The following is a 288358-nucleotide window of genomic DNA, read 5'->3' on the forward strand; positions in this document are numbered from 1 at the left end:
GACCAAAGAGCTCTCCAAGGATGTCAGGGACAAGATTGTAGACCTACACAAGGCTGGAATGGGCTACAAGACCATCGCCAAGCAGCTTGGTGAGAAGGTGACAACAGTTGGTGCGATTATTCGCAAATGGAAGAAACACAAAATAACTGTCAATCTCCCTCGGCCTGGGGCTCCATGCAAGATCTCACCTCGTGGAGTTGCAATGATCATGAGAACGGTGAGGAATCAGCCCAGAACTACACGGGAGGATCTTGTCAATGATGTCAAGGCAGCTGGGACCATAGTCACCAAGAAAACAATTGGTAACACACTACGCCGTGAAGGACTAAAATCCTGCAGCGTTCGCAAGGTCCCCCTGCTCAAGAAAGCACATACACAGGGCCGTCTGAAGTTTGCCAATGAACATCTGAATGATTCAGAGGAGAACTGGGTGAAAGTGTTGTGGTCAGATGAGACCAAAATCGAGCTCTTTGGTATCAACTCAACTCGCTGTGTTTAGAGGAGGAGGAATGCTGCCTATGACCCCAAGAACACCATCCCCACTGTCAAACATGGAGGTGGAAACATCATGCTTTAGGGGTGTTTTTCTGCTAAGGGGACAGGACAACTTCACTGCATCAAAGGGACGATGGACGGGGCCATGTAACGTCAAATCTTGGGTGAGAACCTCCTTCCCTCAGCCAGGGCATTGAAAATGGGTCGTGGATGGGTATTCCAGCACGACAATGACCCAAAACACACGGCCAAGGCAACAAAGGAGTGGCTCAAGAAGAAGCACATTAAGGTCCTGGAGTGGCCTAGCCAGTCTCCAGACCTTAATCCCATAGAAAATCTGTGGAGGGAGCTGAAGGTTCGAGTTGCCAAACGTCAGCCTCGAAACCTTAATGACTTGGAGAAGATCTGCAAAGAGGAGTGGAACAAAATCTCTCCTGAGATGTGTGCAAACCTGGTGGCCAACTACAAGAAACGTCTGACCTCTGTGATTGCCAACAAGGGTTTTGCAAGTACTATGTCATGTTTTGCAGAGGGGTCAAATACTTATTTCCCTCATTAAAATGCAAATCAATTTATAACATTTTTGACATGCGTTTTTCTGGATTTTTTTGTTGTTATTCTGTCTCTCACTGTTCAAATAAACCTACCATTAAAATTATAGACTGATCATGTCTTTGTTAGTGGGCAAACGTACAAAATCAGCAGGGGATCAAATACTTTTTTCCCTCACTGTATAATTGATATGTCAAGTGATAAAATCCCAAGTTATCAATTAAAAGTTTATGGAAAAATTGCAGTTAAATATTCTACAGCTGTAATGTCATCAACCAAATAAAACTTTATTTATATAGCACATTTCTTACAACGAATGCATTTCAAGGTGTTCAGTCATTGGATTGGGGCACAGATAACAAAGAGGAGGGCATCAAGGCATTCAAAATGGCTACAGGGATGGATGTGCAGGAGTCAGGGCTTTGGGTAACGGGGTCTGGGATCCTGGGTGCCTCACCGGAGGTGGAGGTCAAGTGTCCGTATGATGCAAGGGACTTTGCCATTGAAGAGGCAGTGAAGTCAAAGGATTTCTATATCAAGGAGGGAGAGTCTGTTTACATCCCTGTTAGTGAGCATTTCACCTTTGCTAAAATAATCCATCCACCTGACAGGTGTGGCATATCAAGAAGCTGATTAAACAGCATGATCATTACACAGGTGCACCTTGTGCTGGGGACAATAAAAGGCCACTCTAAAATGTATAGTTTTGTCACACAACACAATGCCACAAATGTCTCAAGTTGAGGGATTGTGCAATTCAAATCAAATCAAATGTTATTTGTCACATGCGCCGAATACAACAGCTTACCGTGAAATGCTTACTTACAAGCCCTTAACCATCAACACAGTTCAAAAGATTTACTAAATAAACTAAAGTAAAAAATAAAATAAAAAGTAACACAATAAAATTACATAACAATAACGAGGCTATATACAGGGGGTACCAGTACAGAGTCAATGTGGGGGGGTACAGGTTAGTCGAGGTAGTTTGTATATGTAGCTAGGGGTAAAGTGACTATGCATAGATAATAAACAGCGAGTAGCTGGGGGGGTCAATGTAAATAGTCCAGGTGGCCATTTTATTCATTGTTCAGCAGTCTTATGGCTTGGGGGTAGAAGATGTTAAGGAGCCTTTTGGACCTAGACTTGGCACTTCGGTACCACTTGCTGTGCGGTAGCAGAGAGAACAGTCTATGACTTGGCTGACCGGAGTCTTTGACAATTTTTTGGGCCTTCCTCTGACACTGCCTAGTATGTAGGTCCTGGATGGCAGGAAGCTTGGCCCCAGTGATGTATTGGGCCGTACGCAATGACATGCTGACTGCAGGAATGTCCACCAGAGCTGTTGCCAGAGAATTGAATGTTAATTTATCTACCATAAGTCGCCTCCAACATCGTTTTATAGAATTTGGCAGTACGCCTCATAACCGCAGACCACGTCTAACCACGCCAGCCAAGGATCTCCACATCCGGCTCCTTCACCTGCGGGATCGTCTGAGACCAGCCACCCGGAGAGCTGATGAAACTGATGAGTATTTCTCTGTAATAAAGCCCTTTTGTGGAGTGAGCCTGATGTTCCATATGTCACGCCTCATGTCTTAAACATGGGGAAAAGGGGACATAAAGTAAATTTCAATGCATCTACAAATCCAATGTTTTACACAATATTGTATCATATTTGATGAGTTACTGACCTGTTCGTCCACTTTCTCTTTCCCAACGGAAAATGGCAGCTGCAGATCCGAGTGTTTCCGGTCCGCCCGTCTGAAAGACAATTTTTTTTTATATTTTACTAGCTAGGTTGATTACTAAAATGGTAACATCTATATTTAAATACCATAACCCACAGACCTCACTGCAGTAACGGTAAAATAGACTGGGCTTTGGTCTATCTACACATCTAAAATCCTACTATGTGGATGGGACATTTCTGCTGGGATGGCGGAATTATCTGGAATGCTCAACTAGATGATCAGGAAAGTGTAGGGTACTATTTGCCCGAAGAGGTGAAGTATTGTGATGAGCTATATGACTGTACTTCTGATTCTAATTCTCAAGAGGAAAGTTAAAACCCTCAGCCTTGAGGTCTGTCACATTGTATAATGATTAGAAGACAGGTGCAGGAATACGTATTAGGGGTTTTATTACTCCACCCAACACAAACACGTGTATATAAAAGGGATGTAACCCAAACAAAGAGTGAGGTGTAACCTCTACACAATACACGGGACGAGACCCGTAAACAACAAGAGCACAATATACGGTACTCACGAGACCAACGGACATGGGACAATAATCGACAAGGACAATGGGGAACAGAGGGCACAGACAGTTGAAGTCGGAAGTTTACATACACATAAGTTGGAGTCATTAAAACTCGTTTTTCAACCACTCAACACATTTCTTGTTAACAAACTATAGTTTTGGCAAGTCGGTTAGGACATATACTTTGTGCATGACACAAGTAATTTTTCCAACAATTGTTTACAGACAGATTATTTCACTTATAATTCACTGTATCACAATTCCAGTGGGTCAGACGTTTACATACACTAAGTTGACTGTGCCTTTAAACAATAGTACGCAAGTATAAACACCATGGGACCACGCAGCCGTCATACCGCTCAGGAAGGAGACGCGTTCTGTCTCCTAGAGATTAACATACTTTGATGCGAAAAGTGCAAATCAATCCCAGAACAACAGCAAAGGATCTTGTGAAGATGCTGGAGGAAACAGGTACAAAAGTATCTATATCCACAGTTAAACGAGTCCTATATCGACATAACCTGAAAGGCCGCTCAGCAAGGAAGAAGCCACTGCTCTAAAACCACCATATAAAATCCAGACTACGGTTTGCAACTGCACATGGGGACAAAGATAGTACTTTTTGGAGAAATTTCCTCTGGTCTGATGAAACAACAATAGAACTGTTTGGCCATAATGACCATCGTTATGTTTGGAGGAAAAAGGGGTGGCTTGCAAGCCGAAGAACACCATCCCAACCGTGAAGCACAGGGGTGGCAGCATCATGCTGTGGGGGTGCTTTGCTGCAGGAGGGACTGGTGCACTTCACAAAATAGATGGCATCATGAGGAAGGAAAATGATGTGGATATATTGAAGCAACATCTCAGGACATCAGTCAAGAAGTTAATGCTTGGTCTCAAATGGGTCTTCCAAATGGACAATGACCCCAAGCATACTTCCAAAGTTGTGGCAAAATGGCTTAAGGACAACAAAGTCAAGGTATTTAAGAGGCCATCACAAAGCCCTGACCTCAATCCTATAGAAAATGTGTGGGCAGAACTGAAAAAGCATGTGCGAGCAAGGAGGCCTATAAACCTGACTCAGTTACCCCAGTTCTGTCAGGAGGAATGGGCCAAAATTCACCCAACTTATTGTGGGAATTTTGTGGAAGGCTACCCGAAACGTTTGACCCAAGTTAAACAATTTAAAGGCAATGCTACCAAATACTAATTGAGTGTATGTAAACTTTTGACCCACCGGGAATGTGATGAAATAAATAAAAGCTGAAATAAATGATTATCTCTACTATTATTCTGACATTTCACATTCTTAAAATAAAGTGGTGATCCTAACTGACCTAAGGGAATTTTTACTAGGATTAAATGTAAGGAATTGTGAAAAACTGAGTTTAAATGTATTTGGCTAAGGTGTATGTAAATTTCAGACTTCAACTGTATATACACATACTAATCAGGGGGAATGGGAACCAGGTGTGTGTAATGAGAAAAGACAGTCTGGGGTTGGTGGTAATGATCCATGTCAGTGACACCTAGACAGCCGGTGACGTAGACCTCAGGAACTGGTGAACGGAATGAGCAGCAGTACCGGGGGGGATCCGTAACAAGGTCACTGAGGACCAATAGTGATAGGGGAATTGTCTGAAAGGGACTGACATGCAGGGATGTAACAAAGGATTTTGGGCACCAAAACCAACAGACCACGATTTCTACATTCAGGTCCTAAATCTGTGGCACGCAATGTTTGCTGTGTCAGGCTAGTTTGGCACATTCTCTACTAGCCCTGTCTGAAAAGTACTTTACTCGGGCTAGCTTAATTTCCATCCCTGCTGACATGTATAACTGACTTCACAGGTCATTTGATTAGTCATGTACAACAGATGCAGTCGTCGAACAAAACCGTTCGTGTTTTGTATGGGTAAATATTGAGCCCACGAGTCCTTTGTGAGCTAGCTAGTTAGCTAGTTAGTTAATGTTAGTTCACCGTTCATGTAGTCACTTTTCCACGTGGTGACATGCTAGCTAATGTTAGCCCACTAGGGCATTAATATTTAGCTAACATTTAGCTGCCTAGTTACGTTAGCTCATCATTCATGTAGTCAGACTTTTCCCCAGACCCCACGGGTGGTGACATGACTAGTCCACAAGGGCAGGCATATTCAATGTTAACTAGTTAGCGCTAATCGCTAGTGTTAGGCACATTTGCTAGGATGTCACTGCCTGTCGGGAATGTCCGACTACACCACGGTGAGATACGGTGCAACCAAATATTTTGTATAACTAAACCTATCTGTGGTGGAACGTTAACTAATGTAGCCAACTAGCCAACCAAAATGCCTAACTAGCTAGCCCACCAGGCGATATTTAGCTAGCTAGCTATACCCTTGCCCAGGTGGGCTGACATTGGCTAGCTAGTCACCACTTGCAGAAGTATGACTACATAAACCCTGAGCTAACATTAACTAGCTGGCTAGCTCACAAAGAACATGGCAATAATAAGGTCACAACAGTCACGATAAAATGCACGTGTGCTTATTTGAGTAGTGGTTACAATCTGGTACATAGCACAGAACCATCCTTGCTTCAAATCGATCGCTAGTTCGCTACAAAAACTTGCGAAAGGATGTGTAGTTCTGTATGAAAGCCACATTAGCGACTAATTAGCGTTTCATTTTGGGGGGGTAATTACAGGCAAATATACTACCGCAGAGCCTAACGTGACTAATGTTATGTGTTCTATTTAGTGTCTGATCCCATTAACATCTGCAGCTGCATCAACATCAAGCTCAGCACCAGGAACTAGTGTAAGTCACCTTCTAAAATCTTACTAAAATCTACTAAATCTTTCCATGACTCATTAACATGGTCCGTGTCTTGATGTCATAGTTGGTGTGTTTAGGGACAGATCGCAATTTACTGGGAGGGAGGAGTGGTCCAAAATAAGGGAGAGTTGTGTGTTTTGTTATTGGGCACATGGAAGGGTGGTGCATATTTTCCCTGGTTCACATTCGCTATTTGCAGGTTTTACCATATAATTTCTTCCATCCTAGACAAATGTCCTCATCTGCTTGCATGCGCCTCCCCTATATCAAGGTGTTTTGGTACTTCCCTTATACACTACGCTTTTCCTTGTGCTAACTTTTACTATACCACAGGTCACTATAGTCTACCAGTCTAATGGTATATCCTGCACTCTATCCACCATTCATAGTGACCATAGTGGTAGATGGATAGTTTGTCCAGATCTGCAATAGGCTAAATAGCAATCATACCACACATAAAAGCATTCAAAGCTGCATCAATTGTAAAATGAATCCACAAGAACAAATAGGATTAGCTGATAGGCAGTGGAGAGGCCAGGTGCATCATTGCACATGAAAAAACAGTGAAGACATGAGACACACAGCTCAAAAAGCTCCCCTACTGATCTTGTTCAGGGGCAATATAATTATCCTACCTAGACTAGCGCAAAAGCCCTGCGATTTGAATGTTTCATTCGATTTGGATCAATTGTGGGTCTACTCTCCACAGTTTATACGGTCTAGAAAGGCACAGTAGCAAGCCAGTCTGGCTGTGTTTTTATTTCTGATACTGAACACGCTGTCTGTTGCAGATCATCATTCTCCCAAGTCGTCCTATAATAATGTGTCCACATACAGTGCCTTCAGAAAATATTCAGACCCTTTGACTTTCTCCACATTTTGTTACGTTACAGCCTTATTCTAAAATCGATTAAATAAATACAAATCCTCATCAATCTACACACAATACCCCATAATATCGAAGCGAAAACAGGTTTTTAGACATTTCAGCACATTTATAAAATAAAATAAACGTATTTACATAAGTATTCAGACCCTTTACTATGAGACTCGAAATTGAGCTCAGATGCATCCTGTTTCCATTGATCATCCTTGAGATGTTTCTACAACTAGATTGGAGTCCACCTGTGGTAAATTCAATTGATTGGACATGATTTGGAAAGGCACACACCTGTCTATATAAGGTCCCACAGTTGACAGTGCAGGTAAGAGCAAAAACCAAGCCATGAGGTTGAAGGAATTGTCCGTAGAGCTCCGAGACACGATTGTGTTGAGGCACAGTTCTGTTGAAGGGTACCAAAACATTTCTGCATCATTGAAGGTCCCCAAGAACACAGTGGCCTCCATCATTCTTAAATGGAAGAAGTTTGGAACCACCAAGACTCTTCCTAGAGCTGGCCGCCCGGCCAAACTGAGCAATCGGGGGAGAAGGACCTGGGTCAGGTAGGTGACCAAGAACCCGATGGTCACTCTGACAGAGCTCTAGAGTTCCTCTGTGGAGATGATAGAACCTTCCAGAAGGACAACCATCTCTGCAGCACTCCACCAATCAGGCCTTTATGGCAGTGGCCAGACAGAAGCCACTCCTCAGTAAAAGGCACATGACAGCCCGCTTGGAGTTTGCCAAAAGTTACCTAAAGGACTCTCAGACCATGAGAAACAAGATTATCTGGTCTGATGAAACCAAGATTGAACTCTTTGGCCTGAATGCCAAGCGTCTGGAGGGAACCTTCCAACAGGACAACGACCCTAAGCACACAGCCAAGACAAAGCAGGAGTGGCTTCGGGACAAGTCTCTGAATGTCCTTGAGTGGCCCAGCCAGAGCCCGGACTTGAACCCGATCTAACATCTCTGGAGAGACCTGAAAATAGCTGTGCAGCAACACTCCCTATCCAACCTGACAGAGCTTAAGAGGATCTTCAGAGAAGAATGGGAGAAACTCCCCAAATACAGATGTGCCAAGCTTGTAACGTCATACCCAAGAAAACTCGATGCTGTAATCGCTGCCAAAGGTGCGTCAACAAAGTACTGAGTAAAGGATCTGAATACTTATGTAAATGTGATATTTCCATTTTTTATTTTGAATGAATTAGCAAAAATGTCTCTAAACCTTTTTTTGCTTTGTCATTATGGGGTATTGTGTGTAGATTGATGTTGGAAAAAAAACAATTTAATCAATTTGAGAATAAGGCTGTAACATAATAAAATGTGGAAAAAGTCAAGGTATCTGAATACTTTCCGAAAGCACTGTATGCTCCCGGCAGGCCCAGTTATTCAGGAAAGTTTAACACATGTTCTGCCTCCTCTCCAATCTGAGCTGCTATTCTTCGCACACCTTGAACCTAACGCTTCAATATAGCCTAAATATTTATCATTTAACTTTTTTAATGTATTAGCTTTTATATGTGGCATGAACACAACCAGCCACAATGTTTTAATCTGTTTAGGCTACTTCAAAAGTCTCCTGTAGGCCTGTGCATGTTCATCCAAAATATAATTTCAGCATCCTCAAAATGCTAAGTAGCCTACATGTCGGATAAAAAATTGTCACGACATCATGCGAAAGCGTGCAGTTTATTAAGCTACAGATGAAATAAGTTATGATGAACTTCACAGGATGGTGAAAGGTGAGGTTGATGCTCCTTTCAATAAATATCGAGGGTCTTATTGTGGTGAATGGTGATCAATGCTTGGCTGCGATTTGACAAATAATCTCGCACTTTTGTCCATAATAATGTCATAATGTAGTAGGCTATACCTGCACTGTATCTGCAAGCTGTTAGCTAGAGCGCACGTACCGATACCATAGCGGGCAAATTTGCTATATCTATATGCAACATTTTTAGTGACAAAACAATCAGTAGGTCAAGAGTTGAAAATGCAATGGAAACCAATTTAACTTATATTTTTTACTCGGTACATGGGAATTTAACCTCAAATGTATTTACGCACAGACTTTTATCTGCAGCAAATCAATTTGATGGAAACACAACTCTTGATGGGAAAATATGCCAGAGTTTCCCTTAGCCGGTAGGCCTAATTGCCGGATTTTGGCCCCAAAGAAATATAAAGCCGATAAAATTGTAGCTGGCCAAATTATCCAGGATAGGCTGTCTATCATAGCCTACACCTGCAATGTGCGCTTCAGCACCATTCTCTCACGCCTTGCACACACATGCTCCTGCCACTGAGGAGAGAGAGAGTGAGAAAGGAGCCTTGGCCTATACTGATGGGGTCCCTTTTCATTGAAGTAAAACAAAAGTTAGAGGAAAAAGAGTATGCCTATAGTGAAAAGCCTAGAAGGGAAATGTAATATAGGTTTTAATATTGTAGAGGGGGCCAGTGTGAAAAATGTACGCACTCACTAACTGTAAGTCGCTCTGGATAAGAGCGTCTGCTAAATGACTAAAAAATGTTTTAAAAAATTAGATGAACTTTGGCACAGCCAAATGCAGGCTACTGCGCAAATCCCTATTCAGGTAGGATGCAATTTTGAAACTTACATTTATATATAATCATTTGTTTGATCATTATTATTATTGTATATCATTGTTATTATTGTACGCTTATTTATTAATCGAAACCAGTTCTTTAAATAAGCCTATGCAAAACCTATTTTATTTAATTCTGTTGAGACATTTTCATTGGCTAAATTAAATTCGATCTGTAGCTTAAAAAACTATAAAAAAACGGCAAAGTTTTGCATATGCTACACATCGAAACCCTGTTTCCAAACTCTGAAATGTGCATATTGTTTTAATGCAGATTGTAGAATATTCACATGAAAATCTGTCTCCAATTGGATGGAAACCTAGCTATAGACACCCAAAAGACTATGGCAAGTGCGCTAGTCCAGTGTCACTTTGATTATGCCTGCACATCTGTTTTGTTTGTATCTCTGTAATGTGTCTGTATCTATGTCATTGTATGTATTTATGTCAAAAATAGGGACCATAATAATGGAAGTAAGTCCCCAACTTTATTGTGCAATCCCGGTCATATGAGGAATAGAAAGAGACATCCGTTACGAAACACAAAAACATTTAATGACATTCGGAGATTGTCAAGCCAAGCCTTCGAAATTGGATAAGCCTACAAGGAAGGGAGTATTTTTGTATTTATTTATTAGGGATCCCCATTAGCTGTTGACAAAGCAGCAGCTACTCTTCCTGGGGTCCAAACACATTAAGGCACTTACATTACATATAAAACTAAATATATAACATTATTACACCACTACATACAGTGCATTCGGAAAGTATTCAGATACCTTGACTTTTTCCACATTTTGTTACATTACAGCCTTATTCTAAAATTGATTCAATTGTTTTTCCCCTCATCAATCTACACACAATACCCCATAATGACAGAGCAAAAACTGGTTTTTAGATTTCTTTGCAAAAAACGGAAATATAAAATTTACATAAGTATTCAGACCCTTTCCTCAGTACTTTGTTGAAGCACCTTTGGCAGCGATTACAGCCTCGAGTCTTCTTGGGTATGATGCTACAAGCTTGGCACACCTGTATTTGTACAGTATGGCGCCCGGAGACGATGGCTGCCGTTTTACAGCCCTCTAATCAATTGTACTATTATGTGTGTTTTTTTCGCGTTATTTATAATTTATTCTGTACATAATGTTTCTGCCACCGTCTCTTATGACCAAAAATAGCTTCTGGATATCAGGACAGCGATTACTCACCTCGTATTGGACGAAGATTTATTCTTCAACAAGTCGGACGCGAAGGATATTCCACAGACACCCGACATGGCCCAAATCCCTGTCATTCGCATGAGAAAGAGACGGAGATATCGTGGACGTAGGTCGGGGTGCCTTGTAAGGATCCGACGGCGAGCGAGTAAACTGCCGCTCCCATCAATCCTATTAGCCAATGTTCAATCATTTTTAAATAAATTGGACAACATAAGATTAAGGTGATCCTCCCAAGGGACATTAAAAACTGTAATATCTTATGTTTCACCGAGTCGTGGCTGAACGACGACATTGATAACATACAGCTGGTGGGATATACACTATATCGGCAGGACAGAACGGCTGACTCCGGTAAGACAAGGGGTGGCGGTCTGTGTATATTTGTAAACAACAGCTGGTGCATAAAATCTAATACTAAGGAAGTCTCGAGGTTTTGCTCGCCTGAGGTAGAGTATCTCATGATAAGCTGTAGACCACACTATTTACCAAGAGAGTTTTCATCTATATTTTTCGTAGCTGTCTATTTACCACCACAAACTGATGCTGTCACTAAGATTGCACTTAATAAGCTGTATAAGGCCATAAGTAAACAGGAAAACGCTCATCCAGAGGCAGCGCTCCTAGTGGCCGGGGACTTTAATGCAGGGAAACTTAAATCCGTATTTTTACCAGCATGTTAAATGTGCAACCAGAGGAAAAAAAACTCTAGACCACCTTTACTCCACACACAGACGCGTACAAAGCTCTCCCTCGCCCTCCATTTGGCAAATCTGACCATAACTCTATCCTCCTGATTCCTGCTTATAAGCAAAAACTAAAGCAGGAAGCACCAGTGACTCGGTTAATAAGGAAGTGGTCAGATGACGCAGATGCTAAGCTACAGGACTGTTTTGCTAGCACAGACTGGAAGGCATTGAGGAGTACACCACATAAGTCACTGGCTTCATCAATAAGTGCATCGATGATGTTGTCCCCACAATGACCGTATGTACATATCCCAACCAGAAGCCATGGATTACAGGCAATATCCGCACAGAGCTAAAGGGTAGAGCTGCCTCTTTCAAGGAGCAGGACTCTAACCCGGACGCTTATAAGAAATCCTGCTATGCCCTTCGACGAACCATCAAACAGGCAAAGAGTCAATACAGGACTAAGATTTAATCATACTACACCAGCTCTGACGCTCGTTGGATGTGGCAGGGCTTGAAAACTATTACAGACTACAAAGGGAAGCACAGCCGCGACCTTCCCAGTGACACAAGCCTGCCAGACGAGCTAAATCACTTCTATGCTCGCTTCGAGGCAAGCAACACTGAAGCATGCATGAGAGCATCAGCTGTTCCGGATGACTATGTGATCACGCTCTCCGTAGCCGATGTGAGTAAGACTTTTAAGCAGGTCAACATTCACAAGGCCACAGGGCCAGACGGATTATCAGGACGTGTACTACGAGCATGCGCTGACCAACTGGCAAGTGTCTTCACTGACATTTTCAACATGTCCCTGTCTGAGTCTGTAATACCAAGATGTTTCAAGCAGACCACCATAGTCCCTGTGCCCAAGAACACCAACACAACCTGCCTAAATGACTACCGACCCATGGCACATGAAGTGCTTTGAAATGCTGGTCAGGGCTCACATCAACACCATTATCCCAGAAACCCTAGACCCACTCCAATTTGCATACCGCCCCAACAGATCCACAGATGATGCAATCTCTATTGCACTACACATTGCCCTTTCCCACCTGGACAATGAGAATGCTATTCATTGACTACAGCTCAGCGTTCAACACCATAGTGCCCTCAAAGCTCATCACTAAGCTAAGGCCCCTGGGACTAAACACCTCTGCAACTGGATCCTGGACTTCCTGACGGGCTGCCCCCAGGTGGTAAGGGTAGGTAACAACACATCTGCCACGCTGATCCTCAACACGGGGGCCCCTCAGGGGTGCGTGCTCAGTCCCCTCCTGTACTCCCTGTTCACCCATGACTGCATGGCCAGGCACGACTCCAACACCATCATTAAGTTTGCCGACGACACAACAGTGGTAGGCCTGATCACCGACAACGATGAGACAACCTATAGGGAGGAGGTCAGAGACCTGGCCGTGTGGTGCCAGGATAACAACCTCTCCCTCAACGTGATCAAGACAAAGGAGATGATTGTGGACTACAGGAAAAAATTGAGGACTGAGCACGCCCACATTCTCATCGACGGGGCTGTAGTAGAACAGGTTGAGAGCTTCAAGTTCTTTGGTGTCCACATCACCAACAAACTATCATGGTCCAAACACACCAAGACAGTCGTGAAGAGGGCACGACAAAGCCTATTCCCCCTCAGGAGACTGAAAAGATTTGGCATGGGTCCTCAGATCCTCAAAAGGTTCTACAGCTGCACCATCGAGAGCATCCTGACTGGTTGCATCACCGCCTGGTATGGCAACTGCTCGGCATCCGACCGCAAGGCACTACAGAGGGTAGTGCGTACGGCCCAGTACATCACTGGGGCCAAGCTTCCTGCCATCCAGGACCTCTATACCAGGCGGTGTCAGAGGAAGGCCCTAAAAATTGTCAAAGACTCCAGCCACCCTAGACATAGACTGTTCTCTCTGCTACCGCACGGCAAGCGGAACCGGAGCGCCAAGTCTAGGTCCAAAAGGCTTCTTAACAACTTCTACCCTCAAGCCATAAGACCCCTGAACAGCTAATCATGGGTACCCGGACTATTTGCATTGCTGCTACTCTGTTTATTATTTATGCATAGTCACTTTAACTCTACCCACATGTACATATTACCTCAATTACCTTGACTAACCGGTGCCCCTGCACATTGACTCTGTACCGGTACCCCCTGTATATAGCCTCTGTACTGTTATTTTATTTTTCTGGTGCTCTTTAATTATTTGCTATTTTCTACTTATCTATTTTTGACTTAACACTTTTTTTTCTTTCTTAAAAAACTGCATCGTTGGTTAAGGGCTTGTAAGTAAGCATTTCACTGTAAGGTCTACACCTGTTGTATTCGGTGCATGTGGCAAATAAAATTTGATTTGATTTGGGGAGTTTCTCCCATTGTTCATTATATAATGTAATCAACTAGAGAGAGTCAATGAAATAAAATCTATATCAATATTTATTGAGTATGCCCATTATATAGTTTATTTACCTATCCTTTGGTAGTGGTGTCATTTCCACCACTGACGACAAATTCTTCATTAATAACGTTTTTTCAAGAGAACATTAACTTAGTTACCATGGAAACGTATTGTGACACTGAAGCACATGGCTGCAGTTGTTCGAGATGTGATGTCCAGAAGTTGAAGAAAAATCTAGGTAAATATTGCTTGTGTAGAGAATATTTTTATTTTCAGTCATTTCCAAACAGGCTATAATTTCTTTCATTTGTGGTAGAATTTTATAAAAATTTGTATATTTTATGTATTTAGTGTAAACTATATGCTAGTTGTAATACTAGCCAAAGCATGCTAAACAGCGTCATTTCCATCACAGTCATAAATGTAAATGTAAATGTAAAATTTCCATCACAAGCTTTTCTGTGGTGGAAATGACAGGACGTGGTGGAAATGACAAACATTCATAAAGTTATTCGTTTTTACTTTTAACTTTTTTTTTACTTTAGGCTTTTTTAATCATGTTTTAAATTAATTTAATCTAGAAAATTCTCCAAGTGTGCACAAGTTGAAAACGTAGTATTTTTCTTTGTTTTTAGAAGATGCCACATAAAACAGCGCAGAGGTCACATACATAGAAAACACATAAAAAAAGTATCCTATACAATACCAGGAACATCTGCAAAAAGACAGGGAGAGATACTGGCAGAAAAAAAGAGAAGGGAGAAGGGAAATCTCTCTGAGCTTACAAAGCGAGAACAAAAAGGCAAGAGCAGGCAATGGAAATGCAACCAACAGAATAGAAGACAGACTTTAAAGAGAACAGTTGCAATGGAGACCTACCTATCAGGCAACACACCACCTCAGTCACCAGATGACTTGCAGCCAGAGGCCAACATACCTGCCCCTAACTTACCTGCCCCTGATGCACGCCCTCATACCCCTTCCTCATCGTCTGCAAGAGGAATGAGAAGTCGAATACTTGCTGGAAAGGAAAAAGGTTGGAAGAGGTCGCTTAAAAACATACAGAGATCTTTGTATGACAAATGTCAAACTTGATAATGCTTTACGGAAAGCTGAGAAATACAAAAAAAGGTATGATTGACTGATGAAGAAAATGGAGAGACAAGATTCCCCAAAGACAAAGAAAAAAACAGCAATGAAGGGATCTCCGAAGAACTTGAAAAGGAATTTATTGTTTCAAAATGCCATCATTGTAGAGTTAAAGCAAAAGTATCAAAACATGCGCAGTGCCAAGGACAAACAAGTGGCTTCAAAAATGTTCAGAGGCAACATCCTGAGAAAGTATGGCCTGGTCTGAGGGCAAATGAAAACAGGCCAACAAGTCTTCAATACTCCAGGAAAAAGCAGTGTAACAGAATTAGCACAGCCACAGAAGATAAAATCACTAGATTATATGAACGTGATGACAACAGTAGAGCAACAACAGAGAAAAGGGACATACTAACGAGGAACAAGAAGAAAAAGCAGAAGCGCTTCTTGAATGGCACAAATCAGAACCTTTATCAGAAGTTTAAGAGGGAACATTCAGGGATTCAAATTTCCTACTGTGAATTCTGCAAAATACGTCCTTTTTGGGTTGTCAAGCCAACAGTCCAGGATAAGGACACATGCCTCTGCAAAACCCACGCCAATCTCCAGTACATGACGGACAAACTACAGTATCACAAAGTGATCAGCTGCAACAACATTGAAAACCTTATTGAGTCTTTGTCCTGTGAGAACCTGAAGAAGAGTGCATGTACACAGAGTGCTCCCTTTGCCAAGCAAAAGAGCTTAAAACATCTGACTTTGATGCTGGTGAGCAGACATGGTGGTTTGAGTGGAAAAACAAAGCTGAAGAAAGACAGAAGAAAAACAAAGAGGGAAACATGGAGAAGTTCACTGTACAGTAAAATAAAAGGCGTGTGGCACACTGTAGATTCTACTGGAGGACTTCTCCAAAGGATTGAAAGAGAAGTTGGGGAAACACGTGTACAACATTCAACACGAATACTCCAAACTGAGAGAATTAAAAGAGAATCGCAGAAAGATGAGATCATTGTGCAGAACTACCTGTATAAATACATCAGTGAAATCGAGGCAGTTCACTTTGGTGATTCTCACAAGCAGGTGACCCTCCACACCTGTGTTGGATATACCACAAATGATACAGTTTCACTTTGCTCACTGAGCTCTTCTATGCGGCATGACCCCTCTGCTATCTGGGCCCATCTCTCAAAAACACTGGCCTACTTCCTTGAGCTCTGCCCATCGGCTACTTTTGGAATCTTACTTTGCCTTATATTAATTAAATGTTTAACAATGGTTGTTGTTCAAAATGTTTGCAATAAAATATTGTTTTCATACGTTTTTTTTTTACATAGATGTCATTTACAGCACACCTAGTCATTTCCACCATTCCCATATTCTTGAGGTAAATGAGTATACTATATATAATTTACATTGATTGATTTGTTTTAGATAGGGAAATCATATGGTTGTTATCCTAATCTCACAAAAAGGCTGGGTGGAAATATTTTATTTTTCATGATAAATAAATGTTTTCAGCTGTCACAAAGGCAAGTTTATACATTCAGGGGTCGTGTTGAATTATGAATATTAGGAAAACCTAAAAGATCACTTAAAATAATATTCAATACAAGTTCATGTACAAATGTATAAGAAAGGTGTTATAAATAAATGGTATGATATTTCATTTTCAACTAAAATGGATGTTTAATGACGTGATGGAAATGACATTGACTATAGCTGTCTGGAAAAAATGGCAAAAATATATACATTCCTGAATAGTACGATCGCAGCCATTATCAGATATTGTTTCTAGACAAATCAAAGACAATTATGATACTGGTAAAATGGTTTCAATAAGTTTTCATTTCTGAAAGCTTGCAGGGCCAAAGTGCCCGAAGTTGCAGAATCACCCATATGCTTTGATCGCTTGTTGATGTCACTTGTTAAATCCACTTCAATCGGTGTAGATGAAGGGGAGGAGACAGGTTAAAGAAAGATTTTTAAGCCTTGAGAGACAATTGAGACATGGATTGTGTATGTGTGCCATTCAGAGGGTCAATGGGCAAGACAAAAGATTTCAGTGCCTTTTGAACGGGGTATGGTAGTAGGTGCCAGGTGCACCGGTTTGTGTCAAGAACTGCAATGCTGCTGGGTTTTTCACGCTCAACAGTTTCCTGTGTGTATCAAGAATGATCCACCCCCCAAAGGACATCCAGACAACTTGACACAACTGTGGGAAGCATTGAGGTCAACATGGGCCAGCATCCCGACGAATTGAGGCTGTCCTTAATGTTTTGTACACTCAGTGTAAATAGGCACATTTAATTTAGTCTAGCTTAGCGTTCCAAATAAAGCTGAATATTTTTTGCTCATATGATTGAAAAAACGAGTAATCTGGAGCAGGCAGCGCCGTAAGTAAATAACGCAACTGTGATATGACTAATCAGTGTGATTTACCTCTCCATGGTTGCAGGATCTTGTCTATTTGTGCTAACTTTCTATTGAAATTTGTTGTGGTAAGTTCATTTATATCTTTCGGGATATGAATACCATGTCTACTTTACCATCAGCCCATTTGATTGGTAAACTACAGGGTAATGTAAAATGTGTCTTTTAACCCAATGAGTCCCACCATAACGCCAGCGTGTTTTGGGCTTCTAACCCTTTTTAAACATTGTGTGTTTGACTTCTGGGAATTCGTCTATTTCATCTGCATCCGTATATACCAACCATTAGCCTGTGTGATTAACAGGGGCTGAGCTAGAGTGGGGTTTGTGAGACAAGGGCAGATCCCAAAGGGGCCCGGTACCAGGTCTTTCTTTTAGTTTTATTAAGGGGTACATCAGCTTTAATATTGCAGATATAGTGGCTTGCGAAAGTATTCACCCCCCCTTGGCATTTTTCCTATTTTGTTGCCTTACAACCTGGAATTAAAATGGATTTTTGGGGGTGTTTGTATCATTTGATTGACACAACAAGCCTACCACTTTTTAAGAAGCGAGAAAATATATAATTGTGAAACAAACAAGAAATAAGACAAAAAAACAGAAAACTTGAGCGTGCATTACTATTCACCCCCCCGAAGTCAATACTTTATAGAGCCCCCTTTTGCAGCAATTACAGCTGTAAGTCTCTTGGGGCATGTCTCTATAAGCTTGACACATCTAGCCACTGGGATTTTTGCCCATTCTTCAAGGCAAAACTGCCCCAGCTCCTTCAAGTGACCAACATTTCGGTTAATCGCTCAGCACTAGTCTCAGTGAACCAAGGAACATTCTCTAGCCAGCTCCTGTGATATCAATCACTGTACTCCCCCCACCCCCGAGGGGCACGCAAAAGTTGGCCAGCCAACCTCGTACCTCTGCCCACAACTGATATGGACACAGCAGAGCACTTCAGGCACTTCTGTTGAAGCCCACTAAATTCTGAGGATCCAAATTAACTCTCAGCTCCAGCCCTAGGAGAACAGTCCTCTGCTTTATTACATAGATTTGGCAGTTGCAGTATATAATTTCATTGGTCCCCCTCTTTTTATGTACTGGCCAAATAACTGAGGGCAAGAATGCAGTTTTAGACCATCAGCAGACAACGCGGTGCCAAATGTCTTCTCATCTCTCGACTTTGATCGTCCAACAGGGAAATTGGATCCTAGTACTAACAGCAAGTTCAGTCTGTTCTTGTTTACATACAAACAATTGCAGTGAACATTAGTTACATGAAGCTCTATGGGCAGGAAGTATCTTTTGGTCATTCAACTCCGATGACCCAGTTTCCTAGGCAACTAGCAAGGTCACAGAGGCTTGGTTGGTGACTCTGTTTGTTGATATTGAAGGCTGAGTTGATGGGGATATGATGTTGTCATTTCAATTTTCAGGAGGAAATAAGGTTTGATGTTGAAATATAATTACATTTCAAATGCATGTCCATCAGTGTGTCACACAATACTTATGATTGTCTGTCATGTGTGCTTGAAGTGTCACTACAGACCCGGGTTCGATCCCAGGCTGTCACAGCTGGCCGAGACCCATGAAGCACACATGATAACATACGCACTATACACACACACGTACACATGGATTTTGTGTTGTGCCAAACCCTGTCTCCTTTGGGCATTGAATGCTAGCCACAAAATCCAAATATAGCTATATCTTGATAAGACTTAATTATCTGTCATTTACGACAATTTGGTCTGCAGTTTTAAAGCTGTGTTGACATTAAGATCAAGTGTCTTCAGTTTCATTATCAATCTCAAGTGATTGTACTGTTCGCATAATAAACATTCTCATCTGATAAACACATCCCACTGGGCACCCACGTCATTTCAACATGGAAATTTGGGTAATATTTGGTTGTGACGTTGATCAATGAGATTTCAACCTTTATTCACACACTCAAAAAGACAGCCAGAAGTTAGTTGAATTCCCAATGTGTTATCACTATGCCTTCAATCATCTAAAGCACAACCAAATTCCAATGGGAAAACAATGTCTGATTTTGGGTTAAGTTGTCATCTAAATGTGTTATCACATTTAAAAGCAAAACAATGTCAGATATTTTGTATTTATACAACAACTTAATGTTTTGTCACTGTGCTTCATCTAATAGCACAACCAAATGACCTGGATTGAGATTACATTACAAGTACATAGTGTAAGTGATCAATGCTGTTTGAGATTCTTGTTACGAACCCCGTGGCTTTAAAAGTCTAGGGTGGATGGAAAAGAGGCCCGTAACATAACTCATGCAAATTAGGCTATTGCCAAGGAACAGTGAGAACAAAATACGCCAACAATCAAATGCTACCGTCAAACACAAAATGTTTATTATAAAACACACAGTAAATGGTTTGGGGAAAGGCTTGCCTGCCTCAAGAACTACTAAGCTTACTGCTAACCATACAAAAATACAGTGGGTGGTCCGCTCAGGTCTAACTAGTGTGTTTAGACAAGGTTTTCCTACGGGTAGTGTATGCCCAAGGGTAACTTGCTAAATCCCCCTTTTCCCAGGCACAAACAAATATAGGTACCATACTTACTAAACAGTTAACGAGTGCATACACAAAAACAAGACACCATCGTATACATACTCACAACCAAAAAAGAGTCTGTCAGCAAACACAACTGACTAGCTTTTAAAACAAGGGGATGTGTGATATGATTGGGTAAGAAACCAGAAACAGGTGGTGCAATCAGGAGAAATGTCCACTGATTGGTCCACCTCAGCATTAACTGATGACTGACAGGTGGGACACACCAACGACCTCCAATCAGGAACACAAAGGACACCTGTGATTAGGGCAGAAGGAGAGGAAAAAAACAAAATTACCTGTATCCGTAACAATTCTGCACAGATTATTATAGCAATTGTGAAGATCTCCACAGACCTGCAACCTTTGCCTGCTATCTTGAACATGCACGCTTTCTATGATTACATAAGAAAACATTTATAGTTACAGTAACCTCTAAATGTGGCAATGGATGTGTTACTCATTTTAAGGTTGAATAAATACTGTTACATTAGTTTGTAAGATATCCTTAACATTAGGCTGTTTACTGTATTACAAAAGTAATATTGAATTGTGTTTGGTTGACAAAGCAAACCAAATTTCAACATTTAAAGGAGATATATTTAATGCTTGGATAGTTTCATCTGAGCCACTGGCTTAATCCTATTCTTTAACTTTTATTTTTGGTTTAGTTGGAGATGTAAATCCAACATATACAGTGGGGAAAAAAAGTATTTAGTCAGCCACCAATTGTGCATGTTCTCCCACTTAAAAAGATGAGAGAGGCCTGTAATTTTCATCATAGGTACACGTCAACTATGACAGACAAAATGAGGGAAAAAAATCCAGAAAATCACATTGTAGGATTTTTTATGAATTTATTTGCAAATTATGGTGGAAAATAAGTATTTGGTCAATAACAAAAGTTTCTCAATACTTTGTTATATACCCTTTGTTGGCAATGACACAGGTCAAACGTTTTCTGTAAGTCTTCACAAGGTTTTCACACACTGTTGCTGGTATTTTGGCCCATTCCTCCATGCAGATTTCCTCTAGAGCAGTGATGTTTTGGGGCTGTCGCTGGGCAACACAGACTTTCAACTACATCCAAAGATTTTCTATGGGGTTGAGATCTGGAGACTGGCTAGGCCACTCCAGCACCTTGAAATGCTTCTTACGAAGCCACTCCTTCGTTGCCCGGGCGGTGTGTTTGGGATCATTGTCATGCTGAAAGACCCAGCCACGTTTCATCTTCAATGCCCTTGCTGATGGAAGGAGGTTTTCACTCAAAATCTCACGATACATGGCCCCATTCATTCTTTCCTTTACACAGATCAGTCGTCTTGGTCCCTTTGCAGAAAAACAGCCCCAAAGCATGATGTTTCCACCCCCATGCTTCACAGTAGGTATGGTGTTCTTTGGATGCAACTCAGCATTCTTTGTCCTCCAAACACGACAAGTTGAGTTTTTACCAAAAAAGTTCTATTTTGGTTTCATCTGACCATATGACATTCTCCCAATCCTCTTCTGGATCATCCAAATGCACTCTAGCAAACTTCAGACGGGCCTGGACATGTACTGGCTTAAGTAGGGGGACACTCAGGATTTGAGTCCCTGGCGGCGTAGTGTGTTACTGATGGTAGGCTTTGTTACTTTGGTCCCAGCTCTCTGCAGGTCATTCACTAGGTCCCCCCGTGTGGTTCTGGGATTTTAGCTCACCGTTCTTGTGATCATTTTGACCCCACGAGGTGAGATCTTGCGTGGAGCCCCAGATCGAGGGAGATTATCAGTGGTCTTGTATGTATTCCATTTCCTAATAATTGCTCCCACAGTTGATTTCTTCAAACCAAGCTGCTTACCTATTGCAGATTCAGTCTTCCCGGCCTGGTGCAGGTCTACAATTTTGTTTCTGGTGTCCTTTGACAGCTCTTTGGTCTTGGCCATAGTGGAGTTTGGAGTGTGACTGTTTGAGGTTGTGGACAGGTGACTTTTATACTGATAACAAGTTCAAACAGGTGCCATTAATACAGGTAACGAGTGGAGGACAGGGGAGCCTCTTAAAGAAGAAGTTACAGGTCTGTGAGAGCCAGAAATCTTTCTTGTTTGTAGGTGACCAAATACTTATTTTCCACCATAATTTGCAAATAAATTCATTACAAATCCTACAATGTGATTTTCTGGATTTTTTTTTCTCAATTTGTCTGTCATAGTTGACGTGTACCTATTATGAAAATTACAGGCCTCTCTCATCTTTTTATGTGGGAGAACTTGCACAATTGGTGGCTGACTAAATACTTTTTTTCCCCACTGTAATTTGCTAACTTGTCGACAAGTTAATAGTCTATTTACTGTATTGCAAAAGTCATATTGAGTTGTGTTTGGTTGTCAACGCAACCAAATATCAACATTTGAAGGATATGTATATTTTGTGCCACTGACTCAGTCTGGCTTTAATTCCAGTATATCTACAAATAATAATTGATATGTTGGATTCACAGCTCCATCTCAACCAAAAATCAAAGTTAAAGAATAGGACTAAATCAAATCAAACTTTATTTTTTTCTTAGTGCAAGTGTTTGATTTGATTTATCATATTCTTAACTTAGATTTTTGGTTGAGATGGAGACATGAATCCAACATATCAATTATTAAGTCAGTGGCACAAAATATACATCTCCTTCAAATGTTGAAATTTGGATTCATTGACAACCAAACACAATTCAATATCAATAGCTGATGACATTGCAAATGCTATATAGGCCTAAATAGTATCATTGATGATATATGACTTATACTGTAAAATATGGTTACATTTCATTTGCTCTTTTAAACCTACACTTTGGAATGACTTATATAGCAACAGTGGATCTATTTAGTTATTAAGAGATCTCGCAATAATCATTCTCACGATAGCACATTGGTATTAGTCAGTGATAAATATCAACACTAATCAGGGCTGGGCTTGGTTAAAGCCCTGGATGGAAGACCAAATGGATAGCTGTAGATAGATCAACACTCCAGTAGGAGGTGCTGCCCAGCCTATTGTTTTTTACTGTGGATATAACGTTAAAGATCTGACGCTGTTTCAAAGATACAAATTCGAAATATTTTATACAAGGATGGTCTATGTTGAAAATTGGTCACCCTGATGACATAATCCTGTCGTTGAAATTTCACCCTCAGAACAACAGTTGATGAATTTTTGCAAATCTAATGTATTTTCCACGTAGATTGCACGTAATACGTTGACAAATTACATTGAAACAACGTTAATTCAACCAGTTCGTGCCCAATGGGATCCCTGTTGTTCATACATAATTGTTACTGGGAAAGCCACTCCTATGCATTCTCACTATGTGTGAGAAGTTCTAGCATTTTGATTTAGGAGTCTTCTCTCTCACGGTAATGCACTCTAGTGAAATACTAGATACATAGAAAACATGCAATTAACTTGAAAATATAAAGGACTTGATATTATTAGTACAGTACATAGCATTCTCATTGACTTTGGCCCATTTGTCTGTTTCAGGGCCCTCTACAATTCTATCTTCTTCCATCTCCACAAAAAGCCCAGTGGGAGGCCTGCATCTTTACCCCCATGGCCTGTCCTGGAAGCACAGCAGGAAATGTTATTAGTGATCAAATAAAATTAACTTTTCTCCTCACAACGGTGAGTGATACACCATTCAGATGAGCACAGCAACTGAATGGCTTTGTCCCAAGCCCAACGTAATTTCCTATATATTTGTTCACTCTGCTGCCAGCCAGATAACACTTGAAGCAGTGTTTCTCTCCTCTGCCTTGGCCAATTACCTACAGATCCAGCGTCGATAACAAAATGGATGCATGCAGAAGGAGAAATTAGGGGAGCATCAGCCTCATCTGTTTGGCCTTTTCCTTCTAAGAGGTCTTTGTGTGTGTGTGCCTGTGTGTGCGTGTGTGTGCCTGTGTGTGTGTGTGTGTGTGTGTGTGCGTGTGCGTGTGTGTGTGCCTGTCTTTCTCTCCTTTTTTTGTTGAGGAAAACAAGGAACACTTAGGTAAACACCAATGCACCATGTAATTGTCAACCAGTGAAGGGGCAGGATGAGTCATCCATTAAAGATATATAACAGTCCTCCTCGCAATCTGTTACAAAAGCTTCTGAGGCAAAACAACTGATGTTTCTTAAAACATTGCGTCCTTGAGTTTCGTAGAATAAGTGTCAAGGTTGCCATACCTATCGTTTATTGATGATGGAATTTATTTGTTGTTCGTTTGTGGCTCAAAGACAGCAGCTAGTTGATGGGATTGATTGGTTAGATCATCATGGCAACTGTTTGAGCCTCTATTATTGACCAACATCATGTGTTGCTGTTGGTGTTCTATATTGAATAAAATATGATTATACATTACAAACTGGTCAGTGAAATGACATAGTGTCTTGTTTGGTTGGTTAAACACACATCTGTCATAGACAGAGGTTTCTCTCCATGTTGGGGAACCCACTGGGACTCAACATCTGTTTTTGCTGTTGACTGATTATGTTACTCCTCTACCACAGATGCCTTTATACTTCCCATTTAGACTTTTTTTTTCTCTGAACATGTTCTTTGCACAGCTCAGTTTTAACAAGAGAACACCCGACAGGATCTCAAATAGACTTCACATCCTCAAATGGCCCATCCCTTTTACAGCTCTTGACCATAGCACGCTATTCTAACATTTCATTGCAAATACACAGTGGAATTTTTCCCAATAAGCTCACGCAGATACATAACACTTGATTTCCATGTGATCAGTTAATTTAATCTAAAACAGGCACAGTGTCGATCTGCCTTGTTATTGTTTTGAGGCCTAACTGAAAACGTGTGTATGACGTTGTCCTGTGGGCGTGTTGTGTATTGTACGAGCGAGTCAAGGTTACTGGCTCAGTATGTGGGTGGTATGACTTTGCTCAGATGCAAGGCAGCCAGCGAGAGTGAGGGTGTAATACAGGCACGGGCATGCACCAATTACCAGTGAGCTATAGTGCACTAATCTACAGTTTTTCTGGTCAATAATGATGCAAGCTGCCACACTACATCTGTTCCAACAGCAAGCACATGCTCACACGCATACACTCACACACACACACACACACAAAGGAGTGGCAGATAGCCTAGCGGTTAGAGCATTGGGCCAGTAACCGAAAGATTGCTAGTTCGAAGTCCCGAGCTGACAAGGTGAAAAATCTGCCGATGTGCCCTTGAGCAAGGCACTTAACCCTAATTGCTCCAGGGTCGCCGTTGATAATGGCTGGCTGTGACTCCTCTCACCGAGGATTACTCAGGGGGAGTTTAGGATATGCAAAAAAACACATTTCCATTTCATACATGCGTATAATACACACTTGTACATAAAACAGGAAAAATATAAGCACCCACCAAATTATTATAAGGCTCTGAAAGACACCCCTCTTCTCTACTATGTGAGACATGCTCAGACAGAGGGCCACATGAAAGCAGCCACATGATAAATACATCACAGGGGCCCAACTCACTCATCTGTATAAATAAAAGACATGCTATATTTATGAAAACCATCGCAGATATGAAGCATCTACAGTCAGTGGCAGAGTAATTAATTTAATCTGAATCTGCTATTTACAGCAGTCAACCCACATTCAAAATGGAATGTCTCTCAGCATAGACCATACAACACACATACATCATCAGGAGGAGATGGTAAAACACTATAGTCCACATTGATGTACATATCTACGAGCCAGAGGTCATTCGGTATTAAACTGGATAGGGGCTCAGCAGCAATATCAAGGGAGCAAATGCTTGACTGCATCAGGTAGGCTCTCTGATTGAAGCCTGCTTTAAAGTAAGTAACTTGCCTTTGTAGTGTGCGGAGTATGTGGCTCTACGGCTCTATGCGCATGGTGATTGCATGTAAATCATAAATATAAAGCAGTCCCCCCCGTTCTTCTGACAGTGAGTAATTAAATCACTCCGATTCGCAGAATTGAAGGCAGCTGCAGAGGAGGGTAATAAATATAGTGGGGATGCAGAACTCTGCGTAACCCTGGCCGCCGTCATAGGTCCCCCTCGCACAGCTTTATTGAATTAACCAATTACTGGTTGACCTGCACATGGCCTAACAGTTGTGAAAAAGCTTGGATCGCCATTTACAGCCTGACAGATTCTTCTGCGTTGCTATGCAGCGGGCAAGGAGTCACATATTCATTGATCGGTCATGGTATTGGTAAACATTAAGTGTGACATACAGTGTGGATGTGCAAATGACATGCACCATCAAACAGGATTATTTAATTATTCATCAGTGTTGAGATTTGGTTAGAAGGCTAGATATTATGTTTATTATTAGAGCGTTGGGCCAGTAACTGAAATGTATGGGAATTTGTCATCATACACTGAACAAAAATATAAATGCAACATGTAAAGTGTTGGTCCCATGTTTCATGAGCTAAAATAAAAGATCCCAGAAATGTTCCATACCCACAAAAAGCTTATTTCTCTCAAATCTTGTGCACAAATTTGTTTACATCCCTGTTAGTGAGCATTTCTCCATAGCCAAGATAATCCATTCACCTGACAGGTGTGGCATATCAAGAAGCTGATCAAACAGCATAATCATTACACAGGTGCACCTTGTGCTGGGGACAATAAAAGGCCACTCTAAAATGTGCAGTTTTGTCACACAACACAATGCCACAGATGTCTCTGGTTTTGAGGAAGCGTGCAATTGGCATGCTGACTGCAGGAATGTCCACCAGAGCTGTTGCCAGAGAATTGAATGTACTCCCGAGTGGCGCAGTGGTCTAAGGCACTGCATCGCAATGCTAGCTGTGCCACTAGAGATCCTGGTTCGAATCCAGGCTCTGTCGTAGCTGGCCGCGACCGGGAGACCCATGGGGCGGCGCGCAATTGGCCCAGCGTCGTCCAGGGTAGGGGAGGGAATGGCCGGCAGGGATGTAGCTCAGTTGATAGAGCATGGCGTTTGCATGGCGTTTGCAACGCCAGGGTTGTGGGTTCGATTCCCACAGGGGGTATAAGAAAAAAATTTATAATAATAATGTGACTAAACTGTAAGTCGCTCTGGATAAGAGCGTCTGCTAAATGTAAATGTAATGTTCATTTCTCTACCATAACCTGCCTCCAACGTCGTTTCAGAGAATTTGGCAGTACGTCCAACCAGCCTCACAACCGCAGATCACGGTTTTGCCAATACATATGGACACACCAGCACTCGGAAGCTTGTTTTTGTTGATTTGACATGCGCATTAAGATTTGTAATTTCACTGTGCTATTATCATTGTTGATCTGTTGTCAATGTGCTCTGTATCAAAATCAGAATCCATATCTGCGTATAAAATTCTATGAATATCGTTCCATTGGGACCAGCATCAGTAGTCAAACTACAGTATTTACCAGGTGTAAGTGCTGTTTTTGGAATTGACTCCAGTTTCCATTTACAGGTAACTGCCAAAATAAAGGAAACACCTACATAAAGTGTCTTATTAGAGTGTTGGGCCACCACTAGCTGCCAGAGCCGCCAGAACAGCTTCAATGCGCCTTGGCATAGATCCTACAAGTGTCTGGAACTCTATTGGAGGGATGTGACACCATTCTTCTACGATAAATTCCATCATTTGGTGTTTTGTTGATGGTGGTGGAAAACGTTGTCTCAGGCACGGCTCCAGAATCTCCCATAAGTGATCAATTGGGTTGGGATCTGGTAACTGACACACACATCCTTTAAACCCCCTATGCTCCTATGAGACCCCTCTTTCAAAGTTACTGAGATCTCTTCTTCTAGCCATGGTGGCCAAAATAGTGGGCGACTGGGATTTTTTTTACATGACCCTAAGAATGATGGGATGTTTTAATTGCTTAACTCAGGAACCACACCTGTGTGGAAGCACCTGCTTTCAATATATTTTGTATCCCTCGATTACTCAAGTGTTTCCTTTACTTTGGCAGTTAGCTGTATATATACTGTTTTAATAATCAAGCATTTTCCGTGACTAGTGAGCATGGAATATGTTTATGTTCTTGGTATTTCTAAACATGTAATATGTTGTAACATACAGTATAAAGGCTATACAGACCATTTTGGGGGAGTTTAGAGCTATTTAAGTCTGGATATGTTAATCTGCCATATCCAGTAAGTATGTATTGTAACATGATCGGATCGGTGACAGCACTTTCTTGCAATATAAACATGGCCTAAGCTATACTATCATTCCCATGGTTCTGTGTTTACGAAGAATGGCTACGGTAACACCATCTAATATCCACCTCACATACACACGCACACACAAACAGACAAACTTCATTTAATGATGTAAACAAAAGGGAAACATCCTGTTTGCTTTCTAAGTAGTAGTTGCTTCTGCTTGGTATGAGTAGATGTTTTGGTGTTGAGACCACAAGCTCTTTCTGTGGGTTTCTTGAGAAATGACTGCCTTTATTCTTCTTTGGAATTTGAATTTTGAATTGGGGAAGGTATGCTGCCACTAAACTACCAGCAGTTCTACGCTTTCAATTCTCAAATGATAATAAAAAATAAATTCAACGTCATTAACTAGGGTCCAAATTAAATTCAGAAACTTGATTACGTCTGAATCCAGTGGCAACACTTTAATTTGATTGACGCAGTTGGCGAGCAACACGACAGGTAACGATGTTTTGAATTTGATTATGGAGTGGTACATTTGTAGTCATCCAGTTCAATCAAGAAACTATAAGGACGGCAAGAGGGTCGAAGAGAATAGTAAGCTGTGTGAAAGAAACGTGCTTTATTTGGAAACATGGAGAGAAATACTGAAGGCCTCTTGTAATAGTGCAGATTATATTGTAAAGTGGGGCACTGCAGAAAATACTAATAATTATACTAAATAATAATCTGGGTCTTGCGGATCTGTGTTTTAGCGATATAGTTGAAGACACACAAATGAGACAATGGTTATGCCAACAGATAGTGTGAATAGAAATGACCCACTAATATTCGTCATGCCATGAAGCCCACACTTCAGTAGATACATAATAAGGTGACAGGTTAAACAGTGCTTACCTGGTTTGCATTTTTAGTTTAATTGGATTGAAGCTAGCCGATTTCACACATGGTGGTGGTGACTTTGTGGTGGTGACTTTGAAGAGGTTACTTTGCGGTTACCTCCGGATGAGTTAAGCCCCATCTGTAAACACATGCCTCAACTCGCTGACCCCTGACTAATACTGTACTAAACTTGGCCCAACTGTTTAATGACGAGGTATATTGTCTAAGTAGCTTTTCTTACACTGTAGGCAAATATATTTTGACACGGCCAGGCTTTTCAGTTCAACAAATCATTCAACGGAGTGTCCATGCAGGCTATTGTGTTGAAAGATGGTGACGGGCTCAGACGTTGCATGTTCAAAGAGGTATCAGGTCATTAACATAAGGTAAAGTCCATTACATGTAAATTGCATTTACATTTATTAGAGGTAATGTGATGAAAGACATAAGAACTGATGCATTAGTAAAACTACTTCCTTTGAGAATAAACCAGTGAGTTGGCAGAGCACCATGCTGGATAAGAAGTAACAGTTTGCCACACTCAGGCATCAATCTGAAAAGGAAGGGTTTAGGCAAGCAGTAGGGCTGACCCCTTGCCCCCTTTAAATCCCAACTCCACCTCTGATGCATTACATACAGTATATGCGAAACTACTTTCCAGTGCCAAATGCAAAGCATGAGAGAATCATTTAAAAAAACACACAGACAAATGTCCTCTTTGATTCTGCCGAGCGTCAGCGAACACCTTGAGTCAGAACTGCCAAGGATTAGCAGGATTAGCATAATCTCTTGAGCACCCAGGTACTTTCGAAGGGTTAATACCAGGCAACGGAGACTTATTGCTGCGCTGTCTATTTCAGTGAGAGGAAAAAGGCCTGAACCCAGCGTGAACCTGCCATGCTTTGATAGCCATCAGCACCAGTGACCAAACACAAAACAAATGTATTATAAAAACCGCCATCTGTTTCTCTTCATACTATCTTCTATCCAGCAGCACCGGTCCACCTGTATCCAAAACATGATACCTATTACTTGCTCAGCGTGCTTCTGACCATGCAAGACTTTGTGGCTTGTAGAAGTGGAATAGAGTGTGTTATACTGTATATGTTACATGCAATGCCTGCTGTTATGCAGTGTTGGTGCTTGATGTTGGTGAACAATGCTAGAGACTTATCTCCCACTGATATGAAAGGAATGCACTGTGGAAGGAAAGTACTGTGATATTCTTTATGCTCTTTCCCGGACACAATTCTATGACGTCACCATGACGTTAGTTATTTTCTCTGCAGTCTGAAGAGACATGAGGTTGACCCTTGTGATATCTTGTGAAGTCTTGTGATACCTGTGGTCTTCTTGGTTATGTTGGAAATATGACAGTCGAAGTAAGACATTAGAAGTAAGTATTCAGATACACTACATGACCAAAGTATGTGGACACCTGCTTGTCAAACATCTCATTCCAAAATTATGGGCATTAATATGGAGTTGGTCCCCCCTTTGCTGCTATAACAGCCTCCACTCTTCTGGGAAGGCTTTCCACTAGATTTCTGCAGGGACTTGCTTCCGTTCAGACAATGTTTACACGCTTCAGCACTCGGCGGTCCCGTTCTGTGAGCTTGTGTGGCCTACCACTTCGTGGCTGAGCCGTTGTTCATCCTAGACGTTTCCACAAAATGTTGTCCGAGGATGCAACAGAAACCAAGGGGGGCGGGGCTTAGCAAAGGGTAACTTCTAAGAATAATCGGATACAACAAGTTTCACTGCTTACTTACGGATCCTTTTCAAACAATGCAGAGTTAAGATAAAGATCCCGAGTGGCACAGCGGTCTAAGGCACTGCATCACAGTGCTTGAGGTGTCACTACAGACCCGGGTTTGATCCCAGGCTGTCACAGCCGGCAAAGACCCATGAAGCACACGTGATACTATACATACACATGGATTTTGTGTTTTGGTAGTGGAGTATGGGCCTGAGGGCACACACTTAGTGTGTTGTGATTTCTGTAATCAAATCAAATTTGATTGGTCACATACACATATTCAGCGGGTGTAGCGAAATGCTTGTGTTCCTAGCTCCAACAGTGCAGTAGTATCTAACAATTTCACAACAATACACACAAATCTAAAAGTAAAAGAATGGAATTAAGAAATATATATATATATATATATTAGATCGAGCAATGTCAGAGTTGTATTGACAAAAATACAGTAGAATAAAATACAGTATATACATATGAGATGAGTAAAGCAGTATGTAAAATTTTTTAAAGTGACTAGTGTTCCATTATTAAAGTGGCTAGTGATTCCAAGTTTATAGGGCAGCAACCTCTAAGGTGCAGGGTTGCATAACCAGGTGGAAGCCGGCTAGTGATGGCTATTTAACAGTCTGATGGCCTTGAGATAGAAGCTGTTTTTCAGTCTCTTGGTCTCAGCTTTGATGCACCTGTACTGACCTCGCCTTCTGGATGATAGCGGGGTGAACAGAATGTGGCTCAAGTGGTTGTTGTCTTTGATTATCTTTTAGGCCTTCCTGTGACATCGGGTGCTGTAGGTGTCCTGGAGGGCAGGTAGTTTCCCCCGGTGATGCGTTGGGCAGACTGCACCACCCTCTGGAGAGCCCTGCGGTTACGGGCAGTGCAGTTGCCGTACCAGGCGGTGATACAGCCCGACAGGATGCTCTCAATTGTGCATCTGTAAAAGTTTGTGAGGGTTTATGGGCCAAGCCAAATTTCTTCAGCCTCCTGAGGTTGAAGAGGTGCTGTTGCACCTTCTTCACCACACTGTTTGTGTGGGTGGAACATTTCAGATCGTCAGTGATGTGTTTGCCGAGGAACTTGAAGCTTTCCACCTTCTCCACTTCGGTCCCGTCGATGTGGATAGGGGCATGCTCCCTCTGCTGTTTCCTGAAGTTCACAACAGGGATTACAGGAGGGGGCTGAGCATGCACCCTTGTGAGGCCCCTGTGTTGAGGATCAGCGAAGTGGAGGTGTTGTTTACTACCTTCACCACCTGGGGGGCGGCCGGTCAGGAAGTCCAGGACCCAGTTGCACAGTGCGGGGTTCAGAGCCAGGGCCCCGAGCTTAATGATGAGCTTGGAGGGTACTATGGTGTTGAATGCTGAGCTATAGTCAATGAACAGCATTCTTAAATAGGTATTCCTCTTGTCCAGATGGGATAGGGCAGTGTGCATTGCGATGGCGATTGCATCATCTGTGGATCTATTGGGGCGGTAAGCAAATTGAAGTGGGTCTAGGGTGTCAGGTAAGGTAGAGGTGATATGATCCTTAACTAGCCTCTCAAAGCACTTCATGATGACAGAAGTGAGTGCTCCAGGGCGATAGTCAGTTAGTTCAGTTACCTTTGCTTTCTTGGGTACAGGAACAATGGTGGATATCTTGAAGCAAGTGGGGACAGCAGACTTGGATAAGGAGAGATTGAATATGTCAGTAAACACTCCAGCCAGCTGGTCTGCGCATGCTCTGAGGACGCGGCTTGGGATGACGTCTGGGCTGCCAGACTTGCGAGGGTTAACACGCTTAAATGTCTTACTAACATCGGCCACGGAGAAGGAGAGCCCACAGTCCTTGGTAGCAGGTCGCGTTGGTGGCACTGTGTTATCCTCAAAGCGGGCGAAGAAGGTCTTTAGCTTGTCCGGAAGCAAGACTTCGGTGTCCGCGACGTGACTGGTTTTCCTCTTGTAGTCCGTGATTGTCTGTAGACCATGCCACATACGTCTTGTGTCCGAGCCGTTGAATTGCGACTCCACTTTGTCTCTGTAATGAATGTATTGTAATGTTTTTAAAATTGTATAACTGCCTTAATTTTGCCGGACCACAGGAAGAGTAGCTGCTGCCTTAATAAACACAAATACAAATACAAATGAGGCGGAGCACAATTGGCCCAGCATCATCCGGGTTAGGGATGGTTTGGCCGGCCGGGATTTCTTTGTCCCATTGCGCTCTAGCGAATACTTGTGGCAAGCCGGGTGCCTGCAAGCTGACTTCGGTTGCAAGCTGGACAGTGTTTCCTCCGACACATTGGTGCGGCTGGCTTCCGGGTTAAGCGAGTAGTGTGTCAAGAAGCAGCGCGGCTTGGCAGGGTCGTGTTTTGGAGGACGCATGGCTCCCGAGTCCGTAGGGGAGTTGCAGCGATGGGACAAGACTGTAACTACCAATTGGATATCATGAAATTGGGGAGAAAAAGTGGTAAAGGTACAAATAAAATATATATATACACTACCAGTCAAAGTTTGGACACACCTACTCATTCAATGGTTTTTCTTTATTTTTACCATTTTTTACATAGTGGAATAAAAGTGAAGACATCAAACTATTAAATAACACATATGGAATCATGTAGTAACCAAAAAAGTGTTAAACAAATCAAAATATATTTTATATTTGACATTCTTCAAATAGCCACCCTTTGCCTTGATGACAGCTTTACACACTCTTGGTATTCTCTCAACCAGTTTAATGAGGTAGTTACCTGGAATGCATTTCAATTAACAGGTGTGCCTTCTTAAAAGTTAATTTGTGGAATTTATTTCCTTCTTAATGTGTTTGAGCCAATCAGTTGTGTTGTGACAAGGTATGGGTGGTATACAGAAGATAGCCCTATTTGATAAAATACTAAGTCTATATTATGGCAAGAACAGCTCAAATAAGCAAAGAGAAACCACAGTCCATCATTACTTTAAGATATGAAGGTCAGTCAAAAGTCCTCTCACGAGGACCGCTACAGGAATGGAAGACCCAGAGTTACCTCTGCTGCAGAGGATAAGTTCAGAAGAGTTACCAGCCTCAGAAATTGCAGTCCAAATAAATGCTTCACAGAGTTCAAGTAACAGACACATCTCAACATCAACTGTTCAGAGGGGACTCCAGCACTCCATCACTCTCCTTCTTGGTAAAATCGCCCTTACACAGTCTGGAGGTGTGTTGGGTCATTGTCCTGTCGAAAAACAAATTATAGTCCCACTAAGCCCAAACCACATGGGATGGCATATCGCTGCAGAATGCTGTGGTAGCCATGCTGGTTAAGTGTCCCTTGAATTCTAAATAAATCACAGACAGTGTCACCAGCAAAGGACCCCCACACCATAACACCTCCTCCTCCATGCTTTACAGTGGGAACTACACATGCGGAGATCATCCGTTCACCCACACCGCGTCTCACAAACACACGGCAGTTGGAACCAAAAATCTCAAATTTGGACTCCAGAACAAAGGACAAATGTCCACCGGTCTAATGTCCATTGCTCGTGTTTCTTGGCCCAAGCAGGTCTCTTCTTCTTATTGGTGTCCTTTAGTAGTGGTTTCTTTGCAGCAATTCGACCATGAAGGCCTGATTCACACAGTCCCCTCTGAACAGTTGATGCTGAGATGTGTCTGTGACTTGAACTCTGTGAAGCATTTATTTGGGCTGCAATTTCTGAGGCTGGTAACTCTAATGAACGTATCTTCTGCAGCAGAGGTAACTTTGGGTCTTCCATTCCTGTGGCAGTCCTCGTGAGAGCCAGTTTCTTCATAGTGCTTGATGTTTTTTTGACTGCACTTGAAGAAACTTTCAAAGTTCTTGAAATGTTCCGTATTGACTGAGCTTCGTGTCTTAAAGTAATGATGGACTGTCGTTTCTCTTTGCTTATTTGAGCTGTTCTTGCCATAAAATGGTCTTGATCTTTTACCAAATAGGGTTATCTTCTGTATACCCCCCTACCTTGTCACAACACAACTGATTGGCTCAAACGCATTAAGAAGGAAATAAATTCTGCAAATGAACTTTTAAGAAGGCACACCTGTTAATTGAAATGCATTCCAGGTGACTACCTCATGAAGCTGGTTGAGAGAATGCCAAGAGTGTGCAAAGCTGTCATCAAGGCAAAGGGTGGCTATTTGAAGAATGTCAAATATAAAATATATTTTGATTTGTTTAAAACTTTTTTGGTTACTACATGATTCCATATGTGTTATTTCATAGTTTTGATGTCTTCACTATTATTCTACAATGTAAAAAATTGTAAAAATAAAGAGAAACCCTTGAATGAGTAGGTGTGTCCAAACTTTTGACTGGTAGTGTATATAACGAATAACAATAACGAGTAAAAGTAGCAGAGAGAATAGACTGTGGCTGGAGCCTTGGACTATTTTTTGGGCCTTCCTCTGACACCGCCTGCTATTGAGGTCCTGGATGGTAGCGAGCTCGGCCCCAGTGATGTACTGGGCCATACTCACTAACCTCTGTAGTGCCTTGCGGTTGGATTCCAAGCAGTTGCCGTACCAAGCGGAGATGCAGCCAGTCAAGATGCTCTCAATGTTGCACCTCTAGAACTTTTTGAGGATCTGAGGACCCATGCCAAATCTTTCCTGAAGGGGAATAGGCACTGAAGTGCCCTCTTCACAACTGTGTCGGTGTGTGTGGACCATGTTAATTCCGTTCCACTACCACCCCATCGATGTGGATGGGGGTGTGCTCCCCCCTTATAAACAGAGAAAATGTGTTCTTCTTATTCGCCTATTTATAGATAAACTTCAAACATTAAAACGTATATAAATGTATAGTTTAGATACTGTGTCCAAATGGCTGTAACTGTATCTTCCCGCTCTACAGTCGTGGTCAAAAGTTTGAATGACACAAATACTAATTTTCACAAAGTCTGCTGCCTCAGTTTTGATGATGGCAATTTGCATATACTCCAGAATGTCATGAAGAGTGATCAGATGAATTGCAATTAATTGCAAAGTCCCACTTTGCCATGAAAATGAACTTAATCCCCAAAAAACATTTCCACTGCATTTTTCAGCCCTGCCACAAAAGGACCAACTGCCATCATGTCAGTTATTCTCTCGTTAACACAGGTGAGAGTGTTGACGAGGACAAGGCTGGAGATCACTCTGTCATGCTGATTGAGTTAGAATAACAGACTGGAAGCTTTAAAAGGAGGGTGGTGCTTGAAATCATTGTCCTTCCTCTGTTAACTATGGTTACCTGCAAGGAAACACGTGCCGTCATCATTGTTTTGCACAAAAAGGGCTTCACAGGCAAAGATATTGCTGCTAGTAAGATTGCACCTAAATCAACCATTTATCGGATCATTAAGAACTTCAAGGAGAGAGGTTCAATTGTTGTGAAGAAGGCGTCAGGGTGCCCAAGAAAGTCCAGCAAGCGCCAGGACCGTCTCCTAAAGTTGATTCAGCTGCGGGATCGGGGCACCACCAGTGCAGAGCTTGCTCAGGAATGGCAGCAGGCAGGTGTGAGTGCATCTGCACGCACAGTGAGGCAAAGATTTTTGGAGGATGGCCTGGTGTCAAGAAGGGCAGCAAAGAAGCCACTTCTCTCCAGGAAAAACATCAGGGACAGACTGATATTCTGCAAAAGGTACAGGGCTGGGGTAAAGTCATTTTCATTTTCTCTGATGAATCCCCTTTCCGATTGTTTGGGGCATCCGGAAAACAGCTTGTCTGGAGAAGTAAAGGGGAGCGCTACATCAGTCCTGTGTCATGCCAACAGTAAAGCATCCTGAGACCATTCATGTGTGGGGTTGCTTCTCAGCCAAGGGAGTGGGTTCACTCACAATTTTGCCTAAGAACACAACCATGAATAAAGAATGGTACCAACACATCCTCCGAGAGTAACTTCTCCCAACCATCCAAGAACAGTTTGGTGACGACCAATGCCTTTTCCAGCATGATGAAGCACCTTGCCATAAGGAAAAAGTGATAACTAAGTGGCTCGGGGAACAAAACATCGACATTTTGGGTCCATGGCCAGGAAACTCCCCAGACCTTAATCCCATTGAGAACTTGTGGTCGATCCTCAAGAGGCGGGTGGACAAACAAAAACTCACAAATTCTGACAAACTCCAAGCATTGATTATGCAACAATGGGCTGCCATCAGTCAGGATGTGGCTCAGAAGTTAATTGACAGCATGCCAGGGCGGATTGCAGAGGTCTTGAAAAAGAAGGGTCAACACTGCAAATATTGACTCTTTGCATAAACTTAATGTAATTGTCAATAAAAGCCTTTGACACTTATGGAATGCTTGTAATTATACTTCAGTATACCATATTAACATCTGACAAAAATATCTCATAACACTGAAGCAGCAAACTTTGTGAAGACCAATACTTGTGTCATTCTCAAAACTTTTGACCACGACTGTACAATGTTTCTATTGCTGGCTGATGCCTGATGCCTCTGATTCATAGCTTCATGTCTTGTGCTTTCTCCTTTTATTTACATTTGAACTGTAGCCTGCTTGCCAAGCACCCAGGACAGGAAACTCTCTTTACCATCCCTGAGTTTAGGAGGACATACAGAGAACTCCAAAATCTAAGTTTGTGTGACGTTTTTCAGATTTCCAAGGTGGTCATTTAAAATGTTTTAGACCTCCACAGAGATGAGTCCACACTCCACCCCCCATTCCATCTGTTGTGTAGATCCTGCAACCACAAATGAATTGGAGAGATAGGCACCGTCTAATGTGAGTAAACTATACGGTGCCCATATTTCCCATTCATTTGGGATTGAGTTATAGAGCTGGATCTATACAACAGATGGCATGGGACATGGATTTATCTCAACATTAGACCACTTTGGAGGTCTGAAAATGTTTGACAAACTTCCATTTTGGAGTGAACTATCACTTTAACTGTCTAACATAATGGGAATGCACAAATGTATGTTCAACATTCACAATTTACAGCAACATTAGTGCAGTTGCAATGACCCCTTCAAACAACCCACCCACCCACTGACTAATGATTTTTCTTTCCCGGTTCCATTCGATTTTCTATCACAGATAGAGTATTTGCACTCAATATCATAATGACGTTGACGGATAGATCTGAACCTCCAGAGAATCGACGGTGGGAGTGATCTGACACAGAGGGTAAGCCAGTTGAAATGAGAGTGTGAGCAAAGCAGAGCACGACTCCACCAAGCTGATTATTGCCCAAGCCTATAATCAGGGAACATCTGCAGCTCCACGCATCTGTCGCCACTGGCCTCCTGCAAGTGAGAAAGCTGCCAACGCAGGTTTGGACTACTTTCCCCAGGCAATAGCTCAGAGAAATTACCTCAATCAAAGCTCACACAATGCATTTAGCAGGACACTCAGTGCATAATGCAACTGACCGGGTGTCAAATCTCACAAAATGCATTTAGTAGGACGCCGAATGTCTATGTGACCCAACCGGGCGTTGAATATCCCACAGAGCTAAAGCCTAGCCATTTAGGTCTCAGGTAAGGTTACTCTGCACGTGAGCGTAGTTCACCGAACCATACCAATCCAGACGCCACAGTATGACGAACTGAGAGCATTTGTCTCCACATTTGTTCAACAGGTACAATTCAAGTATTGTGAATGCATTATAGGCATTTATACCTTTTCATAGGCTGATATAACAAGTGTAAATGTATAATGAAAATTATATTAGGTAATTATAATGCACCATGAAGTAATAGAAAGCATGCATTATATTTCATCCATAATGCAATATACACACATATGATTCCAAGACATTGCTGCCACAATGTCTACAAAATAAAAGTAGAGTTAAAATGCAAATGGTTGACTGAAAAGCTTCAGAAAACATAATTTCTCCCACACATTCCAGTGAAACTATAGCACTTGTTAACCAGCTCACTGCAATTGACACATAATCTACAGTGCAGTGACATACCTGCTGTCTGTCACGCCCTGGCTCGGGGGACTCTCGTATGTTGAGCCAGGGTGTTAGTTTCTATGTTTTGTGTTGTAGGTTGTGGGTCTAGTTTGTATTTCTATGTTGGCCTGAGTGACTCCCAATCAGAGGCAACGAGTGTCAGCTGGTTGTCTCTGATTGGGAGCCATATTTAAACTGTCTGTCTTTCCCTTTGTGTTTGTGGTTTCTTGTTCTTATTTTGGTTTGTGTTCAACCGTAGACATCACGTTATCGTATGTTGTTTTGATCATGTGATCATTCGCTAATAAATATGTTCACCTTCAACGCTGCGCATTGGTCCTCCTCCTTAGACGTTCGTGACAGAAGAAACCACCAAGATGTGACCAAGCAGCGTGTCCAGGAGCCATCGCCAGGGAGATCTCTAACAGATCTCCTTCGCCTCCTCGACTGGGTCAAGCCGGATGAGGAGGAGAGGGGCTTGACATTGTGGCAGAAGGGCGAACGGCTGGCGAGGGACATGGAGACCTTGGCCACGGGTAGGAGTGAAGCCCAGAAAATTTTTAGGGGGGGGCTAACGCCGTGGACGACGGGCCAGCAGGAGACCGCGGCAGAGCGGCCCAGCGGGTTGGCAGAGGAGGCCACCAGGTTACGGGGGTCACTGGTCGAAGAGGGGGTGGAAGGTGTAGAGGCACGGCGAGAGGTACTGGGGTGTGTTACCAGTCCGGTCCGGCCCATTCCAGATCCCGGCGTAGGACCAGTGGTGTGTGTCCCCAGTACGGTCCGGCCTGTTCCTGCTCCCCGCACCAAGTCAGTGGTGCGCTTCGTCAGCCCGGCTCGGCCCGTTCCTGCTCCCCGCACCAAGTCAGTGGTGCGTTTCGTCAGCCCGGCTCGGCCCGTTCCTGCTCCCCGCACCAAGTCAGTGGTGCGCTTCGTCAGCCCGGCTCGGCCCGTCCCTGCTCCCCGCACCAAGTCAGTGGTGCGCTTCGTCAGCCCGGTTCGGCCCGTTCCTGCTCCCCGCACCAAGTCAGTGGTGCGCTTCGTCAGCCCGGTTCGGCCCGTTCCTGCTCCCCGCACCAAGTCAGTGGGGCGTTTCGTCAGCCCGGTTTGGCCCGCTCCTGCTCCCCGCACCAAGTCAGGGGTGCGTTTCGTCAGCCCGGCTCGGGCCGTGCCTGTTCCACTGGTGCCTGGTTCGGCACGGGTCAGCTGCTTCACGCCGGAGCTAGAGCAATCCGCTCCACCAGTGTGCAGTCCAGCTCCGGTCAGCAGGGCCAGACCGGACCAGGGGTACTTTGGGGGGTTAGAGAGCGAGTGGGGATCATGCCCGGAGCCGGATCCGCCACCTAGGCGGAGTGCCCACCCGGTCCCTCCCCTGTTGTGTTTGGTTGGCGCGGTCGGAGTCCGCGCCTTTAGGGGGGGGTACTGTCACGCCCTGGCTCGGGGGACTCTCGTGTGTTGAGCCAGGGTGTTAGTTTCTATGTTTTGTGTTGTAGGTTGTGGGTCTAGTTTGTATTTCTATGTTGGCCTGAGTGACTCCCAATCAGAGGCAACGAGTGTCAGCTGGTTGTCTCTGATTGGGAGCCATATTTAAACTGTCTGTCTTTCCCTTTGTGTTTGTGGTTTCTTGTTCTTATTTTGGTTTGTGTTCAACCGTAGACATCACGTTATCGTCTGTTGTTTTGATCGTGTGATCATTCGCTAATAAATATGTTCACCTTCAACGCTGCGCATTGGTCCTCCTCCTTAGACGTTCGTGACACTGTCCCATGATAGCAGGGCTCACCTGGTGACTGACAATTCACTGCTACTATAGTAGCCTCGTTTTGTACTGTGGGTGCATCTAAAGGGCCACATGAATGTTGTCTGGGGAAACAAATATTTAATAATACTGCATGTTTGTATGAGTAAACCCCATCCATATTATACAATACTCCAATCTACTCTGTTTAATGTATTTCTTGCTCACACGTTTTGCTCTTTGTGACGTATCCTCTTTCTTCCAAGCGTTTTATTCTAAACAAAACAAAAACATGATTCATAAAGGATTGATGTGTATACAGACGTGGGTTTGGAGGTCTTCCAGAGGTCAATTTCTTGTCTCTTGAGTAATCTATGGGTTTATTTGATCTTATATAGTTACATTTTAACAATCATTTATTCAGAACAAAATCCTTGAAAAATGACTTCATAATATAAACTTTGACATTATTAAGCACTGATAAGATGGTCAGTTCTATCTGGGATCCTTGAGACGTCCCTACCCTTAACCCTAACACCTACCCTTACCATTACCATTTTAAATTTCAACTTCAATGGGATAGTGACGTCCCAAGGATCCCACATAGCAACGATCCTGATAAGATTCCAGGATTTCAGGCACAATATCTATTTTAATCCCACATTGAATTCAAAAGGCCACCCTCCCAGCCAATACCATACTTATGGTACATTAATACATTCCATTAAGCAAGACCACTCTAGAAATTGCACATACTCTTATTTGCCGCCTTCCGCTCGCTCTAGCGCTTTAACGTTATGAAAACCAAACAAACTTTAAAACATGCAGACAGACCGTCTTGTGTAATATGTTTCATACTATTTATACTTTTTCTACTACAATTAGCATAAAACCCAATTAATTTCAATTTCAATAAGCTATCAATTCCAAACCAACATTGAAATGTGCAGACTGACTCAGCCGTTGTGTGCTTGCATGCAGACCTTTTAACTATAAGCATTAAACATTTACATAAAATAACATGGATTTGAATAAGAATGATAGGAATACAATGGTAGCTATCCAAAATGGTCCTGCTCCTTGACCATTTAAGCTACAAGACCAACTTGTAGCTCAGTTGGTAGAGCATGGTGCTTGCAACGCCAGGGTTGTGGGTTCGATTCCCATGGGGGGCCAGTATGATTTTTTTTTTTTATTGTATGTATGCACTCACTAACTGTAAATCGCTCTGGATAAGTGTGTCTGCTAAATGACTAAAATGTAAACTTTAAAACATTCAGGCTATCCTAACTTCAATAAACTCGATTTATCTTAATTTACAAAACAACCATAAGAACGCAGTGGTAGACATTACAAATGCTACTGCTCTTTAACCATTTCAGTTACAAATATTAAAACAACCTTAAGAAATTGTTTGAACTACATTTGTATAAAATTGCATCAAATAACCCACCAACAGAAACAGTACCTCTTGAACTACTCAAGCTAGAGACACCAAACCAACTTTCACATGTTCAGGCTATCCTACCAACCATAAATACTTCAAGACCATCTAGCAAGCACACACATTTTCTTTAGGAAATGTACTTTTCTAGTGTTTTATGATGTATATTCCATCAAAACCTGCACATGCAGATTGAGATTTGGATTATGTGAAATGTAAACCAAGAGGATTTAGAGGACAGTTTGACACAACATATAGAATGAGGTGTTGATGTGAGCTCAGCAAAAAAAGTGCTGCTCTGACAATGTATAGGCAGCTTGCCAAATGAACAGGCAGGTAGACAGACAGACAGATTGACTGGCTAGTGGGTTTAACTGTGGCTGAACTGTTATGGGTAGTGTCTGGGATGACCTATAGCTGTTGCAACACATTAAATACTTCTTATGGCCTGGCCAATTCTGTCTGGATGGGATGGTGAGGAGCCAAAGAACATCGGCTTGAAGTGTATCTACGTGTCCTTTCAACAACCTGTTCCACTGTACTGCAGATGCCCTCAACAACGGTTGTGTACACATAATCAGCAATCCATACTATTATGGGCGACATTTTCGTGGTGCAAAAGATCCTGCACAGATCTGTAAAAAAAAATACACACCGTTTGTTTTTTATATCATAATTTTTTTCTCACAGATCTGTGCTCTTTTTTATTCCCGCAAAAATGTCACCCTATATCTCACTAGTTCCCAAACTACTGTGTTTTGACACCAGAAGATTGAGATTTCTGATTGTCAAATAAAGAAAAACATACTTTTTGTAAGCATAAATCTATGTGCAGGTTTCCTTTATACATTGTTCTACGTGCACCTGAGACATACAGTGGGGAAAAAAAGTATTTAGTCAGCCACCAATTGTGCAAGTTCTCCCACTTAAAAAGATGAGAGAGGCCTGTAATTTTCATCATAGGTACATGTCAACTATGACAGACAAATTGAGATTTTTTTTCTCCAGAAAATCACATTGTAGGATTTTTAATGAATTTATTTGCAAATTATGGTGGAAAATAAGTATTTGGTCACCTACAAACAAGCAAGATTTCTGGCTCGCACAGACCTGTAACTTCTTCTTTAAGAGGCTCCTCTGTCCTCCACTCGTTACCTGTATTAATGGCACCTGTTTGAACTTGTTATCAGTATAAAAGACACCTGTCCACAACCTCAAACAGTCACACTCCAAACTCCACTATGGCCAAGACCAAAGAGCTGTCAAAGGACACCAGAAACTAAATTGTAGACCTGCACCAGGCTGGGAAGACTGAATCTGCAATAGGTAAGCAGCTTGGTTTGAAGAAATCAACAGTGGGAGCAATTATTATGAAATGGAAGACATACAAGACCACTGATAATCTCCCTCGATCTGGGGCTCCACGCAAGATCTCAACCTGTGGGGTCAAAATGATCACAAGAATGGTGAGCAAAAATCCCAGAACCACACGGGGGGACCTAGTGAATGACCTGCAGAGAGCTGGGACCAAAGTAACAAAGCCTACCATCAGTAACACACTACGCCGCCAGGGACTCAAATCCTGCAGTGCCAGACGTGTCCCCCTGCTTAAGCCAGTACATGTCCAGGCCCGTCTGAAGTTTGCTAGAGTGCATTTGGATGATCCAGAAGAGGATTGGGAGAATGTCATATGGTCAGATGAAACCAAAATAGAACTTTTTGGTAAAAACTCAACTCGTCGTGTTTGGAGGACAAAGAATGCTGAGTTGTATCCAAAGAACACCATATCTACTGTGAAGCATGGGGGTGAAAACATCATGCTTTGGGGCTGTTTTTCTGCAAAGGGACCAGGACGACTGATCCGTGTAAAGGAAAGAATGAATGGGGCCATGTATCGTGAGATTTTGAGTGAAAACCTCCTTCCATCAGCAAGGGCATTGAAGATGAAACGTGGCTGGGTCTTTCAGCATGACAATGATTCCAAACACACCGCCCTGGCAACGAAGGAGTGGCTTCGTAAGAAGCATTTCAACGTCCTGGAGGGGCCTAGCCAGTCTCCAGATATCAACCCCATAGAAAATCTTTGGAGGGAGTTGAAAGTCTGTGTTGCCCAGCGACAGCCCCAAAACATCACTGCTCTAGAGGAGATCTGCATGGAGGAATGGGCCAAAATACCAGCAACAGTGTGTGAAAACCTTGTGAAGACTTACAGAAAACGTTTGACCTGTGTCATTGCCAACAAAGGGTATATAACAAAGTATTGAGAAACGTTTGTTATTGACCAAATACTTATTTTCCACCATAATTTGCAAATAAATTCATTAAAAATCCTACAATGTGATTTTCTGGAAAAAAAATATGTACATTTGTCTGTCATAGTTGACGTGTGCCTATGATGAAAATTACAGGCCTCTCTCATCTTTTTAAGTGGGAGAACTTGCACAATTGGTGGCTGACTAAATACTTTTTTTCCCCACTGTACAGTGCATTCGGAAAGTATTCAGACCCGTTCACTTTTTCCACATTTTGTTACGTAACAGCCTTATTGTAAAATTGATTAAATAATTTTTTCCCCTCATCAATCTACACACAATACAACATAATGACAAAGCAAAGGCACGTTTTTCAAAAGTATTCAGATCCTTTACTCAGCACTTTGTTGAAGCACCTTTGGCAGTGATTACAGCCTCGAGTCTTCTTAGGTATGATGCTACAAGCTTGGCACACCTATATTTGGGGAGTTTCTCCCAATCTTCTCCGCAGATCCTCTCAAGCTCTGTCAGGTTGGACGGGGAGTGTCGCTGCACAGCTATTTTCAGGTCTCTCCAGAGATGTTCGATCAGTTTCAAGTCCGGGCTCTGGCTGGGCCACTCAAGGACATTCAGAGACTTGTCCCGAAGCCACTCCTGCATTATCTTTAGGGTCGTTGTTCCGTTGGAAGGTGAACCTTCGCCCCCAGTCTGAGGTCCTGAGCGCTTTGGAGCAGTTTTTCATCAAGGATCTCTCTGTACTTTGCTCCGTTCATCTTTCCCTCGATCCTGACTAGTCTCCCAGTCCCTGCCGCTGAAAAACATCTCCAAGCATGCTGCCACCACCATGCTTCACCGTAGGGATGGTGCATGGTTTCCTCCAGACGTGACGCTTGGCATTCAAGCCAAAGAGTTCAGTCTTGGTTTCATCAGAGCAGAGAATCTTGTTTCTCATGGTCTGAGAGTCCTTTAGGTGCCTTTTGGCAAACTCCAAGCGGGCTGTCATGTGCCTTTTACTGAGGAGTGGCTTCCGTCTAGCCACTCTACCATAAAGGCCTAATTCGTCGAGAGCTGCAGAGATGGTCCTTCTGGAAGGTTTTCCCATCTCCACAGAGGAACTCTGGAGCTCTGTCAGGAAGCCACTGTGTTCTTGGAGACCTTCAATGCTGCAGAAATGTTTTCGTACCCTTCCCCAGATCCGTGCCTCGACACAATCCTGTCTCGGAGCTCTACGGACAATTCCTTCAACCTCATGGCTTGGTTTTTGCTCTGACATGCACTGTCAACTGTGGGACCTTATATAGGCAGGTGTGTGCCTTTCCAAATCATGTCCAATCGATTAAATTTACCACAGGTGGACTCCAATCAAGTTGTAGAAACATCTCAAGGATGATCAATGGAAACAGGATGCACCTGAGCTCAATTTCGAGTCTCACATCAAAGGGTCTGAATACTTATGTAAACAAGATATATATTTGTTTTTTATACATTTTCTAAATGTTGTAAAAACCTGTTTTCGCTTTGTCATTATGGGGTGTTGTGTTTAGATTAATGAGGAAAACAAATAATTTAATCAATTTTAGAATAAGGCTGTGACGTAACAAAAGTCAACGGGTCTGAATACTTTCTGAATGCACTGTAGATGTACTCTCGCCATTGTGGGATTGTATCTTCAGAAGAATTGTACTGGTAAAGCAATACTTCCTGGGTGCAATCCATGTTTGTTTGTTTTGCCGTGTATAGAGCACAACAGCCATGGCAACGCCTAGCATTGACATAGGACATTGATGCACACAACTATAAGCAAAAAATTTATAATGCCTTGCTGACTCAGTTTACAATATTCACTACCTCAGATCTCCATTATTTCATCATCCCCCATTGTCAAGTGGTTCGCATCCCTCAGCTCACCCAAGTCCCTGCTAGACAGCACAGTCAAATCAAACCCAACTTACAATCCTCCGCATACATAATTAACATGAATTTCTTCACCGTTAAATGACTTTGAATTCAAGCACCACTAAATTTGACAGGGCAAATTATCCACATGCTTACCAACCCTTCATCTGCAGGCAGCAGGCTTCGTTTGACAATATGGCTATAAAGACTCACTCAATGAGCGAGGCACCGTATCCTGCCTTGGATGATGAAATCCACAGCTGTAGGCCACGTGTCCCTGCATTGGCAGTGCAGGATGCGGGAGCCAGGAACCTGACAGTCCAAGAGAGGTAATTCCACTGTATTCCAATTATACAACGGAGCACTTAACCCCACTTACCGAACTAAGTGACTTACCAACTAATCAGTGCCTGCCTGTACTCGTTAAGGAATCACCTTTCCTCATAATCATGCCAGGGCTATCTCAGCTCCTCCACCTCGCCTCCGGTGATCAGGTGAAATGAACGCTCCTTTCACATTCTCGGGGAGTTCGGTCGTTAGGTGCACAGTGCTATTGCGCAACACTGCCTGATATAAAATATCTAACAAAGGTTAGGCAAGTACTGTGAAAAACTATATTACTATAATAATTTATTTGAAAATACAGTAGATCACGTGCCTATCAAGATCAGGGGGTCTAATCTTTCAAACATACATACCTACTGTATTTCAGTGAAATACATATATTCCTGTGCATTATGATTCCAGATCGTATAGACTGTCACTGGAGGCCAGTTAAGCCTTCCCAATAATGGGTTAAGGCTTAAACACAGTCTGTATGTTAACTTAATCTTAATAATGCCCCAATCTGAATCCTTACATCTCATAAACTGTGGTTTTCAGACAAATCAGAAGGCACACATACATTTACATACACATCTTCCCTCTTTCCACTGTCAATATATTACAGGCAATCAACCATTGATTTATTCATGGTAATGCACAGTCAAATAAAGGGCAATATCTATTAAAGTTTTGTAGACAGAGAGAATGATGGTCCTTTAGGTGTTCATTATGGTGATGGATTAGAACTTCCATTCAAATGCCTAAACTCTCAGTACATGATGTGGAAGAATGTACATTACACAGGGGAAAGTCCTAATTTATCTGCAGTGAAATTGTTGGATCGATATTCTTTTTATTCTACATTAAATTTACAATTGATGTTATGGGGTACAATGGTTCAAATACAATAATATAACCCTGACCAATGCAAGAGGTAGCTAGTACTCTTACAAAACAATATGAGAGAGGAACGCAACAATGCAATACTTGGTTGATGTTAACATCATTATCCTCAGTTCTATGGTTGTCATGCACATATATACATAACAGCTTCTACTGTATGCATACCTGAGTTCAAATAATATTTGCTTTATTTCAAATACTTTAGCTGAGCTTGATTGAGCTTTTCTGGTGCAATGAGTCTAATAGAATGGTCCCAAAAGTACAAACCACACCCAAATGACTTCAGACAAGCTCAATCAAATGCTCAATGTATTTCTATGAAAACAGATACTATTTGAACCCAGATCTGACTAACAGCATGTAGAGAGCGTGCGGGAGGCCGTCTAGAAAGTGGGCCCTCTGCCATGTAGCTTACTAGATGGCACGACAATTATGGTCCTGCCTCAGCATCAAAGGGAGCAGATCAGACAGCGGTTCCTTGAGGCTCCAAGATAACAGCCAAGTCTGAATCAAAGAAGACAGACAGAGGAACATGTATGCACAGGTCGGCCTTCAACTGCAGCACTTCTGAACAGTGTTCATGTCCATGTTCTTTTAGATTTCGAGATCCACATCAAGTTGTCATTGGCCATGAATGTGGATACTACAGCAGCTTTGTACCAGGACTTATTTGTCTTTTCAGATTGAGAGAGTAATAACTTGGAGCTGGGAGTATAGGGCCGAGAAGAAAGTAGAGACAATCTCTCTGACAATCTGACATTCTAACCCGCAGGCATTAATGTCAACGGCTCTTCTCAATATCTCATTCAAAAAAGATGACTCCCAAAAATACCCCACCAAGAATACAAAGTGAAGAGGCCAAACGGTTTTACATGGATTTAGTATCCCACTGATTATCTGCACATAACCACCATGACATATCCACTCCCAACACATTTCATGAACTCAACCAAAGTCTGGAAAACTCGCCCCTTTTTTCAGCAATCTGAGACAACCTCAATCCTGCTGCATCCTATACTAATCCATTCTCCGTAGTGTGGGTGCCATGGGATTTCTGTCAGCGAGTAAATGAGAGGCTTGAACGGAGAGGAAGAAGCGGATTGGCAGAGATCGCTGCGGCGCGGCCAGATGACATGCAGTGCCCGGCCCTGACCGGGGCCTCTTATGCAAGCCCAGCCTCAACCGACCAGCTGTGGGTGGGCAGTGCTGCAGTACATGTTGGGAATGTGTTTACATAACACAGCTTTGAGCTCTACTTTTCCCCTGACGCAGGGATATAGAGTGAATGAATAAAGGGAAAAACCAAGCTGTTATAAACTGTTAAAGGAAATAGGATTTCAGCAAGTTCGGGCCACATCCACCCAGTTATTATGTCCTACATGGTGGAAGGACGAGACCGTAAATAGATGGTTTTATTTGAGGGTCTCACGAGTCGCTGAACAGCTGACCTCATCCTGAATTTGTATTATCTTTTTTGATTTCTCATACCCTGCCTGAACCTAAACTGAGATTTGTGCATCTGTTATTATTAGAGTATGCAATCATAAATACAATAAGCTGTGTATGTAGGCCTACATGTTGGATAACTTCTATAGGCCCAAAACGGCTAACTGTTACTTATCGTCACATTGACAGTAGCTCAGTGAACAGTAAACAGGAGGCAAACAGGTGCAATTGTTTGTGCTCCTAAAAATAATGGGAACATTCATTAGCATAGAGACAGTTCCTATGACCTTCTCATATTCCTAGCAATGTGCAACAACAACAAAATCTATATGGCTACAGCCTGCTGACAGATTTTTTGATACAGAACATGACAGGTACATCAACAGGCAGCGCTCTAAGATGATATAACCCAAGGCTTGTTGTGACATGTATTTATATTGCATGCCAGACAGGGTTTATAGGTACTGTATGCGTGCATCTTGTCTCCAATATCCCTTTCCAACCCAGCTGTTAGACATGCCATGCCCTATAATATACATTATGGTGGTGTCTCATTCAGGTAATAATGCAGTCCTTATTCGAGCTGACCCTAATGCTGCACACTCCAACAGTGGAGGCTGAGCCCTGAAATCCCAGGCAGGCAGGCAGGCCAGCAGCCCCAGAGGTGAGAGAATGGCTGTCTGATCTGTACTAAAGCCCCAGGCCTTAAATCCTTCTCAGACTGGCAGCTAATGCGAGCCTGTGTGGGACCACACCAGGGCCGTGTAACTCTCCTGAGCCCCAGCCTTGACCCCATGTCTGAAAGAGGGATTTTCTCCCCCTCCTCCCCTTCTCTTTTCTCTCCACCCTCCTCCCTCGGTTCTTTCTCCTTCCCTACTCACTCCCACCAGTTCGCAGACATAGGCATACAGTAGACCCAATACTCTTATAATATTATCCTGTCCTCTTTCCTCCATTCCCTCTCTTCCCTCTCATTTCATCCACCTTAACGGGCATACAGTATACCCAATACTGATCTGCAAGGACATACCAACTGGGCACACCACGGAATTTCAACATGGATAATTGGGTAATATTGGGTTCAGACCAGTGGCGGTCGGTGCCGTTTAAGATGAAGGAGGACGATATTTTTTTTAATGAGCATGGCCTTATTTCTATTACAGCATAATGGATACCTGTCATTCATATTCCATTCATCCAGTTCAACGTAACATCGATAGGTTTAGGCTACTACATGATACTCACATGTTCCCTATACCCATCATGAGGTTGCTACAACCTACACTATGAATGAAAGTTTACAACGTAGGTGCACACAGGTCGAGATAACATGTTGAGGTGACAGACAGTGACACATGGACAGTGACACATGGAATACCTTGCAAACTCTTGCCTGCATCTAGCTGATCTAGGGTGTAATCATTAGTCCAACAGTTACAAAGGAGAGTTCCTATTGGACAAATTCATGTACGTTTATCCCCGTTTGCTTCCATTTAAGAAACATTTTTCAACAGAATCGGCGGAATGAATACACCTCTGATCACACGTAAACACAGTTTACCTTCATAGCAGCATATACAAATAGCTTGTTGTATTTCTTCTCGCATCTATGCGCCCTCCTCCTCTCACCTTTTCCTTTCGCTTGTGGACTTCAATGCAACAAATCAGCTGTCTGTGACCAGGCCAAAGAAATTGGGACTGTATCAACAGTGGACTATGAAACAAATACCAAAATATAGTTTTTGAGTGGTATTTTCCTTTAACTTTAGGCTGTTTACTGTATTACAAAAGCAATATTGAATGGTGTTTGGTTGACAACACAAATATCAACATTTAAAGGAGATGTACAGTATCTACTGATTGGATAGTTCCATCTGAGCCACCGGTTTAATCCCATTCCTTAACGTTTATTTTTGATTGAGTTGGAGACGTGAATCCAACATATTATTTGTTAACTTGTCGACAAGTTAATAGGCAAAGGGGGGGATAGAAGGATTACTTTATCCTATCCCAGGTATTCCTTAAAGAGGTTCCCCTCACAGCTCCGTAGGCAAGCACCATGGTCTTGTAGCAGATGCGAGCTTCAACTGGAAGCCAGTGGAGTGTGCGGAGGAGCGGGGTGACGTGAGAGAACTTGGGAAGGTTGAACACCAGACGGGCTGCGGCATTCTGGATGAGTTGTAGGGGTTTAATGGCACAGGCAGGGAGCCCTGCCAACAGCGAGTTGCAGTAATCCAGACGGGAGATGACAAGTGCCTGGATTAGGACCTGTGCCGCTTCCTGTGTAAGGCAGGGTCGTACTTTCCGAATGTTGTAGAGCATGAACCTACAGGATCGGGTCACCACCTTGATGTTAGCGGAGAACGACAGAGTGTTGTCCAGGGTCACGCCAAGGCTCTTCGCACTCTGGGAGGAGGACACAACGGAGTTGTCAACCGTGATGGCGAGATCATGGAACGGGCAGTCCTTCCCCGGGAGGAAGAGCAGCTCCGTCTTGCCAAGGTTCAGCTTGAGGTGGTGATCCGTCATCCACACTGATATGTCTGCCAGACATGCATAGATGCGATTCGCCACCTGGTTATCAGAAGGGGGAAAGGAGAAGATTAGTTGTGTGTCGTCTGCGTAGCAATGATAGGAGAGGCCATGTGAGGATATGACAGAGCCAAGTGACTTGGTGTATAGCGAGAATAGGAGAGGGCCTAGAACTGAGCCCTGGGGGACACCAGTGGTGAGAGCACGTGGTGCGGAGACAGCTTCTCGCCACGCCACTTGGTAGGCGCGACCGGTCAGGTAGGACGCAATCCAAGAGTGAGCCGCGCCGGAGATGCCCAGCTCGGAGAGGGTGGAGAGGAGGATCTGATGGTTCACAGTATCAAAGGCAGCAGACAGGTCTAGAAGGACAAGAGCAGAGGAGAGAGAGTTAGCTTTAGCAGTGCGGAGAGCCTCCGTGACACAGAGAAGAGCAGTCTCAGTTGAATGACCAGTCTTGAAACCTGACTGGTTTGGATCAAGAAGGTCATTCTGAGAGAGATAGCAAGAGAGTTGGCTAAAGACGGCACGCTCAATAGTTTTGGAGAGAAAAGAAAGAAGGGATACTGGTCTGTAGTTGTTGACATCAGAGGGATCGAGTGTTGGTTTTTTTGAGAAGGGGTGCAACTCTCACTCTCTTGAAGACGGAAGGGACATAGCCAGCGGTCAAGGATGAGTTGATGAGCGAGGTGAGGTAAGGGAGAAGGTCACCGGAGATGGTCTGGAGAAGAGAGGAGGGGATAGGGTCAAGCGGGCAGGTTGTTGGGCGGCCGGCCGTCACAAGTCGCAAGATTTTATCTGGAGAGAGAGGGGAGAAAGAAGTCAAAGCATAGGGTAGGGCAGTGTGAGCAGGACCAGCAGTGTCATTTGACTTAACAAACGAGGATCGGATGTCGTCAACCTTCTTTTCAAAATGGTTGACAAAGTCATCCACAGAGAGGGGGGATTCAGCAGGGAGGAGAAGGTGGCAAAGAGCTTCCTAGGGTTAGAGGCAGATGCTTGGAATTTAGAGTGGTAGAAAGTGGCTTTAGCAGCAGAAACAGATGAAGAAAATGTAGAGAGGAGGGAGTGAAAAGATGCCAGGTCCGCAGGGAGTCTAGTTTTCCTCCATTTCCGCTCGGCTGCCCGGAGCCCTGTTCTGTGAGCTCGCAATGAGTTATCAAGCCACGGAGCTGGAGGGGAGGACCGAGCCGGCCGGGAGGATAGGGAACATAGAGAGTCAAAGGATGCAGAAAGGGAGGAGAGGAGGGTTGAGGAGGCAGAATCAGGAGATTGGAGGGAGAAGGATTGAGCAGAGGGAAGAGATGATAGGATGGAAGAGGAGAGAGTAGCGGGAGAGAGAGAGAGCGAAGGTTGCGACGGCGCATTACCATCTGAGTAGGGGCAGAGTGAGTAGTGTTGGAGGAGAGCGAGAGAGAAAAGGATACAAAGTAGTGGTCGGAGACATGGAGGGGAGTTGCAGTGAGATTAGTAGAAGAACAGCATCTAGTAAAGATGAGGTCAAGCGTATTGCCTGCCTTGTGAGTAGGGGGGGACGGTGAGAGGGTGAGGTCAAAAGAGGAGAGGAGTGGAAAGAAGGAGGCAGAGAGAAATGAGTCAAAGGTAGACGTAGGGAGGTTGAAGTCCCCCAGAACTGTGAGGGGTGAGCCATCCTCAGGAAAGGAACTTATCAAGGCGTCAAGCTCATTGATGAACTCTCCAAGGGAACCTGGAGGGCGATAAATGACAAGGATGTTAAGCTTAAATGGGCTAGTGACTGTGACAGCATGGAATTCAAATGAAGAGATAGACAGATGGGTCAGGGGAAAAATAGAGAATGTCCACTTGGGAGAGATGAGGATTCCTGTGCCACCACCCCGCTGACCAGATGCTCTCAGGGTATGCGAGAACACATGGTCAGACGAGGAGAGAGCAGTAGGAGTAGCAGTGTTTTCAGTGGTAATCCATGTTTCCGTCAGCGCCAAGAAGTCGAGGGACTGGAGGGTAGCATAGGCTGAGATGAACTCTGCCTTGTTGGCAGCAGAACGGCAGTTCCAGAGGCTGCCTGAGACCTGGAACTCTACGTGGGTGGTGCGTGCAGGGACCACCAGGTTAGAAAGGCAGCAGCCATGCGGTGTGAGGCGTTTGTATAGCCTGTGCGGAGAGGAGAGAACAGGGATAGACAGAGGCATAGTTGACAGGCTACAGAAAATGTACAGTATAGGAGGTGCTGCCCAGCCAATTTTTTTCTGATAGTGGATATAAAGTTGAAGATGTGACGTTGTTTTAAAGGTACAAATTCAACATATTTTCTACAAGGTTTGTCTATGTTGAAATGTGGTTACCATGATAACATAATCCTGGGGTTGAAATTTCATTTTTTTTTTCAAATCCAATGTATTTTTCACATAGATTTGACATCACAATACATTGTCAAATTACGTTGAAACAACGTTGATTCAATCAGTTTATGCCCAGTGGGTGGTGGGTGAAAGCAATAGGGAGGAAACCTACACAGTCTTTTTAGCCATCAGTGGTGACTACAAAGGAAGCAGCATATCAGATATAACACCAGAAAGGAACCATATTACTGTATACTTTGGGTCTAAAATTGACCTTTGCCAGTTCAGGAAATGAAAGCCCTCTTAAACGGAGAAGAAATGAGATGGTGGTTGAAAACAACAGGGAGGAAAGCCAGTCGTTCTACCTTACCAATAGCTATAAAGGTCTCTCTCAGTGGGAGAGCCAGCTTCAGTCAGCAGAGCCTCTAAACACCCCAAACAGCTCCCACGGAGAGCTAGAGCACATTCCAGAAGGCTTTTACAAGTCGATTAATCCTCCATCCATCGCGGCTTTGCACAGCTTTGGATAGACTGAGCTCCTATGCGCAACACTGTACGTGTGCAATTTTAACTTTTGTACATTTATGCATTAGGTATTACATGAACGGCATTTCTAGCTTAATTTGTCCTATATTTTCTGTGTAAGCTCATTGCTCTGTTGATAAGTAACACACATCATGTACTTTGCTTGTTCCCAGCCCTGAATGCCAACATGTCAATTTTCTCCCTTTATGTTTTATCCAAATCCTCAAAAAGTGCTTGCTCTGATGTGCCTGCCTTTTAAAACTGTGCCTTGTGGGCCTCATTAAAGTCTGAGGAAATGTTAACAGAAGGTTAGCCAGGCTGTGCCCATCGTTTTCAGCCAAATTCTTGTAACACAATTTCGTCAAATTCCCCCTTTCTTTTCCAAGATGTGGCGAGTCATCCCGGGGTCATTGAATGGCTTCCAAGGCTAAAATAAATGGGGATTCATTATTCTTATGTTTGGTTATACGCATCTGAGTTGAGGCCTGAGGGGTAGGAGAAAGACTGAAGTCATTTCTCTGTATGGCTGGAGCGTGGGTGTGGTTTTATGGGTACCTGAAACACGATGAGAAATGGGTCGTGTTCATTACGCCACACCTATAGCAAAATGTTTCAAAATGTCCCTCCCTGTTTCAGTATGTTTTCTTCCGTTTGGTGTCCCGTATACGGGACGGTTGAGCTAACTTGCGCTAATGTGATTAGCTTGACTGTTGTAAGTAACAGCAAACTTTCCAGGACATAGACATGTCTTATATGGGCAGAAATCTTGTTAATCTAACTGCACTGTCCAATTCTCAGTAGCTATTACAGTGAAAAAATACCATGCTATTGTTTGAGGAGAGTGCACAACAACAAATACATTCACCTCTGAAGGTAAATAATGTACTTACATTCAGTAATCTTGCTCAGATTTTTCATCCTAAGGGTCCCAGAGATCAAATGTAGCATAGTTTTGTTTGATAAAATCCATTTTTATATTCAAATGTAGGAACTGGGTTCTACCGTTTGAACCCATGCTGTCTCTGGCTCCACACCCACCCCGGCCGGCCATCTAGATGTGTGAAAGTTAGTGTATAAGCTAATAATCCATCATGTATGACATTCCTGGGAGTGTGTAAACTTACATTTTGTATTACCATATCATTTTTGTATGTTCTCTATAGTTATGTACTTGAAAATGTATAAATTGAACAATTCGGCACATTTGGGCAGACTTGATACAAAATAGTCCAGTATTGCAATGCTTCACTGGATCAATCTGAAACGTTGCACACACACTGCTGCTATCTAGTGGCCAAAATCTAAACTGCGACTAAACTGCAATATTATATTGTGGCCATATATTGTGGCCTTTCTCTTGCATTTCAAAGCTGATGGAACAAAAAACAACAACAAAAAAGTTGTTTTGTTTGTATTATCTTTTACCAGATCTAATGTGTTATATTCTCCTACATTAATTTCACATTTGCACAAACTTCAAAGTGTTTCCTTTCAAATGGTATCAAGAATATGCATATCCTTGCATCAGGTCCTGAGCTTCAGGCAGTTAGATTTGGGTATGTCATTTTAGGCGAAAATTGAAAAAAAGGTTCAGATCCTTCAGAGGTTAATGAATACAACCCTGGTGATACTGCTCGGGTGCCACTATAAACCACCATGCCCTTTTGAACTTTGCCAAACAACATTTCCTGAAGGGGAGTGAAGAATCCCAGCTCAAGTATTGGCTGTATAATAACTGACTTGTTAGACTCTAGCTCCGCTTCAGTGCATTGGCCCCGATATTGTCATTACACTCTCTGTCTGCTGGTAGTTGCCCATAACCACAGATTCCCCAACTCTAAATCCTAACCTTAACCATTAGGTGGATAAAAGGTATTTGACTCTGGTCCAGCGGTTAGAGGTAACGTCTACCAACTCCTCCTCCCCTCTGTGTGCACTTGGTTTTCTGCCAAAAGTTAGCTTAAGGTCATGGGTGATCTGGTATTGTGGATGCCATCATGCAATTGTATCCTCAACACGCAACATACCCTGCAGTTGATGAAACTCAAACACCCAACATCTATTTATGAACATTCTGACAAGTTTGATTCACAAGTTACTGTAGACTGAACCGGTCATGGTTGTTCATCATGTACACATTGTCAATGGAAAATGTATCATCAGTGGTGAAAATCTGGTATGTAACCCCTATTTTTGGCGTTCAAATATTGTTTGATGTTAGTAAACATTAATATTGTTTAAAAACACAAATTGACTGAAGTTGTCCTGGTCTAGCCTATGAAGTCTCCATCAAATAAATTGGGTCTACATTCCAAGAAATCATACTGGGAACATTAGGAGCAAATTATTGATATTATTAATATTTCACCGGGTCACGGCATATAATTCATTATTTCATAGTATCCCACATACCAATGTCATTACTATGTATGCATACGTTAAAACAAGGGTATTCAACCAGGGGTACTGCAAGGGTCCGTGGAAATATTGTCACGATCGTTGACGGACGGGACGGACCAAGGCGCAGCGTCATATGCATATATGTTTATTTGAACCGAATAAACAATGACAAAACAACAAACGAAACGAAACGAAACGTGAAGTCCAAGGTACACAAACAACATACCTCACACGGAACAAGATCCCACAACCCACTAGTGCCAATAGGCTGCCTAAGTATGGTCCCCAATCAGAGACAACTAGCGACAGCTGCATCTGATTGGGAACCACACCGGCTTTCATAGATCTAGACAAACTAGATCTAAACATAGAAAATATAACATAGAAAATCACAACAAGGAATATACACACCCTGACTCAACATATAAGCGTCCTCTGAGTCAGGGCGTGACAAATATATACATTATATTTGTATAAAGTGGGTATTTAAAAAATAAGTTTTTCTGAATATCGCTAGCAACAACATATATATATATATATATATATATATTTTTTTTTTTTTTTTTATTTATTACATAAACAGTAGAAAAGAGAAGAATATCTTCTTTCTAATGATGTCAACTTTATTTCTCAACTCCTAATATTGAACAAATTACACTAATTGGAGCCAATTATGCTCACTGGAGTATCTGACATGCACTCTTAGAAAAATAAGTGTTATCCTGAACCTAAAAGGGTTCTTCGGCTGTCCCCATAGGAGAACCCTTTGAAGAACCCTTTTTGGTTCCAGGTAGAACCCTTTTGGATTCCATGTAGAATCCTTTCCACAGAGGGTTCTACATGGAACCAAAAAGGGTTTTCCTAAGGGGATAGCCGAAGAATGTAGGCTTTGAAAAAGCACCCGTGAATAGGCTACCTGTGCTATAGGCTACCTGTGCTATAGGCTACCTGTGCTATATGCTACCTGTGCGGCAAGTGCTACTGGCTGCTGGTAAACTTTCTTGACTTGGACATACATTTTTGCCAACACATGGCTAACCTTTGTTTAACCAGCTAAACAACTGCTCTTAGCGAAAATGTGTTTGGAGTTACCTTTCTAGCTAATAGGCTATGTAAGAGTTGACACTTCCTCTTCCAATTATAATGTGGGAAGGTCAAAATAATGAAAAACTATCTACCAAATCGATTCATTTTAAAATGTTGATTACTTCTCCTTGTCATTATCATTCACCTGATGATAAGACAAGACAGCAAATGTTTTACTAACGTATTCTAGGGGTCCCTGGGTCGCTGGTTTGCCTGGGAGGGGGTCCCTGGGCAAGAAAAGGTGGAAAACCCCTGCTTTAAAAGGACACCATGGTTTGAAAGGACACATTCCACCTCTCTCATATCTACACAACCTGACCCCAGACCCCGGAATAAACTCTTCCACCATCAGCCATCCCTTTCCACAACATCAGCTTCTGAAGATGTCGCATGACCTAGTTGCTCGGTAGCGAGAGCAGGGCCCCCACATCAAGAACCCCTCTGATTCACATTTCAAAGGAAGTGTGGCGCCTCAGATGTCTTCTCATGTAAGGCAACTAGGGAAAGTCCCACCACTGATAATCTCATAGCGCCACATAATTTTAAAGCAAAGAGTCAAGCATATAGCCTGCACTACATGAACATCTGTTTAATTGGATGGGCTAATAGGTTTGTTATTAGTGTAATGAGGAACGGAACAGCCAATCGCAAAGCCAGCAATACAACAAAAATGATATCATAAAGACTATTAGGTCATCATGTGTCGAGTAGTTTGATCTCATAACCCGGGTTATGTCGGTCCATGACACACATTATCATGTGATGGTTGATCTCCCCCACTCTTTCCCTGAGACATGATGATGACGGTGCAAAATGGACCTCGTCAATGAGGCGAAGTGAATCACTCTCTGATGATTTGGCAAAACCATGAGATCAAAGCTAACCACATGTCTATTTCCATTGCTGTACTTTTTTTAACATGACCATTCAAGTGACACCATGTTGTCACTGGTTATGTTGCAATGTTATGTAGTGTCATTTTGAGACTACACGTGAAAGTACATCTGGTGACATTGTATTAATACTTGTCTTCACCAGTTTGACCAAAAAAAAATCTGAAGAATGTAGAGATGGGCTACTGTAAGCATAAAAATATGAATATATTTTTGTGAAAAGAGGAATAAGATAATTCTAAGAATTGTTCCAAAAATAATGAATTCTTAGAAATTTCCTACCCTTTTATGTCCTGTATCCTATGTAAAGACCGGGGATGGAATTGGGTTGGAACACAAAGGAATTGATTTTGATTCTCAGAAATCCCAATATAATCTCTGTATCAGCATGTATAGACTTCGCTGTTCTATGTAATTGTAGATAATCTCACTAATCTTTTTTGTGCCTCTAGCATTGCTGAGAGATATACATCCAATCTCAGTCTATACATTGGGCCTACAACTATCTCACAAAAATGCCTGCTTGATAAACAAATTAAGAGTTTCATTCCAAAATGCTATATATCGATTTTCAGAAATGTTGGTAAATTAGCTTTTATTGTTTCAAGAATTTATGAAAGAAATTGGTGTGTTTTTTCACTATCTAATCATGGCATAGGGTTGTTCAATGACAGACATGTATTTGTTTAAAATCTGTCACTTGATGGTTTTACATTTATATTTGACATTTTAGTCATTTATCAAATGCTCTTATCCAGAGCGACTTACAGTTACTGCATTCATCTTAAGATAGCTAGGTTAGACAACCACATTTAACAGTCAAATATACAGGATACGAACATTCCATTCCAGTTAAACAATGGATATATAGCATTTTGCAAAAAAACTGATTTTCATACAGATCTAAAATCTGTGAATAAAAAGTCTGAGAACAGTAATATTTTCCACACACATGAAGTTACCTACCCATAAGCAATCACTTGTGATGAAAAAACACAAATGTGGAGAAATTGCTGGATATAGCGTTTTGGAAATAAACACTTCAAATGATTAACGAATCAATACGTTTGAGACAACAATCTGGTGGACCTCACCATAATTATTCTTTCAAAGCCACCATTTTCAGTTTTTCTGGAGGAGGGAAAGTACAGAGCACATGGACTGCCAGTACAAACCCCTAAGCAAATACTAGAGCTAACGGATGTATTGTAAACTCCAACCTCTGGACTCTTTGCCATTGCTGTGTAAGCATCTTGAGCACTTAAGGCGCAATGGGAGATCCTTCAACACACACACACGCACACACACAGACACATATACAACACTCACACATACAACACACACTCACACAACACACACAAACTGCAATGCAGGACACGGCTGTCTCGCTGAAAGACTCTTCTTTAATATATTTTCTAACCCCACCGTTTATCTATAAAACTATTTATTTAACAGAGTAAGCTTACTCCTATATACCTCTATAATATTACATTGTTTCTCCTTATTTAGTGTAAATGGCCAGACCGGGCTCTTTCTGTCTAAAGCCGAGGCAGTGGGGCACTCTTTATTTACTACTACTGTCTTTTGATGGTTTTATCATCATTAATTAAGATTGTAAACAATGACATGGTGATGTTCACATTGACTACGATCATGTTGTCTTTATGATCCCCAAAGGGCAATTTGCATTGAAGCATGTAGATATGCAGACAACATAATATATAAATAGTACAGGGTTATACACATACTTGATTATAGTTTCTCAAATGTCTCAACTCAACTGGACCACAATAAATCACATATCTTTTAATATGATTAAATAAAGAGAAGGTTACATTGCTCATAACCTTTTCTTTCTTTGACCTTTGTGGGATACTGTTAATACTAAGTGTGTGTGTCTTGACCCGGTGCAAGAAACAGTCACTAATAATTGTCAGAACCCAGAGGATGAGGCAGACACAGCAGTACTAGAGATGGTGGTTTAATTAAAGAACAAAATCTTCAGGCAAAGGAACTAAATCCACAATGTCCAAAAATAAAGCCAAGAGGCACAAAGAGGAAAACCTCCAAAAAACAAAAGAAACTCCACAAAGTGGTAAAAAACAGCAGGGAAAAACAAACCTCAAAAGACTACTCAAACAAAACACAAGAACTAAACCAGAGAACCTCTGGAAAATCCCACCAGAGAAATATCTATATAAAACAAGGCTTGGGCTGGGGCTGGAGTGCTAACTACAAACACTGAGCAAGGAACTGAGGAACACACAGGGTTTAAATACTAACAAGGGAATGACCAACAGGTGCAAACAATAATTAGAGCAAGAAAAACAAAAGGTACAAAAAAGGTGCAATGGGGACATCTAGTGACCAAAACCCGAACAGTCATGGCCAAAACCTGACAGAATCCCCCTCCTAGGAACGGCTCCTGACGTTCCTACCAGCCTTCTCAGGGTGGAGGGCCCTGAACTGACGAATGAGGTCAGGGTCCAGTATGTCCTTGGCAGGAACCCAGGAGCGCTCCTCGGGACCGTAGCCTTCCCAGTCCACCAGATACTGCCAGGACCGCTGCACCCGGCGGGAATCCAGTATCCGGTGGACGGTATAAGCCGACTGGCCACCGGTGACACGGGGCGGAGGGGGGAGGTCTGCCTGCCGGGATAAGGGGAGAAAAAACAACAGGTTTTAATAAAGAAATGTGAAATGTTGGATTGATCTTAAGGGATCTGGGTAAGTGCAGGCGAAAAGTAACGGGATTGACTCTCCTGGCAATCTTAAAGGGACCGATGAACCTCTGGGACAGCTTGCGAGACTCCACCCGTAGTGGTAGGTTCTTAGTTGAGAGCCATACTCTCTGGCCGGGGTACAGGGTAGGACCGGGACGGCGACCTCTGTTGGCTTGTCGTTGGTACTGCTGAGAGGAACGCAGAAGATTAAGACGTGCCTTCTTCCACGTAAGCCGACAGCGTCTGATGAACCTCGAGGCTGAAGGCACTCTGACTTCTGCCTCCTGGTCCGGGAACAATAGAGGTGCATAGCCAAACTGACACTCATGCGGGGACATACCAGTGGAGGAGGAGCACAAGGTGTTGTGCGCGTACTCGGCCCAAACAATGAAGGATGACCAAGTGGACGGGTTGTTGGAAACCATGCATCTGAGGGTGGTTTCCAGCTCCTGATTCATCCTCTCAGTTTGGCCATTGGACTCGGATGGTACCCTGAAGATAAACTGGCCGTGGCCCCCTATGAGTTGGCAGAAGGCCTTCCAAAACCTTGAGGCGAACTGGGGACCTCTGTCGGAAACCATATCTTGCGGAATCCCAAAGACTCGGAACACATGGTTAATCACCAACTCAGCTGTTTCCTTGGCAGAAGGTAATTTGGTCAAAGGAACAAACCTGGCCGCCTTTAGAAAACCTGTCGATGATGACTAGGATCGTAGTATTACCATGGGACGGAAGAAGGCCAGTAATAAAGTCCAACGAGATATGGGACCAGGGTCGGTGGGGAATAGATAGAGGGTGAAGGAGTCCTTGAGGGCGGAGGTGAGAAGATTTGCCCTGGCAGCACACGGAACAGGCCTTGATGAAAGTGGCAACGTCTTCTTTTATGGTGGGCCACCAGAACTTACGCTGGATGAACTCCAAGGTGCGGCCTACGCCCGGGTGACAGGTGAGGCGAGAGGAGTGCCCCCACCGAAGGACTTGGGACCTTGCTGCCTTGGGAACAAACAACCGATTAGCAGGACCCCCTCCAGGGCCCGGTTCGATGGCTTGAGCTTGTTTCACGGTATCCTCCACTTGCCACGAGATCGGAGCCACGATCTTAGCGGCCGGAAGGACAGTCATGTCAGTATCTTCTCGAATGGCAGGAGAGTAGATTCGTGACAAGGCGTCGGTTTGAGATTCTTCGACCCGGGTCTATAGGTGAGGATAAACTGAAATCGGCTGAAGAAAAGAGACCATCGAGCTTGTCTGGCGTTCAACCGCTTCGCCTGCTGGATATACTCCAGATTCTTGTGGTCCGTAAGCACTTGAAACGGTTGAGAAGCCCCCTCGAGCCAGTGTCTCCATTCCTTCAATGCCATCTTAACCGCTAGGAGTTCACGATCCCCCACATCGTAATTCCTCTCGGCGGGGGTAAGCCGGTGAGAGAAGAAGGCGCAAGGATGAAGCTTCTTGTCTTCACCCCTCTGAGACAGGACAGCTCCAACCCCAACCTCTGATGCGTCTACCTCCACCACAAAAGGTTCATCCGCCGTTGGTAGTGTCAGGATGGGGAGCAGAGAGGATGCGCTGCTTGAGTCCTTGGAAGGCCGTCTCAGCTTCTCTTCCCCACAGAAACCTTGTGTTGCCACCCTTGGTTACCGCCGAGAGAGGGGCTGCCACCGAGCTGAAGTTCTTGATGAACTTGCGGTAAAAGTTGGTGAAGCCCAGGAAACGCTGAACTTCCTTAACGGACTTGGGGGTGGGCCAATCCGCTACCGCCTCTACCTTCTTGGGGTCCATCTGGACTCGTCCGGGTTCCACTATAAATCCCAGGAATTGTACTCGAGAGGAATGGAATTCACACTTCTCCGGCTTAACGTACAAATGGCTGTCTAGGAGGCGTTTGAGCACTTGTCTGACATGCTTAGTGTGTTCTTGAAGGGAGCTCGAAAAGATGAGGATGTCATCCAAGTAAACAAACACAAAGATGTTAAGCATATCTCTAAGCACATCGTTTATGAGCGCTTGGAACACAGCCGGAGCGTTGGTCAGGCGAAGGGCATCACCGAGTATTCGTAGTGACCAGTAGGCGTGTTGAAAGCGGTCTTCCACTCGTCCCCGGGTTTGATCCGCACAAGATGGTATGCGTTCCGCAGGTCAAGCTTAGTGAAGACAACTGCTTCCTGGAGCAGCTCAAAGGCTGTGGCCATAAGGGGTAGCGGGTAGCGGTTACGGACGGTTATGGCATTGAGTCCCCCGGTAGTCGATGCAAGGTCGTAATCCACCGTCTTTCTTGGCCACAAAGAAAAACCCTGCTCCCGCCGGCGAGGTAGATGGACGCATGAGGCCTGCTGTCAGAGCGTCCTTGATGTAGGTATCCATAGCAGCTCGTTCGGGAGGAGAAAGGGAAAAGATCCGACCCCCTGGGAGGGCAGGTCCCCGGCAACAGGTCGATGGTGCAATCGTAAGGTCTATGGGGTGGTAGTTTGGTGGCCCCTCTGTTTGCTAAATACCAGTTTGAGGTTATGGTAACACTCGGGAACTCGGGACAAGTCGATGGATTCTAGAGACTCGGAAGGAGAACTCTGGGAACTCGGGAAGATACAAGTGGCTTGGCACGTAGGACCCCACTGCTTGATAGTGCCCACAGACCAGTCGATGTGAGGGTTATGGCTGTGAAGCCAGGGATAACCAAGGACGAGAGGAAACTCGGAACAGGAGATCAGATGAAAGTTCATCACTTCCTGGTGTTGGGAAACTGAAAGTCGTAAGGGGGTAGTGGCACGAGTGACAAGTCCAGATCCCAAAGGACTTCTATCCAACGTAGTAACCCTTATGGGGTCACTTAGAGGTTCAGAAGGAACGCCATTCTCCTTCGCCCAGATCCCATCCATGAAGTTACCTGCGGCTCCAGAGTCTACCAAGGCTTGAAGAGAAAACTCGTGGTCGTCCCAGGAAAGGGTAACTGGAATGAGCAGGCGGGAGTTGGATGGATGGGAGGAGGTTATGTTTCCCGTTACAGTCCTCCCAGGCCTGCACGGGAGAGTGCGTTTCCCTGGAGCCCGGGACACGTGGAGCGGAAATGGCCCGGTTTGCCGCAATATAGACAGCATCGCTCCCTCATCCGGCGGTCTCTCTCAGCCTGGGAGATGCGTCCAACCTGCATGGGTTCTGGTGGAGCCAGCGAGGATAAAGGTGGAGACTCGGAGCTGGAACCGATAGGAGCTAGGGTGAGCGGTCTATGGTTTTGTTCTCTCTCTCCAGACGCTGGTCTATGCGTGAAGCCAACTTGATAAGGGACTCGAGGTTGTCCGGTGGTTCCCGAAGTGGCCAGTTCATCTTGGATGGTGTCAGAAAGACCCTTCAAAAACACACTGTGAGCGCCTCGTCGTTCCAGCCACTTGCTGCTGCCACAGTGCGGAACTGGATGGCATAGTCCGTCACGCTGCGCCGACCTTGGCGGAGAGTCAGGAGCTGTTTGGCTGAGTCAGGGCCGTTGGTAGGACCTTGAAACACTCGCTTGAATTCTTCAGCAAAGGTAGAGTAGCTGGCACAGCAGGGACTTTGGGCATCCCACACAGCAGTAGCCCAGGCTAGGGCCTTTTCCGACAGCAGGGTGATGATATATGCTATCTTGGACCGGTCGGTGGGAAAGCGACGATGGTTGCAGCTCAAAGGAGAGAGAACATTGGGTGAAAAACCCCTTACAAACACTCGGATCCCCTGAGAACCGTTGGGGAGGCGGCAGACGAGGTTCAGCCAGGGGATTAACTGCCAGGGGCCCTTGAATCGGATGAACTGGAGCAGAAGCGGTTGCCGGGGAAAGTCGATCCGAAATCTGCTTTATGGAAGTCAGCATCTCTGACAGAAGTTGAGAATGTCTAGCCATTAAGGCCTCTTGCTGAACCAGAGCAGCCTCGTGGCGTTGGACAGTCCCCTCATGGTGGGACAGCATGGAAAAAAGATCCTGGGTACTGGCTGCCTCTGGGTTCATAATAATGGCTCAGTGTTTCTGTCACGACCCGGTGCAAGAAACAGTCACTAATAATTGTCAGAACCCAGAGGATGAGGCAGACACAGCAGTACTAGAGATGGTGGTTTAATTAAAGAACAAAATCTTCAGGCAAAGGAACTAAATCCACAATGTCCAAAAATAAAGCCAAGAGGCACAAAGAGGAAAACCTCCAAAAAACAAAAGAAACTCCACAAAGTGGTAAAAAACAGCAGGGAAAAACAAACCTCAAAAGACTACTCAAACAAAACACAAGAACTAAACCAGAGAACCTCTGGAAAATCCCACCAGAGAAATATCTATATAAAACAAGGCTTGGGCTGGGGCTGGGTGCTAACTACAAACACTGAGCAAGGAACTGAGGAACACACAGGGTTTAAATACTAACAAGGGAATGACCAACAGGTGCAAACAATAATTAGAGCAAGAAAAACAAAAGGTACAAAAAAGGTGCAATGGGGACATCTAGTGACCAAAACCCGAACAGTCATGGCCAAAACCTGACAGTGTGTGTGTGTGCGTGTGCGTGTATGCGTGCGTGCACATACTCCACACCTTACTGATAACAACACACACTGTGGGTCACATGGTTAGAATTGATCTGCCTCTTTGTAAAATGGATTACATAAACAAGCCTCAGTACATCACGCCTGTTCCCTCCACTCCTGCCTGCACCGCCTGCCGTCACGCGGCATTGAGTGACATCAACGAGAAGTCCTATCAAGATACTGTCCATGTCCATGATTCACCTTCCGGACTCTCCCATACCATCCATAACCTATCACCCTCCGTCTGCACGCTCAGATGTTTTGCCCTTGTTTTATTAACCCCTCAATGCATTATTCATAACTGATTTCATTTTGAAGTAAAATTACGACGGTAATGTTTGGTCAGGGTTATGTACAATGTGAGATAACGCCTTATAGGAGTGATATGAGAGAGAGAGAGAGAGAGAGAGAGAGAGAGAGAGAGAGAGAGAGAGAGAGAGAGAGAGAGAGAGAGAGAGCGAGAGAGAGTGTGAGAGAGAGAGAGAGAATAGTGAGAGAGAGAGCGAGAGAGAGAGAGAGAGAGAGAGAGAGAGAGAGAGAGAGAGGGAGAGAGAGATGAGTGAGAGAGAGAGAGAGAGAGAGAGAGAGAGGGAGAGAGAGAGAGAGAGAGAGATAGTGAGAGAGAGAGAGAGAGGCTCCCAGCCATGGTATGCTTTGCAGATTCACAGTAATGAAAGATGGCAGCTGTGGGGTGGGGTGGGGTGGGGTGGGGTGGGAGGATGGGAGGGATGGGGGTTTAATCTAAAACTGCCTGTACTGTATAAAGTGTGGTATTGATAGCAGGATTAAATGGGAGGAGGAGATGAGGAGGAGTAGAGCAGACTTGTTTTTTGTGTAAATTGGTGAACAGCTCTAATTTCATGCTGTTGCCTTGCTTGTTGGCTGACAAGAAACATTATCACTTTGTCATTTTATTTTCTGTAAAAGGAAAATAAAGAGAAACGACCTACTCTTTTGTATTCTCATACACCAGCCCCCCTTCCCATCTCCCTACCCATCTTTCACTGTTTTAGTCAGAGGGGCTGTGAAGTTTATTTAAATTAGGGGGAGATTAGGGCCTGGCTATTCCACGTACAGCGGCCAGTATCCATTGATGTCTAATTGAGCGATGTAGGTCAGAAGAGCCCAACTGTCTGCGCTTTGTGCTAAACCCTGCCATGGGAGACCTTTGACTTCCCCACCATCGCCTGACATCCCCACTGCCGTGACAGTTGTTGTACCATGGCTGGCGGCTGGCTGGCAGGCAGCCTGTCCTCAATACCCGCACCAAATATACTTTTTTTCTGCCCTATTTCATCAGACCCCATTTTTTTATATCCTAAAGAGGATTTATTTTCTGTTCCTGTCTGGCGTTTATTTTGTTGTTGCTTGGTAATGACTCAGTGTGGGTGTGTGCCAGTAGGCTACATCTGCCTGATTACGACTGTACTGTAATTACAAAGATGATGCAGCAAGGGTTATTGAAAGGAGACAGAGGTTACAGGATTTAATAGCTTTTGTATGTCATCAGGAGTGGGCGTAATGTGTTTCCATACTGGGCCTACTTCTCAAATCAAATCAAAATGTATTTGCCACATGTGCCGAATACAACAGGTGTAGACATTACCGTGAAATGCTTACTTACAGCCCTTAACCAACAATGCATTTATTTCTTAATAAAAAAGTAAAATAAAACAACAACAACAAAAAAGTGTTATATGTACATGTGGGTAGAGTTAAAATGACTATGCATAAATAATTAGCAGCAATGTAAAAAGATGGGGTGGGGGTGCAAATAGTCTGGGTAGCCATGATTAGCTGTTCAGGAGTCTTATAGCTTGGGGGTAGAAGCTGTTGAGAAGCCTTTTGGACCTAGACTTGACGCTCCGGTACCGCTTGCCGTGCGGTAGCAGAGAGAACAGTCTATGACTAGGGTGGCTGGAGTCTTTGACAATTTTGAGGGCCTTCCTCTGACACCGCCTGGTATAGAGGTCCTGGATGGCAGGAAGCTTGGCCTGTGATGTACTGGGCCGTACACACTACCCTCTGTAGTGCCTTGCGGTCGGAGGCCAAGCAGTTGCCATACCAGGCGGTGATGCAACCAGTCAGGATGCTCTCGATGGTGCAGCTGTAGAACCTTTTGAGGATCTGAGGACCCATGCCAAATCTTTTCAGTCTCCTGAGGGGGAATAGGCTTTGTCGTGCCCTCTTCACGACTGTCTTGGTGTGTTTGGACCATGATAGTTCATTGGTGATGTGGACACCAAGGAACTTGAAGCTCTCAACCTGTTCCACTATAGCTCCGTCGATGAGAATGGGGGCGTGCTCAGTCCTCTTTTTTTTTCCTGTAGTCCAAATCATCTCCTTTGTCTTGGTCACGTTGAGGGAGAGGTTGTTGTCCTGGCACCACACGGCCAGGTCTCTGACCTCCTCCCTATAGGCTGTCTCATCATTGTCGGTGATCAGGCCTACCACTGTTGTGTCGTCGGCAAACTTAATGATGGTGTTGGAGTCGTGCCTGGCCATGCAGTCATGGGTGAACAGGCAGTACAGGAGGGGACTGAGCACGCACCCCTGAGGGGCCCCCGTGTTGAGGATCGTGTGGAGTGGATCTAGGGTTTCTGGGATAATGGTGTTGATGTGAGCCATGACCAGCCTTTCAAAGCACTTCATGGCTACAGACGTCAGTGCTACGGGTCGGTAGTCATTTAGGCAGGTTATCTTAGTGTCCTTGGGCACGGGGACTATGGTGGTCTGCTTGAAACATGTTGGTATTACAGACTCAGTCAGGGACATGTTGAAAATGTTGGTGAAGACACTTGCCAGTTGGTCAGCACATGCTCGGAGTACACGTCCTGGTAATCCGTCTGAATGTTGACCTGCTTAAAAGTCTTACTCACATCGGCTACGGAGAGCGTGATCACATAGTCATCCGGAACAGCTGCTGCACAAAGAGATGGCAGTATTATAACAAGGCCTAGTGCTGTGGATCAAGCTGCTGGACATACAGTGCTTTCAGAAAGTATTCACACCCCTTGACTTTTTCCACATTTTGTTCTGTTACAGCCTGAATTTAAAATACATTAAATTCAGATGTTGTGTCACTGGCCTACACACAGTATACCATACTGTCAAACTGGAATCATGTTTTTAGAAATATGTACAAATTAATTCAAACTGAAAAGCTGAAATGTCTCGAGTCAATAAGTATTCAACCTTTTTGTTGTGGCAAGCCTAAATAAATTCAGGAGTAGAAATGTACACATAAGAAGTTGCATGGACTCACTCTGTGTGCAATAATAGTGTTTAACATCATTTTTGAATGACTACCTCATCTCTGTACCCCACACATACAATTATCTGTAAAGGTCCCTCAGTCGAGCAGTGAATTTCAAACGCAGATTCAACCACAAAGACCAGGGAGGTTTTCCAATGCCTCACAAAGAAGGGCACCTATTGCTAGATGGGTATTTAAAAAAAGCAGACACTGAATATCCCTTTGAGCATGGTGAAGTTATTAATTACACTTTGGATGGTGTATCAATACACCCAGTCACTACAAATATATAGGCATCCTTCCTTACTCAGTTGCTGGAGATGAAGGAACTTTGTGTCCTGAACACAAAGCGTTACGTTTGGGGCAAATCCAACACAACACATCACTGAGTACCACTCTTCATATTTTCAAGCATGGTGGTGGCTGCATCATGTTATGTTTTAGGATAAAAAGAAACGTAATAAAGCTAAGCACAGGCAAAATCCTAGGGGAAAACCAGTCTGCATTCCAACAGACACTGGGAAATAAATATCAATAACCTAAAACACAAGGCCAAATATACACTGGGGTTGCTTACCAAGATGACATTTTATGTTCCTGAGGGTCCTAGTTACAGTTTTGACTTAAATCGGCTTGAAAATGGCTGTCTAGCAATGATCAACAACCAACTTGACAGAGCTTGAAGAATTTAAAAAAGAATAATGTGCAAATATTGTACAATCCAGGTGTGACTTACCCAGAAATACTCACAGTGTAATCGCTGCCAACGGTGATTCTAACATGTATTGACTCAGGGGTGAGAATACGTATGTAAATTATATTTTCTGTATTTAATTTTCAATACATTTGCAAAAACAAAATTTGAGAAGATTATTTTTTTAAATCCATTTTGAATTCAGGCAGTAACACAACAAAATGTGGAATAAGTCAAGGGGCATGAATACTTCTGAAGGCACTGGAAGTTAACAATGAAGTAAGAGGGCCAGCCTACTTTCTGATACAGAATGCAGTGATGTGTACTGAACCTATCGCCCGTAATAAAGCGTACTGCGTCCAATGGCTTCAATACAATGGCAGCTGCATTCATATAGGCAATATCCCCATAGCCTATAACTGGTCGACTGAATGATTTGTTTTCTGCTATTATATTAGATTCCTATAAAAGAAGCCCATTTTGATTCTTAATTTCTTAACTAACTCATCAACATGCTTTTTGAAAGATAGCTTTTTGTCAATCCAGATGCCCAGATATTTATAAGCGGGGACACGATCAATCAGGGCACCATCCAGTGTACATATGCATAAATCATTAGATACATTTTTATGTGATTTGGAGAATAACATATACTTGGTTTTACCTGCATTAAGTACCAATTTCAGTTCAACAAAGGGGGCAATAGCATACACAACAGTGTCATCTGCATACAGGTGTATATAATTTTTTTTGCAGATAGACCATCATTGTTTATATAGACAGTAAAAAGTACAGGACCTAAAATCAATCCCTGTAGGACACCTTTCTTAATATCAAGGAAACCTGACTTAGCACCATTAGAAAAAACGCATTGTGTCCATGGCAGCACTTTGCTTCCTCCTATCCATACCCTTTAACCACATCATTTAACACCAAGGTTGCAGCAGAGATGGTTCTATGACCCGGCATGAAAGACACTTGAAACCCTACCTCTTTAAGGAATACCGGGAATAGTCTAACAGTAATCCTTCTACACCTCCCCTCCCCCAGTGGTGGTTGTCCCACTGGCTATCCTAAGTTGAATGCACCAATTTGTAAGTCAATCTGGATAAGAGCATCTGCTAATTGACTTAAATGTAAATGTAAATGATGTCCCTCACAAGTACTCAATAAGTACTTGTGAGGGTAATCTGTCAACATTAGGTCAATCAGCGAGGAGTTTGCTGGGTTTCATCTATACTGAACAAAAATATAAACGCAACATGTAAAGAGTTGGTCCCATGTATCATGAGCTGAAATAAAAGCCCCCAGAAATGTTCCATAAGCACAAAAAGCATATTTCTCTCCAATTTTGTGCACAAATTTGTTTACAACCCTGTTAGTGAGCATTTCTCTTTTGCCAAGATAATCCATCCACTTGACGGGTGTGGCATATCAAGAAGCTGATTAAATAGCATGATCATTACATAGGTGCACCTTGTGCTGAGGACAATAAAAGGCCACTCTAAAATGTGCAATTTTGTCACACAACACAATGCCACAGATGTCTCATGTTTTGAGGGAGCGTGCAATTTGGCATGCTGACTGCAGGAATGTCCACAATAGCTTTTTCCAGAGTATTGAATGTTAATTTCTTTACCATAAGCTGCCTCCAACGTCGTTTTAGAGAATTTGGCAGTACGTCGAACCGGCCTCACAACAGCAGACCACATGTAACCACACCAGCCCAGGACCATATCCGGCTTCTTCACCTGCGGGATCGTCTGAGACCAGCCACCCGGACAGCTGATGAAACTGAAGAGTATTTCTGTCTGTAATAAAGCCCTTTTGTGGGGAAAAACTCATTCTGATCGGCTGGGCCTGGCTCCCCAGTGGGTGGGCCTGGCTCCCAAGTGGCTGCACCCCTGCCCAGTCATGTGATATCCATAGATTAGGGCCTAATGAATTCATTTCAATTAACTGATTTCCTTATATGAAATGTAACTCAGTAAAATCGTTGAAATTGTTGCATGTTGCATTTATATTTTTGTTCAGTATATAACCAAAAACTCAAACTTTTGGGGATAGTGACACTTATAGAACATGCTGCCTCAAGAGTCGATTTCACATATATAGCCACCGTTAACCCCTTTTCAGTCCATCACACCTAAAGATGTTGTAATCAGCAATTCTTTATCTCTCAATTGGCTAGAGTTGTTGCATAACAGATGACCATTCATTTAATTGCAAATCCACATCGTAGACAGCCCGACAGTGACCCCTTTTGTTCAAGGATGTATACCACATCCACACTGCACATTATTGTTATCAAGTATCTGACATTATTATCAGATCTTATTACACATTAAAGACAATGGTAAACTAAGGACAGTAGTTATGCCTGACCAAAACATTAATTTATTCTGTAGGTATGTTGACCTATTGCAAAGTGCGATACTAATGTGGTAAAGAAAGTCTGTCCTCTGTGGTCTGCAGATGGGATGGCAGCCATTTTGGTTTCAAACTAACTGTGGCTCTGTCAACTCACAGGTAGGCCTACTGTAGTCAGACTGCTATTAGATTAACATATTTTACTAGCCATCCTAATCAATTGTAAACATTACAAAAATTACAAAACATAAAGCTGAGTAAATCACATAAAAACAGATGATACAGATTGGCCTATTCTTTTTTCATCATAATACATAATTTCTGCCTATTTCATTGTATAGAGGGACTAAATAATTCAATCAAATGGGAAACATATCTCTTGCTTTCTTCTACAGGGACATTAAAATGAAAATGATAAACAAGTTGCACAAGGTGCATGTGTTAGTGATTGCATATTAATTTACAACAGACCAGAACAATGTGGCTTGGTTGAAGCTTATGGCACAACTCCTCTCCCCTATCTGACCTAAATTACTTGTATCTATAGGAAGAGTCTATTTCCAAAACACTTGTGTTTTTTCATCAGAAATGATTTTTTTATGGGTCCCTTCCTTTGTGTGTAAAATATTACTATTCTCAGCTTTTTAATTAATAGATTTTAGATGTGTATGAAAATGTGTTTTTTTGAAAAGCCATATATCCATTGTTTAGCTGGAATGGAATGTTCATATCCTGTATATTTGACTGCCATATGTGGTTGTTTCAGCTAGCTACTGTATATTTAAGATAAATGCACTTACTGTAAGTCACTCTGGATAAGAGCATCTGCTAAATGACTAAAATGTCAAATGTAAATGTTTTACATACAGATCTCATATTACTATATTGAAGACTTTTAAAAGATATATATATATATATATATATATATATATATATATATATATATATATTGATGTCACAAATGTATCATTTGTACAGTTCTTTTAAAAATGTCATTTTTTGTAACATTTGATTGTAAAAAAAAAAAAAAAAAGTGGCAGTACTACTTATTTCTCTGAGAGTGAGGCATACAGTGGCTTGCGAAAGTATTCACCCCCATTGGCATTTTTCCTATTTTGTTGCCTTACAACCTGGAATTAAAATGGATTTTTGGGGAGTTTGTATCATTTGATTTACACAACATGCCTACCACTTTGAAGATGCAAAATAACTTTTTTTGTGAAACAAACAAGAAATTAGACAAAAAAACGGAAAACTTGAGCGTGCATAACTATTCACCCCCGCAAAGTCAATACATTGTAGAGCCACCTTTTGCAGCAATCACAGCTGCAAGTCTCTTGGGGTATGTCTCTATAAGCTTGGCACATCTAGCCACTGGGATTTTTGCCCATTCTTCAAGGCAAAACTGCTCCAGCTCCTTCAAGTTGGATGGGTTCTGCTGCTGTACAGCAATCTTTAAGTCATCCCACAGATTCTAAACTGGATTGAGGTCTGGGCTTTCACTAGGCCATTCCAATACATTTAAATGTTGCCCCTTAAACCACTCGAGTGTTGCTTTAGCAGTATGCTTAGGGTCATTGTCCTGCTGGAAGGTGAACCTCCGTCCCAGTCTCAAATCTCTGGAAGACTGAAACAGGTTTCCCTCAAGAAGTTCCCTGTATTTATCGCCATCCATCATTCCTTCAATTCTGACCAGTTTCCCAGTCCCTGCCGATGAAAAACATCACCTCAGCATGATGCTGCCACCACCATGCTTCACTGTGGGGATGGTGTTCTCGGGGTGATGAGAGTTGTTGGGTTTGCGCCAGACATAGCGTTTTCCTTGATGGCCAAAAAGCTCAATTTTAGTCTCATCTGACCAGAGTACCTTCTTCCATATGTTTGGGGAGTCTCCCACATGCCTTTTGGCGAACACGAAATGTAGTTACTTATTTTTTTCTTCAAGCAATGGCTTTTTTCTGGCCACTCTTCCGTAAAGCCCAGCTCCGTGGAGTGTACGGCTTAAAAGTGGTCCTATGGACAGATACTCGAATCTCCGCTTTGGAGCTTTGCAGCTCCTTCAGGGTTATCTTTGGTCTCTTTGCTGCCTCTCTGATTAATGCCATCCTTGCCTGGTCCGTGAGTTTTGGGGGGCAGCCCTCTCTTGGCAGGTTTGTTGTGGTGGCATATTCTTTCCATTTTTTAATAATGGATGTAATGGTGCTCCGTGGGATGTTCAAAGTTTTATAACCCAATCCTGATCTGTACTTCTCCACAACTTTGTCCCTGACCTGTTTGGAGAGCTCCTTGGTCTTCATGGTGCCGCTTGCTTGGTGGTGCCCCTTGCTTAGTGGTGTTGCAGACTCTGGGGCCTTTCAGAACAGGTATATATATACTGACATCATGTGACAGATCATGTGACACTTAGATTGCACACAGGTGGACTTTATTTAACTAATTATGTGACTTCTGAAGGTAATTGGTTGCACAAGATCTTATTTAGGGGCTTCATAGCAAAGAGTGTGAATACATATGCACGCAACACTTTTCCGTTATTTATTTTTTAGAATGATTTGAAACAAGTTATTTTTTTCAATTCACTTCACCAATGTCCATTACATGAAATCCAAATTAAAATCCATTTAAATTACAGGTTGTAACAAAATAGGAAAAACGCCAAGGGGGCTCAATACTTTTGCAAGGAACTGTATATACAGTTGAAGTCGGAAGTTTACATACACTTAGGTTGGAGTCATTAAAACTCATTTTTCAACCACTCCACAAATGTCTTGTTAACAAGCAAGTCGGTTAGGACATCTACTTTGTGCATGACACAAGTAATTTTTCCAACAATTGTTTACAGAAAGATTTTTTCTCTTATAATTCACTGTATCACAATTCCAGTGGGTCAGAAGTTTACATACACTAAGTTGACTGTGCCTTTAAACAGCTTGGAAAATTCCAGAAAATTATGTCATGGCTTTAGAAGCTTATGATAGGCTAATTGAGATCATTTGAGTCAATTGGAGATGTACCTGTGGATGTATTTCAAGGCCTACTTTCAAACACAGTGCCTCTTTGCTTGACATCATGTGAAAATCTAAAGAAATCAGCCAAGACCTCAGAAAAAAAATTGGAGACCTCCACAAGTCTGGTTCATCCTTGGGAGCAATTTCCAAACGACTGAAGGTACCACGTTCATCTGTACAAACAATAGTACGCAAGTAGAAACACAATGGGAACACGCAGCCGTCATACTGCTCAGGAAGGAGACGCGTTCTGTCTCCTAGAGATGAACGTACTTTGGTGTGAGAAGTGCAAATCAATCCCAGAACAACAGCAAAGGACCTTGTGAAGATGCTGGAGGAAACAGGTACAAAAGTATCTATATCCACAGTAAAACAAGTCCTATATCGACATAACCTGAAAGGCCGCTCAGCAAGGAAGAAACCACTGCTCCAAAACCGCCATAACAAAGCCAGACTACGGTTTGCAACTGCACATGGGGACAAAGATAGTACTTTTTGGAGAAATGTCCTCTGGTCTAATGAAACAAAAGTAGAACTGTTTGGCCATAATGATCGTTATGTTTAGAGGAAAAAGGGTGGGCTTGCAAGCCGGAGAACACCATCCCAACCGTGAAGCACAGGGGGGGCAGCATCATGCTGTGGGGGTGCTTTGCTGCAGGATGGACTGGTGCACTTCACAAAATAGATGGCCTCATGAGGAAGGAAAATTATGTGGATATGTTGAAGCAACATCTCAAGATATCAGTCAGGAAGTTAAAGCTTGGTCGCAAATGGGTCTTCCAAATGGACAATGACCCCAAGCATACTTCCAAAGTTGTGGCAAAATGGTTTAAGGACAACAAAGTCAAGGTATTGGAGTGGCCATCACAAAGCCCTGACCTCAATCCTATAGAAAATGTGTGGGCAGAACTGAAAAGGCGTGTGCGAGCTAGGAGGCCTACAAACCTGACTCAGTTACACCAGCTCTGTCAGGAGGAATGGGCCAAAATTCACCCAACTTATTGTGGGAAGCTTGTGGAAGGCTACCCGGATAATTTGACCCAAGTTAAACAATTTAAAAGCAATGCTACCAAATACGAATTGAGTGTATGTAAACCTCTGACCCACTGGGAATGTGATGAAAGAAATAAAAGCTGAAATAAATCCTTCTCTCTACTATTATTCTGACATTTCACATTCTTAAAATAAAGTTGTGATCCTAACTGACCTAAGACAGGGAATTTTTACTAGGATGAAATGTCAGGAATTGTGAAAAAATGAGTTTAAATGTATTTGGGTAAGGTGTATGTAAACTTCAACTGTATAGTATTTTGCCAAAAAACATGATTGTCTCTCTGAAATGAAACCATCAAGTGATAGATTTAAAACAAATTAATGTCTGTCATTGAACAACCCCATGCCATGACTAGATAGTGAAAAAAACCACCAATGTCTTTCATAATTTCTTTAAACAATAAAAGCTAATATACCAACACTTCTAAAAATGGATGTATAGTATTTTGGAATGAAACGTCATATGTAAACTGATATATACAGTATGTATGCAAGCATGAAATTAATAGATGTGGCTGAATGTAGGCTTATACTATAGGTCTCTCTGTTTTCTCAGTTTGCAACAGCCAGGAACCCTATTTTACAGTATCTTTCAGCTATATCTGGTGTCCATCCCTAATGGCCGAACCACTAGAACGCATGGGCGACTCTCATCAACTGTCACTTGTCCTCGGCTAGGGAAGGCCTCACGTGTGACAGAGCTCCCATTGTTAGTGAGAGATGACACAAACTCAAAGGATTTGTTCTTCCCAATCCCTTGGTGCAGGCTGAGTTCCAGTTACACTGTGTGCTGAGTGCTCTGGGCACATACTCAGATCATATCACTAGGAGTGACAGGATACACACAGACAGAGCCTTGAGGAAAAACCAGGGCTTTTGTCCCAGACAATGGAGACATCACTGGAAATGTAATCCCACCGCAGTGGTGCATTTACAGCGTCCCTTTACAAGGCTATATGCCTGTCTGTGTAAGTTGTAAGGTTGTTGTCTGCATTTGACAAGTTTCAAGTTGTATTAGTCATAGGGGAGAGTGGCGTAAATTGAGCCACCCTTGTTTCTAGGAAACCATACACAAAATGTATAATTTGACCAAATATTAAGGAAGAGGTCATCACTTCATCGAGTCTGTGAAGGAAGAAAAAAATGGAAAGCAAGTTAGGTCCAAAAAACTGATTTTCATCAAGTCAAATGAATTTATTGTGTAAGAGGTTTCATGATGCTTGTGTATAAATCAAAGTAGATCATTATAAGATTGTTCTATACATCAGTTGGGGTCTCGTATAAGCTTTAATATGAGGTCCTAAACTTAGCATGAAAGTGCATCCTTGTAGCTGTGTGGGCTAATATAGTCAAAATGTTTGTCTTGGGGTAAGTTGAGCCAATGGCCATAGGATAAGTTGAGCCAATGGCTGAGCCAATGGAAAGTTGAGCAAATTGAAGTGTTTTCTTCTCAGGCATAATGTAAGGCATTATCGCTGGGATATGAAGTAACAACCGGGCCTGGCCTATGTTAAAAGTGTTTTTAAAAAGTACAACATGTTTGTTAGGTGTTAAGCCTGTGTTAAAAGATGCTTAAAATGATTAAAAGACAAACAAGTGATTGTGATTGTGTTGAATTGTGTTTGGGAAATAAAGATAGACATGGTTTTAAAAAGGTAGTGGTAATATTTCATTCAGTACAGAAATGTGTAGGCGGCTTAACGTTCCCTGTCCTGCCACTCAACTTACCCCATACCCAGTTGTGCCAAGAGACCACTTTTTTAGACAAGTTACACTATATATACAAAAGTATGTGGACACCCCTTCAAATTAGTGGATTCGGCTATTCAACGCCACACCCGTTGCTGACAGGTGTATAAAATTGAGCACACAGCCATGCACTCTCCATAGACAAACATTGGCAGTAGAATGGCCTTACTGAAGAGCTCAGTGACTTTCAGCATGGCACCGTCATAGGATGCCACCTTTTAAACAGATCGTCACATTTCAAGTCAGATCGTCACATTTCTGCCCTGCTAGAGCTGCCCCGGTCACCTGTAAGTGCTGTGAAGTTGAAACATCTAAGACCAACAACAGCTCAGCCGCGAAGTGGTAGGCCACACAAGCTGACAGAACGGGTCCGCTGAGTGATGAAGTGCTTAGCTCGTAAAAATCGTCTGTCCTTGGTTGCAACACTCACTACCGAGTTCCAAATTGCCTCTGGAAGCAACGTCAGCACAATAACTGTTTGTCGGGAGCTTCATGAAATGGGTTTCCATGGCCGAGCAGCAGCACACAAGCCTAAGATCACCATGCGCAATGCAAAGCGTCGGCTGGAGTGGTGTAAAGCTCGCCGCCATTGGACTCTGGAGCAGTGGAAACACATTCTTTGGAGTGATGAATCACACTTCACTATCTGGCAGTCCGGCGGACAAATCTGGGTTTGGCGGATGCCAGGAAAATGCTACCTGCCCCAATACATAGTGCCAACTGTAAAGTTTGGTGGAGGAGGAATAATGGTCTAGGGCTGTGCCCCTTAGTTCCAGTGAAGGGAAATCTTAACGCTACAGCATACAATTACATTCTAGACGATTCTGTGCTTCCAACTTTGTGGCAACAGTTTGGGGAAGGCTCTTTCCTGTTTCAGCATGACAATGCCCATGTGCACAAAGCGAGGGACATGCAGAAATGGTTTGTCGAGATCGGTCTGGAAGAACTTGACTGGCCTGCACAGAGCCCTGACCTCTACCCCATCGAACACCTTTGGAATGAGTTCGCCCAACATCAGTGCCTGACCTCACTAATGCTCTTGTGGCTGAATGGACGCAAGTCCCCGCAGCAATGTTCCAACATCTAGTGGGAACCCTTCCCAGAAGAGTGGAGGCTGATATATGATTTTGGAATGAGATATTCGACGAGCCGTATGTCCACATACTTTTGGTTATGTAGTGTATGTTTTCAAAACTGTAATGTTTACATGAATTCTGATTATTTCCAGGGATACATAACATCCTGAAATATATGTAGATATCTTTGTTAGAAAGATTACTATATTTCCCTTGAAGGAGTGATGCTGAATGTAATAAATGTATCAACTTACCCCACTGTCCCCTATGTACAGGATTCACAAGGTATACACTGTCCAATGAAATGCTTACTTGCAGGTTCCTTCTTGACAATGCAACAACAATAATAAATAAATAAAAAGATAAGAACATGAAGTAAATGGCTCAGTAGACTAGAATAAATATTTTAGCATAAGTATAATACAGGAAGGCACAATTTATAGCACAATATTTATGTGTTTAAATTGTACAGTATTTAGCAATAATAATAATAGTGGTAGCAGCAGTTGTGATGTGTGCGTGCTATGTTGCAGAGTGTCAGTGCAGGTGGTCAGTCCAGTTCAAGTGTTCAGCAGTCTGATGGTTTGTAGCTCTGAGCCTGTTGGTATCAGACCTCATGCTCCAATACAGTCTGCCCGACGGTAAGGGAGTGAGCAACTCGTGGCTGGGGTGTGTGGGGTCCTTGATGATGCTGCGGGCCTTCCTCAGGCACCGTTTCAAGTAGATGTCCTGGATGGGTAGCAGCATGGTCCCAGAGATGTCGCAGTGATGACTGAGGGTTTGGTCTATGTCCTCACGTGAAAAAGGCTCACTTATATTATTTAGATCTAGTGCCATCATGAATGGGCAGTGGATTATCTGTGTTTTCACAGTTTGTTACTTTACAGAGACGAGTAATGTTATTCCTTTCCCGAAGAAAGTCAGTGAATTGGTAAGTTGTAATAGTATATTTTTATTTAGGTGCATACTCCTACGACTTCAACAAGGTTTATGGAAGTTCAAATTAGAGATTGACATATTTGCAACTCAAATACGTGGCAATGTCCATTATACTGTATATAGTAACAACTTTCATTAATAAGCCACTATACACGCTTAAACACAATGCTTATAACTGCTTAATAAATTATTATAAATGTTAATTGATGCTATAATATTCATGTATTAAAAACATTCAGTCATTAAAGATATTAATATAATATGTATAAGTAAAGTAATTTCATTGTTTTTTATTCAGACTGGCCAGCTAGAGGGCTATGATTGTTCAGAGCCCTATACTACGAATGTAGTTTGAGGAGTTAGCGAAGTAACTTTGGTTAATTCTGAGTTCAACTCGGGATCAATGGTACCACGAAATGGGCTCACCTTTTAGCCAGTTCAATTTCGATGGCAACGAATACTTCAGAACTAACCTGCTCCGGGGCAGGCTAGCAGGGCTAACAACATTTACCCTGAATGAAGGGTCTGAGGCACGAGTTGAGGACCAATCAATGTGAGCAAGACCTTGTGAGCAAGACCTTTAAACAGGTCAACATTCACAAGGCCGCAGGGCCAGACGGATTACCAGGACATGTACTAAGAGCATGCGCGGACCAACTGGCAAGTGTCTTCACTGACATTTTCAACCTCTCACTGACCAAGTCTGTAATATCTACATGTTTCAAGCAGACCCCCTCCAGCCTTTCTCAGCCTATTGCAGACAGTCTGAGCACTGATGGAGGGATTGTGCGTTCCTGGTGTAACTCGGGCAGGAACCCTGGGCATCTTTCTTTTGGTGTTTTTCAGAGTCAGTAGAAAGGCCTCTTTAGTGTCCTAAGTTTTCATAACTGTGACCTTAATTGCCTACCGTCTGTAAGCTGTTAGTGTCTTAACGACCATTCCACAGGTGCATGTTCATTAATTGTTTATGGTTCATTGAACAAGCATGGGAAACAGTGTTTAAACCTTTTACAATGAAGATCTGTGAAGTTATTTAGATTTTTACAAATTCTTTTTGAAAGACAGGGTCCTGAAAGAGGGACGTTTTTTTTGTTGTTGCTGAGTTTAGGTCCTGGCAGGAAGCTTGGCCCCAGTGATGTACTGGGCTGTACGCACTACCCTCTGTAGCGCCTTACGGTCGGATGCCGAGCAGTTACCATACCAGGCGAGATGCAACTGGTCAGGATGCTCTCAATGGTGCAGATGTAGATCTTTTTGAGGATCTGGGGACCCATGCCAAATCTTTTCAGTCTCCTGAGGGGGAAAAGGCGTTGTCGTGCCCTCTTCACAACTTTCTTGGTGTGTTTGGACCATGATAGTTTGTTGGTGATGTGGACAACAAGGAACTTGGAACTCTCGAACCGCTTCACTACAGCCCTGTCGATGTGAATAGGGGCGTGTTCGGCCCTCCTTTTCCTGTAGTCCACGATCATCTCCTTTGTCTTGCTCACATTGAGGGAGAGGTTGTTGTCATGGCACCACACTGCCAGGTCTCTGACCTCCTCCCTATAGGCAGTCTCATCGTTGTCGGTGATCAGGCCTACCACCGTTGTGTCGTCAGCAAACTTAATGATGGTGTTGGAGTCGTGCTTGGTCACGTAGTCGTGGGTGAACAGGGAGTACAGGAGGGGACTAAGCACGCACCCCTGAGGGGCCCCTGTGTTGAGGATCAGCATGGCAGATGTGTTGTTGCCTACCCTTACCACCTGGGGGCGGCCTGTCAGGAAGTCCAGGATTGCAGAGGGAGGTGTTTAGTCCAAGGGTCCTTAGCTTAGTGATGAGCTTTGTGGGCACTATGGTATTGAATGCTGAACTGTAGTCAATGAACAGCATTCTCACATAGGTGTTCCTTTTGTCCAGGTGGGAAAGGGCAGTGTGGAGTGCGATTGCGTCATCTGAGGATCTGTTGGGGCGGTATGCAAATTGGAGTGGGTCTAGGGTTTCCGGGATGATGGTGTTGATGTGAGCCATGACCAGCCTTTCAAAATACTTAATGGCTACCAACGTGAGTGCTACGGGGCCGTAGTCATTTAGGCAGGTTACCTTTGCTTTCTTGTGCACAGGGACTAACGGGGTCTGCTTGAAACATGTAGATATTACAGACTCGGTCAGTGAGAGGTTGAAAATGTCAGTGAAGACATTTGCCAGTTGGTCCGCGCATGCTCTTAGTACATGTCCTGGTAATCCGTCTGGCCCCGCGGCCTTGTGAATGTTGACCTGTTTAAAGGTCTTGCTCACATCGGCTATGGAGAGCGTGATCACACAGTCGTCCGGAACAGCTGTTGCTCTCATGCATGCTTCAGTATTGCTTGCCTCGAAGCGAGAATAAAAGGCATTTAGCCCATCTGGTAGGCTTGCGTCACTGGGCAGCTCTCGGCTGGGTTTCCCTTTGTAGTCCATAATAGTTTGCAAGCCCTGCCACATCCGACGCTTTGCCTGTTTGATGATTTGTCTGAGGGCATAGCGGGATTTCTTATAAGCGTCCGGATTAGTGTCTCGCTCCTTGAAAGTAGCAGCTCTAGCCTTTTGCTCGGTGCGGATGTTGCCTGTAATCCATGGCTTCTGGTTGGGATATGTACGTACGGTCACTGTGGGGACGACATCGTCGATGCACTTATTGACGAAGCTGGTGACTGAGGTGGTATACTCTTCAATGCCATTGGATGAATCCCGGAACATATTCCAGTCTGTGCTGGCAAAACAGTCCTGTAGCGTAGCATCTGCATCATCTGACCACTTCCGTATTGAGCGAGTCACTGGTACTTCCTGCTTTAGTTTTTGCTTGTAAGCAGGGATCAGGATGATAGAATTGTGGTCAGATTTGCCAAATGGAGGGTTGAGGGAGAGCTGTGTGTGGCGTACAGGTGGTCTTGAGTTTTTTTCCCTCTGGTTGCACATGACATGCTGGTAGAAATGAGGTAAAACGGATTTAAGTTTGCCTACATTAAAGTCCCTGGCCACTAGTAGTGCCGCTTCTGGATGAGCATTTTCTTGTTAGCTTATGGCCTTATACAACTCGTTGAGTGCGGTCTTAGTGCCAGCATCGGTTTGTGGTGGTAAATAGCCGGCTACGGAAAATATAAATGAAAACTCTCTTGGTAGATAGTGTGGTCTACAGCTTATCATGAGGTACTCTACCTCAGGCGAGCAATACCACGAGACTACCTTAATATTAGGCATCATGCACCAGCTGTTATTGACAAATAGACACACATCCCCACCCCTCGTCTTACCGGACGTAGCTGTTCTGTCTTGCCGATGCACAGAAAACCCAGCCAACTGTATATTATCTGTGTCGTCATTCAGCCACGACTTGGTGAAACATAAGATATTACAGTTTTTAATGTCCTGTTGGTAGGATAGTCTCGAACGGAGCTCATCCTGTTTATACTCCAGTGATTGCACATTGGCCAATAGAATGGATGGTAGAGGCGGGATACACACTCGCCAACTAATTCTCACAAGTCACCCTAATCTCTGCCTCCTGTATTTCCTTCTTTCCTGACGGGGATTTGGGCCTTGTCTGGGAGCAACATTATATCCTTCGCGTCAGACTCATTAAACAAAAAATATTTGTCCAGTTCAAGGTGAGTAATCGCTGTTCTGATATCCAGAAGCTCTTTTCAGTCATAAGAGACGGTAGCATCAACATTATGTACAAAATAAGTTACAAACAATGCCTACTAACTTGTCAACAAGTTAACAAATGATATGTTGGAGTCACGTCTCCAACTCAACTAAAAATTAAAGTTAAGAATGGGATTAAACCAGTGGCTCAAATAGAACTATCCAATCAGTAGATACAGTACATATCTTTTAAATGTTGATTTTGGTTTGCCCTGTCAACAAAACACAATTCAATATTGCTTTTGTAATACAGTAAATAGCCTAAAGTTAAGGCTATCTTACAAATAATGTAACATTCAATCTTAAAATGAGTAACACATCCAAGGCCACATTGAGGTTACTGTAACTATACATTTCTTGAACTGTGCTTTTAAATGGTTGAAAGCACAGTGATAGATATTTTGTTTTTTTCCACTGTAATTTGGTTGTGCTTTTAGATGGTTGAAAGCATAGTGATAACACATTGGAAATTCAACAAACTTTTGGATGTATTTTTGAGTGGGTTGTAATCTCATTGATCAATGTCTCAACCAAATACTACTCAAATATCCACGTTGAAATGACATGAAGTGCCCAGTGGGAAGACTCTGGATTTAATTTCTAAGACTTTGGGTGGGGGGTCTACTAAGCTAACATATGGAATTGTTTTAAGATGGTCATACCATGGATCAAATATATTGAATTTGGCCTTCACTACTATAGCCCATAGAAACGCACTGAATAACACATTCCTAAATGGCAAAAAAAGTCAGTAAAAAAGAATAATAATATGGAATAAGGTTTTGAAGTGTCTTGTCCTATATCTAGGAGATATACAGTGCATTCGGAAAGTATTCAGACCCCTTGACTTTCTCCACATTTTGTTACGTTACAGCCGTATTCTAAAATTGATTAAATTGTTTTTTTTCACTCTCATCAAGCTACACACAATACCCCACAATGACAAAGCAAAAACAGGTTTATAAATGTTTGCAAATTTATTAAAAATTTAAAACAGAAATATGACATTTACATAAGTATTCAGACCCTCTACTCAGTACTTTGTTGACGCACCTTTGGCAGCGATTACATCCTCAGGTCTTCTTGGGTATGACGCTACAAACTTGGCACGCCTGTATTTGGGGAGTTTCTCCCATTCCTTTCTACAGATCCTCTCAAGCTCTGTCAGGTTGGATGGTGAGCCGCGCGGCACAACTATTTTCAGGTCTCGCCAGAGATGTTCGATTGGGTTCAAGTCTGGGCTCAGGCTGGGCCACTCAAGGACATTCAGAGACTTGTCCCGAAGCCACTCCTGTGTTGTCTTGGCTGAATGCTTAGGGTCATTGTCCTGTTGGAAGGTCAACCTTTGCCCCAGTCTGAAGTCCTGAGTGCTCTGGAGCAGGTTTTCATCAAGGATCATTGCTCCGTTCATATTTCCCTCAATTCTGACTAGTCTCCCAGTCCCTGCCACTGAAAAACATCCCCACAGCATGATGCTGCCACCACCATGCTTCACCGTAGGGATGGTGCCAGGTTTCCTCCAGCCTTGACGCTTGGCATTCAGGCCAAAGAGTTCAATCTTGGTATCATCAGACCAGAGAATCTTGTTTCTCATGGTCTGACAGTCCTTTAGGTGCCTTTTTGCAAACTCCAAGCGGGCTGTCATGTGCATTTTACTGAGGAGTTGCTTCCGTATGGCCACTCTACTATAAAGACCTGATGGTTGTCCTTCTGGAAGGTTATCCAATCTCCACAGAGGAAGTCTGGAGTTCTGTCAGAGTGACCATCGGGTTCTTGGTGACCTCCCTGACCAAGGCCCTTCTCCCCCGATTGCTCAGTTTGGCCGGGCGGCCAGCTCTACGAAGAGTCTTGGTGGTTCCAAACTTCTTCCATTTAAGAATGATAGAGGCCACTGTGTTCTTGGGGACCTTCAATGCTGTAGACATTTTTTGGTACCTTTCCCCAGATCCGTGCCTCGACACAATCCTGTCTCGGAGCTCTACGGACAACTCCTTCGACCTCATGGCTTGGTTTTTGCTCTGACATGCACTGTCAACTGTGGGACCTTATATGGACAGGTGTGTGCCTTTCCAAATCATGTCCAGTCAATTGAATTTACCACAGGTGGACTCCAATCAAGTTGTAGAAACATCTCAAGGATGATCGATGGAAACAGGATGCACCTGAGCTCAATTTAGAGTCTCATAGCAAAGGGTCTGAATACCTATGTAAGGTGTTTCTGTTTTTAATTTTTAATACATTTGCTAAAAAATCTAAAAACCTGTTTTCACTTTGTCATTATGGGGTATTGTGTGTAAATTGATGAGGATTATTTATTTATTTATTCCATTTTGCTGTAAGTTAACAATGTGGAAAAAGTCATTTTCAGAATGCACTGTAAGAAAGCTCAGGAAATTGTATGTTTTTTACACATATGTAACCCCTTATTTTTGTTGGCACAAAACTACCTCCATACTTCCATTCATCTGTATGGGTTACCTTCAGACGAGTGACACTTGTGGGAGTAACGCAATCGTGTTCGAGAGTCTCATCTTTCCATAGAATGGTCAGATTAGTTGATAGGCCAAACTGTTCGGATGCTACAGACGTTTTCATGAGAAGAAACTGATTTTCGGGATGTCTGCTGGTCTGACGAACAGCACTGTAGCTCTTCCACTTTCCACCGGAGATGCGGAATGGCGACATAGGCAGATGCGGTAGATTGAGATGCAGCCTATGCAACAACAAAAAAAACGGAAGGATTTTGATTGGGATTTTGTTGAGAAGAACGCATTTCACTACCTCACCAACCTGACGTATGCCGATCTTAGTGGTAATAAACTAGTTGTTGCCAATACGAATCCATTCAACTCACTGAATAATGTCCTGCTCAATTTGGCCATGAATCAGATAGAAATGGTTGACGTACTCTGTCAAAGGAGAAAATAGCAACATTCACCTGAATGACAACCCTTAGGCATGCAACTGTTCCAACATTGAATTAATTGGTTGGATTCAGAGCAATACCAATAAATGTATTAACATAGATAGGACAACATGTGTTGGTTCAAAGGAAAGGTTGTCAGATGTGCATTTGCTGGCATGTTAGCATTTGGACATGTTATGTCAATGGCAATTTTAACAATTGCATTTGTCATAGTAAAGAAAACTAAGAAAGAAATACAGAGGATATTAAATGTTTTAAAGGGTAACACTTTATTTGGATATAGTCCCCTGCAGATGGTATAGATGTTCAACTTGCTATCAACAAACTGTTCAGCTAAGAAAAATGCAAGACAATGATGGAAGACAACACAGCGGTGGAGATTGCCTCAAGATTTAAAAAACGTAATATTCAATATCTATAAGTTAGACTAAATATTAGCACTTCACATATTGGTGGGTATTAACCTTCAATCTGGATAACAACACAAATCAAATCATAAGGCTAGAGAAATGTATCTACAAATATTACGAAAACAAGCAACACCCAAACATGACGGAGAGTAAACAAGGAGAACCAATCTCCAAAAGAAAACGCGACTCCTTGACGGACACAGATTATTTATGCTTTTCACCACCGGGAATGGTAAGGGTGGAAACCGATCTGTTAAAATCGATAAATGACAAACTGGGCATTCTTAAATTAGTCAGTAAAGATATAAAGGAGTTGAAGGCCTCGAGATGAGTGACGAAAAAGCTGCGACAATGGAGAAAGAAACAAACAAGCTAAAAGGGACAGTCAAGGGACAGTCAATAAGATTGAAACTTAAAGTTAATGAACTGAAAAAGGAGAACATCTTTCTGAGAGAAGCCTTACTTACATTTACATTTTAGTCATTTAGCAGATGCTCTTATCCAGAGCGACTTACAGTTAGTGAGTGCATACATTTTTTCATACTGGCCCCCCGTGGGAATCGAACCCACAACCCTGGCGTTGCAAACGCCATGCTCTACCAACTGAGCTACACAGGGCCCTGTACTTGACATACAGAGTATATCTATGAGAGAAAATCTGAAAGTGTGGTGAAGGAATTCTTTCTTACAGAGCTTCAGATCCCACGCGAAGCTGTCGACAAAATCCAAGTCAAACGTGTACACCATTTCGGACAGAGATATGAGCGCCTAATCATTGCCAAATGTGCTTTCTTTAAAGATAAAATGATGGTTAAAAGCCTGGGTAAAAGACATACTGGCACGAAAATAGGCATGAATGATCAGTTCCCGAAGGAAATTGCAGAATGGCGCAAAGTTATGTACCCAATTTTCAAGGAGAATAGGTTAAAAAGGAAACGTGTAGCTCTCGTTGTCGATAAACTGTATATTGATAACCAAATGTTCCGAGACGACAAAGACTACACCATGGCTATTCTAAATATTACAAAGTTCCCATAGAGGAGTCGAATAATGGAACACCTAATACCAGCCACGGTAGGAATTGTAATAACACATTTTTTTTTATAGAAAAGCAATACAATACAACAATTGTTAAAGAAATAAACTACGACTACACTATACCATTCTAGATAGCGAATGTTGGAAAATAATAAGGATTAGTATTTTATAAATTGATAAGATCGTATTAGAAGAAAGGATAATTTGCTAAATAATACATCTTCAAATATAAGGAACTGGAACACAAAAGTACTCAATCAACATGGTAGAGATAAAAACACAGCAAACTGAGGACATAGAAGGCACAGTATGTGGGTATGTGCGGATGTATTGTGATGGAACGTGGGGTGAGTGTTTTTGTGTTTGGAAAAGTATGGAGTTAAGTGAGTGAAAAAGGAAAACAGTTGCAAATCCCATAGCCCATGTCTGTTTGTGAGCAGGGGTTGTGAGGGAGAGCTTTCAATTTTGTGCAGATATGGGATATACATTTTAAAATAAATTAGAAATATAGTTTATTTATTGTCCTATCATGATGGAATGGTTCCCAACCCTATATCCTAGACACCCACCTGAGCGACCCATACACTAAGGAGAAGTCCTTATCTGTTTTATGGGCCTACTGTAAGAAAGATGAATGTGGTCAGAGATCTACTAAAACAGCCCCCCCCCCTGCCTGGCAGGATTGGTCCTTCAAAGCCAAAGCCCCCTGATGGGAGAGCATAATATACAAGGACATTCTCAAAGCTGCTAATGAGAATCTTGACGACCTTGTACCTAGCCGGTGGGGATTCCGGTGGGATGTCCACACCCAGGTAGTCGCAGTGCTGGCAACACTAGCTGCAGTAACCCATGGGGAGGGGGTCAAACTCGGACAATCAGAAAGGGGGCATATTATTGTGGCCCTGGTGGCACAAAACAATCAAAGGTCTGACTGTAGAGAGATGCTTGGGAAAATGGTCACAGCGGGGGACCAGCGTGTGTGTGTTTCAGGGGAAGGGGATGTATCTGATCTCCATCACCTAGGACTTGACAATGGTTAATCAAAATTTTGCTTAATTTTGCATGCCTTCTCAAACAGCTGCAACTGTATGTGCATTCGTAAATCAAGTCATTTCTTGAGTTGGGCTCAGGGATGCAACAACTGTTGAGCATCTGAGTTTATGGTTGTTTTTGGGGGAAGTGTGTGTGTGTGTGTGTGTGTGTGTGTGTGTGTGTGTGTGTGTGTATGTATCCCACATCTGTTGTTAGGGAGTAATGATATTAGGGACAATATAGGATCAATCGCAATAATTGTTTGCTAAAATAATAATTGCTTGCAGAAAATGTAATTTTTGTAATGGCAATCCTAGTTAGAGGAAACAATTCTTTGCATGAACTGCCTACATTATTACGAATATTATTTGTTAATTATGGAAATTAAGATACGCAGGATTTTTTAAAATATATATACAGTACCAGTCAGAAGTTTTGACACACCTACTCATTCAAGGGTTTTTCTTTATTTTTACTATTTTCTACATTGTAGAATAATAGTGAAGACATCAAAACAATGAAATAACACATATGGAATCATGTAGTAACCAAAAAAGTGTTAAACAAATCAAAATATATTTTAAATTTGAGATTCTTCAAAGTAGCCACCCTTTGCCTTGATGACAGCTTTGCACACTCTTGACATTCTCTAAACCAGCTTCATGAGGTAGTCACCTGGAATGCATTTCAATTAACAGGTGTGCCTTCTTAAAAGTTAATTTGTGGAATTTCTTTCCTTCTTAATGCGTTTGAGCCAATCAGTTGTGTTGTGACAAGGTATGGGGGGTATACAGAAGATAGCCCTATTTGGTAAAAGACCAAGTCCATATTATGGCAAGAACAGCTCAAATAAGCAAAGAGAAACGACATTCCATCATTACTGACATGAAGGTCAGTCAATCCGGAACCTACCCACAACCTCTCCGATCATTTTCATGATGTCCATCCGGTTTGCTTCTATACAGTGGGGAGAACAAGTATTTGATACACTGCCAATTTTGCAGGTTTTCCTACTTACAAAGCATGTAGAGGTCTGTAATTTTTTATCATAGGTACACTTCATCTGTGAGAGACGGAATCTAAAACAAAAATCCAGAAAATCACATTGTATGATTTTTAAGTAATTCATTTTCATTTTATTGCGTGACATAAGTATTTGATACATCAGAAAAGCAGAACTTAATATTTGGTACAGAAACCTGTTTGCAATTACAGAGATCATACGTTTCCTGTAGGTCTTGACCAGGTTTGCACACACTGCAGCAGGGATTTTGGCCCACTCCTCCATACAGACCTTCTCCAGATCCTTCAGGTTTCGGGGCTGTCGCTGGGCATTTCGGACTTTCAGCTCCCTCCAAAGATTTTCTATTGGGTTCAGGTCTGGAGACTGGCTAGGCCACTCCAGGACCTTGAGATGCTTCTTACGGAGCCACTCCTTAGTTGCCCTGGCTGTGTGTTTCAGGTCATTGTCATGCTGGAAGACCCAGCCACGACCCATCTTCAATGCTCTTACTGAGGGAAGGAGGTTGTTGGCTAAGATCTCGTGATACATGGCCCCATCCACCCTCCCCTCAATACGGTGCAGTCGTCCTGTCCCCTTTGCAGAAAAGCATCCCCAAAGAATGATGTTTCCACCTCCATGCTTCACGGTTGGGATGGTGTTCTTGGGGTTGTACTCATCCTTCTTCTTCCTCCAAACACGGCGAGTGGAGTTTAGACCAAAAAGCTCTATTTTTGTCTCATCAGACCACATGACCTTCTCCCATTCCTCCTCTGGATCATCCAGATGGTCATTGGCAAACTTCAGATGGGCCTGGACATGCGCTGGCTTGAGCAGGGGACCTTGCGTGCGCTGCAGGATTTTAATCCATGACGGCGTAGTGTGTTACTAATGGTTTTCTTTGAGACTGTGGTCCCAGCTCTCTTCAGGTCATTGACCAGGTCCTGCCGTGTAGTTCTGGGCTGATCCCTCACCTTCCTCATGATCATTGATGCCCCACGAGGTGAGATCTTGCATGGAGCCCCAGACCGAGGGTGATTGACCGTCATCTTGAACTTCTTCCATTTTCTAATAATTGCACCAACAGTTGTTGCCTTCTCACCAAGCTGCTTGCCTATTGTCCTGTAGCCCATCCCAGCCTTGTGCAGGTCTACAATTGTATCCCTGATGTCCTTACACAGCTCTCTGGTCTTGGCCATTGTGGAGAGGTTGGAGTCTGTTTGATTCAGTGTGTGGACAGGTTTATTTTATACAGGTAACGAGTTCAAACAGGTGCAGTTAATATAGGTAATGAGTGGAGAACAGGAGGGCTTCTTAAAGAAAAACTAACAGGTCTGTGAGAGCCGGAATTCTTACTGGTTGGTAGGTGATCAAATACTTATGTCATGCAATAAAATGCAAATTAATTACTTAAAAATCGTACAATGTGATTTTCTGGATTTTTGTTTTAGTGTACCTATGATAAAAATTACAGACCACTACATATTTTGTAAGTAGGAAAACCTGCAAAATCTGCAGTGTATCAAATACTTCTTCTCCCCACTGTATGCCATATCTTTCTAACTGTGCTCTTTTACAAAAGCTCTCAACCTATAACCTATATACTTATTATGGACACAGTATGCTTTACATTAGTTATTTTGTTGTTATTAGTTGTTGTTAGTTGTTATTAGTCCCATCCTTCAACTCCATCCATCTATCGCTTAACACCATCCATATTGGATTTCTATTTGCCATATATTTTTCAACTGTACTGTGATGTTTTACAAAAGTTCTGAACCCTTCTATTGTGATTGTTTCTACAGATTGTTAATTGAAAATAAAGATAGATTGTATCCCCCATATAAATAACATTCTATTGGTAGCAAGAATTTCATATAATAATTTAAATTGAAAAATCTGGCGTCGTTTTGCGCATCAGTTCATAAACACTATGCCATGGAATCGGTACGTCAAAAATCTCTTCCCAACTATTTTGCAATCTATATGGGACGGCTGTCAATCCTTTAGTCCTTAAATGAAACTGGTATACTTTTTAAAGGGAAAAAGGCCATTCTTGAACATTGGGTGAGACAATCTTACTAATTTGCTAGAGAACCAGTTCGGATTTAAGTATAACTTTTGTATGACTGAAGCTTTTAGTGATAGGTCATTCTCTTTGGCACCAAAAGTTTAAAAAGTGTTGATAGGGGACAGAATGCGATCGAACCATCACATAATTGGCATATATATTACTCTTACAGAATTTACATGTGGGTGAGGATATTGGAAATTGTATCAAAGCCTATTGGATGATAACTTGTTTTTAACTAGGACAGAAGAATTTACAACTGACTTTTTCCGACATAACATAGGTACAGCAGATCCCCTTATTGTATGGGACACTTATAAATGTGCCTTTAGAGGCCATGCAATTCAGTACTCATCTCCCCAAAAAAATATCCATATTAACAAAGGAAATGGAAGGACTAACAGTACAGATAGATAGCAATAAAAACTGTACCATAGATGCTCGGAATAACAAAATAACAAAAAGAAATGGAGGAACTTAGTCAAGAAAGATCAAGTGTAATATATTATAAAAATAAAGTGAACTGGATGGAATATGGGGAAAAATTCACCAAATTATTTTTTTATCTTCAACATAGAAATGCTACCAATTTTTTTTTACTGAAACTTGTTACAAATGACGGAGTCACCCATGATTCACAAAACAATATTTCGAAAGAGGAAGTAAAGTACTTTAAGCATATGTTTTCTTTTCACTCTCCTCCATCTCCACTAACCGAAGCTAATTGTATGAATTTTTTTTCTATTAATACATGTAAAATTAACAGCTGTACAGAAAGACTCATGTGAAGACCAAATTACAGAGGAGGAACTTGTTGATGCAATTAAAGCCTTTAAGTCCGGGAAAACTGCAGGGCTGGATGGCATACCAGTGGAGGTATACCAAACCTTTTTTGATATACTCAGAGGACCGTTATTAGCATGTTTATTAGCATGTTTAAGACACTCAACAAGAAGGTCTGATTTCATTATTACTGAAACAGGATCCAAGTGGTAAATATATAGATCCAGTCCATTCAAAAAATTGGAGGCCTCTTACATTTCAGTGTTGTGATGCAAAACTTCAAGCAAAATGCATAGTGCATAGAATTAAAAAGGTATTTTCTGATATTATTCATCCTAATCAGACAGGTTTTTAACATGGATGAAACATTGGAGACAATGTAAATACTGGAAGCAATAGAACACTATGGAAAATCTGGAAAACCAGGCCTGGTACTCATAGCTGACTTTGAAAAGGCTTTTCATAAAGTACGACTGGAGTTTATATATAAATGCCTGGAATATTTCGATTTTGGAGAATCTCTTGTAAAATGGGTTAAAGTTAGGTATAGTAACCTTAGGTGTAAAATAGTAAATAATGGCTACTTCTCTGAAAGTTTTAAACTGTCAAGAAGAGTAAAACAAGGTTGTCCACTATTGGCATATGAAATGTTAGCTGTTAAAATCAGATCCAACAATAATATCAAGGGGTTAGGAATCCAGGGCTTAAAAACAAAGCTGTCATTGTACGCTGATGATTCATGTTCTCTTTTAAATCCACAATTTGGATCCCTCCACAGCCTCATAGAGGATCTAGATACTTTTTCTAACCTCTCTGGATAACCACCAAATTAGGATAAGTGTACTATATTACGTATTGGATAACAGAAAAATACATATTTTACATTACCGTGTAGTTTACCAATAAAATGGTCTGACAGTGATGTGGACATACTCTGTATACATACCCCGAAAGAAAGAAATGATCTCACTCCAATAAATGTTAATAGAAAGTTAGCAAAAATAGATAAGATCTTGCTACCATGGAAAGGAAAATACCTGTCTATTTGTGGAAAACCACTCTGATTAAGTCTTTGGTCATATCCCAGTTTACCTATTTGCTTGTGGTCTTGCCTACACCTAGTGACCTGTTTTTTATATTATTATATGAGCAAAAAAGATTCCATTTTATTTGGAATGGCAAGCCAGACAAAATCAAAAGGGCCTATTTATATGATGAATATGTGACACGTACTGAGTATATGAAGAGGCAGGACGCAGACGCAGGAATTAACAAGGTCAAGGTTTACTTAACAATAAACAAGAGAAATAACAAAGATAGAGTAAACGACACGAAGCTTAACAATCACACACAACATCATTCAGAACAGTCCAGGGCTAAATAGGGGTGGTGATGAGATGATGAGGTGCAGGTGCGCTGGAGGTGATTAGGGTGCGTTGGATTTCCATTCCGGTGTTGCCGAGGTGGTGTGCTCAGACCGGTGGCTCAGTAGACCGGCAAATCAGAGCACCGGAGGGGAGCAACGGGAGGGGACGTGACAGAATAAGAATTTGGAGGGCAAAAATGATTAAATATTAAAGCATTAGACCTCTCACTAAAGGCGTCAGTCACACAAAAGTTATTCTTAAATCCGAACTGGTTCTCTAGCAAATTAGTAAGAATGTCTCACCCCAATGGCCTTTTTCCCTTTATTCAGATTATAACCTCTCATTTTCTGTTATTTGAAAATTAAAGCATCTCCAAAATATCGCTATTTTTAAAACAACCCATAGAAAGTTGGTTGCAGTTTCAGTTTAATCCACCCGAAAAGACAGAACAAATAATACAACAAAATTGTGGTTAAACTCAAATATATAAATGGATAAAAAAAACATTTTCCAAAAAAATAAAGTATACTCTTTGTAAATTATATAATAAATAGGACTGGTGGAGTTGTCACACATGCAGCTAACAAAAATACATGGAAATGTCTGCTGTACCCAAAATTATAACCATCTAATTGCAGCATTACCGCAAAAATGGAAGAGGCAAGTGGAAAGGGGAAAAAGTAAGGAACTTGTCTGTCGGCCCTGCATTAAAGACCAACATTTGTTAAATAAAATTGTGATAAACACAAAAATATACCAGTTGGCCATATAGATTGCAAAATAGTTGGGAAGAGATTTTCGATGAACCGATTCCATGGCACGTGGTTTATGAACTGATACGGGAAACGACGCCGGTTTCAAAGCGTATAATTGTTCAATTTAAATTATTATACAAAATTCTTGCAACCAATAGAATGTTATATATATGTGGGATACAACCTTCACAGCTCTGCAGATTTTGCTGCGAAGAGACAGAGTCATTAGATCATATATTTTGGTACTGCCCATATGTAGCTTGTTTTTGGTCACAGGTCCAGGTATGGCTGAAGAATTGCAACATTGGTTGAGAAAGGACAGGACTAAAAACAAACAAAATATAACTATTGTAAAATAGATTGTGTCCGTAAAATGTATATAGTATGTATAAGCTGGAAGTAGAAGCCTAAGTGTTATTGTTCATTAGTGTATTCCAATTAGGGGAGGGTTAGAGGAAAATAATAAAGGAAAAATATATTTAAAAAGATATGCATATATGTATGTATGTACAGTTGAAGTTGGAAGTTTACATACACTAAGGTTGGAGTCATTAAAACTCGTTTTTCAACCACTCCACAAATGTCTTGTTAAGAAACTATAGTTTTGGCAAGTCGGTTAGGACATCTACTTTGTGCATGACACAAGTAATTTTTCAAACAATTTGTTACAGACAGATTATTTCACTTATAATTCACTGTATCACAATTCCAGTGGGTCAGAAGTTTACATACACTAAGTTGACTGTGCCTTTAAACAGCTTGGAAAATTCCAAAAAATGATGTCATGGCTTTAGAAGCTTCTGATAAGCTAATTGACATCATTTGAGTCAATTGAAGGTGTACCTGTGGATGTATTTCAAGGCCTACCTTCAAACTCAGTGCCTCTGCTTGACATCATGGGAAAATCTAAAGAAATCAGCCAAGACCTCAGAAAAAAAAATGGTAGACCTCCACAAGTCTGGTTCATCCTTGGGAGCAATTTCCAAACACCTGAAGGTACCACATTCATCTGTACAAACAATAGTACGCAAGTATAAACACCATGGGACCATGCAGCCGTCATACCGCTCAGGAAGGAGACGCGTTCTGTCTCCTAGAGATGAACGTACTTTGGTGAGAAAAGTGCAAATCAATCCCAGAACAACAGCAAAGGAACTTGTGAAGATGCTGGAGGAAACAGGTACAAAAGTATCTATATCCACAGTAAAACGATGGCATAATCATGCTGTGGGGTGCTTTGCTGCAGGAGGGACTGGTGCACTTCACAAAATAGATGGCATTATGAGGAAGAAAAATTATGTGGAAATATTGAAGTAACATCTCAAGACATCAGTCAGGAAGTTAAATCTTGGTTGCAAATGGGTCTTCCAAATGGACAATGACCCCAAGCATACTTCCAAAGTTGTGGCAAAATGGCTTAAGGACAACAAAGTCAAGGTATTGGAGTGGCCATCACAAATCCCTGACCTCAATCCTATAGAAAATTTGTGGGCAGAACTGAAAAAGCATGTGCGAGCTAGGAGGCCTACAAACCTGACTCAGTTACACCAGCTCTGTCAGGAGGAATGGGCCAAAATTCACCCAACTTATTGTGGGAAGCTTGTGGAAGGCTACCCGAACCGTTTGACCCAAGTTAAAAAATGTAAAGGCAATGCTACCAAATACTAATTGAGTGTATGTAAACTTCTGACCCACTGGGAATGTGATGAAATAAATAAAAGCTGAAATAAATAATTCACTCTACTATTATTCTGACATTTCACATTCTTAAAATAAAGTGGTGATCCTAACTGACCTAAGACAGGGAATTTTTACTAGGATTAAATGTCAGGAATTGTGAAAAACTGAGTTTAAATGGATTTGTCTAAGGTGTATGTAAACTTCCGACTTCAACTGTATGTATGTATATACAGTGGGGAGAACAAGTATTTGATACACTGCCGATTTTGCAGGTTTTCCTACTTACAAAGCATGTAGAGGTCTGTCATTTTTATCATAGGTACACTTCAACTGTGAGAGACGGAATCTAAAACAAAAATCCAGAAAATCACATTGTATGATTTTTAAGTAATGAAGTTGCATTTTATTGCATGACATAAGTATTTGATCACCTACCAACCTGATATGATGTTTTTATGGTATAATGATGTCATGTCATAGTGTTGAGGACAGAGGAAGAGTTAAGAGATGAGTGGTTTGGGGCCATGAAGTCTACATTCCATTATGTCAAGGTAGATTAGTGATGTTTAGGATAGCATGAGTGATGTTTAGGATACTGACTTGGGGTAAAAATTGATGAACATCAAAGACAGGGAGTGCCCATGGAGACTTGCCAGATGTATGTGAAAGGAATGAGAACCAAAGGCTATATAAGATAGAGAGTCTTCTTTGTCTAGTTAGTTCAACTGATGAAGGGCAAAACCATGTCCGTTTGTTAGATGAACCCACGAGCTCGTGATTCAATAAATACTTGGTATGAAATCTCCACAGAATGTCTAAGTAAATTCTTGCATCCTTGATTCTTTGATACCTGAGAAACTCATCATAACACAACCAGTAAGAATTCCGGCTCTCACAGACCTGTTAGTTTTTCTTTAAGAAGCCCTCCTGTTCTCCACTCATTACCTGTATTAACTGCACCTGTTTGAACTCGTTACCTGTATAAAAGACACCTGTCCACACACTCAATCAAACAGACTCCAACCTCTCCACAATGGCCAAGACCAGAGAGCTGTGTAAGGACATCAGGGATAAAATTGTAGACCTGCACAAGGCTGGGATGGGCTACAGGACAATAGGCAAGCAGCTTGGTGAGAAGGCAACAACTGTTGGCGCAATTATTAGAAAATGGAAGAAGTTCAAGATGACGGTCAATCACCCTCGGTCTGGGGCTCCATGCAAGATCTCACCTCGTGGGGCATCAATGATCATGAGGAAGGTGAGGGATCAGCCCAGAACTACACGGCAGGACCTGGTCAATGACCTGAAGAGAGCTGGGACCACAGTTTCAAAGAAAACCATTAGTAACACACTACGCCGTCATGGATTAAAATCCTGCAGCGCACGCAAGGTCCCCCTGCTCAAGCCAGCGCATGTCCAGGCCCGTCTGAAGTTTGCCAATGACCATCTGGATGATCCAGAGGAGGAATGGGAGAAGGTCATGTGGTCTGATGAGACAAAAATATAGCTTTTTGGTCTAAACTCCACTTGCCGTGTTTGGAGGAAGAAGAAGGATGAGTACAACCCCAAGAACACCATCCCAACCGTGAAGCATGGAGGTGGAAACATCATTATTTGGGGATGCTTTTCTGCAAAGGGGACAGGACGACTGCACCGTATTGAGGGGAGGATGGATGGGGCCATGTATCGCGAGATCTTGGCCAACAACATCCTTCCCTCAGTAAGAGCATTGAAGATGGGTCGTGGCTGGGTCTTCCAGCATGACAACGACCCGAAACACACAGCCAGGGCAACTAAGGAGTGGCTCCGTAAGAAGCATCTCAAGGTCCTGGAGTGGCCTAGCCAGTCTCCAGACCTGAACCCAATAGAAAATCTTTTGTAGGGAGCTGAAAGTCCGTATTGCCCAGCAACAGCCCCGAAACCTGAAGGATCTGGAGAAGGTCTGTATGGAGGAGTGGGCCAAAATCCCTGCTGCAGTGTGTGCAAACCTGGTCAAGACCTACAGGAAACGTATGATCTCTGTAATTGCAAACAAAGGTTTCTGTACCAAATATTAAGTTCTGCTTTTCTGATGTATCAAATACTTATGTCATGCAATAAAATTCAAATTAATTACTTAAAAATCATACAATGTGATTTTCTGGATTTTTGTTTTAGATTCCGTCTCTCACAGTTGAAGTGTACCTATGATAAGAATTACAGACCTCTACATGATTTGTAAGTAGGAAAACCTGCAAAATTGGCAGTGTATCAGAGGGGGAAAAAAGTATTTAGTCAGCCACCAATTGTGCAAGTTCTCCCACTTAAAAAGATGAGAGAGGCCTGTAATCTTCATCATAGGTACACGTCAACTATGACAGACAAATTGAGATTTTTTTTTCCAGAAAATCACATTGTAGGATTTTTTATGAATTTATTTGCAAATTATGGTGGAAAATAAGTATTTGGTCACCTACAAACAAGCACGATTTCTGGCTCTCACAGACCTGTAACTTCTTCTTTAAGAGGCTCCTCTGTCCTCCACTCGTTACCTGTATTAATGGCACCTGTTTGAACTTGTTATTACAGGCCCTTGAGCAAGGCACTTAACCCTAATTGCTCCTGTAAGTCGCTCTGGATAAGAGCGTCTGCTAAATGACTAAAATGTAAATGTAAAATAAAAGACACCTGTCCACAACCTCAAACAGTCACACTCCAAACTTCACTATGGCCAAGACCAAAGAGCTGTCAAAGGACACCAGAAACAAAATTGTAGACCTGCACCAGGCTGGGAAGACTGAATCTGCAATAGGTAAGCAGCTTGGTTTGAAGAAATCAACTGTGGGAGCAATTATTAGGAAATGGAAGACATACAAGACCACTGATAATCTCCTTCGATCTGGGGCTCCACGCAAGATCTCACCCCGTGGGGTCAAAATGATCACAAGAACGGTGAGCAAAAATCCCAGAACCACACGGGGGGACCTAGTGAATGACCTGCAGAGAGCTGGGACCAAAGTAACAAAGCCTACCATCAGTAACACACTACGCCGCCAGGGACTCAAATCCTGCAGTGCCAGACGTGTCCCCCTGCTTAAGCCAGTACATGTTCAGGCCCGTCTGAAGTTTGCTAGAGTGCATTTGGATGATCCAGAAGAGGATTGGGAGAATGTCATATGGTCAGATGAAACCAAAATAGAACTTTTTTGTAAAAACTCAATTCGTCGTGTTTGGAGGACAAAGAATGCTGAGTTGCATCCAAAGAACACCATATCTACTGTGAAGCATGGGGGTGGAAGCATCATGCTTTGGGGCTGTTTTTCTGCAAAGGGACCAGGACGACTGATCCGTGTAAAGGAAAGAATGAATGGGGCCATGTATCGTGAGATTTTGAGTGAAAACCTTCCATCAACAAGGGCATTGAAGATGAAACGTGGCTGGGTCTTTCAGCATGACAATGATCCCAAACACACCGCCCGGGCAACGAAGGAGTGGCTTCGTAAGAAGCATTTCAAGGTCCTGGAGTGGCCTAGCCAGTCTCCAGATCTCAACCCCATAGAAAATCTTTGGAGGGAGTTGAAAGTCCGTGTTGCCCAGCGACAGCCCCAAAACATCACTGCTCTAGAGGAGATATGCATGGAGGAATGGGCCAAAATACCAGCAACAGTGTGTGAAAACCTTGTGAAGACTTACAGAAAACGTTTGACCTGTGTCATTGCCAACAAAGGGTATATAACAAAGTATTGACAAACTTTTGTTATTTACCAAATACTTATTTTCCACCATAATTAGCAAATCAATTAATAAAAAATCCTACAATGTGATTTTCTGGATTTTTTTCCCTCATTTTGTCTGTCATAGTTGAAATTACAGGCCTCTCTCATCTTTTTAAGTGGGAGAACTTGCACAATTGGTGGCTGACTAAATACTTTTTTCCCCCACTGTATATATATATATACACACACACTACCATTCAAAATTTTGGGGTCACTTAGAAATGTCCTTGTTTTTGAAAGAAAAGCAATTTTCTTGTCCATTAAAATAACATCAAATTGATCAGAAATACAGTGTAGACATTGTTAATGTTGTAAATGGCTATTGTAGCTGGAAACGGCACATTTTTTATGGAATATCTACATAGGCATACAGAGGCCCATTATCAGCAACCATCAGTCCTGTGTTCCAATGGCACGTTGTGTTTGCTAATCCAAGTTTATCATTTTAAAAAGGCTAATTGATCATTAGAAAACCTGTTTGCAATTATGTTAGCACAGCTGAAAACTGTTGTGCTGATTAAAGCAGCAATAAAACTGGCCTTCTTGAGACTAGTTGAGTATCTGGAGCATCAGCAATTGTGGGTTCGATTACAGGCTCAAAATGGCCATAAACAAATATCTTTCTTCTGAAACTCGTCAGTCTATTCTTGTTCGGAGAAATGAAGGCTATTCCATGCGTGAAATTGCCAAGAAACATAAGATCTCGTACAACGCTGTGTACTACTCCCTTCACAGAACAGCGCAAACTGGCTCTAACCAGAATAGAAAGAGGAGTGGGAGACCCCGGTGCACAACTGAGCAAGAGGACAAATACATACTAGTTTGAGAAACAGACGCCTCACATGTCCTCAACTGGCAGCTTCATTAAGCGTCAACAGTGAAGAGGCGACTCCGGGATGCTGACCTTCTAGGCAGAGTTGCAAAGAAAAAGCCATATCTCAGACTGGCCAATAAAAAGAAAAGATGGGCAAAAGAACACAGACACTGGACAGAGGAAGATTGGAAAAAAGTGTTATGGACAGACGAATCGAAATTTGAAGTGTTCGGATCACAAAGAAGAACATTTGTGAGACGCAGACCAAATGAAAAGATGCTGGAGGAGTGCTTGATGCCATCTGTCAAGCATGGTGGAGGCAATGTGATGGTCTGGGGGTGCTTTGGTGGTGGATCTTGAAGAAGGAAGGCTATCACTCCATTTTGCAACGCCATGCCATACCCTGTGGACGGCGCTTGATTGGAGCCAATTTCCTCCTACAACAGGACAATGACCCAAAGCACAGCTCCAAAGTATGCAATAACTATTTAGGGAAGCAGTCAGCTGGTATTCTGTCTATAATGGAGTGGCCAGCACAGTAACCGGATCTCAATCCTATTGAGATGTTGTGGGAGCAGCTTGACCGTATGGTATGGAAGAAGTGCCCATCAAGCCAATCCAACTTGTGGGAGGTGCTTCAGGAAACAAATTGACAACTAGAATGCCTAGAAGGTCTGCAAGGCTGTAATTGCTGCAAATGGAGGATTCTTTGACGAAAGCAAAGTTTGAAGGACACAATTATTATTTATATTAAAAATCATTATTTCTAACCTTGTCAATGACTACATTTCCTATGCATTTTTATTCAAACTTTTCTAAGTGACCCCAAACTTTGGAACGGTAGTGTATATATATATATATATTTATATGGGGGATTGGAAATTATGCAGACATTACATTGATGGAAGGTACAATCTGCAATATTAAAGCTGATCTACCCCCTAAGAAGTATAAACAAAACTATATTTTTAAAAAAACTGTTCAGCTAACTATCCACTAACCCTAGCCCAACCCTAAATTTAACTTAAAACAAAAGCAAGCGGTTGCATATCAACAGTTGCAGATGACAGTTTGAGCATTTATAGACCATCTTAAGGGGACTATCCAAGTAAGTGGGTCAGAACTAAGCTTAGTTCATTGACTAACACAAGGGTAGTTCTACCATATACATTACAACTGAACTTTCCAAGGATAAAAAGACCAGGCATGCCTTTTTAGTGTATCGCTACATAATCTTAATATCACAATGATACAAATAATAATGCATATTCAGATTGTTCATGATCATTTCATTAAATCAATAATGAAAAGAAACAGACTTTTATCATGCCTTTTTATTTTCAGTGTTATGCAACTTTAGAAGTATAAATATCTGTTTTAATATACATCTATGACATCCATAGAGATTTCCTTGGGCGAAATACAAAAACTCAAACATCTTTATTGTACAGATCCTAAAAGACAAACCATAGTAATCAAGTTAATCTAATACTAGTTTCACACATATAAAGGAAAAAAGGAAACTCCAAAAACAAGCAGGACAATGTGGGACCCGACGGATGTTGAAACAGAGACATATTGACCACCACACAGACAGTCTTTAACAACACAACTGGGTGGCTGGGTAGGTGATGAAGTCACAGACACTACCAACACAAACATATTTCCTGTGACGTAGCACATACATTTGGCAAATCATTAACACAATATACAAAATATACATCAATGTAGTATTTGTAAACAAACACTGAATGTGCTATTTTTAAAGGATTTAAACATCAATCATCAGAAAAAAAGCATGGGGACAAATAGACGCTCCATCATTCACAGAAAGTGTTTTTCGATTAATTTCCGTCTGTATCCACCCACTGAGCACAGATATCAGTTCAACGTCTTGTTTTGATTTATATTTGGTTGAGTTGTCATCTAACGTGAAAAAAAAAAAAAATGTCACCATGTCATTGGATTTCGGTTAAAAGTTAGGTGAAAAAAATATGAAATTCCCATACATTGATGACTTTTTTCAAATCCAATCAGTTTTCCATGTTGATTCAATGTCATCACATTGAATCTTTTTGGTTGAAATGACATGAAAACAATGTTGATTCAACCAGCTTTTGCCCAGTGGGAAGAGCCTGTTTGATAGGGAACAACATTGTCATCTCAATCATTCTTTCCCAATTCTCCAACAACTACTGCAACTAGAAGGGGACAGGTGTCTAATATTATTATTTTCCCTCCCCAAACGTTTGACAATACATTTACAATAACTAAATGAGAATAGTAAAACTTCAGATTCTTATTTAAAAAATCTATTCTATCAATCTCATTTGTTATTTGTCTACAATGTGCATTCTTGGGTACAGTTGACCATTTATGTAAATACATAGTGTCCTGTTTAGATAGTGTTTTTGTTTGCCTCCCTAAGATACAGTAGATTGTTTATTGTTATGACATAGCCTACATTATAGAGTAAATATTGTACAGCATATTTAGAAATCTACTTTGTGTTGGATATTTACGGTATGCAATCAAAAGCCCTGGCAGCTAAACTACAGGACATCCTGTCAGTGTAAAAGAAGTCCACTGTTTTTTGATACACAAAGCCAGTATAATCACCAACTGTCTAGAATAATGACTTATGTATATGAACTAAGATTTGTTTAATGGTGCATTTTGTTCTTACAAAATCTGTAATTTCAAGCCTACTGTTAGCTAGACATTTAACTGGATATAGTTTTCATCTGGCTGATCTGGTACATAAATCAGGAGATTAATGAAAATGACAGAAACAATACAAGGCTAGAACACAACTTCAGAACTTTAACTGAAATCTAATCTCTTGCAACCCTGACATTCCCAATATTTTCTAGACATTTACTTGAATTTTAGCCCTTTTTAATTTACCATACCCAAAAATGCATTTCACATTGTATGAACGTCTAGCCGCACAAATATAAACAAAACTGGAAAACAACACCGAATAGATGCAGACTACTCCTTAAAAACGGACTTTCAGAAATCTCTTCCTAGTGGCAAACATACTTAGAATTGTTGGTTCATTCCATCAACTCCATGGAGCTTGCATTCTACACTGTCATAATAACATACATATTTTCTCAGTGAAATATTCAAATTTATTGGGCTCAGTGAAATATTCCAGTTTATTACAATTCTACATACATCATTATGGCAATATCGAGATTGAACGCATTCTTGGGAACCACTTTCCACTCACAGTTTTTTTTTATTTGTTTATTTTCAACACTACATGTTTGAGGAAAAGCACAATTGCCCATTTATGCTTTATTTCTTTTCAAGTAAAATTCAGAACATATCAGAAGTGTTAAAACTACTATGTTAGAGAGAGGATGTCTTTTGGATAGGTATAGATAGACATTACGTTAGCTTATTCTAGACCATAGAATTATCAAGCAGAACATGATTCTGAAATGACATATCACTGAGTATACAAACATGACATTGCAAAATATATACATATAAAAAACAAACACTTATATTTACTTAAACCCATGTATCCCAATTTTTACAGTTAGTTTTGTCATAATTATTTACAAGATATTGCATAAAAATCAAAGGTTAAGAAATGTAGAGATGTATGTGAAAGGAATGTGAATTACAACATAACCTGCTAAGAACAGCAAGTGTTTTTTATTCCCCTTAACCCTAAGGCCCCTTCAACTAAATATGATTCCAGAACCGTAAGATGATTCCATATTAAATAGTTATAGGTGAGAAGAACAGAACATAGTGCGTTTCTTCTGTGCACCGCTACCGAAAACCAAAAAAGCACACTTCCCCTCTAGGTAATAAAAATAAAGGAAAAGCGACATAAGATAAAGTATCTAAACAAACTTTTGGTGATATTTGACTTCTGTATGACGAGTGCCAGTGAATGATCTGCATCAATGTCACACCTCTTAAATGGTTGATTCGATGATGTGCCATGACTACTGTGTTTTCAACTCACACAGCTCTTTGAGTGGGAGTGAAATGGACATAGTTCAGTCTACACGCATCGAAAGTCTGTTACCTTCAATGTCAGGTGCTCTAAACCCAGAACTCTAAACCCAGTGCAATTCAATTCAACCTTGGAAAAGGCTACTCCATACTGCCCCCTGACATGTTGATTGCACATTGCACTCTGCTGTCGATTAAAAATAAAAACTCCAAACAATCTCAGGATACAAATGACACTTTTTTTACACACAGCAGAGAACCACAAATGAGCAGCAAATCAGTCTACATTCAGTCCAAAAACGTTAGACATTTATGGTATCGACCAAGCATTTGCATTCACCACCACATACACTCAGAATAACACACACAAATCTCTCTCACGCAATATAAACACTGAAGTAACAGCTTCCCCGGTTCTCAAAAAAATAAGGCATGACGACACTACTAACAAAAACAAAAATGTCTTATTTCAGATATATCGCAAAAGCAAAGGTGGCTGCCGTCTTGTTTTTTTAATCCCGCATTTACTTTCTGTTTGCGGGGCCACGTGGCAACTCCTTGGTTTGCTTGTGTCGAGCCGAGTCTTTGTCTGAACCTGTGCCATCTTTTCCTGCAGCAGCCACTCTTGAAGTCTCTCTCTTGGTGTTTTTCTGTGCAGACGCTACCTCTTGAGCAGATTCCCCTTTCTTCTTGTCAGCCTGTTCTTTTCGGCTGGTGGCTACCTGTTTGTCAGAGTTAGTGACCCTGGGTTCAGCTGTGCTGTGTTTGGCCTGGGGGGTGCTGTTGCTGGGGGTGGTGGCTGCTGGCCCTGTGGCATCCACCCCACCCAGGCCCCTATGAGAGTCCAACCTAAGGCCTTCTGACCTGGGGGCCTCTACCCTCGGCTTCCCCTGGTCCTCCCTGGAGGTCTGGACCACAGCCTCCTGTCCAGTACTGCCGCTGGCCCTGCTTGAGAGAGCTCCACCGTTGGGTAGGTGTGCTTCTCTTCTCACTGCTGGGGCTAGCAGCACTGGTACAGGGGTGGACTGGGAGGGAGCACTGGCCCAGGTCGGAGGCTCTTTCTGGCTTTGTCGGGTTGCAGCAAAGACAGGTGCTGGCTCTTTCATGACAGGGGTTGCGGTTGGGGCAAGGGTTTTGTGAGGGGGTGATTTCTGTTTTGAGTCTATGATTTGTCTGACAACTGTTGAAGTAGTGATTTCCTTTTGTTTTGAGTTGATTGAGGTTGAGATAGAGGTTTTCTGAGGGGGTGATTTCTGTTTTGAGTCCAGGTTATCTTTGATGAATTGGGCTGGGGTTGGGGCAAAGGTGTGGGGTTCTGGTTCTTTCTGTTTCTTTTTTGGGTCAGCAGAGGTTTGTCTGACAACTGGAGTTGGGGCAGGAGTTTGTGACAAAGATTCCTTTAGTTTGGAGTCTGAACTTTCTTTGACATGGCTTTGGACTGAGGTTTTGTGTAGGGGTTCTTTCTGCTTTGAGTCTGGGATTTCTTTGACCATTGAGACTGGGGTTTTCTGAGATGACTCTCGCAGTTTTGAATCCAGGCTTACTTTGACAACTGGGGCTGTGGCAGGAGTTTTCGCTTCATACCTCCCCCTCTCCTCCTCTGTCTTCCCAACAGTTTGTGAAGCAAGTGGTGAGTCAGATCTTGGCTTAGTTTTGGGATTGAAAATCATTTGTTTTGTTGAAGCGGGACTTGGTGGTGACGGTTTCACTGTCCGCACAGGACTTGTCTCTTTGATATTTACATCAACAGTTTGCTTTTTAGAGACTGGTATTTCTGCCTCAAGAGCCCCTTTGACCCAAGCCTTCTCAGCAGATCGATTAGTTAAAGATGACTGCTCTCGCTCTCCAGTATTTGCATTGCTACCCTTCATCTTTGGTGAAGTGGGATCTTCTCTACTTTGCTTTGCTACACTACTAATCGCTACATGACTGCTAATGGTACAAGCATATTTTCTTTGATCACACGTCTGTGTTGCTTCTGTTTTAGCAGTTGCATTGTCCAAAATGTATTTAGACAAGCCACATTTTACATCCACTTTAGGACTTGTCTCTCTGACTTCGGTCATTTTATCTCTTCCTGCATTTGCAGTTTTGAGCTCCTCAACAGCAGACACACTGGCAGGTTCATTGGCATTGTTTGGAACTGGCCTGTTGCTTTGAACCTTGTCCGGATTTTGGGTTTTCTCCGTGCTGTGCCGTCTTTGAGACGCTTGACCACTGGTTAGGTTCATACCTCCAAGACTAGAGATTGGCGCAAGGATGGACGTTTGTGTTGTGGTCTCTGTCGAGGGACTGCTGTATACCATCTGCTGCTTTGACAGGTATGGAGTCTGCTCTAAAATATATTGTACAAATGTAGTGATACTACCTGTATTCTCAGCTAGTCCTTGTTTCTCAATGCTCTGCAGGTAACTAGGCCCTGTCTGACAATCTGAACTTTGCCTCACTGGTACAGCTACATTAGAGGCAGTTGTTTGAACCTCCACCTTTGAGGCAGGGACAGATGCTGTAGTCTTTTTGGGACTCCCTAGCTTTGCGGCGATAACTGTATTGGATGTCTTGGAGATGTCCATGTTGATTTGCTGTGCGGGAGCTGAGGTCTCTTGAGGTGGCTCCACCTCCTCCTCCTGGTCTTCATTGCTGACCTCCCGTATGGAGGGCGTCTTCCCACAGTGGGAGAAGTGGGCGCTGTGGCGGGATGTCCTATGATCGTGAGCTATCATACTGGACCTGCTCTCTTGTTTCCCACCAAAGTCGGAGACCTCTGCCTTGGAGGGAGCCGTTGGGGGTTCACTGTGACTAGGTCTGTTGTGTGGCTTCTCACCTCTGCTACTGCATTTAAGCCCAGTGTTGGAAATACTAGCCTCTTCTTTGGCGGGAACTGGACTGCTGAGGACCACAACAGCTCCAGGGCTTAGTATACTGGTGGGGGGGCTCTTCTGCTTGTCAGAGGGTTTGAGCAAGGGAATCAACACCTGCCGCTCAACTGGGCTTTGCAGCCACGTGGGCATCCCTATTGAGCCGCCATCACTGTCGGCCATCTTGGAGAGGCAGGTGTCTGTTTTAGACACCCTTGGCCCGGAGAGCAGGCCAATGTCCAGGGTGCCCTCCAGGGGTTTGAGGGAGGAGACCAGACGCCCCTCCAGCTTGTACTCCGAGGAGGTCTTCCTGAGGGAGCCTTCATTGGAGGAGATGAGCTGGAGTTTCTCCACAGCGCTTCCCTCCCCCCTCCCAGAGAACATCTTTGGGTTCAGGCCCTCAGGGCTGGAGTGGACGCTGCCCATGGTACCTTTGATGTGGTCTAGAGCCAGCGCTGAGTCCAGCTGGAGACTCTTGGACCGGATGGAGCCAAAATGGAGGCTCTCATGAATGCCGGGAGAGAGTCGACACATGCCATCTTCTCGCTCCTCGAACGACTGCCTCTTCCGGGCAAATTCCATGTTGGGGGCCTTGAAGTCAAGCCTGTCTGGCTTACCGCCATCTTTGCTCTGCCTGGACAGCTGCCACTCAGCCTTCTGGGGGCTCCAGTCAGGATGGACAGAGCACAGAGGCGAGTCAGCGCTATTGCCCCCTAGTTGTTCGGGGGTGCCCTCACAGGCGCGCGTGTTCAGCTTCTTATACAGGACATCTTTTAGGGTGGAGCCGGCAGCTTTGCCTTCCAGTGAGACTGTCTCTGAGCCTTGGCTTCTGCCCTGGCTTCTTCCTCCTTCTGCACCAGATGTATCAGACTCCTGTAGAGCGTCCTGCTTCTGCAGGGATTCTCGCCTCTCTGACCAGTCCTGTTTCTTCATCACCCCCTTGGCTTTCAGTTTCTCCTTGTCCAGCTCCTCCATAGACTCCTGCCGACCCATCTTGCGACCAGCGGGTCTCTTGAGGCAGCCCTGCTCAGCCGGCCGGACCCGGGTGATGGCCGGAGGCTCGCAGGGCGTCTCCTCCACACTCTGCAGGGTGTGGTGGTCCATGTCTCCAGGCCGCACCTCCTCTCCCAGGGCCTCTTCCTGGGTCACCTCCAGGCTGTGCTTCCTGGAACACAGGTGCTTCTTGTCGCCCGTGTAGGAGGGTGACAGCTTCTCCTCTGACTGCACCCGCTGGAGGAGCGGAGAGCGGGGCGGTTCCGCGCTCTTGGGCCGTACCATGTGGCGGACAATGGTGGGGGGTGAGTGCATCTTGACTGGGAAGGCCTGGGTGGTCTTGGAGATCCCCATGGACCCATGGCTGAGTAAAGGAGAGGGTGAGCCAGGCGGGGAGGTGGGCTGGGGGGTCGGGGATGGGGTGCGGGCCAGCGGGGAGAGGGGAATGCTGCCGGCGGATTTGCGACGGCCCTGTCGGAGCCTCTGGCCAGTCAGTTTGGGGCCCAGGCCGTGGAGGGTGCAGGGACGGATGTGGCCGGAGCCTGCGGGGGAGTTTGGAGCGCTGGAGCTCGGGGAGCTACTCTGAGAGGAGTTGCCACCTGGAAACACAGAGGGAAGGACGTTATTCAACTAGTAATATTTTATAGTGGTAAATATTGTACATTGATCTTAATTTAAGAAACATTGATTGTTTTACTGATAAACACTGATCAATTCTAAAATGTATTTTATTGTGTACATTTAATTTATTCCATAAAATGTGAATGATTGACAGTCTATTTCACCTGACTGGTTGAAGTCAGGGGTGGGTCGGAAGGCTGCGGTGGGGGAGCGGGGGGACAGGCTGTGGGTAGGGGACCCTGGGAGACTCTCCCCAGAGGACAGGGAGCGGTTGAGAGAGGAGAAACTACGGCTGGTCTGCAGCAGAGGGGAGGGCTGCATGGCAAAACGCCTGAACACAGACCGCCGCCTGGAGAGAGAGAGGAGAGAAGGCAAGGTCAGTCTACCAGTATGAGGCCCAGACACTCACTATATTATATTTGTGGTCTAGACTCTGGAGAGTCTAATCTAAGAAAACAATCCTTAAAATTGTGTTATAACTATATGCATTCTGGCAAAGAGCAGAAATATAGAAGAGAGAAGACACCAAATCAGTCCACCACTATAGGGCCAAGAAAGAATGTTCCATAGATAATGTAAATGTTGTTCAAGGTAGAAAATAGATAATGTGTAGTGTTGTTGTGACATCTATGATCATTGTTCTTAAATGGTGGTATTACAATGTATATGTTCTTGAGTAACCAATAAAACCATTCAGTCAATCAAAAATGAAAGCCACAGTGAGATCTTTGTAATGAAAAACTTGACTGACAGTAGTGATGAGTTACCATTGTCTAGTAGTGACAGAGGGAGTTTTAGCACTGTTGTAAGGAGCCACAGCTACACCCTGTGGTTATTCTGTATATGACAAAACCTGAACACTTGCTGTACAAGTTTACTCGTGACCTCTACAGAGCACACTGTACAGAGACCTAGATCTAGTTAATTAGTTCATATTTAATAATGAAATGGTTTCTCATATAGAAAACAACAAAACCAAACATGAAATTCTTGCCTTTCTTGTGTCTTCTCCTTCTTGGGCTTCTTGGTGCGTCGGATCATCTTGCTCCTGCAGTTGTTCCTCCTGGCAGGCCCTGTTTTGATGGAGGTGTTCTCAAATGGAGTGGTGGAGATTGCCACCTTACTTCCACTCTGGAAAGGAAGCAGATACACAGATACATAAGATAAACTGGCCCAAAATGAATTAGCTCCATTGTGAGAGTATTACGTTAGAAACAGGGTTGGAAATAAAAATAGTGGGCTGGACTACTGTAAATTAAATTACTGGTAGATAAACAGTGAGATATGAACTCCATCATGAGAATATCAAGTTACAAACTAGAAATACCCTTAACATATACCTTATGCTTATACGATTACGTCATTACCCTTTGTGGACAATTGTTACTAGCAGTTACAGTATATCTGATGAAAGCTTTATAGCCAATGGTTCTCTGACCTTGAGCAGCAGTTCCACCACCTCGGTGTGGACCAGGCCGTGGACCGGCTCGCCATTCACATGAGTGATGAGGTCACCAGCTTTCAGCCCAGCCTTGTGGGCCGGACCCGGTTCCTCCACATTCTAAACAACACACAGAAACACACTGTTAGCTACTGTATCTATCATCACTCAATAATGAGACCTTATTGCAGTACAAAAACAAAACATTGTTTCTCAGGTTTAATTGAATCCAGCCACTAGATGTATTATTCAATAACGTAGATGAAAGTGACCATCAACAGAAATGTACTTTATTACCGGTACTTCATTAGCTATTTGACTGTGTTTGTTCTTACCAAGACCGTGTGGTAGACAGTGTAGACATCACGGTCGCAGGCGTACACCGGGATAGCCCGCATCGTAAAGCCAAACTTCTTCCCCGAGCTGTGGATGATGATTGGCTGCCGAGGGCAGATGACGCAGAGGGAGGAGTCTCGGCTGGGGGAAGAGTCACGAGAGGAGGGGTCCGAGGAGAGGGAGTAGGGGGATATGGGGCTGGCCAGAGGGGACACCCCGAAGATATCTGGAACAATAAGACGGAAAAATAAATATCAGTATTTTAAATGATTTAAAACGGCTGTAAATATCACAAAGCAGGCGTGCGTTTAAGGTATCTGGAAGAATGAGAAAGACATTTCTAATGATATCTGTAACCATATGAGAGGCACATTAATGAAGGACATTTTACTACGGGAAATAATGTGGTCATTGAGATACAATCAAGGGACTAATCTGGGAATCTGCCAGATAGTGTTAAAGCAAAATAAGTGCTGCCATATACGTTTTTGAATAGCACACCATCCATTTTTATCCTAATTTTGTAGAGTGAATTCTCTAATTCTTCAAACCAAAATAGGTTCATTTAAAGGTGAAAACACAGACACACACATACAAAGACCGCTACTGTCATTTCTATTGACCTGTCTTCCAGTAGCTCTCCCCTCAGTAGCCAGCTGTTCCTATAAAGCCTGGGAGCCAGGAATCACTGTGAGACCTAAGGGATTTACCCACCTCCCAGCAGTGGAGAGGCCTCTCTCTCAGCTCACCACCCCAGTTAGAGGCTCCTCTTCTGGGCTACTGCGCTCACAGCCACTTCATAAACTGGAGCCTCATCCCAGCAGGAGCCGTGCCAATTTCACACAGATCTTTCATCTCGGCATCTTTAATGTCTTTCACACTCCTCTCTTGAAATCCATCGCTCTAATTCTAATTCTGTTCTAGCTCTTACTTCTCATCCTGTCCTCCTCTAAATCGAAATGCTAGAGATCACAGGGGTAGTGTGTGTGTGTATCCTCTCACCTCCAGGGATCATGAGGGAGAGGGCACTTGCTGAGACAGACTTGGGGACTTTGGCAACACCACCATGCTTATCCCCATGTCCATCGGGCTGCAGGACGCCATGCTTCCCTCCCAGGTCCATGGGAGTCTTGGAGGAGGAGTCAGGGCTGTCTACGCCCTCACCCCTGGAAGGAAGCAGGTCCAGGTGCTCCGAGAAACTACCTACTGACCAAAGAAGAACAGGTACAATTATGTCAGAAATGTTCCATATATCTTTTGTTACAGTCAAGCACATTAAAAACATTGAACACAGTGCCATGTGATACCCATATCATTACTTTTTTGCTCTTGAATATCAGTTGAACCACAGTCTTAAACACCCAACATGATGCCTATATCTAGCATTATCCCTATATCTTCTATCAGCTCTAACCAGTGCTCCAGGCCCAGGCCTCCATACCAGAGAGAGTAGCCCCGCTGTGGGTGCTCCCGGGGGTGGTTGCGTCAACCTCGTCCTCTCCGATGGAGAAGGCCACCTTGCTGGGGTCCCCCAGGACCATGGACTCCTCAACTCCGTCCTCTGCCTCGGCAGAGATAGCGAACTTGGGGAGAAGGCGGGGGGGGCGAAGGCCCATGCTAGTGCTCTCTGTGTCCGAGGATCGGGACAGGGAGTGCCTGGGGGGAGAAAATGGAATTGGGTAAATATCAACCACCCTCAGAAAAAGAACATTAAAAACATACTAGCTTACTGTATTATAATTATTGTACTGACGAATTGGGTTAATATAAGACGGTTATGCATTGCCATCTTTGTCTTAAGGTATTCTGAGACCCTTGCAAGTGTAATGGTGGGGGAACTGAATTAATAGTGTACCAAAGGTGTGTGAAAACAATAGATGGTCATTAACCAGAGTTTTAGTGTAACAGAAGGGATGTTGTGGAACGTACATTTCAGTGAACTCTGGGGTCCAGCTCAGAGAGTCTACAGTCAGAGGGCTCTCATTCTTCTTCTCCTCCATCTCACCCTTCTCCTCCAGCTGGCCACGGGACAGGTCCAAGCTGCTGTACACCTACACACCACACAGAGAGACAGACACAGACAAACTGTTAGATACCTGAACACCATGCAGGGACAGACAGGCAGACAGAGACGTTACAGACTGTCCTCATAGAGGACAAGACTACTGTACACCTAAACACATCACTATCATCAATATATCCATTCATAGTATGATTAGGTAAAAGTTGGGACAGACCTTGATACTATAGAAAACAGGCAGTGATTCCAAAATAGTGGCAGCAGCCACTGGTTAGCCACTGGTTAAGACTATAAAACTGGTGGGTAACAAAAACTCAAAAGGGTCGTGGTGGATCACAGAAAAAACCCATTCTCCCACCTTCGAAGGCACATTGTTTTCAGAGGCAGAGCATACTGCAATGCAGCACAACAATGCACACGTGTTTGCATTGTCTTCTACGTTCTCCCAAAATAGATATGATTTGCAGCAGAACATTACATGCTGTAGGGGGTTGAGGGAAAGACGCATAGCATGTTTTATGGACCAAACAAAGCAGTCTGTTCCATATGAAATCTTACATGTTGAGTTTATATTGAAAGCATTCCAGATATTGGTTTGAACTACATTTGTTTTCTGTTTAAGGTGAATTTTGTGATTTTTTTATTAGGATCCCCATTAGCTAACGCTGTAACGTTAGCTAATCTTCCTGGGGTCCAACACCAATTAATAAGACATTACAAACTATTACAAATTAAGACTTTACAAACATTTAACAAGTAGACAATACAGACAATTAAAGTATCTGACAGGTAACACATTCAACATTCAGTTGATGCTTTCTATTTCCTGTTCAGTCATATGGTCTATCGCATTAGATGTTCTTTTATTTATTTCTTGAAGGTGGATTTACTTTTTGCCTGAGAAATATGGATTGGTAAAGAGTTCCATTCAGCTATGGCTCTATATAAAACTGTAGATTTTAGGCGAATTTACCTGTCTGTTTTGGTGGTTATGCGTGTTGCTAGTATGTACTAACTGGTCTGAAAAAATCAGAAGACTGGATAGTAATTTATTTTCAACGTGAAGCCATGAGAGATTCTGATGCATTTGGATAATATTCATACAGATAGAGCAATGAAGAGCTAATCTGGCAGCCCTGATTAGCTCTTCATTGATCCACAATTGGCTTTCTATCATAAGGAGTGATATGGAAGTGTGTAAGCAGTAATGCCTTGAGTGAAGGCTTTGTAACTTATCTAGAGAGTGAGAGAGACAGCAAAATAGAGTGAGAGAAAGAGAGAGAAATATACAGAGAGAGAAAAAGAAAAAGAGAAAGAAAGAACACACCTTGGAGAATCTGTGAGAGCAGGAGGAGAACTGTTGTAGCTCCACGTTGAAGTCTTCATCATTCGTATCCTCCTCTTCCTCCGTCTCCAGGTGATGGTACCTATCTGATCGAGCTGTGGGGAAAAAACATTAATTACTATCCTACCTAACTTTCACTTTCGAAGTAGCTGTATTCTATAGTATAGATTACTGTACATTTTAAGAGCAGGAAGTAGACTAGACTCACTGTCGAAGTAGCTGGTGTCGTCCTCTGACTCCAGCTGAGGGATGAACTCAGCCTTCTGTCTGAGCAGACTGTCCCAGTCCAGAGTGTGGAAGAACTGGTGGTGCTTCACCTCATAAGCACCACCTAAGGATGAATGGACATACACATTATGAACAGACACATACAGTGAGGGAAAAAAGTATTTGATCCCCTGCTGATTTTGTACGTTTGCCCACTGACAAAGAAATGATCAGTCTATAATTTTAATGGTAGGTTTATTTGAACAGTGAGAGACAGAATAACAACAAAAAAATCCAGAAAAACGCATGTAAAAAATGTTATACATTTATTTGCATTTTAATGAGGGAAATAAGTATTTGACCCCCTCTCAATATCAAGGAATTGTCCGTAAAGCTCCGAGACAGGATTGTGTCGAGGCACAGATCTGGGGAAGGGTACCAAAACATTTCTGCAGCATTGAAGGTCCCCAAAAACATTCTTAAAATGGAAGAAGTTTGGAACCACCAAGACTCTTCCTAGAGCTGGCCGCCTGGCCAAACTGAGCAATCGGGGGAGAAGGGCCTTGGTCAGGGAGGTCACCAAGAACCCGATGGTCACTCTGACAGCACTACAGAGTTCCTCTGTGGAGATGGGAGAACCTTGCAGAAGGACAACCATCTCTGCAGCACTCCACCAATCAGGCCTTTAAGGAGCGGCCAGACAGAAGCCACTCCTCAGTAAAAGGCACATGACAGCATGCTTGGAGTTTGCCAAAAGGCACCTAAAGACTCTCAGACCATGAAAAACAATTTTCTCTGGTCTGACGAAAACAAGATTGAACGCTTTGGCCTGAATGCCAAGCGTCACGTCTGGAGGAAACCTGGCACCATCCCTACGGTGAAGCATGGTGGTGGCAGCGTCATGCTGTGGGGATGTTTTTCAGTGGCAGGGAAAGGGAAACTAGTCAGGATCGAGGGAAAGATGAACGGAGCAATGTACAGAGAGATCCTAGATGAAAACCTGCTCAGGACCTCAGACTGAGGCGAAGGTTCACCTTCCAACAGGACAACAAACCTAAGCACATAGCCAAGATAATGCAGGAGTGGCTTCGGGACAAGTCTCTGAATGTCCTTGAGTGGCCCAGCCAGAGCCAGGACTTGAATCCGATCGAACATCTCTGGAGAGACCTGAAAATAGCTGTGCAGCAAAGCTCCCCATCCAACCTGACAGAGCTTGAGAGGTTTGCAGAGAAGAATGGGATAAACTCCCCAAATATCATTTTCATATTCATTTTAGTCATTTAGCAGACACTCTTATCCAGAGCGAATTACAGTAGTGAGTGCATACATTTCATAAATTTCTTTCTACGTTCTGGCCCCCCGTGGGAATCGAATCCACAACCCTGGCGTTGCAAGCGCCATGCTCTACCAACTGAGCCACACGGGACCAGGTGTGCCACGCTTGTAGCGTCATACCCAAGAAGACTTGAGGCTGTAATCGCTGCCAAAGGTGCTTCAACAAAGTACTGAGTAAAGGATCCGAATACTTATGTAAATGTTATATTTCATTCCCCCCCCCCCAGAAATGTCTAAAAACCTGTTTTTGCTTTGTCATTATGGGGTATTGTGTGTAGATTGATGAGGGATGTTTAAAAAAAATCAATTTTAGAATAAGGTTGTAACGTAACAAAATGTGGAAAAAAGTCAAGGAGTCTGAATACTTTCCAAATGCACTGTACACACACGCATACACATGCAGACTCACAGAGATGGACACAGATATCTTGCACACATAGGCCTACTGCAAGCACCCGCATACAAAAACACACACACACACACACACACACACATCCACTTCATCCAAGACAAAGGTTGACATTGGACAGCAGTGCCACTGCCCCCACACAAAAGGAAGAAGTGCAGACGCTAACGTTTGATCCTCTCTTTTTCATTGGCCAGCACCCAAAAGTGATATCACCGGCCATTAATTATGCCTTGCAATTTCCTGGCGGTGACCTTTGAGGAAGAGATGGAGGGCCGCCGCTGAATGGTTTGACCCCAACCGGTGGATTGGCTCTGATGAATACAGTCGTGCATAACCTGCTATGCAGGAGACAAAGCCTACATCCCAAATGGCACACTATTCCCTATATGGTGCACTACTTTTGACCAGAGCCTTATGGGATATATAGCAAATATGGTGCCATTTGAGACACGCTGGGGAGCCCGTGGCTTCATCTCAGGTCAGGGACAATGTTTATGATTCGCAGACGCTGAAGATGCGTGACCTTGCCCGGGTCGACATTTGAGGCGGCCCGGGAAGAATTATTGTAATTGAGGAAAGGAAAAGGTGAGGCAGTGGGGTTTTGTGATAAACTGTTCCGCCCATTTGTTTGATCCCATTTGTCCCACCTTGTACCTTTAAATAATGGGCTGCGCTGAGAAGGCACCCAGAGAGTTATGACAATAACCCCTGTCTGTACCTGGACTGTTTTAACTGAGGGGAGAGAATGCTCCCTGGTAACACCTTCAACCTCTAATAATAGAAAACGTTTCCTTTCATGTGCCGAGTTTCAACAAACTAAACGTAGCCCACATAAATCCAATATTTTGCCTGATTCACATAAATATGGGGCCGACCCGAACCGTACTTTGCTGGCTCTAATTTTTATTTTCACATTGACCTTTCCAGCACTTTTCCATCAACTATGGTGGATGTGAAACCAGACCAGCCCAGTACAGCTTGGCTTGGTTTGGTAGTGTGAAAAAGGTATTTGTATGTGGCATGTGTTGTGCACAACTTGTGCCTACCTGTGCCCATCCTCTCCAGAGGGTTCTGTCTGAGTAACAGGGTGATCAGTTCCTGGGAGTCGGCAGGGGGAGCGTCCTCTCCTTCCGGCCAGGTGATCTCATCTTGGAACCAACAACACACTCAGTTAGTACTTAGCAATATCCCATAGACAACACATACAGAGCTAGCTAGAAGTTAGCAACGATATCCCATACACAAAGCAAACAATTGACTAGGCGTTAGCAATATCCCATAGACAACACATATGGAGTTAGCTAGAAGTTATTAACAACATAATATGTATTATCCAGGTCTGAAAAAACAGAATCATTACAGTCCCTTTAGAAAGTATTCATACCCTTCAACTTATTCAAAGTGTTGCAGCCTGAATTCCAAATTGATTAAATAGATAATATTTCTCGCCCATCACACACCCCATAATTACTAAGTGATTTAATTTTTTTAAACATTTTTTAAAAATGTTTATTGAAAATGAAATACAGAAATATCTAAATGTATTCACACCCGAGTCAATATTTTGTAGAAGCACCTTTGGCAGCGATTACAGCTTTAAGTCGTCTTGGGTATGACTTTTCACATCTGGATTTGGGGATTTTCTCCCATTCTTCCTTCCTTCCTTGCAAATTTTCTCAAGCTCTGTTAAGTTAGTTGGGGAGCGGTGGTGAACAGCAATCTTCAAGTCTTTCCCTGACCAAGGTTCTTCTTGCCCGGTTGCTCAGTTTGGTCGGATGCCAGCTCTAGGCAGAGTCTGGGTAGTTCCATATCTTTTCCATTTCCCAATGATGGAGACCACTGTGCTCTTGGAAACTTTCAACACTCCAGAAATTGTTTTATACTCTTCCCCAGATATACAGTACCAGTCATACGTTTGGACCTACCTACTCATTCAAGGGTTTTTCTTTATAGAGTTATTTCATAGTTTTGATGTCTTCACTATTATTCTACAATGTAGAAAATAGTACAAAATAAAGAAAAACCCTGGAATGAGTAGGTGTGTCCAAACTTTTGACTGGTACAGTATGACTCATCACAATTATACTTTGGAGATCTACGGACAGTTCCTTGGACTTTATGGTATAGTTTCTGCTCTGACATGCACTGTCAACTGTGGGACCTTATATAGACAGGTGTGTTTCTTTCTAAATCACATCCAAACAATTGAATTGGCCACAGGTGGACTCCAATCAAGTTGTAGTGACATCTCAAGGATGATCAAAGGAAATGTGACTTTCTTTCTGAAGGCACTGTATGTGATGAAAAAATCTCTGTGTCTTCATGTTTTGTGTGTGTATCTCCATGTGTCTGTGTGTTCATGTCTGTTTGACAAGTGTAGACTGTTCGCAAAAGTTGAAAAATAGCAGCATACGCCCACCAGTATAGACTGCGCCATGCCACGGATGTCTCTTTGGTGCCATGTCGCCCCCATTTTAATCAAATTTGGGATTGAGGCATGAATATGCATGGTGGCCCTCAGGCCTGAGCAGCGTGGCATTCAGCTCAGTGTTCAGAGCCCTTTAATTAACACTGGGTCCCTCTGGCCTGCCATGATGGAGAGCACACCAAATCTGTCATGGCACCACATTCATTAACATAGGATAGAGGGAACACCGAGGTCCTCTGTAAGCTATCATAAATCATAAAGTTATCAAAAACTTGAAAAAATGTATGTCTCATGTCAAGCTGAATCCACACCCCCACACCATCTGTTCTGTGCATTACATGCCTCAATCCCAAATTAATCGGAAAGATTGGCACCATCTAATTCCATACTGAATAGTTAGATATTACCATTAAGGCCTGCAGATTTTTCTCCTACTTAGTCATGCATTGATGTCAATGTTAAGTGCAAATTCAACTTAATTGGAAGTTAGGATTCGCCCCATATGTCAAATCAAAAAGAGAGAAGTGAGTTAGACTGACCGCTGATGACCTGCCCGAACAGTTCTTCTGGTGTGTCTCCAAAGAAGGGTACGCAGCCCACCAGGAACTCATAGAGGATGATGCCCATAGCCCACCAGTCCACTGGCTTCCCATAGCCCTGTCTCAGGATCACCTCTGGAGCAATGTACTCTGGGGTCCCACACACCTGCACACACAGACAGAAGAAAACAGGTATAGACGCATCATACTAGTAGTATGTTTTGGCGAAAGGTTGAGGCTAGACATAGTCACATAGGAAAAATAATAACCTGAAAGCTGTTGGTATCCACAGTCTGAACACTTCGAACCTTGTTCAGACTGGATACCATAGTTGTCATGTTCTCTCTACTTTCTTGTTTTAATTACCAAAAGAAACAAATGAGCAAGAAAGATTGGCTTATACTGTAGGTAGAATGTCAATCTCCACTCACTGTACCTGTTTATCAGAGAACTCTCGGGCATCCTTCTCTATGTGTCCCTCATACAGGTTAGTGGTCATGTTCATCAGGCCCACCTTGGACAGCCCAAAGTCTGTCAACTTGATGTGGCCCATGGAGGTCACCAGCAGACTGGGGAAGGGAGAGAACGAGAGAGAACCACAACATAGATGCCAATGGCAGAAGATAGCGTCCTGCATTGCTGGAGCTCGGAGCTCAAGAAATATACTGTACCCTGTAATTACATCTGCAACCCTGTACATGTGACTGTACAACTCTCTAATCTAACCTACAAAATCTCGCTCAATTGGTACAATAATATCAATCACCCAAGTGACTGACTATTTTAAAAAGGTTAAGATCATCAGTCAAAATACACCAAATTCTTCCATGCTCAGGTCACTAACTCGCATAGCTAAAATAGTAATTTAAAGGCACTGGAAAGAGGAGCAGTCAACCTTTTTAGCAGAATGGCTCAAACTGTCAATGAACACTATCAAATTTGAAACAATTATTTCAAAAGTAAAAGAAAAGCTAAAGGAACATGAAAACAAATGGGCCAAGTTTGAAGTTGTCTTGGAGTGAATGAAAATGGGGGGAAATGTTATTTATAATATGTCATTAATACTAATCATTGGTATTGATACAAAATTATTTATACAAAATCAATAATATGTACATTTATACAAGTAATGTACATAATGAGAAATTACTGGCAATTTTCTTATGACTAACTTTACCATTTCATAATATTAATTACCTATTTATTTATTGTTCTTGAAATTTCGTTGCAGCCCTCCCATATACGCAACATTTATATTTGAATGTCTTGTTAGGATGAAATTGTGAAGTATAGTATAGAAAGTCAAAATAGGAGGAATAGGAGGAGAGTGAACAATGTTGTAATGTGTTTACATGTGGTGTTTTGTTTGTTGTTGCTTGGTTAGTGTGGTATGTTGTAAAGAAATTATTAATTTAAAAAAAGAAAAAGAAAAGAAAAATTTAAATATCATCAGTCAGCACTAACAGATCTGAGACCAGGCTATATCTATCTACCTTCTCAGTGACATTAGCTGACTTTAATATAGAGATATTAGAGACTGACTTGTCTGGTTTGAGGTCCCTGTGGACGATGCCATAGTTGTGAAGGTACTCCAGAGCCAGGACAGTCTCAGCAAAGTACATCCTGGCCATGTCCACAGGCAGGGGGCCCATGTTCTTCAGCAGGTTGGCACAGTCACCTCCTAATGGCACACATAGACAGATAATAGGTTTATTGAGTTAATTCCGACATTGAAATATACTACAATGAAATAGATTCAACATATGTTTAATTATTCATGATTAATCCCAACCCCAAAAGTGCATTTGATAAATAATAGGGATGGATGTTAACATTAACCAGTATTTCTAGAGCAGTTTATCCCCCCTGGTGTCAGCTTTCTGTCTACCACAGCTTTGGGTCCGTAAAAAAAAAAAGAAAAGAAGAAGAAATGGCTACATACCTTCCACATACTCCATGACCATGCAGAGGTGTCGTCGCGTCTGGAAGGAGCAGTACATGGAGACCACAAAGGGGTTCTCAGCGAAGGTCAGGATGTCTCTCTCCACGAAGGCCTGCTGGATCTGGTTCCTCAGCATCAGGTTCTGTTTGTTGATCTTCTTCATGGCGAAACGCTGCTTGGTCTCCTTGTGGCGCACCAGATACACAGCCCTGTCAGAGAGAGATGGAGAGAGAGGAAACAATATGTCAGACACGTGGCAAAGGCTGAGTTAAATCAACCATACATTGCTCTGTCAGACAGAGAATGACACGGTTATTCATATACGTTGAAAAGATGGATTGAAATCACACATTCATAGTTCTGTAGGAGAGGGAACACATTATATGTATATACTTATTTGTGGTTTAGGAACAGAACATGACAGGGCCATGAATTGAAGATTGAAAATATGAGTAAATAAAGGTCCTTTGACTAAATCCAAATCACATATCCCATTCAAATCCTAAATGACAGCTGAAACAGATTTGGGTTCCATCATAACAATCCTGAATTATACCAGAGAAGATTCTCTCACCCGTAGGCTCCGTTGCTGATGAGTTTGGTCATCTCAAAGTCCATCTCGCAGGGCTTTCGTCGGGCTCGTAGGGCCGCGCTCAGACTCTGGGACTGGGAGGACGAGAGTAGAGAAACTTTATTCTACTGAAATACATCAAACCTGTGATTAAAAACTTGAATAAAATATACTGAATACTCACAGAGTCATCTGTCTCTGGCGTTTCAGCTATCCCACTGTCATAACTGGTCATCTGAGCAATTTCTGTAGGAGAGAGAAAGAACATTTCAGCATTTCATTCGACTTTGCAATTTCAGCATTTTCACCTTCAGACACCAAACAGTGACCTTTACATCCAGATGTCTTATATATACCCCAACATTTAGTCAAAGCCTATAGGGAGTTGACTTTACTTTTTATTAACACACTTTCTTTTTTGGCAGTTAAGAGTAGTCTGTTGACTTTGTCCACCTAATAAGCTGAGTCTGAGAAATCCTAAATGAGAGGAAATGAGGTGGAAACCAGAAGTGGCAGCAACACAAACACATGTCGGACATCCATTAAGAAAACCACAACTCCAGAACACTCAAGTGTGTGTGTGTGCGTTCGTGTTTTGTGTGTGCGTCTTGCATGTGTACCCACGTATGTACATGCACGTGTGGGTGCACCCCTTCCCATCAGCGATGTATGAACAACAGGAGGTAGCGAATCAGGAGGGGGTCGTTCAGTCGTCCCAACAGAGACCCTAAACCCATTTCCAATGCCACTTAACATCTGTCCCTGCCTAGAAGGCTGCTTCCAGCACTCCAGGATACTGGGCAAGAAAAATACACAGGATAGGCCCAGGGGAAATGAGTGGAGAGACATTGGCAAATGAGGACAGAGGTTAGTGAGCCAGTCTGTGCGTAGAACTGTTTCAGCTCTATAGGGAGACCATTCGTTTCTAATTAGTCAGAATGAACGTTGGGGTTTAAATTGAGAGAGTCATTAGGATGGCAGTCTGTTCGGTACAGGACACATGTTACTCTACATTACCTTTGTCTTAGACCTTCTCCATTGTTGTTCAATATTAGCCTTGCTAAAAATACTTACTGTAATGCTGATGCAATATTTTAGTCATTGGGGATACTGAAATGGTAGCTAGTACTTCTAGTACTAGTTCTTCTGTAGTAGTAATACTGTAGTAATACAAGTCATATTCTTTGAAAACTAAAAATGGATACAATTTTATGCTCCAGCAGTGCTTCCAAAACATTGAGACCACAATATCCACAACATAATTAAGATCTTTAATTTATCGTAGTATTTTCTCTCAGTACATTACAGAGGGAGTTTTACGAGGATTCCTCTCCTCCACTAAAACGGGATCAAACTGTAGGCTGTAGTGTTCTGATGAAGCTGGTTGGAGTTAAGTAGATTCTGTGTCACGATCATATTCTTATCATATAGTTATACTTATCATATTTTCATCAGGTCATCAATGTAGCGGTGACTTCGAGAACACAAAGCATGACAAGTGATTGTATGACACAATACAATGGCTGCGTTACGATTCTCTACCTTTCTCCAGAAGTTGGGACTCGTTCAATCCCCCTCATACATTTAAAAGCATTGGATTGGTGCAAGCATGGCTGGAGGGAGTTTCCACCATATTCCTCAATCCATGAGGGGAAGTGCACACTTCAGGAGAAGGGTGAAGAACTTGAATGTACATCTTGATTACTTCCTTCATCAATGCAGCCCACCACTGGAATGAGTTCACAGCCCTTGCAGCTTTCATCAGTAAGCACTCTTTTCATTCTGAAATGTGATGTTTGGCTGCACCTCCACTCATGTTGGTTTAGGCCAGGGCTCTCCAACCCTGTTCCTGGAGAGCTACCCTCCTGTAGGTTTTCACTCCAACCCAAGTAGTAATTAACCTGATTCAGCTTATCAACCATCTAATTATTAATCAGGTGCGCTAGATTAGAGTTGGAGTGAAAACCTACAGGACGGTAGCTCTCCAGGAACAGGGTTGGAGAGCCCTGGCTTAGGCACTGTCAACCTACCCCGTAAAAGGTCAAAAGTCAAACATGACGTACCTTCCAGTGGGTCCCGTGTGAGGCCCAGCTGGCTGATGATGTAGCGGGGGATGTCAGTCTTGATGCCCTGGCCTTCTTTGGCGTGACCCTCGGCAGCCTCCAACAGATGGTAGAACTCCTCTGGATCAAACTCCTGAGTAGAGGACAACACAAGGACACAGGTTTAACTACATCACTTCTGGAACTGGTGCTGTTGGCTTTTCTCTGGGTTGATGGTGATGTTATTGTGACAATGAGGACTAGCAGGAGCAAGATGAGGATGGGATTGCATCTATATAGCTTGTCACCACCAGAAAGAACTCATACTTAGTATTAGGGCTCAGAGTTTTGCCTAGTCACACCACATGGTCAGGAAGAAACCCTGTCCCTAGTAGGCATATCATTTATGTAATATGCGCCAGTGAGTGAAGTCATGGCCATGTGCTTGGTATCTAGCTAGCGACAATTAGGTGAGACATACCAGGCATTCCAGGAGGCGCGCAGGCCTGGCGATGACAATGAGGATCTTCTTTACCAGCTCTTTGATGAAGTTCACCTCCTGGCTCTCCGACCGGGATGTGGACTATAGATAAAGAGAACAGAACACACTCGCTCAACATTTCACACGGACCTGTGAGCTGCTCAGTGCTCGGGACTGTAAGCACCATTAAGGTATGAGGAGAGAGGACGTTGAGAAATACAGAACATCTATAAACAGGTTAGTATTAGTTAGATTAGTAATAGTGCTTCGAAAATGACTTTCAATACCAGAGAGGTAAGGGAGCACTGTAAAACAAATTATTTTGGTGAAAGAATTTGTTTGATTTTATCAAAGTCCTATGCAGTAATGTGTACCAACATTGTAATTACACTGTACTTATTAATAATAATATGCCATTTAGCAGACGGTTTTATCCAAAGCGACTTACAGTCATGTGTGCATACATTTTTAGGTATGGGTGGTCCCGGGGATCGAACCCACTACCCTGGCGTTACAAGCGCCATGCTCTACCAATTGAGCTACAGAGGACTTATGTAAAATGTTGATGCCTTTTAAAGTGGGTCCGGAAGATGCTAAAGTTAACCAGTGATATCCCCCAATGCTAGCAGGTGGCACTATACTCTACACGACCCTTTATTGCTTCCTTTCCTCATCTCCTTTCCTTCATTATTCCGGATTTTGTATTCTAGAGTAGAGGACACAAGGAAAGGAAACCACTTTGCATTACATGTATTATTATTACACTATTGAGATTTACCCAAAGTGTCACCCACCTCCTGGAAGAGCCTCTCCAGCTTGTCGGTGAGCTCACAGAAGTAGCGTGAGGTGATATGGCCCAGGCGGCTCTTCTCCAGGCAGTCGCGGACCAGCTCGATGATCTGGTGGTGGGCGAACCCCAGCACACCGTCCGCCAGCGGCAACACGCTCTCCGGGGAGCAGGTCCGGATGATCTCCTGGATCCTCTCCTCCATCTGGGCTGTGGCCTGGAGAGACACAGAGGGGTGGAAAGGGTTAGAAGTAGAGAATGTGTAGAAAGAGGGTAAAAAGGTTCAAAGGTAGAAAGAAAACTAGTGTCAAAAGTGGTCAGGAGAGGGTAAGAATGCAAGAAGTGGGTGAAAAAGACCAACTCCTACTGACAGGTGTGTCACTGTGTGAACAATAAATCTTATGTACAGATGTACTCTCTTAATTTGACCAGTTTTATCGCAGCAAAAATAATCCTGGACCAATTGGGATTTGAACATTTAGTTCATTTACACTGTTCCGCCGATGTAATGTTGCTTGATCGGTGGTTAGGCTATTAGCTGGCTAAAATTACACGAAAAGTGCAATACTGTTAATATAACCATGTGTTGGAGCGGGTTTTTAGTGTATTTATCTATCTAAATCCTGGGGCGCAGGAAAATTCTCAGCGACAACAGCGTGATCAAATTAAGACATTAGCAAATTACCATTGTTAAAGCTAGAATCCTTAGATGCTACATCCATTTTTGGACTTATAAATTAATGACATATACCCATTGATTCTTGAATAATTTAATTTATGCCTCATGAGCTTAGTTCAACTGTCGTACCCCATTAGAACCCCAAATATAAGCTTGTTTCTCTCCAATGTTTGTAAACAAGGTAAATGTAAACAAACACTGTATAGCCTCAAAACATGGTTAAAACTATGCATTTGATATTATGGATACTCAGTCCTTGCATCCATAGCTCTGTCTATGAATTTGAGAGTGGTTAGATTTCTTCAGCCCCATCCCTTAGCTTTTTAGCGAAACTGGGGCGGGGAGTTCAATTTGTTATTGTTTCAACTAAGGATTCTAGCTTTAAAGCAATAAGACATTTTGATCTAATTCAGTTGGCTCCTCACCTTAGGAAAGCGTTCCTTGTAGACATGGTTCATCATAATAATCTCATGATCACAACAGGAAGGGGATCTTCCAGGGCTGCAAACACATATAAATACAAAGGTATGATCAGTAATTATATTACAACACATATCTTACAGCACAAATACATTTATATATTATGAATCAAATCTCATTTGAAAACTATTCACATAAAAGTATATAAAAGGAGCATACTTTTCAGCGACCGTTATCCCCAGCATCTATAAAGATGTGTGACCTTGCCGGGCCTTCGTACTTACCTGAGACTGCGCGAGCGGGGTCGCATGGGCGCGGTCCCCCTCCGTCGGTCATCCCCGGCGATGCTCTCGGTGCAGAAGTGCTTGGAGAGGAAGTGCAGCTCGTCCGGCGTGGGCTGGAAGGGCAGTTGGTGAAGCTTCTCCTGTGATGAACAGGACGACTGGAAATGAAATGAATATACATTGAACGAGAAAATAAAAAAATAAAAAGAAGAACGAGAGGCTTTGATTGATGTTGTTGCACGAGAGAATGACAGTTACCAGGAGAGTGTGTGTTTTTTCTGACTGTTGTTTTTATTTGATTGGGGAAATGTTCATTACAGTAGCTATTCCCTTTTACAGTGTCTTGAAAACAAAGGACTGAAACTTATGGGTGCCAAAATGGTTGTGACGGTACATGAAAGCTAACAAATTATTGTGAACTTTTCCTTTTCTTCTCACCACATTGTTCTGAAATAAAATCCAAAAACGGAATCAACTTCAAGTAAGCTGCAAAGACCCTTAGCAAACAGATGTGTAAACATAGCCTGGACAAACATGGTTGCCAGTCAATCCTTCTCTATCGTAAATCCTCCAAAAGTATTCCTCACAAGCCACAAGTATTTATCAACTCTAATTTATCGTCCTCATAAAACATGGCCGTAAACAAACAGCCCATTACTTTATGTGTGGAGGCGTGCTTACTTGGCTTGTGTACTTTGTCATGGGGCCTGTGTGTGTTTGTGTGTGTGTGTGTGTGTGTGTGTGTGTGTGTGTGTGTGTGTGTGTGTGTGTGTGTGGTCAGTCCTGCGTGTGAGTGTGACGCATGGGTGTCAGAGTTGACAATTTCCTGCCTGTGTGATTTGACTGTGTCAGTAAACAGATCAGAGGTGTGTGTGTACGTGCGTGTGTGTTTCTGTTTCTGTTTGTGTGTGCAAGAGTGCGTGTATGTGGGTGGCCTGGCTGTTGGCTTTGTGTCAGGGCCATGTTTCCTCCAAAACAAATCTGCTGGCCCTAAACACATTGCTGGTGGTATGAGTCAGCCTGTTCACTATGGCACCCCTCATCTATCTGACTTCCAATAGCCTACAGTACAGCACCGGTCACTGGAGAACAGACTAGAGGCAGTCTATCAAATTATCATTTCACATTGAAACATCTTTATTCAAATTAATTCTTACCTTTCCAGTGATTTGGTATCTGTATTTTTTGGGGGTGGGAAACGGTTTTCCATCGGTATAGTGTATGTGAAGGGGTTTAGGTTTAACAACCTTTTTGGCATTGCTTTTTAAAAATCTAGCAAACACAATATATTTTGTTTTCATGTAATAACTGAGTTCATTCTTAAGTGTTTGTAGCAAAGTGAGTGGTAAGGTATGGTACGTACAGAGACAGTGGAGCTTGGTGTATTGGTGCCATAGCCAGAGGAGGGCAGAGATGCCAAAGACCAGCGTCGTCCATCAGTCCTGCTCAAACACACAGAGATAGAAGAGACAGACGTCACCATTAACTCAGAACCCATCCCTAAACCCATCCATTACTAATCAGTAATGAGAACTGTAGTTATTAACAATATATTACAATACCTATGAATGATATTCAAAACAAGAGTACTCAAAGATCCAGGATTGTACATAACAGATAACTGCCCTTATTTGATTGAGCTTATTATTAAAATGTACAAAGTAAAATCTGCAAAGGCCTAAAAATCAACGGTTCTGGATTACCTTTTTTCTCTATGTGCAGTATTGATCAGTGGTATGTTATATGCGACCTTCACTTTCTGACAGACTAGGTAGAAAATATTCAGCTTTTCAATAGCCTACTGCAGCAGTGTCCTTGACCTCTGCTACCTGCCACCAACAACTAGTAATGAAATGTATTCTGTTGCACTAACCAATAACACTGAACATCAAATACAAATTCTCAAAGGAATAATACATGAGATTAGATGTAGGGACGGACAGACAGAAACAAGTCAAATGGGATTTTTCATGATTCAGGTATACTGGCTAGGTACAGCGCATTCGGAAAGTATTCAGACCCCTTGACTTTTTCCACATTTTCCTACAGCCTTATTCTAAAAAGGATTAAATTGTGTTTTTTTCCCCTCATCAATCTATACACAATACCCCATAATGACAAAGCAAAAACTGGTTTTTAGACATTTTTGCAAATTTATAAAAAATAGAAAATGGAAATATCACATTTACATAAGTATTCATACCCTTTAATCAGTATTTTGTTGAAGCACCTTTGGCAGCGATTACAACCTCGAGTCTTCTTGGGTATGATGCTTGGGACACCTATATTTGGGGAGTTCCTCCCATTCTTCTCTGCAGACCCTCTCAAGCTCTGTCAGGTTGGATGGGAAGCGTTGCTGCACAGCTATCTTCAGGTTTCTCCAGAGATGTTAGTCCGGGCTTTGGCTGGGCCACTCAATGACATTCAGAGACTTGTCCCGAAGCCACTCCTGCGTTGCCATGGCTGTGTGCTTAGGGTCATTGTCCTGTTGGAAAGTGAACCTTTACCCCAGTCTGAGGTCCTGAGTGCTCTGGAGCAGGTTTTCATCAAGGATCTCTCTGTACTTTGCTCCGTCCATCTTTCCCTCGATCCTGACTAGTATCCCAGTCCCTGCCACTGAAAAACATCCCCACAGCATGATGCTGCCACCACCATGCTTCACCGTAGGGATGGTGCCAGGTTTCCTCCAGACGTGACACTTGGCATTCAGGCCAAAGAGTTCAATCTTGATTTCATCAGACCAGAGAATCTTGTTTCTCATGGTCAGAGTCCTTTAGGTGTATTTTGGCAAACTCCAAGCGGGCTGTCATGTGCCTTTTACTGAGAAGTGGCTTCCGTCTGGCCACTCTACCATAAAGGCCTGATTGGTGGAGTTCTGCAGAGATGGTTGTCCTTCTGGAAGTATCTCCCATCTCCACAGAGGAACTCGTGTTCTTAGTCACCTCCCTGACCAAGGCCCTTCTCCCCTAATTGCTCAGTTTGGCCAGGCGGCCAGCTCTAGGAAGAGTCTTGGTGGTTCCAACATCAATTTAAGAATGATGGAGGCCACTGTGTTCTTGGGGACCTTCAATGCTGCAGAAATGTTTTGGTACCCTTCCCCAGATCTGTGCCTCGACACAATCCTGTCTCGGAGCTCTATGGACAATTCCTTCGACCTCGTGGCTTGGTTTTTGCTCTGACATGCAATGTCAACTGTGGGACCTTATATAGACCGGTGTGTGCCTTTCCAAATCATGTCCAATCAATTGAATTTACCACAGGTGGACTCCAATCAAGTTGTAGAAACATCTCAAGGATGATCAATGGAAACAAAATGCACCTGAGCTCAATTTCGAGTCTCATAATGCATTTGCAAACATTTCTAAAAACCTGTTCTCGCTTTGTCATTATGGAGTATTGTGTGTAGATTGATGAGAAAAAATAATTTATTCCATTTTAGAATAAGCCTGTAACGTAACAAAATGTGTAAAAAATGGAAGGGGTCTGAATACTTTCCAAATGCACTGTAACAATGACTTTGTGTATTCATACACATTGCACGAACAGACACGTGTTACAATGACGTTGTGTTTTCATAGACATGAGTAACATGAAGTAGACGTAAGAAGAGGTATGCAGTAAAAATGGTGCTGGAATGGTTCGTTTTACTGACCAATTTTCTATTTTGTGTGTGTTTTTTGCCCTGATCTTAACTTTTTTGGTACATAATGTTTCCCCCATCATTTCCTATGACCGAAAAGAGCTTCTGGACATCAGAACAGCGATCACTAACCTCGATATAGATGAAGATTTATACTTCAACGAGTCGGCGGCGCAGGACCTACTACTCACCCCGAACCAGGCCTAATCCCGAGACTCGGAAGAGAAAGCGCAAGTGAGGCCGATGTGAGGGCACCCTGACGAAACTACGTCGGCGAGTAGATAAACCGCCTCCACCCTCCGTTCTATTGGCGAGTGTACAATCACTGGAGAACAAACTGGACGGGCTCCGTTCGAGACTATCCTATCAACGGGATCTGAAGAACTGTAATATCCTACGTTTCTCCGAGTCGTGCCTGAACAAGGACATGGATAATTTACATCTAGCTGTTTTTTCTATGCATCAGCAGGACAGAACGGCAGCTTTGGGTAAGCTCAAAGGGGTAGGTGTGTGTCTCTTTGTTAACAACAGCTGGTGCGCGATCGCTAATATTAAGGAAGTCTCAAGGTTCTGCTCGCCTGAGTTAGAATACCTCATGATAAGCTGTAGACCATACTATTTACCAAGAGAGGTTGTCTATATTTTTTGTAGGTATCCATTTACACCACAAACCAATGCTGACACTAAGACTGAACTTAACGAGCTGTACAGGGCCATAAGCAAACAAGAAAATGCTCATCCATCAGTCGCCGGCTTCATTAAAAGTGTATCAACGACGTTGCCCCCACAGTGACCGTATGTACATATCCCAACCAAAAGCCATGGTTTACAGGCAACATCCGCACTGAGCTACAGGCTAGAGCTGCCGCTTTCAAAGAGCGGGACACTAATTCGGACGCTTATAAGAAATCCCGCTACGTCCTCAGCCCAGCCATCAAACGGGCAAAGCGTCAATACAGGACTACGATCTAATCTTACTACGCTGGCTCTGACGCTGCTCGGATGTGGCAGGGCTTGCAAACTATCACGGATTACAAAAGGAAACCCAGCCGCGAGCTGCCCAGTGACATGAGCCTACCAGATGAGCTCAATGCCTTCTATGCTCGCTTCGAGGCAAGCAACACTGAACTAAGCATTAGAGCACCAGCTGTTCTGGACAACTGTGTGATCACGCTCTCCGTAGCCGATGTGAGTAAGACCTTTAAACAGGTTAACATTCACAAGGCCGCAGGGCCAGACTAATTACCAGCACGCGTACTCAGAGCATGCGCTGACCAGCTGGTAAGTGTCTTCACTGACATTTTCAACCTCTCCCTGACCCAGTCTGTAATACCTACATGTTTTAAGCAGACCATCATAGTCCCTGTGCCCAAGAGCAAGGTAATCTGTCTAAATGACTATCGCTCCCCGAAGCACTCAAATCTGTAGCCATGAAATGCTTTTAAAAGGCTGGTCATGGCTCACATCAACACCATCATCCCAGACACCCTGGACCCACTCCAATTCGTATACCGCCCCAACAGATCCACAGAAGATGCAATCTCTATTGCACTCCACACTGCCCTCTCCCACCTGGACAAGACAAACACGTGAGAATGCTGTTAATTGACTACAGCTCAGTGTTCAACACCCTAGTGCCCTCCAAGCTCATCACTGAGCTAAGGACCCTGGGACTGAACACCTCCCTCTGAAACTGGATCCTGGACTTCCTGACGGGCTGACCCCAGGTGGTGAGGGTAGGCAACAACACATTCACCATGCTGACCCTCAACACGGGGGCCCCTCAGGGGTGCATGCTTAGTCCCAGCTGATTGTGGACTACAGGAAACGGAGGGCCGAGCACGCCACCATTCACATGTCTGGAACCAACAGGACCCTGAACAGCTTCAACCCCAAGCCATGAGCTGCTAAATAGTTTGTTAAATAGTTAACCAAATAGCTACCCAGACTATCTGCATTGACCCTTTTTGCACTAACTTTGTTTGACTCATCACATATGCTGCTGCTACTGTTTATTATCTATCCTGTTGCCTAGTCACTATTCCTAGTTATATGTACATCTATACCTAAATTACCTCGTATCCGCACACATCGACTCGGTACTGGTACCCCATGTATATAGCCAAGTTATCGTTACTCATTGTGTATTTATTATTACTTTTATTATTAGGTGTTATTACTTTTCTATTATTTCTCTATTTTCTTTCTCTCTATTGTTGGGAAGGGCAAACGGAGGACTAATATGACGTTACATGCCTGGTCTGTGGCAAAGACTGTGAATCATAACAATAAAGAAACATTATTAAATTAAATTGTGTTGAGTGAGGGTAGAACAGAACATTTTTCAGGCTATTTGGGAAAGACTGAACCCTTGAACCTGCATGTGATTTCTATCTCTGTATAGAGAGCCTGTCAGAACACAGTGAGATCCTGCCTTCGCTTCTCAAAATGTCTGCTTCAGACAATTTGATTTTGTTAAAAAAACAAAAAACGAAAACGTTTCTATCAAGATTCGTATTTCCTTTGTATCCCACATTTCTTATGCAATCTGTCAGATAATTACCAAGATAAAGCAAAATTACAACTGTGAGTTCAAGTATGAATTACTTTCTGGAAATTCTTAAACAAAACAATAAAGCCTGCCCATAAGTATTTTATTGCTGCTGGCATGCTAGTTGAGCGGAGGTACTGATAAAAAGCTAAATTGCATTTACTTTTACTGGCAATACTCCCATGTGAAAGAATATGTATTTCCTTATTACCTTCGTGCAAAGGAGAAGTGGGCTGAGGCACTAGGAGAGAAGTTTCTGGGGCTGTCTTGAGGACTCGTTCCTGTTCAGAGAAAGAGCAGAGAAACAAGGGAAGATTAGAAGTAAAAAAAGAAAACATTTCATAAACCTGAGATAAAAGCATTTGAAATTCATGAAGTTAATAATAATAAGCCTACAGCGTAGAATCAAACCTACACCAAATTAGGAGTTTATCTAACCACTGTGTCACAATTCATTGATACGAAAAACCAAAGAAAGTGTATTAAAGCAGCATAGATAAATTACATTTCTTCTTCAATTTACTCTAAGCTATTGTACTTTATACTGCATTTTAGATTTTATTGTGTTTCCTTGTCTCTTTTAGCTGATGGAGCATAATCTAGTAAAACTGAAAGTCTCTCAAATGGGACTGATCTGCTTGAAGCAGTAATTACATCATATTAATAATCTTCTTCCATATTGGCTTTGATTCATCAGGAGACACAAACGAGAAATGCCACACAGAAAAAAAATTACAATTATTAATAAATAAATTATACATTATTATAAATAAATAAATAAAAATTACAATAAAAAGTTCACGTGCACTTGTCCCAACCAATGAATAATTCAAATTTTACCCCTCAGGTATCAGTCAAAACAAAAAGAGGTGTGAAATCACCAGTCTTTCAAAAAGGTCTTTGTAGACAGAGGAATATCTCAACAGACAAAGACAATTTATTTAAATAGCAGCTGGTTCTCAAGCGTTGTAAAGGCAGAACACACAAACTAGCTGAATATCAAACATCTGAAAGCTATAAGGCAGCAGCGTACAGTACTTTCAGCTCAAGGAGCTAGGGGAAGAATGTTGGACTTCTGATAGACAGTGATTTGCTTTACAAATGTGCTAGTTGTAAGGCACCACAAATGCATGACAGGTACTGTACTCTAGAAATACATGAAAGGTACACTACCTGCCTGGCACTAGCATGCTGATTAAAACAAATTATAAAAAAATGTATGGATTGAATGTGGAATACAGACCTGTGGGCTACATGTGTACAGGGACAATATAAGCTACTGTAAGAGTAGCCTATAGGCTAATACCATGTTCTAAATAGCTATGTAAACATAATGACGCTATACAAACAAAGACAGTCTGGGTGAAGACATCTGGCTATAAAATACACATTTCCTACCATCCATAAGGTGTTAGTTATATTCGGGGTCTTGGGGTTTCATTGCAGACCTTAATGTCCCATAGTGGAGCCTGAAGCATCCTCTACCAGGGCGGCTCTCCAAATGATCCCTCTATCTCTCCAACCCACCATCCATATGGACAGCATGCACTTATTACCCACAGCCGTACAGTTGTGGCTACTGCCTCAGGCTATTCAATACATCAAACTGCAGGGTTTACCCCAACGACAGCAATTAGGCCTTGTGTTCACTCACCGATAAGGTTAAGAACCAACCCTCGGTCCAACTTTAATTAGACATAATTAACTCTGTAGCCGAAGGGGGGAGTAAACAGTTAATTAACTAGGGGCAAAGATATCACCCCCTGTGACGAGTCTGACGATAGCGAAAGGGCTTTGCGGTACTGGGGTAACAATGGTGGTACTGGGGAACAGAGAGAGGCTAGTTAGATGGTGATGAATGTCACCTGTTTAATTGTTGTGTAATTTAATCACAGCAGATGAGTGTTGATAACTACTCACCAGAATGGGATAGAATACACCTGGGGAAAAGGAACACTTAACCCAATCCAGATGGAGGTCAAGTCCATTCTTTGAGATGAATCATGTTTAATCAAATTCTAATAGCAATGTAGACACAGGATAATACAGATGAATTTGATGTGTTTAGAGAAAATATACTGGGATTGCTTTGTTAAAACAGTAGCAGTAGTAATAGAGTATGCTGAGCAGACTTAATCTAAACCAAATACTGTTTTGAATTCATGTGAAAAGCATTCACTAATGATCCAGAATTCTTAATAGGAAAATAATAACCTTAGCTATTTTACTGAAGAAAAGAGCAGTGAACAATATGTAAAAGTTAAATGGGTACTATAGGCATACACTCAAGCTTTGCTTTCACCCTAATGCCAAAACAACTGTGACAACCACTGCAACTAACACCACAAACACCTACTGTAGTCCTAACATGAGAACTGGAAACAATGCTCTTACCAAATGTACACAACCAGTCAAAAGTTTAGACACACCTACTCATTCAAGGGTTTTTGTTTGTTTTTACTATTTTCTACATTGTAGAATAGCGAAGACATCAAAACTATGAAATAACACATATGGAATCATGTAGTAACCAAAAAAGTAGCCACCCTTTGCCTTGATGACAGCTTTGCACACTCTTGGCATTCTCTCAACCAGGTTCATGAGGTGGTCACATGGAAAGCATTTCAATGAACAGCTGTGCCTTCTTAAAAGTTAATTTGTGGAATTTCTTTCCTTCTTAATGCGTTTGAGCCAATCAGTTGTGTTGTGACAAGGTAGGGGGGGGTTTACAGAAGATAGCCCTATTTGGTAAAAGACCAAGTCCATATTATGGCAAGAACAGCTCAAATAAGCAAAGAGAAATGACAGTCCATCATTACTTTAAGACATGAAGGTCAGTCAATACGGAAAATGTCAAGAACTTTGAAAGTTTCTTCAATTGCAATCGCAAAAACCATCAAGCACTATGATGAAACTGCCTCTCATGAGGATCGCCACAGGAATGGAAGACCAAGAGTTACCTCTGCTGCAGAGGTTCATTAGAGTTACCAACCTCAGAAATTGCAGCCCAAATAAATGCTTCACAGAGTTCAAGTCACAGACACATCTCAACATCAACTTTTCAGAGGGGACTGTGTGAATCAGGCCTTCATGGTCGAATTGCTGCAAAGAAATCCCTACTAAAGGACACCAATAAGAAGAAGAGACCTGCTTGGGCCAAGAAACATGAGCAATGGACATTTTTTGTTCCAACCGCCGTGTCTTTGTGAGACGTGGTGTGGGTGAACGGATGATCTCTGCATGTGTAGTTCCCACCGTAAAGCATGGAGGTGGTGTTATGGTGTGGGGATGCTTTGCTGGTGACACTGTCTGTGATTTATTTAGAATTCAAGGCACACTTAACCAGCATGGCTACCACAGCATACTGCAGCAATACGCCATCCCATCTGGTTTGGGCTTAGTGGGACTATCATTTGTTTTTCAACAGGACAATGACCCAACACACCTCCAGGCTGTGAAAGGGTTATTTGACCAAGAAGGAGAGTGATCAGATGACCTGGCCTCCACAATCCCCCGACCTCAACCCAATTGAGATGGTTTGGGATGAGTCGGACGGCAGAGTGAAGGAAAAGCAGCCAACAAGTGCTCAGCATATGTGGGAACTCCTTCAAGATTGTTGGAAAAACATTCCAGGTGAAGCTGGTTGAGAGAATGCCAAGAGTGTGCAAAGCTGTCATCAAGGCAAAGGGTGGCTATTTGAAGAATCTCAAATATAAAATATATTTTGATTTGTAAAAAAAAAATGTTTACTACATGATTCCATGTGTTATTTCATAGTTTTGATGTCTTCACTATTATTCTACAATGTAGAATATAGTAAAAATAAAGAAAAACCCTTGAATGAGTAGGTGTGTCCAAACTTTTGACTGGTACTGTACATGTACCTGCAATACGTCTGTGCCAGCCAGTGAAGTCCTCCCATAGTTCAGCACTGTCATTACGCCACTATTTCTCACAGTTCATCTTAAGGACTGAGCTCTCTAGCAAGGCAAGAAAGTCTGACTACGCAAACAGAGGGCCGTTATCAGTGTTTGGCCTGTCAGGAAATTAAATACCCAGGCCGGAATAGATGAAGTCCACCCTCCCCTCTCCTCCCTGTGCTCCTGTGCATTTCCTTCCTGAGGCCCGCCACTTCATGATCCATTACAATCACTGCTGGTTCCAATGCCAGCGCTCCGATAGCACAGAGCGCTCACCCTTTTTAACCATGGCATCATAGACTTGTCTTAGGCTGTACCACGAAAAGCCTATCCTTTACTCTGCCTGCTTTTGCCTTTTGTCTTATGTGCAACCCAAGAGGGGGTACTTCAACTATAATGTGCTGATTTATTATTTTCACTACACTATCAGAACATTTTTAAGTATGATTCTGAAATAGTGCAGTTAGACTGCCTTCAGTTTACAGACCGGACCAAAGTAGCCTAGACTCACTCGCGTCTGGACACCAGGCTAGAACCAAAGTTTTACTAAAATGGTTTTAACATCAGACAGATGTGCTGTATTTCGCATAGTCTTACATTATTTTCAGATCCCACCCTCCTTTCAATCGGTTTCAATGAAAGCATTTGCCATTATAATAAAAATAATTGGCAATGATTTCTTGCAGAACCAGCTAGTTTGTCACTTTTGTTGTAGAAGAGAGGTTGCTAACGTTTCAGACAGTTGTGTGTTGTGGTAAAGGTCTACAGAGAGAGAGACAGAGGAGGATCTTGTGGGTGGCTATTAAATCCGAAACAGATTGCACTTCTGACAAGTGGCTTTTCCAGACTGCTTCTTCATTTACCCACAGACAATGGCCTTCATTCAGGGGTAGAACACTCTAGCCAACCAAAGCCTCTCTGGTCTCTTTGCAAGCACAACAACATTCATTCTGTCTTTTACTCATTCGGGCACTTCACTCACCCATCAAAACAAATGCTGTACTGTACAGTACAAAAATGATTCACACATGCACACGCCTTACCTGTATGCGATGAGAGGGGGGAGTGAGGTCGCGGAAGCACCGAAGACTGCCCACTTCCTATCAGGCTTTTTCTGTTGCTCGTCCTGCAGCTATGAAAACACAGACAATAAGAGGTTAGACAGCTAAACAGGTTAGAAAGAGGCAACAAAGCCGCTTTGTTAGCCAGCCAGTCAGTCAGAGTGCTTTATTGTCTAAGTAAACATCCCAGATGTAATCATAGCTACAGTACTTAAGATGCACTAGACATTTCACTGCACATACTGCACTAATACATCACTCACATCCACATAAATGACTTCCAGTGCACACTGTAAAATAAAAACATTGTGCAAAGACATGGAAACTCTTCAACACTTTTTCCTCCTTAGATTGATATAGGTTAGCACTTGGAGTATGATGAAGTTGCCCTAGATGCCATTTTCCCGCTAAGGGACGGCTAGGGCTGGAGCAGAATAAGGTGACCCTACATCTGTGGGGAACTTCTACATGGAGCTTTGCCAGTCCACATAACCCAATTCTAGAGGCCCAGATCTCTCCTATAGGTCAATGTGACCCACCAGAACTTGCAAATAAATTATATATATATATATATATATATATATATATATATATATATATATATATATATATATATATATATATATATATATATATACACATACATACATACATACATACATACATACATATCCTTTAAAAAAATATGTATATATTTCCCTTTATTACTTTCCAACACCACCACCCCTTCCCTAATTGGAGTAAACTAGTGAACAACAATGCTTAGGCCTCTACTTCCAGCTTATACATACTATATACATTTTATGGACACAGTCAGTTTTACAATAATTCTATTTTGTTTGTTTTTACTCCTGAACTTCCTCTACCCTCAACCTCTCCGATCATTTTCATGATGTCCATCCGGTTTGCTTCTATATGCCATATCTTTCTAACTGTGCTCTTTCACAAAAGCTCTCAACCTATAACCTATACACTTATTATGGACACAGTATGCTTACATTTGTTATCTTGTTGTTATTAGGCCTGCTGGGGCCAATCTTGCCCCAGCAGGCCCCAACCAGCAGGATCCATTAAACATCATATAATCCCCCCCAGCAGTAGACGACGAGGCCGTCTCAGCAACATGAGTAACTGATTCATAATGAAAAAAGTCCTCATTAGCGCATCTAGTTAGTCGAGGATGGGCCTTGTCTGTGGATTATTAAACACTGCAGACCTGATTCTACACCCGGAGGAAGCTAAAAATACTGCACAGCTGGTAGTGAGCAAATTCAGTTAACAGTGACTTTCATGTAGAAAGAGGTAAGTGATGATTCTATTGGGGAAAGTACATTTGCATATTCAGTGAACACACAAAAGTGAAATAGGTCTAGTCAGGGCTGGCACAATTACCGTATCCCTGTGTAACCGACGGTTATGGATGAAGACCGTCATGAAAATAACCATCATAACCTTCAAAAAAAGAACAACTGAAACGATCAGCTGACTGAAGCCCCATTTCCAGTGGCACTTTGAAGTCAACCCAGGTTGGGCTGGCCGTGGTGGGATAGCTCAAATTGCATTTCCACTGCCTACAGAAATTAGAAATGAAGTCATGTTGTTAGGTAGCCAATATGTGACTGCAGCTGGCTTTGCTAATGTTGCTAGCTAGCAAGATGTTGAAGAATTTAATTCACCCTCACCATGCTGTAACTAACATTACCCCATACTCCTGCCAGTGCCAGCAAGACTCAGAGCCATGTATTTATCTTGCTGAATTTAGCTATCTAAACGGTTTTTTTTTTTTTCTTAGGGGGTAGATCAGCTTTAATATTGCAGATAGATTGTAACTTCCATCAATGTAATTGTCTGCATCACTTCCAATCCCCCATATGTTTTTGTTTTCACATATACAGTGGGGAAAAAAAGTATTTAGTCAGCCACCAATTGTGCAAGTTCTCCCACTTAAAAAGATGAGAGAGGCCTGTAATTTTCATCAGAGGTACACGTCAACTATGACAGACAAAATGAGGAAAAAAAATCCAGAAAATCACATTGTAGGATCTTTTATGAATTTATTTGCAAATAAGTATTTAGTCAATAACAAAAGTTTCTCAATACTTTGTTATATACCCTTTGTTGGCAATGACACAGGTCAAACGTTTTCTGTAAGTCTTCACAAGGTTTTCACACACTGTTGCTGGTATTTTGGCCCATTCCTCCATGCAGATCTCTTCTAGAGCAGTGATGTTTTGCGGCTGTCGCTAGGGGCAACACGGACTTTCAACTCCCTCCAAAGATTTTCTATGGGGTTGAAATCTGGAGACTGGCTAGGCCACTCCAGGACCTTGAAATGTTTCTTACGAAGCCACTCCTTCGTTAACCGGGCGGTGTGTTTGGGATCATTGTCATGTTGAAAGACCCAGCCACGTTTCATCTTCAATGCCCTTGCTGATGGAAGGTTTTCTGACCATATGACATTCTCCTAATCCTCTTCTGGATCAACCAAATGCACTCTAGCAAACTTCAGACGGGCCTGGACATGTACTGGCTTAAGCAGGGGGACACGTCTGGCACTGCAGGATTTGAGTCCCTGGCGGCGTAGTGTGTTTACTGATGGTAGGCTTTGTTACTTTGGTCCCAGCTCTCTGCAGGTCATTCACTAGGTCCCCCCGTGTGGTTCTGGGATTTTTGCTCACCGTTCTTGTGATCATTTTGACCCCACGGGGTGAGATCTTGCGTGGAGCCCCAGATCGAGGGAGATTATCAGTGGTCTTGTATGTCTTCCATTTCTTAATAATTGCTCCCACAGTTGATTTCTTCAAACCAAGCTGCTTACCTATTGTAGATTCAGTCTTCCCAGCCTGGTGCAGGTCTACAATTTAGTTTCTGGTGTCCTTTGACAGCTCTTTGGTCTTGGCCATAGTGGAGTTTGGAGTGTGACTGTTTGAGGTTGTGGACAGGTGTCTTTTATACTGATAAGTTCAAACAGGTGCCATTAATACAGGTAACGAGTGGAGGACAGAGGAGCCTCTTAAAGAAGAAGTTACAGGTCTGTGAGAGCCAGAAATCTTGCTTGTTTGTAGGTCACCAAATACTTATTTTCCACCATAATTTGCAAATAAATTCATTAAAAATCCTACAATGTGATTTTCTGGAGAAAAATAATCTCAATTTGTCTGTCATAGTTGACGTGTACCTATGATGAAAATTACAGGCCTCTCTCATCTTTTTAAGTGGGAGAACTTGCACAATTGGTGGCTGACTAAATACTTTTTTCCCCCCACTGTATAGTGCTATGAAAAAGTATTTGCCCCCTTTCTAATTTTCTCTACTTTTGCATATTTGTGATACTGAATGTTATCAGATCTTCAACCAAAACCTAATATTAGATAAAGGGAACATAAGTGAACAAATAACACAACAATTACATATTTATTTCATAAACAAAGTTATGCAACACCCAATTCCCCTGTGTGAAAAAGTAATTGCCTCCTTACACTCAATAACTGGTTGTGCCACCTTTAGCTGCAATGACTCCAACCAAATGCTTCCTGTAGTTGTCAATCTCTCACGGTCTTCATGGTGCCGCTTGCTTGGTGGTGACCCTTGCTTAGTGGTGTTGCAGACTCTGGGGCCTTTCAGAACAGGTGTATATATACACTGAGATCATGTGACACTTAGATTGCACACAGATGGACTTTATTTAACTAATTATGTGACTTCTGAAGGTAATTGGTTGCACCAGATCTTATTTAGGGGCTTCATAGCAAAGGGGGTGAATACATATGCACGCTGCACTTTTCCGTAATTTTTTTTTTTCATTTCACTTCACTTCACCAATTTGGACTATTTTGAGTATGTCCATTACATGAAATTCAAATAAAAATCCATTTAAAATTACAGGTTGTAACGCAACAAAATTGGAAAAACGCCAAGGGGGATGAATACTTTTGCAAGGCACTGTATTTTAGCACATATTTGACGTCCTGCTTTGCTCCTATGGGTACACTCGCAATGGCCGCTAGTCCACCAATTATGCCATCATTGACTTGAATGGGGATGCCCGTTCTATTCATTCTATTTCTATGGTAGTCAGGAGCGGAGGAGAGGAGAAAATGTGTATAAACACATACACACTACCGTTCAAAAGTTTGGGGAGCTTAGAAATGTCCTTGTTTACGAAAGAAAAGCAATTTTTTTCTCCATTAAACAAACATCAAATAAATCAGAAATACAGTGTAGACATTGTTAATGTTGTAAATGGCTATTGTAGCTGGAAAAGGCTGATTTTTAATGGAATATCTACATAGGTGTACAGAGGCCCATTATCAGCAACCATCAGCCCTGTGTTCCAATGGCACGTTGTGTTTACTAATCCAAGTTAATCATTTTAAAAGGCTAATTGATCATTAGAAAACCCTTTTGCAATTATGTTAGCACAGCTGAAAACAGTTGTGCTGATTAAAGAAGCAATAAAACTGGCCTTCTTGAGACTAGTTGAGTAACTTTTTGGTCTAAACTCCACTCGCTGTGTTTGGAGGAAGAAGAAGGATGAGTACAACCCCAAGAACACCATCCCAACCGTGAAGCATGGAGGTGGAAACATCATTCTGTGGGGAAGCTTTTCTGCAAAGGGGACAGGACGACTGCACCGTATTGAGGGGAGGATGGATGGGGCCATGTATCGCGAGATCTTGGCCAACAACCTCCTTCCTTCAGTAAGAGCATTGAAGATGGGTCGTGGCTGGGTCTTCCAGCATGACAACGACCCGAAACACACAGCCAGGGCAACTAAGGAGTGGCTCCGTAAGAAGCATCTCAAGGTCCTGGAGTGGCCTAGCCAGTCTCCAGACCTGAATCCAATAGAAAATCTTTGGAGGGAGCAGAAAGTCCGTATTGCCCAGCAACAGCCCCAAAACCTGAAGGATCTGGAGAAGGTCTGTATGGAGGAGTGGGCCAAAATCCCTGCTGCAGTGTGTGCAAACCTGGTCAAGACCTACAGGAAACGTAAGATCTCTGCAATTGCAAACAAAGGTTTCTGTAACAAATATTAAGTTATTCTTTTATGATGTATCAAATACTTATGTCATGCAATAAAATGCAAATTAATTACTTAAAAATCATACAATGTGATTTTCTGGATTTTTGTTTTAGATTCCGTCTCTCACAGTTGAAGTGTACCTATGATAAAAATTACAGACCTCTACATGCTTTGTAAGTAGGAAAACCTGCAAATCGGCAGTGTATCAAATACTTGTTCTCCCCACTGTAGGTTATAGGTTGAGAGCTTTTATGAAATAGCATAGTTAGAAAGATATGGCATATAGAAGCAAACCGGATGGACATCATTAAAATTATCTGAGAGGTTGAGGGTAGAGGAAGTTCAGGAGTAAAAACAAACAAAATATAATTATTGTAAAGGGGTGGTGGGGTTGGAAAGTAATAAAGGGAAATATATTTTTTAATATAATATAATATATAATAATATAATATGCCATTTAGCAGACGCCTTTATCCAAAGCGACTTACAGTCATGTGTGCATACATTTTTATGTATGGGTGGTCCCGGGGATCGAACCCACTACCCTGGTGTTACAAGTGCCATGCTCTACCAATTGAGCTACAAGGATGTGTATATATATATATATATATATATATATATATATATATATATATATATATATATATATATATATATATATATATATATATTGCGAGAAAGAAAAACATATGGGGGATTGGAAGTGGTGCAGACAATTACATTAATGGAAGTTACAATCTATCTGCAATATTAAAGCTGATCTACCCCCCAAAAAAAAAAAATGGGAAAAAAAATGTGCAAAAGGGTTTTCTAATGATCAATTAGCCTTTTAAAATGATCAACTTGGATTAGCAAACACAACGTGCCTTTGGAACACAGGACTGATGGTTGCTGATAATAAATGGGCCTCTGTACGCCTATGTAGATATTCCATTAAAAATCAGAATTTTCCAGCTACAATAGCTATTTACAACATTAACAATGTCTACACTGTATTTCTGATTAATTTGATGTTATTTTAATGGACAGAAAAATTGCTTTTATTTTGAAAACAAGGACATTTCTAAGTGACCCGAAACTTTTGAACGGTATTGTATACAGTATGTTTTTGTTCTTTTATTGCTGTTTTAACATTTATTACTGTTACAGCCGTCAATTGGCTGGCCAATTACGGTCATCCAAAATTCCATGACCGTCACAGCCCTAGGTCTAGTTAAAAATAGTTGAAAAAGATAGACAGGTTTGCTTACTCAATGAAAACAAAGGCAGAAGTGAGCCAAACGCAAACAACTACTGTAGCCACTCCCTGAATCATTGGACAAATCAAACTGGCCTTCTGACTAATATGCCTATTGCTCACTGAAAAAACATTGAACAGCCAAAAATGTATCTTCAATTGCTTGACAGTAATCAATATAGGCCTACTATCATTTCATAAACAACTGTTAGTACATTGTCTTCAGACTGGCATACCGTCCTCTGCGTCGTTTCCACAATCTGTACGACTAATGGTTGCCAGCATCCTGCAGCCCAGTCAATGTAGGTCTTCAAACTATGCTCTCCTTAGTTCCAACAATAATGTTCATATTCTCCATTAAAACACATGGAAGCTTCCAACTCCTCTCTTATTACAGGTGTAACAGTAATACTAATAAAACATTGTACTTATATAGCAGTTTTGAAGATGTTAAAATCCCTTCACATACTGTACATCAATAAGACAAGTGAAAGCATGAGAAAAATAAATAAATCATATCCATAAAAACAACAAGTGTCCTTTAAAGAGCATCCTGGCTTGGTGACGGCCTCAGGAGGAAATGAAGGACAGACAGGTGCTGGGTACAGTAGCTCCATGTCGTCACACTAACTGCTGACAATCATATCCTCTTATTTAGCCGGGCTTAGCTTGTGAAGACATAACACTAGCCTCCAGTCTGACGAAGCACTCTGTAGTCTGCTGCTCCAGAGCAAGAATTGGGAAGCCTATTGTGTCATTTGTAATCGCAACATCTGACGACTTTGATTTTACTCACAGTCATTAATTCATGTTTTTATTGTGACTCATAAGGGTGGGGGTATTTTGAATCACAACAGGGGAGTTCAGTAACGTACACAGGAAAAGGTTTGGAGAAACATGAGTCTTGGAAATGTTTTAATCTCATGTCCAAATGTACGATGTTAGAATCTTCAGATACAATGTACTCTACATACACTGAGTAAACTGACCAAACATTAGGAACACTGTCATTCCTTAAAACATTGGACAATTCACTGCAAGGTCAGACCTCAATGAGACTGTGATTGCGTAGGCTCCTGCTCAGAAGAGAGCCATGTCATTTCACAGAGTATTAAGTTGACATTGAAGCACATTTCATACAGTGTATGTTACCATTACTAGACATATTGTCTCTTTCAGTGTTTTAGGATAGGAGCTGAGGCTTTGATAGAGAGTGAGTGAGAGTATGGTGCAGTAGTGTGCCGCATCATGGCTAGAGGACAGTGTCGTTTCACAGACGAGCATATACAGTAGTATACTCGGTGTGTGTCTTTCCCCCCACACACACACACAACCACCCTGGCTGTCTGTCAGGTCTGTGGCGAGGCAGCTGCTACAGTTGACATTGCACCAAGGGGTGCTCCGATCTTAATGCTCTCTCAGTGAGGAGTCACTGCCATGTGAGAGGACTGCATTAGGTGTGCATCAGGCATTCACATTGTTCACCCCTTCTCCTTTGAACACTAGCCATTTTTCTGCTGTAGCATTTTCAACATAATGGCTCAATTCCAAATCGACCCTTAGCCCCTACACCTGACACTTTACATAGATCTGAAAGGCATTGTAGAAATAAATACATCTCCATCTTGCACTCCGATAGACTAGGTGGAATTTTCCACATATTGAATACTCCTCTCCAACCGTTTGAGATCTACAGAAGTGCCTAGTAGTCGATTTGGAATGCAGCCTATGAATATAAGTCTCTGTAAGAGACAGGAGGAAGCCTTAGTGCTGCTAGATGACAATGCAATTAGCACACAGTGTATTGACTCATCTAACTCTGAACAGATTCTATTCAGCCTCAAAACATAGCGAAATTGAGTGAAGAAAATGAAAAAAGTTTAGAATCTCATAATCATGGTTGTCATGGCTCCAGAGTACAGGTCTGACAAGAACAGAAACGTACAGTGCCTTGCAAAAGTATTCATCCCCCTTGGCGTTTTTCCTATTTTGTTGCATTACAACCTGTAATTTAAATGGATTTTTATTTGGATTTCATGTAATGTGCACGCTCAAGTTCTGTTTTTTTGTCTTATTTCTTGTTTGTTTCACAATAAAAAATATTTTGCATCTTCAAAGTGGTAGGCATGTTGTATAAATCAAATGATACAAACCCCCCAAAAATTCATTTTAATTCCAGGTTGTAAGGCAACAAAATAGGAAAAATGCCATGGGTGGTGAATACTTTCGAAAGCCACTGTAGCCCATCACACTTCTAGAAACTGGAAGACTTATTGGTAAAGAACACTCAGACTTCATTAGGTTACTAATAATAATAATAATAATAATAATAATAAAATGCCATTTTGCAGACGCTTTTGTCCAAAGCGACTTACAGTCATGCATGCATACATTTTATGTACGGGTGGTCCTGGGAATTGAACCCACTATCTGCAGTTGCAAGCACCATGCTCTACCAACTGAGGTTATATAAAGGATTAGATACTAATAGTAAATGTTCTATGTGAAGTGATTTTAATTTATACTGAACAAAAATATAAAGTGTTGTTGAGCTGAAATTAAAGATCCCAGAGAATTTGGCAGTACATCCATCCGGCCTCACAACCGCAGAGCAGGTGTAACCACGCCAGTCCAGGACCTCCACATTCGGCTTCTTCACCAGCGGGATTGTCTGAGACCAGCCACCTGGACAGCTGATGAAACTGAAAAGTATTTGTTTGTAATAAAACCCTTTTGTGGGGAAAAACTAATTCTGATTCTTGCTCCCCAGTAGGTGGGCCAGTCTCCTGAGTCATGTGAAATCCATAGATTAGGGCCTAATGAATTTATTTCAATTTACTGATTTCCTTATATGAACTGTAACTCAGTAAAATCGTTGAAATTGTTGCATGCTGCGTTTATATTTTTCAGTATACATCTCAAAATGCTGTTACAGAGGCGCTAATGTGAGTAAGTCAACTCCAGCTTGTTTGAATATGTGAATATCCCACATCATATTCCCAGCATCTTGCACATGACAGGATCATTGTATCTCCTTCCATCTTATCATAGGGATGCTTTTGGTGAAATTTGCATTTACTGTAAGTGAATCAATAGCCATATGTTATAAATCAGCAGAATACATTTATTTGTGGGTTTAGAGAACTCACTAAACTGTCTTCCAATACATCATCCATAGGAGTAGGCTGTTTGTTTTAATTGGACACAGGCCTCCATAGTACTACATGCATTTTTATCCGATTATACCAAAGGACAATAGGATTTCAGAGACACGGTACAATTATTGGATCGCTTTCACAGAGTGAACAGTGTGACATTGTCATGGAGGACAGAGCGGTCGTCCTCTAACGAACAAGCCAATTCATCTCTCAGTGTTTGTTCATGTGCATCGGAGGCTGGCTGGTTAATAACAATAATGAAAAGGAGCTGTCTTGTACAGCTGTCTTCAACTGTGGAATAAATAGGAATTATGAAAAAAGTGCTGCCTCACAAGCTATGATTTGAGGTGGTCAAACAGTTGTCATTAAGTCCGCATATTTAGAGATTAGACAATATAAGGGGGCCATACATGCTTATGACAAGTCTTACAATCCATCATAACCACATGTTCAGACTTAGCAAGTGGTAGAGCATTAATAACTATATGGAATTGTTTGAGAGAGAAGATTAATATATAATGTCACATATTATGTCTACGTATATAAAACAGTGAAATTAGTTGGCGTTACCCCCATCTCAAACTCACTAAGGGATTTTCACCAAAGGATCATGTTTGATCTGGAAGCACCTCCTTGCCTGCCAAACGACTATAAGCACCTTTGGATAACAAGAGATTTTCTAATTGGTGGACCGGACCATTGTGAAATGTCAATCGGGGGAGCCTAGACCAAGGCCAAAGACCCATCAGAAGAAAACAAAAACCAATGCCTATCTTAGCTCTTTCTTGGTGGGGACAGAGCTAACTGCTGTCATCAGGGTCGTATTTATTAAGGCACAACGTAGCAAACATTTTTCAACAGAAAACGAAAACATGCGTTTATTGGACAAATTCAGGTAAATCCTCCCTATTTCGGTACGTTCTTCCAATTGGTACCAAATGAATAGGACCCAGGATGTGGCTCCCAGCCATGAAACATTCATCATGATAGCCAGCTGAATAATATCCGGTTCCCATGTGCTCAGTCAAAGAGGATCAGGTTTAACCCAGTCTATTTATACCAGGAGAGTGCCACACTTCTGCCCAGTGGACACACCCACTCACACAACACCCCCCCTACACACGCACCAAAAGCATTTTAATTACACTTCTGCAAAATCTACTCCCAAAGTCCCCCACTCTATGTCCCCATTCTCATAGAGACAGTTTACCCCACAAAGCAATCACAGCAGTCTGTTTAACTGGAGTGGCAGTTACAAGGCCAGGCAACGACAACATGATCTAGCTAGCTAGCTTATTGTTTTGTGTCAATTGGGTGGTGGTATGCTTTGCCATTACACAGTACAGGCTCCATTAGAGATATTGTGCCACTCTTGGGAGTACAAATGGACATTGACAAACACGTCTCGAATGTTGAAAACCAACACACATTTTAGAATGACAGCCTTCAGTGTTATTTTCCTTTGACAAGGTATACAGCTCAGAATGACAGATTTGGAAGGGGGAGAGAAAAAGAAAGAAACATGATTGTCTAATGATGCTTTAAACTGGAGATAAAGGAGCCATGGGCAAAGATGATACAGAGTAAGTAGGCCAGTGCTGCCTGTAAGCTGTGTGCTGCAGATGTATGAGATACCTGGAACAGCTCCATGCCTAGCTAGGTTTGCAAGTCTCAGCGATATGCGAAACCCGTTGTAGCCTCATTCACTGCCATTGTTGTTCTCCATGTGAAATCGGCACTTCGCGAGCTAGCCAGCCATTGGTCTCTTTCTCAATGGAATTGAGCGTTTTTATTAAACAAACCACAGTTTGTTGTTGCGTGAAAAAGGTAATGTCAGGTTTAGGTGCTGTGACAACATGTGACACGTTTCAGAAAGCTAGGAGTATGTTGCACGTCACTACTTCAAAGGAGAGGCATTTGAACTTATTTTTTCTCGGCAGAAATGCCTTCTGGAACATGTGAACGTTCATGTGCCTTAATAACAAACTTGTATTCCATCTGTAAATACGAATACAATTGTTAAATTACGAGCCTAGTTGGTTTAGCCACGGAAAAGGACAAGACCCTTCCCGCTAGCCATGATTGGCTGAGATAATGGAAGGGCTGGATATGCCAGGAGATGAGTTTGGATTGGTCTGCCATGTAGCATGCTTCTGTCTATAACCTGAACTGCTCAGTATGCGTTGACATTCCTTTCTACCGCAGCGTTTTTGAAAGATATAACATTAGCCATCGAGAACTACAACAGTTTTCCTACTTTTTCTTTTTTACCCAATAAATTACTGGGAGGTTATACATATGGAGTGTGTGACTCTCTTTGTTTTTATAGCTTACAGTTTATTCCCCGTTAGTCAGCACCTCTACACTAAATAATTTTCTCTGGGTGTGCGCCAGCTCATGCTTTTTATTAGGCTACTTTTCTCAATAACATTGATGCCCTAAATTTAGCAGGCGCTATCGACAGATCATTTGAAAAAAGTTGTGATGGGCTACTTTCTGCACACGCCACAGTCTGTGTGAACCGGAGTGACTTGACACAACGCTGGACAAACAAGTACCTACAAACAAAACAGAGTTAAATGGTCTGCCAGTCTGCCGTGAAGCATTCATCCATGTATACAGATATGAGTCTAGCTACATTTTCAGATATTATAAGTTTCTAATTTTGTCAGAAATTAGTTTTCATTGCAAGTTAAAGCGTACAGTTAGCTAGCGAACGTTAGCTTGCTGGCTCGCTAGCTAACTACGTAAATGATCTGTGTAGTAATATTATTGGAATCAGAAATCCATTTGCATTTCTAGTTATAGCCTAATGTTAGCTAGCTAACATTGAACCTAGTTGGTTAGCTTTAGCTACCTGCAGATTCATACTACAGCTATGACAATGTTTGTATTGGTAGTAGTATGAGTTGGTATTATGCCGGTTCATTGTTTAGCTAGTTAGCTAGCTACATGTCTGAACAAAAGACTCCACTTCGCCAGATGATTACATGACCCATCAAGTTAGCTAGGTGTGTCTGGGGGTGGTTATAGAATTTCTTTCACATGACCCATCAATTTAGACAAGTGTGTCTGCGTCAGCATCATCTAATAATTATAAAATATTTATAAAAATTTTATCTGGACACTTTCTGTTTTTGATATTGCAAGTAACCATTTCACTGTAACGTTTACACCTTCTGTATCCTGTGCATCTGACAAATAAACAAACATTGTATTTGATATAGTATGTGTTTACCAGAGACGGTAATGTGAATAACAACACAACCTGCACCAAAGTCAGATTAGGATATAGGCCAAGGACTAGATAGTGTATTTTTACCTGGAGTTTTTCCTTATTGTAGGCTACTACTTTTAATACTTTTAGTCTTGAAATCTTTGGTTGTTTACTACACTACTCTGTTTGGCACATGGCCTCACATGTGAATCCTTAAAGAGATGGTTGGGGCTAAGGCTTAAGAGGGTGTGAACAATGCTGAATGCGTGTAGACAAAGAAGAGCTCTCCAGAAGGTGTACCAAAACATTCAAGGGCCATTTTCTCAAAAGTGGGGTTACAAGTTTATCAACTTTCAAAGCAGAATTACTTTCCATTGTTCCTCAACTGCAGTGTATGATATACCATTTTCTAGCTCCGAGTCTCTACTTTTATCCAATGTAAAAAAACACAATTTCAAATTTTGCTACATAGGACCGAATCCAGGTGGTGGGTCACATATTTAGTCTTCTTTGAGAGAGGCCACAAAGGAATACTGCTGAGAGAAAAATAGTGTGGAAATCTCTCTGAATTTGTCCTGAATGTTGTCGTGCTGTTTGTGCATTCTATTACATGAATTTCCTGCGTTCACTTGCATTTAGTTCAGCAAGGCTTTAAAATTCCTTCCTTTAGTTTAGAACACTGCTTTGCTTTCCAATCCGAGAATATCCAAAGTCGCTCTTATTTTGACCCATGTCAACAACAAGAAGTCATTATTTTTCTTTTTTTCTTTGCTTCCTTGTCAAGAGCTGTCAGGTGAGCTGACATCAGCCCAATATACAACAACAGACAGGCACACAGAAAGAAAGAGCAAGATGGAAACAGACAGGCAAAGAGAGCGGGGGAGAGAGATGTGCTCTCCCTTCCCAGCTAAAGTATTTGTCACTAATGGACTATGGAGCATCAGATGATACTTTTTGGTTGCGTACACATATTTTTCAGATGTTATCGCAGGTGCAGCGAAATGCTTATGTTTCTAGCTTCAACAATGCAGTTATACCTAACCATACACACTCATCCCCCAAAATAAATAGAAATAAACTAAGAAATATTAGAACGAGCAATGTCACATATATATATGTATATAATGGTGTGAAATAGACAGTATATGACTAGAAAAGGTGTGTACAGCAGTAGTTATATAGGATGAGCCTTAACTAGAATACAGTATATACACTATATATACAAAAGTATGTGGACACCTCTTCAAATATATACAGTTAAAAATATATATATATGCAGTGGGGAGAACAAGTATTTGATACACCGCCGATTATGCAGGTTTTCCTATTTACAAAGCATGTAGAGGTCTGTAATTTTTTATCATAGGTACACTTCAACTGTGAGAGACGGAATCTAAAACAAAAATCCAGAAAATCACATTGTATGATTTTTAAGTAATTAATTTGTATTTTATTGCATGACATAAGTATTTGATCAACCAACCAGTAAGAATTCCGGCTCTCACAGACCCGTTCGTTTTTCTTTAAGAAGCCCTCCTGTTCTCCACTCATTACCTGTATTAACTGCACCTGTTTGAACTCGTTACCTGTATAAAAGACACCTGTCCACACACTCAATCAAACAGATTCCAACCTCCCTCCAAGACCAGAACTTTTCCCAAGCAGCTTGGTGAGAAGGCAACAACTGTTGGCACAATTATTAGAAAATGGAAGAATTTCAAGATGACGGTCAATCACCCTCGGTCTGGGGCTCCATGCAAGATCTCACCTCGTGGGGCATCAATGATCATGAGGAAGGTGAGGGATCAGCCCAGAACTACACGGCAGGACCTGGTCAATGACCTGAAGAGAGCTGGGACCACAGTCTCAAAGAAAACCATTAGTAACACACTACGCCGTCATGGATTAAAATCCTGCAGCGCACGCAAGGTCCCCCCTGCTCAAGCCAGCGCATGTCCAGGCCCGTCTGAAGTTTGCCAATGACCATCTGGATGATCCAGAGGAGGAATGGGAGAAGGTCATGTGGTCTGATGAGACAAAAATAGAGCTTTTTGATCTAAACTCCACTCGCCGTGTTTGGAGGAAGAAGAAGGATGAGTACAACCCCAAGAACACCATCCCAACCGTGAAGCATGGAGGTGGAAACATCATTCTTTGGGGATGCTTTTCTGCAAAGGGGACAGGACGACTGCACCGTATTGAGGGGAGGATGGATGGGGCCATGTATCGCGAGATCTTGGCCAACAACCTCCTTCCCTTAGTAAGAGCATTGAAGATGGGTCGTGGCTGGGTCTTCCAGCATGACAACGACCCGAAACACACAGCCAGGGCAACTAAGGAGTGGCTCCGTAAGAAGCATCTCAAGGTCCTGGAGTGGCCTAGCCAGTCTCCAGACCTGAACCCAATAGAAAATCTTTGGAGGGAGCTGAAAGACCGTATTGCCCAGCGACAGCCCCGAAACCTGAAGGATCTGGAGAAGGTCTGTATGGAGGAGTAGGCCAAAATCCCTGCTGCAGTATGTGCAAACCTGGTCAAGACCTACAGGAAACGTATGATCTCTGTAATTGCAAACAAAGGTTTCCGTACCAAATATTAAGTTCTGCTTTTCTGATGTATCAAATACTTATGTCATGCAATAAAATGCAAATTAATTACTTAAAAATCATACAATGTGATTTTCTGGATTACAGACCTCTACATGCTTTGTAAGTAGGAAAACCTGCAAAATCGTGAGTGTATCAAATACTTGTTCTCCCCACTGTGTGTGTATGTATATATATATATATATATATATATATATATATATATATATATATATATATATTTAAATGAGTGGATTCGGCCATTTCAGCCACACCCGTTTCTGACAGGTGTATAACATTTCAGCCACCTTTCCAACAAGTCAGTTTATCAAATTTCTGCCTTGTTAGAGCTGCGCCGGTCAACTGTACGTGCTCTTCTTGTGAAGTGGAAACGTCTAGGAGCAACAACGGCTCAGCCGCGAAGTGGTAGGCCACACAAACTCACAGAACGGGACCGCCGAGTGCTGAAGCGCGGTAGCAACACTCACTACCGAGTTCCAAACTGCCTCTGGAAGAAAAGTCAGCACAAGAACTGTTCGTCGGGAGCTTCATGAAATGGGTTTCCATGGCCGAGCATCCACACACAAGCCTAAGATCACCATGCGCAATGCCAAGCATCGGCTTGAGTGGTGTAAAGCTCGCCGCACTTCGGACTCTGAAGCAGTGAAAATGCGTTCTCTGGAGTGATATATCACGCTTCACCATTTGGCAGTCCGAAGGACAAATCTGGGTTTGGCGGACGCCAGGAGAACGCTACCTGCCCCAATGCATAGTGCCAACTGTAAAGTTTGGTGGAGGAATAATGGTCTGGGGCTGTTTTTCATGGTTCAGGCTCCTTAATGGTGAGGTCCCGCAGCAATGTTCCAACATCTAGTGGAAAGCCTTCCCAGAAGAGGCTATTATAGCAGCAAAGGGGGGATCAACTCCATATTAATGCCCATGATTTTGGAATGAGATGTTCTACGAGCAGGTGTCCAAATACTTTTGGTGATGTAGTGTACATTTGAAGAAGGTAAAAGATTATGTAAACTTTATTAAAGTGACCATTGTTCAATGACTATGTTCAGGTCCTCTGTAGCTCAATTGGTAGAGCATGCCGCTTGTAACGCCAGGGTAGTGGGTTCGATCCCCGGGACCACCCATACGTAAAAATGTATGCACACATGACTAAGTCGCTTTTGATAAAAGCGTCTGCTAAATGGCATATTAATATTATTTAATTATTAATTAATACACAGTTCCTTCAGAAAGTATTCACACCCCTTGACTTTTTCCACATTGAGTTGTGTTACAAGGTGGGATTAAAGACACAGCGGTTGGAACCAAAAATCTAAAATTTGGACTAAGACCAAAGGATAGATTTTCACCGGTCTAATGTCCATTGCTCGTGTTTCTTGGACCAAGCAAGTCTCTTCTTCTTATTGGTGTCCTTTAGTAGTGGTTTCTTTGCAGCAATTCGATCATGAAGGCCTGATTCACACATTCTCCTCTGAACAGTTCCCACGGGGGGCCAGTATGAAAAATAAAATTACAATTAAAATTGTATGCACTCACTAACTAAGTCGCTCTGGATAAGAGCGTCTGCTAAATGACTAAAATGTAAAATGTAAACAGTTGATGTTGAGATGTGTCTGTTACTTGAACTCTGTGAAGCATTTATTTGGGCTGCAATCTGAGGTGCAGTTAACTCTAATGAACTTATCCTCTGCAGCAGAGGTAACTCTGGGTTTTCATGAGAGCCAGTTTCATCATAGCACTTGATGTTTTTTGCGACTGCACTTGAAGAAACTTTCAAAGTTCTTGACATTTTCAGGATTGACTGACCTTCATGTCTTAAAGTAATGATGGACTGTCGTTTCTCTTTGATTATTTGAGCTGTTCTTGCCATAATATGGTATTTTACCAAATAGGGCTATCATCTGTATACCCCCCTACCTTGTCACAACACAAATGATTGGCTCAAACGCATTAAGAAGGAAAGAAATTCCACAAATTAACTTTTAACAAGGCACACCTGTTAATTGAAATGCATTCCAGGTGACTACCTCATGAAGTTGGTTGAGAGAATGCCAAGAGTGTGCAAAGCTGTCATCAAGGCAAAGGGTGGCTACTTTGAAGAATCTCAAAATATAAAATATTTTGATTTGTTTAAAAAATGTTGGTTACTACATGATTCCATATGTGTAATTTCATAGTTTTGATGACTTCACTATTATTCTACAATGTAGAAAATAGTAAAAAATAAAGAAAAACCCTTGAATGAGTAGGTGTTTCCAAACTTTTGACTGGTACTGTAAGTATTTAACCCCCTGTGGCAATACATGTTAGAATCACTTTTGGCAGCGAATACAGCTGTGAGTCTTTCTGGGTAAGTCTCTAAGAGCTTTGCACACCTGGATTGTACAATATTTGCACATTATTCTTAAAAAAATTATTCAAGTGCTGTCAAGCTCAAAATCACATTATCAAATAAAATAAAATCAAAATTGTCACATGCGCCGAATACAACAGGTGTAGTGAAATGCTTACTTACAAGTTGGTTGTTAATCATTGCTAGACAGTCATTTTCCAGTTTAGCCATAGATCTTCAAGCCGATTTAAGTCAAAACGGTAACTAGGCCACTCAGAAACATTCAATGTCGTCTTGTTAAGCAACTCCAGTGTATATTTGGCCTTGTGATTAAGGTTATTGCCCTGCTGAAAGGTGAATTTGTCTCCCAGTGTCTGTTGGACAGCAGACTGAACCAGGTTGTCCTCTAGGATTTTGCCTGTGCTTACAGTAGCTCCATCCTGCTTCTTTTTATCCTAAAAAACTCCCTAGTCCTTGCCGATGACAAGCATACCCATAACATGATGCAGCCACCACCATGCTTGAAAATATTTAGAGTGGTACTCAGTAATGTGTTTTGTGGATTACCCCAAACATAAGACCTTGTATTCAGGACATAAATATACTTTCTTTGCCACATTTTACTTTAGAGCCTTATTGCAAACAGGATGGAGTCTCATTCCATTCACAGGAAGATTCAGTAGCTAGCATGCTGGCTAGTTAGTGGTGTGTCTCCTCTGCTCACCGGAGATGATTGGGGCTAAAACCAGCACCATGGCCGCTGGGGTGGCCGGAGCCCTGTTCATTGGATACTGCGTTTATTTAGACAGAATAAAGGAATCCCTGTCACATACAGTAGTGGCCAAAAATATTGGAACCCTTGCACTTTTTTCAAATAATGCACCATTTCTTACAGAAAACTGTTGAAGGAAAAAAATATTTTGGTATCCACATACTGTGTAAGAAAGAAAAGGCTGACTTCAATTTGCCAAAACACACCTGAAGATGCAAAAATCCTTCTGGGAGGATGTCCTGTGGACAGATGAGACCAAATTAGAGCTTTTTGGTAAAGCACACTTCAAAAAGCACCCAGGAATGGTTCAAGACAAAACACTGGACTGTTCTGAAGTGGCCAGCAATGAGTCCAGATCTAAATCCCATTGAAAACTTGTGGAGAGATCTGAAAACAGCATTTGGGAGAAGGCACACTTCAAATCTAGGAGAACTGGAGCAGTTTGCACAAGAGGAGTGGGCCAAACTGCCAGTACAGAGGTGCGGGAAGCACATCGATGGCTATAGGAAGCGCGTGATTGCAGTTATTTTGACCAATGGCTGTACTACCAAATATTAAGTCTAGGGTGTCAATTTTGTCAATGCCATTTCTGTAGATTTTCTGATTTAAATTGATATATTAAGTTGAGAATAAAAAACAAAGGTTCTGTAATATTAACAGTGAAATAATGAATTGTGGAGACCAAATACTTGTGAGTTACTTGAAAAAAAGTGTAAGAGTGCCAATATTTTTGGCCACGACTGTACGTCTACTGTCTGAGCCATTGAATTGCCTCTGATTGCCTTACAGAGGGAATAGCTGGTCCGTTTGTACACATCCATGTTCCCAGTCATCTTGCCGTGGTTAGTGCTTTTAGCTTGGTGCAAATGCTGCCATCTATCCACCATTTTTGGTTTGGATTAGTTATAATCGTCACAGCGGGAACAACATCCTCTATGCACTTCCTCTAGTGTCTACGTCAATACTATTTTCAGAGTCAACCCGGGAACATTTCCCATTACGCGTGATCAAAACATTCTTGAAGAATAGATTCCGATTGGTCAGACCAACGTTGAACAGTCTTTACCACAGGTACTTTCTGTTACGTTTCTGCCTATAGGAGGGGGGAGGAGCAAAATGGAGGCGAGATCTGATTTGCCGAAGGGAGGGCAGGGGAGGACCTTGTAGCCGCCCTGGAATGGGGAGAAGCAATGTTCAAGAGTGTTGATAGAACTTTGGTAGTGTTTTCCTAATATTTCCTTCAATAAAGTTCTTAGCCACAATAAATGCGGCCTCAGGATATGCGGTTTCCAGTTTGCACAAAGTCCAGTGTAGTTGAGAGCCATCGCGGTGTCAACTTGGGTGGGAATATACACGGCCGTGACGATGATCGAATAAAATTATCTAGGGAGGGAATGCGGTTGGCATTTGATGGGGAGGTGTTCCAGATCGGGAGAACAAAAGGACTTGAGTTCCTGTACGTTACCACAATTTGGGTCATTGGGAATACTGCTTTCACAGAAATGTTTCTTGAAATTCTTAAGATTATTACTTAACAAATATATTCCCATATTGCATGTCCTTTTCACCTCAAAGATCCTATTTTTAAAATGCTCATCAAATCAAAGTTTATTGGTCGCTTACACAGATTTGCAGATGTTATCGCAGGTGCAGCGAAATGCTTGTGTTTCTAGCTACAACAGTGCTATAATACCTAGCAAATAATCATATTTTTGTATTAGAAAGAGTGGATAATGCCACAACACAAATACCCAGCACGGCACTTATTCAGATGGCTCAGTGGTTCATCACAGATAAAAAATATAACAAAACAGAGACAATTTGTTTTCATAATAACATGTGGAGTTAGAGAACAATGTCATTTCTATATGGTACACTACTATTTGCATTACAAAATTGTAAATAAACCCATTCAAGTTCATCCCAGTTCAGGACATGACCAGAGCTCTGTGCACTGTTCTGTGGTCTCCTTACATGGGGCAACATCCCTCCCATCTGTTCTCCACCGAAAAAGCTCTGATCCCCACATAATCAAATCACTTATCACTGATATAAATATGCCTATGCACTCACAGCACTAACCAGCAATCCCTCTAGTTCAGTCAACTTTGACCCTGTCCATTTAGGCTACAATCCACTACAGGTGCATCAAAGAAAGACCAAAGCAAAGCTGCAGCTGGCTCAAAACAAAGCAGCACGCCTTGCCCTTAACGGCACAGAACAAACATTAACAACATGCAAGATAGTATTTCATGGTTGAGGAGAAATGTACTACTTCTCTTCACTTTTTAAGAAACATTTGTGTTAAAAAATGCCTAGTTGCATACACTTCAAACAGACATACATACCCCACCCAACATGCCACTATGGGTTTCTTCACGGTACCCAAACAAAAAACAGATTTAATGCGACACTCAGTTATGTATAGAGCCATGTCTTTGTGGAATGCTCTGCCAGCTTACTCAGGCAGAAAGCAAGTTTAGCTTAAAAAAAAACCATTGTATCACAGCGCCTGTCCTCTTTCTAAAGATCTAATTTAACTGTACTGTATATAAGAATATAAATATGTACAGTATATACTGTATGAATAGAGTGTAAATAAGATTTTTGTTGTCTCTTGGTGTTTTTCCAATACACACTCATTTGTCAAGATAATCCATCCACCTGAAAAGTGTGGCATATGAAGAAGCTGATTAAACAGCATGATCATTACACAGGTGCACCTTGTGCTGTGGACAATAAAAGGCCACTCTAAAATGTGCAGTTTTGTCACACAACACAATGCCACAGATGTCTCAAGTTGAGGAAGCGTGCAATTGGCATGCTGACTGCAGGAATGTCCACTAGAGTTGTTGCTAGAGAATTTAATGTTCATATTTCTACCATAAGTCGCCTCCAACGTTATTTTAGAGAATTTGGCAGTACGTCCAACCGGCCTCACAACCACTGAACACGTGTATGGCGTCGTGTGGGCGAGCAGTTTGCTGATGTCAACGTTGCGAACAGTGCCCCATGGTGGTGGTGGGGTTATGGTATGGGTAGGCATAAGGTACAAACAATGAACACAATTGCATTTTATCGATGGCAATTTGAATGCACAGAGATACTGTGACGAGATCCTGAGGCCCATTGTCGTGCCATTCATCCGCCGCCATCACCTCATGTTTCAACATAATGCACGGCCCCATGTCGCAAGAATCTGTACACAATTCCTGGAAGCTGAAAATGTCCCAGTTCTTCCATGGCCTACATACTCACCAGACATGTCACCCATTGAGCATGTATGGAATGCTCTGGATCGCCGTGTACGACAGCGTGTTCCAGTTCCCGCCAATATCCAGCAACTTCGCACAGCCATTGAAGAGGAGTGGGACAACATTCCACTGGCCACAATCAACAACCTGATCAACTATATGCAAAGGAGATGTGTCGTGCTGCATGAGGCAAATGGTGTTCACACCAGATACTGATTGGTTTTCTGATCCATGCCCCTACCTTTTTTTTAAGGTATCTGTGACCAACAGATGCAGAACTGTATTCCCAGTTATGTGAAATCCATAGATTACTGCCTAATGAAATTATTTGAATTGACTGATTTCCATATATGAATTGTAACTCAGTAAAATATTTTAAATTGATGCAAGTTGCGTTTATATTTTTGTTGAGTATATAACTCTTATTTTATCTTGTATTTTGAAATTAACGTAATACCTTGTTGTTGTTCTTGTCTATAACTGTTCTGTACTTTGTCATGTTTTATGTGGAACCCAGGAAGTGTAGATGCTGCATGTGCAGTAGCCAATGGGGATCCTTATAAACTAAACAGCCTCTTATCTCAATTTGTTTCAGTTACTCCCATAAATCAATGTTTTTAAACTGAAAACCCCCCCCTGGTGATTTTCTGATGAAAGGACTAGATTACACAGTACAGTACAGCATGTCCTGAAAATGCAGAGTAGTGAGGACATCCATTTGATATGAAGCTGTTCTTTAGTATAAAATAGGTCAGTCCGTGGATTATAAATTATATGAGTTTCAGAGGGACTGGACCAAATGCACCAGTTTACACAAACAACTGGCATGTGAGGAAGAGCGCGACGTAACTTAGAAACCTCTGGACGATGCAGTGCTACAGAGATAAGAATGTACAATGAAAGGTCATTGTATGAAGCTCAAACTCCACCAACAATCTTTAAAGACACACCTACAGTATTCATGGGAAGAGTTTGAAAAACTATTATATTGTGGCTTATGTTCTAATGAGGTACCAGATGAGAGGTACCAGATATTTACATTTAGATTTTAGTCATTTAGCAGACGCTCTTATCCAGAGCGACTTACAGTTAGTGAGTGCATACATTTTTTTCATACTGGCCCCCCGTGGGAATCAACGCCATGCTCTACCAACTGAGCTACACGGGACAATGACATTTCAGATAATATTCCTAAAAGTCTACACTCCCTTGTTACATCTTAAGGAGACAGGGTAATCATACTGTGTAATCATACTCCTTTATATAGATTGCATGGCCCACGAGATACTGCCTTGAAAGCAATCAAACATTCACCCAGCGTTAAAGTGCCACAAGGCTCAATCACACACAATAGGTAAGCAGCAACACCCAACTTATTGTCCCGGGTTAACGTCAGCATAAAACATCTCAGATGCCCCCAACAAGGCAACAACACATTCGCTACTAGTCACTCACTGGTCTGTCCAATTCAAAAGGTAGAAGAAGGAATAGGCTTGCTCTTCTACCCATCTCTGAATTCTTCAAACAACTCTGGTCGCAGGGTCCCAAGTAGCCTACATATCACAGATAGAAGAACCAAACCTACACTCACTGAACAAAACACAGTGTTTGTCATCAAGGTTACCTTTTGGATCGTCTGAGCCTGGCCCTGCTGAGAAAGTGCGGCATGGTAAAGTTGGAGAGAACCGTCCACAGACTGGAGTCTGACATTGTGCCAAAGTCATGCCAGCCTCTTCCAGGAAGCGGGATGTGAACTGGGGGTCTCAAAAGACCAGGCGATGAGAAGCGCCGGGTGTCATGGACATGGGGGTGGGGGGTGACCCGTCCCCTACAACAACAGTCCCGGCGACAAGCGCCCCTACTCGAACAGCCCCCCTCCTCCTCCTCCTTCTCCTCCAAGGCTCCAAACTTACTCTGCTGCTCGGGCACATCTGCAGCCAGCTGCGGCATACACACACACACTGGCAGAGTGGACACTGCAGCGTCCTTTAAGTGCTGCCCCAAAAATCTAAATCAAAAAAGAAAAAGTACTCCAGGGAACACTTTGTTTGATTCAGGTCAGGTTATAAGCCTCTATGACCAGGATATGACACCTTTTAACAGCTGACTTTTGCTTTTCCTGTGTTTGTATCCGTACCCCATACATTCCCTCACCCTGCTCTCTCTCTCTCTCCCAGCTCAACATACTCCATATCATGTAACAGGCGGCATCTACCACTCCGCGTCCCGAGCAGGGGGTGGGGGTTTGAGTCAGAGCAGTGCTGCGTCATCAGCAGACATTGCGGTACATTCACAGCTTTCGCAATCTGGCTCCCCTCCAAAATGCCTCACAGGCTGGCCGATCTTAAGCAGGTCCTGTTCGAAATGGAAATGCTGAGCTTTTCCACGGGTGTCCTCTATTAAGACAGCCAGGCTTCCCCCCTCTCTCCCATAGTTCCTCCTTCCTTCAGTCTGTTCTTAAGCAGGCAGTGAGACAGAGGCTGACTCACTTCACGACAGACAATCTCATCTTAACTCCTGCCACCCTTTGATCCCCTTGTCTCATGCTCTCTGGACTATCTTAAAGGAAGATAACAGACCAAATACAGGGGAATATAGGTAAACAAATAGGTCAGATAAGACATGCACTCACACAGACTCGCACACATAGACACACACAGTCTTGGCAGTTGGCTGAGATCAGCTTGCACGTTTGTTTGTGAAAAGGGGGGCTGGGCAGGCAGTTGGGTAGGAGTGAGAGGCATGCAGCCACACACTCCACAGCAGATAGCATGGCGGGGAGTCAACAGTGATCTCAGCCAGGTTCATGTTACACTGTGTGTGCTCCACCTGAGGAGCCTTGGGAGATACACAACACTCCCTGAGGGGAAACAGTGATACCCATTGACACCCAGTCAGGGAAACAGAATGGGATCCAATCACGGGACACAGGCATTGATTGCCCACTGATGCAGTGCTCCAAACAGTAGCCAAAGGCCAACGTCCAGCCAGTTTGTCCTGGAACCATGTGACCTGGCCAGGAAGTACTCCTGGCACTATCTATAAATAGTCTAGCTATAGATAGTATTTTGTGTGCATTGCACAGAGACTTGCTATCGTTCGATCATACAATCAGGTTCAATCAAAATGACCAGACCAAGAAAAACTGGGCTCTGGTCAGATCATGTGCTTTGTAAAAACTCAGGGGCCCTAGCCAATAAGTCATAAGCATTGCTGATAACAAGGTCACATGCTCTGTAAAACCCCAGGGTTCCTTATCAGGACCTGTGATAGAACACCTTCCTAAAATGTGAAGCAGTGATGCTGACGTCGGGTAGTCATGCAGGCCTTCCAGCCCCCCTCAGAGCTCTGTGTCCCGGTAGAGCGATGTGACAGGCCCAGCCCAGCACTAATTATGGCCCTGCTCTGCTTCTGTGCTCCAGATAAAAGAGGGTGATTTCAAAGGCACAACCACCGTTACCGGTAAATTAGTTCAGTTATTAGATAGAGATAGTCAGAAGATCAATTTGAGGTCAAACTTTATTGGAAGTGCATTTAAATGTCTATAGAGGTGCACTTTAAAACTGGTGGTTTATTGATTTTAAAACATTTATGTATCTGCGGTCCATCAGACGTCGACAGATATTCTGTTGGTTATACAATCTAATATAAACAAAATGTGAATAAATATATTTTAATTATAAATAAACTATATGGGAAAGCTGCTACATTCTGATTGGTGTTGACCTCAAACTACAGTTTACTACAAAACTTTGACTCAATAAAATATGCAATCCATTTAAAATGATACATTTGAATATGCACATAAAATAAACATGTGTCAGTACATTAGAGTTTGCCTTTGCTGGACTAAAAGGAAGGGAAGTGTTCTGGTTTGGTTTGATGTCCTAATTCTCTTGCCCATGACTTACAGTAAACCCAGTAATGTGTTTCAAATATTTTGGTGGAAATTATACATTCTGCGCAGCACAGCAATTAGCCGAGTCGAGTAATCTCCCCTAATTCATTAATCCTGATTAAAGTTCACCATGTTCTCTGGAATCACTGTGAAACATTATTGTCCTGATGGCTGATATTACACATGGGGTGATTCTGACTGACACCAGATACTTGACTTCAAAGACTTTATTCTGAAGCTGGATTAGCTGATGGATACCCAGCCTGCCCTTGCTGGTTAGCCTAGCGAGTAATTATATATTTTTCTCATTGACTGGTTAGCATTAGCTAGCTACTATAGCTACTGTGATTTGTCTTTTGTTTCTTAACAGGTAGACATGACCTGACTACCAAAACTGTTGTAGCTAGTAAAAAAAATTCTAACAGGGCAATACTGTAGAATAAATGTACAAAGTCAAAATGAAAAAGAACTAGCTAGCAGTAGCAGCTAACACTAAGCTAGCTCTGACAAGAATTGCTCATGTCTGAGGTGTTCACTAGTCAGTGTGTAGACCTTCCCGTTGGTTACTCACAGTGTGACACTAACAACAGTAACCAGGAGACAACACAAGGCATACTTAAAATACACATTAAAGTTCAGGTCGTCAACTACGGAGTGAAATTTCATACAAACAAATATATGTCAACATTTTACAAAACACATATAGGAGGAAAGAGTAGCATCAAATATGTGATGTTTTTGGAGATTAGCCACTTTCCTATTAAATTCTCAATTAAGATATTTTCTATTTTCAACTATGAACAGTATGCTACTACTGTACGGCATAAAATGTTGCAATCTTTGTGGAAGTGAATAACTTTAATGTTAGGCTACTGCTCTTCTCAATGGAAACATAAGAGTGTAGCTAGCAGCACAAGATGTGGTCAGAGGTGACACGAGGGGGCGTTGTGCTACTTATTGATAAACAACTAAAGGACTTTGTCTTTCATACTGTCTGTATATTCACAGTTGAAAACATGTCTGGCGTAAACATATACACTGCCAATGTTTTTATAGAAAGTATAGCACACTCTATAAAGAATATTCATGACCATAAAATGGTATTAACGACGACATTAGTCCACTCCAAACATCACCAACAGTAACCACAACAGCATTTACACTACAATGGTCGTTATCAATAAAACATGAGCATGAAACCGATGCATACATGTGAATAAATAGATAAATATGAATAATTTCCAGAATTTAGCATGGATACTGCCTCTACCGTTTTCTCTTGAACTTGACTAATTCCAATCATTAATAGCCTATCAATCACACAAGAAAACCAACATGTTTTCCAGAAAGGATGAACTCCTTTTCCTTTTTGTTACAACCAAAGAACTTGGTGTAGGAGGGGAGAAGACTAGGGATTATGTAAACATTAACAAACCAAAATGGCTAATACAACAAAAGTAGGGTTCAGGCTCAATGACCCAGTTGAATATGCAAAACCAGATGAACCGACTCCAGGAACAAAAGGCTGATTCACGGCAGCTCGCCATGCGACACATCAAGAGACAGTGAAGAGGACAGTGTGACCTGCTATCTCCGACATAATTAGTGTGCTGCGCGGAGAGGAGAGAAGAGGACTTAGGGAGAGAGAAGTGATGGCAAACACTCAGGGAGACAGCCATACCCCCCCTCCTCCTCCTCCTCCTCTGTCACTCGTCCAGATGATACAGACTCCATTTGAAGTCTTGACATGCATCAGCCACAGTAGCAAGAAGCACAGGCCTATTTGACCAGTACAGTAGGTTCCATCAAAATCAATTTTGCTATTGGCCAACATGGACGGTCGCACACCAATATTCTTATTTTTTTTTTGGGGGGGGTTGCTGGGAGGTTGTGGGGAAAGGGTGGGAGAGTGTTGCACAAGTCTTGATCTAAGGTTTCAGTTGGCTCCAAGGTTGAAACAACTTTACTTGCTTGGATGTCTGGAAGGTCGAGGTCATATTGTTGACGGTTAAAACAAGAGGTATGAAGCAAACAACAGGAATGGAAAAAAGGTACGCAACATTGTGACCTAAAATCACTGTATGACCCTATTCTTTCAAGTGCATTTTAAAATAAATCAATCAATCATGGGGATTCTGACCATTCCCCACTTTGAAGAATTGCAAATACCACAAATCCTACTTTGCACTTGAAAGAGAAGCCTCAAAACCAGACTATAGAAAAAGAGTAGGGGGAAGGAGGTGACACTAAGAACATTATATAAGCACTCTATCCTCCTCTTCCATCAAAGCTGCACCAAAGGAAACCGATTTCAGAGAGAAAAAAAACACCTTTCTGTTATGACAAACGGATGATTGCATGGAATATCGACTCAAACCTTTCACAGTCCAGCATGGATTTTCCTCAACCCACAAATACAAAATGAACATGATGGTCGAAGCTTGTGACGCTTACCTCCAAAAATGAAAAGCATGCAACGGGCTGAGAGGGCTGCAAGGACTTGTGGGTGTCGGGCTCAAGCTTCGGGGAGTGAGGCTGGAAGTTAAAAGTAAGTTTTGTAAATAGTGACTCCTTTCGCACGGAATGTTTGCACAGAACGGACAATGGCAACTTTCACATAGAAGCCCTGTGAAGTGATTTGGGCTGATGTATGCAGACACATACCCTGATCTGCTAGCTAGCCGACATACAGTTGAAGTCGGAAATGTACATACACCTTAGCCAAATACATTTAAACTCAGTTTTTCACAATTCCTGACATTTAATCCTAGTACAAAATTCCCTGTTTTAGGTCAGTTAGGATCACCACTTTATTTTAAGAATGTGAAATGTCAGAATAATAGTAGAGAGAATGATTTATTTCAGCTTTTATTTCTTTCATCACATTCACAGTGGGTCAGAAGTTTACATACACTCAATTAGTATTTGGTAGCTTTGCCTTTAAATTGTTTAACTTGGGTCAAACGTTTCAGGTAGCCTTCAACAAGCTCCCCACAATAAGTTGGGTGAATTTTGGCCCATTCCTCCTGACAGAGCTGGTGTAACTGAGTCAGGTTTGTAGGCCTCCTTGCTCGCACACGCTTTTTCAGTTCTGCCCACAAATTTTCTATAGGATTGAGGTCAGGGCTTTGTGATGGCAACTCCAATACCTTGACTTTGTTGTCCTTAAGCCATTTTGCCACAACTTTGGAAGTATGCTTGGGGTCATTGTCCATTTGGAAGACCCATTTGCGACCAAGCTTTAACTTCCTGACAATGTTCTTGAGATGTTGCTTCAATATATAATTTTCCTTCCTCATGATGCCATCTATTTTGTGAAGTGCACCAGCCCCTCCTGCAGCAAAGCACCCCCACAGCATGATGCTGCCACCCCCGTTCTTCACGGTTGGGATGGTGTTCTTCGGCTTGCAAGGAACCCCCTTTTTCTTCCAAACATAACGATGGTCATTATGGCAGTTCTATTATTGTTTCATCAGACCAGAGGACATTTCTCCAAAAAGTACAATCTTTGTCCCCATGTGCAGTTGCAAACCGTAGTCTGGCTTTTTTATGGCGGTTTTGGAGCAGTGGCTTCTTCCTTGCTGAGCGGCCTTTCAAGTTATGTCGATATAGGACTTGTTTTACTGTGGATATAGATACTTTTGTACCTGTTTCCTCCAGCATCTTCACAAGGTCCTTTGCTGTTGTTCTGGGATTGATTTGCACTTTTCGCACCAAAGTATGTTCATCTCAAGGAGACAGAACGCGTCTCCTTCCTGAGCGATATGACGGCTGCGTGGTCCCATGGTGTTTATACTTGTGTACTATTGTTTGTACAGATGAACATGGTACCTTCAGGCATTTGGAAATTGCTCCCAAGGATGAACCAGACTTGTGGAGGTCTACAACTTTTTTTTCTGAGGTCTTGGCTGATTTCTTTAGATTTTCCCATGATGTCAAGCAAAGAGGCACTGAGTTTGAAGGTTGGCCTTGAAATACATCCACAGGTACACCTCCAATTGACTCAAATGATGTCAATTAGCCTATCAGAAGCTTCTAAAGCCATTACATCATTTTCTGGAATTTTCCAAGCTGTTTAAAGGCACAGTCAACTTAGTGTATGTTAACTTCTGACCCACTGGAATTGTGATACAGTGAATTATAAGTGAAATAACCTGTCTGTAAACAATTGTTGGAAAAATGTCTTGTGTCATGCACAAAGTAGATGTCCTAACTGACTCGCCAAAACTATAGTTTGTTAACAAGAAATGTGTGGAGTGGTTCAAAAACTAGTTTTAATGACTCCAACCTAAGTGTATGTAAACTTCCGACTTCAACTGTACATTAACCACAGAGCAGCAGCAGCACAGCTTTGAAATGAAACTAAATTGTGTATTGGAAATAGGTTACCAAGGCACTTGTCTGTTCACGCAACACAGGTTTAGCATCTTTGAGGATTAGAGACTTTGTTTGGTCCTTGAGGCTTGCTAGGCTTAAGCGATTATCATAAAAAGCATCCAAACTATGCACACACACACACACAGAGGTGGAGAGTGAAACCTGAAACAGGCGCACAATGCAACCAAATCCTACTTGAAATCTGAAGGATTACCCAAGGCTATGAGAAGACAATCATGTAACCTAGGCCTACTACTTCTCTATAGTAACTTCACTGGCAAGGAAAGAAAGCTCCCTTCTTAAAGATGTCTTTTAGCCCTCCAAACCATTGCCTGTTTACTTTCCAAGTACAAAAACAGTCAGACTTTTGCCTGCTATCATTGCACATAGTTGACTAAATCAAAATGTATTAGCAAATAAAATAACAGCACAGTGTATCTCAACAGTATCAGTAGTCCATGATTAAAACACTAGTATTGTTCCATAGAGCTACAGAATTGACCACATTGACCTTCCTGTCAGTAACGACACTGAACTGGATCTAAATTAGATGCGTAGGCTACGTATGTGCCGACTTAGCAATACCTGCACTTGCGCTTGCAAAAGCCTCGGAGGACGCAAACAACATGTGCCTTGGTGACCTGAGAGAACCCAATCGCCTACCTTTACAAGTCATTACACATAGAACTAATCTGTGTGATGTGCAACAGGAACACAACAGGGCCATAACAGAGCGTTTGTTGTTTGGGTATCTGGCCAAGCAGATTACAGTTACTGGTAGCAGGCAAGATCTGGTATCCAAAATAAACACAAGGCCTTGGGTATAACGCCACTCCACTGCCCATCAACTTATTGATCACGCCTCACAAAAGCCTGCCATTTAATCATCACACTGTATTGTGTGTACATGTGTGTACGTGTGTGTGTGTGTTTCATCACAACCAGAGGTTGTGTGGCAGTCCTCTGCTTGACACAAACAGCAACATACACACACGTACACACACTGTCCCTGCCACTATATCACTACAGAGGATTTTACATTACACATCCTACTGTGTATACCGCTACAGTGCTGCTGCTGTATGTGGCAATGCTGCATCATGCTAAACGCTCCACAATGCTACTAGCTAGAGAGAAAAGAACAACAGGAGGTGCAGCAGCAGAGACCAATGAAGCTGTCTGCTGCAGTGTGGAGCAGTGGTGTGGTCACCACAAGAAGAAGATAGGGAAAATACTCACTCCAACGTCAGTCCCGGAATCCTCAGCCTCTCCCGCTGGGCTTTCATGGCTGAACTGTGCTCGCTTGCTCTATTGTGCACATGCTATATTCACACCGCTCAGCCTCAGCCACATAGCCACCCCCCCTTATCCTCTACCCTACACTGAGCTGACAAAGAGCCAGAGCCAGCCAGCCACCACCATAGAGGAATGGGGCTAGCCTAACCCTCTCCTCCGACAAAAACAAAAAAGAGGGGGAGAAGGGGAAAGAAGAGGGGCAACGACAACACTGCAGCTTGTTTCAGGTCCTTCCACCACGTTCCACCTTGAGGCTGTCAGAGGAGATCGTCAGCCTGAGGTGGGAGAGAGGGAGGGAGGGTACGGAGGCAGGACAATACCCCCTTTTCCCCTCACACACACACACTCACTCCCCCCTCCACTTTGCAAACACACACACTCGGGCTCCCTCATTCGCGTCTCCTCCTCCCCCCTTCTCCACTGACTGGTGATTCACTACAGCTACAGCAGAACTCAGAATATATTCATCCTCTATACTGTCTATCCCTCTCCTCATCCTATATACTGTCTATCCCTCTTCTCATCCTATATGCTGTCTATCCTTTCCATCAAGTCATCATGACTGGTCCTGACACCACAGGGTGCCCTCTCAGCACACAATGTCACTGCAGGGCTGCATTCATTTCCATATCTCCTCCATTCAAAACCATCACATGAAATGCACTCAGAGTGATGTGCACCCTACATGCGTCATTTCAAACTGTTGATTTCCAATTGATATTCAGAATAAAGCAATGGATGAGAAGCAGTCATTCTGGGGGAGCCCAAGTGCATACCTCAGAGAGGTAATAAGCAGGAAGATCCCCCTACCAACCCCCTCCCGCCACCCCTGCAGTGCTTTAGTACACCCCTGGGGCAAGTGCTTATTCACCGATAACACACCCTGATGTGTATCATCCGCTACTTACTGTTGTACAATATGTATTGTGAAACAATCATGATGTACTGTATGTAACATATTTACAATAACTACATTATTGATAGTCTGTCATGATGATGATATACTGGAGGATCATTCAGAAAACACCCAGGGAGAGATTATCAGTCACATCAAAATACACTTCATATTGTGCATATAGGCCGTCAAGATGTCTGTGGTCTCAAACATTTCTCTGGAAGCACATTTTTATAGAAAGAAGAGAAAGACAGAGAGAAAGCGCCAGCCAATAGTGCAGTCAACTGTTTTCAGGACTCCTTCCAAACAGCCTATCACAGAGTGCACAGCACACCAGACAGAAAATGCACTAATGCCGCACTTCAGCAAACCTATTAACGGTTTATTACCGGGAGCCATGTTCTAGGAACTAAGCACTATTGCAGATGGCAGAGAGCATAGCATCAGCTTCAGCTCAAGCAGTAGCACAGGCAGGCGGGCAGGCAGTAGGTTAACTGGTGGCGTGATAACAGGAACCAGCTATGTACCTCTAACTCCTGCAGGACACGAGCAGGCAAGCCTCACACACTACATGACCAAAAGTATGTGGACACCTGCTCATCGAACATCTCATTCCAAAATCATGGACATTAATATGGAGTTGGTCCCCCCTTTGCTGCTATATCAGCCTCCACTCTTCTGGGAAGGCTTCCCACTAGATGTTGGAACATTTCTGCGGGGACTTGTGTCCATTCAGCCACAAGAGCATTAGTGAGGTCATTAGTGAGGTGTTGGTGAGGTGTTCGATGGGGTTGAGGTCAGGGCTCTGTGCAGGCCAGTTAAGTTCTTCCCCACCGATCTCGACAAAGCATTTCTATAAGGACCTCACTTTGTGCTCAGGGAATTGTCATGCTGAAACAGGATAGAGCCTTCCCCAAACTGTTGCCACAAAGTTGGAAGCACAGAATCATCTAGAATGTCATTGTATGCTGTAGCGTTAAGATTTCCCTTCACTGGAACTAAGGGGCCTAGCCAGAACCATGAAAAACAGCCCCAGACCATTATTCCTCCTCTTCCAAACTTTATAGTTGGCACTATGCATTCGGGCAAGTAGCGTTCTCCTGGCATCCGCCAAACCCAGAGTCTAATGGCAGCGAGCTTTACACTACTCCAGCCAACGCTTGGCATTGCTCATGGTGATCTTAGGCTTGTGTGCGGCTGCTCGGCCATGGAATCCCATTTCATGAAGCTCCCGACGAACAGTTATTGTGCTGACGTTGCTTCCAGAGGCAGTTTGGAACTCGGTAGTGAGTGTTGCAACCGAGGACAGACGAGAGTTAAACAAATCAAATAATATTTTATATTTGAGATTCTTCAAATAGCCACCCTTTGCCTTGATGACAGCTTTGCACACTCTGTAGAATGTAGAAAATAGTACAAATAAAGAAAAAACATTGAATGAGTAGGTGTCCCCAAACTTTTGACTGGTACTGTGTATATACACTACTGTTCAAAAGTTTAGGGTCACTTAGAAATGTCCTTGTTTTCCATGAAAACATACATGAAATGAGTTTGAATAGGAAATATAGCAAAATGAATAGGAAATGTAGTCATTGACAAGGTTAGAAATAATGATTTTTAATATAAATAATAATTGTGTCCTTCAAACTTTGCTTTCGTCAAATAATCCTCCATTTGCAGCAACTACAGCCTTGCAGACCTTTGGCATTCTAGTTGTCAATGTGTTGAGGTAATCTGAAGAGATTTCACCCCATGCTTCATGAAGCACCTCCCCCAAATTGGAATGCGTCACATCTGGATTAAACCTGGCACCATCCCTACGGTGAAGCATGGTGCTGGCAGCATCATGCTGTGAGGATGTTTTTCAGCGGCAGGGACTGTGAGACTAGTCAGGATCGAGGGAAAGATGAACGGAGCAAAGTACAGAGAGATCCTTGATGAAATCCTGCTCTAGAACGCTCACAACCTCAGACTGGGGTGAAGGTTCACCTTCCAACAGGACAACGACCCTAAGCACACAGCCAAGACAATGCAGGAGTGGCTTTGGGACAAGTCTCTGAATGTCCTTAAGTGGCCCAGCCAGAGCCCGGACTTGAACCCGATCGAACATCTATGGAGAGACCTAAAAATAGCTGTGCAGCGACGCTCCCCATCCAACCTGACAGAGCTTGAGAGGATCTGCAGAGACGAATGGGAGAAACTCCCCAAATACAGGTGTGTCAAGCTTGTAGCGTCATACCCAAGAAGACTCTAGGCTGTAATCGCTGCCAAAGGTGCTTCAACAAAGTACTGAGTAAAGGGTCTGAATTTTTTTTGTACTGTTTTTACTTTGTCATTATGGGGTATTGTGTGGAGCTTGATGAGGGGAAAAAACAATTTAATTCATTTTAGAATAAGGCCGTAACGTAACAAAATGTGGAAAATGTCAAGGGGTCTGAATACTTTCCGAATGCACTGTATGTCTCACCCACTGTAATGTATATACAGTCATGGCCAAAATTGTTGGCACCCCTGAAATTTTTCCAGAAAATGAAGTATTTCTCACAGAAAAGTATTGAAATTACACATGTTTTGCTATGCACATGTTTATTTCCTTTGTGTGTATTGGAATAACACAAAAAAAAACAGGAAAAAAGCAAACTTGACATAATTTCACACAAAACTAAAAAAATGGTCCGGACAAAGTTATTGGCACCCTTTCAAAATTGTGGATAAATAAGTTTGTTCCAAGCATGTGATGCTCCTTTAAACTCACCTGGGGCAAGTAACAGGTGTGGGCAATCTAAAAATCACACCTGAAAGCAGATAAAAAGGAGAGAAGTTGACTCAGTCTTTGCATTGTGTTTCTGTGTGTGCCACACTAAGCATGGAGAACAGAAAGAGGAAAAGAGAACTGTCTGAGGACTTGAGAACCAAAATTGTGGAAAAATATAAACAATCTCAAGGTTACAAGTCCATCTCCAGAGATCTAGATGTTCCTTTGTCCACAGTGCGCAACATGATCAAGAAGTTTGCAACCCATGGCACTGTAGCTAATCTCCCTGGACGTGGACGGAAGAGAAAAATTTATGAAAGGTTGCAACGCAGGATAGTCCGGATGGTGGATAAGCAGCCCCAAACAAGTTCCAAAGAAATTCAAGCTGTCCTGCAGGCTCAGGGTGCATCAGTGTCAGCGCGAACTATACGTCGAAATTTGAATGAAATGAAACGCTATGGCAGGAGACCCAGGAGGACCCCACTGCTGACACAGAGACATAAAAAAGCAAGACTACAGTTTGCCAAAATGTACATGAGTAAGCCAAATTCCTTCTGGGAGAACGTCTTATGGACAGATGAGACCAAGATAGAGCTTTTTGGTAAAGCACATCGTTCTACTGTTTACCGAAAATGTAATGAAGCCTTCAAAGAAAAGAACACAGTACCTACAGTCAAATATGGTGGAGGTTCAAAGATGTTTTGGGGTTGTTTTGCTGCCTCTGGCACTGGGTGCCTTGACTGTGTGCAAGGCATCATGAAATCTGAGGATTACCAAAGGATTTTGGGTCGCAATGTAGGGCCCAGTGTCAGAAAGCTGGGTTTGCGTCCGAGATCATGGGTCTTCCAGCAGGACAATGACCCCAAACATACTTCAAAAAAGCACCCAGAAATGGATGGCAACAAAGCGCTGGAGAGTTCTGAAGTGGCCAGCAATGAGTCCAGATCTTAATCCCATTGAACACCTGTGGAGAGATCTTAAAATTGCTGTTGGGAAAAGGCACCCATCCAATATGAGAGACCTGGAGCAGTTTGCAAAAGAAGAGTGGTCCAAAATTCCGGGTGAGAGGTGTAAGAAGCTTATTGATGGTTATAGGAAGCGACTGATTTCAGTTATTTTTTCCAAAGGGTGTGCAACTAAATATTAAGTTAAGGGTGCCAATCATTTTGTCCGGCCCATTTTTTGAGTTTTGTGTGAAATTATGTCAAATTGGCTTTTTTCCTGTTTTTTTTGTGTTATTCCAATACACACAAAGGAAATAAACATGTGCATAGCAAAACATGTGTAATTTCAATACTTTTCTGTGAGAAATACTTCATTTTCTGGAAAAATTTCAGGGGTGCCAACAATTTTGGCCATGACTGTATATAAGCACCCTTGGACATATCTAAGCACATTGTTAAGAAACCTTGTTTTTCAAGAAACCTTGAATACCCAATCTCACCAATACTTTTTTATTTAGTCAAACTCTAATGAACATGAGTCTTTGTTATTGTCAAACTGTCATCTGACTGTCCTGTTGAGTTGATTAACTTTGCTTTTGCTGGGTGTTCATTCTCGGCTGTGTTCTGGCCCCCACAGATACACTGTCAACACAGCCGACGACTGGAGACAAACATTAATCATACATTTGGTGGGTTTGTCATATCGGTCATGTCATAAATGACCAACACGCTTCCCAACGAGACCTATTGAAATATTATTTGACAATGTCGGAATATGCATCAATAAGGCATTACTCCGATTACAATCTCTCATGTTTAACCAACTCAGAAAGAGTACAGTGAAAATTATCTTCCCCCTCAGAATTTCTGTGTTGCTGTACCCTACTTTCTCTCCATTGTACCTTTTACAAATAGGTGTAGCTGGCCTATATTTGCGGTACAGAACAAATACAGGAAATGGCTGCCTATGAATACAAAGAATGGGAGAGGAGGTTAGAGGGAGCTATAGTTGACCCAAGCAGCCATGCGATTGTGAAGTAGCCAGTTGTCAAATGATCCTGTTGAAGTGTTTTCCGAAACTCTAGACCCAGAAGCAAACCAGGGCCAATTGCCATAAAATTATACAGCTCACTACTCTCTGTGGGCTTAACCTCAACTTGAAATCCAAGCACATCACAAATAAGAAGTGATACATTGATGTCCCTGTTAGGATTCAACCCTATAAATCTAAACCACCACAGCAAGTAAGAGTTGTGAGCTTGGATAGTGCTCCAATTGCACCGCATCTGCATTAGGAGCATTGAGATGTGCTGAGTGTCTCAGTTTCCAACACTTACGTGTGATCTATTTCTAGCCATTTAATTGTGCCACGCACAAGCCTGTAAGTCATTAAGGTAGCCCTATAAATAGAAGGCAATAAACACTAAACGTAGATGACTGGAAATCAAACCTATCTGCCCTATTTTGAGTGTACACACACAACAAATTGTCTTGAACTGCCGTTCTTCACTTTTCATTGTAAAAGCTGTAGATTTAATCCTAGCTTTGTTTGGGAACGTCAACAAGACCATCTTGTTCAGTACCTACATTTTATTACCCAACAAATGCCATCTATTCCATAAATGGGCCAACACTGACATTCTTCAAAACAACATTCAGGAAAAAGAGGGTAATATGTGAGCCCAATGATGTCACAATGCCATCATCATTGATACCAGAGCCACTAGAGGCCCTTCGGGTCCAAAGACAGTTCTCACTAGCTAACACAGCCACAGTCATAAACCCTGCCTATTTCTACAATTTATCTTCTTAAAATCCGATTTTAAGCCTAACCCTAACCTTAACCACACTGCAAACCTTATGCCTAACCCTAACCTTAAATGATGACCACATTTTTTACAATATAGTCAATTTTGACTTTGTGGCTGTGCATCTAGCCTAGTTGGAAACTCCAAAGACACCGCGTTCGCCTTCGAAGGTGGTCCCCTGCCATGCACCTATCTATTAGTGCAGGGGTTTCCCAATCCTTTTTGGGCCCGCAAACCCATTTACTGTAGACATTTTTAAAAATGTGTAACCCCACCATGTAAAAAAAGTGTTGTACTCAACGGCCAATGTTTACTGTCTGATTTAGTGCCTGGTCTTGTCCACTCGGTTCTAAATGAGGCTTTTGGGCATTGTAGAGGGAAACAGAAGAGAAATACATGTTCCTGAAAGCCTTATCTTTCAGTGATGGGGTCATAGTATTTTGTAGCTTAAACTGTTCAAAAGATATAGCCACATTTGTAGGAAGAAAACAAGAACTGCTTTGTTTATTACAACCTCATCTAGTGGCTACCGGTTCTATGAACCAAGCACGAGCAACCCCATTTTCAAATCAGGCGACCCCACATGGGGTCGCGACCCCTAGTTTGGGAAATGCTGTATTAGTGGGTAATCTCTTTGTGTCTCCCTTCTGCTGCACTGGCAGGTAGAGCAGCATGGTGTCAGAGTCAAATCCTTCCCCCATCATAAAGCATGCCACACATGCCCATCAGAATAGGCATGAAATACATGGGAGATTGAAGAGGACCAAACCTGTTGGACCGTGACATTCTCACATGAAACAAATAGCTGGGTGATTCCTTTGTGTTTTCAAATCACACTTTATATTGAGGATTTTCCTGCATTCATAACCAGATTAGGTACTGTTGGTGCAAATACAGTTGACACCATTCACCTATAATCCTAGTGCTCCTGCTGTTACTTTGCCCTAGCCTGCAGACAGACGTAGCACCTGACTTAATCCAATCTGGATGCCTTTCAGGGCCAGTTTCCAGGTAGAAGTTGCCCTCAGGCACATATCTAGGATGAGCTTATACTGCTTAACTCCTTACCTTAACATTAGAGGGAGGGAACACAAAATTGATCTGAAGGTCAGCCTCTAAGGGGCAGGTTCATCCTCCTCTATATACCGGGTGGTAAACAGCAGTGTTAAGGCTGGCAACCTGCCACTCTAGCATAAGGTCACAGTCTTTTCAGTAATTCATTAAACATGTGCCATCCAAGGCACATGCATTACCACAACAGACACCATAAACCCTAGTGATTATAACCCTATAGTATCTATAAACCCTATAGTATAGTATCGATTAACCTTATAGGGGAGATCACATCAGTCATTTCTTCACATTCTGTCCATGATTTCCTTCACATTTCTTCATTTGGATCAATTCACTAGGGGCAATGGAGGGCAGGATAGATATTACAGACACTAGTACTGAAACCACATTTTGCACTGGTTGGTTAGGTTACAAATATTGCACCTTAAAATGCAATTTTGTTCTCGCCCGATGAGGTTAGCTTAGGCAGCTATTTAAATTCCAAACAAATGGTTTGCTTCTAATTGAGACTATTATTCAATGAATTTACAGCTTCTTTGCTGATATATTTTTATTTCTCAGCAAATAGGAGCATGAGAATGAAAAATGTAACTATGGACTCAAAAGATGGCAACATGCACTCCTTGATCCGTCAGCCATTGTTGAAAGTACACGATTCCTTTGCTTAGCTCTATGGATAACACACCTACAGTAAGTAGCCTGCAAGAGCTACGCAAACACATCATGCAATATGCATCTGAGGAGGTACAAAATGCCAATTGTTTACCCATGTGGTTGTGTACTGTGCATGAATACTGTATGTTTAATATAAGAAACAGATTGACTCACAAACTTCCTCTTCTTGGAAGACTCAGCTCCTTCTAAAAAGAAAAAAATAAGAAAAAAGATAATTAGGCAATTAAACAGTGACAATTAAACAGTGACACAGAATCTTTGTTAAACAGCATGACATAAAGCCTGAAGAAAACATGCTTAAAACGTTAAATGGACGTTAAAATAAGGTCATATATTGATATTCATCAGACAGTGCTGACTGTCTGACTAGCCTGTCCAGGGACAATGGATGACCTTTGTTTTAATTAGCTACATAGCTGCTGTATCCCCACCACTTTTAAATGGATGTGCATTATTTGTCATTGTCAATTAAATAACAAATAAATAAAAGAGATGACTTGCGCACGCACTTGCATGCTCGCACACACACACACCCACTGTTTGGTCCGAGAGTCCATTTATCCACTCCCAAAGCATGACTTCACTTTCTTGGCTGACCCAGTTTGAGTCCCTCAAGATAAAAAGCACTGAGTCACACAGTTAATAATTAACCAATTCAAAGCAATTCACACTCTCAAAAGGCCGTATGTAAATCACAGAATAATTGTGCTTCAAAAGACAGGGCTCTAGACCAACTTTTTCCACTGGTGCTACCAACTTTTTGAGTTGATGGCACCAGCACATGATTTGGTCACATCAACTTTTCGCAGCTGACAATGACCTGACCTGTGTCCCATAATGTACCTGCATTCCATACAGAACCAGGCTAATAATGACTAGCCATCTTTTAAATTAGCATGCCCTTGACATTCAGGTACATTTGCCAGTGCCAACTGAAAGCTACTAGCCCAAATAAAAATAACTGGCCCGGAAAAGCGGATGACGCGCACATAATTTAAATGTTATCTTTAAATTGCGGGCTGAGCAAGATGCCTATAGCTTATAATAGTGATGAGGGAAAACATCGATACATGTCTTATTTTTGACGATATATCATATCGTATAGTTTTGACAGTATCACAATATTATTTTTGCACTCGTTTGCTGTACCTGCATCAGAACTCCAGTATTTGTGCTTCATAGCTTGTTCTCCATCTTCTTTTTAAATAGAGAGACAATTTGTTTTCAGCACTTATTTCCATGACTGATCAAAAATCGTTTTCTGATCAAAACTTGTTTCTCATGGCTCTCTTGTTCCTCTGCAGCAGACATGGTGAGCAATATGTTTGGAACATTGAATTGCAATAAAATTACAGTATCAAATCGCAATACATATCGTATCGGCACTTAAGAATCGTGATAATATCGTATCGTGAGGTCCCTAGCTTATAATGAGCTACCCTCCATACACAAATAATGTAATTTTAACTTTACATCGATCGTTTGGAGGGAAAAAATATAACCTCAAAAAGGGTGTTATTGTTAGCGATTTTGAACAGTCACTACAGTTGTAAGGCCCTATGAAACCAGTTTTAATCTTTTGGCAAATTCAGTTTTCCAGGTTTTATTTATCCCAGTTTTCCTAGTAGTGGTGTTTCTGTCATGTACAATGTACAGTGTAGCCTACAACTGATGGCAGAGTTTGCAAAACAAATGCCCCACGATACAAATCATCATGATATCATTCTGCTAGGTAGGCCTACTTTGCAGTCACCATTTAATTGCAATGGTTTTTGGGGAAAGCCTTTAGAAATGTTCATTCAAACAACACATGATGACTGAATTGCGTATCGCAAATATTAAACCAAGACTTCGGACCAAACTTTTTGAATCCCTGGTCTGCATACCCATTGCTGTTTGAATAAATCTTAATTGAAAAAAAAAAATTACTTGTACCCTAGCAATGAATATGTTTTTGTTTGCTGTACTGCCAAGTCAAAGGGTCGCAAATGCGACTGTTTTGGTCGCAGTTTTGAGCCCTATTAGAGGAAAAATGTCTAATTGCTTGACCATTACAAGCATAGACAATAAAGCTTTTCTCAGGAAAACAATTACACAAGCTACAGTATGCTCCCCCGGGGTTTGTATTGTAACATCAACAACAATACTTTCATTGATTGCACATTGGAGTGGATTAGGCCCATTGATCCGTGCCAGCTTTGTATTCACTGTACCCGTCAATGAATGTGAAAAATGTCTAATAAGCATTTGTGTAAATATTTTTCCTGATTGTTTTTCTTCCATCAATTGAGATGGATCTCAATATGTTTAAATACAGGCTGTTGAATTCAGAGATATCATATCATATATTGGTCAAAGTGGCTCTATTCACGTCAGTATATCATAAAAGTAATGTGTTCATCATTATACACAGATTAAATACTGCACCTTTAAAAGCAGGCCTCTATTGTGTACATCACGTGTTGAAAATGCATTAAAAGTGAATAAAAGAGAGTTTCCCAATAATGCACATCTACAGTAGCTCTGTAGTCTGCACTTGGGGAAAATGCAATAGTATTAATATACCAGCAGAGGGGAGCATTTACAATAAAGAAGTACTGTCATTTCCTGATGTATTCACTGGCTGTCTGGGGACTGCTGCTGTGAATGTGTGTACTGACTAAACCACAGCCTGCAGCTACACAGAGCTTGTGAACAGAATATATTTGAATTGGGGCTGTGGAACTGCACTGAAGTGTACATAAAGGATGTTTGCACATTTGAACACATCTCAAATGCACTTATGTGGTGTCAACTCGTTTGGAATTTCCATTCAATTGCATTCAGATTCCGTGGAGAAACAAGAATTCCACTACCACACACAGAAATTACAGGACTAACACCCACACAATTCCACTTGTAAGATACCTAAAATAACTATGGATGAACAAATGCATAAACAGCACAGTAAGGGTGAGGTCGCTTTGTCTAAGAAATGAGACAGCAGTGTTTAAATAGTGAGGTGTTTAAAGGGTCTTCTAGTCAGTAGAAAATTAACTAAGCCCCTCTCCCCGTGGCCATCAATTAGAGCCTGCTGGCTCCCGTGCATCCAGGGCAGCATTTCATTGGCTAACGTGAACGCGGTTCATACTAAGTACCAGAAGGGAATGAGTTAAAGCTAATATTAATTCTAACCAATGACAGCATAGCAAATCATCGTGGGTGTCTACTGTCTGGTCTAGCTGGTTCAAATGGCACACACAGCTATGAAAAATCCTGGTAAAACCTGTGGAGATTACCTTTAAGATTAAAACGTGTCCAGGGGCAGTTCCCGGGGACTGCCGGCAGAGTACAGAAGAAATATCAGCCCATGGAGAGAAGCACAAGATTGAACTTAACTTTCTAGAATATTCTCTGTTAAAACTATCAACGTTTCTTTTTATTGTGGCAATTGTGCGAATCAACGCAATACTAGCCACTTTCAATGCAACATACTGAAACAAAATGACCTATTCAAAATATTTTGTTGTAGGCAGAACGCATCGGAGTAGGATTCTATTGTGCACGACTCAGCCGTACTCTACACAGACGGTGCGGCATAACCAATCAGAGCTGCAGTAGGTCTATATGCAAATCGACTATTGCCATATATGGATCTGTGCCATTTACTGGACTGTGTTTACAGCTGTGGTCGAGAGTAGATGCGCTTGTTTTGAGACCAAAGCAAGAGCTGCATGTAGCCATGTGTGCACATTTTGTTCATATCCTTTGCAAGTTAATGACTTATTAGCCCAGCTATAGATAATTTGCAGTCAGCAATGGGGGAGTGATTGCTTCCTACAAGAGCACAAAACGTGTACATTTCTAGACATCTTTGAAAAGTGAGTCAGGTAAAGAGCTTTTTTTTTTGTCTTAAAGGGAGAGTGTTTTATTTTGAGACAGGCTTGAATAAGCTAAATTGCCAATAGGCGGAGAGTAGCATAATTTGTCAGATTCTCTGTAATAATGGTATGGGAATAATAATGCATTTTATTTTGTAAAGTGGTCTTCATGCGTCAAACAACAAAAATATTTTTCAGTCACCTTGTCTGAAGGACAAGTGGATAAACAGGTTAATGTCAAGCCCTGCATGTTGTTTTCAAATGTCTCATGGAATGTAGGCCTACATTGAACATCACACATAGGCTGCTACTGTAGGCTGAATGATAGAACAGCTATGTCCATGTTAAAATGGTATGGGATGCATTTTCTGCATTATATTTGATGGTACGCCATTCTGGTAGGCCTACATTATGATCAAATAGCCACAGTAACCTACTTTGCCACTTAAAACTGTACAGCCTCAGTGTTCACAGTAAAGGCACGCTGGAAGTTGCACAGAATTTTCACAACGTTCAAATTTGCGCTCAGCAGACCTGAAATTTGCTCAGTGCCACCAAAAAATAGAGGGAACATTGGTCATGACTATATCCCTCACAGTGGGTAAGAAGTTGATCCACTGACAAACACCTCTACTGTGTGAGAAACCCTATACACAACCCAGTGAGCTAGTCTTCCCCATATGGTGGGAAGACACATCAAAGTGCATGGAACCACTGTGACATGGTATTCATGAAACCGAGCACAAACGGAGAGTGGTGGTGGTGGATGAAAGTGGCTAAGTAGAGGAGAGAGGAGGAGACAATGTGCACAAGATAGCGCACCTCGTCTGAGTTTGACATGCCTCTGAATTCACAGACAACCACACTGAACAACAGTCAGACAAACTTCCATGTTCAGAAAAACGAGAAACATCCTCCATTGGGAATAAAAACTGTATCTGATACTAGACAATAGCAGTAGACAACATTCAAAGTGAACCCTAAAGAATGAGTACAGAAAAACTGTCGATATTCTCCATAGAGAAGGCTTACTTTATCGGAAAATGCTAGACGGCAACAGTGAGAAACATTCAAAGTGAACCCTCAATGTTACACATGATTGAGTCCACTATTGATACAAGTGTAGAAAAATCGAAGGGCAAAAGACCGATGTAATCCTTGGTTTACGCATTAATTGTCTGATAAATTACAGGAAATAAATGTTGCTTGGGCTAAGGCTAGATGGACTGATTCTACATCTGATTGGTAGTCCTTCAGATATTTGAGAAATGCTAGATTATGGAGACGCAATTTATACAGCGCATTTGGAAAGTATTCAGACTCCTTGACTTTTTCCACATTTTGTTACGTTACAGCCTAATTCTAAAATTGATTAAATCAATTCAATCAATCTACACACAACACCCCATAATGACAAAGCAAAAACAGGTTTATTACAAATTTATTAAAAATAAAAAACTGAAATACCTAATTTACATAAGTATTCAGACCCTTTACTCAGTACTTTGTTGAAGCACCTTTGGCAGCGATTACAGCCTCAAGTCTTATTGGGTATGACGCTACAAGCTTGGCACACCTGTATTTGGGGAGTTTCTCCCATTCTTCTCTGCAGATCCTCTCAAGCTCTGTCAGGTTGGATGGGGAGCGTCGCAGCACAGGTATTGCAGGTCTCTCCAGAGATGTTCGATCGGGTTCAATTCCGGTCTCTGGTTGGGCCACTCAAGGACATTCAGAGACTTGTCCCGAAGCCACCCCTGCGTTGACTTGGCTGTGTGCTTAGGGTCGTTTTCCTCTTGGAAGGTGAACCTTCACCCCAGTCTGAGGTCCTGAGCGCTTAGGAGCAGGTTTTCATCAAGGATCTCCCTGTACTTTGCTCCATTCATCTTTCCCTTGATCCTGACTAGTCTCCCAGTCCCTGCCACTGAAAAACATCCCCACAGCATGATGCTGCAACCACCATGCTTCACCGTACGGATGGTGCCAGGTTTCCTCCAGACGTGACGCTTGGCCTTCAGGCCAAAGAGTTTAATTAGACCAGAGAATCTTGTTTCTCATGGTCTGAGAGTCTTTAGGTGCATTTTGGCAAATTCCAAGCGGGCTTTCATGTGCCTTTTACTAAGGAGTGGCTTCCGTCTGGCCACTCTACCATAAAGGCCTGATTGGTGGAGTGCTGCAGAGATGGTTGTCCTTCTGGAAGGTTCTTCCATCTCCACAGAGGAACTCTGGAGCTCTGTCATTGTGACCATCAGGTTCTTGGTCACCTCCCTGACCAAGGCACCTCCCCCGATTGCTCAGTTTGGCCGGATGGCCAGCTCTACGAAGAGTCTTGGTGGTTCCAAACTTTTTCCATTTAAGAATGATGGCGGCCACTGTGTTCTTAGGGACCTTTAATGATGCAGAATTTTTTTGGTACACTTCCCCAGATCTGTGTAGACACAATCCTGTCCCGGAGCTCTACAGACAATTCCTTCGAGCTCATGGCTTGGTTTTTGCTCAAACATGCACTGTCAACTGTGGGACCTTATTTAGACAGGTGTGCCTTTCCAAATCACGTCCAATCAATTGAATTTACCACAGGTGGACTCCAATCAAGTTGTAGAAACATCTCAAGGATGAGCAATGGAAACAGGATGCATCTGAGCTCAATTTTGAGTCTCATAGCAAAGGGTCTGAATGCTTATGTAAATAAGGTATCTGTTTTTAATAAATTTGCAAAAATGTCTAAAAGCCTGATTTCGCTTTGCCATTATGGGGTATTGTGTGTAGATTGATTAGGATTTGTATTTATTTAATCCATTTTAGAATAAGGCTGTAACGTAACAAAATTTGGAAAAAGGGAAGCGGTCTGAATACTTTCTGAATGCACTTTTGATCGGCAGGTAAGGTCTCGAGCGGCAAAATGTTCTTTACCATCCGGCCATCAGATTTGCCAACAATGCTCCTTATAAAACACATCACTGCATGCTATACTCCTCTGTAAACTGGCCACCTCTGTATACCCGACACAAGTCCCACTGGTTGATGCTTATTTATAAAACCCTCTTAAGCCTCACTCCGCCCTATCTGAGATACAGTAGAAGTCGGAAGTTTACATACACCTTAGCCAAACACATTTAAACTCAGTTTTTCACAATTCCTGACATTTAGTCCAGGTAAAAATTCCCTGTCTTAAGTCAGTTAGGGGATCACCACTTTATTTTAAGAATGTGAAATGTCAGAATAATAGTAGAGAGAATGATTTATTTCTGTTTGTATTTATTTCATCACATTCCCAGTGAGTCAGAAGTTTACATGCACTCAATGAGTATTTGGTAGCATTGCCTTTAAATTGTTTAAATTGGGTCAAACGTTTCGGGTAGACTTCCACAAGCTTCCCACAATAAGTTGGGTGAATTTTGGCCCATTCCTCCTGACAGAGCTGGTGTAACTGAGTCATGTTTGTAGGCCTCCTTGCTCGCACACGCTTTTTCAGTTCTGCCCACAAATGTTCTATAGGATTGAGGTGAGGGCTTTGTGATGGCCCCCTCCAATCACTTTGTTGTCCTTAAGCCATTTTGCCACAACTTTGGAAGTATGCTTGGGGTCATTGTCCATTTGGAAGACCCATTTGCGATCAAGCTTTAACTTCCTGACTGACGTCTTGAGATGTTGCTTCAATATATCCACATAATTTTCCTTCCTCCATGATGCCATCTATTTTGTGAAGTGCACCAGTCCCTCCTGCAGCAAAGCACCCCCACAGCATGATGCTGACACCCCCGTGCTTCACGGTTAGGATGGTGTTCTCCGGCTTGCAAGTCCCCCTTTTTTCTCCAAACATAACGATGGTCATTATGGCCAAACATTTCTATTTTTGTTTCATCAGACATTTCTCCAAAAATTATGATCTTTGTCACAATGTGCAGTTGCAAACCGTCGTCTGGCTTATGCAAATGTAACTTTGCAAATGTAACTTTAAGAAAAACATTAAGAAATGTAGCTGGCTACATTCTTTCTATGATAACCATTAGAAATATGATGGCCATGCATCGCTTTTGCAAAAAAACACTTGACTTTCAATATAAAACGCGACCCCTGTTGGCTGGGCTCCCTGCCTGTGCCATTAAACCCCTACAACTTATCCAGAATGCAGTCTGTCTGGTGTTCAACCTTCCCAAGTTCTCTCATGTCACCCCGCTCCTCCGTACACTCCACTGGCTTCCAGTTGATGCTCGCATCTACTACAAAACCATGGTGCTTGCCTATGGAGCTGTGAGGGGAACGGCATCACCTTACCTTCAGGCTCTGATCAGACCCTACACCCAAACAAGGGCACTACGTTCATCCACCTCTGGCCTGCTAGCCCCCCTACCTCTACGGAAGCACAGTTCCCGCTCAGCCCAGTCAAAGCTATTCACTGCTCTGGCACCCCAATGGTGGAACAAGCTCCCCCACGACGCCAGGACAGCAGAGTCACTGACCACCTTACGGAGACACTTGAAACCCTACCTCTTCAAGGAATACCTGGAATAGTATAACAGTAACCCTTCTACCTGGCCATATATACTGTTGACTGAATGCATGAAAGCTCTTTTCAGTTCACAGTTGTTTAAATTCACCTTGCTTCTTCCATCTTTCACTCTGAAAAAATAACACACTTTAAAAGAGGATGTTGTGTGGCAATAAGAGCTTTTGTGATTATTCAGTATCAGTTGTGCAACACCTTCCACCTTCTATGGGCACAATCTGCAGAAAAGTAATAAGTCAGCATATCACATTCGTACAGTGAGTCTACCTGATAAACTGTGTATTGTGTAGGAGCTGTAATACACTGAACAAAAACAAACACGAAAAGTGTTGATCCCATGTTTCAAGAGCTGAAATAAAAGATCCCAAACCTTTTCTATTCGCACAAAAAGGCATATCAAGAAGCTGATTAAACAACATGATCATTACACAGGTGAACCTTGTGCTGGGCACAATAAAAGGCCAGTGCAGTTCTGTCACACAACACAATGCCACAGATGTGCGTGCAATTGGCATGCTGACTGCAGGAATGTCCACCAGAGCTGTTGCCAGATAATATAATGTTGATTTCTCTACCATAAGCCGCCTCCAACGTCGTTTTAGAGAACTTGGCAGTAAGGCCAACCGGCCTCACAACCGCAGACCACGTGTATGGCGTCATGTGGGTGAGTGGTTTTCTGATGTCAACGTTGTGGACAGAGTGCCCCATGGTGGCGGTGGGGTTATGGTATGGGCAGGCATAAGCTACGGACAATGAACACAATAGCATTTTATTGATGGCAATTTGAATGCACAAAAATATTGTGACCAGATCCTGAGGTCCATTGTGAGGCCCATTTGTTTAAGGTGTCTGTGACCAACAGACGCATATCTGTATTCCCAGTCAAATCAAATCAAATCAAATTTTATTGGTCACATGCGCCGAATACAACAGGTGCAGACATTACAGTGAAATGCTTACTTACAGCCCTTAACCAACAGTGCATTTATTTTAAACAAAAAAAGTAAGAATAAAACAACAACAAAAAAGTGTTGAGAAAAAAAAGAGCAGAAGTAAAATAAAGTGACAGTAGGGAGGCTATATATACAGTAAAATAAAGTGACAGTAGGGAGGCTATATATACAGGGGGGTACCGTTGCATAGTCAATGTCGGGGGCACCGGCTAGTTGAGGTAGTTGAGGTAATATGTACATGTGGGTAGAGTTAAAGTGACTATGCATAAATACTTAACAGAGTAGCAGCAGCGTAAAAAGGATGGGGTGGGGGGCAGTGCAAATATTCCGGGTAGCCATGATTAGCTGTTCAGGAGTCTTATGGCTTGGGGGTAGAAGCTGTTGAGAAGTCTTTTGACCTAGACTTGGCACTCCGGTACCGCTTGCCGTGCGGTAGCAGAGAGAACAGTCTATGACTAGGGTGGCTGGAGTCTTTGACAATTTTGAGGGCCTTCCTCTGACACCGCCTGGTATAGAGGTCCTGGATGGCAGGGGAGCTTTGCCCCAGTGATGTACTGGGCCGTACGCACTACCCTCTGTAGTGCCTTGCGGTCAGAGGCCAAGCAGTTGCCATACCAGGCGGTGATGCAACCAGTCAGGATGCTCTCGATGGTGCAGCTGTAGAATTTTTTGAGGATCTGAGGACCCATGCCAAATCTTTTTAGTCTCCTGAGGGGGAATAGGCTTTGTCGTGCCCTCTTCACGACTGTCTTGGTGTGTTTGGACCATGATAGTTCGTTGGTGATGTGGACACCAAGGAACTTGAAGCTCTCAACCTGTTCCACTACAGCCCCGTCGATGAGAATGGGGGCGTGCTCAGTCCTCTTTTTTTTCCTGTAGTCCACAATCATCTCCTTTGTCTTGGTCACGTTGAGGGAGAGGTTGTTGTCCTTGCACCACACGGCCAGATCTCTGACCTCCTCCCTATAGGCTGTCTCATCGTTGCCGGTGATCAGGCCTACCACTGTTGTGTCGTCGGCAAACTTAATGATGGTGTTGGAGTCGTGCCTGGCCATGCAGTCATGGGTGAACAGAGAGTACAGGAGGGGACTGAGCACGCACCCCTGAGGGGCCCCCGTGTTGAGGATCAGTGTGGCAGATGTGTTGTTACCTACCCTTACCACCTGGGGGCGGCCCGTCAGGAAGTCCAGGATCCAGTTGCAGAGGGAGGTGTTTAGTCCCAGGATCCTTAGCTTAGTGATGAGCTTAGAGGGCACTATGGTGTTGAATGCTGAGCTGTAGTCAATGAATAGCATTCTCACGTAGGTGTTCCTCTTGTCCAGGTGGGAAAGGGCAGTGTGGAGTGCGATAGAGATTGCATCATCTGTGGATCTGTTGGGGCGGTATGCAAATTGGAGTGGGTCTAGGGTTTCTGGGATTATGCTGTTGATGTGAGCCATGACCAGTCTTTCAAAGCACTTCATGGCTACAGACGTCAGTGCTACGGGTCGGTAGTCATTTAGGCAGGTTATCTTAGAGTTCTTGGGCACGGGGACTATGGTGGTCTGCTTGAAACATGTTGGTATTACAGACTCAGTCAGGGACATGTTGAAAATGTCAGTGAAGACACTTGCCAGTTGGTCAGCACATGCTCGGAGTACACGTCCTGGTAATCCGTCTGGCCCTGCGGCCTTGTGAATGTTGACCTGCTTAAAAGTCTTACTCACATCGGCTACGGAGAGCGTGATCACATAGTCGTCCGGAGCAGCTGGTGCTCTCATGCATGCTTCAGTGTTGCTTGCCTCGGAGCGAGCATAGAAGTGGTTTAGCTCGTCTGGTAGGCTTGTGTCACTGGGCAGCTCGCGGCTGTGCTTCCTTTGTAGTCTGTAATAGTTTTCCAAGCCCTGCCACATCCGACGAGCGTCAGAGCCAGTGTAGTATGATTCAATCTTAGACCTGTATTGACTCTTTGCCTGTTTGATGATTCGTCGGAGGTCATAGCGGGATTTCTTATAAGCGTCCGGGTTAGAGTCCCGTTCCTTGAAAGCGGCAGCTCTACCCTTTAGCTCAGTGCGGATGTTTCCTGTAATCCATGGCTTCTGGTTGGGGTATGTACGCACGGTCACTGTGGGGACGACATCATCGATGCACTTATTGATGAAGCCAGTGACTGATGTGGTGTACTCCTCAATGCTGTCTGAAGAATCCCGGAACATGTTCCAGTCTGTGCTAGCAAAACAGTCCTGTAGCTTAGCATCTGCGTCATCTGACCACTTTTTTATTAACCGAATCACTGGTGCTTCCTGCTTCAGTTTTTGCTTATAAGCAGGAATCAGGAGGATAGAGTTATGGTCAGATTTGCCAAATGGAGGGCGAGGGAGAGCTTTGTATGCGTCTCTGTGTGTGGAGTAAAGGTGGTCTAGAGTTTTTTCCCTCTGGTTGCACATTTAACATGCTGGTAGAAATTAGGTAGAACGGATTTAAGTTTCCCTGCATTAAAGTCCCCGGCTACTAGGAGCGCTGCATCTGGATGAGCGTTTTCCTGTTGATTAATGGCCTTGTACAACTCATTCAGTGCAATCTTAATGCCAGCATTGGTTTGTGGTGGTAAATAGACAGCTATGAAAAATATAGATGAAAACTCTCTTGGTAAATAGTGTGGTCTACAGCTTATCATAAGATACTCTACCTCAGGCGAGCAAAACCTCGAGACTTCCTTAGTATTTGATTTTGTGCACCAGCTGTTGTTTACAAATATACACAGACCGCCGCCCCTTGTCTTACCAGAGTCAGACGTTCTGTCCTGCCGATGTAGCGTATAGCCTGCTAGCTGAATGTTGTCATTGTTGTCGTTCAGCCACGACTCCCATTTGTTTAAGGTGTCTGTGACCAACAGACGCATATCTGTATTCCCAGTCATGTGAAATCCATAGATTAAGGCCTAATGAATTTATTATAATTGACTGATTTCCTCATATGAACTGTAACTCAGTAAAATCAATGAAATTGTTGCATGTTGCATTTATATTTTTGTTCAGTATACTTGTGCCAATATGCTTACTAAAAATAAACAAGCTGTGAAGAGAGAAGAAAGTTGTGCTACCGTGTCTCATTGAGCATTAAGACCTATTACTTTCTCTGTAATGGACTACACTCAGTGGCGAACCGTCACTATTGCCGTTTTTAGCCGTTTTTATCTCAATATCAAATCATTTCTAACAATTAAGTACATTATTGTGATTGTGATCAATTAAAATGGTCAAAAATAAACAAATTGCGTCTTAGCAAAGAGCAATTTCTCAAGCAGGATTTTTTTTGTTTTTTTTGTTTTGTTTTTGTTGGGGGGAATGGATCAGCTTAATATTGCAGATAGATTGTATCTTCTATCAATGTAATTGTCTGTATCACTTCCAATCCCCCATGTTTGTTTGTTTTTTTACATATATATACTCCCCTTTATTACTTTTCAACCCCACCATCCTTTCCCTACTTGGAGTAAATTAGTGAACAACAATGGCCAGGCCTCTACTTCCGGTCTATACTTACTATCTACACCTTATGGACAGAGTTAATTTTACAATAATTCTATTTTTTTATATATATATATATATATATATATATATATATATATATATATATATATATATATATATATATATATATTTATTATTATTTTTTGCTCCTGAACTTCTTCTACTCTCAACCTCTCCGATAATTTTCATGATGTCCATCCGGTTTGCTTCTATATGCCATATCTTTCTAACTGTGCTCTTTCCCAAAAGCTCCCAACATACAACCTATATACTTATTATGGACACAGTATGCTTACATTATTAGCTACCTTTGTTATTATTTGTTGTTATTTGTTATTAGTCACATCCTTCAACTCTATTCAATACCTCCCATCTATCTCTTAACACCATCCATATAGGATTTCTATTTGCCATATATTTTTCAACCGTACTGTGATGTTTTACAAAAGTTCTGAACCTTTCTATTCTCATTGCTTCTACAGATTGTGAATTAAAAATAAACATTTTTGCTAAAAGTATTATTATATTATTGATTGATTGACTATGACTTTTCAGATCACCCAGTAATGCTATCTGCAAGGTTAGCTCCAGGTAAATATTGCAATCCTTTAGCCATTCCTGGACCTGTGTCCAAAAACAAGCTACAAATGGACAGAACCAAAACAAATGATCTAATGATTCTGTCTCTTCACAGCAAAATCTGAAGAGCTGGGAAGATTGTATCCCCCATATAAATAACATTCTATTGGTAGCAAGAATTTTATATAATAATTTAAATTGAAAGATTCTAATTTTTGAATCCGGTGTCGTTTTGCGTGTCAGTTCATAAACACTATGCCATGGGATCGGTACGTCAAAGATCTCTTCCCAACTATTTTGCAATCTATATGGGACGGCTGTCAATCCTTTGGTCCTTAAGTGAAACTGATATACTTTTTTATTTATCACAGTTTTCCTTAACCAATTATGTTCTTTAATGCAAGGCCAACAGACAAGTTCCTTACTTTCTCCCCCTTCCACTTTCCTCTTCCACTTTTGCGGTAAGGCTGCAATTATTTTGTAATTCTGGGTAGAACAGACATTTCCATATGTTTTTGTTAGCTGCATGTGCGACATAACTCCACCAGTCCTACCGATGATATCATTTACAAAGATTATACCTTTTTTAAACATTCTGTCAAAAAATAAAAGGTTTTTTGTCAATTAGTATATTTGAATTTAACCACAATATTTTTTGCATTATTTGTTCTGTCGTTTCTGGAGGATTAAATTGAAATTGCAACCAACTTTCTATGGCTTGTTTTAGAAATAGTGATATTTGGGAGATTATTTCATTTTCAAATAACTGAAAGTGAGAGGTTGTAATCTGAATAAAGGGAAAAAGGCCTTTCTTGAACATTGGGTGAGACAATCTTACTAATTTGCTTGAGAACCAGTTCGGATTTAAGTATAACTTTTGTATGACTGAAGCTTTTAGTGATAGGTCTAATGCTTTAATATTTAATAATTTCTGTCCTCCGAATTCATATTCATTATATAAATATGCCCTTTTAATTTTGTCTGGCTTGCCGTTCCAAATAAAATTGAATATTTTTTTCTCATATAATTTAAAAAACTGTTCGCTAGGCGTAGGCAAGACCATAAGCAAATAGGTAAACTGGGATAATAAAGAGTTAAATCAGGGTGATTTTTCCACAAATTGACAGGTATTTTCCTTTCCATGGTAGTAAGATCTTATCTATTTTTGCTAACTTTCTATTAAAATGTATTGAAGTGAGATCATTTATTTCCTTTGGGATATGTATTCCGAGTATATCCACATCACCATCAAACCATTTTATTGGTTAACTACATGGTAATGTAAAAATTGTATTCTTTAGTGATCCAATACGTAATATAGTACATTTGTCATAATTTGGTTGTAATCCAGAGAGGTTAGAAAATGTATCTAGATCCTCTATGAGGCTGTGGAGGGATTCTAGTTGTGGATTTAAAATAAAACATGAATCATCAGCGTACAATGACACCTTTGTTTTTAAGCCCTGTATTTCTAATCCTCTGATATAATAATAATAATAATAATAATAATAATAATAATAAGACATACCCCTCCCAATCTTCACAACAACTTTGTCAATATGACTTCACCAAGCAGGATTTTTACTAGGACTGTCTGGGAGTGGTCATCACAGACACCAACAAGTGCCTGACTGACTATTAGCTAAACAATGTTTTTATTTTATATTACCCCCATCTCCGATAAGCTAGCCCGGAAAGGGCTAAGAATAGCCCATATTAATATATGTAGCCTTATAAATAAGGTTACATTAAATCAATAACTTGCTAACATCGGATAACATTCATATACTGGCCATCTCTGAAACTCACTTAGATAATTCCTTTGATGATATAGCAGTAGCAATATAAAGATATAACATCTATAGAAAAGACAGGAATGCCTATGGGGGAGGTGTTGCTGTATATGTTCAGAGACATATTCCTGTAAAGCTTAGAGAGGATCTCATGTTAAATGTTGTTGAAGTATTGTGGTTGCAAGTTCACCTGCCTCATCTATAGACTCTCCTATTGGGGTGCTGCTATAGGCCACCAAGTTTTAAGAGACCATATTTGGATAATGTGTGTGCAATGCTTGAAAGTGAGTGTGATGTTAATAGAGAGGTCTATTTTCTGGGTGACCTAAACATTGACTGGTTAGCAACTAGCTGTCCTCTCAAGAGGAAACTTCTAACTGTGACTAATGCCTTTAATATGACCCAAGTTATCACTCAACCAACTAGAGTGCCTACCAAGTGTTGGATCTGTGACATCCACTTGTATTGATCATATCTTCACTAATACTGCAGAGCTTTGCTCCAAAGCAATATCAGTTCCCATTGGCTGTAGTGACCATAACATTGTGGCAATAATAAGGAAAGCCAAAGTGCCAAAGAGTCGGCCTGAAGTAGTTTACATGCGATCATACAAAACGTTCTCTCAGGTCTCTTTTGTTGAAGATGTATGTTGGTCTGATGTGTATGAGGAAGTGAATCCAGATGCAGCACTGGAAGTATTTGTATATTTATTCACACCAATTGTTGACAAGCATGCACCTGTTAAGAAATTAACTGTGAGAACTGTTAGAGTCCCCTGGACTGAAAAAAATTACGGTTCGAAGAAATGATGCAAAAGAGGTGGAAAACAAGTCAGGTTTGAGAAATGTTGTGACTAAACTTAACAAAAATAAGAAACCATATTACCAAACCAAGATAAATGACTTCCAACACAATAGAAAAAGGCTTTGGAGTACCTTAACTAATATCATGGGCAGAAAACCAAATTCATCTCTATCGTTCATTGAAGTTGATGGGTCATTTATAACAAAACCTTTCAATATTGCCAATCATTTCAATGACTATTTCACTAGTAAAGTGGAAAAACTCAGAAGTGAAATTGAACAGTGAATCATAACATTTTTGTATAAAATATCTAATAATGCTGTTTTGAATTTGGTCAATTTAGTGTGAGAGGTGGAAAAACAATTATTATGCATCAATAATGATAAGCCACCAGGTATAGACAACCTTGATGGGAAACTCTTGAGAATGGTAGCAGACTGTATTGCCACCACTATTTGGTATGCCTTCACCAAAGCTTAAAAGAGTGTGTGTGTCCACAGGCGTGGAAGGAAGCTAAAGTAATTCCAATGCCTAAAAATAGTAAAGCACCCTTTCCTGGCTCTAACAGCCGCCCAATCAGTTTGCTGCCTGTTCTTAGTAAACTGATGGAGAGAATTGTATTTGACCAAATACAATGCTATTTTTCATAGAACAAGTTCACTGACTTTCAGCATGCATATAGAGAAGGGCACACAACTTGTATTGCACTGAATCAGATTAGATTATTGGTTAAAATAAATGGATAATAAGATGATAGTTGGAGATGTATCATTAGATTTCAGTGCAGCCTTTGATGTTATTGATCATACATTGTTATTGAAGAAACTCACTTGCTATGGCTTTACATCACCTGCCATCACATGGTTGGAGAGTAATGTATCCAATAGAACCCAGAGAGTGTTCTTCAATGGAAGCGTCTCTAACATTAGATATGTACAGTCGTGGTCAAAAGTTTTGAGAATGCCCTGCCACAAAAGGACCAGCTGACATCATGTCAGTGATTCTCTCGTTAACACAGGTGAGAGTGTTGATGAGGACAAGGCTGGAGATCACGCTGTCATGCTGATTGAGTTAGAATAACAGACTGGAAGCTTTAAAAGGAGGGTGGTGCTTGAAATCATTGTTCTTCCATGGTTACCTGCAAGGAAACATGTGCCGTCATCATTGCTTTGCACAAAATAGGCTTCACAGGCAAGGATATTGCTGCTAGTAAGATTGCACCTAAATCAACCATTTATCGGATCATCAAGAATTTCAAGGAGAGAGGTTCAATTGTTGTGAAGAAGGCGTCAGGGCGCCCAAGAAAGTCCAGCAAGCGCCAGGACCGTCTCCTAAAGTTGATTCAGCTGCAGGATCGGGGCACCACCAGTGCAGAGCTTGCTCAGGAATGGCAGCAGGCAGGTGTGAGTGCATCTGCACGCACAGTGAGGTGAAGACTTTTGTAGGATGGCCTGGTGTCAAGAAGGGCAGCAAAGAAGCCACTTCTCTCCAGGAAAAACATCAGGGACAGACTGATATTCTGCAAAAGGTACAGGGATTGAACTGCTGAGGACTGGGGTAAAGTCATTTTCTCTGATGAATCCCCTTTCCGATTGTTTGGGGCATCCGGAAAACAGCTTGTCTGGAGAAGACAAGGTGAGCGCTATCATCAGTCCTGTGTCATGCCAACAGTAAAGCATCCTGAGACCATTCATGTGTGGGGTTGCTTCTCAGCCAAGGGAATGGGCTCACTCACAATTTTGCCTAAGAACACAGCCATGAATAAAGAATGGTACCAACACATCCTCCGAGAGCAACTTCTCCCAACCATCCAAGAACAGTTTGGTGACGACCAGTGCCTTTTCCAGCATGATGGAGCACCTTCCCATAAGGCAAAAGTGATAACTAAGTGGCTCGGGGAACAAAACATCGACATTTTGGGTCCATGGCCAGGAAACTCCCCAGACCTTAATCCCATTTGAGAACTTGTGGTCAATCCTCAAGAGGCGGGTGGACAAACAAAAACCCACAAATTCTGACAAACTCCAAGCATTGATTATGCAAGAATGGGCTGCCATCAGTCAGGATGTGGCCCAGAAGTTAACTGACAGCATGCCAGGGCCAATACTTGTGTCATTCTCAAAACTTTTGACCACGACTGTACAATGCGGTGTCCCGCAAGGCAGTTACCTTGGACTGTTACTCTTCTTTATTTTTACAAATTATTTGCCACTGGTTTTACACAAAGCTAGAATGACCATGTATGCGGATGATTCCACACTCTACATGTCAGCACAGATGGTTAATTATCATGGTGAAGTCATATTGACAAAGTTGTTGTGAAGATTGGGAGGGGTATGTCTTATAATAATATTAATAATAATAATAATAATAATATGCCATTTAGCAGACGCTTTTATCCAAAGCGACTTACAGTCATGTGCGCATACATTTTGACGTATGGGTGGTCCCGGGGATCGAACCCACTACCCTGGCGTTACAAGCGCCATGCTCTACCGATTGAGCTACAGAGGACCACATATAAGAAGATGTTCTGTGTTATTGACCCAAAGAATGACCTGTACTAGTTGTTCCATCTTGATTCTGTCCGGTAATATGGTCAAGTGCAGTAACAAAAGACCTAGCAAAGCTGCAGCTGGCTCAAAACAGAGCAGCACGCCTTGCCCTTAATAGAACTATCAACAACAACATGCATGCCAGTCTTTCCTGGTTGAGGGTTGACGTGAGATTAACTGCTTCTCTTCTAGTTATGATAAATATTACTGTGATGAAAATTCCATATTGTCTGCATAATCAAATAACATTCAGCTCAGACACACATACATACCCCACAAGCATAGCCGTGGGAAGTAGGGGTGCAGAGGGTGCTGCAGCACCGCCTAAAAAAATCAAATAAAAAAATTAAATGAATACAAATAAAATAAACACTGAAAATACAATTATTTTCACAAAAGTAGTGCACTGGGCCTTTACTAGTCCTGTATTAGCGGACCGATATAGCCAATTGTTTATTTGCATCTCAACTAAGATGAGGTATCAAACTGTCTGTTCAAGCTCAGCACTTAATGTAATAATAATAATAATAATAATAATAATAATAATAATATGCCATTTAGCAGATGCTTTTATCCAAAGCGACTTACAGTCGTGCGTGCATACATTTTTTTTGTGTATGGGTGGTCCCGGGGATCGAACCCACTACCTTGGCGTTACAAGCGCCGTGCTCTACCAGCTGAGCTACAGAGGACCACAATGTAATCTCCAATTGAAAATAACTTAAAGTAGAAATGACACTACATTTTAATTCATCAGCTCTTCCCACCAGGGTCTACGATGAGGACCGCTTCGCTGGGTGAACTGGAGAATAGATCAGCCACCCCCATGTAAAGACCTGCGCAAGGACTTTCCATGTGGCAAGCTTGCTGATGTCTGGGTGCTGAGAACTGGAATGAACGGACACAGGTCCACAGAAGGTTTGCTGTTGCCAGGATTGTTGGCCACTGATCTTCTGATTGTTGGAGGAACTCTACATTTCTGAAGCGCTAGGGAGAAAGCGAGACAGTAGTGGGGCCTTGAAGGGAACAGCCAAGTCTTGTAAGGACTGCGTTGGGTCCACCTGACGGGCCTGTACATACTGGCTGTAGGGGTATCAGTAGGTGAGCTATGTCCTAACCGAACAGCATCAGAGGTTGGGCGTGGTCCACAGTTGGGGAAGGCAGGTTGCGGAGGTGGTCGTGTTGCCTTTGGAGAGCTGTGACTGGAGAGGAGTGTTCGGAAAGGCCTAAGTTGTTGGCGTGAACGTCTGATGTACTCTGTATTTCTTGGAGGGTTCGAACAGAGGGGAAACATCAAAAGGTAACTGAGGCACCTTGGAGTTGTACAACATCTTGGCAAACAGTAGTGAGGTTGAGACGTTGCACAACCTGTGAATTTACCGCTCATTCAGGTGTATGTGATTGTTATTCAAGTTGTCCAGGGCCATTTTGAGGATGGCAAAGTCACTATCTTTGCCACTCTTGAAATGGGGCAACAACTGCTTTGTGATGCCATATGATCACTGTGATGCCATTAATCTTGAAAATGGCGAAGCTAACAAATTAGCATCAACACCTTCTTCGGTAACACCTGCTATCCCAGCTGCCGTGGCACACTAGTCTACAACAAAAACTAGCTAGCTTAGACCGTGGGAAAACTAGTGCTCGCTATTGCACAGTGACCTGTCGGCCTTCGAGAAGGCAGAAGTTTCCATACATTTTTGTAAAAATGGTTCCACCCATTACAAGTCAAAATGTGATTGGTTGATTCCACTGTCTCTCCAAAATTCTGCTCTAATACAGAATGGCAGATGCCTTCTATCGAGCTTCTGAGGGCCTAGCCAGACAAATTAAAAAGACATAGCTAACTAAAAGACAAAGTCAACCGGTTCCTTTAAAAATTGCAGTTCAAAGAAGAAGAAAAAAATGTATCCTCAGTTTTAACCCTTTCCAACACAAACTGAAGAGATTAAATAAGAATGTCATTGAACAGAATATCATGAAAATATTATTGAAAATATTAAATTGAAAAATGTTATCAATCCTGGGCCTTCTCTGAAGGCATAGAAGGCGTTGACGGTTCCCCATTGACTACACTGTACCACGTTCAGGGTTGCTTCTTAAGAATGTCATGGTCATAACTTTATTCTCGACATAAAACTGCTTCTAGCTCAAGAAAGAAGCGTTTTGATGACAAACATGTTCATATGTGTTCATATTGCCATTTTCAGCTGCCATACAGTAAAACTAATGATATGATATAGCCATTCTAGTCAAAGTAAAAAGTAAAACAGATGAGTTCATGTTTGACTGACAGTCCACAGACCTTAGCAGTTAGTGCAAAAAGTGGTTGCCAATAGGTGGTTTATAGGAGGATGCTCTGATGTATGAGGCTAGTTGGTATTGACAGAAGACTTCAGAGAGACCGGAGGCACTGAGTAGACAAAAGCTTTTATCAACAAACTCCCTCCTAAAACTGTCAGAACCGTGCCACAAAACGATCTCATTAAAGTACATCCGAGTGCTGTATGGAAAAATCCATTCTCCCTCCAGTCATGCCTGGATATGACAGTAGATAGGAGAATAGTAATGCGGTTGACAATTGATTGTAATGCGGATGACTACTCCGCTCCACAGGGCCCGATGTCACTGGATGACCGTTGGCGGGAACCTCTTCAACTGCGAGACGTGACATCAAAGCAGGCGGTGCCTCTTTAAAGACCTTCTTGGGATGCTTTATTAATAATTCCCTTTGATTTCGGTTTCTCGTTTGTCTCAAGCTCAAAAGTGCACTTGCTTGGCCATGGTAAACTGCTGACTTGCAGGATACTAAGAGGGGAAAACCCCAGTTCCTTATGCTGCATTCATAACCAAGTGGGAAGGTGGTAATGACCAGTTGTGAAGTCATAAATACCAGTTGGATGCATTCACGTGCTTTGAACCCGTTTACAAATGATGATTGGCTAATTGCCAACAAGCTGTGTCAACCATAAAACTAAAAGTACAGCTATTGTGCTTGTAAACAAATGATAGTGTTAAAAAAACATGAATATATTGCATTTTATAAATAACGTTTTGTTGTTACACTTAACTGCCAGAAATGCTGTTATCGAGGTCATTTATTTTGTAGGTGACGTCAGAGGTCAGACTGTTGGACAAGTCGGAGCTCAGGGATGATAGACAAGTTTTCTACTAGTAATTGCAAGTTGGAGGGGAGTTCAAGTGGATTTCGATCACAGCATAATGCATTATACACAAGGAGATATGTCTTGAGAGACCGAGGTAGTGACATGTTGTCAATCCAAACATATTAACTATGCTATGACAGCCTGTGTGTCTCACAATCTGTACCAGTGTGCCAAGTATTTCACATCAAAACTGAGATAAACACAGCACAACACTAAAATATATTTTTTTAAAAAGGGGGAAAAAGAACCCAAAGGGGGGGGGGGTTGAAAACGGGACATTTTGGGGGTACAGACGAGACAGCTGACATCAAAGCGATCTGCATGAGTTCCCAGGAGTACCGTAGAGTGTGGATACATTTCTCGGTTTGAGTGTTTAAGGCTTTTTATTTTTTTACTCTCGGCTGTCAGTCCCACAATTACTCAATATGAGCAATGCAGTTACATCCACCCACACATAATTAATGCCATGAAAAAATATAGAACGATTCAAAGGCTTTCTGTGTGGATGTCGAACATAACCTGAAGTTTGATTGATGGGTCTGCTCCCAAACAGCCTGTCAGGGCTCTCTTTGGTTGGGATGAGTAAACACTGGGAGTATAAAACCGGTGATTCCAGCGTCTAATATTTCCAAACAAGAATAAAGCCATCATTTTCAAAAGGAAATGTGACATACTATTCCTGTAAAAAAAAAAATCCCACCATTTTTAATACATATCAGAAATTGCTCATTGATCTGAGCGAGATGAGATGGGCTCCCAATTTTAAAGATTCTCCTTCTCAGACTTAAATGAAGGAATAATGAGAGTATCTTACAAATTAAGGAATACATTTTTGGAAATGATTTATTATAAGAGTTTAAAGTGTCAAAAGGATATTAACACTTTCAGGTAAACTCATCTTTTTGAAAACAAAGACTGAAGGAACAAAGACAAAATTACCAGAGGTATACTTCAAATGACTTGCGTGATAAAAAGGCTAAGATTGCATACGAAGCAGAGATGGTTTGGTGAAAAACCTTTCCTAAGCCCTGAAGACTCGTGTTAGCTCCCAGAACCAATGCCTAGGCTTTAGCTCAGAGGAATACAACAGTCTCTCACAAGCATGCAGATGACCTGGGTTCGATACACGGTCCATTATACATACAGTGCAATCGGAAAGTATTCAGACCCCTTTACTTTTTCCACATTTTGTTAAGTTACAGACTTATTCTAAAATTGACTAAATTGTTTTTTGCCTCAAATCTACACACAATACCCCATAATGACAAAGCAAAAACTTTTTGCAAATGTATAAAAAATGTAAAACTGAAATCACATTTACATACAGTGCCTTGCAAACATATTCATCTATACAGATTGAAGTGGATTTAACATCAATAAGGGATCATAGCTTTCACCTGGATAGTATACAGTGCCTTGCAAAAGTATTCATCCCCTTTGGCATTTTTCCTATTTTGTTGCATTACAACCTGTAATTTAAATGGATTTTTATTTGGATTTCATGTAATGGACATAAACAAAATAGTCAAAATTGGTGAAGTGAAATGAAAAAAATAACTTGTTTCAAAAAATTCAAAAAAATAAATAACGGAAAAGTGGTGCGTGCATATGTATTCACACCCTTTGCAATGAAGCCCCTAAATAAGATCTGGTGCAACCAATTACCTTCAGAAGTCACATAATTAGTTAAATAAAGTCCACCTGTGTGCAATCTAAGTGTCACATGATCTCAGTATATATACACACCTGTTCTGAAAGGTCCAAGAGTCTGCAACACCACTAAGCAAGGGGCACCACCAAGAAAGAGGCACCATGAAGACCAAGGAGCCCTCCAAACAGGTCAGGGACAAAGTTGTGGAGAAGTACAGATCAGGGTTGGATTATTAAAAAAATATCTGAAACTTTGAACATCCCACGGAGCACCATTAAATCCATTATTAAAAAATGGAAAGAATATGGCACCACAACAAACCTGCCAAGAGAGGGCCGCCCACCAAAACTCACGGACCAGGCAAGGAGGGCATTAATCAGAGAGGCAACAAAGAGACCAAAGATAACCTGAAGGAGCTGCAAAGCTCCACAGCGGAGATTGGAGTATCTGTCCATAGGACCACTTTAAGCCGTACACTCCACAGAGCTGGGCTTTACGGAAGAGTGGGCAGAAAAAAGCCATTGCTTAAAGAAAAAAAATAAGCAAACATGTTTGGTGTTCACCAAAAGGCATGTGGGAGACTCCCCAAACATATGGAAGAAGGTACTCTGGTCATATGAGACTAAAATTGAGCTTTTTGGCCATCAAGGAAAACGCTATGTCTGAATAGTTATGCACGCTCAAGTTTTATTTTTGTGTTTTTTCTTGTTTGTTTCACAATAAAAAATATTTTGCATCTTCAAAGTGGTAGGCATGTTATGTAAATCAAATTATACAAACCCCCCCAAAATCCATTTGGATAGCTTCCGTTTTACGTGCTACTCCTGACCAATTCTGCTTTTTAGTGTGTTTGTGCGCTGATCTTTACTTTTTTTCTACATATTGTTTCCGCCATCATTTCCTATGCCGAAAAGAGCTTCTGGACATCAGAACAGCAATCACTAACCTCGATTTGGATGAAGATTTGTGACTTGTTTCAGGAAACTAGGCGTATGTCGCAGGTCACTACTTCACAGGAGAGCCATTTGAACGTACATTTTTTGTTTGTTAATGAAAATGCGTTCTTTGCCAGAAATGCCTTCTGGAACATGTGAACTTTCATGTGCCTTAATAACAAACTTGTATGTTGTCTGTAAATACGAATACAATTGTTAAATTACGAGCCTAGTTGGTTTAGCCACAGAAAAAGACAGCAACCTTCCCGCTAGCCATGATTGGCTGGATAATGAGTGGGCTGGACATGCTGAGAGATGAGTTCGGATTGGTCTGCCATAAAGACAGCAACCTTCCTGCTAGCCATGATTGGCTGGATAATGAGTGGGCTGGACATGCTGAGAAATGAGTTCGGATTGGTCTGCCATATAGCATGCTTCTGTCTACTTGAGCTGGTCAGTATGTGTAGGTAATCCTGTCTAACGCGGCTGTAAAAAAAAATATATTGCTTAGTAGAACTGCATAAGTGTTGCTCTCCACTTTCTGGAGGACCGAGTTTTAAAATCAGTGGAATTAGAGTTTGATAGCTAAGGAGATGTAGAAAACAACTGTCTCCGGATTACATCTTCAAAGTAAGGGCAACCATGGCATCCATGACAGGGAGAAGCGTCCAACCATGATGCATACGGGTAAGATAGTCTAGCTAGCTACAATTTCAGATATTACACGTTACTAATTTTGATAGAAAGTCGTTTTCATTTCAAGTGTACTGTTAGATAGCTAGCTAATGTTAGCTGGCTGGCTCGCTATCTAACATTACGTGTATGATCTTATTATTCGTATCTCAGAGCCATTTGCTTTGCTAGTTATAGCCTAATGTTAGCTAGCTAACATTGAACCTAGTTGGTTAGCTACCTGCCGATTCATGCAGGGTAGTTACGTCATGAGTTGGGATTATGGTTCATTGTTTAGCTAGCTATATATGTCTTAAATGACTCCACTATGCAAGTATCCATTTCAATAGAATGTCACTGCGACAACTGTTGATAGACGTAGCTGGTAAATTCGCTCTGACTATCTACTCCAATTTCAGACCATGGGTAAGACAGTCTAGCTAGCTACATTTTCAGATATTACACGTTTCTAATTTTGACAAAGTAGTTTTCATTCCAAGTTAAAGTGTAATGTAAGCTAGCTAGCGTCAGCTGGCTGGCTCGCTATTAGCTAGCTACTCCCGATTTCAGAGCACTCTCGTCTGAGTGTGCCAGAGCGCAGAATAACTGACAAATGTATGAATGCTCAACACCCGTTGAATATGGCCGGTGTCAGTAAACATTGGCAAAAGAAGCGTAAATAAATTGTTAACAGCAGCACAGTTTCAGTCACCAACACTCTGGATAACATAAAAACAGCCTAACCAGCTCTGCTAGGGTGAATAAAATGGTCAGAGTGAGCTGTTCTCTCATTTCTGTCTGGAAGTAGCTAGCCAACGTTAGCCAGTTAGCTTGGGTGCTTGACTGCTGTTGTTAGGACAGAACACTCGGATCAACCCTTCTCCTCGGGCCAGAGCGTCCAGTGTGCGTTCCAAGAGCGAAACGCTCTGAATTTACGAATGGACAATCTGACAATGCTCTGAGTTTACAGGCGGGGCTATAGCTTAAGAGGGTGTGAACGATGCTGAATGGGTGTAGACAAAGAAGAGCTCTCCAGGGGGTGTACCAAAACATTCAAAGGCCATTTTCTCAAAAGTGAGGTTACAAATGTATCAACTTTCTAAGCAGAATTACTTTCCCATTGTTCCTCAACTGTAGTGTATGATGTACCATTTTCTAGCGCTGTCTCTACTTTTATCCAATGTAAAAAACACAATTTCAAATGTTGCTACATAAGACCGAATCGAGCCGGTCGGTCACATTTCTGCTTCAACGAGTCGGCGGCGCAGGAAATACTGCTCACCCTGGACCAGGCCCTAATCCCCGAGAGTTAGAAAAGGAAGAGACGGAGTAAGAGGCGACGTGTGGGCACCCTGACGAAATCACGTCGTCAAGTAAATAAACCTCTTCTACCCTCTGTTCTATTGGCAAACGTACAATCACTGGAGAACAAACTGGCCATGTTGCAAACAGAATGGATGATATGGAGTGGAGTTTTTGACACAGGCTTCTTTCTTTTCACTTTGTCAATCAGGCCATTAATATGGAGTAAATGCAATGTTGTTGATCCCTTTATATTTTCAAGTATTGTGGTGGCAGCCTCATGTTATGGGCATGTTTGTCACCGGCAGGGACTGAGGAGTTTGTTAGGCCCAAAATAAATATGAAAGGAGCAAAGCCCAGGTAAAAAGTTAGAGGAAAACCAACCTGTCTTCTGAAAACCTAACCCTGGGATAGGGCTTTATATTTTTATGCAAAAGACACACCAGAATGGCTTTCCAAGAGGTATTGATTGTTCCTGAGTGGTCTAGTCTTAGTCCTGACTTAAATCTGCTTAAAAATCAGAGACAAGGTTTAAATATCGCTGAACATCAATGATCTTCAATCAAATTTACTGAGACATTTTGACAAAAACAATGGATAGGCAGTATGTTGGCCTAAGAGTTGTGCAAATTTGGTAAAACCTTAATGAAATGGCTGCCAAAGGTGCTTCCACCAAGTATTAACCCAGGGCGGTGGAGACTTACCCAACTATGATATTTCATATTTTATTTTCTTAATTTTGAATTTCTCTATAAACATTGTTTCGCTTTGAAAATGTGGAGGAGTTTGTGTAGATCTGTAGGAAAAACTATATAATTTAATCCCATTTTAGATTACATTTTAAGGTAGCAAAATGTGAAAAAAAAGTTCAAAGGGGTGTAGACTTTCTATAGGCACTGTATGTGAGAATGCTGTTAATTGACTACAGCTCAGCGTTCAACACCATAGTGCCCTCCAAGCTCATCACTAAGCTAAGGACTCTGGGACTGAACACATCCCTCTGCAACTGGATCCTGGAATTCCTGACGGGCCGCCCCCAGGTGGTGAGGGTAGGCAACAACACATCCGCCACAATGACCCTCAACACAAGGGCCCCTCAGGAGTCCGTGCTTAGTCCCCTCCTGTACTCCCTGTTCACCCACAGCTGCGTGGCCGTGCACGACTTCAACACCATCATTAAGTTTGCTGATGACATGACGGTGGTAGGCCTGATCACAGACGATGATGAGACAGCCTATAGGGAGGAGGTCAGAGACTTGTGGTGCCAGGACAACAACCTCCCCCTTAACGTCAGCAAGACAAAGCAGCTGATCGTGGACTACAGGAAACGGAGAGTGGAGCGGGTCGAGAGCTTCAAGATCCTCAGTGTCCGCATCACTAAGGATCTATCATGGTCCACACACACCAACGCAGTTGTGAAGAGGGCACTACAATGCCTCTTCCCCCTCAGGAGGATGAAAAGATTTGGCATGGTCCCTCAGATCCTCAAAAAGTTATACAGCTGCTCTATTGAGAGCGACTTGACTAGCTGCAACACTGCTTGGTATGGCAACTGTTTGGCATCTTATCGCAAGTCGCTTCAGAGGGTAGTACATCACTGGGGCCGAGCTCCCTGCCATCCAGGACCTCTATACCAGGCGGTGTCACAGGAAGGCCCTATAAATTGTCAAAGACTCCAGCCACCCAAGTCATAGACTGTTCTCTGCTACCGCACGGCAAGCAGTATCGATCCACCAAGACTGGAACCAACAGGACCCTGAACAGCTTCAACCTCCAAGCCATAAGACTGCTAAATAGTTAAATTGTAAATCAAATAGCTAGCTGGACTATCTGCAATGACCCTTTTTGCGCTAACTTTTTTGACTCATCACATACGCTGCTGCTACTGTTTATTAGCTATCCTGTTGCCTAGTCACTTTATTCCTAGTTCTATGTACATATCTACCCCAATTACCTCGTACCCCTTCCTCATTGTGTATTTATTATAACTTATTACTTTTCTCTATGCATTGTTGGGAAGGGCCCGTAAGTAAGCATTTCACTGTCTAGATCTGTTGTTTACGAAGCATGTGCTGAATAAAACGTAATTTGAAGTAGCTCATTTCTTTACTTGAGAAATACTGCACCAAAGACCTTAGTTAGATGTAAAATTGCATGACTAAAACCACCTCAGCAAAAAGGTCAAAATTAATTACAGATTTCTTGCGTTTTCTTAGATTCATTATGACTATTTTGAGGACATGATACTGGCTTTGTTCCTATGGTGTCTCATGGGGGAGAAACATCAGTAACTGCCACATCAAACCACACCCCCAAGAGTAAAATCAAAATGTTCTTAATGAGCAACAGAGAAACGCATGCGGAATCAGTGAGTTCAGTCGCTCTTTACATTTACATTTTAGTCATTTAGCAGACGCTCTTATCCAGAGCGACTTAAAGATGCAATATGTAACTTTTTGGGTGACCCAACCAAATTCACATAGAAATGTGAGTTACAGATCCGTAATTCTCATTGAAAGCAAGTCTAAGAAGCAGTAGTTCTGTTCTATGTGTGGTATTTCTATGCTTCCCGTTCTTAAGTTTCAGTTTAGCATCTTTTACTTTTGGTTTTGTTCACCAGCTTCAAACAGCTGAAAATACAATATTTTTGTTTATGGAAAATATATTTCACATCGGTTTAGGTAGTACAACAATTCTCTAAACAATGACTGGTTGTTTTGTCACAAACTGAAAATAGGCTAACTACTGTATTAGAATTTCGGCATCCAGGAACTGGCAGAGTGATTTCTGCATTTTGCCCCTTTAAACGCTAGAACCATACCCGTTGCTGACAGGTGTATAAAATCGAGCACACAGCCATGCAATCCCCATAGACAAACATTGGCAGTAGAATGGCCTTACTGAAGAGCTCAGTGACTTCCAACGTGTCACTGTCATAGGATGCCACCTTTCCAGCAAGTCAGTTCTTCAAATTTCTGCCCTGCTAGAGCTGCCCCGGTCAACTGTAAGTGCTGTTACTGCAAAGTGGAAACGTCTAGGAGCAAAAATGGCTCAGCCGCGAAGCGGTAGGCCACATGCTCACAGAACTGGTCTGCCGGGTGCTGAAGCGCGTAAAAATCGTCTGTCCTCGGTTGCAACGCTCACTACCGAGTTCCAAACGGCCTCTGGAAGCAACGTCAGCACAATAACTGTTCATCGAGAGCTTCATGAAATGGGTTTCCATGGCCGAGCAGCCGCACACAAGCCTAAGATCACCATGCCAAGCGTCGGCTGGAGTGATGAATCACGCTTCACCATCTGGCAGTCCAACGGAAGAATCTGGGTTTGGCGGATGCCAGGAGAACGCTACCTGCCCGAATGCATAGTGCCAACTGTAAAGTTTGGTGGAGGAGGAATAATGGTCTAGGGCTGTTTTTATGGTTTGGCCTTCGCCCCTTAGTTCCAGTGAAGGGAAATCTTAACGCCACAGCATACAATGACATTCTAGACGGTTCTGTGGAAATAGTTTGGAGAAGGCCCTTTCCTGTTTCAGCATGACAATGCCCCTGTGCACAAAGCAAGGTCCATACAGATATGGTTTGTCTAGATCGGTAAGGAAGAACTTAACTGGACTGCGCAGTGCCCGGACCTCAACACCATCGAACACCTTTGGGATGAATTGGAACGCCGACTGCAAGCCAGGCCTAATCGCCCAACATCAGTGCCCGATCTCACTAATGCTCGTGGCTGATTGGAAGCAAGTCCCCGCAGTAATGTTCCAACATCTAGTGGAATGCCTTCCCAGAAGAGTGGAGGCTGTTATAGCAGCAAAGAGGGGACCAACTCCATATTAATGCCAATGATTTTGGAATGAGATGTTCGACGAGCAGGTGTCCACATACTTTTTGGTCATGTAGTGTAAATGTCGATATGACAGTAGTAAAAAATAGTCAATTATTGTCAGCTCGTGCTTACATAGTGTGCGTCGTCACACAATTCCGATTCAGAAAACATTCATGTCCTCGGGGAGGCAATTCATTTTGCAGCAGTCATAAAACATATCACATATAAAAATAAATAGCAAAGGATATTTACAAGCAAATAGGCAGGGTAAGGGCAGTTTCGTAGTGCAAGTGCTAAGTGCAATTAGTCCAACATTTTGTTAAGTTGCAGAATTGCATTCAGAATAAAAGTGTACTTGGCCCTATTTTGTTTAACCTTAGGTAGTCTGTACCTGCGGCCAAAGGGAAGGAGCTGGAAATCGGAGTGGAGTGGGTGGGAAGAGTCAACTGCTATTTTACTTGCCTTCTGGAGGGCTCTGCCCAGGAAGAGAGATGACAGTTCTTGCTGTTGCTACAAGTCCTGAGTATCTCACCCAACCTATCTTTCTGTGCAACCTTGATATTCCCAAACCAGCAGGTCAAGCAGTAGGACAGAATGCTCTCAACTAATGATTTATAAAAGAAAACCATGATGGTTAGATAAACATTAAAAAAGTGCAGTTTCTGCAGGAAATCCAATCTGTTGCACTTTCTTAAAAATAGCGTCAGTACACTAATCCCAGGACAGCTTGTTGTCAATGACTAGCCCAAGGTATTTGTACTCCTCCACTATTTTGATGGGCTCACCTTTTATCAGTGATGGTGTGTGCATGGTAGTGTTCCTTCGAAAGTCAAATCACCATGTCGTCCTTTGTTTTTGATGCATTTAATTTTAGATGGGATGACTCACACCAGACACTAAAATCATTCAGAGCCGGTCCGTGCTCCGTCTCATCCCCTTCGAGGAGACTGACCAAAGCAGTGTCATTAGCAGTGTCGTCAGCAATGGCATCAGCTGGAGCATGTCCATGTCATATAAACAAACGAAAGCTGGTGAGTGCATTTCTGATGTTTTTTGATTGAGATGTCGGGCCTGATGACATTTTGTGCTGATAATCAACCCATAGCATTGTAACCGGCTTGTTCTTTCCCAATGGTGCCGTCCCCTCCTCTTTCCTCTCTCACAATTTCATTTGAGGGTGGTGCGGGCACCTGCACAGTGCGCACCGTTCAGGCTTTTTGGGCTAAGGCCTCGGAGGTGTAGGTTCAGGCTGAGGCTCAGAATCAGAAGAATAATCATCAGAGATGTCATGATTCATTTCTTCCTCACCATCAGAGTTGTTTTCATAGATTTTTTTTGCAATGCTAACGCAGCCTATGCATCCATTCGTCTTGGTTTTCTTGCCATTGTAAATTACGCATGCTCTCACTGTGTACTCCAAGTATGCTAGAGTAGACTGATAAGACTGATTGGATTTGGTGGACTGATATAAGGTACATACCATTGAGATTATAATTAGAATAGATCATTCACAATTGGTGATAAAATAATTATGCGTAGTTCGCTTCCCCTCATTCATCAACTCACCCATTTTCCCCCATCATACTTTTCTTCATGTATTCCATCTGTTGTTATATGTGTGAAATTAGTTTCAGTATGGTTTCAGTTCAGTTTCTAGGCAATTATCAGGGTGATTATCAACTGGGCACGACACCTTCAACTGTTGGGAGGAGGTGGAGAGCAGGCACTACTGTCTGGAGAAGGAGGGGCAACGGGTGAAAACCATTACAAAAATGACATGCCCTACTAAAACTGATTATAACTCCAGTTCTGTTTGTGATATTAAGATTCTAACCAAGAGTGTGTTATATAGACTTATGTAGGAAAAGTCAAGGACAGAGGGGGCATGACTTTAAAAATGGCAGAGAATTTTTTTAATTCATGAGCAGTCCAAATGACTGCTTTAATGGTTCTAGTGTAAAGACTTCTGCCCAGTCCAAAAACACCAGCAGTGTCCTCGGCTCCACTCAAAGGAAAGCAACTGGACTGTCTCCCCTGAGACTCTGACATCCAGTAACTTCATCAAGTCATTTCTAAGGAACCTGTTAGAGACAGTAATGAACAAGGCCTGGATCTATCACTGTCGCTTTAGTTGCTTAGGTTATCCTTTTGAGTGGAGCCGAGGACAATGCTAGTGTTGTTGGACTGGGAAAAAGTCTTAAGAAATAGTTTTTCAAGCTTGTATCTGTAGTTTGAACACATCTGGATGAAATGTATGTTATTATTAAAACCACATTCAAAGTGTTGAAGTGTGAAAAGGTAGAGGTAGATCTATTCCTGTCCTGAGAAATGAAACCTATCACACTGGACACCGGTGGAGCAGCCAATTGATACATTTATGACAGACCACATCCTCCTTATCAGGTGAAGTGCTGGAGATATCAACAAACAGATTAGTTAATTATCTCACAGTAATTTTGAGATTTGCCATCGAGATTGGCCGTCTCTGTCTCTCCATAGATAACGCAGTAATCAACCACAGGTTTTCAATGGGGTTCAAGTCCGGAGACAGATGGCCATTGCAAAATGTAGATTTTGTAGTCAATTAACCATTTATTTGTGGATTTTGATGTGTGCTTGGGGTTATTGTCTTGCTGGGAGATCCACTTGCGGCCAAATTTCAGGCTCCTGGCAGAGGCAACCAGGTTTTTGACTAACATGTCCTGTTACTGGGTGAAGTTCATGATGCCGTTAATCATGAACTTTACCCAGTAACAGGACATGTTAGTCAAAAACCTGGTTGCCTCTGCCAGGAGCCCCAGGACAAGTGGAAGCAAAACAGCCCCATAACATCAAAGATCCACCACCATATTTTACAATTGGTATTAGGTTATTTTCTGCATGTGCATCTTTCTTTTGACAAAAACCCACCACTACTGGTGTGCATGGCCAAAAAGCTATATTTTTTATCTCATCCAACAAATGTAGACGCCTGGACTTTGCTAAACGACATTGGCTCTTGGATTGGAACCAGTGCTATGAAAATATAGCTCTTTGGCCATGCACACCAGTGGTGGGTTTTTGTCAAAAGAAAGATGCACATGCAGAAAATAACCTAATACCAACTGTAAAATATGGTGGTGGATCTTTGATGTTATGGGGCTGTTTTGCTTCCACTGGTCCTGGTCAGAAATGTTGAAATATTTATACGTCACTGCATGTTTACTTGTCTACATCATTGATCAGGTTTCCTGAAATAGCTTGTGTGCGTGCATGCATGCACGTGTATACAGTAAAAAAGTATGCCCTGTGCGGAGTAGAACACTTGAATGACAAGCACACATTCATCCAGCCTATCAATGTCCTTTATACATATAACTGCCTATTGAGTTTACTAGTCTAGTGTGAGGCTGTGACATTGAGCCATTTCCACATAAGTGTGTCATAGTGCTGAACTTGGATGGGTCTGTAACGGCATGTGTTCTGGAGGAAATGTGATCAGTTTACTCCATTGAATTCTAGATTCTGCAGTTCTAAAGGTCAACGGCTATTGTCTCGCACAGAGCGTAGGCGATTAAGAGCAATTGGGATGGAATACTCCTTAAAGACTAAGTCTACAGTAATTGTTAGCAATTCCAGAGCATTTTTAGAGCTTAGTAAAAGGCAAAAGTGTCAAAGTGACCTCATATTAAAAATAAACTAAAATACCTACGTGCCAAGAATAGTTTTAGGTAAGTTTGAATTTATACAGTAGGAAAGGCTGTAAGAATATATTTCTGGACTTTTAGGTTATGGGAAAGGATGAGGAATATGTCTGTGTGGACTTTGAGGTTTTGCAAAAAAGCCACCCTACATTTCAGTCATTGTTTCCCTGTAACCAAATCCTCTAGTGAATGCACCATATACACTACCGGTCCAAGGTTTTAGAACACCTACTCATTCAAGGGTTTTTCTTTATTTTTACTATTTTCTGTGGTCCTCTGTAGCTCAGCTGGTAGAGCACGGCGCTTGTAACGCCAGGGAAGTGGGTTCGATCCCCGGGACCACCCATACACAAAAATGTATGCACGCATGACTGTAAGTCGCTTTGGATAAAAGCGTCTGCTAAGTGGCATATTATTATTATTTATTATTATTATTATTCTACATTGTAGAATAATAGTGAAGACATCAAAACTATGAAATAACACATATGGAATCACATAGTAACCAAAAAAGTGTTAAACAAATCAAAATATATTTTATATTTGAGATTCTTCAAATAGCCACACTTTGCCTTGATGAAAGCTTTGCACACTCTTGGCATTATCTCAACCAGCTTCACCTGGAATGCTTTTCCAACCGCCTTGAAGGAGTTCCCACATATGCTGAGCACTTGTTGGCTGCTTTTCCTTCACTCTGCCGTCTGACTGATCCCAAACCATCTCAATTTGGTTGAGGTCGGGGGATTGTGGAGGCCAAGTCATCTGATGCAACACTCCATCACTCTCCTTCTTGGTCAAATAACCCTTACACAGCCTGGAGGTGTGTTGGGTCATTGTCCTGTTGAAAAACAAATGATAGTCCCACTATGCCCAACCCAGATGGAATGGCATATCGCTGCAGAATGCTTTGGTAGCCACGCTGGTTAAGTGTGCCTTGAATTCTAAATAAATCACAGACAGTGTCACCACCAAAGCACCTCCTCCATGCTTCACAGTGGGAAATACACATGCGGAGATCATCCGTTCACCCACACGGCGTCTCACAAAGACACGGCAGTTGGAACCAAAAATCTCCAATTTGGAATCCAAACCAAAAAGGACACATTTCCACCGGTCTAATGTCTATTGCTCGTGTTTCTTGGCCCAAGCAAGGCTCTTCTTCTTATTGGTGTCCTTAATGTAGTGGTTTCTTTGCAGCAATTCAACCATGAAGGCCTGATTCACGCAGTCTCCTCTGAACAGTTGATGTTGAGATGTGTCTATTACTTGAACTCTGTGAAGCATTTATTTGGGCTGCAATTTCTGAGACTGGTAACTCTAATGAACTTATCCTCTGCAGCAGAGGTAACTCTGGGTCTTCCATTCCTGTGGCGGTCTTCATGAGAGCCAGTTTCACCATAGCGCTTGATGGTTTTTGCGACTGCACTTAAAGAAACTTTCAAAATTCTTGAAATGTTCCGCATTGACTGATGATGGACTGTCGTTTCTCTTTGCTTATTTGAGCTGTTCTTGCCCAAATATGGACTTGGTCAAATGATTGGCTCAAATGCATTAACTTTTAAGAAGGCACACCTGTTAATTGAAATGCATTCCAGGTGACTACCTCATGAAGCTGGTTAAGAGAATGCCTAGAGTGTGCAAAGCTGTCATCAAAGCAAAGGGTGGCTATTTGAAGAATCTCAAATATAAAATATATTTTGATTTGTTTAACACTTTTTTGGTTACTACATGTTTCCATATGTGTTATTTCATAGTTTTGATGTCGTCACTATTATTCTACAATGTAGAAAATATTAAAAATAAAGAAAAATCCTTGAATGAGTAGGTTTTCTAAAACCTTTGACCGGTAGTGTACATTGTCCAGAAAAAGTGCCCATATTTAGATAGTGTCTTAGCCCTCTGTGCCAAGGTATTCCTTTATCCTGGTCTCTTTAACTTTGCCCTAAGAAGCTCTGCAGTCAGACCACGAAGTGACTAATAACAGTAGCACCTTCTTGCATATAAAAACCATTTGGTGGTAAGAGTGCTGGACCGTAATTGGAACGGCAAGGACTGTGATGGGACACACACAAACACAGACACTCACATACTTTTTTAGTTGTATTGTTTGTATATCGTTGTATTTTAAATGTGTGACTGTCCTTGTGTATCAGTGTTTTGTTACTTGTCATGTTTTGTGTTTTTTGTGGACCGAGGAAGGGTAGCTGCTGCTTCTGCAAAAGTGAGGATCCAAATAAACAAATAGATTAAAAATATAAATAGCAAGTTGAGGAGTTGTGTATTGGCTTTAGAATTACAGTTGTAGGAACAGGTAGGGGTATTGAACTCTTACCCTATGAGGTCCGGAGCCTGCTGGTTTTCTGTTCTACCTGATAATTAATTACACCCACCTGGTGTCCCTGGTCTAAATACGTGCCTGATTAGAGGGGAACAATTTAAAAAAGCAGTGGAACTGGCTTTAAGGTCCAGAGTTGAGTTTTACGTTTCTAGAGGTTTAGCTGTAGTAGTTTGTTTCATTTAGCTCAGTTTTAACATGTACAGTATGCTTACAAGGTGCAATATACAGAAATCGCACTGCCATTTCCTGCTTGCTAAAATTCTAATAGTTAGCCTAATTTCAATTTATGTGACAAAACAAGCAATGTAAAGAATCATTGTACCATCTAAACCGCTGTGAAATATATTTTCAATAACCAAAAATATTGTATTTTCAGCTAGTGTACAAAACCGAAAGTAAAAGACGCAAAAAATAAACGTAATAATGCATAGAAATAGCACACATAGAACTGATCTACCGCTTCTTAGACTTGCTTTCAATGAGAATGACAAATCTATAACTCAAATTTCTATGTGAATTAGGTCTGGTCTCCCAAAAAGTTAGATAATGCATCTTTAAGGGTGTTTTCACATATAGTCATCTTTAAAAGAACCAATCTCAGTCCCTTGAAAGCGAACTCTGGGGTAAAAAAAAGTTATTTGTATTCACACTGCCCTTGCCTTTGAATGAGGACTCAACTCTTTTGCCAGTTCACTTCACCTATTTTGTGGTCCGAGTCCCCTTTGCATTCACATTGCTATGTTTAGAAAGGAACCAAGGTCTTTTTCCAACATTCACTCAATGCACTCTGGGTTTTTACAGTGCAGGACAAGCCATTGAGTGTCCAATCAAATCCCAACTGATAGTACAGTGGGGAAAAAGGTATTTAGTCAGCCACCAATTGTGCAAGTTCTCCCACTTAAAAAGATGAGAGGCCTGTAATTTTCATCATAGGTACACGTCAACTATGACAGACAAATTGAGATTATTTTTTTTTCGAAAATCACATTGTAGGATTTTTAATGAATTTATTTGCAAATTATGGTGGAAAATAAGTATTTGGTCACCTACAAACAAGCAAGATTTCTGGCTCTCACAGACCTGTAACTTCTTTAAGAGGCTCCTCTGTCCTCCACTCGTTACCTGTATTAATGGCACCTGTTTGAACTTGTTATCAGTATAAAAGACACCTGTCCACAACCTCAAACAGTCACACTCCAAACTCCACTATGGCCAAGACCAAAGAGCTGTCAAAGGACACCAGAAACAAATTTGTAGACCTGCACCAGGCTGGGAAGACTGAATCTGCAATAGGTAAGCAGCTTGGTTTGAAGAAATCAACTGTGGGAGCAATTATTAGGAAATGGAAGACATACAAGACCACTGATAATCTCCTTCGATCTGGGGCTCCACGCAAGATCTCACCCCGTGGGGTCAAAATGATCACAAGAACGGTGAGCAAAAATCCCAGAACCACACGGGGGGACCTAGTGAATGACCTGCAGAGAGCTGGGACCAAAGTAACAAAGCCTACCATCAGTAACACACTACGCCGCCAGGGACTCAAATCCTGCAGTGCCAGACGTGTCCCCCTGCTTAAGCCAGTACATGTCCAGGCCCGTCTGAAGTTTGCTAGAGTGCATTTGGATGATCCAGAAGAGGATTGGGAGAATGTCATATGGTCAGATGAAACCAAAATATAACATTTTGGTAAAAACTCGTCGTGTTTGGAGGACAAAGAATGCTGAGTTGCATCCAAAGAACACCATACCTACTGTGAAGCATGGGGGTGGAAACATCATGCTTTGGGGCTGTTTTTCTGCAAAGGGAACAGGACGACTGATCCGTGTAAAAGGAAAGAATGAATGGGGCCATGTATCGTGAGATTTTGAGTGAAAATCTCCTTCCATCAGCAAGGGCATTGAAGATGAAACGTGGCTGGGTCTTTCAGCATGACAATGATCCCAAACACACCGCCCGGGCAACGAGGGAGTGGCTTCGTAAGAAGCATTTCAAGGTCCTGGAGTGGCCTAGCCAGTCTCCAGATCTCAACCCCATAGAAAATCTTTGGAGGGAGTTGAAAGTCCGTGTTGCCCAGCGACAGCCCCAAAACATCACTGCATGGAGGATTGGGCCAAAATGCCAGCAACAGTGTGTGAAAACCTTGTGAAGACTTACAGAAAACGTTTGACCTGTGTCATTGCCAACAAAGGGTATATAACAAAGTATTGAGAAACTTTTGTTATTGACCAAATACTTATTTTCCACCATAATTTGCAAATAAATTCATTAAAAATCCTACAATGTGATTTTCTGGATTTTTTTTTCTCCTTTTTTCTGTCATAGTTGACGTGTACCTATGATGAAAATTACAGGCCTCTCTCATCTTTTTAAGTGGGAGAACTTGCACAATTGGTGGCTGACTAAATACTATTTTTCCCCACTGTACTTACCGATGAATACACACAGGTTGGAATATTCTGGCTACTCCTGTTCAGTAAAGTGCTAGAGCAGCCCAAGGCAACACATTTTAGTTGCTATGATGCGCAATACTAAATCTATAGTATAACAGAACTACTGGTAACACTTGCCATTTCTGGCCATTGAGCAATCTACTGGTCAAAGTGCAATATTTAAATATGCAATTAAATCAGGAATTACATGAGAACGGATGTTTGCAGTCTACACAAACTGCAATCTCATTGAGGAAGAGAAAAATGGGTCTGATTTCACCTTTAAAAAATATGTCATGGCCACTTAACATTATGCAAATGTACTATTATAATCAAGATAATGATTTTTCAGAATTGCGAAAAATTTACAATGGCATAAAAGAAATACAGTGATCCCTCGCCACTTCGCGGTTCACTTATCGCGGATTCGCTATTTCGCGGATTTTCATAATGCATATTTTTTTTTTTGGTGCATTGTGCTCTGCATTCTGATTCGCTAAAAACTCACTCCCGCTTCTTGTATCAAAACATGCTACGAATTGTGCTATCATTTTGTCGTCTCGTGCAGTTATGTGTACGTACATAAAACAGCTTGGCAAATTTACATTAAGTTGGCCAAATTATCTTGTAATTTCGAACATCTCCTAATGAAATGGGACCCTTTGATGAGCCGTTCGTTACAGTTCTCCAACGTAATCGATGGTGGCATGTCGGTGTACAAGGATCTTTTTGCAAAGAAGAAAAAAGAGCGACAACAGCTGCCTATCACTATGTTCTTCTCCCGAACAAACACACCTGCACCGCGGGCTTCAGAAGAAGAGAACACTGCAGAGCGCAGTCAGGATGCAGCGGCCCAGTCTGAAGAGCAGTGAAACGGCCTACACGTGAGTCACTGTATTTGTATACATGTAATAGTTGCTAATTGTAAAAAAAAAAAAGTTTTCTATTTCGCGGATTTCACTTATCGCGGGTCATTTTCGGAACGTAACCCCCGCGATAAACGAGGGATTACTGTAAACAAAAATATAGCTACGAGCAGCAATGAACGGGGTTCACACGATGACACAAAGGACACAAGATCAGTTGGATAACAAAGAAAGCACTATCATGTAGGAACTATCTTCCTTTATGTGCAAAGCATCACCATGTGAAAGCATTACCATGTTTATCTCTCAATACCCCAAGGATGACACAAGTGAAGTTTAGTCAAGTGCTACAGGTTGGTTGGCATTGAATACAGCAGGTAATCATTCTTAAAGTCATTACTTAATGTGTTAATATTTCTAACTATATAGTGGTCCCACTCACACAGAACTCCCCTATGCCTTTTTGACCTCTTTCTCCGCTCTCTCGCCAGATGAGATCCTGCGACTAGTGAGGTCTGGACACCCCACAACCTGCCCGCTCGACTCAATCACTTCACTTCCCTCATTAGCTCCTCCCTGACCAATGGCTGCATCCCCTCTGACTTCTAAATGGCCAGAGTCACTCCCCTCCTCAAGAAACCAACACTCGACCCCTCTGACGTCAAAAACTACAGACTGGTAGCCCTTCTTTCTTTTCTTTCCAAAACACTTGAGTATGCGGTCTCTGACCAACTCTCTCAGAACTATCTTCTTGACCCTAACCAGTAAGGCTTCCAGATGGGTAACTCAACCAAGACTGCTCTCCTGTGTGTCACGGAGGCTCTCCACACTGCCAAAGCTGGCTCTCTCCTCTGTTCTCATCCTCCTAGATCTATCCACTGCCTTCCACAACGTGAACCATCATATCCTGCCTCTCCACCCTCTCAGTGCTAGGCGTCTCAGGCTCTGCACACTCTTGGATTGCATCCTACCTGGCAGGCCACTCCTACGTGGTATGAACAGCCTGCCAGGTAGCCACATACTCTCACTACTGGCACTCTCACTACTGGTGTCCCCCAGGGCTTGGTTCTAGGCCCCCCTCCTCTTCTCTCTATACACCAAGTCTCCGTCATATCCTCATATGGTCTCTCCTAACATTAATATGCGGATGACACTCATCTACTTTTCTCCTTCCCCCATTCTGACACCCAGGTGGCGACGCGCATCTCTGCGTGCCTGGCCGATATCTCAGCTTGGATGTCGGCCCACCACGTCAAGCTCAACAAGACGGAGCTGCTCTTCCTCCCGGGGAAGGCCTGGCCGCTCCAAAACCTCTCCATCACGGTTGACAAATTCCACGGTGACCCCCTCCGAGAGTACAAAGAACCTTGGCGTGACCCTGGAAAACACCCTGTCGTTCTCTGTGACTCGCTCCTGCAGGTTCATGCTCTACAACATCCATAGAGTATGACCCTACCTCACACAGGAAGCGGTACAGGTCTTAATCCAGGCACTTGTCATCTCCCATCTGGACTATTGTGACTCGCTGTTGGCTGGGCTCCCCGCTTGTGCCATCAAACCCTTGCAACTTATCCAGAACGCTGCAGCCCACCTGGTGTTCAACCTTCCCAAGTTCTCCCATGTCACCCCGCTTCTCCGCACACTCCACTGGCTTCCAGTTGAAGCTCGCAGCCACTACAAGACCATGGTACTTGCCTACTGAGCAGCAAGAGGAATTTCCCCTCCTTACCTTCAGGCTATGATCAAACCCTACATCCCAACCCAAGTACTCTGTTCTGCCACCTCTGGTCTCTTGGCCCTCCAACCCCTATGGGAGGGCAGCTCCTGCTCAGCCCAGCCAAAGCTCTTCTCTGTCCCGGCACCCAAATGGTGGAGCAAGCTTCCCCCTGAAGCGAAGACAGCAGAGTAGAGGTCTTCAAGGATCTACCCGAACCCGATTACCCGAGATCCGACTGGGTCGGATCCCACATTTCAATGCAGCAACTAATCATTCTCAAATGCATTAGAGGCTAATTAATTGAGTCTATTCCCAAATATAGAGTCAATCTGATTTACGGTGCATAAGAGTATTTTTTTCATTAGCAAATGTGCTATTGTGCCTCTATAGGTACAATGTGGCCATATTCGAATGCAGCAACTATTCTTTCTCAAAACCATTAAAAGACTGATGTAGTAATAAAATAAGTCTAAATTAAAATATGGAGTGAATCTGACGTATGGTTCATGGAGGAGAAGATGACTGCAGTTGATTCTGAGCATTGGCGTTTCATATGCAAAGAATTAGTTGTTAATGAGTTCATTCTTTTTTGAGATATCAATACAAAATTCAGTGTGGTTCATCTTAGTGATGTCCATGATAGCGATGACAAGTTTCAAGTTTAAAGACCACTGTGAAGTGGTTTAAATTGACACAGAAAATCTGATTTTTGATTTGTCATTAAGACATAATGTACTTTTTACTACATACAGTGAGGGAAAAAAGTATTTGATCCCCTGTTGATTTCTTACGTTTGCCCACTGACAAAGACATGATCAGTCTATAATTTTAATGGTAGGTTTATTTGAACAGTGAGAGACAGAATAACAACAAAAAAATCCAGAAAAACGCATGTCAAAAATGTTATAAATTGATTTGCATTTTAATGAGGGAAATAAGTATTTGACCCCTGTGCAAAACATGACTTAGTACTTGGTGGAAAAACCCTTGTTGGCAATCATAGAGGTCAGACGTTTCTTGTAGTTGGCCACCAGGTTTGCACACATCTCAGGAGGGATTTTGTTCCACTCCTCTTTGCAGATCTTCTCCAAGTCATTAAGGTTTCGAGGCTGACGTTTGTCAACTCGAACCTTCAGCTCCCTCCACAGATTTTCTATGGGATTAAGGTCTGGAGACTGGCTAGGCCACTCCAGTACCTTAATGTGAATCTTCTTGAGCCACTCCTTTGTTGCCTTGGCCGTGTGTTTTGGGTCATTGTCATGCTGGAATACCCATCCACGACCCATTTTCAATGCCCTGGCTGAGGGAAGGAGGTTCTCACCCAAGATTTGATGGTACATGGCCCCGTACATCGTCCCTTTTATGCGGTGAAGTTGTCCTGTCCCCTTAGCAGAAAAACACCCCCAAAGCATAATGTTTCCACCTCCATGTTTGACGGTGGGGATGGTGTTCTTGGGGTCATAGGCAGCATTCCTCCTCCTCCAAACACGGCGAGTTGAGTTGATGCCAAAGAGCTCGATTTTGGTCTCATCTGACCACAACACTTTCACCCAGTTCTCCTCTGAATCATTCAGATGTTCATTGGCAAACTTCAGACGGGCCTGTATATGTGCTTTCTTGAGCAGGGGGACCTTGCGGGCGCTGCAGGATATCAGTCCTTCACGGCGTAGTGTGTTACCAATTGTTTTCTTGGTGACTATGGTCCCAGCTGCCTTGAGATCATTGACAAGATCCTCCCGTGTAGTTCTCGGCGGATTCCTCACCGGTCTCATGATCATTGCAACTCCACGAGGTGAGATCTTGCATGGAGCCCCAGGTCGAGGGAGATTGACAGGTCTTTTGTGTATAATCAAAATAATCGCACCAACTGTTGTCACTTTCTCACCAAGCTGCTTGGTGATGGTCTTGTAGCCCATTCCAGCCTTGTGTAGGTCTACAATCTTGTCCCTGACATCCTTGAAGAGCTCTTTGGTCTTGGCCATTGTGGAGAGTTTGGAATCTGATTGAGTGATTCTGTGGACAGGTGTCTTTTATACAGGTAACAAACTGAGATTAGGAGCACTCCCTTTAAGAGTGTGCTCCTAATCTCAGCTCTTTACCTGTATAAAAGACACCTGGGAGCCAGAAATCTTTCTGATTGAGAGGGGGTGAAATACTTATTTCCCTCATTAAAATGCAAATCAATTTATAACATTTTTGACATGCGTTTTTCTGGATTTTTTGTTGTTGTTATTCTGTCTCTCTCTGTTCAAATAAACCTACCATTAAAATTATAGACTGATCATTTCTTTGTCAGTGGGCAAACGTACAAAATCAGCAGGGGATCAAATACTTTTTTCCCCCTCACTGTACATTTTCCCTGAACCCAAAAGTACTAGTTACATTTAGAATGCTTAGCAGGAGAGAAACATTTTCCAATACACACACTTATCAAGAGAACATCCCTGGTCATCCCTACTGCCTATGATCTGGTGGACTCACTAAACACAAATGCTTTGTTTGTAAATTATGTCTGAGTGTTGGAGTGTGCCGTCTGGTTTGCTTAATATAAGGAATGTGAAATGATTTATACTTTTAGTTTTGATACTTAAGAATATTTAAAACCAAATACCTTCAGACTTTTACTCAAGTAGTATTTTACTGGGTGACTTTCACTTCAGTCATTTTCAAGGCATCTTTACATTTACTCAAGTATGACAATTGGGTACTTTTTCCACCACTGATGAGTGCAAAGACCATATTTGGAGTGAATCTGACTTTTAGTCCATGAGAATATATTGTTTTGCTAATTTTATGCATTAGCATTAAAAGTGGAAAAAATTTGAATTGTTGATACAGTGCCTTGCAAAAGTATTCATCCCCCTTGGCGTTTTTCCTATTTTGTTGCATTACAGCCTGTAATTTAAATTGATTTTTATTTGGATTTCATGTAATGGACATAAACAAAATAGTCCAAATTGGTGAAGTGAAATGAAAAAAATAACTTGTTTCAAAAATCCTAAAGAAAATAAATAATGGAAAAGTGGTGCGTGCATATGTATTCACCCCCTTTGCTATGAAGCCCATAAATAGGATCTGGTGCAACCAATTACCTTCAGAAGTCACATAATTAGTTAAATAAAGTCGACCTGTGTTCAATCTAAGTGTCACATGATCTGTCACACGATCTCAGTATATACACCTGTTCTGAAAGGCCCAAGAGTCTGCAACACCACTAAGCAAGGGGCACCACCAAGCAAGCGGCACCATGAAGACCAAGGAGCTCTCCAAACAGGTCAGGGACAAAGTTGTGGGGAAGTACAGATCAGGGTTGGGTTATAAAAAAATATCTGAAACTTTGAACATCCCACGGAGCACCATTAAATCCATTATTAAAAAAATTGAATGAATATGGCACCACAACAAACCTGCCAAGAGAGGGCCGCCCACCAAAACTCACGGACTAGGCAAGGAGGGCATTAATCAGAGAGGCAACAAATAGACCAAAGATAAACCTGAAGGAGCTGCAAAGCTCCACAGCGGAGATTGGAGTATCTGTCCATAGGACCACTTTAAGCCGTACACTCCACAGAGCTGGGCTTTACAGAAGAGTGGCCAGAAAAAAGCCATTGCATAAAGAAAAAAATAAGCAAACACGTTTGGTGTTCGCCAAAAGGCATGTGGGAAACTTCCCAAACATATGGAGAAGGTACTCTGGTCAGATGAGACTAAAATTGAGCTTTTTGGCCATCAAGGAAAACGCTATGTCTGGCGCAAACCCAACACCTCTCATCACCCCGAGAACACCATCCCCACAGTGAAGCATGGTGGTGACAGCATCATGCTGTGGGGATGTTTTTCCATCGGCAGGGACTGGGAAACTGGTCAGAATTGAAGGAATGATGGATGGCGCTAAATACAGGGAAATTCTTGAGGGAAACCTGTTTCAGTCTTCCAAAGATTTGAGACTGGGACGGAGGTTCACCTTCCAGCAGGACAATGACCCTAAGCATACTGCTAAAGCAACACTCAAGTGGTTTAAGGGGAAACATTTAAATGTCTTAGAATGGCCTAGTCAAAGCCCAGACCTCAATCCAATTGAGAATCTGTGGTATGACTTAAAGATTGCTGTACAACAGCGGAACCCATCCAACTTGAAGGTGCTGGTGCAGTTTTGCCTTGAAGAATGGGCAAAAATCCCAGTGGCTAGATGTGTCAAGCTTATAGAGACATACCCCAAGAGACTTGCAGCTGTAAAATATTTTGCATCTTCAAAGTGGTAGGCATGTTGTGTAAATCAAATGATACAACCCCCCCCAAAAAATCTATTTTAATTCCAGGTTGTAAGGCAACAAAATAGGAAAAATGCCAAGGGGGGTGAATACTTTCGCAAGCCACTATAGTTTCATTATTTTAAATATCAATGCCTTAACATGGTTCATCGTGGTAATGGCTTTGATGACCCCAAGAAGGGACAAGTTGATAGGCCATAGTGGAGTGGATTTACAAAGGATTTAAAATCTACACGTAAAATCTGAATTCCTGATTTATCAATAACTCAGCCATCTCTTAACCAACCCCATAGCTTTTCTCAAACTAAGTTAAGAGATGTACCATGGGCCTACATACTGAATAGTATTATTATATTATTGATTGATTGACTATGACTTTTCAGATCACCCAGTAGTGCTATCTGCAGGGTCAGCTCCATGCAAATATTGCAATCCTTCAGCCATTCCTGGACCTGTGTCCAGAAACAAGCTACAAATGGACAGTACCAAAACAAATGATCTAATGATTCTGTCTCTTCACAGCCAAATCTGCAGAGCTGGGAAGATTGTATCCCCCATTCACATAACATTCTATTGGTAGCAAGAATTGTATATAATAATTTAAATTGAAAAATTATAAGTTTTGAATCCGGCGTCATTTTGCGTATCAGTTCATGAACACTATGCCATGGAATCGGTACGTCAAAAATCTCTTCCCAACTATTTTGCCATCTATATGGGATGGCTGTCAATCTTTTAGTCCTTAAATGAAACTGGTAAACTTTTTTATTTATCACAGTTTTCTTTAACCAATGTTGTTCTTTAATGCAAGGCCGACAGACAAGTTCATTACTTTTTCCTCCTTCCACTTTCCTCTTCCATTTTTGCGGTAATGCTGCAATTATTTGGTTGTAATTTTGGGTAGAGCAGACATTTCCATATGTTTTTGTTAGCTGCATGTGCGACATAACTCCACCATTCCTACCGATAATATAATTTACGAAGATAATGTTTTTTATCAATTAGTTTGAGTTTAACCACAATATTTGTTGCAATATTTGTTCTGTCTTTTCTGGAGGATTAAATTGAAATTGCAACCAACTTTCTATGGCTTGTTTTAGAAATAGTGATATTTGGGAGATTATTTCCTTTTCAAATATCTGAAAGTGAGGGGTTGTAATCTGAATAAAGGGAAAAAGTGCCTTCTTGAACACTGGGTGAGACAATCTTACTAGTTTGCTAGAGAACCAGTTCAGATTTAAGTATAATTTTTGTATGACTGAAGCTTTTAGTGATAGGTCTAATGCTTTAATATTTAATAATTTATGTCCTCCTAATTCATATTCATTATATAAATAGGCCCGTTTAATTTTGTCTGGCTTGCCGTTCCAAATAAAATTGTGTATTTTTTCTCATATAATAAAAAAAAAAAAAACTGTTCGCTAGGCGTAGGCAAGACCATAAGCAAACTGGGATAATACTAAAGAGTTAAATTGACAGGTATTTACCTTTCCATGGTAGCAAGATCTTATCTATTTTTGCTAACTATCTATTACTTTTTTTTGGAGTGAGATCATTTATTTCATTTGGGATATGTATTCCAAGTATATCCACATCACCATCAGACCATTCTATTGGTAAACTACATGGTAATGTTATTTTGACTTATTGTTCATGAGAATACGTTTTTCAAAAAAGGAACCAATCTATGATTGAGTTATTTGACAATTTTCTTATAATAAAAATACAGAGAATAAAAATAGCTTCGCTGTGAAACCCTAATAAACAACATAATGCATTCGGTAGCATGCAAAAAATTATGACCTTCAATCGAAAAAGCAATTACATGAGAGAACATCTCATCAGAAATGCCCGGTCCCCATTCGTTCTTATTAAGCATACATGTGAAAACAGAGCTAAATGAAAGATGCAAATACAGCGGAAACCTCTAGAGACTCACACACCATGCCTGGTCCTACAGATGTAATTATAAAGCAAATACACAACAACTCAACTGCCTATTTATTTCAATTACAGTCCAGCACTCTCCACCAAATGGTTTAAATATGCAACAAGGTACTACTGTTTTTATTATTCACTTTGTAGTCTGACTGCAGAGATTCGTAGGGCAAAGAGAGAGACCAAGGGACAGAGGAAAACCTTAGTACAGAGGGCTAAGACACTATCTAAATTTGGCCACCTTTTGTGGACAATGTATGTAGGGCATTCACTCTGGGATTTGGTTAGAGGAAAACAATGACTGAAATGTAGGGTGGCATTCCTCATAATTTCCCATAACCTAAAAGTACAGAAATATATTCTTAAAGCCTTTCCTACTGTACAAATTCAAACTAGCCTAAAACTATTCTTGGCACGCAGGTATTTGAGTCTATTTTTTATTTGAGAGCACTTTTGCTATGCTCTAAAAATGATCTGAAATTGCAAACAATTATTGTAGACTGTATTACATCCCAATTGCTTTTAATCGCCAGCACTCTGTGCGAGACAATAGCCTTGACCTTGAAAACTGCAGTTATCCAGACTTCAATGGAATAAATTGATCACATTCTCTCCAGAACACGTGCTGTTGCAGACCCATCCAAGTTTAGCATTATGACACTTATGTGGCAATGCCTCAATGTCACAGCCTGACACTAGACTAGCAAACTCAACAGGCAGTTAATGTATACAGGACATTGATAGGCTGGATGAATAGCCATGTGTGCTTGTCATTCAAGTGTTCTACTCCTCACAGGGCATTATTTTTTAATGCATGCATGCATGCGCCCGCCCGCCCACACACACACACGCGCTACTCCAAGACACCTGATCAATAATGTAGACATGTCTTGAAGTGTAAATATTTGACATTTATGATATCCATCATAAATAACTGATGAATGTGTAGTTTCTCACTGACAGTAGGGCATAAGTACACACTTTGTAAGTCTCACTGACAGTAGGGTTTACACTAAGTGAACACTGTTGTGGATGTCTGTCTGTTGGGTCAGGTCCAAGGACAGAAATAGACAAGTGCATAGAGGAAGTTAAACTACTTTACATACCATGTGCAGCCCTTAAACATTTACATAAACCCAAAGGGAGGTAAAATGTTGTTGGTGAAATGTTGGTGACTGATATTTCGCATCTGAAGAAGAGTATGGTCTAACGTGTGCGTTCCACCAACCTGCAGTTCACTTAATCTGGTGTGCGTTTTCTTATCCTCAGAAGAATTAAGAAACATTGACCCAATGGGAGGGGATTCTGTTGAGATGTTGACACAATCAAACCAAGTCATTTCCTGGAGCCACCTTAATTATTCATTCCAAACTCTTTGTCTCAATATATTTTGCCATATCAGTCAATTGACACACAAAAGAAAGTAAAGACAACATTGAACTGTGGCATATTCAGTACTGTATACACAGATATGAGTCATCATTTTACTGATCGCTTTTTACTTCAAAGTCCCACTTACTGTATACTGTACATACACAAATCAGCATTTATATAGCACAAGGCCATGCACTTCTCATTTACCAAAATGTAAACATTATCTAGTCTCAGTGAAATGATGTCACCACTTATTCCTTCCTGCTCCAAGGATCTGAGTCAGAGAGCCAGTCTCATTCACTTGCCTGACAAACTAACTTCCCTGTTGCCATTTGAACCACAACACTGGTGCTCTATAGAGCTTCCTCCCTCCACCACAGAGGTCTTTCTGTTTGGCTTAGCTGACGTCTATCAAGGATCTCTAAGAGCATTGGGCGTAATGTCTCCTGTGTGAAACAATGAACAAGGATGGAGGTAGCGTGTCCTTTAAAGTTTAAACAAAGAGCTAGCGGGAGATAAGCGGCTACTGTGAGGACAATTACAGCTTTGGGAGCTCCTGATAAACGCACGTGGCAATTACACTACATTTTAATGGCTAATATAGAGAAAGTCATTAAGACTATATAAAAATAAAAAAAATTGAATGAAATGTTGAAATGTCAGCATTTCTGCAGTTTGATTTTCCTAAGTGAATAAACACTGGGGAAACACTATATTTTAAATTGTGAAACATACAAACAATAATTTGGTTATCTACGTTTTGTCCACGGCTTTTATTGATAATTTAAAACAAAAGCACAGGGGGAAAATGCAATCTCTAACGAGCACGAATGTCATTCTTTATAGTGAAATTAATGTCGGAGCATAAAAGCTACTTTACTGCTTTGATTCATCTGTGGAGTGCAGACCAATTAAAAATAATGGCACATAAAATGACTCACTGGGAATTTGGCATGTAGAAAAAACAAATCTGGTTCTCCCATCCTAGTCAACAGTTCACAGTCCTTTTGGATTCCCTTTTACCCTGGAACTCTCATTTGGAATCACTGAGCTATTCACCAAGTATTGATCTGTGATAAAGGAGTTTTGCTGTTGTGTACAAAACAAAGTAAATCTACAGTTTGAATTTTTTTTAAATGTATGCTTGCGTATGGTGACTGTACCAAACTAAAGCTTAAATCTCAGAATAAAGTTTTCCAACAGTGGGTATGAACAAAATGTGAGAGAGATGGTGCATTTCTAATTGCAATGTTCTTCACCCCCCCATTATGGCACTGTGTGTCCATTCAAATCTCTCTGTTATGGGATAAGTGCAATCATGCGTTCCTAAAGTACACACACTGGACGAGGGCAGCCCTGCACACATCCAATACTTTTATCAAGGCTTCCGTCCACGAAGCACACGCTTCGATATCTGTTCCATTATCATATAGAAGTCAATAAGAGGCTGGTTGACAGTGCTTCAGCCTTCCCGATCAATCAGCCTCCCCATATGGAAAATATATAATTTAACAAGATTCTTATATGTTCTACCTGGAGCTTAAGTAATATATATGGCAGCAAGTACACTTACAATGTTCATAGAAGATTCTTGTAATATCTGACTTGGGTGGGTAACATTTAGACATAACAGAAATGTTGCATGTATTGTATAAAAAGCAAACAAGAGACATGTAAGCTAAGCCTTCTAAGGTCTCATACATGGGACATACACATTTCAAAGCAATTGGGATACCACTGTCGGAAGTCATTGACGCACACAATGTCACACTTATTGAAGAAAGTAGCAAAGTCCGCCACGAGGAGGAGCAGGAAGAGGAATGGGGAAAGCAAGAAGGGGAGAGATGGAGGAGGAGGAGGAACAGGAAGAGGAAAGCAGGAGGGGGGGAGGATGAAGAGGAGGAATGACTGATCGCAGCAGAGAATCTATTTAGTTAGTGGAGATCTCTCAACAATCATTCTCATGATAGCACATTGGTAGTAGTCAGTGACAAATATCAAAGCTAAGCAGGGCTTGGTTAAAACCCTGGATGGGAGACCAAAGATAAGTAGATAAATCCAGTAGGAGGTGCTGCCCAGCCTTAACCATGGAAACTCATACCTGAAAATGTATATACAAATATAGTATTTTTCAAATAGTAATTGTCATGTTTTTTTTTATATGTTGACCTATAAGGAAAGCATTTCCATGTAGGAAATTCACCACAATCATGTATTCAATTGTGTGTCATATCAGGCATATAAGTTAACACATATACAAATACATCACTGACATATAGGATATTTATATATTTTTTACAAATAATATTTTATGCCATACAAGATTCTTATGTGATTTTCTTGATTATTTTCCATATGGCTCTATAGCTAGGAACATACAGCGTCAGCAGCCCAGGCAGGTTATACCACTAATGTCATGCAGCAGACATAAAATCATAGGCAATGGAGAAATCAAAATGATTCAGAAGAAATCACATTTGTTTCTGTCCAATGTTCTTACAATGTGTATAGAGATATACGCTAATCAAGACAGAAGTTTGAGAATACATAAACTGGAAGAGTGGATATGCTGTGGTAAAGTGACGTAGTCAATCATGATGTAAATCAATGTTCCGATGTAGAACATTTACCTCAGAACAGAATCATCTTTAACAACGCGAGACTACAAACACAGCTCTGTGAATAGGTAAGCAGCTACCACACACCCACACACACACACACACACACCCCATACTGCCAAGTGCAGTCCGGGATCTTAAGCACTTACAAATTCGTAACATAATGTACGAATTGGAATTCATAACGCAAAATTAAATATACACACATTTTTATTTTTTTAGCAGGATGTAACATATCATGCGAAATGGATAACGTAGTACAGAATTGTGCACAATTTTCGAGGACCGGTTTCAGTTAGTGAGCACTACTTTCAAAACAACTGTCTGAAATTATACAAAAGCTCTGGAGCATCACTATCACAAAATATAGGAAACTCCTAACTGTGCTCTGCTGTACAGAAGCAACAAACCCTGTCAGAGCAATGCCCCACATACAAACACACTACCACTGCACGTCTTCTCCACACACACATATCAGTTTCCATTCCCCTACCTGTAGCCCTCGTCTCCTCAGAATGCTCGACTCGTCCATGCTACAGAGCTCCGGTTTGTCATGCCTCCCTACCAGCGCATAGCCATGCGGACTGACTGACTGGCTGGCTGCCTTTAGCTGTCTCTCTCTCGGTCTCTCTCTCCCGTTTCCTCCTTCCCTCACGCTAACTCTGATCTTAGCAGCTGCTAAACACTAACATCAGAACTTATCTGATTGGAGGGGGGCAGTCAGCTGACACCTCCCTCTCTTGTTCCTCTTCCCGCCCCTCTGGAACTTCAGGACAGTGTGCGTGTGTGAGAGAGACAGAGAGAAGCAGTATGTGAGTGAATATAAATAAGTGTGTGGGGGAGAGAGGGAGTGTGTGAATGTGAGTGAGTCAGTACGTGAGAGAGGGAGAAAGAGATAAGGGAAGAGAGAGAGAGGCAGTTCTAATTCAGCATTGGGACTGAGGGGCGACTGGGTGCCCTAGCTGTGCCTGGGTCATTTCCCCCGAGCGGAGTGGCCACGCTTTTGTGGTGCCCTAGGTGAGCATGAAACCCATTACAGGATATCCTGGCCCGAATTGTTCTCCTCCTCTCTATTCAAACAATAGAGTTGGCATCCTGTGTCATTATTCCTCCAGTTCCCCCCTCTAGAGGGCAAAATATATCAGACAGACAGAGCGAGCTGCCCCAGGACTCCGTCCCTCATAGTGATATAATACTGCAGGTGGCTATTGTGGGGCTTTCCTTTCCGACAAACAACAGTGCTTATTATTACCGTGCTACTATCAAAAACAACTCCACTGCTTCAGTCAACTCCTCCACAACCAGTTGTATGCAGCACATACTGTAAGTGCATATCCACTGTCAATTTCCAGTGATTTCATGCATTTCCGTCTTTTCTTTCCTGGCTGTCTCTGTTACAAGTTCTATAAACTCCTAGGCACTCAGCAAGTAACCGACCGATCATCTTCTCCAATGCTATACCTCGCCGCTGTCGCAACACCACAGTCGCCCCGCTCTGAATTATTAGCATTTAGATCAATACGTTGGTTTACGATTGCCATCATGCCAATTCCATCCGGCAATTTCACAGTCAGTTTCAGTCCTGTGCGGTTTTGTTTTGCTTCTCCACCCCTCGCTCATTTCCATTTGCTGTGACTCTACTCTGTGAATATTAAGTACCACCCCATACATTCTCCCAGTCTTCAACCAAGCTCAAATTATTTATGTTATTGAGCATGGACGAGTGACGGCTAGTTGGCTACATATGGCTGAAGAGAGAGAAAAAAAACAGAGTGTGAAAGGTCAGACAGGTGAACGCCATGTAGACTTTCCCCTTCTCAAACCGTCTGTTGAACAAAGCAGTGTTTCACTGAAGCTGGATGGCCAGTCATTTGTGCTGTCCCTGAGAATTGAAAAGGGCAGCCAGCGCTGGAGTAATAGGACCTGTTTTTGTATTCATTCATAAACCGTTCAAACCTCCACAGAAGGTGGATTCAAATGCAATTGTCTGGAAATTACTTCATTGACAAAAACGCAAAAGGCTACTGCGGAAGCGACAACTCACTTCCCGGCCACTCAGAGGACCCATTTAATAAATCAGCCAGAGTAGAGCCCTATGGGGAGCGGTGAGAACGGGGGCATTGTGTGGGGATGATAGCCACTGCCACTGGTTCTGGCTCTGGGAGGAAGGGGCCCTTGGCCACAGGCTGACCTCTACAGGAAGTCCTGGGGTGTTTCTGTGTCTCATTTCCTCCCGGCAGGTGGGCAGCTAAGCCAGTTTCCTTGAGCTGCGAGGAGGCAAGAACGTAGGAAAGTGGAGTAGTGAGAGGAGAGGGGTTTTGGTGAGAGTTAGCCCTTAGAGCCTGCAGTGAGAGCTGATTGAATGACCCAAGGCCCCTGCTACTCCTCTGCCCTGCCTGGGCTTAGATCGCTAAGCTAAGGCAGGTGGAAGAGGGCCATGGCCTGTGTGGAGAAAGAGAGCGAGGAGTATATCGAGAGTGGGAGAAAAAGAGGGGAAGAAAGGGGCGAGGGGAGAAAGAGAGACCCTAACACAGATCCTTTACAGTGAAAGCTTAGCCAGACATTATATCTGTGTATACATCCAGTCCTTTGGAGTAAATCCCTCAGTGGGAAAGAAAAGCAGACTTTATAACCTTAAAGAACCAATCCCTCACAATGGAGTCCAATACCACCTGGGGGCGGCCCGTCAGGAAGTACAGGATCCTCTACAACGGGATCCTGGACTTCCTGACGGGCCGCACCCAGGTGGTCAGGGTAGGAAGCAACATCTGCCATGCTGATCCTCAACACAGGGGCCCCTCTGGGGTGCGTGTTTAGTCCCCTCCTGTACTCCCTGTTCACCCATGACTGTGTGGCCAAGCACAACTCCAACACCATCATTAAGTTTGCTGACGACGCAATGGTGGTAGGCCTGATCACCGACAACGATGAGACAGACTACAGGGAGGAGGTCAGAGACCTGGAAGTGTGGTGCCAGGACAACAACCTCTCCCTCAGTGTGATCAAGACATAGGAGATGATCGTGGACTACAGGAAAAGGAGGGCCAAGCACGCCCCCATTCTCATCGACGGGGCTGTGGTGGAGCAGGTTGAGAGCTTCAAGTTCCTTGGCGTCCACATCCCCAAACTATCATGGTCCAAACACACCAAGACAGCCGTGAAGAGGGCACGACAACGCCTATTCCCCCACAGGAGACTGAAAATATTTGGCATGGGTCCTCAAATCCTCAAAAAGTTATACAGCTGCACCTGAGAGCATCCTGACTGGTTGCGTCACCGCCTGGTATGGCCTCCGACCGCAAGGCGCTACAGAAAGTAGTGCGTACGGCCCAGTACATCACTGGGGCCAAGCTTCCTGCCATCCAGGACCTCTATACCAGGCGGTGTCAGAGGAAGGCCCTAAAAATTGCCAAAGACTCCAGCCACCCTAGTCATAGACTGTTCTCTCTGCTACCGCACGGCAAGAGGTACCAGAACACCAAGTCTAGGTCCAAAAGGCTTCTTAACAGCTTCCACCCCCAAGCCATAAGACTGCTGAACAGCTAATCAAATGGCTACCCGGACTATTTGCATTGACCCCCCCTCCACCTTTTTTTACGCTGCTGCTACTCGCTGTTTATTATCTATGCATAGTCAGTTTACCCCTACCTACATGTACAAATATTACATCAATTACCTCGACTAACCTGTACCCCCACACATTGACTCTGTACCGTTACCCCCTGTATATAGCCTCGTTATTGTTATTTTATTGTTGCTCTTTTTTAAAAACTTTAGTTTATTTAGTAAATATTTTTCTTAACTCATATTTTTCTTCAACTGCATTGTTGGTTAAGGGCTTGGCTTCTAAGTAAGCATTTCACGGTAAGGTGTACACCTGATGTACAGTGAGGGGAAAAAAATGTTGATCCCTTGCTGATTTTGTACGTTTGCCCACTGACAAATACATGATCAGTCTATAATTTTAATGGTAGGTTTATTCGAACAGTGAGAGACAGAATAACAACAAAAAAATCCAAAAAAACGCATGTCAAAAATGTTATAAATTGATTTGCATTTTAATGAGGGAAATAAGTATTTGACCCCTCTGCAAAACATGACTTAGTACTTGGTGGCAAAACCCTTGTTGGCAATCACAGAGGTCAGACGTTTCTTGTAGTTGGCCACCAAGTTTGCACACATCTCAGGAGGGATTTTGTTCCACTCCTCTTTGCAGATCTTCTCCAAGTCATTAAGGTTTCGAGGCTGACGTTTGGCAACTCGAACCTTCAGCTCCCTCCACAGATTTTCTATGGGATTAAGGTCTGGAGACTGGCTAGGCCACTCCAGTACCTTAATGTGCTTCTTCTTGAGCCACTCCTTTGTTGCCTTGGCCGTGTGTTTTGGGTCATTGTCATGCTGGAATACCCATCCACGACCCATTTTCAATGCTCTGGCTGAGGGAAGGAGGTTCTCACCCAAGATTTGACGGTACCTGGCGCCGTCCATCGTCCCTTTAGCAGAAAAACACCCCCAAAGCATAATGTTTCCACCTCCATGTTTGACGGTGGGGATGGTGTTCTTGGGGTCATAGGCAGCATTCCTTCTCCTCCAAACACGGCGAGTTTAGTTGATGCCAAAGAGCTCGATTTTGGTCTCATCTGAACACTTTCACCCAGTTCTCCTCTGAATCATTCAGATGTTCATTGGCAAATTTCAGACGGGCCTGTATATGTGCTTTCTTGAGCAGGGGGACCTTGCGGGCGCTGCAGGATTTCAGTTCTTCACGGCGTAGTGTGTTACCAATTGTTTTCTTGGTGACTATGGTCCCAGCTGCCTTGAGATCATTGACAAGATCCTCCCGTGTAGTTCTGGGCTGATTCCTCACCGTTCTCATGATCATTGCAACTCCACAAGGTGAGATGTTGCATGGAGCCCAAGGCCGAGGGAGATTGACAGTTATTTTGTGTTTCTTCCATTTGCGAATAATCGCACCAACTGTTGTCACCTTCTCACCAAGATGCTTGGCGATGGTCTTGTAGCCCATTCCAGCCTTGTGTAGGTCTACAATCTTGTCCCTGACATCCTTGGAGAGCTCTTTGGTCTTGGCCATGGTGGAGAGTTTGGAATCTGATTGATTGATTGCTTCTGTGGACAGATGTCTTTTATACAGGTAACAAGCTGAGATTAGGAGCACTCCCTTTAAGAGTGTGCTCCTAATCTCAGATCGTTACCTGAATAAAAGACACCTGGGAGCCAGAAATCTTTCTGATTGAGAAGGGGTCAAATACTTATTTCCCTTAACATGCAAATCAATTTATAACATTTTTGACATGCGTTTTTCTGGATTTTTTTGTTGTTATTCTGTCTCTCACTGTTCAAATAAACCTACCATTAAAATTATAGACTGATCATTTCTTTGTCAGTGGGCAAACGTACAAAATCAGCAGGGGATCAAACACTTTTTTCCCCTCACTGTATTCGGCGCATGTGACAAATACAATTTGATTCGATTGGAATATGAAAGATCCAAGAAAGTGAAATGCACTTGCACTCATCTACAGTAGAGGTTGCTTTGCAGGTGCATCTCAGATGTTCACGAAATGATTGTTAAGATGAAATGAAACTCCCACACTGTGCTTGGAAAGCATTGTTTGTTTATTGTGATTGCATTTAGGAGTTTTTCGTTTTTGTTAAACAATACAAAACGACACATCACACAAACATCAACCCTGCCCAGACCCACATGCTCACACCCCCATCTCCTGCATCATTCTCTGCCACATGGCCTCAAACAGCACCATTTTGTCCATTGCACATGCACTTTCAACATTTAGAAAATTAAACCATTTGACCTTGCCATTGTGTTAATGGCGAAGGATTGGTTGATTTCCAGTTTTTAAGTATATATTTTTTTAAAGATGATTGACAAGAAAAGTATTGTCCAACCCATTGGGTATCTCACTGCACCCTCATACGCCAGGTCTTAAAATGTGCAGACAGATGGATTAAAAGCAAATTGTAATACCTCTGACAGCCAACTTTCTAACTCCGCCCATAACTTTTGAACTTCATAACATTCCCAGACGGCATGGATTATCTAGTCATTGTTAGTTTTACACTTAGCACATGACTCTGCCGTTGTGGTGTAGTATTTGTGCATTTTGTCTCTTGTATAGAATGTATTATACACATTAGAATATATGGATTAAGCGTACATTTTCTTTAAATGTAATTTTGTTAGTTATGTTCCAACATTCCCTCCATCTTGTGCCAATTTCAGTTATTTTTAAGTCATGTTTACAATAGTTTATATTTTTTTCTAAGAGATTGTCAGTTGGATAGGCTCTTTGCAAGGTTTTGTATAGCTTACCTATCATATGAATATCATTTTCTGACTCAAATAGGATTCCCTCAAGATTGCGCTGAAGTCTAAAAGATTTCAAAATCAAACGTTTGAATGTATTTGAAAATATCTACATTGGTAAATCCTTTCTTTTTAAATGCTGTCATGGAAATAAATGTATTTTCTATAACCAAGTAATTTACAGTTTCTATGCCTTTAGTTTTCCATGTGGACCAATTTATCAGTGAATTCTGAAAATCTATCCAAGGATTATTCCATAGGGTTGTTTTTAGGGAGTGATATGGGTTCATGTCATTATAGTGTTCTTAACTATGAAGTTGTTAATGTTCTTAGCTTTATCCTTTGAAAATAGACACATTAAAAGATTCTGAGGATGAGCGTCTTCAATATGTACCCATTGTTCCTCTTTAGTGTATTTAACTATATGTCGAAAGTAAAAGCCTTGGGCGGCAAGTTGATACAATAGGTTAAAACCACCCTCAGACTAAGAAAGAAATTTTTTGTTCTATGAGTTTATTTTGCCCATATATGGCCGAGTACGCTTTCTTAAAGAATGTCTTTGTGGGGTTATTGGTATTACCGAGATAAAGTATAAAAACTTTGGGAGCCATGCCATTCTGAAGAGGTTTATTCTACCTGTTAGATTTATGGCAAGATTGTTCCATTTAATTAGGTCTGCTTTCATATTGTTGAGTAATCCGTTAACTCATATCAAATCTTATTTGTCACATGTGCCGAATACAACAGGTGTAGACCTTAAAGTGAAATGCTTATCTTTAAATATTTGTTTTTTGATGTCACTTATTAAGCATCCTAAGTTTTTGATATTTTTTGTAGTACACTTAAACGATTGCTGTAGATCATGAGCTATTATTTTTATTTTTCCTATTGCCATTACCGAGATTTCAGACTGTTCTGAAAATATTTTTAGCAGGGGGGCATTGGGTTTTCAATATTGGTCAGGTATATCAGGAGTTCATCTGCAAATAAGTTTAGTTTATATTAATGTTTACCAATACTGATACCTGTTACGTTTGGGTCCTGACTAATTATTTCTGCAAGCGGTTCAATTGCCAGTGCAAACAGGAGGGGGGGAGAGAGGACATTCCTGACTTGTGCCCCTTTCTTTAGGACATTTATATCATATTTGTATAAAATTTATTATTTCCTGCTGTCCTGCTGTTGTTTAATTTGTATTTATATAGATTTTCAATTAAGCTTTTAAAATTGTCATTAAATCGCATTGTTGTTTCTAATTAACACAACTGTATCTTTTAAGATTATAACTGCTTTGGCATGTATTAGTTTTGTGAGGGCTGTGAGATGTTTACCAGGTTTATTTCTGCATTTATTTGCATTTCGGTCTTTTGACCTTCAGAGTATTGAAAGGCCAAGGCGTAAGCTTAATAAACATGTTTCTTCTCATTTTAACATGTGGTGCACAAACATATTCACACAAAGCGCCTCAAGGTTGCAATAAATCAGACATCCTTGTTCTGTATTACACATTCTGGCTAAAAGCACATAGGTTGGTGTCAGAAGTGGAAACCAGGAGGCCTACGTTATTGTTCTTTGATAAATGTATGCCCATATGAAACGACTGTCAGTTTGAGTCCGCCAGGGAATCCTCCAGGAGTCACCTACAGACTGTGTTCCCAGTCTTTTCATTTCCCATTCTTTCACAAAGGGAAACATGTCACATTGTGGCTTAATATTATATTAGAATCCCTAAACAGAGAAATATTATGCCCAGTAGATCGGTTTGACAGGAATATGATATCTCAACTGCAGCCACTTCATCATGAGTGACAGTTTTCATTTACATCGCACCTCTGTGCATGTGTGTACACACAGTAACATGTCGAATGATTGTAATATATCTAAGATGACGGGATATGTGACATTATTGGCTTGATACAACCTTGGAAGGTGATCTTGAGAATAGGACTAAAAAGGACATGGGAGGATATACAGTTGAAGTCGGAAGTTTACATACACCTTAGCCAAATACATTTAAACTCAGTTTTTCACAATTCCTGACATTTAATCCTAGTAAACATTCCCTGTCTTAGGTCAGTTAGGATCACCACTTTATTTTAAGAATGTGAAATGTCAGAATAACAGTAGAGAGAATGATTTATTTCAGCTTTTATTTATTTCATCACATTCCCAGTGGGTCAGAAGTTTACATACACTCAATTAGTATTTGGAAGCATTGCCATTAAATTGTTTAACTTGGGTCAAACATTTTGTGTAGCCTTCCACAAGCTTCCCACAATAAGTTGGGTGAATATTGGCCCATTCCTCCTGACAGAGCTGGTGTAACAGAGTCAGGTTTGTAGGCCTCCTTGCTCGCACACGCTTTTTCAGTTCTGCCCACAAATGTTCTATAGGATTGAGGTCAGGGCTTTGTGATGGCCACTCCAATACCTTGACTTTGTTGTCCTTAAGCCATTTTGCCACAACTTTGGAAGTATGCTTGGGGTCATTGTCCATTTGGAAGACACATTTGCGACCAAGCTTTAACTTCCTGACTGACGTCTTGAGATGTTGCTTCAATATATCCACATCATTTTCCTTCCTCATGATGCCATCTATTTTGTGAAGTGCACCAGTCCCTCCTGCAGCAAAGCACCCCCACAGCATGATGCTGCCACCCCCGTGCTTCACGGTTGGGATGGTGTTCTTCGGCTTGCAAGCATTCCCCTTTTTCCTCCAAACATAACGATGGTCATTATGGCCAAACAGTTCTATTTTTGTTTCATCAGACCAGAGGACATTTCTCCAAAAAGTACGACATTATTTCCCATGCGCAGTTGCAAACCGTAGTCTGGCTTTTTTATGGCGGTTTTGGAGCAGTGGCTTCTTCCTTGCTGAGCGGCTTTTCAAGTTATGTTAATATAGGACTCGTTTTACTGTGGATATAGATACTTTTGTACCCGTTTCCTCCAGCATCTTCACAAGGTCCTTTGCTGTTGTTCTGGGATTGATTTGCACTTTTCTCACCAAAGTACGTTCATCTCTAGGAGACAGAACGCATCTCCTTCCTGAGCGGTATGACGGCTGCGTGGTCCCATGGTGTTTATACTTGCGTACTATTGTTTGTACAGATGAACGTGGTACCTTCAGGTGTTTGGAAATTGCTCAAGGATGAACCAGACTTGTGAAGGTCTTGGCTGATTTATTTTGATTTTTCCATGATGTCAAGCAAAGAGGCACGGAGTTTGAAGGTAGGCCTTGAAATACATCCACGAGTACACCTCCAATTGACTCAAATGATGTCAATTAGCCTATCAGAAGCTTCTAAAGCCATGACATCATTTTCTGGAATTTTCCAAGCTGTTTAAAAGGCACAGTCAACTTAGTGTATGTAAACTTCTGACCCACTGGTCAGTGAATTATAAGTGAAATAATCTGTCTGTAAACAATTGTTGGAAAGATGACTTGTGTCATGCACAAATTAGATGTCCTAACCAACTTGCCAAAACTATAGTTTGTTAACAAGAAATGTGTGGAGTGGTTGAAAAACTAGTTTTAATGACTCCAACCTAAGTGTATGTAGACTTCCGACGTCAACTGTATATGTATACAATCATTCAAAAACATACAGTAGCTGTGCTCGACTTGAATATGAGCATGGTTCATAGTATAGTGCTTACTTTTACTGTAGAAAATGAATTATAAAAACATGCTAATACTGTTTCTTCACATTGGCATTATTCCTCACTTTCTGGCTAAAAGTAAGTACAGTTGGTGTCAGAAGTGGGATCCAGTATAATGGAAAACATGTAGAAAAATACTGTAAACAAAGCACACCTTGGACTCTCCTGTGTCCAATATGCCTAACCCCAGCTCTGACATCACCTCTGCAGACCCAATGCAGCAGAAACGTGAGAAACGCTATCTCCAAAGGACATCAGTGACTACAATAATGAAGGGGAATTCAAGTCCACAAAGCCACAACATCAGGATTATGACAATCTTACAATCAGGCCAGGACAAACCTATTGATTTCCTGTCAAACTTAATCATGGTCAAAAGAGATGTGCCATGTGAAAATGGAAAAAAAAACGCACACCCGGGGGGCATGACAGAAAAGCGTGAAGGAGGAGAAAAGAGAGAAAGCAATAACAGCCAACCTGCAAGGCAGGGAGCAAGGCATGGTTGATAGAGGGAGATAAGTCGTAGCGCTGGCACTGGGGGGTGGAAGGTGATGAGGATGGGCCAGACTTTGAGAGGAGGGGCCATATTTCTAGAGTAGCTTGAAGAACATGACAGACATAGGCTGCGTTTAGACAGGCAGGCCAACTCTGATATTATTTTCACTAATTGGTATTTTGACCAATCAGTTCAGCTATGAAAAAGATCTGATGTAAAAAGATCTGATGGGATTGGTCAAAAATTATATACAGTGGGGAGAACAAGTATTTGATACACTGCCGATTTTGTAGGAAAAGAGGTCTGTAATTTTTATCATAGGTACACTTCAACTGTGAGAGACGGAATCTAAAACAAAAATCCAGAAAATCACATTGTATGAATTTTAAGTAATTCATTTGCATTTTATTGCATGACATAAGTATTTGATCACCTACCAACCAGTACGAATTCCGGGTCTCTAAGAGTTGCCGTGTTTGCAGGAAGAAGAAGGATGAGTACAACCCCAAGAACACCATCCCAACCGTGAAGCATGGAGGTGTAAACATCATTCTTTGGGGATGCTTTTCTGCAAATGGGACAGGACGACTGCACTGTATTGAGGGGAGGATGGATGGGGTCATGTATCGCGAGATCTTGGCCAACAACCTCCTTCCCTCAGTAAGAGCATTGAAGATGAGTCGTGGCTGGGTCTTCCAGCATGACAACGACCCGAAACACACAGCCAGGGCAACTAAGGAGTAAGAAGCATCTCAAGGTCCTGGAGTGGTCTAGCCAGTCTCCAGACCTGAACCCAATAGAAAATATTTGGAGGGAGCTGAAAGTCCGTATTGCCCAGCGACAGCCCCGAAACCTGAAGGATCTGGAGAAGGTTTGTATGTAAGAGTGGGCCAAAATCCCTGCTGCAGTGTGTGCAAACCTGGTCAAGACCTACAGGAAACGTATGATCTCTGTAATTGCAAACAAAGGTTTCTGTACCAAATATTAAGTTCTGCTTTTCTGATGTATCAAATACTTATGTCATGCAATAAAATGCTAATTAATTACTTAAAAATCATACAATGTGATTTTCTGGATTTTCACAGTTGAAGTGTACCTATGATAAAAATTACAGACCTCTACATGCTTTGTAAGTAGGAAAACCTGCAAAATCGGCAGTGTATTAAATACTTGTTCTCCCCACTGTATCAGAATTGGCTGCCTGTCTAAACGCAGCCTTTCAGTCTATCTGACGTCCCCAGACAACAATGAAGAAGGAAGATAATCTATTGAAAGCCAATACCACGCACTACTAATTATTCAACTAGTGAATACCAAGGAACCACTGTGGATATAAGGCGTACAATTATTGAGTTAATTGCCATATTTCGAGGTAAGCTCGGGAATATCTTACAGAACTGATGCAAAATCCAGCTCCTGGTAGGAAATCTGCCTTTTAATGAATAACAACCAGAACCCACTGGGAAACAGGTGCTTGAATACAAACAGAGGACAGCTTGAGGAATTGCCTTCCAACATCATTGCTGTACAATAACAATACTGAGAGTAGGGATAATTCATGTTAATTATTCATAATTATCACACATTTCAATAATCTCCCAAACTGAATCAAAACACAGGCCAAATCAACCTCCCAAAACACTAAAGTTACGCCAAGAGCATATCTCAATCTGCTCACGTTTATTGTCTCATACACCAAAATGCTACCAGACACCTTGCTGAACTTCTCAAGCTAGAACTTAGCACTTCGAACACCAATGACCCTTTCGAGAATCCCGCCATGTCGTAATGAATTAATAATTCTAATGATTCTGATCATTTGTATTCTCCTCAGAATATTTATATTTTAGCATGAGATCCATGGGCCAAAGCCTTATATAAAGATAGATTAGATACATATACGGCTTGGACATGGGCAGCCCTAACAGGATCTGCCAATAGAACGGAATTGGATTATGAGAAGGACGTTGTGTTTTCATATATAAAAATTGTGTAACAAAATAGTCCCTGGGGCTAGACAGCCCGATGCTGCAGTGACATTTTAATTTCATGGAACAAAGCCATCTCAACTTTAGCAAGACTACTGCGGGTCACATGGTGTCAGCGATTGTGATAGCTAACAGATACATCCTGCTGTCATGGGGACACACATGGTTTAGGTTCATCCTGGACTATGACATAAACTCATCCAAATGAACTGAGAGGAATGACCTAGTGTGTTCAGTCAGTGCAGCATGATCTGTATCAGTTACTTTTCGTACCAGATGAGTGAGTTTCGGTATCTGTCATTCAAGTCCCCAAAACTCAGGATGCCTGCCATCTGGGAATGCACATTCTAATCTACCTCTACTGATCCAGGTAAATCCTTGAGCACACATTTTATATCCTCAAAATAGACTAGAAACTGTTATGTTTGTCTCTCTCAATATACTGTAGACTGTTTTCCCAAGGTCAAATATGTACCACAACTCTAGAGATGGTGTTCCCCTGAAAATGTTTAATACACCACTATCCACTCCAAAATATGCTATTAGGATGTGGTCATGCATCAGCGATTCGACGTATGTCCACACCCGAGCAGCATTGAATTTCTTCATCGATGCTAGGTAGACACGGAGGCATGCAAACAGACCGATAAGGATAAACATTACCATCCGTCGTGCCGTAGACTGATACCAAGCTACACCCAAATCAGACAACACACACAAATACTCTCACACACACATACAAAAGATGCCCACGTAAACATGCGCATACACACACAAATACTCTCTCACATGCACGCACAAACCCACAGAAAATGAGCAACCCACGTGAGACAATAGATGAAAATGTGGCGCCTATCTCGGCCCAGTGTAATGACTTTGTGCTGCATTGACCCTGTCCCCTGCAATCATTAATTTCAAATCAGCCCTCGCTACATGGGGTCTAGTCTCCGGTTTACAGGGTCTGAGGAGAATCTAATCAGACGTGGCAGTCTCCAGAGAGGCTCTCCACCCACCGCCCCACACTCACCTCAAGGGGATGGGGCCTGACCTTATGGGGACTTTCTGGAGACCAGACATAATGGGGACCTGATAATACAGGGTTCAGACTTTCTGGGGACAAGACAATATGAGGACCTGATAATATGGGGATCCGACTGTATGGGGACTATGGGAACCAACACTAACCCACCTGATCGACTGATGATTAAGCCGTTGAGTCCCCGGTAACCAGGATTGGAAAACACTATTATGAGGGCCAAACATTCCGATCTGAAATGATGGGGACCCTACTCTGATCTTATGGAATCAATGTCTTTGGGTAAAGTCCTGTTGAACTTTTACTCAATATCCTATTTTCTGTCATTGATTATTGGAGATTGTGTTTGGGGCAAGGTAAGGCATGTGCAAAGGATGTTTATATGTCCCTGTGTCAAATACTTTATCTCATCATATGTTGACATGAACAGCAGTGGGAAGAAAATATCCTCCCAAAGATAAGGGGTATCCTGTGAGTATGATCATGAATATAAATACAAATACAAATATAGGGAAACATGAAAAGCTCAAATACTGTATGAATACTCTTTCAATTCATTTACATTGAGAAGACTTGTTTTTCTTTGATGTGTCCACAATATACTGTACATTGAAGCAGCACATTGATTATCATTCACAAATACCACTGTGTTAACCCTCAGACAATGTGGGTCAAACTCAAAACAGCACACAGGCGCCCTCCAGTGTAGAGAAACATTCAGCACGTTTAATATTTGCTTGGATTCCATCTGCTGTCTGTAATGCTGTACTGTAAATTGTTTGACTTACAGAAACATCCCCACAGAACAGTTAGGATTCGCTCAATCAAGCCTTCTCTGAATCTCCACGTCCAGATGACAGCAAATCTGATTACATGATTTGGGATTTGTAAAAAATAATAATTAAGGCTCTATTCTGAAACACATTGGTTTTAACAGCAAATAATTACTGAAAACTGTATTCCAAATGTCTGGTTTTCTCCCTTGTTTATGCACCTTGGTTGGAAAGCAAGATAGAGACAGTACACCTTCTCATTTGTCCAGGTAATAAACACGAAAGGATAAAACCTCTGGACTGGAATGAGTGACTCATAGATGGACATAATTGGCTTAGCTTCAACTTTCAATGACATTTCACTCGTTTGAAATGGGATGAGAATGACATCATTTCCCCATTAAAAGGAAAACTGGGCTAGCTATTGCTTTTGTTATCTGAAGCGGGACTTGAGAGATAGGTGATGTTTGACTTAAGGCTCTTTGATGCTCAAGGTCAAAGAGTGACCGACATCATTTCACACTGAGGGATAAGACTATCTCTGCTACAATCAAGACCTAATTCGGATCTCCTTAAAAACCACATTAGAATCATCTTATTTTTCTATTTTTCAGAAATCATCATTAAATTGCGTATTGATTGTGGATAATCAAGGGCCTGAACACTAAAGCTCTGACAAAATATGAATCACTACTACTATACGTTGAGATAAGGGTAAAATACATATTGTTTGCTATTTTTACTGATTGACGTTCCTTTGTGTATTCACTGTACTGTCATGAGGAATGGCTTGCTATGCAAAAAAATATGGCAAAAATAAATAGAAACTTCTGATAAATATGCCAATCAAATATCTGATTAACAATATCCTGGTCTCGACATCAAAGCAGGGGGGTACAAATAATGTGGTAATGTAATCATGGGAGGTCATTAACAGGATGTACTACTCACCAGACTAGAGGTGAGAGAGGGGGCTGACTTCCCCAAGGTGGTGGAGTGCATCCGCACCAGGTTGGAGTTCTCTGAGGGGGTCTGCCATGCCTGCTGGGGGGACGCATAGGGCAGCAGGTACTTTCCTATTGGACAAGACACAATGGTAGTTACATTATAGAGAGCAGATACTTTCCTGTACAAGACAGACAACAGTAGTTAAACTAGGGGCGGCAGGTAGCCTGGCGGGTAGGAGCGTTGGGCCAGTAACAGAAAGATTGATGGATCGAATCCCCGAGCTGACAAGGTAAAAATCTGTCATTCTGCCCCTGAGCAAGGCAGTTAACCCACTGTTCCCCGGGCGCCGATGACGTGGATGTCAATTAAGGCAGCCCCCCGCACCCCTCTGATTCAGAGGGGTTGGGTTAAATGCGGAAGACACATTTCAGTTGAATGCATTCAGTTGTACAACTGACTAGGTTTCCCCCTTTCCCTACAGACAGGCATACAGGTGCAGTAATATCATACTGTTTATTATGAGAAAAGTACAAATTAAAAGACAAAAGAAAGTTATTGATATTGTGCTTTATCTTTATTTTAAATATTGACTGATTGACTGATTTTATTTTGGGTGTAAAAAAGACTAGGAGCCATTCACACCATTTGCCCAGATGAATGGATAGAATTGCAAAGTCACAGAATTGTTCTAATCCTGTCCTCCTCCTCTCCTTAGAGAAACAGAGCTGAAGCCCCTAAGACGGTGTGGGCTCACATGGGGTAAAAGAGGCAGCAGTGAAAGTCAATACACTTATAAGCTCAGAGAATCTACAGTACATGGCATGTTGATGAGACATTTCCTACATTGAATCCTAAGATTAACAAGCTCTGAACAAATAAATATCTTCAGGGCAAATATTCATCCTTTCTTTCCCCAAGAGTTGTCTCCGAGTAAAGGGCGCTGCATGATCATTCCGACGTCTGCATTGGGCGTGCAGCATTTACGGTGATATGGCCTCTGCAGAAGTCAGGGCATTCATACACTGCTCAAAAAAATAAAGGGAACACTAAAATAACACATCCTAGATCTGAATGAATGAAATAATCTTATTAAATACTTTTTTCTTTACATAGTTGAATGTGCTGACAACAAAATCACACAAAAATTATCAATGGAAATCAATTTTATCAACCCACGGAGGTCTGGATTTGGAGTCACTCTCAAAATTAAAGTGGAAAACCATACTACAGGCTGATCCAACTTTGATGTAATGTCCTTAAAACAAGTCAAAATGAGGCTCAGTAGTGTGTGTGGCCTCCACGTGCCTGTATGACCTCCCTACAATGCCTGGGCATGCTCCTGATGAGGTGGCGGATGGTCTCCTGAGGGATCTCCTCCCAGACCTGGACTAAAGCATCCGCCAACTCCTGGACAGTCTGTGGTGCAACGTGGCGTTGGTGGATGGAGCGAGACATGATGTCCCAGATGTGCTCAATTGGATTCAGGTCTGGGGAACGGGCGGGCCAGTCCATAGCATCAATGCCTTCCTCTTGCAGGAACTGCTGACACACTCCAGCCACATGAGGTCTAGCATTGTCTTGCATTAGGAGGAACCCAGGGCCAACCGCACCAGCATATGGTCTCACAAGGGGTCTGAGGATCTCATCTCTATACCTAATGGCAGTCAGGCTACCTCTGGCGAGCACATGGAGGGCTGTGCGGCCCCCCAAAGAAATGCCACCCCACACCATGACTGACCCACCGCCAAACCGGTCATGCTGGAGGATGTTGCAGGCAGCAGAACGTTCTCCACGGCGTCTCCAGACTCTGTCATATGTGCTCAGTGTGAACCTGCTTTCATCTGTGAAGAGCACAGGGCGCCAGTGGCGAATTTGCCAATCTTGGTGTTCTCTGGCAAATGCCAAACGTCCTGCACGGTGTTGGGCTGTAAGCACAACCCCCACCTGTGGACGTTGGGCATTCATACCACCCTCATGGAGTCTGTTTCTGACCGTTTGAGCAGACACATGCACATTTGTGGCCTGCTGGAGGTCATTTTGCAGGGCTCTGGCAGTGCTCCTCCTGCTCCTCCTTGCACAAAGGCGGAGGTAGCAGTCCTGCTGCTGGGTTGTTGCCCTCCTACGGCCTCCTCCACGTCTCCTGATATACTGGCCTGTCTCCTGGTAGCGCCTCCATGCTCTGGACACTACGCTGACAGACACAGCAAACCTTCTTGCCACAGCTCGCATTGATGTGCCATCCTGGATGAGCTGCACTACCTGAGCCACTTGTGTGGGTTGTAGACTCCGTCTCATGCTACCACTAGAGTGAAAGCTCCGCCAGCATTCAAAAGTGACCAAAACATCAGCCAGGAAGCATAGGAACTGAGAAGTGGTCTGTGGTCACCACCTGCAAAACCAGTCCTTTATTGGGGGTGTCTTGCTAATTGCCTATAATTTCCACCTGTTGTCTATTCCATTTGCACAACAGCATGTGACATTTATTGTCAATCAGTGTTGCTTCCTAAGTGGACAGTTTGATTTCACAGAAGTGTGATTGACTTGGAGTTACATTGTGTTGTTTAAGTGTTCCCTTTATTTTTTTGAGCAGTGTACTTCCTGCGCATCACCGAGCAGTGCAGAGCTGTTGTGAAGGAAGTTGTCAAGGAAGTCAGTTTGTGTTTATACAGGACCTCCCGCCCTCACCTACCGTCAAACAATCATGTCAATGTGGAGTTATATGGAGTCCTCCGCATTGTTACAACATTTGAGAGGAGCACAGCACTGCGGTAGAGAGCTCAAGTTGGCCTCTGCGTGCCTCCGGAGGATCTGCAATTGTGTCACACCATCCATACGGTGCCGCCGACCACATTTTCAGATCAAGCATAAATTGGCTCTAACAGTCGCTAGATAGCAGTAGGTGCTACGATTACTATCAACATTCAACCACATTTTATTCAGTTATGGAATCAGATATGCAGTTTAGAGCCCCACAGTGGAGGTGTCATAATATCCATAAAACCTAGCGGTCAAACAGGGAACTGATTCCAATAGTTTTTCCACCATTCATTTTTCCCATAGGGAATTTTAGAAACACATAAAATAAGGGCTGTGTTTCGTGTAGGATTACCCTGGCGTGACATTTTGATAACCATGTAAATCTCTCTCAGACGAGGTGATTTTTATGAATATATTGGCTATATTTACTCTCGAAAATGCTCGAGAGTATGCAAGACTACAAATCCCTGCAATCTTATGCACGTCACCTTTGCTAACAGGTAGTGTCAATTTAAAACTTGCACAACAAAAGTTCACAGAAATGTCAATTTCAAGAAATGTAGCCAATTTGTTCATAACTAAATTTAGCTAAGGCCGGAAAAAGTTGAATTACTGTTTAAAGGATGCCCCGCATTACTCTTCTCCACACCGCAAAAAAATTAAAATAATATCACATGCATTATTTTTTGGGCAATATATGCGGCACTTTGTTTATAATGCAGTCCGCTCCCCCTTGAGGCTTTCTCAAGTTGATGCGCAAGATACCAAACAGCCTCAGATCATATTCGAGCCTCGGATTGGACAGTGAAACACACGCTCGCACCTGCAGGCGACGTGCTAATGTTTCATTTTTCTCTCATAGCTGAAGGCAGCACAAATTCCTACTATTTATGTGTCCAGGTTAAACGTGGGACGTCCCTCATTATAAACAAACAGTAGGTTAAATTCATGGTTAATGCATCATTTTCAGATCTATTAGAAGCGATTAATAGACGAAAACAACAATGTCATTGAACCAATTGACTGGCCAGAGATCAGGGCATTCATCAGCAAAGACGCAGTGCAAGCTGATAGTATTTTGGACAACCAAATTGAAGTCAAAATGATTCATGAAATCGAAGTGTGTCAGCTGTATGGTGATTTGCGATTCATAACTTACATTTTACCGGTACTACCAGTAGTAGTAGGCCAACCGATAACACCAAGACGGAATGCATTTGAAGTGATGATGCACTGCCGAAAACAGCTAGCATGTCCAGCAAAGTACATCGCCAGTGGCACGCACACACTTCGTGCAGATCAGCAGCTCCACAATGATGTGATCGACTGTCTTCCAAGGTGGGGGCTTTTCGTGGCAGCCAGACTAGACAATCGAAGGAGGATGCGGTGAGCAAAGTTAATGGGCTCGAATTTAGTCACGCTTGCTCTATATAGATTGATGTTTCTAATTGTGCATGTTATAAACAACATTTTTTACTTTGAGGATGATAGGCTATACTCCATGGCTGGAGTTAAGTATTTTTTCCAATGCTACATTAATTTGGCAGACCTAACTAGATTGACCCTCTTTCTACAAGGCCTACTAGTCTATGAGAGGCCTAATCATTTTTATATGAATATTTTGTTAACGCCTATAAGCTATAGAGATACATTCAGGTAATTAACTCATTATTATACATCAATATTTTAATTTGATTACAATTATTTATTGTCAATCATTCTTGAATTAGATTTTTGTTTTAAATAGTCTATTCTATTACCCTATACATCACATTAAATTACAAGATTGGATTGCACATTTTCCAGTGTTAGATTCATTTCACCTAATTCGAATGATTGCCCTTTATTAACAATAGCATATTCTTCATAGAAAGGGTAGTCTATGATAGGCCTTTATATTAGTATTTTCTTAAATTTGTTAAAGCCTTGTTAGGCTATACAATTAAGTAGATTAATGAACTGATAATACATTCATACATTACTTTTTTTCCCCAATAACTTTTGAATATAATAGAATATTGCATTCTATTATACATCCTATGTGAATAATTTTCATTAATGTTAATTTGTGTATTAATAATAATGATAATAATAATCAGGCCGAAATGTAATATTTATCCTATTTTTCATGTCCATATAGCCTGGACATACGTTACCCGATTATCAAAAGCACTCTGGAATATGGACCCCCATCTAGAGAAGTTCAAAGAGAGACGCTTAGCCATACCAGACAGATTCCTGCAATTACCACAAGGCCTTGGATCCTAGAGCAGATCCCAGGAAACACGACACAAGGCACCAAAACTAAGTCAAGATCAGCTTCGGGATCATTGCAGTCAGCTCTCTCTCTCAATATCCCAGCCCTGGGCACACCGGAATCACTTCACAGGTATCTTTATGAATGTATTGTGTCATTTCTCTATATCAATTAAGTTTGTGGCACACTACTACTCCTTGTAGATTCATGTCAAACATACTGTGTCTGATATTGTAAAATGTCACCATTTATTCAGGAAATTTAAAACGTTTATTTTCAAAAGTAAGGGTAAGCTTTATGTTTTAAACCTCTCAAGTAAAACTGCCTGTATTCCTTGTTCATATTAGATCTCAGAGAAGATGTGGTGCGTCTAAGAGTCCATAGCAGCTTATGCATCCCACTTGGAGAAGGTGAATCAAGCAATGACCAGACATCACCAACACCCCACTCCCCTACGTACACCAGAGTCTGATGTTTTATGCTACACTGTGAGAGCATCATGCGGACCGGTCATACCCCAGTACAGCACTCTGTTACAAGCTATGGAGAAAGTGCCACAATACCACCCCCTCTTTCTACTGAACTTTGCTCCTGAAGATAGATTCCAGAGAAGGAAATGGATTGACAACTTGAAACTTCCATTGACTTTCACTTTGTACAAGTATGCCTGTGGTAACTACCTAGGCACTCCGACATTCATATGGAAGGTATCCTCACATAGCAATGGCGTTCATGAGTCCAGGCAAGCTTCTGTCATCTCCACACTGAGAAAATAAATACCAACATACCACACTAGTGCAATGCAAAAAGCATTCCTGAACAAATACGCACATGCTGCCAAAGTCAACAGCTACTTCCTGAGAGAAATGTATCGGTTTCTGACACATGACAAGAGTTCAGCAAACGATGATGAACAGGGCCTAATTGATGAGAGTGTATCCTTGTTCCTCCCTGATGGTGATGACCCAGACCTGATCATGGATTTAAGGAAGCTGAATGGCAAAACACAATCCTCATTCCAGCCCTTTTGGGATGAAGTACAGAAGTATTTTAACGAATACACAGCTCAGGTCAACGATCGCAGACATGGGGAGTACTTGTACTTACCTTTTGCTATATCAGTTGAGGACTTGCGTGACACAGTGGAAAAGAGGCTTCCACCAGAAACTAAAATCCCATCTGCTCTCCAGTACACAGGAAGGTTTGACCTCAAGTTCATGGTCCAGTCTCGGGTGATAAGAAAGGGACAAGACTAAGTTTGTTGCAGTACAGTGGGACTGCATTAAACAGTTTGCCTGCATGTGGCAGAAGGACTGTGAAATGTTATGTGTGGATGATAAGGGAATCATCCCGGTCGGAGAACCTGGCCAGCCTATGGGGACCTGTAACAGAGGCAGACATCCAAACATTGCTCCTGTGAGTGGGCCAGTTCTAGCAGCTGCCGGCCATGAATACCACATCAGTGGACTTGTACCATCTGTCATGTTGATCCCAGACATCCCAGCATCTCCATCTAGTCCATTTTATGATGGGAAAGTTCATGTCACTGTCAAGGACAAGGTTTTCCAGCCATCCTGCCCCCTTCGACACACAGTTGAAAATCTCAGCATCCTCAGAGGAGAGAACTACAGTGAAGATGTCTCTCTCATCAAGTCAATCTTGATCATTCAATCTGATGGTGGGCCAGACCACAGAACCACACATGCCCCTTTTCAAGCATGCCACACACTCCTGTTTGTTCAACTGGATCTTGACATGCTTATCGCCTGTAGAACAGCACCAGGTGACAGCTGGACCAACCCTGCCGAGAGTGTTAATTCCCTTCTAAACTTGGGGCTTCAGGGAACAGCCCAGGCTAGGGAGAAGATCAAAGAATCAAATGAGAAGCGTGTGAAGAAGTGTAGCATAATGACAAGCCTACGTTAAACAGCCACCAAACAACCAGACCTGAAAGAGGCTTTGGAAAAGAGTATGCATCCTGTTGCAGCTCTTGTGAGTGGCCGGTTTGAGCGCCTGAAGTGGAAAGGTACACACGTAGAAGTACATCAGCCCGCAACACAGGAAGAAATTGCCAATATTGCACAGCAATTCAACATCATTGATACAGAAGTTGACATAATGCATGGCCTCTGCAGAAAAGGCCTTGACAAGGAACAGTACAAGCAATTCCAGGACATACATTTCAAGATGTCACAATACATGGTACAGATCAAGAAATGTGAGGGAGAAGATCCATGCTGGTACTGCTTAATGAATCCTCCATGCTTGCCAGAAGAATTGACAGCAGACAGACGTGAGTACCAGAAATGTGATGATCTGTACAGCTTGGACACCACTGACAAGGATAGGCCTTCTCTGACACCAAATATATAAAATGTAAAGAGGAGTGCTGCCATGGTCAGTGCAAAGGTGAGAGCGACCATCAATTGTGTTTAATGTGAGAAACGAAGGTGCTTGTATGGGACTCATTTTATTGTCAACAACATTTGCATAGAAGAAGCAATCTCTTCATTTATAAAAGTGTGCACTGTCTCTTTAAGACCCATGATGTCGTTCATTAACACAGTCAGTTTGAGGCTAGAGCAAAGACTATATTGATTGGGAGAGACCGGAGGCGGGGAGACGAAGTGAATGAATAACGTTTTTGGTGACAAACAGCTTTGAAATCAGCAATATTTTGCATTAAGGTTAGCATATTATCACAAACAAGGTACTAGGGTAGTAAATTGATATTAGCTTCAGCTGTAAGCTAGCAAGGAAAGTTAGCCTACAAAGCTGGAAGCTACCGGTATCTTCTTGCTTTGTAAAGTGTTCTAGCCTGTAAAGGACATTGTTTTGTGAACAGTAATTAAAATGTTCAACATTTCTACATGACATGTTGCATTAATCAAGTGTGAACTTCTGTGCAGCATGAGTGGTGATGCAGCCCAGACTCCCAGTTAGTTCAGTGGTTCCTCAGGACAGGCTAGAGCTAGCAATAAGTAAGTGGAGCAGGCACGATGCTCTTACTATAAGGGGACATCGGCTGCGCTGATAAGCAGACTTGATCCTCTCTCAAATCAGTAGACAACCTGAGACACATTTGACAGAAGTACCGAAAGTAAGAAAAATCCTAGTGCCGAACCGTTTATGTTCTAGTATCGAAAAAGTACAGACGGTGGTATACCGTGCATGCATATATATATGCTTGTGTTTCTGCATGTGTGTGTGTGTGTGTGTGTGTGTGTGTGTGTGTGTGTGTGCTGTATGTGCACCTGCACGGCCAAGCCCTGTGGTTATTACCTGTGAGAGCGCTCCCTAGGCTCCCCCTGCGGAGGTTCTTGCCGTCCTCACTGAGCGGTCTCTTGAACTTGAACTTGAGGGTGAGGCCCGAGCCGTGGATGACCTCAGGGTTACTGGACTTCCGGAAGGGCATGGACGGAGGGTACAGGATGTTATCCAACTGCAGGAGAGGTGGAAAGATGGTGGTTAGGTTAGGTCAATGGCTCCCAAAATGTGGCTCAAGAACCACACTGGTGGGTTATGGCCAATTCATATTGAAAAAAAGAGTCACAGGAACTTGGTAGTTTGGAAGCCACTGGGGTTAGGTGAACGGTGGTGGGGCTGAAGGTGGATATTGGTAAAAATGTTCCTTGGTTTTGTATCACTTATCATGCAAGCCCACCACACAGTGATGGTAAAGATTATGACTAACAACATCACAAATAGCCCTCCAGTGAGAGTACAATGTGAGTAGAGTAGCTGCACTGTAAAAAAAACTCTGCATGATCAAATCCTTGTGTACACAAACACTGTAATATGTGTTGCATTGCAAACTTAGGAAAATGTTGCATCATCCTTGTAAAACCTATTAATGAGCAAATGTGTGGCAAAAAGTTTAATAGCTCAGACACCGGTAGGATTGTCAAATGTTTGCCTGCCGACAGTACTTATAACCTCTGAAAAGAGTGTCGGCAGTCGGCCTCTTTTGTGTTCTCTTTTGCCATCTCCCGAGTGGCGCAGTGGTCTAAGGCACTGCATCGCAGTGCTAGCTGTGCCACTAGAGATCCTGGTTCGAATCCAGGCTCTGTCGTAGCCGGCCGCGACCGGGAAGACCCATGAGGCGGCGCACATTGGCCAAGCGTCGTCCAGGGTAGGGGAGGGAATGGCCGGCAGGGATGTAGCTCAGTTGGTAGAGCATGGCGTTTGCAACGCCAGGGTTGTGGGTTCGATTCCCACGGGGGGCCAGTATGAAAAATAAAAAATAAATAATGTATAAGAGCGTCTGCTAAATGACTAAAATGTAATGTAAAATGTGTTCACACAGCAAAGACCTTGAAGTCGTCAGCCACTGCCTTGTTAAAATCCTCTAAACCAGAAGGTGGCAATAGTGTTGTTTGGCAATGCATGTCTGTGTGTGTTGCTTAGTTTATGGTCTGGATTCTAATGTTAGCTAGCTGCGCTAATGTTGCTATTTTGTAGAACACCCAGAAAATTGAGAAAATAGAGAGCAACGGAGGGAGGCAAATGAAAAAGTAAGATAGGCTAAGTGTGCACATTTGATGTTGACATTGTTATGTGTCCTTTTTCACACTAGTTAATTTGCTAAAGTTCCAACCAGAGTTTGATTATTTGTTACAGTGTGGTTACAATGAAGAATGTAAAAGAATGAAATCAAACTAAAAAATAATGAAATCAGATACATGTCACGAGCTTGTCATTTTCCCAACTCACCTATAGAGTTCGTATTTCATCAACACTTGAGTACAAGCATATTAAGGCTATAATATCATTCAGATTAATTATTATTGTATTTGATTATAATGACATAGGGTAAAGTAAAATTCACACATAGCACCCTCTTGAACTGACCCATATTTTTCAGCATTCTAGAACATTGACTTTGTCAATTTGTTTAATTAGAACGCATGTGAAATCTATTAAAAACACAGATTTTTGGAGGGTCTGCATTTTGAAAATGCAGACTTTTGAAAGCTAACGCGACCCCAGTACTCAACACCACTACGCCATACTAAACACCATTACTGAACACCACTATGCCATACTGAACAAGACTACTGCAGCAACAGCAGGCATGACTTGTGGGTTTTTAACCAGACTCGTTGTGACAAAAAGGCAGATAAGACTTAACACCGTTGGACTTTAACCAACCATATACAACCATAGTCAAATCAAATGAGGTCATGATTGGGCTTGGGCCAGACATTTTCGAGAAGTGCTGCTTCAGAGTACAGCTAAATTCAATAAAAACTAATTCAGTCATAAAACAACCAGAACTAATTCGGGAGGTGTATGATTCAAAGTCTGACTAGACTGGATGAACTCCTATTTATATAATAATAAACATTGTTCCTTGAGACAGATGAGGACTGACGATAGCCAGGAGATCCATATCCCTTGAAATAATTCCCCCACATACTCATGTCTTTGAATAATTAATTTACTTTCTAAAGAATCTGTCATATTACATATTATCCAATAAATTATCTAGAATGTGCGTTTGGTTGCACTAAGAAGACCCAAGAGAATAGTCGTAACCCAATCAAGGATCAGCCAACCTATTTGTGGGCCTAGGTGTTCAAGGGAAATCAACAGAGATTAATTACAGTGATGTTACAGGGTGCTGTAATTTAGAAGGAAAGACAGATTATAACTCAGTCTCAGCACTGCAGTGCCCTCTGTAAGCACGCTCAACATTTTTAACTATCACTGGTAAACTCAGTCACCCTCCAGGTTATGACAACTGTCAACAGTCTGCCTTCGTCAGTAATATCAGACAAATCTTTTATTGAGGGACAGCCTGAATGACCCCATGTACTATATGGTGTTGGTTCAAAGTAACCCTAAACTATGGTCTAGGGTGAAATATTTCCAAGCTCAGGCTGACCCTCAAAAACTAGCGGTTGGTCTGTATATCAGCCTAAAAGAGGAACCAGGGCCAAACGGCTACAAATCCAGAAACGAAAGTAGTCAGGGTAACGCTAACCATCTGTACATGTCATAAAAGTCATGTCATACAGCAGTTGTGTTAAGGTGACACAGAAGTTAGTTACATCTATACAAAATATTGTAAAGTCAACAGGTAATGGAACTGTATAGTAATGATGACAATCAAATGGATGAGTAAACGTGTTATTTACAGGGGGTTTCATATGTGGACAACTACAAATACCTAGGTGTCTGGTTAGACCGTAAACTCTCCTTCCAGACTCACATTAATCATCTCCAATCCAAAGTTAAATCTAGCATCGGCTTCCTATTTCGCAACAAAGCGTCCTTACATTTTACATTTACATTTTAGTCATTTAGCAGACGCTGTTCATACTGGCCCCCCGTGGGAATCGAACCCACAACCCTGGCGTTGCAAACGCCATGCTCTACCAACTGAGCTACACGGGTCCTTCACTCATGCTGCTAAACATGCCCTCGTAAAACTGACTATCCTACTGATCCTTGACTTTGGCGATGTCATTTACAAAATAGCTTCCAACACTCTACTCAGCAAATTGGATGTAGTCTATCACACTGCCATCCGTTTTGTCACCAAAGCCCCATATACTACCCACCATTGTGACCTGTACGCTCTCGTTGGCTGACCCTCACTACATATTTGTCGCCAAACCCTCTGGCTCCAGGTCATCGATAAATCACTTCTAGGCAAATCCCCGCCTTATCTTAGCTCATTGGTCACCATAGCAACACCCACCCGTAGTATGCGTTCCAGCAGGTATATCTCACTGGTCATCCCCAAAGCCAACACCTCCTTTGGTCACCATTCCTTCCAGTTCTCTGCTGCAAATGACTGGAACGAACTGCAAAAATCTCTTAAGCTGGAGACACTCATCTCCCTCACTATGTTTAAGCATCAGTTGTCAGAGCAGTTTACCGATCACTGCACCTGTACACAGCCCATCTGTAATTAGCCCACCCAACTACCTCATCCCCATAATGTTATTTATTTTTGCTCATTTGCACCCCAGTATCTCTATTTGCACATCATCTTCTGCACATCTATCACTCCAGTGTTAATACTAAATTATAATTGTAATTATTTTGCACTATGGCCTATTTATTGCCTTACCTCCATAACTTACTACATTTGCACACACTGTATATAGATTTTCTAATGTGTTATTGACTGTACGTTTTGTTTATTCCATATTTAACTCTGTGTTGTTGTTGTTTTTACCGCACTGCTTTGCTTTATCTTGGCCAGGTCGCAGTTGTAAATGAGAACTTGTTCTCAACTGGCTTACCTGGTTAAATAAAGGTGAAATAAAAATAAATACAAATACTTAAAAGATACAAAACGGTGGTCAACTGCTACAGGAAGTCAACATTGTTCATTTGTTTTTGAATTTACAAAAAAAAAAAAAAAAAAAGTTTGTCATCCCTTGTAAGTCAAAACTCCCAAAGCAAAGTGGGATTTGGACACATGGTGAAGGGTTGGCGTCTGTACGACCCTTGACCTGCCATTGCTTTCCTTCTGCGCCCGAGTGCACTGTTCGAGCAATGCATCACCCAACATCCCTCAAGATTCTCCTCCCCCATCCACACTCAGTGGACAGTACCAACAGTCTTCTGTTGCCACAGCAAAAAGCAGAAAGACACAGCTCCTTTCATGAGCAAGAGGTGTGACTGGTGGTTGGTGAGCTTGTGACTGGTGGTTGGTGAGCTGCTTGAGGAAGATCCCAGCTCAGTTTACTAATTCTGTAGATGAGGTCACTGGAACTTTGTAGCCTATATGGCCAGAAGGGAATTGTCTGCCTATATGACAGTGGGTGGATTGAATGAGGTCATTTCTATGTAAAAGGACTCATGAGCACCAACATGTGAAGCTCATTTGGGTGTCAAATGAAAACTAAGAGTCTATATTGTTGAGAAATGAAGGCATACATACATACAGTTGAAGTCAGAAGTTTACATACACTTAGGTTGGAGTCATTAAAACTTGTTTTTCAACCACTACACACATTTCTTGTTAACAAACTATCGTTTTGGCAAGTCGGTTAGGACATCTACATTTTTCCAACAATTGTTTACAGACAGATTATTTCACTTATAATTCACTATCACACAATTCCAGTGGGTCAGAAGTTTACATACACTAAGTTGACTGTGCCTTTAAACAGCTTGGAAAATTCCAGAAAATGATGTCATTGCTTTAGAAGCTTCTGATAGGCTAATTGACATCATTTGAGTCAATCGGAGGTGTACCTGTGGATGTATTTCAAGGCCTACCTTCAAACTCAGTGCCTCTTTGCTTGACATCATGGGAAAATCTAAAGAAATCAGCCAAGACCTCAGAAAAATAATTGTAGACCTCCACAAGTCTAATTCATCCTTGGGAGCAATTTCCAAATGCCTGAAGGTACCACGTTCATCTGTACAAACAATAGTATGCAAGTATAAACACCATGGGACCACGCAGCCGTCATACCGCTCAGGAAGGAGACGCGTTCTGTCTCCTAGAGATGAACATACTTTGATGCGAAAAGTGCAAATCAATCCCAGAACAACAGCAAAGGACCTTGTGAAGATTCTGGAGGAAACAGGTACAAAAGTATCTATATCCACAGTAAAACAAGTCCTATATCGACATAACCTGAAAGGCCGCTCAGCAAGGAAGAAGCCACTGCTCCAAAACCGAAATAAAAAAGCCAAAGATCTTAATTTTTTGAGAAATGTCCTCTGGTCTGATGAAACAAAAATAGAACTGTTTGGCCATAATGACCATCGTTATTTTTGGAGGAAAAAGGGTAAGGCTTGCAAGCTGAAGAACACCATCCCAACCGTGAAGCACGGGGGTGGCAGCTTCATGCTGTGGGGTGCTTTGCTGCAGGAGGGGCTGGTGCACTTCACAAAATAGATGGCATCATGAGGAAGGAAAATGATGTGGATATTATGAAGCAACATCTTAAGACATCAGTCAGGAAGTTAAAGCTTGGTCGCAAATGGGTCTTCCAAATGGACAATGACCCCAAGCATACTTCCAAAGTTGTGGCAAAATGGCTTAAGGACAACAAAGTCAAGGTATTGGAGTGGCCATCACAAAGCCCTGACCTCACTCCTATAGAAATTTGTGGGCAGAACTGAAAAAGCGTGTGCGAGCAAGGAGGCCTACAAAGCTGACTCTGTTACACCAGCTCTGTCAGGAGGAATGGGCCAAAATTCACCCAACCTATTGTGGGAAGCTTGTTGAAGTCTACCCGAAACGTTTGACCCAAGTTACAGTGAGGAAAAAAAGTATTTGAACCCCTGCTGATTATGTACGTTTGCCCACTGACAAAGAAATGATCAGTCTATAATTTTAATGGTAGGTTTATTTGAACAGTGAGAGACAGAATAACAACAAAAAAATCCAGAAAAACGCATGTCAAAAATGTTATAAATTGATTTGCATTTTAATGAGGGAAATAAGTATTTGACCCCTCTGCAAAACATGACTTAGTACTTGGTGGCAAAACCCTTGTTGGCAATCACAGAGGTCAGACGTTTCTTGTAGTTGGCCCCCAGGTTTGCACACATCTCAGGAGGGATTTTTTTTTTCCACTCCTCGTTGCAGATCTTCTCCAAGTCATTAAGGTTTCGAGGCTGACATTTGGCAACTCAAACCTTCAGCTCCCTCCACAGATTTTCTATGGGATTAAGGTCTGGAGACTGGCTAGGCCATTCCAGGACCTTAATGTACTTCTTCTTGAGCCACTCCTTTGTTGCCTTGGCCATGTGTTTTGGGTCATTGTCATGCTGGAATACCCATCCACGACCCATTTTTAATGCCCTGGCTGAGGGAAGGAGGTTCTCACCCAAGATTTGACGGTACATGGCCCCATCCATCGTCCCTTTGATGCGGTGAAGTTGTCCTGTCCCCTTAGCAGAAAAACACCCCCAAAGCATAATGTTTCCACCTCCATGTTTGACGGTGGGGATGGTGTTCTTGGGGTCATAGGCAGCATTCCTCCTCCTCCAAACACGGCAAGTTGAATTGATGCCAAATAGCTCGATTTTGGGCTCATCTGACCACAACACTTTCACCCAGTTCTCCTCTGAATCATTCAGATGTTCATTGGCAAACTTCAGACGGCCCTGTATATGTGCTTTCTTGAGCAGGGGGACCTTGTGGGCGCTGCAGGATTTCAGTCCTTCACGGCGTAGTGTGTTACCAATTGTTTTCTTGGTGACTATGGTCCCAGCTGCCTTGAGATCATTGACAAGATCCTCCCGTGTAGTTCTGGGCTGATTCCTCACCGTTCTCATGATCATTGCAACTCCATGAGGTGAGATCTTGCATGGAGCCCCAGGCCGAGGGAGATTTACAGTCTTTTGTGTTTCTTCCATTTGCAAATAATCGCACCAACTGTTGTCACCTTCTCACCAAGCTGCTTGGCAAATCTCTTGTAGCCCATTCCAGCCTTGTGTAGGTCTACAATCTTGTCCCTGACATCCTTGGAGAGCTCTTTGGTCTTGGCCATGGTGGAGAGTTTGGAATCTGATTGATTGATTGCTTCTGTGGACAGGTGTCTTTTATACAGGTAACAAGCTGAGATTATTAGGAGCACTCCCTTTAAGAGTGTGCTCCTAATCTCAGCTCGTTACCTGTATAAAAGACACCTGGGAGCCAGAAATCTTTCTGATTGAGAGGGGGTCAAATACTTATTTCCCTCATTAAAATGCAAATCAATTTATAACATTTTTGACATGCGTTCTTCTGGATTTTTCTGTTGTTATTCTGTCTCTCACTGTTCAAATAAACCTACCATTAAAATTATAGACTGATCATTTCTTTGTCAGTGGGCAAACGTACAAAATCAGCAGGGGATCAAATACTTTTTTCCCTCACTGTATGTTTTTATTTTCTATAAATTTGCAAAAATTTCAATATAATTAGTGTGTAGATTGATGAGGGAAAAAACAATGTAATCAACTTTAGAATAAGGCTATAACGTAACAAAATGTGGAAAAAGTCAAGGGGTCTGAATACTTTCCGAATGCACTGTATATTAAACTGTATTTTTGTCATGTAATACTGTGTGGAAAAGAGCCATGTATGTGAAATGTATTTAGCAAAATACACTGTATATACAAAAGTACGTGGACACCCCTTCAAATTAGTGGCTTCGGCTATTTCAGCCACACCCGTTGCTGACAGGTGTATAAAATCGAGCACACAGCCATGCAATCTCCATAGCCAAACACTGGCAATAGCATGGCCTTACTGAAGAGCTCAGTGACACAACGTGGAACCGTCATAGGACGCCACCTTTCCAACAAGTCAGTTCGTCAAATGTCTGCCCTGCTAGATCTGCTCCAGTCAACTGTAAGTAATGTTATTGTGAAGTGGAAACGTCTAGGAGCATCAATGGCTCAGTCGCAGAAGTGGTAGGCCACACAAGCTCACAGAACGGGACCACTGAGTACTGAGGAACGTAAAAAATCGTCTGTCCTCGGTTGCATCACTCACTACAGAGCTCCAAACTGCCTCTGGAAGCAACGTCAGCACAATAGCTGTTCGTCGGGAGCTCAATAAAATGGGTTTCCATCGCGGAGCAGCCACACACAAGCATAAGATCGCAACGTCAAGAGTCGGCTGGAGTGGTGTAAAGCTCGCTGCCATTGGACTCTGGAGCAGTGGAAACTCGTTCTCTGGAGTGATGAATCACACTTCACTATCTGGCAGTCCAACAGAGAAATCTGGGTTTGTCGGATGCCAGGAGAACGCTACCTGGCCCAATGCATAGTACCAACTATAAAGTTTGGTGGAGGATGAATAATGGTCTGGGGCGGTTTCTCATGGTTTGGGCTAGGCCCCTTAGTTCCAGTGAAGGGACATTTTAACGCTACAGCATACAATGACATTCGAGACGATTCTGTTCTTCCAACTTTGTGGCAACAGTTTGGGGAAGGCCCTTTCCTGTTTCAGAATGACAATGCCCCTGTGCACAAAGCGAGGTCCATACAAAAATGGTTTGTCGAGATCGGTGTGGAAGAACTTGACTGGCCTGCACAGAGCCCTGACCTCAACCCCATCGAACACGTTTGGGATTAATTGGAACACCGAATGCGAGCCAGGCCTAATCGCCCAACATCAGTGCCCGACCTCACTAATGCTCTTGTGGCTGAATGGAAGCAGGTCCCCACAGTAATGTTCCAACATCTAGTGGAAAACCTTCCCAGAAGAGTGGAGGCTGTTATAGCAGCAAAGGTGGGGGGGATCAACTCCATTTTAATGCCCATGATTGTGGAATGAGATGTTCGACGAGCCGGTGTCAACATATGTTTTGGGGGGGGAATCATAGTAGCCACAAACCACAGTTGGGTTCACAAGTTTGGACAGTACAGTACAGTAAAGAAAAGTAGAGCACACTAGAGTTGAGTACACTATAACGTACTGAACTCTGCTGTACTCTACTGTGCTGTGCTGCACAGTACTTCGATTTCCAAACTTGTGAAACATAGACGTCTATGATTTGGTTCAGATTTGGTCCGGTCCAACCAACTTTGCATCAGTAAATTTGTTTTTGTACAATTTTCTGTGTAAATTGTTAAAAGTAGTCCTTGTGCATAGAGTTGCATGGTTTATTAAACTTTGAAATCAAATGGATTTTATTTCACATACATTTTAAGTGAGAAATCGGAGTCTCCATTTCCGTGCATTTGCCCATGACACATTCAGTCGACTACCTCTCAGATGAGATAAAGGGTCATGAAAAAGCAGATACAGCATATTGGTGAGTTGCTGAAGAAAGAAGCACCATCTGATAGAGTACATATTCATCCATTAACACTAAATGCGGCGAGACAAACAAACAAACAACCACCTGCAAAACAAATGGAGGTTCAGGTGTAACAAAACACTAAGTCGTCTGCTGCTGCTGCTTCATTTGCATAAAACATTACGGACCTCGCAGTTGTCAAATCAAGACTTGAAGAGTGATTGCTGATAAACTAGACTGTTGAAAGCCCTCGCATTAAAATGACTTGTCTCAAACTGAGAAAGTTATCAAGAGCAGAGAAAGAGAGAGGGAGAGAGTAAGAAAGGGGGAGAGAGTGAGAAAGAAAAACAGGGAGAGACAGATGGAGTCCATAAAAAGAAAAAATGATTTGAACAACTTGGATGAGACATACAGGCATACATTAAGTACAGAAAGGGTTGTCTGAGCGCAGTGTTAAGTCATCTTTCCTTGGCATGAGAGGAAACTTTAAAAGGGGATCAGAGAGTAGCAGTGCAGTACAAGGCAGAACAAACACAGTGGAGCCAGCCGGCCTGGTACTTCCAACACTGACCTTGACCTGACCATCTCAGCCTACAGAGAGACCACATGCACAACACTCAGAGGCAACTTATCTCCTCAGACGGGTGTCCTTGTGTTTGCCGTTCAGTATTTATTATAACCCCCCTCCCTCTCTCTCTCCAACTACGGATCTAGGAGCACAGAGACTGAACACACAGATGAGAGATCTAAAAGGGCAAACACAGAAACAGAAGTAAAAGCAGAGATGAGGAATATTTAAAAAGGCAAAAGCAGGAACAGTCTGTGCAGCTACCATATCCTCAAAGTCCCACTCCCCCACTTATCAGCTGTGACTGTCTGCATTAAACATTTGCTCAGCTTGCAAATTAACTACTCTTTTAGAAAAGCCTGTTTGTCTACAGTACTTTACTCATGCTATCTGTTCTCAGTCAATGGCCTCTCCATAGCACTGACCACTGAACAGAAATGAGAGGCTTGCTATAGCCCATCTAGAGAGAGGCAATGCCGTTCAACTCAAACACATCACTGACAAGCAGATTAAAACAATATCTGAACAAGTCACCTACATTATTGATGGCGGCCCTTTTTTCGCATTAAGTGTTGGCGAAGTCACTTCAGAATTCATCAGGCACTCCGATGATGTCATCTATCTAGGCTACTGTAGGTTCTACACAACACAACCAATCTGACTGCGAGATTTGGCATCATGCATTTTCACATACAAGATTGAAAGATTCATTGGTTAGAGAGCGTACAAGGAAAGATCACGTCATGGCCATAGCAGCAAATCCACAACAGTGGGTTGTCATGGTCAAGCTCATTCGAAACAAGTGGACATACAAACACACTCCTTTGAAGTATAACCTATTGTACATAATATGGTAATTTTTAGCAAGGCACTTTTATCCAAGCGACTAACAGTAACCACATTCAATAGGCCTACAGTATGTGGCCTATGCAGGAGTCAAACCGACCACAACCCTGGTGTTACCAGCATGCTCAAACCCACCTTGCCATTGGAACCACATACTATAGCCTTTCATACAATTCTATCAGACTTAGATTTTACAAGCGATCAAAATGAAGCAGTCTTCCTCATGTGCATAATAACACATTGAATTATGAACAAGGGAAGAGAACAAAGCTGACTATGACATTTCACTGCTGTCCAGCAGAATCTGTACTAAAGTTCACGACAGCCAGTGAGTAGTTTCAGCCACTGGGTGTATTTCACTCTCTCAGACACATGGCTCTCATCTACACAATTGCTTTGAACCAAGAGGACATATTTTCTATAGCCAGGGCATCCTCCCTTTAAGATTGACAACACCAAGTGGGGTAATATGGACAGAATACCCCTCAAACCCCAGCCCAACTCTGCTAGAAGAATACTCCCAAAAATCTAGGCAAAAGGGCACAAACGGTTGGCTGAAGAGAAACCTTTCCTCCAATTCAGCAGTTTTCCACCCAGTAACCCACCTCAGAAATAGCCTTGTAAATGTTGACACCCTAGACTTCATATTTGGTAGCACATACTCAGGAGGTGGCCAACTACAAGAAACGTCTGACCTCTGTGATTGCCAACAAGGATTTTGCCACCAAGTACTAAGTCATGTTTTGTAGAGGGGTCAAATACTTATTTCCCTCATTTAAAATGCAAATCAATTTCTAACATTTTTGACATGCGTTTTTCTGGATTTTTTTGTTGTTATTCTGTCTCTCACTGTTCAAATAAACCTACCATTAAAATTATAGACTGATCATTTCTTTGTCATTTACATTTTTACATTGTAGTCATTTAGCAGACGCTCTTATCCAGAGCGACTTACAGGAGCATTTAGGGTTAAGTGCCTTGCTTAAGGGCACATCGACAGATTTTTCACCTAGTCGGCTCGGGGATTAGAACCAGTGACCTTTCGGTTACTGGCACAACGCTCTTACCCACTAAGCTACCTGATTTTGTACGTTTGTCAGTGGGCAAACGTACAAAATCAGCAGGGGATCAAATACTTTTTTCCCCTCACTGTAGAAAGAGGAGTGGGAGGCCCCTGTGCACAACTGAGCAAGAGGACAAATACATTAGTGTCTAGTTTGAGAAACAGACGCCTCACAGGTCCTCAACTGGCAGCTTCATTAAATAGTACCCGCAAAACACCAGTCTCAACAGTGAAGAGGCGACTCTGGGATGCTGACCTTCTAGGCAGAGTTGCAAAGAAAAACTCATATCTCAGACTGGCCAATAAAAATAAAAGATGAAGATGGGCAGTCTGAGATATGGCTTTTTCATTGCATTGCTGTGTGCTCGATTTTAAAGATACACCTGTCAGCAACGGGTGTGGCTGAAATAGCCAAATCCAATAATTTGAAGGGGTGTCCACACACTTTTGTATATATAGTGTATGTGTACAATACAATGTAATTTTATGTGATTTCATTTGAAGTGAGTGCTATGGGGCAATAGCCATTTACAGTGAGTGCCGAAGGTATTGGGACTGTGACACATTTGTTGTTTTGGCTCTGTACTCCAATATTTTGGATTTGCAATGATACAATGACTATGAGGTTAAAGCGCAGACTGTCAGCTTTAATTTGCATGCATACATACATACACACTACATGACCAAAAGTATGTAGACACCTGCTCGTCGTACATCTCATTCCAAAATCATGGTTATTAATATTGAGTTGGTCCCCCCCTTTGCTGCTATAACAGCCTCCACTCTTCTGGGAAGGCTTTCCACTAGATGTTGGAACATTGCTGTGGGGACTTGCTACCATTCAGCCACAAGCCTTAGTGAGGTCGGGCACTAACGTTGCGTGATTAGGCCTGGCTCACAGTCGGCGTTCCAATTCATCCCGAAGGTGTTCGATGGAGTTGAGTTCAGGGCTCTGTGCAGGCCAGTCAAGTTCTTCAACACCGATCTCGACAAACCATTTCTGTATGGACCTCACTTTGTGAACGGAGGCATTGTCATGCTGAAACAGGAAAGGGCCTTCCCCAAACTGTTGCCACAAAGTTGGAAGCACAGAATTGTCTAGAATGTCATTGTATGCTGTAGCGTTAAGATTTCCCTTCACTGGTACTAAGGGGCCTAGCCCAAACCATGAAAAACAGCCCCAGACCATTACTCCTCCTCCACCAAACATTACAGTTGGCACTATGCATTGGGGCAGGTAGCGTTCTCCTGGCATCTGCCAAACCCAGATTTGTCCGTTGGACTGCCAGAGGGTGAAGCGTGATTCATCACTCCAGAGAACGCATTTTCCACTGCTCCAGAGTCCAATGGCGGTGAGCTTTACACCACTCCAGCCTACGCTTTGCATTGTGCATGGTGATCTTAGGCTTGTTTGCGGCTGCTCGGCCATGGAAACCCATTTCTTGAAGCTCCCGACGAACAGTTATTGTGCTGACGTTGCTTCCAGAGGTAGTTTGGAACTCTGTAGTGAGTGCTGCAACTGAGGACAGACTATTTTTATGCACTTCAGCACTCGCGGCCCCGTTCTTTGAGCTTGTGAGGCCTACCACTTCGCAGCTGAGCCGTTGTTGCTCCTAGACCTTTCCACTTCACAATAACAGCACTTAAAGTTGATCGGGGCAGCTCTAGCAGGGCAGAAACTTTACAAACTGACTTGTTGCATGGAGCCCCAGGCCAAGGGAGATTTACAGTCTTTTGTGTTTCTTCCATTTGCGAATAATCGCACCAACTGTTGTCACCTTCTCACCAAGCTGCTTGGCGATGGTCTTGTAGCCCATTCCAGCCTTGTGTAGGTCTACAATCTTGTCCCTGACATCCTTGGAGAGCTCTTTGGTAGCCAAGCATGGACAATCTCAAGAGACCTTAATGTTATCAAGAAGTTCAAGGCCCATGCCACTCTAGCCAACCTCCCTGGACATGGCCGCAAGAGAAAACTTGATGGAATATTGCAGCAAAGGATTGTTCGAATGGTGGATAAAAATCCTTGATCAACTGCCACACAGATTCAAACTGACCTTCAGACACAAGGTACGACAGTTTCAACTCGCTCCATCCGTCGCCAACTCAATAAAACAGGGTTATATGGTAGGAGACCCAGGAGGACCCCACTGCTGAGAGAGACACATAAGAAAGCCCGACTGCAATTTGCCAAAACACACCTGAACATGCCAAAATACTTCTGGGAGAATGTCCTGTGGACAGATGAGACCAAATTAGAGCTTTTTGGTAAAGCACACTATCTCTATGTTTACAGAAAACAAAATTAAGCCTTCAAAAAAAATAACACATTCCCTACAGTCAAACATGGAGGTTCAGTGATGTTTTGGGATTGCTTTGCTGCATCTGGCACTGAACGTGTGCATGGCATCATGAAATCAGGAGAATACGAAGGCATTTTGGAGCGCAATGTCAGACTCAGTGTCAGAAAGCGGTGTCTCCGTCGAAGGTCATGGGTCTTCCAGCAGGACAATGACCCCAAACACACTTCAAAAAGCACCCAGGAATGGTATAAGACAAAACGCTGGACTATTCTGAAGTGGCCAGCAAGGAGTCCATCTCGAAATCCCATTGAAAACTTGTGGAGAGATAGGAAAACAGCAGTTGGGAGAAAGCACTCTTCAAATCTGGGAGAAATAGACAAGTTTGCACAAGAGAAGTGGGCCAAACTGCCAGCACAGAGGCGCAGGAAGCTTATCGATGGCTATAGGAAGCGCTTGATTGTAGTTATGTGCTACCATATATTAAGTCTAGGGTGTCAATTTTGTCGATTTCTGTTTATTTTCTGACTTAAAATCGATATATTAAGTTCTTAATAAAAAACAAAGGTTCTGTAATATTAACAGTGAAATAAAGAACTGTGGAGACCAAACAACTTATTTTTAGGGAAACTTATGAGTTACTTGAAAAAAGTGCAAGGGTGCCAATATTTTTTAGTTTTGAGGCAGGTTGGACGTACTGACAAATTCTCTAAAACAACGTTAGCGGCGGATTATGGTAGAGAAATTAACATTAAATAAATAATTCCTTTGAAGACTTTCTGGTAGACGTTTTCTAAGACCCCTTTTCTATGGGTTTAACAAGAAATCAGAGCAATTGCTTATTCCTAATTTTTTGGATGGAAAATGTATATATATATATGCCTTAATTTCTCAAAAATATAGACTGTTCACTTTCATTTGACACCCAATTTGATATGCTCCTATCACTTGGAAGTGCTATAGATTGGAGAAGAGATGTGTGTTGGATGGAAAGATGTGTGTAGGCCTGCACAGCTCATTAGAATCACAAAAGGAAAATCCACAATAACGTGATTGGTGTACAAATAAGAATAAACATGAAGCCCATTTCTCTAACACAAGGGAAATCATGCATACATACAGGGATATTGAGCAGCAGCAAACAAGCTGTTCTGATCTAGAACGAACCCAGAATTCCTGATCAGCCCACAGACATGAAAAAACATGACTGTATAAACACCTGGAAATTGTTTCAGTACTAGTGTTCAAAGGAGGACATTTTCACATGGCATAGTGGTAGAGTAAGTAACATTCCAGGGACCTGGGCTTGTGCAAGGACCACAAGTTGACAAACACTGTACTAGTCTGTTATTGAAATCCAAAAGGTTCGTTCCACCTCAAAAACCACAAGAAAGAGGATTGACACCCGCCATCTCAGATTGTTCTGAAATCGTTTCTGTAGTTAGTAACAGACACTATTAGCATTCCTGAAACATTATTTTGTTTAAATATAATTTGATCTCGGAAAAACATAGAGAACTGATACTGTATACTGGATGTTGGGTGGGATTGGCATGGGGTGTGAGGGGTCCATTGGTGGCTTTTGACAATTTTGGGGGGATTCCCATGTCTTACTCATTGGTAGGAAGAAGTTTGGTCCAAATCGGATGTTGGGTACTATATTTATTGAATATTACCTGAATCCTATACATTAAAATGACAATTTTGGGCACAATCAATGCTTAATTTCTCAGAGATAAAATAAAATGTCAACACAATAAATGTTTCAGGAATGCCAGTGTTACCTGTTTCTAACTACAGAAACAATTCCTGAACAATCTGAGAAGGTGGGTGTCATGGCTTGCAAATGACATGGAACAACGCAAAAGGTTAAAAAAAAAACACATCCTTTTCTCAATCATCCCACCAGGATGTTTGAAAGGTATTGCTACGTTTTAGGACACTGAAATAATCTGCTCTATAAATTGCAGAGAGGCCCAGGAGCAACAGTTGTATTACTGTGGATAAAACGCTGAGTTGTGTGTGAACAACTGCAACAATGTTTTCCAAGTTAGCCCATATTTCATCGAATCAAAACATCCGTCTCCAAATAAGAACGGTTTTATTTACCAGGACTCCTTCCTTCCTGTCCTTATACACCAAACATACATAACTGTAGCCATATCTGGCTGGACCACCAGGCGCGGATTTCATGAGGTAAGTGTAGACAGAGACAGACAGTACTGCTAAGATGCAGCTGGACTGATATAAACACAGGGTTCAATTCAAGTTTGCAGCATTTCATTTTTCATGCAGTAGGCTTTTTTCCAATGGCCCAAAAAACTCTCAGGATGATTTTGGGGTAGTGTAAAAACCTGCAACTACCAGTTAAGACTCCACTCACAGATAGATGGTACTCATTTTCAGAATAAGAAGCACGTATGTGTGTGTTGTCCGTAAACAAAGAAGTACATAAACCCAGCTATGGCGTGTGTTCCATTTGAAATACAAACACAGCCTAACGCAAACACAGCCTGAGGAGGAGATGTCACAGATAAGCCACTCTTCCCAGAAGCCCCTTAATGGCATGACATAGCTAAAGTTACAGGTCAGAGATTAGAGGTTAGGGGTCAGGGGTCTGGCCGTGTCACTGGGCCATGTCCCCAATGGTGGTAACCTGACATGGCTTTAAAGGGGTAATGGGGCATTGACGTGTTGAATTAGCTCTGCATAGGAGTCGCCCTTAAATACAGATCTAGTATCAGATTACCCTACTCCCAATATTAGCCTTTGAGATTAGGCAGGTGAATAATATAACTAACCCTGAATCAGGGGTTAGGGGCAACTTCCACCTTCACAATCAAAATCTGTCTATCAAATGTACAGTATTTAATAATACATTGAAATGGAATTGTCTCCATATTGCTTGAACCTATCAAGTCATTTCAGATCTACAGGAGTACCTTAGCCACAGGGTCGGGCTAGGGGTCGATTTGGAATTCAACAGTAGTTTCGTAGAGCCAATCCAGTTTCTCCAGAGAAAAAACTTGGGTAACGCCTGGGGTATGTTCACAACAACTAAACAGCTGTGTGGATGTATAAGATAAGAGATTGATGATAGGTAAATTGTGACTCAGATAAGTGTTTGAAACGTTGCAGATCCTGAACACGCCCACTGGTTAGATCAGCAAGGTTAAACCCTACACCAATTAAGCTGATCAGAACCAGTGAAGACAAAGAAGAACATCAAGACGAAGCAGCCGTTTTACAAATGGGATGCACTGTTGAGCACTACATCCCGAGGGGTTCGTGCTGATTGTACAGAGATTGTGACAGCCGGTTAAATGGCGTCGAAGAGAGAAAGAGGGTGAGCTTGAGTCGGTTAAACATGGCGGAACAAAGGGAGATGATTTGTTAAAGAAGAATGGTAGAAAGTATAAGCAGAGTGAGCTGTACGCCAGATCGAAGACAGGAGGAGAAATGGAAGTGAATGAGGGCTTGGTAGGTATCGGAGTTGGTAGGTGTGGTGAAGTTCTCGGAGCCTGAGGCTTGCACCGAGGGTCAGGATAAAGAGGAGTCTGTGACAGTAGGAGTGACGTTTTGGGAAAGAGTGGACCCTTGCCTTTTGACTGATCCATTTGTGGTTTCAGGGTGGGTGAAATCAGAGTTGGGTGCTGTGGAATCGGTGAGGGTAACCAGATGTGGTCTTGTGATAATTGTTTGTGTTTCTGCTGGTCAAAGGGAGCAGGCGCTCTGGGTTAAATGAATCGGAACAAGAGAGATTAATTGTTTTGCTCTCAAGGGTGCCATTGAGAGGAGTGATTACTGGGGTAAATGTGAAAGTTGACCAACTGAAGGGGAAGATTCCCGGTGATTGCGACGCAGACAGGGTGGCGTGAGTGGTGAAACAGAAGAGTCGTTGTCTGTCCTTTTGAGTTTTGATGTTGAGTCTTTGCCCGTCAAAGTGATATTAGGATATACAGTTGAAGTCGGAAGTTTACATACACTTAGGTTGGAGTCATTAAAACTCGTTTTTCAACCACTCCACAAATGTCTTGTCAACAAACTATAGTTTTGGCAAGTCGGTTTGGACATCTACTTTGTACATGACACAAGTCTTTTTACAGACAGATTATTTCACTTATAATTCACTGTATCACAATTCCAGTGGGTCAGAAGTTTACATACACTAAGTTGACTGTGCCTTTAAACAGCTTGGAAAATTCCAGAAAATGATGTCATGGCTTTAGAAGCTTCTGATAGGCTAATTGACATCATTTGAGTCAATTGGAGGTGTACCTGTGGATGTATTTCAAGGCCTACCTTCAAACTCAGTGCCTCTTTGCTTGACATCATGGGAAAATCAAAAGAAATCCGAAAGAAAATTGTAGACCTCCACAAGTCTGGTTAATCCTTGGGAGCAATTTCCAAACCCCTGAAGGTACCACGTTCATCTGTACAAACAATAGTACGCAAGTATAAACACCATGGGACCACACAGCCGTCATACCGCTCAGGAAGGAGACGCGTTCTGTCTCCTAGAGATGAACATACTTTGGTGCGAAAAGTGCAAATCAATCCCAGAACAACAGCAAATGACCTTGTGAAGATGATGGAGGAAACAGGTACAAAAGTATCTATATCCAGAGTAAAATGAGTCATATCGACATAACCTGAAAGGCCGCTCAGCAAGGAAGAAGCCACTGCTCCAAAACCGCCATAAAAAAGCCAGACTACGGTTTGCATCTGCACATGGGGACAAAGATCATACTTTTTTGAGAAATGTCCTCTGGTCTGATGAAACAAAAATAGAACTGTTTGGCCATAATGACCATCGTTATGTTTGGAGGAAAACAGGGGTTGCTTGCAAGCCGAAGAACACCATCCCAACCGTGAAGTATGGGGGTGGCAGCATCATGCTGTGCGGGTGCTTTTCTGCAGGAGGGGCTGGTGCACTTCACAAAATAGATGGTGTCATGAGGAAGGAAAATTATGTGGATATATTGAAGCAACATCTCAAGACATCAGTCAGGAAGTTAAAGCTTGGACGCAAATGGGTCTTCCAAATGGACAATAACCCCAAGCATACTTCCAAAGTTGTGGCAAAATGGCTTAAGGACAACAAAGTCAAGGTATTGGAGTGGCCATCACAAAGCCCTGACCTCAATCCTATAGAAAATGTGTGGGCAGAACTGAAAAAGCATGTGTACGCAAGGAGGCCTACAAACCTGACTCAGTTACACCAGCTCTGTCAGGAGAAATGGGCCAAAATTCACCCAACTTATTGTGGGAAGCTTGTGGAAGGCTACGCGAAAAGTTTGACCCAAGTTAAACTATTTAAAGGCAATGCTACCAAATACTAATTGAGTATATGTAAACTTCTGACCCACTGGGAATGTGATGAAAGAAATAAAAGCTGAAAGAAATAATTCTCTCTACTGTTATTCTGACATTTCACATTCTTAAAATAAAGTGGTGATCCTAACTGACCTAAGACCGGGAATTTTTACTAGGATTAAATGTCAGGAATTGTGAAAAACTGAGTTTAAATGGATTTGGCTAAGGTGTATGTAAACTTCCGACTTCAACTGTATAAGTTATCCCATACGAGCTTTGGTGCCGAATACATTACGTTGCTACAGATGTCAAGCTTATGGGCATGTGGCAGCAGAATGTAGGAGGGAGGTGTGAGAAGTGTACAGAAGGGCATGAGACAAAGGAATGTGTTGCATTGGGGAAAGTAGTGGTATGTGTTAATTGTAGGGGTGCCCATGGGGCTGGGGATCAGAAATGTCCGGTGCGAGAGAGGCAGGTTGAGGTTTCCAGGGTTAGAGTAGTGCAGAAGTTGTCATGCTGAGGCAGTGAAGAAAGTAGAGGAAGATGGGTCAAGGGGGAGGGATCCTGAGAGGAGTGGTGTGAATAGTAGAGCTGTACCAGTACAGAGGGATAGGCCAACAAGTGAAATATGTTTCAGTAAGATTGGATTTTTAGCATTTAAAGCAATGGTTATCAACTGTACTGCAGGGATGAAATGTAAGTCGCAGAAAATTGAGGTTGTGGTGGCAGCTGCAAAGAGGTATTTTGGTGTGCGAGACTTGATGTCAGAAGAGTAGTCTTCTCGACAAAGCCTGGATATATACAGTACCAGTCAAAAGTTTAGATACCTACTCAATCCAGGGTTTTTATTTATTTGTACTATTTTCTACATTGTAGAATAGTGAAGAAGTCAAAACTATGAAATAACACATATGGAATCATGTAGTAACCAAAAAAGGGTTAAACAAATTTGAGATTTGAGATTCTTCAAAGTAGCCAGTCTTTGTCTTGATGAAAGCTTGCACACTCTTGGCATTCTCTCAACCAGCTTCATGAGGTAGTCACCTGGAATGCATTTTAATTAACAGGTGTGCCTTGTTAAAAGTTAATTTGTTGAATTTCTTTCCTTCTTAATGCATTTGAGCCAATCAGTTGTGTTGTGACAAGGCAGGGGTGGTATACAGAAGATAGCCCTATTTGGTAAAAGACCAAGTCCATATTATGGCAAGAACAGCTCAAATAAGCAAAGAGAAATGACAGTCCATCATTACTTTAAGACATGAAGGTCAGTCAATCAGGAAAATTTCAAGAAGTTTGAAAGTTCCACTTGACACCTCCAGGCTGTGTCAAGTGCAGTCGCAAAAACCATCCAGTGATATGATGAAACAGGCCCTCATGAGGACCGCCACAGGAAAGGAAGACCCAGAGTTACCTCTGCTGCAGAGGATAAGTTAATTCGTTACCAACCTCAGAAATCACAACCCAAATAAATGCTTCACAGAGTTCAAGTAACAGACATATCAACATCAACTGTTCAGAGGAGACTGTGTGAGTCAGGCCTTCATGGTCAAATTGCTGCAAAGAAACCACTACTAAAGGACACCAATAATAAGAAGAGACTTGCTTGGGCAAAGAAACACGAGCAATGGACATTAGACCGGTGATAATCTGTTGTTTGGTCTGATGAGTCCAAATTTGAGATTTTTGGTTCTAACCGCCATATCTTTGAGACGCAGAGTAGGTGAACAGATGTTCTCCACACGTGTGGTTCTCACTGTGAAGCATGGAGGAGGAGGTGTGATGGTGCTTTGCTGGTGACACTGTATGTGATTTATTTAGAATTCAAGGCACACTTAACTAGCATGGCTACCACAGCATTCTGCAGCAATATGCCATCCCATCTGTTTTGCGCTTAGTGGGACTATCATTTGTTTTTCAACAGGAAAACTACCCAACACACCTCCAGGCAGTGTAAGGGCTATTTGACCAAGAAGGAGAGTGATGGAGTGCTGCATCAGATGACCTGGCCTCCACAATCACCCGACCTCAACCCAATTGAGATGGTTTGGGATGGGTTGGACCGCAGAGTGAAGGAAAAGCAGCCAACAAGTGCTCAGCATATGTAGGAACTCCTTCAAGACTGTTGGAAAAGCATTCCAGGTGAAGCTGGTTGAGAGAATGCCAAGAGTGTGCAAAGCTGTCATCAAGGCAAAGGGTGGCTACTTTGAAGAATATAAAATATATTTGGATTTGTTTAACACTTTTTTGGTTACTACGTGATTCCATGTGTGTTATTTCATAGTGTTGATGTCTTCATTATTATTCTACAATGTAGAAAATATTAAAAATTAGGAAAAACCCTTGAATGAGTAGGTGTCCAAACGTTTGACTGGTACTATATATATATATATATATATATATATATATATATATATATATATATATCCAAAACATTACTCTGAATAAAGTAACTTCATTTGTTATTTCTCACAAGCAGTGCACATCCGCAACAAGGCATGATGGTTGTCACCTTTGCGAGGGCGCGCACACACGCCTGGCATTCAAGCCACTCCACCCAAAACCATTGCAATTACTACTACGCGTTTAATGGGTAAATTACACGTGTGCACTCTTTACCATTTCGTCGTCTCCTTCCCCATATTCTGTATTCCCTGGTTCCACCGTCTCGTCGTCTGCCACACTCCTTTCTTCTTCCTTCCCTTCTGTTTTTAGAGTGACGAAGTCTGAAGTATGTTGGTTGTTGAAATAATCGTCATCTTGGTGCACTTCTTCTAAACAGATGTCCATACGTTCTCCCTCCGACAAGGTTTCTGAGCCTGAAGAGGACTGGCTTCTGCTGTCGCTTCCAAAAACATCGAAGTGTTGCTCCTCCATAACGTTATACTCTGCAAACACCCACCACGCCAGTTTCGGTCTATCAATATAAGTCACCGCGTATTATTGGTTAAAATGTTTACCTGCACACCTTTTAAGTCATATTGAGGTTTGAATGCAGCGTGTTGCACAGACACAGTTGAAAAGTTCCATTCAGTGGAAGTTCCAAGGCTACGACACGGACACAGCAGTCTCATCCTTGGCTGCGTGCAATGCTGTTTGTAGCAAAAAGCGCCTGGAGTTGGGTTCATTTCATAACTCTGCCGACCAAAACGGGAATTGATCCGCTGTGCGCCGACAATCTTGTAATAGGAATTCTAAAATTCTAACAGACAGACTGAAATCCACCAGTGGCGTGTATTCATGGTTGCCCCCCAAAAAATACCAATAAAAAAACATACAATAATGTATCTTTCGTCTCTCTGTGTTTCATAATTTTCCTTCAATTCGCAAGAGGCTTAATGTTTCTCACAGGAGAAAGCATCCGAGCGAAACAGCGCCCCTCTGTCTCTCTACGTGTAGGCCATCTATCTGATTCTGTCTGGTCCAAACAAGTATGACATTGTTGCCACCCGTAGCATTGAAGGCAAGCGAAGCAGCGAGCATTTGGCCTCCCTTGATTTAAAAAAAGTATACAAAATTAGGCAATCAGCGTTGAGCTAAACTGTGAATGGTCCTGGACCAACCCCCAAAAAGGGAAGCCAGCTTGCATTTTGGCCTCACTCCTATCAAATCCCATTGAGAGCATACATAATTGACTAAAAAACTTAAATTGTTGCATCTCGTTGTCCTACCGTTTCTTGCAAGCTAGCTAAAATTGGACTTTCCTAAATTAGCCATGGATGGAGACATGGATTTGGACTTGTGGTTTTACATAATTATCCTGTACTGGCCAATGATTATAAAGGCGATTCTGATCCAACCAGTTCAATATGTAGCTAGATGTAGAAGGCTGATGTTAACTTGCTAACGCTGCCCATGAATGGAAGTTTGGCTAGCAAGCAAGCAATTTAGTCAGGTAGCCTAGGACAACAAACAAATGTAAGCATGTACTGTATGACAGAAAGAGAGGTGGATGGCATTGACATTTCTCTACAAGTAGGGTGAGTCGACATGTTTTTCTACTTGCACAAATAGCACACACACACAGAAATCAGAAATCAGAACCATGGACAGCCACATCATACTTAGTTTACATTGATTGAACTAAATTGTTTTTGGTATCTTTTAGTTGTCACTGTATTAGACTAAGCAGAGGTAATTTGATGATGTTGAAGTTGAAATGGTGCTGGAATAGTGGAGGCAGCTCCTGTTTTCTTTGCAACTTGCGGTAACTCTCTGTGGTCCTAAATCAATAGTTGTTTAGTGGTCCGTAAATGTCGGAAACATTAACTTGCTTGCCCATGCTGTAGGTCATGTAACTGTCTGTTACTGTACATGCAATATGCTTTGTGGACTTCAAAGGACAGAGGTTGCTATCCGGTTTTGTGATAAAACAAAGGTGTGGTTGAATTTATTCTGCCACTGTGTCTTTTTATTGTCTCGGCCTTTAGGCCTATAGGCTATATCACTGTCGCAAGGTATATGAATTAACAGGTTATAGCGCAAACAACGCAATTGTCACAACACATACAGTGGGGGGAAAAAGTATTTAGTCAGCCACCAATTGTGCAAGTTCTCCCACTTAAAAAGATGACAGAGGCCTGTAATTTTCATCATAGGTACACGTCAACTATGACAGACAAATTGAGAAAACAAAATCAAGAAAATCACATTGTAGGATTTTTAATGAATTAATTTGCAAATTATGGTGGAAAATAAGTATTTGGTCACCTACAAACAAGCAAGATTTCTGGCTCTCACAGACCTGTAACTTCTTCTTTAAGAGGCTCCTCTGTCCTCCACTCGTTACCTGTATTAATGGCACCTGTTTGAACTTGTTATCAGTATAAAAGACACCTGTCCACAACCTCAAACAGTCACACTCCAAACTCCACTATGGCCAAGACCAAAGAGCTGTCAAAGGACACCAGAAACAAAATTGTAGACCTGCACCAGGCTGGGAAGACTGAATCTGCAATAGGTAAGCAGCTTGGTTTGAAGAAATCAACTGTGGGAGCAATTATTAGGAAATGGAAGACATACAAGACCACTGATAATCTCCCTCGATCTGGGGCTCCACGCAAGATCTCACCCCGTGGGGTCAAAATGATCACAAGAACGGTGAGCAAAAATCCCAGAACCACACGGGGGGACCTAGTGAATGACCTGCAGAGAGCTGGGACCAAAGTAACAAAGCCTACCATCAGTAACACACTAGGCCGCCAGGGACTCAAATCCTGCAGTGCCAGACGTGTCCCCCTGCTTAAGCCAGTACATGTCCAGGCCCGTCTGAAGTTTGCTAGAGTGCATTTGGATGATCCAGAAGAGGATTGGGAGAATGTCATATGGTCAGATTAAACCAAAATAGAACTTTTTGGTAAAAACTCAACTCGTCGTGTTTGGAGGACAAAGAATGCTGAGTTGCATCCAAAGAACACCATTCCTACTGTGAAGCATGGGGGTGGAAACATTATGCTTTGGGGCTGTTTTTCTGCAAAGGGACCAGGACGACTGAGCCGTGTAAAGGAAAGAATGAATGGGGCCATGTATCATGAGATTTTGAGTGAAAACCTCCTTCCATCAGCAAGGGCATTGAAGATGAAACGTGGCTGGGTCTTTCAGCATGACAATGATCCCAAACACACCACCCGGGCAACGAAGGAGTGGCTTCGTTAAGAAGCATTTCAAGGTCCTGGAGTGGCCTAGCCAGTCTCCAGATCTCAACCCCATAGAAAATCTTTGGAGGGAGTTGAAAGTCCGTGTTGCCCAGCGACAGCCCCAAAACATCACTGCTCTAGAGGAGATCTGCATGGAGGAATGGGCCAAAATACCAGCAACAGTGTGTGAAAACCTTGTGAAGACTTACAGAAAACGTTTGACCTGTGTCATTGCCAACAAAGGGTATATAACAAAGTATTGAGAAACTTTTGTTGTTATTGACCAAATACTTATTTTCCACCATAATTTGCAAATAAATTCATTAAAAATCCTACAATGTGATTTTCTGGATTTTTTTTTCTCATTTTGTCTGTCATAGTTGACGTGTACCTATGATGAAAATTACAGGCCTCTCTCGTCTTTTTAAGTGGGAGAACTTGTACAATTGGTGGCTGACTAAATACTTTTTTCCCCCACTGTAGGTTGTAATATGGCTTTTGGTGGGGGGGGGTTGACTTCCCCAGGGATTTTACCCACGCACCGCTACTGACATCCACACTCATCATATTACATTGGTCCCATGTGTGTAACACTAAATACGATGACATAGATTTGTGTGAGCTTTACTCCTGTTGACACCCAGAATTTTCCACAAAGCCACATTTTAGCATGGAACCTTTCTTGCATAGTGGTGCTTTTCCATCTTGACCCCCACACCAGGGTGTCGCCAGTGTTTTATGTTAACATAAGCTCTAGTGTTATTGTTTTTTACATCAGAAGTGTGACACTAAAGCTGCATTTCCCAAACTGGAGGTCCCGACCTGATTTGAAAATGGGGTTGCGAGAGAAACTTTCTTCCTACAAATGTGGCTCGATCTTTTGAACGGTTTAAGCTACAAAACATTATGGCCCCATCACTGAAAGACAAGACTCTACAATGCCCACAAGCCGTGCAGGACTCATTAGAACATAATGGATAAGACCAGGCACTAAATCAGCCTGGGGGGAAAACAACATCTTTAATGAGTATGTTCTTTTCTACACAGAAGATCATAAAAAATTATTGCCTGATGATCTTCTGAACTTCGAAAACCTTTCTGATGCATTTCAGTCACTTCCAACCATACTTCCTTCAGATTTAAATACTGTCAAAAGTACTGTCTGACTGATTTGTAATAGATTGTCATAGCTCCATTGAAAATAGTAAACATTGCCCTTTGATTACATAACTTTCTTTTTACATGGTGGGGTCGCAAATGTTTTTTTATATCAAAATTGGGTCACGGGCCAAAAAGGTTTGGGAACCCCTGCACTGAAGACTTGTGACTAGCAGAATCACCAACCTCTGCATCATTCAAGACTGTTGCTTTGTGAGAAGGTGTTAGAGTTTAAAGTTAGCCATTGGTCTGTAAATGCAAGCTGAAAAGTACCCAGGGCCTTGCCTTGGATCCAAGTCAGAGTAGGTCCGCTGGAGCCATGGCCCCACGAGACACAGGTGCCAGTCCGCTTAGATGGAAACAGAAAAGTCTGAGCCTTTTGTGTAAAACACTGGTGTAATTCTAGTAAAGGGAAACCAAGGCTTTCTGAAGCCTTTGAGGCTTAGTCGTGAGTGTTAACAGCCTAGAATCAGCTACCGTTACAGGTTTGCACCTACACATGCTTATTTTTTTGTTCAAAAATGTTTTTGCTGTAAAAAACTGAATCTATGGCAATATTTAGGATGCTTAAGACAGAAACTTATACTACTGTACACTCTTATATATATATATATATATATATATATATATATATATATATATATATATATATATACAGTGGGGAGAACAAGTATTTGATACACTGCCGATTTTGCAGGATTTCCTACTTACAAAGCATGTAGAGGTCTGTAATTTTTATCATAGGCACACATCAACTGTGAGAGACGGAATCTAAAATCAAAAATCCAGAAAATCACATTGTATTATTTTTAAGTAATTCATATGCATTTTAATGCATGACATACGTATTTGATACATCAGAAAAGCAGAACTTAATATTTGGTACAGAAACCTTCATTTGCAATTACAGAGATCATACGTTTCCTGTAGGTCTTGACCAGGTTTGCACACACTGCAGCAGGGATTTTGGCCCACTCCTCCATACAGACCTTCTCCAGATTTCGGGGCTGTCGCTGGGCAATACGGACTGTCAGCTCCCTCCAAAGATTTTCTATTGGGTTCAGGTCTGGAGACTGGCTAGGCCACTCCAGGACCTTGAGATGCTTCTTACGGAGCCACTCCTTAGTTGCCCTGGCAGTGTGTTTCAGGTCGTTGTCATGCTGGAAGACCCAGCTACAACCCATCTTCAATGCTCTTACTGAGGGAAGGAGGTTGTTGGCCAAGATCTCGCGATACATGGCCCCATCCATCCTCCCCTCAATACGGTGCAGTCGTCCTGTCCCCTTTGCAGAAAAGCATCCCCAAAGAATGATGTTTCCACCTCCATGCTTCACGGTTGGGATGGTGTTCTTGGGGTTGTACTCATCCTTCTTCTTCCTCCAAACACGGCGAGTGGAGTTTAGACCAAAAAGCTATATTTTTGTCTTATCAGACCACATGACCTTCTCCCATTCCTCCTCTGGATCATCCAGATGGTCATTGGCAAACTTCAGACGGGCCTGGATATGCGCTGGCTTGAGCAGGGGGGCCTTGCGTGCACTGCAGGATTTTAATTCATGACGGCGTAGTGTGTTACTAATGAGACTGTGGTCCCAGCTCTCTTCAGGTCATTGACCAGGTCCTGCCGTGTAGTTCTGGACTGATCCCTCACCTTCCTCATGATCATTGATGCCCCACGAGGTGAGATCTTGCATGGAGCCCCAGACCGAGGTTGATTGACCATCATCTTGAACTTCTTCTATTTTCTAATAATTGCGCCAACAGTTGTTGCCTTCTCACCAAGCTGCTTGCCTATTGTCCTGTAGCCCATCCCAGCCTTGTGCAGGTCTACAATCTTTACACAGCTCTCTGGTCTTGGCCATTGTGGAGAGGTTGGAGTCTGTTTGATTGAGTGTGTGGACAGGTGTCTTTTATACAGGTAACGAGTTCAAACAGGTGCAGTTAATACAGGTAATGAGTGGAGAACAGGAGGGCTTCTTAAAGAAAAACTAACAGGTCTGTGAGAGCCGGAATTCTTACTGGTTGGTAGGTGATCAAATACTTATGTCATGCAATAAAATGCAAATTAATTACTTAAAAATCATACAATGTGATTTTCTGGATTTTTGTTTTAGATTCCGTCTCTCACAGTTGAAGTGTACCTATGATAAATATTACAGACCTCTACATGCTTTGTAAGTAGGAAAACCTGCAAAATCGGCAGTGTATCAAATACTTGTTCTCCCCACTGTGTGTGTGTGTGTATATATATATATATATATATATATATATATAAAAAGGTTCCATATAGAACCAAAAAGGGTTCTATCGCTTGCTTCAAATATGAAACACCTAAAAGTTCTGTATAGAACCCTTAAAAGGGTTCTTCTTCACTGAACTAAAATTGGTTCCATATAGAACCCTGTATGGTGCCATTTATGAATAATGGCTATTACTAATAAATAGTCATGCTTTTAGCTAAGAATATAATGGGATAAACCATTAAATAATGAAGAAAATAATACCAGCATAGTTTTGAGATTTTATTGTCATTATATGCAAAGATAGTTTGGAAATATACACTGTTGGCCAGGGAAGCACCTCTTTGTTTGAATGATGGCTCATGTCAATCTCGGTACCAACTCTGGCTGACTTCTTTATGGAACAGTACAGAATGGGTTGTTGCCCGGCTGGTTCCTAAGAAAAAGAAAAAAGGAGCAAAAACATGAGTTAATCTTCAGAAATAAGCATGAGTTTATCTGCCAAAGTGAAGACAAAATGCTATGCAGACATACAGTAAAATTATTATGATGTAAAATAACTTACAAGCAGTTGTTAACAGCAGCAGCCAAAATATAAATAAAGTTGGGTTACTGCCTGACTGAGCAAAACATAGTGTGTTAAAAGTAATGTAAGGATTAACTAGGCTATTGACTCACCAATACTTATTATACAAAATTTATTATAAATAATTTAGATACATACCTCCTCTTAGTCAGCCCACTGCCCATCACATGCATTCAACAGAGGTCAGCAACAGTCTTCCAATGGCTCCACACTGAAATACTGAAATAAAAGTACCAATTAGTAAATTGCCAATGCCAGGCTCGGTCCGTAGCTCTATTTAGCATATTCCATAATAAAATGTATGTTTATTTGTAAGAGTTAGAGAGGTGGCTAGCTTGTAAAGTGGTTGAAGTAGCCTTGTTCCTGTCTATCTGGCTAGCTAGCTAGCTTACAAATGGTGCTCATTTTCAATTACAACTATCTATCCAGCATATAGTTTATTATAAGACTGGCTTCATATATTTGTATTAAATAATCAACTTTTTTTACCTTAATAAATTGATAAAGAACCCCTTTTTTATCTAAGAGTGTATGCTTTTATTAAACACATTATTTCCTCTTGCATCTAGCTAGCATTTAGTTTGCAACAGCAGGTTTGTATGAACCTTGCTGTTTGCCACTCCAACCTCAGCAACAATGTTGCAAAAGACGATTTCGATCTCCCCTTGTCATAGAGAGTTAGCGGTGTTATAGGTCAGCTAGCCATTTTTCGGATCAGGTGAAATCATGCAGCAGCATCGTTAATATGGATATAAATGGCAATGCAAAACAGCTGAAACAAATGAAAAGGGAGCTAGTTAGTCATTTTAGAGTTTGATTTGACTGGGTTAAGTTTTGTTAGTGGTTGTTTGCTAAAATCCACATTACACTCTGGGGTAGGGATCAAACCCTCAAGGTTCTTTGCCTTCACTGGGAATATATATAGAGGTTTTTTTAGGAAAGGGTTCTTTAATCTTGTCCAAAGAACTAAAAGGTTATATTTAGAACCTCAAATAACCATTTTTCTAAGAGAGTATACTAAATAAAACATTGTTTAAACAACAATGTGCAGAAAGTGTGGTGTCACATAAAACTATTTTCAAAATAATATACCTTCGCCAAGACTTGACCCCATTCCCTGTCATCTGTGAGTGTTCTATGGTCCCGACTCTACCTGCTCAGCTACTGTTCAGGTGATGCTATATGAACAAATCCTAACTACATTGTAGGCCTAAGTACGGTGTCCAGTAGAGGTCGGTGTTTGAAAGCAATTTGTAATCGAAGAAAGTACCGGAACCAGTGGGATCTCGCATTTTGAAACACACGGTTTGGAAAAAAAACTTGATAAAACGAAGCTACTGACGTCATTGATCACGTGATAATGTTACTTTGAAACGAGCATTCCTCATCGGTATATTGTGTCAGACCAGTAGTGCTTTGAAAACTGCATCGGAGCTCCGGTATCAATCGTTCCATCACTAGGTAAATCCTCAGTAGAAATGTGCCTACTATGGCCTCGGTCAAGAGGTCTCACCTTTATGCTAAGAGACTGGGACAAAGTGCACTTTCAATGGGTTGCTACTTCCAACTCCACCCCAGCTATTCCTACTGAATCACTACATTGGTGGCAGGCAGTAGTGGGATAACCCCCCAGTCTCTCAGGCCTGTGTTGGACGTGCTTTTTGTTTAGTTTAATATTGATAAACAACTGAAAAACAGGTCTTATTCATTTGAGGAAGTGAGTAAAATGTGATGTCCAGGGCTTGTTTCTGCAATAATGATTTGCAATCGTTACAGAAGATGGATGCAACTAGCTCCAGAGCCTCTTGAATTGCTTAAACATACTGTAATATTGCCTGTTTTAGCCGGGGGGTGGGAGTGGTCTACTAAGCTACATGGAATTGTTTTAAGAAGGTCATACTAAGAATCATTTTGATATTTGAGTTGGAATTTTAAGACCCATTGAAGTATTTTTTAAAAATGTAAAAAAATATTTGGCCTTAATGCTACAGCATTAGCCTATACAAGTGCATTGAATGACAGATTCACTACATGGAACAACAGATAGTCCCCCAAAAAAATCTAAAGGAAGTTTGTTCTGTAGTGTCTGTCCTATATCTGAGAGATATTAGAAAGATCAGGAAACATTATTTAATTTTTTACATGTATTTAACCCCTTATTTCTGTCACTAAACAGTCTCCATATATATATACTGTACTTCCATTAATTTTGTCAACCGGGGAACCTTCAGACGAGTCTTGAGAGGCCTGTGGGCGTCCTAGAGCAAAACAACCGACATGTACGTGTTCGTGAGAGTCTCACCTTTCCACAGAGGGGAGTTGGCAGGCCTTTGCTTTAGAATGAGATGATTTAGTATTGGGAGTTTGGTGGTTTGTGTGATATTTTCATAAACAAAACAGGTAGGATAGGACAGATACCTTTTTCTAGAAACAGTTCTAAGGCTAATGACTACACCCTTAACCCCCTAAGGTCGATTAGCATAATCAAAATATCCCCATAAATTAAAACTAGACATTGAACTGACGTCTGTGCCCATTGGGTAGACTCTTATCATGTGGAAGTACACAGAGCCTAATACCATTTTCTAATACCATTAGTTTCCACGCTAATTATTTCTGCAGGCACTTACACTGCTGAGGCAAAGATCCTGCAATGGCTTGTTGTAATGTACCCCTTTTGGTGCTTAGCAATGATCATAACAACTCAATGATATCATTTAGATTTTACACTTAAAATCCATGTAGTTGTATTTTTTTTAAGCCATAGTATCATTCACAGCATGTATTATGATCATGTTATTTTTTCCATTTACCTGTGATCCCCCCCCTTTCTGAGGAAGTGAAGGGAGAAATGTATTTATCTGTCATATTGAATATGGTGCAATGCTCTTTGGTCTGCTTGTTGACATTTGTGCTATCATGTTGTCCACTAGGGGGTAGTGTCAACCAAGAGAACGATGCAAAATACAGTATGAGTGATAGGGACCAGTTCTGATGGGTGTCAAACTCAATTCCTGGAGGTCCTAGTGTCGGTGGGTTTCGCTCCTCCCTTGTACATGATTGATCAATTAAGGTAATTGATTAGTTAGGATTAGGAACTCCCCTCACCTGGTTGATAGATCTTAATTGGACACGAATTTAAAGAAAATAACAAAAAACAGCAGACACATGGCCCTCCAGGAATTGAGTTTGGCAGAGATCTATCCCTTAGAGCACAATACTTTTGGGTTGAAAAGACGGTCCAGGGGCGGAGCTAGCATGATGGAGTGAACGGCTGTGTGTGAGAGGCTCCTGCAACTTTTTTGCGAAAAAATCTAACCTAAATTACTTTATGGCACTAGTTACAACAAACGTTTCTTTCTAATACAATATTGTAACTTTCTATGTGAAAATGCCGAGTAATAAGCGACCAAAGGACAATAAATCCACATCGGAGGCCTACTCCCCACCAAACAACGAGACAGACATGGCGGAAGGCACAGGTAACAACGTGACACTTACAGAACTTACCCGGGCTTTGGGAAAACTACGTGTTGCTATAGCGGAGGATCTTAAGGCTACTATTGCTGAACTGGACACTAAAATAGAGAGCACCATTCGAACGGTCGCTTCGCAGGGCCAGAGTATTGTGGACCTTGAGAAAGCTTCTGAATTCAACGCTGGTAGGATCGACGAGTTAGAGAAGCTATGCACCTCATTGCAGGATAGTGTACAGAGGCTTTCTGTGAAAGTGGTCGACCTGGAGGGCAGATCCAGGCGTCATAACCTTCGCGTTGTGGGTCTGGCAGAAGGGGTGGAGGCGGGCTCTCGCCCCACCGACTTCTTCGCCAAGCTACTGAAGGAAGCAATGGGACCGGATGTTTTGGCTTCGGATCCCTTACTGGACCGTGCACATCGCGCCCTTGTCCCAGTGCCTGGACCGGGCCAGCGTCCTCGCCCAGTGATCATCTGTTGTCACAGTTTCAAGACCAAGGATCTTATCCTGCGCGAGGCTCGAATGAGGGGCAACCTGTTACATAAAGGGCACCCCTTTCATGTCTATGAGGACTATGCACCCGATGTAGCAAAGCACCGCGCTGGCTACAGAGATGTCATGACCAAACTCTACAAACTCCATCTTCGCCCAGCCTTGCTCTTCCCTGCAAGACTAAGAATTACCCCGCCTTCTGGGGAGAAGATTTGGCTCTCCTTGGTTTTGGACGCAGAGAAGTTTATCCGGGAATATACGCCAATCCCCCGTACAGGTTAGAGTGCCTTGTCATTGTGTGTTAGGGTCTGCTCATGGACCCGAATCCATACTGTACCATAACGGGTGAAACCGTATTAAACGGTCTCAGCAAGGGCTACCGAACATGTAATACGCCGAGCTGACCAATGGAGGGTGGTCAGAGCTCTCATTTAACGTTAATTTCACTTTCATTCCAACTGGGTTTTGAGCGATGACTGTTTGGGAGGCCTTCCAGGTCGGATCATTGACACTTTCGGATGGATATACTTATATTCCCCCATTTTTTTGTTTTGTTTCGTTATTTATTTTTCAATTCTTACATTATTGCTATTACCATACCATGTATTTATTGCTTTCAGGGGTCTGGGGGTGATGGTTGGGAAGGGGCAGACGCAGACACCTGGATAGCAAGTTGATGCTTTGTGCTGTTCTGCCCTTGTCATAGCCTGGCCCGCTCTCACGATTTGATTCCCACCAGCCCTCCGTGGTGCTTGTGTCTGTGTAGGTGTGCGTACATATAATAATTATTTTGTACTTTATTATTATTTTCTCTTAGCATTTTAGTATTATGTGTATATTTTAAATTAGTATAGATTATTATTCTGGGGTATGAATGTTTGTGTATGTAGATGTGTGTGTATGGATGTATGTGTGTGTATGTATCTGTATATATTTTAGAATATTTATTTTATATGTATATATTTCTGTATGCGTATGTATACGTGTGTGTGTGTGTGGGGGGGGGGGGGGTGCACGTGTGTGTATAGGTGTGTGTGTGCGTATATATATTATTATTATTATTATTATATTTTTACTTTATTTATATTTTTTGATTATAAATTTTTTTGATTGGGGGGTACGTTCAATTTATCAAAATCCTTGTTCCCATCTCCTAACCCACAATATGTAACTGTACTGCTGTCTATGTCGGTTACTGATGGTTTATGTTTAGACCGGCATTGCTTAGCAATAGAAGATTGTGATGATACATCATGCTTATCTCAGGGATTGACCCAAGATGAACCTTAAGTGCGCAATATGTTTAAGTTGCAACTTATTCTGTTTAGGTTTATTAGATGCTAATTGAACACTTTAAGCGCGGGAGCCTCCTCAGTTCATATGTTAGTAGAAGTTCTAGGATAGTGAGAGGTGAACGTATAGTTGGGATTTTATTTTTGTTTTACCTCTTGTTCGAGGTCGCGCCGTGCTTTTTTGGCATCGGCCAGACAATGTGTTTGTTATTTTTATTTTCATTTTTTTTTTCTTCCTATTTGTGTATGCCTGTTAAATGTGGGTTGATGGGGGGTAAAGGATGGGGAAAGTAGGGGAACAGGGTGGAGAGTAAAGGTGCTTGCGGGGGGAGGGGTGGGTTGGATACTGCTCGGGTGTAGGTGCTACATATGCTGATCGTGTTGGTTTGGTGCGCTTTCTTAACTTTTTTGTGAGTTACATGTTATGCAGGCCACCATAGGAACTACAAATGAGAGGAGGGCGGGGCTTACATTCACTTCCTGGAATGTCAAGGGTTTAAAATTAAACGAACCAATTAAGAGAGGCAAGGTCCTAGCCCACTTGAAAGCACTTTCGTCTGATATTATATTTTTGCAAGAAACCCATCTGAAAAACAATTCTCATAACAGACTTAAATGTAAGTGGGTGGGGCAAGTGTATCACTCTAACTTCTCTGCCAAAACGAGAGGCACAGCGATTCTGGTACGGAAAGGAATTCCCTTTCTACATAAAACCACTATTGTGGATAAAGAGGGTCGTAATGTGATCGTAATAGGAGAGATCCACTCTAATAAATATCTATGGGCCAAACATTGATAACCCCTCTTTTTTCAAAAGAGTCCTTGCCCTGATTCCAGATATCTCCCATACTAATCTGATCATTGGAGGGGACCTTAACTGTGTACTAGACCAATATTTGGATAGATCCTCTACCCGGCGAACCCCTACCTCCTATTCAAGCGAATTCTTGAATACCTACATAAAAAATGCAAACATTTGATATATGGAGGATCTCTAACCCTACGGGTAGGGAATACTCCTTTTACTCTCATGTTCACAATGTATATACTCGAATTGACTACTTTCTGGTTGATGCTAAACTACTCCCCTATACCTGTAATGTGAGATATCATGATATTATAATCTCTGACCACAGTCCACTCACCTTCTCCCTGAGATTGGGTGACATCGTACCAAACGAGAGGGTCTGGAGGTTGAATCCTCAGCTCCTCACAGAACCAACATTCTGTGAACATCTTAAAGACCAAATTACATTTTCCTTTGATACCAACGACAACACAGAGACTTCCCCAGCATTATTGTGGGAAACGCTGAAGGCGTATTTGAGAGGCTGTATCGTCTCCTTTCAGACTGCCAGGAGTAGGCAAAACAGAAGAAAATTGGTAGAACTGGAGGGACAAATTCACTTACTGGATAGGGAGAATGCTAGACATCCATCTATGGAGAAACATAAAAAAATTATGTCTTTAAAATTTAAATACAATCAGATCCTCTCGGCTAAAATTGCTAAATCTTTTCTCTATGCCAAGCAAAAATATTTTGAGTTTGGTGACAAACCACACAAATTACTCGCCAGACAACTTCGAAAAAATGTGAGTGACTGTCACGATCGTCGGAGGAAGTGGACCAATGCGCAGCGTGATAAGTGAACATACTTTATTTTAGATTCA

At 42.1% G+C, this 288358-nt stretch overlaps 1 protein-coding gene and 1 long non-coding RNA gene across 2 annotated transcripts; one reads left to right on the forward strand and one right to left on the reverse strand.

Moving 5' to 3' along the window:
- Nucleotides 1-5869: 5869 nt before the first annotated feature.
- Nucleotides 5870-24346, forward strand: LOC121541140. Its single transcript, XR_005995718.2, has 3 exons — nucleotides 5870-6113; nucleotides 9562-9611; nucleotides 23549-24346. It is a non-coding gene; the product is annotated as an uncharacterized LOC121541140 (long non-coding RNA).
- A 79958-nt stretch (nucleotides 24347-104304) lies between these two features.
- LOC121541582 (microtubule-associated serine/threonine-protein kinase 1-like) lies at nucleotides 104305-229382 on the reverse strand. The gene is made up of 27 exons (XM_045208059.1): nucleotides 229239-229382; nucleotides 177550-177581; nucleotides 138064-138152; nucleotides 133312-133381; nucleotides 128273-128351; nucleotides 126910-127067; nucleotides 126631-126706; nucleotides 125534-125743; nucleotides 124740-124841; nucleotides 124280-124412; nucleotides 122401-122462; nucleotides 122220-122311; nucleotides 121646-121854; nucleotides 121246-121384; nucleotides 120140-120272; nucleotides 119704-119869; nucleotides 117783-117884; nucleotides 114994-115116; nucleotides 114768-114880; nucleotides 113350-113471; nucleotides 112862-113076; nucleotides 112423-112623; nucleotides 111420-111646; nucleotides 111082-111204; nucleotides 110638-110774; nucleotides 109808-109992; nucleotides 104305-109621 (listed from the first exon to the last, which is right to left on the reverse strand). Exons 1-27 carry the CDS (start codon nucleotides 229275-229277, stop codon nucleotides 105696-105698), a joined length of 7263 nt encoding a protein of 2420 aa, XP_045063994.1. The 5' UTR covers nucleotides 229278-229382; the 3' UTR covers nucleotides 104305-105695.
- Nucleotides 229383-288358: the final 58976 nt, after the last annotated feature.

This window comes from Coregonus clupeaformis, chromosome 27 (assembly GCF_020615455.1).
Source record: "Coregonus clupeaformis isolate EN_2021a chromosome 27, ASM2061545v1, whole genome shotgun sequence".
Lineage (NCBI taxonomy): Eukaryota > Metazoa > Chordata > Actinopteri > Salmoniformes > Salmonidae > Coregonus > Coregonus clupeaformis.

Coding starts and splice junctions, on each gene's coding strand:
- LOC121541582 (XM_045208059.1), bottom strand. CDS start 229,277: ATGGACGAGTCGAGCATTCTGAGGAGACGAGGGCTACAG. Junction 121,385..121,645: donor GGTCATGGAGTATGTGGAAG/GTATGTAGCCAT, acceptor GTGTGCCATTAG/GAGGTGACTGTGCCAACCTG. Junction 111,205..111,419: donor CTGTCTACCACACGGTCTTG/GTAAGAACAAAC, acceptor TGTGTTGTTTAG/AATGTGGAGGAACCGGGTCC.